Below are 227356 nucleotides of genomic sequence, written 5' to 3'. Positions count from 1 at the left end.
AGCGGGAGAATCGATGTTTCGGGCATGAGCCTTTCTTCAGGAATGATGTAACTGGGAGGAATTTGATCTGGGAGGGATAAAATGATTTAACCAGGATCTTCCGTTTCTGAAGAAGAGCCATATCAGATTCAGAACATTAACTGTGTTCATCTGTCCACAGATGCTTTCAGACATGTTGAATTTCTCCAATAGTCTCTATGATTGTTTCTCATCATTGTGTTATTATTTTTCTTGTGTATTTAATAACTAATAATCTTAAATCTTTTGTTAACTCAAGAAAGCCTGGTTAAAACAAGAATTCATTTGATCTGGGAGGAAGGCATCCACAAGGGAGAGGGGATAATTTTTAATCAACTTTGTTGCAACCAAAGCAGGGGCATGGTTGAACAAAGAGAGAGTCGGTTCATTCCCCCTCACCCAGGAACTTGATAGTTTGAGGTAGGCTGTCTGGAACCTTGGTAACATGGGGAATCCCATGCAGAGACTGGTTATAACATGGATTTATTAGAAGGTTAGTTCCTTTCCAATATTCATATTGTGGTAAAATGGCCCAAATATTGCCATCCCAGGGACCTTGATTCTCCATGGAGCTGCCTCCAGCTCCAAACATTGAGCGATTGCTCAGACTTTCGGTGGAGTGGCGAGGCAGGGCAAGATCTCAGGCAGATTGCCTCTCCGCCCCTCCCTTCTTTTTAATGAAAGAGGTTCCTTCAGCCAATTTATCATTCTGTCAGTTCTCTCACTGTACAAGAATTATTGCGGGGAGGCAAACCACATCCTGTGTCCACAGTAACCAGTTGCTGAATTCTGAAATTGAAAGATCTAGAATCACAGAATCTGACAACTGCTGTTGAATGGTAAGAACATAAAGTAAGTGAGATTAGGGTGTGGACGGATAGAATCATAGAATCTGTACTGTGCAGAAAGAAGCCACTTGGCCCATCAGGCACCAACGCTCCAAAGAGCATTCCCCGCCCCCCACAATCCCTGTAACCTTGCATTTCCCATGGCTAACCCACCTAACCTACACATCTCTGGATGCCTCAAAGCAATTTAGCACGGCTAATCTACTGGATTATGGGAGCAAACTGGAACATCTGGCAGAAAGTCTCACAGACACAGGAAGTATATGCAAACTCCACACAGCCACTCAAGGCTGGAATCAAACCTAGGACCCTGGCACTGTGAGGGCAACAGCATTAAGCACTGAGCCATTGTGCCACCCCAAGTGCCAGTGTGGTAAAAAGGATCAGGTGCTAGATAAGTAGGGTACTGGCTGGGTAGGCAGTAGTGTTAGATGACATGTCAGAAGAATGCCAAGTGGTAGCATGCCAAGTTGCTCAGGGACAGGGTGCCAGGATGAGTAGGTTACCAGGGTGCACGGCGGGAAGGGAGAAGTATAAGTGTTGCAATGTTTATTGTAGGTTGCAATGGGTGGGGGAAATTGGATTGGGCAGGTATCAGGAGTGGGTGAGCATTGGGTTAACGTTTTTGAGTAGAGAAAGAGGAATCAGATTGGAGGGGAGGACAAGTTAACAGCTGGACTGTGGGGCTAGAGCCTGGGGTGTGGTGAGGCAGATTGTGATCTAGAACAGGAGAAAGAGCAGTGTGAGGCAAGCAGTTCTCGACCAGGGAAGGGGGGGGGGAAGAGTTTGCTCCTGACAGGTAAAGGGGGAAATCAGCTCCAGAACTATGAAAGGGATTAGGCCTGGAGCAGTGATCAAATCTAGTGGTGGGTCAAGTAAGGAGGGGCCACAGGGATGGAGGTAGGTAGATTGTTGGAGATGGAATGGGGCAGAAGGAGGAGGCAGGAGTGGACCCAGAGTAGTGGTGGGGTGGGGGATTCAGGTCATAATCTCAGAGTAAAGGGATGTCAATTCAAGAATAAGATGAGGAAGAATTTCTTCTTTTGGAGGGATCCAAGTCTTTGGAATTCCTTACCACAGATAATTGCCAGGCTAAAGCCCTTGTGTATATTTAAGGCTGAGATGGATGGATTCTTGATCAGTAAGGGAATCCAGGGTTCCGGGGAAAGGACAGGGAAACGGACATGAGAAATGTCAGGCCAGCCATGATCCTGTTGCATAGTTGGGCAAGCTGGAGGGGCCAAACGGCCAACTCATGTTCCTATTTCTTAGAAGATGGTTGGAGTTCACAGCGGGGTAAGGAGTGGGTCTGGTTTGGAGCAGGGGGAAGAGAGGTTGTTCGGCCTTAGAGAGGAAGGGTTGTGTGTGTGTGGTCTGGGCGAGGTGTCGTTAGCGGTGAGAGAGGTCACTATGCGGTCTGTTCGATAGTTACTCGTGAGTGAGACGATGGATTTAGAAGCCCAACTTTTCCCCGAGTGACTGGTTTACTTAATCCGCCCCGAATTCTCGGAGTTAAAATGAGACTTCCAGCGGGTTCCAGTCGTGAGGGACCTAACTGCCCAGTGGTATCTTCAATTTCCCGGGAAATTCCTCGAGAGTTTGCAAGGCTGTTTCTGCTTCCCCTCCACACGCTGGAATAACGGCGGCCCGGTCAGCGGAAAATCCCGGAGTGGGCTTTCCGCCGGTGTGTCTGTGTGTGCGCTTCGAAAGTCGGGCGCAGGTGGAGTGGAGTGAAGAGAGTAAGCGGAGGAGGAGGAGGGTTTGTGAGAAGTTATTATCTTCTGTCACCACGTTTAAACTCTCTGGAAAGGTGTCTGTCTTTCAAAGTGACAAGTTAATTTTTTTTTTAAAAGTTGGCGTCTTCAAGTGAAAAGAAAATGGAAATTTGGCAGGAGCTGCCCACAGTAATAAGTCTTCGCACACTGATAATCAGCTGGAGGCGTATTGCCCAGAATCACAAGGTACGCACTGCGTGATTATTTCTCCCTCGTTGGCTGTGAGGAGGAAGCAGCGGCTGGGAATCCGAGAGTTCGAGTCTGCTCGGAGTAAACCCGGCTGCAGACACAGACCTAGAGCACCGTGAACTCTCAGCTCTTGGTTATCAGGAAAGCCATCCCCGATGGATACCGAGGCGGTAAGTTTTGAATGAAACCCCTGTTTTTTTTTCTCTCTCTCTCTCTCTCTCACCTTGCTGCTGGTTCAGGCTATGAGAGACTCCGCTTTTTCACGGTGACTTTTACCTGGAGCAGAAATGTTTTCTTCCCCGCACTGTGCACGCTGGAATTGCTATCTCAAACTACTAGACAGGGAGAAATGTGACTAGTTGCAACTGTCCAACGGTTAACTTTGTGGTCTATATATTTCTCACCTAGTTATAGGCTACTGTCTTTAAACTGCGGTTAAAGCAGATAAAGCTTGTTGCAATATATGGCCGCACAACAGCCTTATTCTTCATGTTTGTACTCTTAACTGATTGTGATTATAGTTACTGGTGAAGGAAGCTACATACCAGGATATTTGATTTATAATGAATTGTGAGCAAAGTACGACAAGTCAGAGATAAATACTGACAGCTTGAGCTTGCATATGTGCATTTCTTCCTCTCTCCCCAGTCATGTTTTGAGTGTGTTTGTGTGGCACCATATTGGTGGATGATTCAGTGTTGCCCTTTCCCACTTTGTCTGTCTAAGTATTTTGTTTTCATAGTTAGTTGAATGACATCAGTGTATGCATTTAAGATTAATCATAAACAACCCACTGTCTTATGCTCCATTGAGTGGTGATTGTTTTGATTTATGATTATATTACCCATTGGCAAATTCTGCTGCAAATACACGTACATAAAGTCAGCTTGTGTCTATAGAGCTAAACTAGCTGTAATAACGCATGACCCATTCACTGTTTTAATCTGTATAATTACAATGGAAATGTATTCAGCGCCTTATGCAAAATTTCTGAAAACATCCTGTCAGAATCTCACAAGTGTAAAACCTCTACTCCAGAAACAGTGTCTTCACTGAATGTTACCGTAATGCTCATTGCCTGAGCATCACTGATACAAGCTGTCTATTCTTGAACTGAAGGCACTGAGGCTTATATAAGACTTTGTCAGACAAATGTTACGAAAGTGGAGAAGGGAGTCAGTGAGGTGATGGGAGAGGAAGAGCAATGTATTCTTGATGTACATTTAAAAATTAAACTAATGTCTTTAGACGTTGCTAAGGAGCAGTGTGTAGATTTTTTTAAAAAGAGCATGTGGTAACAAGAATAGATGTTTGGGGACTGTGAAAGCAAGGTCAGGATACACTTATGGTAAGGATGGAATCCAGTTCTGCTTAACTTAACAATGAGAGAAAGGAATCCGAAGGAAAGTGTGGCCAATAATGTCAAAGGGTGCAAAGACGTTATTGGTAAATGAAGAGGAAAATGAATCATGGTCAGTCATGGAAGATGTCACTTGTTCTCAAAAGGATCCAAAATTAAATAAAGGAGTCATCAAAATGCATGTATGTTTATTTATAATCTGCAGGGGTAGTTTTAGAAGCTTTCTAAAATTTTAATTGATTTCACAAATTGAGAAATTTCAAATTCCAACATTAGGTTACTGCTAGTTTCCCACTATTTTATCTAATATCCCGCTAATAAAGTAAAGGACTGAGTAATTTGGTTCTGGTGTATACCAGAAACATTGTAGGCAAAGACATCTTGTGTTACCTTTCATAAATGTTATAAAAGTTCTTAAAATGCAATTCAATTAAACATAACCTTGTACAGCATACTGAAGGCAATAAAGTACTTTCAGCCAGTTATGCTGCAAGGTTTGGGAACCATGTTCCTACAGCATTTAAACCAATATTAGAACTGAATTTCTCTTTCTACTCTTCTCCCCCTGGTTTTTCTAATTCTTTCCTTATTTCTCAATAGTTTCATTCTTCATCTGTGTTCCACAGAATCGTTTTTACTCTGAATTCATGAACTCCCATTATGTCCCTGAAGTCTTTCCCTCATGGAAACTTTCCTACCTCACTCACAATGAACGTAATCTCCAATTACTTCCTTAACTCACCACTCTCAGTTCTTTATTCCCTTTCAACTGTTTTTCATTGTGTTTGTCTTTGGGGAAACTCTCTTCCCCTGCCCATGTCACCTATAACTCGAGCATAGCACAGTGGATATTGGAAAGCAGAAATTTAAAAGTTAGTACTCGTATATGGCAGAATATGTGCTGCTGACACCAGGTTTGCTGGATACTTATAGGATGTTAGGTTTTTATCTTTCATACAATTACATTTATGAAATTCCAGCTGGCTAACCTTTGGTCTTCTATTCACTTGTAGTAATTTTGCTTAATCAATTGTTTTCATTGCTGCTGAAATATACACTTTTGTATCTAAAGCACCTTGGCTCATTTTCCACTTTAAAGGCAATATTATAAATTCAATTTAGGCTGTGTCTTTTTCTTTCAACTGAAGCACAATGATAATAGGAGATTCTTAATTAAAATAAATCCAATTTATCCAGTTAGAAATGAAACTGAAACTGAAGGGCTTCTGCAATTTTATTATATATAACTTTCACACACATTTCCCTTTGCACTCCCAACTATACTTGTGACTCCACACCTGGAAAATACTTCCTACAGCTGCAGTTTCCAAATGCCAAGTGTCGAGCCTTTGACCCTGAGGTCACCATGACATTTCTGATACTGCTGATCTGCTTAATTGCATCCTTGCTCTCACTTTACCATAGGTCACTTTTCCCCTTAGGGACATACTTCTCTTTAACCCTGACTGTGTTCCTCTTGGAAGGTCCATCGTCTTCACTTCCTAAAATCCAATCCTTGAACAGGGATTGTGGACAAAACATTTAGCCATTCACCACCCATAAAGTATTATTGGCCAGCTAAAACTGTTCACTATTCCAAGCTCATCCAAAGATAAATGCCACCTTCCTGTTTGCACCCTAAGCCCTCTTACATTTCTCATTTATGTCTTCTCCATCTTCACCTTCAACAAGAATTCTGAGGTGCTCATGGACATGTTGGTTATTAACGTTTATACCATTAAAATAGGCAGTATCTGATACATTTCTTCCTTCCATTAACCCACAGGTCAACCTTACTCTTGTCCCAGCCCTAAACCCATGTTCTTTTTCTCCCTCAACTCTACTTGCCCTCTCTAAGATTATCCTATCAATTATAGCCACTTACTGCTCCCTGATCCTGTCCCCATTGAAGGGTTGACCGGTCAAAATTCCTTTCAGGAGTGAGGGGTGGAGATGTTAAAGGAATAAATTTGCGTCCATGCCTAAATGGTTGAAAGCACAGCTGTCAGTGTTGGGTTGAACCACATTGCAGATAAATGAGGCCAGGATCAATCTGAGAGGAAGTGTTAAGTTGGCTGTATATTCTATGCCAAGATTTTCAAAGCAAGCATTTTTAATACAGCTGCTTATAGAGGCTCTTGCTGCCAGTACATGCTCACTAGAGACTACATAGTTATGTGATTTAAGACAAACAATTCAGTGTTACTTTGCATGACTCTCCCAGATATGGCGTCACTAAATAAAAAGTCAAATTTTGAAGCTCGTTTTCTGATCTTTTGACAGTACATTTCTAAAAGCTATGCTGGATTCTCTTAGAAATGACTAGAGCAGATTTTCCACACTATATTTTTTTCCAGGGTAATGCACATTCTTTGCAAAGCTTGGGAAGATCAGCCACAGTTTTAATTTATATTACTGTCTTTGACATAGCGCAAATGTAAACTGATAAAAGTGATGAGTTGAATGAGGAAATATTAAAATAACTAACTATGAAGCTTTGTCGAAGATGCATGTTTTAAGGAACATCTTTAAAGAAAGCGACAAAGGTGCAAAGATTTCAGGACAGAAGATAAGAGCTGAAAACTGAGGGCAAAGTTACTAATGGTAAGGCAAAGAAAATAGGAGTGCAAAAGAAAGCTGAACTCTTAAGAGGATTATCGGCCTGCAAGAAATTGCTGAGATAGGGAGTGGCATGACCAAGGAGGAATTTGAATTGAAGGATATGGAGAGTGGGTGGCACAGTCCCTCAGCAGTTCACACTACTGCCTCAGCAGTTCACACTACTGCCTCAGCACCAGGGACCCAGGCTCGATTCCACCCTTCAGCGACTATATGTGCAAGAGTGAAAGGCTTAGATGGGACAGAATTCTTAAAATACATCCAGGAGATATTTTTAAGCTAGCACATAGAAAGTCCTGCAAGAGAGGGAGTGATGCTGGACTTAGTTTTAGAGAGCAACATGGGCAAGCAGTAGATGTGGTAGTGGGGGAAGCATTTTGATGATGGTGACCACAATTCAGTGTGATTTAAGGTAAGAAGGGACAAGGACAATGATGAACCTGAAATAAGGGTTCTGAATGGAGCCAGGCTGAATTTAGTAAGATTTAACAGGATCTGGACAAAGCGTACTCGGAGCAGCTACTCGCAAGCAAATCCACATTTAGAACAGTGGCAGACATTCAGAAGGGAAACACCAAAACTAAAGGACCAACATACGCCCATTATGTTTAACAATTTCTGATTGAACTTTTTCAGATGCTATGTACCTGGGTGTAGTGCAGCTGAAGTAATCTACATGAAGTTCAGTAGATTTTTTTTGGCAAGTCTTGCATGACAGACTTATCAAGAAGGTAAGACCCCGTGGGATCCAAGTCAATTTGGCAAATTGTATTGAAGATTGGCTTAGCAGTGAACATTGGAACCAACAAGTCCAGAGAACCCTGGATATCAAAGAATTTTTAGGATTGGATATGGTAAAAGGAAGGTTATGGGAGATACTGAAGGTGGACACCCTCAAGGAGTATGGGAAATTTCAAAGAGTTACTTAAAAAAATTAGGAGAGTAAAAGAGGGGATCTGGAAAAAAAACACAAGTGGGTAACATTAAGGAGAATCCAAAGATGTTTTAGAAGTATATTAGGGGCAACAGAATAACTGTGGAAAGTGGTTTCTAAAAGATTCAAAAGTGGCAATGTATGTTTGGAGCTGATATGACTTGAGGCTTTAAATGCATCTTATTGATTATGCAGAAGGACAAAATATGTACAGAAATTAGGAGGAGATTGAAAGAAGTTTGCTTTGAGAGAGGTGGTTGAGAGGAGATTTAGCAGGCTTGAAAGAGGATAAATCTTCTTTCAGAAACAAATTTGGCAGGAGATCTCAGTTATCTGTAAAATTATAGGGTGATGATTTGGAGGTGCGGGTGTTGGACTGGGGTGTACAAAGTTAAAAATCACAACACCAGGTTATAGTCCAACAGGTTTAATTGGAACTATTATGGTATTCTAACAGATGAAAGACTCAACAAACAATCAAGGTATTTTTCAATATATAATTTCAGTTACATCACACTTTTGCTATAAATTCTGTGTCTTATAGTTGTGTCCTCCACAACCGCCTGATGAAGGAGCGGCGCTCCGAAAGCTAGTGCTTCCAAATAAACCTATTGGACCATAACCTGGTGTTGTGTGATTTTAAAATAATAGTCATCGAGTCATAGAGATGTACAGCATGGAAACAGACCCTTCGGTCCAACCTGTCCATGCCAGCCAGTTATCCCAACCCAATCTAGTCCCACCTGCCAGCATCTAGCCCATATCCCTCCAAACCCTTCCTATTCATATTCCCATCCAAATGCCTCTTAAATGTTGCAATTGTACCAGCCTCCACCACTTCCTCTGGCAGCTCATTCCATACCTGTACCACCCTCTGTGTGAAAAAGTTCCCCCTTAGGTCTCTTTTATATCTTTCCTCTCTCACCCTAAACCTACACTCTCTAGTTCTGGACTCCCCGACCCCAGGGAAAAGACTTTGCCTATTTACCTTATCCATGCCCCTCACAAGTTTGTAAATTTCTGTAAGGTCACCCTCAGGCTCTGACACTCCAGAGAAAACAGCCCCAGCCTGTTCAGTCTCTCCCTATAGCTCAAACCTCCAACCCTGGCAACATCCTTGTAATCTTTTCTGAACCCTTTCAAGTTTCACCACATCTTTCCAATAGGAAGGAGACCAGAATTGCACGCAATATTTCAACAGTGGCCTAACCCATGTCCTGTACAGCTGCAACATGACTTCCCAACTCCTGTACTCAATACTCTGACCAATTAAGGAAAGCATACCAAACACCACCTTCACTATCCTATCTACCTGTGACTCCACTTTCAAGGAGCTATGAACCTGCACTCCAAGGTCTCTTTGTTCAGCAACACTCCTTAGGGCCTTACCATTAAGTGTATAAGTCCTGCTAAGTTTTGCTTTCCCAAAATGCAGCACATGGGATTTATCTGAATTAAACTCCATCTGCCACTTCTCAACCCATTGGCCCATCTGGTCAAGATCCTGTTGTAATCTTCGCTGTCCATTACACCTCCAATTTTGATGTCATCTGCAAACTTACTAACTGTATCTCTTATGCTTGCATCCAAATCATTTATCTAAATAACAAAAAGTAGAGGACCCAGCACTGATCCGGGGTGGTTATAGTAGGGGATTTTAACTTTCCAAACATAGACTAGGACTGCTGCAATGTTAAGGGTTTAGATGGAGAGGAATTTGTTAAGCATGTACAAGAAAAGTTTCTGATTCAGTATGTGGATGTACCTACCAGAGAAGGCACAAAACATGACCTTGTCTTGGGAAATAAGGCAGGGCAGGTAACTGAGGTGTCCGTGAGGGAGTACGTTGGGGCCAGTGACCATAATTCTATTAGTTTTAAAATAGTGATGGAAAATGATAGACCAGATCTAAAAGTTGAAGTTCTAAATTGGAGAAGGGCCAATTTTGATAGTATTAGGCAAGGACTTTGAAAAGCTGATTGGGTAAAGGGATGGCTGGAAAATGGGAAGCCTTTAGAAATGAGATAATGAGAATCCAGAGAAAGTATATTCCTGTTAGGGTGAAAGGAAAGGCTGGTAGGTATAGGGAATGTTGGATGACTAAAGAAATTGAGGGTTTGGTTAAGAAAAAGAAGAAAGCGTATGTCAGGTATATCTTAGCCTGCTTGGCACACTTTCCTCATTCCTGAAGAAGGGCTCATGCCCGAAACATCAATTCTCCTGCTCCTTGGATGCTGCCTGACCTGCTGCGCTTTTCCAACAACACATTTTCAGCTCTGATCTCCAGCATCCGCAGTCCTCACTTTCACCTAGAATATGTCAGGTATAGTCAGGATAGATTGAGTGAGTTCTTAGAGTATAAGGGCATAGGAGTATACCTAAGAGGGAAATCAGGAGGGCAAAAAGGGGACATGAGATAGCTTTGGCAAATAGAATTAAGGAGAATCCAAAGGGTTTTTACAAATACATTAAGGACAAAAGAGTAACTAGGGAGAGAATAAGGCCCCTCAAAGAACGGCAAGGTAGGCTTTGTATGGAGCCATAGAAAATGGGGGAGACACTAAATGAGTATTTTGCATCAGTATTTACTGTGGAAAAGGATATGGAAGATATAGACAGTAAGGAAATAGATGGTGATATCTTGAAAAAAGTCCATGTTACAGAGGAGGAAGTGCTGGATGTCTTGAAATGCATATAGGTGGATACATCCCCAGGACCTGATCAGGTGTATCCTGGAGCTCTGTGAGAAGCTAGGAAAGTGATTGCTGGGCCTCTTACTGAAATATTTATATCATCAAAAGTCACAGGTGAGGTGCCGGAAGACTGGTGGTTGGCAAACATGGTGCCACTGTTTAAGAAAGGTGATAAGGACAAGTCAGGGTACTATAGACTAGTGATCCTGACGTCAGTGGTGGGCAAGTTGTTGGAGGAAACCGAGGGGCAGGATGTACATGTATTTGGAAAGGCAAGGACTGATTAAGGATAGTCAGCATGGCTTTGTGCATGGGAAATCATGTCTCACAAACTTGAGTGTTTTTTTTGAGGAAGTACAAAGAGGATTGATGAGGGAAAACCATAGATGTGATCGATATGGACTTCAGTCAGGCGTTTGACAAGGTTACCCATGGGAGACTGGTTAGCAAGGTTGGATCTCATGGAATACAGGAAGAACTAGCCATTTGGATACAGAACTGGCTCAAAAGTAGAAGACAAGGCACTGGTGAAGGGTTGTTTTTCAGACTAGAGGCGTGTGACCAGTGGAGTGCCACAAGGATCGGTGCTGAGTCCACTTCTTTTCCTCATTTATATAAATGAATTTGGATCTGAGCCTAATAGGTATAGTTAGTAAGTTTGCAGATGACATCAAAATTGGAGATGTAGTGGACAGCGAAGAAAGTTACCTCAGATTACAACGGGATCTTGGGCCAATGGGCTGAGAAGTGGCAGGTGAAGTTTAATTCGGATAAATCCAAGGTGCTGCATTTTGGGAAAGCAAATCTGAGCAGAACTTATACACTTAATGGTAAGGTCCCAGGGAGTGTTGCTGAACAAAGAGACCTTGGAGTGCAGGTTCATAGCTCCTTGAAAGTGGAGTCGCAGGTAGATAGGATAGTGAAGAAGGCGTTTGGTATGCTTTCCTTTATTGGTCAGAGTATTGAGTACAGGAGTTGGAAGGTCATATTGTGGCTGTACAGGACATTGGTTAGGCCACTGTTGGAATATTGTATTCGAGATTGGCTTAGCAGCAGGAAGAAAAAGGAAATGGTCGAGTGTGTATGTCTATGTGTGTGTCTGTCTGCCTGCCTCCAAGTGGTATACTGTTGGGTTCAGTGCTTGGTCCCATGCTAATGGTACATTAATGATCTAGACATCAATGTAGTACTAACTTTGCCAATGATATAAAAATTGGTGGTGTAGTAAATGGTAAGGAGGCAAGTCATAGACTGTAGAAAGCTATGTGGGTTGGTCTGATGGACTGCACAGTAGCAAATGGAAATTTGTCTTAAAAGTGTGAGGACCAACAAAGCAAGGGAGCACACATTAAACGGTAGACTCTAGGATGTACGAGGATCAGAGTGCTTTTAGTATACATGTTCATAGATCCTTGATGCAGCAGGTAAAGGTTGATATGGTTGTTAAGACAGCATATGGAATACTTGCCTTTATAAGTCAGGCATTGAATACAAGGGCAAGGGTGGGGAGTACTCTCATCAAACAGTGGTAGTGTCTCAGATTAAAGACCCCCTAGCTCCAAAGGTGTCATGACATCTCCCAAAAAAGGTTAATTATAAAATATATCTATAAGTGCTGGAAAATTGTAGTAAAATTGATGGATGTTTGATGGCCTGTGCAGACACAATGGGTCAAAGACCTCTTTCCATGCTCTTTAAACTGTGCTCAGTCACAACCACCTGATGAAGGAACAGTGTCCGAAAGCTAGTCCTTCCAAATAAACCAGTTGGACTATAACCTGGCGTGATTGTGTGATTTTTTTTTTTTTTTTCTTTTTCTCTTTTAACCATGCATAAGGAGTTCATCTATAACTTTTGACATTGGGATTGTGACCATCCATTTAGCTGCCTATGCCATCTCCTACTGTCTCCTATCAAATCAAGGCAAACATTACATCCAAGGAGCACCGCAGCCCAAGCACAAAACTTGCATTTCATTTTGAGTTTCTCTTTCACTACCCATCAAAACCAATCTGTAAAACTTCTCTCTTCCTCTTTTTTTTTAATCATTTTCTCCCTAAACTCCTGACTATCCAACTTCCCTTCCTGAGCTTATTGATATTCTAATTGGTCCCACCCTTCAGCTATTTTCCCCATCCCACTTGCCTTCAAATCTGTCATTATTGATGAAAAAGCAAAAGCAAAATCAACACTTTGCTCCTCAGAGAAAAAAATACCCATGACAATCACTTCTTTGGAGATAGAGCGGTAGCTTGCAAACTCTTTCTGTTATTTCTTCTAAATCCATACCATTGCACTCTGAAACAGCTCTGAAGTGGCCATTTTTGAAATCTTCAAATGACATTCTATGGTTGCAATGACCATCGTAAACTAATTTTCATTTTCTTCAATTGTTTTTTTGGCATAGTTGATCAAAGCATCTTCTACCAACACATCTCCCTCACTGTCCAATTCAGTGGCAAGTTGTGTGTCTGGTTTCATTATCGATCCAGTTGTAGGCTGCTCCTGCAATGGTCTTGTTTTCTGCTCCATTCACCTTGAATAAATCCCCTTCCTATTTCTGAACTACATGCTGTCCTCTGGCAACACCTATAGGAGAATAGGTCACACTGTACAAATATGCCTTGCATACCAAGCTCCCCTTCCTCGTCTTTTCTCAACTCCTCCACTGTATGTAGATTTTAATTGAAGAATTGACAATGTTAGGAAGACAGAAACCACTGTCTTCAGCTGCTACAATAATCTTCAATCTTTGTCAATAATGGGGTGGCACGGTGGCTCAGTGGTTAGCACTGCTGCCCAACAGCACCAGGGACCCGGATTTGATTCCAGCCTCCAGCCCCATGTCTGCATGGGTTTCCTCCTGGTGCTCCGGTTTCCTCCCACAGTCCAAAGATATGCAGGTCAGGTGAAATGGTCATGCTAAATTGCTCATAGTGTTGAATGCATTAGTCAGAGGGAAATTGGTCTGGGTGAGTTACTCTTTGGAGGGTCGGTGTGGACTTGTTGGGCTGAAGGGCCAGTTTCCACACTGTAGGGAATCTAATCTAATCTAATCTCATTCCACCCCGATCTCAGGCCATTATCTAAAGCAGAGCCAGAACTTTTGAAACTTCAACCAATGTCACTGGACTGGACTTCCAACCCCATCCATCTCTATTATAAGAATTCTTGATTTCATCTCAGCAAGGTTGATCTTTTTCAACACCTCAGCTGCTAAAATGCGCGTCCATTCTTTAGTTGCCTTCAAGCTCAATTATTCCAATTCTGTTACTGCCAACCTTCCATTAGATGTGTACCTTGCCTTTAAGAGAGTCCATGTTTAAGGATTCCATGTACTGTGGATGTCCAGCATTGTGAATAGGATTCTTGTGGTGCTGTGCCGTTACCCAGCGTTCCCTCAGCCATGTGTGCAGCCAACGTTTTGTGCTTGTCAACCAGCATGCTGATGTGGATCAACCATCATGCTGATGAGCCACTGCCATGCTCAGACCTGACGTCTGCACAGTAGAAATAAAATTGAGGGGACAGTGGTAGTGTCCCCACATCTGAGCTGGAAGTCACAGACTTAAGTCCCATCTCTCTCTAAAGGTTTGCAAATCTTCTTAAATCATAGAATCCCTACAGTGTGGAAGCAGGTCATTCAACCCATTGAGTCCACACTAACCCTCTGAAGCGCATCCCATACAGATCCACCTCCCTATCCAATCCCTTTAATCCTGCATATCCCATGGTTAATCCACTGAGCTAGCACATCATTGGATTGTGGGAGGAAACTGGGGTACCCAGGGAAATCACTCACTAGGCCAGCATCCCAATTTCCATCCCTAATTGCTAAGGGGGAAGTTAAGAAGCAATCACATTGCTGTGCTCTGGAGTCATATGTAGGCCAAGTCAGGATTGCAGTTTCCTTCCTGAAAGGACATTAGTGAATATGATGGGTTTTTCTGTCAGTCGAACACATGGTCATCATTCAAGTTTCATTTCCAAATTTATTATTTTTTTAATTGTTGTGACAGGATTTGAATCCTGGTGCCCGGAACAATACATGACTCTCTGGATTAATAATCCAGTAATAATACCACTAGGCTGTCATCTCCCCAGTTTATTCATTTTAAGCCCCTCATTACAAAATATCATTACCCTTCTCCCTCGGTCCCCACAACACTAGCATATTTAGGCATTTGCTAAATCTCCCAGATGCCAACACCCCATTAACAGTCCCAAATTCTCTCATACAACTTCCAGGAACTTCTGTGCAAACATGACTATCCTTCTTTACCCCAAAGTATCAAACCACCCATCTCCATTTGAGCTTCAAGAGCATAGCACTGCACTCCAAGGTGTTCATACCTCTGCACTTATATTAATGTTTCAACACCTATGTCATACTCTTGCTGCAGCAGATGCTGTTATCTGTGTTCCTTCACTCTAATTTTACTTCATTGGATGGCTGGTTGTGATGCAGAGTGATATCAACAGCACAGGTTCAATTCCCACCCTGGCTGAGGTTATCATGAAAGACTCTTCTACTCAACCACTCTCCTCATCTAAGGCATTGTGACCCTCCAGTTAAACCACCACCAACCGTCTCTGTCTCTTGATAGAGTAACCCAATGGTCCTCTGGGACTATTAGAAACTTTACTTCATTGGCTGTAAAGCACTTTGAAATGTCCAGAGGTTCTGCAAAGCATTATATAAGTACAAGTCTTTCTGTTTAAAAAATATTTAATAATGCAACCAGAGTAAAAGCAATACATTGAGGTTCATTTCTCTGCCATTTAATTAGGATTAGATTTATTGTCTCATGCACAGAAGTACAATGAAAAATGTACAAAGTCACCATTCCTGGCACCACCTTAGATACAAAGGTACCTATGTACAAAATCTTTGGTACAAGGCTACGCTCTTCCTCAAGTTGAGCTGAGTCTGACCAACACCCAGGCTCAGCGACTGCCATTTTGTCTCCTCAGCCGCTCCTTCTGCCGGCCCCAACCACTGCTACACTCCAGATTTCAATGCTGTCACTGAAGCAACCTCCACGAATGAGTTCTCACTCATGTTCTATCTAGGAGTTGCCTTGAGATTATGAAACCTTGTTAAATCACACTTGCAGCTATATGCGCAATTCTTCAGGTCTCTATTATTAGAAAAATGGTACAGTGGTACTGGAGATGATGGTACAAAAACTATTTTCAACGTAGATAAGCATAGCTTCTTAATTCCACCTTCAGAAAATTAGGCCTCTTATTCCTAGAAGAGAGAATACTGAGGGGTGACCAAAACAAGGTAAAGATCATGCAACGATTTAATAGGTACGTATGGAGAAAATACTTGCATTTGTGGAGGAGCCCAGAGTGGGAGTTAATGAGATAAGACAATCACTAAGGCATCCAGTAGAGAATTCAAGACCGATGTCTTTTATCAAGCAAGTGATTAGTATACAGAGCACATATACTTGAGGAATAGCTCAGATGAGCAACATCAATGTATCTAAGTAGGAGCTAAATAAACTAAAGAGAGAAAGGAATGAAAAGTTATGGTGATGAGATTTGATGAAGAGTTGTTGAAGTTGACTCCTATCGAGCACAAACATTGGTGTAGTTCTGTTGGGATAAATGACCTCTTTCAGTTTTGTTTCTGTGAATTGCAATCACCTCGTCCCATTGTTTTCAGATTCTGGGACAAACCTTTTGACCGTATTCCTTTACCCCCATCTCTTGTTGATCCTGCATTTTGAAAACTATGTAGCTTTGAGAAAATAAATAAAATACTATATTAACAATCAAAATTGTGGTCATCGATGTTCTATAAAAAATGGATATATTTTAAACCATAGATGTCACTAACAAGCGCAAATACTGATGTAACAGAAAATATAATTTAACTTCTTCAGTTATGACCCTAATACTTTTCTCTGTGAAAGCTACAAGGTATTCATAAAATCCTTGTGCATCTTCAAAATTTAATAACATTTCATATACAAAAGATAGCAAATCTTAAATAGGCAAAAATCACAAGCTTTCAATAAAATACAGATCAAATTTATCACCATCAACAGAACCATAATCTCTTGGTATATGTCATTCCATCGGCTTTTTCCAGCAGTTCACCTTCTCCGGTGTCATTTTCAATCAGTTTTAACATTCGCAACAATAATGTTAAAAATAGTTGAAATATGATTTCATGTGTAACTTTTGATTTTGCTTCTGTCATGTGAACACCAAAATCATTACAGTTTCATCTGCATTAGCACAATAAGCATGTTCTCTTACTTTCTAATGTACTGCATAAAATCTTCAAAACATTAACATCTAATGCTTTATACTTCTCAGTTTTCAATCTTGTAATTTAATAATGTACAAAGCTGGTCCAGATAAATTCAATGCTACGGTAAAGGTTTCAGATGATATGGAAGGTGAGAGTAAAAAAAGTACTGAACTGGAAATATAAAGGAAATTTGCACAGAACCTTTAACTTAAAAAGTATCAGTGTTATGGATAATTGGCAGAACAGTCCATTTGAAGAAGATAGAAGTTTATTTCGTGTAATTGGTTGGATTGCTGAACAGAAAAGCAATTCAGGGCTAGGAAGGTCCAGATGACACACCAAAAAGAGTTGATTGGTCTATTGGAATGAAAGTTCTGGCATAACAATTACTTTCTATTGTCTACATAGAAGTGTATTGTTAGGCTAAAAGTGTCTTCCTTAAGGTCTGATCAAATGAATTCAAGAAGTCACATGTGCTTTAATTATAAAGCAAATTTATTAGCTTAATTTAATTTAGATATATGCAAACTTATGAATGAATCAATTAGCTTAAACTAATTCAGACATATACAACAAGTGAGTCTCACTGCTTTGTGCCCGTCAGAGACTCTAGTTGATGCTTGGAGCTCTATCTAAGTTTCCACAGCTCTGGACTCGTGAACCCCGTTTGATAGTGAAAGGTATCACAAATTTGAAAAGGTCCCTGATATTAATATTATTCTAGTGTTGTATCACCATGTCATAAGTACTTTAAGTATTTATCAAGACATTCCATTGTGCATAAAACAAGTTTAAAAATGTCTCCAGGTGGCTGTAGGTTAACTAGATAAAAGAATGCTTCTCAGCCACTACCAATCCCAGCCAGGAAAGCCCACTTCCAAAGAAAAAATTGTTTTACCAGAGAACATTATTTAAAGCCTTTCAGATGGAGACTGGTTGATGCACTTTTAAAATGTTCTGTTTTATTCATTCATTATTTAAAATTCTTCATGTTTGTAACTATTCTGTTATTTCCATTTGAGTTTTGAGATTGACTTGTTTGTTTTTAGTATTTTGTTGAGCATTATATAAACTCATATCAATAGATGCAATAAGTTTTTAATCTTGTTGGCATTCTGAAGATGAGACCATTTGTTTTAGATAAAGGTATTTTATTTATCTTTCTTTCCTGTCTCTTTTTTTAAGAAATGTTTTTATTTCCCTGCACTCTGCACTTTCCTTTATAATTTGCTATGTCATACTGGTGTCAGATTTCATCCAAGTTAAACATTCCTTTTTGGTCAATTCTTGTGGCCAATCTTAATTAAATTAACTTTGACAGTATCATAACAATATCTTTATTTGATTCCTGTTCGTGCATGATTGCTATTTTCACATAAATTATTAGATTTTAATGTAAATTTCATAGTTGACTTGTACCCACCCTGGCTAAGTTGGCTAACTCATTCGATACCAAGTGTAGAGAGAGAGGGAGAGAGAGAGACTAAAGATAAATCTCTGAGTCATCTTTCTTAAATGTTCTAGCTGCTGAATGGATCAGTACTTTAGAAGATTTGTTTTATGACTGTGTAATTTTAATTTTTTGACTCATGAGTTAGATTTTAATAGTACAAAATTGTGAATGTGTCATGTTTTGTGGAATTGTTATTAACTTTTTTTGGGCTCTGCTGTTTAGGAATGAAATAAACATTTACACAATTTTGTGACATAATAAAAACATTCAACAATATTTGCACATGTTTTTAATGAGGTATTGTTAAGCTGCATTTGCTTTTCTTTGACAGGAGGGAGATGCAGGAAAAGGAGTGTTTGCAGTTGGATTATGAATAAAGAAATCTGTAGTTGGACTGGAGACAAGATTGTTGGAAAGAAGGAGAGGCTAGGAGTAGAATATCAGAGGATGGGGAAATGGCATCATAGATACGAAACGGGGTGAGGAAGATTGCATTATAGGTAGTCTTACAGCTCACTACTAGCTTGTTGTCTATAAGTTTTTGCTGTACCATTTTGAACAATTAATCCACTTTTGTCCCCTTCATCATATTGCAGCATTCAGTGCTGGATATTGTACTTCCTAAATGAATAGGTTATCATTCAAACTTCCTGGGAAAACTCTGTAGATTATTCTCAATATGGAGCAACACTTTCACTGCAAGAGGCAGTTAGCAAGGTTTCAGTGCAGTCTATCAGCCTATAGAAATGGTCTTCTCTGGCAGTCCCTTGTGGTTGTAGGTGATCTGCTTCCTCTCTGATTGTGGTGAGGGTTGGGATTCTGAGATGGATGAATAATCTAATCCTGGAGTCTCAGCCTGCTGCAGGGCAGGGCCAGTGGTGTTTGTTGAGGCAGTGGGTGGGACCATGTGCTGCTTGCACTTGGCCTGTATATGCTGCACTCAGTGACACTTAGAAGTTGTTGACATATTCTCAGCTGCTTCTCCAGTTTGTAAGTTCGAGGGCAATTGATTCCAGGTTTAGAAAAGCTTTTAAGGTGTCTTTGAAGCATTTACTCTGCACTCCTGGGGATCACTTACCACTGTGGATCTCCGAGCAGAGTATCTGTTTAGTGAATCTTATGCTGGGGGCATTTGGGCAATATGGCTTACCCTTTGCAGGTGTTTGTGTGTGACCAGTGCAGGGATACTCGGGGTGGGGGCTGGGAGAAGGTGCTCATATTGGTATGCCAGTGGATTTGCAAGATTTCGCAAAGGCAGTGCTAGTGGTATCTCACCAGAGGTGTCTGCTGTACATGGTCCATATAGTTTGTAGTGCATATAGAGTTGGTATGGTCTTGTTTATACCTCATTTGCAAATTAGGATTGCTAAACAAAGCCTCCACCCACTTGAAGGTCTCACCCAGGCCAAACTGCTTTAAAGTATGAAAAGTATGTGGCCACTCCACCCTGCCAAATGCCTTTTCCGTATCTAAGGAGATCACCAATCCCTATACCGATCGCTGTTGACATACTTGAATCATGATAAGTAACCTGACATTATTTGTTGATCTGTGACCTTTTTATGAACTCCATCTAGTCCTCAGTGATGGAGGGCAGTACAGTTTCTAGCCTTAAGGCCAAGTCTTAGAATTTTGAAGTCGACATTCAGGAGTGAAATGGGTCAATTGGAAGCACAGTCCTCTGGGGCCTTCCCTTTTTTTTAAGGATGAGCGAGATGTTCACCTCTCTTAGAGATGGTGGGAGGAGGCCATGGCCATGTGAGTCATTAAACATACTAAGCATTGGCCCTGACAACATACTTATAAATTCCTTATAAAACTCACTGGGGACCCCATCAGGACCCGGCACCTTTCCATTCTGGAGTTGTCTCCCAGCCTCCTGCACCTCTTGCTGTGACAACGGCACGTTTAAGGAGAGACCTCTGTTCAGGGGTTACTCCTGGAGGGTCCAAATTCTTTTTTTTTAAAAAAGACTCCATCCTAACTTGCCCATTCTCACAGCTTTCAGATTGGTATAGTTCAGAGTAAAATTTCCGAAAGAATGCATTAATCCTTTTAGAATCATAGGTTAAATTTCCAGTGTCCTCCCTGATCGAGATAATGGCTTGGGGGGGTACTCTTATTCCTGGCAAGATATGTTAGGTGCTTGCCTGGCTTATCCCCATGCATAAACAGCCTTTGGTTTGCAAATGTAAGCTCCCTCTTGGCTGTCCATATGACCATAGAATTCGGTGTAGACCGAAGCACTGTGATCCTCTGCAGTTTAACCAGCGAGGGCTTTTTCAGTTTCTTTCAGACACGTTTCAAGCAAGCGTTGATGCTGTAGGCTTTAGCTGTTTCCCAAAGAATGGATGGGCTACTGCTGATCCTGAATTAATATCTTTAAAAAAGCCCTGAGCTCAGTAGGAAAGAATTTCATAAACTTGTTATCCTTGAGGATGAAGGGGTTCAGTCGCCAGTGGCTCGAACCTGCAACAGTATCCTTACTCTTAACCATTAAATACACGGGTATGATCAGAAATAGTGATATTACCAATTGTAAATGAAGCCACCGAGCCCAGATGTGCTGCAGGGATCAGAAAAAGATCATTCCTGGTATGGCATTTATGTGGGTTTGAAAAGAATGTGAAGTTCCAGCCAGTACAGTGAAGGTGCTCTAACATCTACCTTACCCAATTCAGCACACAAACCCCTTAATTGTTTAGATCGCAATGTGTCTACCGTAGGATCTATGAAACAATTGAAATCCCCTCCTATAATGATATGTTGAGGTGCAAATCTAGCAAGTGCGTCTGTCAAGAACTTAAAGGAGTGGGTTGGGGGACAGTAAACATTTTAAGATCCCATATTCTTCCCTATGTATCAAAGCTTTAAGGGTTACAAATTTCCCGTGTGTGTCTTTAATGCACTCTAACAACTTAAATGGGAGATTCGTTTTGTAAATAAAATAACCACCCCTCTACTCATATTGAAAGATGAAAAATAAACCCGGTCATACCTATTTTGTTGCAGCTTCAAATGCTCTATGTCATCCAAGTGTGTTTCTTACAATAAGGCGACATCCACCCTCTCCCTTTTAAGGCTGGAAAATACCGTTTTCCTCTTGACAGGTGAATGACTCCCCTTAATATTCCAGGTCCACCACTTAAACACATTCTTAGCCATAACCTTCTATAGCACCATTTGGACTCCAGAGAGGAAGAACCTGAACTACAGATCGCAAAAGAATCAACAAAACCCAAAACCTGAACAGACTAAAGTAACAGCCAACAAATCTACAAAACTTACAAAAACTATATATAGCCAAAACAGAAAAACAAAAAATCGCCAAGGGCATTGATTGGAGGAATTTACTTCCCATTCAAAGCAAGATACCTACACATCTTACTAACCATCCCAACTGCCCTCTGAACTCCTAACAGCTAGGGTTGCACCACATACACCGACCACCTGGTAGAGGGAAAAAAACCCACCAAGAGCAAGGTTATTACCCTAGACAAACAAACGAAAAATAATGTAACGTGCCTTAATGTAACTTAGATTAAACATAAATACTCTATACATTCTGGACATCATTTCACACAACTTATTACCAGAAAGGAGCCTGCACCAAGCCATTTTTAAAGAAGAATAAACCCAAACAGCTCAGCCCTTTTCACCTATTCAGCCATTTGACTTAAGTCAATGTGTCCACAAAGTTCTTTGCTTTCTCTGGTGAGTCAAACAAATGTATGGATCCACTATGATTGATCCGAAGCACCGCCTAATATGTTAGAGAATACTGGATCCCAAGCTCTCTCAATCTCCTCTTGACGCCGTCATAGGACTTTGCTTTCCAGACCACTGCTGCTGAGAAGTCTTGAAAAACACGACTTTGGAGCTGCCACATACCAACACCCTTGGGTCCTTCCCCTGGGCTCTAAAGGCTTCCATTATCCTTTGCTTGTCTTTATAATGTAACCTTACCAGGACAGGACGTGGGTGCTGATCTGCACCTGGCTTTCATGCCGTGATCAGTTGGGCTCTCAATTGTTATCCTTCCCTTCTCAACCTCCAAACCAAGGAATTCTGGGAATCACTTCTTGAAGAACTCCACCGGTCGCTCACCTTCTGTCCCCTCTAGTATGCCAACTACGCGCAGGTTCTTTCTTCTGCTGCTGTTTTCGGGATCATCTACCAGATCCAGTAGACCATGGAGCTGTGTTTCCAGGGCTTCAATCTGGCTTTTGGAGGAGTCAGTCTCTTCTTCTATGACTGCAGCCTGGTGTAAGAGTTCATTGGTCCTTTTTTCCCAGGTCTTGCAGCATAGCAGATACAGGAACCAGCTTCTCTTCATTTTTTCTTACCCTGGATCTGCCTCCCCAGCACCTCTGTGGGATCTGGCCAGCTCCTCAACCAGGGTATGGGGAGTAAGCAAGCCTGTTGCTTCAGAGGGCAGGGCCATGGCCCCGGCCCTGGGTGAGCTTCCTCCTCCTTTTTGTCCTTGCAGCTGGAGAATGCCAAAGGTAAGTCAATATTTTTCATGTTTCTAGCTCCTTTACTGTGTTTTTACCCACAGTAAAGTATCTGGGATGGATTCTAGCTCTGTTGTGTCCATGTTGTAGTGTGGAGCCCAACAAATGCGATCCTAACAGAACACCGTCATCATGGATTCCCCCTCTTACTGTTTTTAATCACATATATTTTACATCTACCACCTTCTGAAATGATTACTCTGATCCTACAGCAGAAGTGAAGTGGACAGCTATTACTGTTAAATGTGATTGAAGAATGTGGAAATTATTAGAACTCATTGGCTTAATTTTGTTGTAATTACGTCCATGGCATGATTCAACTCCGTGCCACGTTAAACATAAATTGTTTTGCTTTGAATCTTTGATTCTTGCTAAATTAGTTGATCTTGGCTGATATGATGTCAGTGAACTATACTTGATCTTTGGATGTTCAGGCTAGGACAGGGAAAATCCACTTCTGATCATTCTAGTCAGTCTTGTTCATGTGTGAAAAGCTGTCTGATTAAGACTGGAAGAATTTGCTTATCGTACACTGGTCAAATAGTTTGGAAGTCTTGGCTAACTTCATTAAAAAAAGAGGAGTTATGGCTGAAGACACCCAAAACAAGATCTTTTTCTTGACTTTATCTAGGTACATATGACAACAGTAGATCAAGTGGTGTTTTGCGTGCTCTACAAACAGATTGTACCAAACAAAGTCCATCAGGAAGCAGAACAGAGTGCAGAATATCATTTTACAGTTGTAGAGAAGATGGAGAGAGATCAGCATTAATAGTTGAGAGGTCTGTTTCAAAATCTGATACAGTGGAGAAGAAGCTGATCTTGAATCTGCATGTTTATTTAAACTTTTATATCTTGTTCCTGACTGCAGGGTGGAAGAGCGTATAATCAGTGGGGAGAAGTCTTTGATAGTGTTGGTTGCTTTCTTGAGGCATCAGGAAGTATAGGTGGAGTCAATGGTGGAAAGTTGATTTGTGTGATGTTGATTTGTCTGTAGTTTATTGCAGTGTTAGGAAGAGCAGTTGCCATACCATGCTGTGATGAATCCATATAGGATGCTTTCTATGGTGCATCAATAAAAATTGGTAAGAGTCCTTTTGGACATGCTGAATTTCCTTAACCTCCTGAGGAGGTAGAGGCATTGTTGTGCTTTCTTGAACATTAAATCAACATGGGTGGACCAGGAGAGATTGTTGGTGACCTTCACTCCCAGGGACTTGATGGTCTCAACCATCTTCACCTCAGCACCATTGATGCAGACCGGCGCGTACTCTCCACTCCACTTTCCAAAGTCAATGACCAGCTCCCTCATTTTGATGACATTGATGGAAAGATTATTGCCTTTACTGCAGGCCGCCAAGCACTCAATCTTTTTCCTGTAGTCTGTGTTGTATGGCAACTGTGAGCAAACTTATAAATGGAGTTGGGGTGGAATTTGGCCACAGTCGGAAGTGTCGAAGAGTGCGGTGCTGGAAAAACACAGCCAGTCAGGCAGCATCTGAGAAGCATAAGTTCTTCATCAGGAATGAGGGGGTGGAGAACTTCAAGGGTAGGCATCCTTGGAAAAGCTTCGCAGTAAGGTTATAATCAACTGGGAGAAAGTGAGGACTGCAGATGCCTACTTCAAAGAAATTCTCCACCCCTCATTCCTGAGGAAGAGCTGATGCTCGCAACGTCGTCTCTTCTCCTTGGATGCTGCCTGACTGGCTGTGCTTTTCTAGCATCACGCTCTTTGACTGTGATCTCCAGCTTCTTCAGTCCTCACTTACTCCACAGTCCTAAGTGTGTACTTTAGAAGGCTGAGTATGTAGTCTTCCAGGGCATCTGTATTGGGGAGGCGTTATAACCTATTTTTTCCGACTGCAGCCTATGGGTCAGGAAGTCAAGGATCCAGGTACAGACCAGGGAGCTGAGACCCAGCTGTGATACAATTTGACTGTTTCACAAATGGCAGAAATGAGGGAGTTTTACGTGATTTAACATTGAACTTTGGCATGGAAAGATAAATTTATTCCTTTGGGCACTGTGCCATAGCTTTTTTTTCCCCTTTTCCTTGAAGGCATTAACTTGTACTCTAGTATTGTTCCGTGCAGCAACATACCTTTTAGTATCCCAATATTTTTACATGCAAGTCGAGAAAGTGGTAGCAGATTACTGAACAATGTAAAACTGGTGGTTGGCTTTTCTGTGTAGCCTGGAATGGTGTAGTGCCTCAGGTGGCATTTTAATTGAAATTCCACAAAGTTTCACAAACTTGGTCTATAAAAACATAGTTGCTTTCAGACGTGAGGTTCTGTGGTGTTGATGTCTGACCTCATTGAAATATTTTTACTTTAACAAACAAGTGTCATTTAAAATTGGAAAGCTCAATTCCAGCTGCAATGGGTAACCATTATTCTGCTCTTTTTATTTTGCAGGAAGAAAACATTGATTTTAAAACACTTCGGGCAAAATTTCAAAAGTCTGACATAATAAGGATCAAGTCCAGTGGTAAACAACCTTTACAGACTTCTGAGGCACTTGGAGTGGCTTGTCCGAAAACAGCGCTGAATGTAACCAACATTAACATTTTTGAGACAGTTCCTGTTCACAATGCTGCTGTTCAACAAACTAGTGCACAATCTCCTCCTCCACCTGTTCCTCTTGTAAAACCGACAGTAGTTCCAAAGCCTGTACTTTTGAAATTGCCTGACTGGACAGACCCCAGTGATCCAGATAGAAGTGGAAGAAAACCAGACGATCTTACTAGCTGTAAAGGGGCATCATTGAGGATTAGTTCGAACAATCTTCAAAAATCTGAAAATCAAACCTCAGAATCCAGACTTTCAAAAGATAATGTAGTAAATGACCAACTGAATACAATCTCATTTAAAGAAAAATTAAACATTTGGGAGAATTCTTTACTTTGCAATAGTGCACCAATTGAAAAGATAAAATGTGATACACTTCCTCCTTCACTGTTAAATTCAGGAGCAATTTCTTATTTTTCTCCTAAGGCAATATGTCGTGCTGATCCACTTTCCAGGACCATTTCTGTTTCACAAAATAGAAAGGGAGATCGAAGTATGGATCCAGAGATACAGGTGTCTGGTGCAAGGAAAGACATGGCCCAGTCTATGCTCATCCAAAGTAATGACACTTCTCAATCAATTGATAACTGTAGAATTATTGTTCCAATTCTTCCACCAAAAATGTATCTTCCTTGCCCACAAGTTAATCAGAAAGGGTTGAAACTAGATGACAACACTGTAGAATCAGAGATGTCTTCAAGGCTCCCATTGGATTCAAATAACCATCGAGAACCAAAGCTGCCAATGGATCAGGGGGTAGGAAACGCTCATGAGAAAGATTACCAACAAACGTTCCTGCGACGTAGGGAGTTGCCATCTATTGAAGTATTGGGACCTCCTCCAGTGAAACCACCCAGACCGTTCAACGTATACTTTGGCGCATTACAGAAGATCAAAATGGCCAGTTGTAGTCCAACTAAATGTAAGACCTGTCTATCTCTGTAAAAATTTAGAATGTTAGATTTTCACAGAAACTAGGAAGTTTTAATTATATCAAGTTTCAATCCCTATCCATAACATTACATGTTGCTGAAAATATGTTATAAGAATCTACAGGTCATTTTGTTATAATGCGTGTTTTATCCACACAGATTTGCTGTAATGCAATTGACAAATTGGGCATGCTGTTTCTACAGTGCAAACTTTTAAAACATGTTGGCTGTAGTGCGATTACATTGCCATCACTTTAAACATTGTTTATAAAGTGTGAATTTTCTATAATGCGGGTTTGTACAACAGCGTGACTATCATGTTATTGAAGAATGATTTGGAGGTGCTGTTGTTGGTCTAGAGTGTATGAAGTTAAAAATCACGCAACACCAGGTTATAGTCCAACAGGTTTATTTGGAAGGCACTAGCTTTCAGAGCACTGATCCTTTATCAGATGGTTGTGGAGTTATAGAAGAACAGATCGTATTTACTAGACAGTATGCTATATTGGGAGAAAGTGAGGACTGCAGATGCTGGAAGTCAGAGCTGAAAAATGTGTTGCTGGAAAAGCGCAGCAGGTCAGGCAGCATCCAAGGAGCAGGAGAATCGATGTTTCGTGCATAAGCCCTTCTTCAGGAAGCTGCCTGACCTGCTGCACTTTTCCAGCAACACATTTTTCATTATTCTATATTGGCCTTTTCAGTGTTTAACGCACTGTCAGACACACAGTTGCTACATTATGCTGCCATACCATCAGGACACTGGGTTCCCACTGATCATTTTAACTTATTGAAAGTATTTTTCAGCTGTAATTTTTATTTAATTGAGTTTTCTGTTTTGTTGTAATAGGGTCACTTTTTTAAACTAACAAGCTACCATTCTGTGTTCGAAATGCTGCACAGTTAGTTGTCTTTGATGTCTTAAATACCTCCATGAATGATTTTACGTGTCAACTTCAGCTGCTCCCAGAATCCTGTGCTCAATCTTGACATTCTGCTGAACTGAGTTGATTTTGGATTGTACTGATTTAAGCATTTTGAGAAAGCAAATCTTAGCAGGACTTATACACTTAATGGTAAGGTCTGAGGGAGTGTTCCTGAATAAAGAGACCTTTTGATTGCAGGTTCATAGTTCCTTGAAAGTAGAATCTTAGGTAGATAGGATAATGAAGAAAGTGTTTTGGTATATTTTCCTTTATTGGTCAGAGTATTGAGTACAGGTGTTGGGAGGTCATATTCTGGCTGTACAGGACATTGATTAGGTCACTGTTAGAATTTTACATGCATTTCTGGCCTCCTTCCTATCAGAGGGATGTTGTGAAACTTGAAAGGGTTCAGAAAAGATTAACAAAGATGTTGCCAGGGTTGGAGGCTTTGAGCTATAGGGAGAGGTTGAATAGGCTGGTGCTATTTTCCCTGAAGCGTTGGAGGCTGAGGGGTGACCTGATAAAGGTTTATCAAATCATGAGTGGCATGGATAGCATAAATAGACAAAGTCTTTTCCCTGGGATGGGGAAGTCCAGAACCAGGAGGCATAGGTTTGGAGTGAGAGGGGAAAAGATATAAAAGAGACCAAAGGGGCAACTTTTTCATGCAGAGAGTGGTACGTGTATGGAATGAGCTGCCAGAGGAAGTGGTGGAGGCTAGTACAATTGCAACATTTTAAAGGGCATTTGGATGGGTATATAAATCGGAAGGGTTTGGAGGGATATGAGCCGGGTGCTGGCAGGTGGGACTAGATTGGGTTGGGATATCTGGTCGGCATGGACGAGTTGGACCGAAGGGTCTGTTTCTGTGCTGTACATCTGTGACTCTGAGTACAGGTGTTCAGTTGTACATTATTTAAACTTTCTGATGAATACATTTCTTCATTTTGTAATGTAGCAAAAATACTCAATGATTTTGGAATTAAAATGCATTCCTTTTATTCACAAAACTTGCTTGAGAGTTAGTGTCAAAAACTTTAACATAATATCTTTTTCTCTCTTCAAACTTTTTTTTTATTCGAAGAGAGCTCCAGTAAGAAGCCAAACAGTAATCCACTTGTAATTGTTTTTAATTATTTATGGTTGGTTTTAGATTATACTGGCAACACTTGATACAAGATGAAGGGAAGACTACCTATCTTTATTTGTTCTGGTTCATTTTGAAAATATGTTTGCTTTCAAAATACCATTCAATGTATTTTCTGCTCCCTTCTTACCCATATCTCTCAATAAGGAGTAGAAGGTTGGTTGAGGATGTCAGAGAATATTTGATTTAAACACTTATTTCAAAAGTGACAGGGTGAACTTGGAAGACAGTAGGGGAAGGCTATAAATAAAAACAGAATCTATGGGTGGTTTTGTCCAGTGAAATTCAGCACCCGGCCCTTTTCCCTCCATACATTGCAGTTAACATGAAGTACATGCACAGTGTTTGCCTTGTAAACTGTTGGCACATGTTGCAGGGGTGATGCTAACATAACGCGATTCTGTGATGTGTCCACCCCGTTGACTGTTCAGTGCTTCTAACCATTACAAGCTGCCTTACTCTTCTTTTGCTCTGAGAAAACAATGTGAGACGCCAGCTAGCAGCCTGGAACATTGCACTCAAATCCTTGACTCCTTGGATGCTGCCTGAACTGCTGTGCTCTTCCAGCACCACTAATCCAGAATCTTAAAAGCAATGCAAGCCACACAGAGGCTGGTAATCTGGAAGTCAGTAAGTGTAGGAACCAATGTGAAGTAGATAGAGGCTGACAGCCTCCCAACTAAGTGCAAAGTGAGTTGACACTCTGAAAGTAAGCTGGGAGCCGGAAGAGTCATCTTATGAAGATGCATGTATGTCCGTGTATATTCATGCAAAGCCGGCTGGCGGAAACATATATCCTATGTTTTCCTGAACTCAAGTGGTGAGGAACTAAAATGACATGTGAATTGGTTGAGTGACAGACGCACTGACATGGCGAAGCTACTGATTATCTAATGCTAACTTGGATGCTGCATTGAGTAGGATGGCGAAAATGGAATACACAGACACATTGTGCCAAAGTTTAATGGCCAGCTGCAGGTACTTGCTCTCACTTGCATGTCAGGAACTTGTACCGCCTAATTTCTCAGGGAAGGAGAAGAGAATTGGAAATGATGTGTAAATAAGCTGGGCAATTATGAGATGCAAATGTATGGAAGTAGTGAGATTCTGAAGTTGCTATTTAAAATTGCGAAACCCTTTCTCAACATCATGATTCTGATTATTTTCATTTTTCTCATATTTTCCCAACCTTCTGACCATTGCTTACAGTATATGAGGAAGTAGAAAAGTCCACTAGTTGGTTTTGTTTCCCCTTTTTTATTGCATTGTTAAACGTTGCTCATCAATAAGATCTTCTAGTCATAAGGAAGGGTGGAGTTGAAAATTATTGACTTCTGTTTCTGCCCACATGCAGCCTGACCTGCTGAGTCTTTCCATTTTTTAATTTCTCATTTTGCTTTGCATTTGTATTAATCCAGTTCACAATCCAGTCTTCGAAAATCTATTATGATCGATAACACCAAACTCTACTCCACCTTTCTGCTTGACCCCTCCATTGTTTCTCGGTTATCAAGCTGCTTTTCCAACATCCCATGCTGGATAAACAGAAATTTCCTCCTGTTGAACTTTGGGAGCCAAAGCAATTGTCTTTGGTCCCCACTGTTACATTCTTCTGCTCCATGTAAACAGGCCAATCACATGTAAGGATTGATTAATCAGTAATGTGGGTCCTTTTATTTGATAAATTTGTAAGAAGTTAGATTATTGAAAGTTAAATAGAGTACTTTTTTTTTGTCTATCAATGCTATTTCAGACTGCTCCCAAGTCATGGGACTAATGTATCATATCCTGTTGACGGAGATAACAATTGACAGCAGTTTAAGGCGTGTTTCCTTAAAGGTGCACACAAATGACCAGAAACTGAACTAGACTAACTACATAAAAATTGCACAACACCAGGTTATAGTCCAAAAGGTTTATTTGTAAATTCTCGTTAGTGGAGCAGACTCATAGGACACAGAATTTATAACAAAAGATATAAATTCTGTGTCCAATGATCCTGCTCCACTAGCTACCTAACGAAGGAGCAGCACTTTGAAAGCTTGTATTTACATATAAACCTGTTGGACTATAACCTGGTGTTGTGATTTTTTAACTTTGTCCACCCCAGTCCAACACCAGCATCTTCACATCTTGTATAAAAATTGTGGCTACAAGTGTAGATTAGAGGCAAAAACTTTTTTGCATTGCGTAATTCAGGCTCCCCAAAGTCTGACAAGACATAAGTGAGGAGAATGATGAAATAATCCCCACTTGCCTGGCTGTGTAGATCTCCAACGACATTTTGAGAAGTTTGATATTAATAGATTGTTTATGGATGTGGTCTCTTCATGACTGGCGCTTAATAGCAGCAGTGTGTACCAAATACAAGATACATTTGCAGAAATTCACCAAGGCTCCTTAGACAGCATCTTCCAAATCATGATGACTACCATTTGGAAGGACAAGGGCAGCAGCTATATGAGAACACCACTGCCTGTAAGTTTCTTCCAAACCACCACTGACTTAGAAATATATCACTGTTCCTTCAGTCTCACTTGGTGAAAATCCTGGAATTCCCTCCCTAACTGTATTGTGGGTCTACTTAAGGCAAGTGGACATCGGTGTTTCAAGAAGGTGGCTCACCACCATCTTCTGAAGGATAGCTAAGGATGGGGAATATATCCTGGCCCAGCCAGTGACACGTACATCTGAGTAATGACTAAAAAATATACCATCGCAGCACTTAACAAACTCCTTTCTCTAGGCACTGACTCCACAGTGCTGCCTGGCAACTGTCTGAGACTGAACCAGAAGGTTCTCAATCCTGATATCATATTTGACGATGAGACGAGCTTCCAATAGCATTTATAATGCATCATTATAACCTCCTGACTCCAACACTGGCTCAGCTCATTTGCTGTTGAAGTCCTTCTCCATGCCTTTATTACTTCCCAGTTGGCTAATGTAACAATTTCTGGACACTCTTCCACACTCCATAGATATGAAGTCACCCAGAACTGTGATCAATCTTGTATCCACAACCCCTGTCTTTTTCTGACCTACGTTGGTTCTTGGTTTAAGAAGGTCTTCTTTATTATAATTCTTATCCTTGTTCATAAACCCGTTCATGGCCTTGACACCACCTAATTTTTATAATCAGCTCCACTACTTTAATTCTGGCATCCTCAGTTTCAAGGGCTACATGATTTGCGGTCTTGTCTTCAGTTGCCAGGGTTCTAACCTTTTGTAACTCCTTCCCTCCTTTTTAGATCACTCTTTAAAGTACTGTGACCAAGTTTTTGGTCATTTGACCTAACCCTTCCTTTGTAGTTCAATATCAGTTTTCACATAATGACATTCCTACAACCGCCTTTATTTATATTAAAGGTAAGTTGTTCTTGTAAAATGGTGTTCTCAAATGTTTATTACACTTGACAAGACCCAGTAAAACTACATAGATATTAAACTGCCTGAAATGCAAGTTAGATACGAGATAAGTAATGTTTCCCTAGTTTTGCTATTTCTGATAGTATGTTTCAAAAAACTTGTTGATCAACATTCTTCTGTCATGTTTTGTTGTTGCTTTAAGGAAGCATGTTAACTAGCCAACGAGGAATCTCAACTTAGTATTCATATCACATTTCTTTTGACAGTATCTAAGAAGAATGGCATCTCTTCGTCATCGATATCATACACAGATGAATATAAAATTTTAAGCACTGTAAGGTAAAGTGGATAAAGAGTACAGTAATGATTATTCAAACTCCTTAAGCGTGGTGGATGCAGAAAGTAGGATAAATTGTCCAGTATGTTGAACAATTGATGCAAGACACCTTAGCCACCAAGACTTTAAGATTCTTTTCAAAATACAGACAGAAGTTAAAAGATATTTTGTTAAATTTGATTTCACCACACTGATTGAAAAGATATTCTTTTATTTTTGCTTTTACGTAGCCACACATACAGTGCAGTTGTACTACAACATTCCATTCTGTGTCATTTGTATAATTCAATTATGATCATCCCTGTCCTTCCTAGTGTTTGTCTTTCAATGTTTTTGCATTCAGAAACAGGTCATTAAGCCATGTAGATCAAAAAAGATTCTCGTCACAGTCTGTAGATGTTAACTAATCTGAACTAGAGGAATTATATTTGGTTGTAAGGACTGAAAAAAGAGGGGAAAAAAAAGTAGGATTCCTACTCTGATTATAGCCTAGAAATTTTGCTATAAATTATATAGAAGTAGTCAGCAGCTGAGGATTCAGATATGAAATCACTTCACCTGCACATCCACCAATGTCATTTATTGTATTTGTTGCTCCCGATGCAGTCTCCTCTACATTGAGGAGACTGGACGCCTCCTCGCAGAGCACTTCAGAGAACATCTCCGGGACACTCGCACCAATCAACCCCAATGCCCCATAGCCCAACATTTCAACTCCCCCCTCCCCCTCTGCCAAGGACATGCAGGTCCTGGATCTCCTCCACCGCCACTCCTTCACCACCCAACACCTGGAGGAAGAATGCCTCCTCTTCTGCCTCGGTACACTTCAACCCCAGGGCATCAATGTGAACTTCACCAGTTTCCTCATTTCCCCTCCCCCTACCTTACCTTCGTTCCAACCTTCCAGCTCAGCACTGTACTCATGACCTGACCTACCTGCCACTCTCCCTTCCCACCTATCTGCTCCACCCTCCCCTCTGATCTATCCCCTCCATCCCCACCCCCATTCACACATTGTACTCTATGCTACCTTCTCCCCAGCCCCCACACCCCCCGTTTATCTCTCCACCCTGGAGGCTTCCTGCCTCTATTTCTGATGAAGGGCTTTTGCCCGAAACATCGATTTTCCTGCTCCTCGGATGTTGCCTGAACTGTTGTGCTTTTCCAACACCACTCTGATCTAAACTGTGAAATCACTCTCATTGAGTTTAAGGTATCCTACCTTTTCTGTCTATGTACAAAAAATTCCAGTTTTTGAGAGAAGTAGGAACTGGTGAAAGAGAAAAGTTAAAATTGTATTCTATGAACAATTTAAATATTTCAGTTAAAGGAACAGTAATTTAGAGATCCAAAACCTTTAGAAAAAAATTAAGACTGATTCAATTCCATTAACGACTTAGATATAGGAATAGAAGGCTCTATAGCCAAATTTGTGGATGCCACAACTGCACGGGACGGTAAATTGCAATGAGAAAATAAGAATCTTCAAATGAATATGGATAGGCTAAGAGAGTGGCAGATGGAGTTTAATCTGGGTAAGTGTGAAGTCATGCATTTTAGTCAGAAAAATGGGAAGGCAACCTGTTATCAGAATGGGGAGAGACTTTGGGATGCTATGCTACATAGGGATCTGAGTGTCCAGAAAACTGGCATGCAGGTACAGCAGATAATAAAGAAAGGGAATGGAATGTTGGATTTTGTAGATAAAGGATTAGAATATAAAGGTAAGGAAGTATTGTTGCAACTATACAAGGCATTGGTGAGACCATATTGTGCACTGTTTTGGTCCCCTTATTTGAGGAAAGATATAGTGGCATTGGAGGCAGTTCAGAGGAGGTTTACTCGATTGATCCCAGAGATGAGGGGTTTGTCGTACAAAGAGCAATTGAACAGTTTACTCCTATACTCTCTGGAATTTAGAAGAATGAGGGGAGATCAAATTGAGGTATTCAAGATGATAAAAGGTATTGATAAAATAAACTTTGGAGTCTTGGGATAAGGGGTAGCAAATTTAAAACCGTTGAGGAGAAACTACTTCTCTCAAAGGGTTATGAATCTGTGGAATTCACAAAGTGTGATGGATACTGGACAGAGTAAATTTGAGGAGGAGCTAGACAAATTTTTAATTGGTAATGAGTTTAAAGAGCGAAGGCGAGAAAGTGGTGAGTAGCATATCAGCCATGATCGAATGGCATAGCAGACCCAATGGACAAATGGCCTAATTCTGCTCCTGTAACTTTTGAACATCTATGCTGACGTAGATCCAGTTGCTAGTGATGTTGTTGTTGATGTTAATTCTTGCTGATCGTTTCAACTTTTTCAACTCTAGTGCATGGTGAATATGGCAGCTGTTCCTTCTCTTTTGCTTACCAGTTTAGATCTCAATAATGTACAACTTTAGAATCTGGGATAACAACAACTTTTGCTGGGTCCCAGTTTTTCACAACTTGATCCTGTGCATATACAATTTGACCTTTCAGCAACATATCTTTCTATAAATCTTGAGTTCCTTTGGGTAATGTGTTGACGAACTGATGATGATGTTGAAAGCACACACTGTTCAGCAAATTTCTTAACGTTCTGGAGGTGAGTAGTGTCCCATTATTTCATGTTACTTTTTCAGGAATCCCTTGCTTGGTGAACAGAACTCATAGGTTTTTATTTACTTGTGGGAATGCCATTTATTGCTCATCTATAGTTATCCTTGAGAAGATGTTGGTGAGCTGTCTTCTTGAACCACTGCAATCCATGGGCTGCAAGTTGACCCATAATGCCATTAGGGAGGGAATTCCTGCACTTTGACCCAGTGACAATAAAGGAACAGTGACATATTTCCAAGTCAGGATGGTGAGTGGTGTCGAGGGAAACTTGTAGCAGGTGGTGTTTCCATGTGAGATCTCAGCTGAAGTAATCATGGAAGTTTTCAAACCCTTCACTGTTTGGATAACCTGAAACCTTATTAGTTGTAATCTGCAACTATGGTATGTCATACTTGACTGTGAATAAATCTGCTCCTATATTGTGCCAAAGTCTGAATGGTACAGGGTGACCTTCAGTTAAGGTCAGAGTTCCTTTCCTGGAAATCATGTATTTAAGAGAAAAGACTTTGTGAAGCATTCCTTCCAATAGGAATCAACATTAAAATTGGAATTAGTGTCAGTAGCACCTTCCTTAGCAAAAAGAAATTACACCTCTACCCTGTAAATTGAAATTTGGAACTTCTATGTGGAATTCCTACATTTGGAATAACCATTAAAACAAAAACCATTTCTAAAATATTTTTAGATTTAGTAAGATTCAACTGACAGCACTGACTGTAGAATGCAGCTAGGAGACTGCTGCCTGGGGTCTTTACAAGGGGGTCACATTTATTCACTGGGCTCTGGACCACCAATTGAGATTATTGCTTGTTCCAGGCTATGTCATGGCTGCCTGGTGCCATCTTTTCAGGGCTCTGTAGTATTCCCTTTATCTTCTACCTCCGTCTTCAGGGTTCACTCAGGCCATTGCTTAGAATCATAGAGTACAGCATGGAAACAAACCCTTTGGTCCAACTTGTCCATGCCGGCCAGATATCCGGAGTTAATCTAGTTTCCTGGCTGTCTGCTGGTCTTTGGCCTTCCTCCCTGTCCTACTGACTAGCAGTGTGTTAGTCATGGACATCTGCTGCCTCTCTTTAGGTGGAGCTGGCCAGTGCTGCAGATTTCCAGCATTGAATTGTGGCTCACAGCCAGTGGGGAGGCATGGAGAGCTGCAGGTTGTTGTCTGGGCTATGGCTTTGGCTTCTACGGTCCACATGGAGTTTGGCAGCTCTCCAGCATTGTTCCATTGGTTGTGGTCCATATTGTACCCCAAAGACTCATCCATTCTGACCACTACTTCAGTGAGGAGATATGAGAGCTGCTGAGCTTGTCTGTCTCCATTGTCTGGTCAGGTCATGTTGGTAGTAGTGCCCCGCGTGACTTCTCAGGGATTCTAGCAGGCAGCTCTGCTAAGTAGTCTGGGTCTGGTGAGTGGTAGGTGCCTTGGGCAGTGGACAAGGAGAGATCACAAATCAGAAAGTGGCAGTGGTCTCTAGTCAGAGAGGGAGAGATAATGCCACAATTGTGCTACTCTGGTCAGGTGAAGTACTAGAGGACTGTAAACAACAAAGAGCATTGTTCTCGAGAGTGTGTTGCTGGGAAAGCACAGCAGGTCAGGCAGCATTGGAGAAGCAGGAGAATCAATGTTTTGGGCAACAACATTGAGCATCACAGGATTAATGAGATTTCTGATCTTAATAACATAATGATATTAAAGCAAACAATGCTTTAAGGAGTAACCTTAAATACCTACTCCCTGTACTCTAGTAGCGGTCGTTTCTTCTTTCTGCTGTGTACTCTTGTACTTCTGGCACATATTATATGTAGGCACTATTTCTTCAGTGTCTACCCAACTATCCTGGCTTTGAGATTCCACTTCTCCATTCCTTCATGTATCTTTTGGAAAAGATTTCTGTGCATCTTTTTGGTCCAGTAATTCTACATCCAGTCAGAACACTGTCTTCTCATGAAACATCATTTCTGGTTGACTCTATTTCCTGTATCCTATCAGCCATCCTTGGATCATTTGCTGAGGCATCAACTGTTCATCTTTATTAATCTCCCCTCAAATTTGATTCTGTTTCAATGAATCTTTGCACATGATGTATTATCTCCCATTTTCTTCTTTTGGCAGCAACAGAGAGAGACCAGTACCTTTTCCCCTCCTGGCATGCATTTTGGAGTGAAACCATATGTCCGCCATCCTATTGGTACTCTACACCTAATTTGCTCTTGGACAGTGTTCACCTTGCATTAGTAACATTCTCCTATGAGAGATGTGTGTGGAATTTCACGCATCCATACACAACTAGCAAAATCTCTCATGCCAAATTGGCATATCTGTCTCATCTGATGTTAAAGTTTATGATGCAGATGCTATTGCTTTTTTTCTTCTCCTTGCTTTCTCTGTTATGGAAAAATCTACTTTTCTGATTTTGGTGAAAATCCTCTTGTGACTGTGACCACTGATATCCAACATCCATTTTTCATCAGCTCCTTTTCAGTTTGCTGTGTGTTCTGACGTGTGATGTCTAAAGGAACTTGAGCACAAAGCGAGCCAAGGAATGTCCTTTTTTAGTGTTTTCTTGACCATTTGTTAGATTGAGCCAGGCAGCAGGCTCTCCTGAATCTGGTAACATGCAATGAAACAGGAGCAATAAATGACCTCATGACAGAAGAGCTTTTTGGTGACAGTGATAACAACATATTAGAACTTTTAATATGAGTTTGAAAGGGAGAAGTGTGGGTGCGTGACATGTTACAATGAGGGAATGAAGGCAATGCTGGTTACAGTGAACTGGAAAGAAAGGTCAACAGAGTTGCAGGGGTTGCATTTTAAGGACACATTTAATAACACTCAGCAAAGATTTATCCCAGTGAGAAAGAAGCACCTTTTGAGAAGAATAAAATCCAAAAGAACTGTGAATACTGTAAATCAGAAATAAAAGCAGAAATTGCTGGAAAAGCTCAGCAGTTTAGCAGCATCTGTGGAGAGAAATCCGAGTTAATATTTTGGCCAAGGTGACCCTTTCTCAGGAGGGGTCTGAGGAAGGATCTCCGGATCCAAAACACACGCTGTAGGTGGAGAAAGTTTTGGATCCGGTGACCCTTCCTCAGACCCCTCCTGAGAAAGGGTCACCCTGGCCAAAATATTAACTCTGATTTCTCTCCACAGATGCTGCCAAACCTGCTGAGCTTTTCCAGCAATTTCTGTTTTGTGCCTTTTGAGAAGATATGCCATCTGTGGATAAATAAGGAAGCTAAGGATAGTATTAAACTTGAAAGAAATATTACATAAATCTCCAAAGATTAGTGATAGATGAGAGGATTGTGCAGACTTTGAAAACCAGCAAAGAGTTGATATAAAGACAGAAAGATTAGGAAGGCAAATGAAATGTTGCCAGTTATCACAAAGGGAATGGAAAATAAAACTAGAGAATCTTTAGTTGTACAGTGCCTTTTCTGGAGTACACATTTTTTGGTCTCCTGATTTAAAAATCTATAATTGCCTTCAACGTAGTTCAGAGAATTTTCACTTAACTCATTCTCTCCTATGAAGAAGAGTCAAATAATTGGAATTTAGAAGAATGAGATGTGATCTTATTGAAGCATAAAATTTTGAGCACCCTGAATAAGATGGATATCCAGATGTTGCTCCTTTCTGTGGAAGAGACAATTGTTAAGGCACTTTGTTGAAGAAGAGGTCTGCCTTTTAAAACAGATGAATAAAATTATTTTATAGAGTTGTTGTATGTGAAATTGTCTTCATCAGAAACTAGTGGAAGCTGTGTTCTTTATTCAAAACAGAGTTGAATATTTGAATAATTTTCACTGTTTCATTACCAGCTTTGACTGCCTGCATCCCACTGCTTTCACTCTCTCTTCTTGCGCACTAGGCTATCTGTGTGGTTTCGAGTTATCATAAGAAATCTGCAATCTAATAACTAATTGGCTTTTCTTTTGAATTTTCCTTTCTAAAGCCATCCCCATGACATCACTGATAACTTAGGCCTTGTAATCAGGCAGAAGTGCTAATTACCTATTCTGCCAAATCTGTCCCCAACTCTCTTCTTTCTTGGAATTTAAAAAAAAATTAAAGTATAACAATTTGTAAAACCCCAATCGGAACACCTCCCTATGAGACTCTGACTCTACTAATCTATCCGTAGTCATCACAGATGTTCTTATCGTTTTCTGCAGATGTGTCTATCTTACATCACCTTGCCAGTAAAACAACCTGGGCCATCCTTTAACAATCACCTATCCCAATAACGTTGTTGCACAGAATTCAAAACTGGCTATAAAGCACTCTCATTTCTCCATTTTACTCTAAATTATATTAAAGTCCCAAAACATAGGCATAGTCTAAACCTTGTGTTTGTAACATTAATGATCCCTGTTAATATATTTGTTTGGGCAGACACCCGTTTTAAACAACAGTGTTAGCATCTTTCTACTCTTTTATAATGTGTATTTGAAATAGACGTCAATGAAGAAAATTTAGTTTCAATTTAGCTTCTCTATCTTGAAATCTTTCTTGAAACCTCTTCCATTTAACTGCTAGGACAAAGAAAGGAAAACAACATAAGTTACTGGTCAAAATACTCATAGTCACAAATACTTCTCTCACCAAAGTAACCATTATTCATTTATATATTAGAAATTGTGTTGTCAGACTATTCTTGCCTAAGTCCCTTGTGTGCTTTACTGTTTAATGAGGTCACTGAATATCATTAAGACTTGACATTTTAGCCTTTGCTGGATATACATTTCATTCAGTATCATTTCTTGCCTGTTTGAGATCAGGCGAGTTGGCAGAGATCAAACGTCTTTGGATTGTGCATCATCTTATTACACAATCTAGTAATGTTAAGTCATGTTTAGATTTTTTAATATAAAGGTATGAACATGTAAGGCTTATTTCTTAAAGGAAGAATTCTGTCCTTTGATACAGCATTTGTATCTTCCTTCTCTTGTAGCAGTATACACGAAGAAACCAATAAGAAAAAGGAGCTGCAACACCAGGAAGTTGAGCAGAAAAATGTATTGCAAATCAGAAAAACGAAATGGAAACATCAGGACCAAGTTAAGGAATGTGAAACGAAAGAAATAAGAGAAAAAGAACTACAGAGGAAATTCAATGTATGTACAACATATTGTGAAGTTACAGCTAACTATTTTGTGCTTTGTATAGTCAAAAGCTTTTAAACTAATGAAAAGTCAGTTCAAAGTTGCAGCTTAGCTTCTTGTACACATTGTGCTGTATTGCAATAATCAATGTAATAAATTTATCCCAGATGGTTTCACAATCTTAGACACAATTGATTTTCACCATCATCCTTTCTCTTCTGCTGTGCCTATGTTATGAAAAGCTGTGGATTTTGTTCTCCTTGAAGTTTTTTCAGTCTTTTTTTGCTACCTTTGTTCAAAACTGATACTGAGCAAATATAAAGTGTAGAAGTAGAAATATTGGAAATACACAATAGCCAGGTTAGGGTGCATCTTTCAGAGTTGTTCAATCTTACTGTTTTTATTTCTTTTGAGTGAAACCTCAACAGCAAGACAAAGCATTACGTTAATAAAGGATCCTCTGAAACATGTTGGTTCTTTTGAGGGAAAATTGGATGTAAATTTGAAAGTCTGGAAGGACAAGATTTGGAGATTACAATTGAAATAATTCTATATTGTCCAGGAAAGAGCTATTGTAGATACAGCATAATGGAATCGATGACCTCAGTGCCCTAAACTTGCAAAATTGAAACTGTTTTGTTTTCATGTGCCATCTGACTAATTTTGCAATTCGAAGTATTTCTTTGTGATCATCACCACACTGGGTAACATCTTGAACCTTCAAGGTACACTCAATGTTACCTTGGCATTTTTCACTGGAATGTGTTCTGATTTTAGATTTCTAATTTTTAATGCAGCTAGCATTTCATTGGTTGGATGCATTGGTTATCCTGATTGCAATACTATCGATCACCTAGCAAGACACACTGCAAGAAACCACTTAGTTAGGGAATGCTATAAAGTTTTTAATTGCACCACACAAGACAGGTCTGAAATGACTCAAACTTTGAGAAATTCTGTTTCTCCTTTCATCATTATCATTAGTGACAATTTTTGTTTTACTTGTTTGTTTGTGTTTAGCTCACAGGCCTGGAGGTTCCTATATATAAAGTTCAAGTGCAGCAGCTTTTAAAGGGAGGAAAACTGGACCTCACTGTGAAACCGGGTGAAGTAGTGGAAATTATCCGTATGGTTGACTGTCCTACTGGAAAGTGGCTAGCCAGAACTCATGATGGGAATTGTATGTAAATAATTTGCTGCTCTTATATTTTAATTCTTTATCCCTATCTGTTTTAATTTCTGATTTGAAGGAACTGGTATTGGACTGGGGTGGACAAAGTTAAAAATCGCACAACACCAGGTTATGGTTTAACAGATTTATTTGGAAGCACTAGCTTTCGGGGTGCTGCTCTTTCATCTGTTACTTCCAGAAACTCTTGCATCCCAAAAATTTGTAATACTTAGATTTAAAATTCCTCAATCATGATGAAGCATAGGGTTACTGTCTCTTTTTTTTTCCAGTATATTTACTGTACAGTGAGCTTCAGTATCCTGGGTGCTTAACCCCAGGAAGTGCAATATTCAGGAGTGTTCAACCTGAATGAGTGTCAGTGCCTTCAAAATGAGAGAGAAAAATTGGGGGGGGAAGGCCAAATGGAACAAAAATGTCCTTGAGACAAAAGACAATTATGATTTAAGGTGAAGAAATTTCCCTTCAGTTCCAAGTATTTCTTATAAAGCAGCCAGTAATACTTGGAGATGAACATTATATTGAACTTCCATTTTGAAGTAAATAATACAAGTCAACAACATGTTTGTTTCACAAATTTTGCTGTTTCATTATAGTGTTCCTTACCGGTCTGACATGTGATTTTAAGCTGTCCACACGGATGAGGAAATGATTTGGATTCTTTAATCCTTTGTTACTTAGATCAACTCATTTACAAACGCCTACCCATCCAATGCAGAAAGATTTGTATTTACATAAGTACTTCTCACGCCCACTGAATTTCTCAATGCACTTTACAGCTGATGAAGTGCTTTTGAAGTCTAGTCACTGTTGTAATATAAATTAACACTGGGTGGAAGGCCACCATAGAGTTAGCATGTCAAGCCCTCTTTTTTAAAAAAAATAGATTTTTGTGCTCTCACAACATTTTATTTTACAGATCTGCTTTTAACTGGCTTCAAACTTAAAGTATTTCCCAGAAAAGTTGTGAAACAGCTGCTTTCACCCTTTGCTAATCTATTCAATCAGATGGGATGAAGACCTGTTGGGTAATGATGGGTAATGAAATATTTCATTGCTGCTTCTGAAAGGTCCATCAAGGAGTCTGACTTTTTATTATTACAGATGGTTACATCCAGATTGACGCTGTGAAAGTGGATAATGCCGAAATTAAGGAAATTAGTAAAAGAATTTTGAAACAACCAGAGACATTTGAGGAAATATATGATGACGTTGGTCTTCCTGAAATGTAGGTACAAATTTCTTTCAGTAAACAATTTACCTACTTTTGGTACAGCAAAATAAATATGTTGCTACTTGTTTTTTCTCTTCTGTATAGATTTTTTTTTATTTCTTCAAATTAAACAGATCCTTTTTGTTAATACACCTATCTTTTCTTTATATTCTGTTCCCTCTACCAATTGGCATTCACATGCAATGGAAAATTCCAAAAGATTAAATGTTACCACCAGAAGCAGGTAAGTTAGGGTCAGGTAGAGTATTAAAATATCTCAAACCAAACCTAAATTGGCCTTCAGTCAAAACATCTGCTGTATTTAAGAAACATGGAAGTAAGGGAGGACTGCCAATCCTGACCGGGAGGCGGGTTGGCTAGCTAAATATTTTAGAGGCTGACAGTCTCTTTTGACTTGCTTCGCACGTTGATTCATGGCTGATGTGTTTTTTGACTCTTGGAAAACCTGCAATTCAAAGGAGGCGAGAACACGTTTAATGACTAAGTCCTACTTGAAGGTGAAGCGAAACAAGAGCATTTTCCCCAAACATCATCTTTGCAAACTCCTACACAAGCACTGCCAGTCAGTCATAAGGTCATAGAAACATACAGTACAGAAGAGGCCTTTTGGTCCATCGAGTCTGTGCTGCAAAAATACACTGTGACCTACATTCATAACCACTTGGCCCATAGCTTTGAATGGAATGACACTTTAGAAAGTACTTGGATGAGCTTTTAAAGGTTGTGAGGTTTTGCATCTCAACTGTTCTCCCAGGCAGTGCATTCCAGAAGACCTCCACCTTCTGGGTGAAAATGTTTTTTCCTCCAATGCCTTATTAAATCTCCTGCCTTAGGTTTTAAAATTATGGCCCGATTGTCGTTGAACATAATCCACATTCTTGTTACATTTCCAAGAACTGGGATTATGGGGAGAATGAGGTTGAGAAGCTTATCTGCCATGATTGAATGGTGGAGCAGACTCGCTGAGCTGAATGGCCTAATTTCTGTCCCATGTCTTATGGTCATATGGGATTTGGACATCATCCCTAGGGATAACAACTGAGATCCTACGTTTCCACCCTCTTTCATCCACAGAATTATAGATCAGTCCTTTGCTCAGCTCCAGGAGCAACTGCAGGCTCTCAATCTTCTTCTGCAGCCTCCTTTTATACAATCATGCTGACTTCTGGTAGAGAACCTGTTGAGTGAAAGAATGGTCTGCTGTAAAACGAGGACTCCAAAGGCTGCAAGGAAACCTGCATATCGATACTTCACATCTAAAGCTTTGTGACAGAATCCCTCCAGTGTGAGAGCAGGCTATTCAATCTCTGGAGAGCTCCAACCCAGACTCCTACCCTGTCCCTGTAAGCCTGCATTTCCCATGGCTAATCCACCTAACCTGCACATCTTTGGATTGAGGGAGGAAACCAGAGCACCCAGCAGAGACCCACACATAACTGGGAGAATGGGCAAATTCTACAGAGGCAGTCACCTGAGTGGGGAAATGAACCTGGGTCCCTGGTGCTGTGAGGTAGCAGTGCTAACCACTGAGCCATTGTGCTGCCCTAAATGGGAAAGTAAGCAAAAGTAAATGACAAAAGGATGTTGATGCAAATCAACAAAGCAGAAGATGATAATACACCAGTAAAGAAATGAAAGATGGATCTAGATGAGGTGTAAGTAAAATAAAGTCGTCATAGTCTGTTCAGACCATAGGGCTGTTTTCCCATTAGAGAGAGATAACTGTTGGTGGTTTAACCTGAGAGTCACCATGCCTCAGATGAGAAAAAAGTTTGAGATGCAGAATCCTTCATTGTGTGGGAATTGAATATATGCTGATAGTAGCACTGTGTTACAAACAAGCTGTCCAGCCGAATGGGCTAGTATTATGATTGAAATCAGTGAGTCTAAAATCTACAAAATGCACTGTTAGCAATACTTAAGAATTTCTTGATTAAATCCCAACTTCTTATTTTAGTTTCTTCCTCTTTTTTTTTTCTTTTAGTTCTTCACTGGCTATTGTCACTATTTCATCAGCTTGTAAACTTGGTTTTGTGGAGTTTAGCAATATAGGCCAAATGCTTCAGTATAGATCAAACTTGATACCTTATGGTTCCTGCTGTTTACAGTCGTACCCAGTCATGAGATTGATATTTTCCAAGACTTCTGTGCTGAATTTAAGATTATTTTCCAGCTGACAACTTTCCTGACAAATAAATGTTGTGCCATATCTTAACTTGTTGAAATTATGAGTGCAGATAATCTGCTGTTGTAGAACAAAAGCTCATTTTATTCATTTGCATTAAACTGTATGGTGCAAGGTAGAGAAAATGGTGTGGAAGTTGCATGTTTCATTAATGGGGACAATTCTTCCACAGAACTCCTGAACTGTGTTCCACATCACTTCAAAATGTTGGTAAGTGTTTTATTAGAATTTTGTTCCATTCAGCTGATTACTTGATTATACAGGCTAGATGTTGCTGTACCTTTTTTTAACACATTGCCTATGATTGGTTCATGTGTTTCAACTTGTTAATTTACATAAAACTGTTATAAATATGTAATTTCATGATTTAATGTATTTTAGGAATACAAATTTTAGTTTCTGGTTTGAAAATTTAAAATGTAAGGTAAAGGAAAACTTGAGGTTTGAAAAGCTGGGATGTTTAGGAATTGGAGAAAATTAGTTTAACTCACTTTTTGGGACATCTTGCTTATGGCATGTTTGTTACATATTGGACCAGGTAGTCAATGATTCATGAGGAATTTTCAGAGTTTATTAATTTAGTCAAGGAACAATCGTTTAGGTATGGTACAGAGACCACCAAGTTGTTTTAATGGGTTGGAAGGAGTAGAAAGGTTTCCAATTGTCCAAGTGTTTGTTTGTAACATACTAGCTCTGTATCTCTAATGGTGAGCATTTATTTGCCTGGTTTCATTCTCCCCTTTGTCTCCCTGTGTTTTTATTTTTGATTTTTCATTTTTTTTCCTTGGATCAAGCTGTTGGATTTCTTCCTTTTATTTTCCCTGGTTCCACATTAAAACTATCCTTTATATCCTCTGTGGATTGTGGCTTGTCCTTGGCTGGTTATGGTACATACAATTACAGCAGTAGATTATACGTGCTCAAACAATTCTCCAGCTTGTCCTTCACCTGTACTGAATTTTTAGAATAAATTTATTGAGGATTTTTCCCCCTTTAGCAGTCAATTGTTCCAGCTTGACATTTCTTTTGCTTTAATTTTGCCTCCATCTCACCACCTTGATGTGAGTTTCTCATTGAATTATGTATCTATGTCTTGTTGCTTAAAAAATTGATTTCTGGCCACAGAAACCATTTTGTTAAGTAGTTGTAGATGTATGGCTCTGTGCTGCTTTCACCATTTTCACCATGCATTCCCTCATGTTTGTTACTTCAGACATAACAACAAGTCATTTCTGCATGCATAGACTAACATTCTAAGGTAATGTCACATGTTCTTGACTTTTGAAGTGATCTCATTGAAAGATCAAAAGTGGATGGGAAAAAGAGGGTATGTATATCGTCCCAAATTGGTCCCAGTATTTAGGGTGGTAGCTGAAGTACTGAACTGTCTTAAAATCTACATAGGCAATGATTCACATTTCCATGAGAGAGATGTCAACTTATTAATTTCATTTACACATTCCAAGGGCAGCACATTGACTCTGTGGTTAGCACTGCTGCCTCGCAGTGCCAGGACCCGGTTTCAGTTCCACCCTTGGGCAACTGTCTGTGTGGAGTTTTCACATTCTCTGTGTCTACGTGAGTTTCCTCCGGTGACTCTGGTTTCCTCCCACGGTCCAAAGATGTGCAGATTAAGTGAATTGGCCACACTAAATTGCTGATAGCCAGCACATCCCAGGACACTAGGTGGATTAGACAAGGGAAATGCAGGGATAGGGTAGGGGCATGGGTCTGCTTGGAATGCTCTTCAGAGAGTCAGTGTGGACTCGATGGGCTGAATAGCCTGCTGCTGAGTTTCTATGATTCCTTTCACTTTTAAATATTGCACTTAATTACTCTAAGATGAACTATTCCTATTTGATATTGTGCCATTTTTCTTCTCACTACCCATTATTCTAAACAGGACATTTCACTAATTATCATTCTATTTCATAAACTCTGGAGCATCCTTTAATGTCCAATAAAAGATGTTTTTAATACCTTTTAAAACAGAAATCAAACATTACCATGTGGTTCCAGGCATTATCACATTTTGCTCATTCGTTCTGTCTTTTTGAAATAAAACACATTTTCTAAAAAGCATCTTGCTAGGTTATGCTCAACTTTTCCTTTTTAAAATTACACCAAATTCAAATATGGGAACAACACTCCTGATGATTTTTTAAATGTACAGCCTGAGAGGTGGTGTTGGACTGACTGACAAGTTTTGTTCATGATCAGTTTATTTCTTTCCAAATGATCTTTGCCAAAGTTTTAAAACAAATTAAAACTACATCGGTTGTTTCCATTGAATTGTATTTTAATTTTAAGCTTGTTTGCCCCCTTAAAGTTCATGTAAATGTTCCTTTTGAGTACTTGAAATGCAGTTTGTATCAAGTTACTTTATCAATCCCAAGATCCGAAATGATTATACACAGACTTAATAGCTTTACATGGTATTCTTCTATCTGAGGCGCATGTGATTTACATTCAGTTTAAAGGTTACTTTCGCATCTTCCATTATCATCATATCTGTGAAGATAACACATGGCAAGTTCAAATTTCTCAAAGATGTAGTCCAAACATGTAGTTCAATTCTTGAATTTTCAGAACTCCTGTGTCCCTTGCTGTACTATCAATACTTAGATGACTGTCAAAACCTGTTATATACAGAAATAAAATCCACTGTGATACTAGCTCAATGGCTAAAATTGTCCAGTCATATCCATAAATGTAGAGTGCTAAAGTTTAGCAAGATTTAAAATTTACATTTTGCAATTATCGAGCTCATATGGTGAATTTTTCAAAGATCTGCAGTTACATAACAATGACTGCAGATGCTGGAAACCAGAGTCTAGATTAGAGTGCTGCTGGAAAAGCACAGCAATTCAAGCAGCATCCAAGGAGCAGTAAAATCGACATTTCAGGCAAAAGCCCTTCATCAGGAATACATAGAATCCCTATAGGGTGGAAACAGGCCATTTGGCCCAACGAGTCCACACCAACCCTCTAAAGAGGATCCCATCAGATTCAACACCCCACTCTATCCTTGTAATCCTGCAAATCTTAGGGCTAATGCACCCAATCTACACATCCTTAATCACAATGGGTAATTTAGCATGGCCAATCCACCTAACGTGCATACCTTTGGACTCAGGGAGGAAACCGGAGCATCCAGCAGAAACCCATGCTGACAGAGGGAGAATATACAAACTCCACACAGACAGTTGCCTGAGGGTGGAATTGAACCCAGATCCCTGGTACTGTGAACCAGCAGTGCTAACAACTGAGCCACCGTGCTTTTCCAAAGTGTGGTCAAATTCTTGAAGTGCCATAAATCTTGTTAAATTTGCAAATATCTACCACGTAAACAGAAGACCCAGAATTCTGCTCAAGGCAGAAAGGTTAGAATGCAGCATTAAATTTTGATCTCCTCAATTTCTCTTTGGTTTCTCCACAGGATGCCTTTTAGTTTCTTGAACTTTTTTACATTGTTTCAAAGTCAGATCTCTCTGCTCCTGGAGCCGCCAATGCTATGTACCCAGCTGTGACATCACATGCGTGTGCTGTTGGCCAACTACTCTAGATTTTCATTATCTCATGCCAATGTATTAATTTATGTACCTTTTTAAAAAGGAAGACCTTTTCCAAGGAGTCAGGAGCTGAACTTTATTTTAAACCTCAAGAAAAATATTATCTTTTCTTCCATTTTTCTCAAGTATTCCAAAGTTTTCAAAATGTTTGATGCTTTTGTAAGATGTTTCTCACTCAACTTGTCTTCTAAGACAGAAGAATTAAAGATGGACACTAGCCTACAAAAACAACTAAAATTAAAAAAACAGGGTAATTGTTTGAAGGGCTCATGTGGGATAGTGATAGTGTCCCATCCTCTAAGTCAGGAGGCCTGGTCTCAAGTTCTGCCTGCTTCAGAGATGTTTCCAAACAGATATGAGCTGGTTGATACAAAAAAAATCTACAACTGACTATAAGAAAGGAATGGAACCTTTTCCAAATCTCTTATTTTGTGTTTACTCCTTAAGTCAGTTTTCAAATTCTTAGTTTAAGCTAGGAGTTCTGCCAAATTTCAGTTTAGCTGCATGTTTTGGGAACAAATCACAGTGCTTCACAGCACAAAATCTTGTTTTAAACTTTTTTTTCAATTTAATGCTTTTTGAATCCATGGTGCTTTCTGATGATCCCTTTTAACGCTGACTGGACCTGTATGTATGGGTTCTTCTCATCTTGAAACCTACTACTTTTGGTGGTAATGATTTTGGATTGTGGCAGTGGAGAGGTCAAATTTCTGACCATTTCCATCATCATCATCCAGCTCGTTGTCCTCTTCTGCTTTAGCTTTACTAGAGAAAAGTGACTTCTGCAGGTTTGTGACTTCTGTTTGAATTTTGCTGAATGCTTCATTGCCTACCCTTTCTGCCCTTGTCTTTTCACTGTACCGGGTGTATTTGCCAGGCTGATTTGCCTCCCTACGCTAGACAGAGGTATGTATTTTCACCTAAGCTCCAGCATTAGTTGGAGCCACTGAAAGAACCTCTCTCCTAAACTCTCCCAGGAAAGTCCAAGGATACCTGACCTGATTTTCAAGGTGACCTGTGGTTCACAGCTTGGCACTAAAGTTTAGCAAAACATTAGAAGAGCTTGCTGCTTTGAATTCCCATTTACTTGATCATTGGAAAGAGCAGCCACATCTACCCATTGTCTGATTTTTTTTTTCTCTCTTCTCCCTGCCTTTTAGTTTCTTGAACTTTTTAAATTGTTTTAAAGTCAGATCTCTCTGCTCCTGGAGCTGCCAATGCTATGTACCCAGCTGTGACATCCACACACGTCTGCTGTAGGCCAACTACTCCAGAGATTTTCCAATGTTTTTCTTTTCAAGGTCTATCAAGAAGACCTCCACAATCTCTGTCAAACTCTTTTACAGTTCGTAGGGTATTTCACCCTAGGAGCAATGAATTTTTCACTGACTCCTTAACAGTCCCAAATATGCAAACACCTATTTGTTTGAGTCAATGACTCCGATCCTATCTACAGTTAGGGAAGGGGGCCCTGTATTTGTGTCCAAGCTGAATTGCTGAACACTGTCAGGATTTATGGTAAGCCTTTCATAATGTCTGAGCCGATGAAATTGAAGCAGGGCTGTTCGAGAAGTTAAGGTAACTGGGCAGAGTCACAATGGATTTGTGAAAGGGAACTTGCTTAAGCAATGTATTGGAGTTCTTTTTGAAATAGTAATGGCAGTGTTATGGATAATGGGGAACTGATGGATGTTCTGTACTTAGATTTCCAAAAAGCATTTGATAAGGCAGCATATCAACAATTATTGTAGACGGTAATAGCTCATCATGTAGGGAGTGAATGATTAGCTAGTTAGAAGGAAACTGAGTAGGCATAAATGGATTTCATTTGGCAAGATGAATGAGAGGTGTACCACAGGGGATCAGTGCTGGACTCTCAACTTATAATTTATAAAAATAACATAGATGGAGGGACACAAGATATGGTTGCTAAATTTGCTGATGATACAAAGATAAAGTAAGTTGTGAAAAGATTATTTGGAAGCCACAAAAGGATATTTGTTAAATGAATGGACACAGCATGGATTTGGAATATGAAGTATAATATGGGAAAATGTGAAATTGTCCATTATGACAAGAATGTAAAAATGCATACTGTCTATATAGGGAGAGGATGCAGAGGGCTATAGATGTCCTCGTGCACCAGTCACAAAAGGCTAGTGTACAGGTGGAGCATAATTAGGAAAGTTAATAAAATGTTCTTACTTCTTACGAAGGACGTTTGAGTACAACGGAGGGAGGTTATGCTTCATTTGTACAGGGCATTTGTGAGGGCACATTTATGGTACTGTGTACAGTATTTGATCCTAATTTAAGCTAGAATATACGTCCGTTGGAAACAGTTCAATAGTTACTAAATTGACTGGGTGTCTTACGAGCAATGGTTGTACAGGCTAGGATCAAATACTGTATGCAGTATCAAGACTCTAAGAATGTTTTGCCCAGTGAGAATTGACAACCATAGCTTTCAGGTGCATGTTTTTGCTATGAAATATGTTAAATTCTATCAGTTATTCAAAGTAAACAACATTGCATTTTAATGGGGATTCTGTGTTGTGAAAAGATTTCAATTTTAGTCAACAGATGTAAATACAAATATTACTTGTTTTGAATTGCATATACTTTTTTTTTGTTTCGTGAATAAAATAAGACTCTGGGCAATCCACTGAAGCAATGGATACCAAAAAGGAATCTGAGAAAAGAAACAGGTTGGTGATCAAGTTTTTAAATATCATATAATTTGAGCAAAATCTCTTGCAAGTTGTCATTAAATCTCCTGTATAAGTTGGTGAAAATTTCAAGAACCATGAATTTATCCAATATTTTATGATACAAGATTAGTTGAGCTTCGTTGCAGTGTCCTTTCTGTCCTGGCGCAATGATTGTTATTTGTTCCTCTCCTTTCAAGCTTTAGAGCAATAAAACTTGTCAGGTTGGTTAGCTTCGTTGGTTGGACAGCTGATTTGTGTTACAGGGTACTGCTAACCATGTGGGTTCACCCATTGGGGTCCTGTCTTCTCAACCTCACCCCTGATCTGGGTGTGATGGCAACTTTGTACATTTGTTACATATAAAGTGGTCTTAATATCTTTTTTTTTACCTATACATTTTACTATTTATTTTGATCAGAGAAATATTTTAATTCAAATGACCTAACTTAATGCTCTGGGAACATGGGTCAAAATTAAACCGCAGCTACTGGTGAAATTTAAATTTGATGAATAAAATCTGCAAATGGAATTTGATCTCTAATGGTGACTGTGAAACTATCATTAATTGTTGTGCAAATCTGTTTGGTTTGCTGATGTCCTTCACAGGACAAAATCTGCCATCTTTACCTGACACAGGTCTACATTTGACCCCAGACCTGCAGCCATGTGCTTGACTTCTAACTGCCCCCTGAAATGCTCTAGTTAGCTATTCCATTCAACGGCAATTAGGGATGAGCAACAATAAGTGGTTGTCAGTGATGCAATCCTATCAAAGAATTTTTTTAAAATGTGTAGTACACAATATTGAGAAAGTCTGGTCGTAGCAATCCACCCCAACCACCCAGAAGTGACCATCTTCAACAAAATAGAGTCTAACCACCACCAACAACTCCCTCCACCCCTTGACATTAAATGGCATAACATCACTACTATCAAAATCCTGGGGATTATCACTGACCATAAACTGAACTGGCCTAGCCATGTGAATAGTGTGGCTATAAGATCATAGCAGAAGCTGTGAATTATGCAGTAACTCTTCTCCTAACTCCAAAAGGCTATCCAACATCTACAGGGCACAAGTCAGGAGTGTGTTGGAATTCTCTCCACTTGCCTGGATGAACGCAACTCCAAAAACATTCTCTAAGCTTAACACCAACCAGGACTAAATAGCCTGTTTGATTAGCACACTATTCTCCACCATCAACATTTGCTCCCCTCACCACTGATGCCCAGTCCCAGTAACATGCACCATTCTCAAGATGTATTGCAGCAACGTATTATGATCTGATGTGGTATCTGGGTACTAACCACTACTGGCTTGTAGTTGAGGTGGATTGGTGCTGCCAATCCTGCTTCCCATGCTAGTCAGTGGGGCTGTCTAGTAGTCCGTGATGGAGGATGGATCATGAATATGTCCCTGTAGAAGAAGCATGGATAACAAGATGTAGTTTACTACACCTCCGTAGCACTATACAGAAGACTTGTTGAGCGCACAGTCTGGATTGTTCACATTTATGCTGGTAAGGACCTTGTCCAAGTCATGGAATCAGTCACGTGGAAAAATATGGACATTTTCAAATCAACCTGTTCGGGGATGTTATTACAAACCTCTGGAGCAGATGGGAATTGAATCCAGGTCTCCTGGCTCAGAGGTAGAGACACTACTATTGGACTACAAGGCCATCTTTTGAAAAATGGTTGAGAACCTGTGAACCAATCAGAGGCTAATTTCTCATACATTACATCTCCTACCCTTCTAAAGGGCTAACTAATGAACCTATCAGCAGCAAATGTGTGTGAGAATGAGTCTTTGAATATATAGTCTCTGGAAAGAATATATAGTTATAGAGTCATAAAGTTTGATGGCCCAAATTGATCCATGCTGACCAACATGTCCATCCACACTAACCCCATGTCCCTGCACTTGGCCCATATCCTTCTCAATGTTTCCTATCCTTGTATTTGTCCAAACACCTTTTAAATGTTGTTAATGCTCCCCCTCAACTACTTCTACTGGCAGTTTATTCCATGTATGTACCACCTTGTGTAAGAAAGTTGTCCCTCTGGTTCCCTTTGATTCTTTCCTCTCTACCCTTAAACTGATGTCCTCTAGTGCTCAATTCCCCAGCCTTGGGGGGAAAAAGACTGAGTGCATTCTCCCTATCCATGTCTCTCGTTATCTTATTCACCTCAATAACGTCCCCCTGAGGCTCCTAAGCTCTAAAGGAAAACAGTCCTAGCTTGTCCAACCTCTCTTTATAACTCAGACTGTTGAGTCCTGGCAACATCCTTGTAAATTTCTTCTGCACTCTTTCCAATTGCTAGGTTAAATTGAAACTTCAAATTCAACCCTCAACAAATATGACTGATCCTCATGTTCTCTATCACTACTAAATTATATCAAGTATTTTCTTAATGTCCATTAAACAAAACTTTGAGGGTAATAATTCAAATCTAAGTTACAGGGTCCTAAGCTGACAAACAAAAATCACAAACTTATTGGTAACAATTTAATATTTTCTGGTGTAGAAATTTCTATGACTTCAGTTATGTGAAAAAGCAAATGATTACTTTGACTGCTGCACTGTTTAGAATTGCCTCTGCACATAGGTTGTACTAGGTACAACCATTTTGAAATTTAGGAGTGCTGAAGATTCCAGTTGAAGGCAGAACCAGGGAGAGCAGTGGACACTCAACACCTGACAGACTGCTACAAAGGACAGGATGGTAGCTGGCAGACTGAGCGGGCTTGGGCTCCAGATGGCAAGCAGGGCCAGGCATCAAGTTGGCAGCAGGACATGAGAAAAGGAGACACTGTCACTAACAGGTGCCAATTTCTGTATGACTCCTGTATAAGTTGTGAAGCACACCTGTGTGTGCGCATGAGAGAGCGAGAAAGAGAAAGTGAAGGCATGTGTTTATGTGGGAAGAGGAAATCCAAACGCACACCAATCCACCCTTCCCTTGCTCCTTCTCACTAAAAAAAACTTATCTACCAAAGTAGGCTGGAAGAGGAAGAAGAGTCAAGTAGAAAGGCAGCTGGCATCTGAACCACACTTGCATATGAATTGCTTTAAAGACACCAAGTGTATACCATTAGAGGTGGAGTCAAACTCCGTGTTAGTGAAAGTCAGTTCCTTCATTCAGCTGTAGTGTCCAACCCGTTACCTGGTGATGAGGACTTGGGGATGAATCTGTCTCTTTCTAGCTTTGTTTCTTCACTGAGATGACAAAAAAGGATTCTACTGATTAGCTCTGCTGCTTGGCACTTCTTTTATTGGCTATTTCAAATCATTACTCGTTAGTTTATATGATGGATTTATTGCTTTGGCGTTTTAAAAATAAATTAATGTTTATTATTGTGCCAAATCTCCTCTTTCTGAACCGGTCCTCCTGAAATACGAGAGAAATTGAATTGAAACCACTGCTGTGGGGAATGTGGCAGCCAGTGTGTGTATAGTAAGTTTCCATAAACCATAGAAAAGTGATAATGTCCAGATAGTCTGTTTTTAGATGTTGTCAATAGAGCCACTGAATCTTTTATGTTCACGTCAGAGGTTCAAGAGAAGTGGCAAGGCAAGTCAAAGTGAAACAAATGATGGCATAAGAGTCATTGTAAATAGCATCAACAAAACTACTGGCAGCACCTGTTCACTTTTACTGAAAAATCAAATGAGTCTGCGCAGATAAGAAAATGTAATATAGTGTGCTACCCATTTAGATGCATATTTAAGTTTATGTGCTGAAAACTCGATTGTATGTCAAGCCTTTATAAAAATATATTCTTACATTTTATGTTGTATTAACAGTGGAAATAAGGTAAACCCCCTGACAAAAATCTTACAAAAAGGAAAAGAAAAGAAAAGAATGGGACATGAAAGGTAAAATTGACACCATTTATACAATAATTAAGTTCACTTAATTTCTTTTAAAAGACAAATAATTTTAAAACTTTCTTTTCAATTTCAAGAAAAGCTCCTTGCATTAATATTTTTTAATATTCTACTTCAGTTCCTCATATATCCTGCAACCTGAATTAGGTAAGAATTTTTTTTTTATATTTTTAATGCTAAAAATCACACTGATTTTTTTTTCTTTTCGAAGGATACTCTTAATTTAATTCTAATGAAAGATGAGATTGTTGAGATGATTGATGGGGGGTATCTGCTGAGAGAATTGAATGCAGATTATTCTGTTCTATTAACTGTTAAAGGTTGTCAACTGACCTCGAAGATCTGTTTTCTTCCATTGTTAAAATAGCTTTCACTAAAGTCAGCAGAATACTTATCGTAGATCAGTGGTTATATTAGTGAATTAGTAATCCAGAAGCCTGGATTAATGATCTGGACAGTGGCAAAAAAAAACTTTAATTAAATTTATGTAGCGTCTTGTGTGTCTTGGCCCAAAGCTCTGCAAAAGAGCACTGTAGAACAAATTATAGCAGGAGAAAGTGAGGACTGCAGATGCTGGAGATCAGAGCTGAAAATGAGTTGCTGGAAAAGCGCAGCAGGTCAGGCAGCATCTAAGGAGCAGGCGAATCGACGTTTCGGGCATTCCTGAAGAAGGGCTCATACCTAAAACGTCAATTCTCCTGCTCCTTGGAAGCTGCCTGACCTGCTGCGCTTTTCCAGCAACACGTTTTCAACAAATTATAGCATCAAAGCACATGTGATATTAGGCCATGTAATGAAAAGCATGGTGAAAGAATTACATTTTAAGGAATGTATAAACAGAGGAGAGTGAAATAGAGATGAAATTTAAGAGTCCATGGCTAAGGAAACTGAAGGAATGGTCACTATCGTAAACAAGAAGCCTGAAATAGAGCAGCACAGAATCCTTGAAGTTGTAGGGTTGAAGGAGATTACAATCTTTCCCTCCCTATCTACATCGAGTGATTTGAAATCAAGAAAATTTTCAATGTATCCGAACAAATGCCTTGTGATGGGGAAAAGGACTGAGTGTGTGTTAAAATGTGGACAGCTGAACTTTGGATGACTTCAAATTGATGGAAATTAAAAGGCAGAAGACCTGCTATTGGCGCATTGGAATTGCAAGTTTGGAGATGACAAAGCATGAATGAAGATGAATTGTAATGGAGGTGGAAATGAGCAGTCATATTGATGAGAAGAAAGTGAGGATATCCAAGTCAAACATTGTGGTGCTTAAAAAGCACAGCTGGTCAGGCAGCATCTGAGGAGCAGGAGAGTCAACGTTTCTAGCATAAGCTCTTCATTCCTGATGAAGAGCTTATGCTTGAAACATCAACCCCCCTGTTCCTCGGATGCTGCCTGACCGGCTGTGCTTTTCCAGTCATATTGATGACACCATTATCTGGTTCAGAAGTTCATCTCAGGATTGCATGTGATTCCAAGGTTGCAAGTGGACTGGGTCCATCCTAGGTTGTTGCCAGGGAGAAGGATTGAGTTGGTCATCAAAGAATAGAGTTTGAGTTAAGAACTGCCAAGAAAAGGTTTCAGCCATTGAATTGGAGAAAATGTCTACCAATCCAGTGTTTGATGTCAAATAATAATTCAGTAACAGTCAGTGGTATAATATGAAACCTAATGGTGTGTTTTCAATGATGTAATCGAGAACATGTAGATAAGAAGTAGGACAAGGTGAAGGACAGATCTTTGAGAAACCATTTCAAGAGATTCCCTGGCTATGACTAGACTGATAAAAATGTAACCATAAGGGAGCAGTTCTGTCTAGTTGGATGGCAGTGCAGAGATACTGGAGTAGAATGGTTTGTGGTGTAGATATTTTGAGAGGGGCAAGGAGGGAAAGTTTACTTTTATCTGTCATATGAGATGTCATTTGTGACTTTGAGAGTAGTTTCAGTAAATAGAAACCCGATTTGGAAGGATAGAAATGTGAAATTCCAGGCAACATAGTGTTACAATTATGATGGGAGGAGTCATAGAGATGTACAGCATGGAAACAGACCCTTCAGTCCAACTCGTCCATGCCGACCAGATATCCCAACCCAATCTAGTACCACCTGCCAGCACCCAGCCCATATCCCTCCAAACCCTTCCTATTCATATACCCATCCAAATGCCTCTTAAATGGTGCAATTGTACCAGCCTCCACCACATCCTCTGGCAGCTCATTCCATAAATTTACCACCCTCTGCGTGAAAAAGTTGCCTTTTAGGTCTCTTTTGTATCTTTCCCCTCTCACCCTAAACCTATGCCCTCTAGTTCTGGACTCCCCGACCCCAGGGAAAAGACTTTGCCTATTTATCCTATCCATGCCCCTCATAATTTTGTAAACCTCTATAAGGTCACCCCTCAGCCTCTGACGCTCCAGGGAAAACAGCTCCAGCCTGTTCAGCCTCTCCCTATAGCTCAGATCCTCCAACCCTGGCAACATCCTTGTAAATCCTTTCTGAACCCTTTCAAGCTTCACAACATCTTTGTGATAGGAAGGGGCCCAGAATTGCACGCAGTATTCCAACAGTGGCCTAACCGATGTCCTGTACAGCTGTAACATGACCTCCCAACTCCTGTACTCAATACTCTGACCAATAAAGGAAAGCATACCAAACGCCGCCTTCACTATCCTATCTACCTGCGACTTCACTTTCAAGGAGCTATGAACCTGCACTCCAAGGTCTCTTTGTTCAGCAACACTCCCTAGGACCTTACCATTAAGTGTATAACTCCTGCTAAGATTTGCCCTCTAATTAAGATCCACTACTTCACCAGTCACATCATTAGTACAAATTTGTTGATCCAGTTACCAAAATAGCCAATTGCTTCTCTTTGGGTACTGAAATCCAAAAGAAAATTAAATGTTTATCTGGGATACTTTTAACTCGACGTTATTAGGAACTCAAAATGATTTGGAATAAAGCTTGTTTTTATGCAAGTAGCAAACACCTAAGCAATGATCTGGAATTCTAACTCTATCCCAGTGATCCCACACGCATACAATCCAAAAACATCATTGCAGAGGTGATGGTCTTTTTTAAACAAAAGGCAAAAGGGGAACCACCACCCCACCCCTCTTCCCAAACCCTGTGGGCCAAGGGCCTAGAAACAAATTATAGAATGCAATGAATTCTCACCTCCACTGGATGTCCTGTTGACAAAGCCAAATTGCTGAAACTTGCTGATTGATGGTAGATGTCCAGGTAGTAAAATTACAAGCAGCAATAAGCATCAAGCAATAGGATTGAAATACGAGTGCAGTTTTATAGCAGTCAACTTCAAATTTAAATCCAGTTGTTTAGGTGCAGTGAGCATCTTGTTCCTGTCATAGATTAGATTACTTAGTGTGGAAACAGGCCCTTCGGCCCAACAAGTCCACACCGACGCCCTGAAGAGCAACCCACCCAGACCCATTTCCCTACATATAGCCCTTCACCTAACACTACGGGCAGTTTAGCATGGCCAGTTGACCTAACCTGCACATCTTTAGACTGAGAGGAAACTGGAGCACCCGGAGGAAACCCACACAGACACAGGGAGAATGTGCAAATTCCACACAGGCAGTTGCCCGAGGCGGGAATTGAACCCAGGTCTGTGGCGCTGTGAGGCAGCAGTGCTAACCACTGTGCACTGTGCCACCTGATGTTGATGTTGAAAAGTTAATTTCTCCTTTTAGTATCTTTTTTGCAGATTTGTAATAAGAGATTTAAATGCAAACCCCAAAATAAAGATAATATCTGTTAATTGTACTTCCACATTTTGCTTTGACTGTACATCTTTGTTTGTCTTTCTTAAAAGGACCTGTATCCCATGCTTATGACAACTCAAGCAATTCGTCAGGAAGTCAAAAATTGAGGTACATAAATAGATATTGTTCTCCTATCAAAAATGACTGGATTGACAACTGAAACTCTTAATTGATACACAAAATTATGTTTCAAAACTATTAATGGGCAAATACATATTGACAGTTTCCTGCAAAATTTATAGTAACTATAGAATCTGTTATATGTGTAAAAGATGAAAAGTAATTATATTTAGAGCACAGCACTGTTGTTGATGGGATTACTGACTAAAGGCAGAATTATGATGTTGGCAAGATTGGCATTTATATAATACCTCAGCTTGTCTCAGAAATATCTGGAAGAATTTTACGTAATGGAATAAGTTACTTTTGGCAGTGCAGTTATTGTTGATAAGTGGGCAGATGTATAATCCATCCATGCATGCACGGCCTGATCCTACAAACAACAATAAGATAAATGAATGATTAAATTGTGATTGACAAATTATAGCATGTCAACCCGAAGTGGCTTACATAAGAACGTAAGAAGTAGGAGCAGGATTAAGCCATCTGGCCCTCTGAGCCTGCTCTGCCATTCAATACAATTATGGTTGATCTTTTCATGGCATCAGCTCCACTTACCCACACTCTCACCCAGTCCCTTAAATTTTTCATTGTTGGAAAAAAAATCTATCCTAGCTTTAAAAATGTTTACTGAAGTAGCGTTGACTACTTCATTGGACAAGGAATTCCATAGATTTACAACCCTCTGGGTGGAGAAGTTCCTTCTCAATTCAGTCCTCAATCTGCTCTCTCTGATCTTGAGGCTATGCCCTCTTGTCCTAGTTTCACCTGACAGTGGAAACATCCTCACTACTTCTACCGTATCTATTCCCTTCATAATTTTATATGTTTCTATAAGATCACCCCTTCATTCTTCTGAATTCCAATGAATATAATCCCAGACTACTCGGTCTCTCCTCAAAAGCCAACCCCTTCAACTCCGGAATCAACCTAGTGAACCCCCTCCAGTGTCAGTACATCTTTCTCAAGTAAGGAGACCAAAACTGCACACAGTACTCCAAGTGTGGCCTCATCAAGATGGAATAGTATTCCATCTGTCAGGCTTTTTTGCCCACTTGCTCAATGTATCTATGTTCCTTTGCTTAGTTTCACAGTCCTCTGCACATATTGCTCTGCCACTCCTCTTAGTGTCATCTGCAAATTTTGACATACTGCATGTGATCCCCAAATCCAAATCATTTATTTAAATTGTGATTAATTGCAGTCCCAACACCGATCCCTGAGGCACACCACTAGTGACTGATTGCCAACCAGATTAGCACTCATTTCTCTCCATTGTTTGCTTCCTATTAGTGAATCAATTCACTATCCATGCTAATACTTTAACGGTAACGCCATTCATCTTTTTGCTGTATCGATGCTAAAGCTAGTACTGGTGGGGCAATATAAATAGTAGTTGCCAACAATACAAGCTTGCCAGATTTCCTAGACACAGGTAGGCTGTTTTCAATGATACTACTTTTAAATGGTAGTCATTGGGAATATTCCCCAGATGTCAAACAATGACCATAGCCAGATTATTAAGTTTGCAGTTGTGAACTTAAACAACTGCACGTATACATATCTGTAGTTGCATTGTCATCAATGTTTTAAAATTCAACTCCCAAAATAAATGGATATGATTCCAAGATACTGGATGCTGAATCTAACATTAATGACATACATTATTTTATTCATAATGCAAGTGGTAATTCTTATTAGAAGCAATGTAAAGTGAACTTTTTGAATGCAATCCTTAAAACAAAGTTTTTCTTAAGATATTGAGGAAGTAACACAGAGTAGTCAAATGAGTATAATTAGTGTAATTGAGGTTACTATTCAGGCATAAAATTATAAGTTAACAACAGCCAGAGACTAATTATGTTAATAATATTTGAAAGGACACGGTCTTCAATCGAAAGTACTTGTAAGAAAAGAACTGCTAAAAAGGAGAATTGATGAGAAATTAAGGGGATTTGAGGTGGGGGGGGCGAGGGAGAGGGGTATGGGGTAAGTTCATTTGTGATGCATGCAGTTCCCCTTCAAACACCATAATGTTTTGCTTGAGAAAATTGTAGTTCTGGAACTTGGACTTCTAAACTATTAAGAATAACTTGAACATTATCAATTGACAGAATATTTAAATATATACTCTTGCAAAATATACAACTATCCAGATTTTAAATATGAAGAAGTCATTATCACAGAAGATAAAACCCAGGGCAGAACCATGCGGATTTTCATAACCTGCAAACTCTGATTTGGCTTTACTCAAATTGCTATTCATGTATGACATTTTATTAATTGTTAAGATGCTTTTTGTTAAAGGAAATATATACAAGAACCACAAAAAGTACTTTGTTTTTAACTTCTCTGTTTTTATTCTTCTTATGGCTGGCGTTATCAAAACTTTCAGCAGTTCACAGAACTATTTTGTGGATGAAGGTAAGTGCAAAATCCACTGTTCAATGACACATCTGTAAGCCTTTAGTCATGCCTTAGCTGTAGCGCCATTTAAATGGAAAACTGCTCAGGAAGGTGTTGCCAGTCACAGTTCCTTACTTTCACTAATTGAGCAATCCTGGACAAGAGAACACCTAAAATGGCTGTTGTCAGAAGCAGTGATGTCAAAAGCATGATCTAAAGATTTCATGACAGCAACTTGTATTCTTGTAACTCACTCTCAATGTAGAGAACTACCCAAAATACTTCACAGGGATATAATAAAAGAAATTGGAAACTAACCAAAGAGATATGCAGGAAGGGAACCAAAACTTAGTCCAAGATGTGGGTGTTGAGGAAGGTGTTCGTGAGGGAGAAAGGAATGGAAATAGGCAGGGTTTTGGGAAGGCATTCCAAGATAATGCTCACAAAGATGCTGAGGCCTCAGCTATTTCATGGTTGGGTAAAGGTTGGGGAAATAGACAAAAGACTTGAGTAAAGAATGAGAATTTCAGGAGTGGATGCGAGTCTGGAGAATTATATTTTGTATCAAAAAATACAAAGGAATGTTAGCCAGAAATATAAAATGAGATGAGTTACTATTACTATTTAAATAAGAATAAAAGTGAGTGTTGGTCCTTTTAGGAAGTGAGACTGGACAATTGATGGAATATAAGGAAATAACAGATGAATTCAATAGATATTTTATATCAGTCTTCATTATTGAGGATGTAAGTAATGTTCCCAAAGCAGCAATAAATTGGAAAATGGGAGGGAAGGAGAAACTGAGGAAAAACACAATCACTATTGAAGTAGTACTGAAAACATTATTGGGGTTGTGGACTGATACGTTCCTGGGTCCTGATGGATTTCATTCTAGGATCTTAAAAGAAGTGGTAAGTGAGATAGTTGTTTCAATTTTCCAAACTCCCTAGATTCAGGGATACGTTCCATTAGATTTGAAGAATACAAATGTAAATCCTTTGTTCTAAACATGAAAGAGACTGAAAGCAGGAAACTATGGGCCAATTAGCTTAATATTTACTATGGGGTAAACATTCACTGTTATTGTTAAAGTAGTTATACCAATCTATTGCAGTTCTTTGAAAAGGTAGCATGTGTTGCAGGTAAAAGGGAACCGGTGCTGTGATGTACTATACTTCAATTTTCCACAACTGCCACATCAAAGGTTATTGTGGAGAATGAAAGCTCGTGGTTTGGAGGGTAACGTGTGGGCATGTTTAGAAGGTGGGTTTTTTGTTAGCCAGCTGAAGAATTGGCATAAATGGGTCTTTTTCAGGCTGGCAAGATGTAATGAGTGGTGTACCACAGGGTTTGGTGCTCGGGCCTCAGCCGTTTAGAATTTACGTAAATGATTTTGGATAAAAGAAACAGAAAGGTAGGTAGAAAAGGAAGTAGTGAAGAGGAGACAACGAAGCTACCAACGAATGTGGATAGGTTAAGTGGGTGAGCAAAGATCTGGCAAATGGTGTAATGTGAGAAAATGTGAAATCATCCCATTTCATAGGGGAAATAAAAAAATCTAAATGGAGAGAGATTGAAAAACTCTGAGATGCAGAGAAATCTGGGTATACTAGTGCATGTATCAAAAGAAAAGCTAGTAAGCATATATAGTAAGTAATTCATAAATTAAGTCATATGTTATAATTTGTTATCAAGAGAATTTGAATCCAAAGTAGGGAAGTTGTACTTCATATATACTGCACAAAGGAGAGACGTTGCTGATATATTGTGTATACTATTGGTCACCTTATTTAAGGAATGATAGAACTGTACAGCACAAGAACAGCCCCTTGGACCCAAGATGTTGTGCCAAACATGAAGGTAAATTAAACTATCCTTCTGCCTTCCTTTGGACCATATTCCTCCATTCCTTGCATATTCCTTTACTTCTCTAGAAGTCCTTTAAACACCCCTATTGTACCTGCCTTCACCACCATCCTGACAGCATGTTCCAGACTCCTAAAGCACTCTGTCCAAAAAACGTGCCCCTCACATCTCCTTTGAACTTTCCCCCTGTCACCTTAAATGCATACTCCCTTTTATTAGACATTTCAACTCTTGGAAAAAAGATTCTGACTGTCAACCCTATCACTGCATCTCATAATTTTATAGACTTCTATCAAATCTCCCCTCAGCCTCTGCTACTCCAGAGAAAGCGACCCACGTTTTTTCTATCCTCTCCTTATAGTTCATCCTTTCTAGCACCCTCGTAAACAGCTTCTGCATCTTCTCCAAAGCTTCTATATCCTTCTCATAATGTGGCAACCAGAATTGAACGTAATACTCCAAGTGTGGCCTACACAAAATCTTGTAAAGTGCAACAAGACATCCTGGCTCTTGTACTCTGTTCCCCTACCAACAAAGGCAAGTATGCCATAGGTCTCCTTTACTACTCTGAAAGTGGCCACACAACTAGATAGAGAACAATGAACTTGAACTCCAAGATCCATTTCTACATCAGTGCTGTTCAGGGTTCCTGCCGTTAACTGTCTACTTTTCCTTAATATTTGGTCTCCTAAAGTGCAGCACCCCTCACTTATCCAGATTAAACTCCATCTGCAATTTCTCCTTGCATATTTGCAATTGATTTATATCCCACTGTATCCTTTGACACAACTTCACCCATCTTTGTATCAACTGTGAACTTGCTAACTCACCAATCTGCATTTTCATTCAAGTCATTTATATATGTCACAAACAGCAGAGGTTCCAATATGGATCCCTGTGGAACACCACTAGTCATAGACTTCCAGCCAGAAAAATACCACTACTGCCCGGTGCCTGATGTGGGCAAGCCAATTCTGTAGCCAGGTCACCGTGGATCCCATGCATCTTAATCTTCTGGATGAGCCTACAATGAGGGACCTTGTCAAAAGCCTTACTAAAATCTTGTAGACAAGATCCACTGATCTACCCTCATCAATTACCTTTGTCACCTCCTCAAAAAATTCAATCAAGTTCATAAGACATGACCTTCCCTTTACAAGGATGTTGCCAGGGTTGGAGGATTTGAGCCATAGGGAGAGGCTAAACAGGCTGAGGCTGTTTTTCCTGGAGCATCGGGGGCTAAGCGTGACCTTATAGAGATTTACAAAATTATGAGGGGCATGGATAGGATACATAGACAAATTCTTTTCCCGGGGTGGGGGGGTGGTGGGGTGGAGAAGGAGGAGGAAGAGTCCAGAACTAGAGGGCATAGGTTTAGGGTGAGAGGGGAAAGATATAAAAGAGGCCTAAGGGGCAACCTTTTCATGCAGAGGATGGTGCATGTATGGAATGAGCTGCCAGAGGAAGTGGTGGAGGCTAGTACAGTTGCATTAGGAATGGTTTGGAGGGATATGGGCTGGGTGCTGGCAGGTGGGACTAGATTGGGTTGGGATATCTGGTTGGCATGGACGGGTTGGACCAAAGGGTCTGTTACCGCTGTACATGTCTATGACTGTGAGTGATTTTTGAGGTCATGAGTCATTAGAACTCTTTTTTTTCAGAAAAGGCATTGGAAGTAGAATCTTTGAATATTTAAGGCAGAGATGGATAGATCCTTGGTAAGCAAGGGGTTAAGCAGGAATATAGATTTGAGATTCCAATCTAATCAGTCATGACCTTGTTAACAGCAGACCAAGCTTGAGGGGTCTTTTGGCCATTCCAGTTCTTTTGTTTGTTTGGGGGCCTCGCCAGTGAAGGAGTGGAAGCTAATTATGTTGAACTGGAGGAGAGCAGATAATTTGAAAAGTTGTCAGCTAATGCAGGCCAGCAAGCACAGTGATGATGGGTGAATGAAACCGGGTCTGAATTAGAACATTGGCAACAAGAGTGTTGGGTGACCTCCATTTTATGAAGCATGCAAAAAGTCAGCCAATGGTGTGTTAGACTAGTTAAATCAGGAATTTAAAAAGGGGTAGATGAGGGTTTTCAGCAGCAGATGAATTGAGGCATGAGCAGAGTTGGGCAATTTTATGGAGGTGAAATTATGTAGCCTGAGTGGTATAATATGTGCTTGAAAGCTCATCTCTGCAACAAATATGACAACAAGGTTTTGACCTGTAAGGTTTCAAACAGTCTAGTTCAAGCTCAGACTGTTGCCATGAAGTGGGTTAGAGTTGATAACTAGAGTGCAGAGTTTGTGGCACATCAATGGTTTCGGTTTTCCCAATATTTTGTAAAATCAGAGGACTGCTAATCCTCTTATTCAGATTAGTTATGATCTTACAGAATGGTAGGGTAGGATTGAAGGGCTGAATAGCCCACTCCTCATGTTTGTTTTTATGTTCTATCCAATACAAGTAGTCTTGACAATTCAGAGACCGTGGAGGAGTCAAGATGTGATAGTGAGGTAGCAATTCTTGTCACGATCATACATGTAAAATTAATGCTGCATTTTCAGATGATATGATGTGGGTGTAAATGTCTGAAATGTAATGTCAGTTTTCATGCTAATTTTGAGTAAATTAATACTTTTAGTTGATTTTCTTCCCACTGGCCCACAGTTAGTTGAACTGTCTTTACTCACCCCTACATTTTGCAGAAATCAATTTATTGTTTGTGATTGCTCAGAATCTGTTTTTCAATCCCTTTTCCTGTAAGGCTTACTGGTTATATCATCTTTGTTTCAGAGCCATTAGATGAACAAGTGTATGACGATGCAGAATCCTGTAACTCAGAGTAAGCATTTTATATTTACTTAATTTCTGTTGATTTGAACAGCAGGCATATTCATTATATCTGCATGCTACCACTGAAGATGTTCTCATTGTTGAAAATCTCTTGGCTTTATGAAGGAAAGCTGTTTTAATGGAATATAATCTTCAGCCTTACTTTATCTGGGAAGAACTGTCAAAGAATTGAATAAATGTTGTGTATTTGTAATGCTCTCTCCTAACAATTTTATCATGGTATGAGCTATATATGGCAATCAAGGAAGAGAATCCTAACTAGTTTGTTTTTATCTTTATGATGGGACACTGTTGAATATTTCAACTAATTGAACATCTTCACAGAATTCACTTAGTTTTTCATACCTCTGTGTATAAAATGAGTATCATAACTCAGTGAGGAGGGAGCTATATATTGTGTGGACTTCTGTGTTTGCTGCTTTGTTTGAATATTTCCTCATTTGTTAAGGAATGGAAAAGAGCAAAGCAAGGCAGTTGACATCCCATGTCTTATGGGACTTGACCTCTACAAATACTTGTAAGATCAATTATAACATCAATCTTTCAAGGATCAAATATAAGACTTTGTCTGATCTGTAAAACTGACACATGAAATTATATTGCACAAATATTTCTGCATTTTTATATATTTTAAACCATTCTCAATTTCATTTCAGACTAACAATATTTGTGTTGTTTCCTTCCTCACTGAACTCAGTAACTCCCCCTTCCTGCCACCAGTTGACCGATTTTCATGATGTAGATTTGCACAGTGAATGTTCCTGATCTAGCTGTGCTATTAGAGGCTGGGATAATGTTAACAAGCCTGAGCTCCACTTTATTTGTACTGCATCCACTTTGTTTCCATCAAGGGTCAATTGATCGTCATATTGACTGAGTGTTTGTTTCTCCACCCGAGCCTAGGATACTGTGTGAACGGTTGCATAACCACATTATCACTCAGATCAGTTAGCCTGACACATAATAAAAATTGGCCCTAAGGCACATTACTCTAAGAAATGAAGTTCCCCTGTCCTTTCTTCCATCCTTCAGTGTAGTGAATTAGCTTCTCTTGATGAGGAAACAATTGTTATGTGCTATCACAGCTCCACAGACAAAGAGAATAAACATCAGTCACTTCTTTGCTTGGGACTGATATTCAATGACCTGGGTAGAAGGATAAAATTGGAGCAACAGCTAAAGTATAAACTTTCTCCAAATATTACTTATTCATGTACATAACAAAAAGATAAGACCCATTTATACGCTCAGGAAACTGTTAACTTTCTTCATGCCAATCTAGGTCTCTTAAAAAAGACCGAATGAAGGAATTGGGAAAACTGTTCAAGAAGGAGATTGGTGATGGAGAAAGGGAGAAGAAGGTAAAAATGAGAAAAGATAAAGAACAAGATCATCTCAGGTATTTGTCATAAGAATTCTTACAAGCTGTCTCGTTTTCTCGTTTTCTTTGTCACCCAGCTTGTTTGTTTAAATTTTCTCATTTTCATTTTGCACGGTTGCTTTAGTTTTCTTTTAACCTCACTTTTATGATATGAACTTACATTCCTAGTTTCTGTTTAAAAGGTGGAAGAGAGTTGTCCTGTTGAATGCCTGTGAAAGTACCTCACAGTGTTGTTAGGAAGGGATTTCCAAGAATTTGACATAGCAGTAATGAAGAAATGATACATGTTGATGACAGGATGATGTCTGACTTTGGAAGAATGGTTGCATAAAACTGTAAGACAAAGGAGCAGAAATTAAGCCATTTGGCTCATCGGGTCTGCTCTGCCATTCATAGCCAGCAGGTTTCTTAATCCAATTCTCCTGCCTTTTCCCGATAACCTTTGTAATCTACCCTAGAGGTTGTGATGGTTGTGTTTCCATGCATTGTCTGCCCTTATCCTTCTAGGTCATGGAGGTGCAGATTTGGATGATGCGTACAAGTCCAGCAAGATTCTGTAGTGCATCTTGTAGAATAAAATGTGCCCACTGCCTCCACTGTGTGCTGGTGGTGGGGGAGTGAGACTGGAGTGGTCAACTGTTTTCTGTCTCTGTGTTACTGTCAAACTGTACAAAAGAGCAACAAGCCAATTTACTGCAGCACCTTCCTCTTGCAATACAATTTCCCAGTTGTCGTTTTCAATAATGTCTTCTACATCTGACAGATCTAATATTTGTCTGACACTTGACTGCATACATTCTGCATCAGCCATTGAACATGCCTCAATATTTTTTCCCAGCATTATTCACCATCTCTAGTTACTGAATAATTGAAATGTAATTTAAATAATTGTGAAATTTCACACAACTCTTAAAATTACTCCCAGGGTAGATGAGCAGAGACTATTCTTAATGCTTTTCATATATTTCACGATATAGAAAGATGCCTAGAGGATACAAGCATTATTAGCCATAATTTAAAGCTAAAACTTAGGTAGGATAAATTTGAAGAGAATATTTAGGTTTTGTTAATTTTTTTAATGGTTTGAATGGTTCTGTATCATGATGAATATTTCTTTTACACATCCTGGATTTGGTTTTGAGATTGGCTCAATTGTGTAACATGGAAGGGTCCTGTCAGTGTTGGTTGCAACAGATCTACAGAAGTTTGTTTAACCTCTCTTTCAGTGGATATGGTCACAGTGTAAAACGCCCTATAACATATTATATTTGTTTCTAGAAAAGGAAGCAGGTAAAGCAGCATCCAAGGAGCAGGAGAATCGACATTACGGGCATGAGCCCTTCTTCAGGAATGAGGAAAGTGTGCCAAGCAGGCTAAGATAAAAGGTAGGGAGGAGGGACTTGGGTGAGGAGCGTTGGAAATGTGATAGGTGGAAGAAGGTTAAGGTGAGGGTGATAGGCCAGAGTGGGGGTGGGGGCGGAGAGGTCAGGAAGAAGATTGCAGGTTAGGAAGGTGGTGCTGAGTTTGAGGGTCAGGACTGAGACAAGGTGGGGGGGAGGAGAAATGAGGAAACTGGAGAAATCTGAGTTCATCCCTTGTGGTTGGAGGGTTCCTAGGCGGAAGATGAGGCGCGCTTCCTCCAGCCGTCATGTTGCTATGGTCTGGCGATGGAGGAGTCCAAGGACCTGCATGTCCTTGGGGGAGTTGAAGTGTTGAGCCACAGGATGGTTGAGTTGGTTGGTCCGGGTGTCCTAGAGGTGTTCTCTGAAATGTTACGCAAGTAGGCGGCCTGTCTCCCCAATATAGAGGAGGCCACATCGGGTGCAGCGGATGCAGTAAATTGTGTGTGGAGGTGCAGGTGAATTTGTGGCGGATATGGAAGGGTCCCTTGGGGTCTTGGGGGGAGGTGTGGGCACACGTTTTGCATTTCTTGCGGTTGCAGGGGAAGGTGCCGGGAGTAGAGGTTGGATTGGAGGGGGGTGTGGACCTGACAAGGGAGTCACGGAGGGAGTGGTCTTTTTGGAACGTTGATAGGGGAGGGGAGGGAAATATATCCCTGGTGGTGGTGTCCGTTTGCAGGTGGCGGAAATGACAACGGATGATATGATGTATATGGAGGTTGGTGGGGTGGTAGGTGAGGACCAGTGGGGGTTCTGTCCTGGTGGCGATTAGAGGGGTGGGGCTCAAGGGTGGAGGAGCGGGAAGTGGAGGAGATGCGGTGGAGAGCAACGTCAACCACGTCTGAGGGGCAATTGCGGTCTTTGAAGAAGGAGGCCATCTGGGTTGTTCGGTATTGGAACTGGTCCTCCTGGGAGCAGATGCCGTGGAGACGAAGGAATTGGGAATATGGGATGGTGTTTTTACAGGGGGCAGGGTGGGAGGAGGTGTAGTCTAGGTGGCTGTGGGAGTCAGTCGGTTTATAGTAAATGTCCGTGTTGATTCGGTCGCCCGAGATAGAAATGGAGAGGTTTAGGAAGGGGAGGGAGGAGTTTGAGACGGTCCAGGTAAATTTGAGGTCAGTGTGGAAGGTGTTAGTAAAGTGGATGAACTGTTCAACCTCCTCGTGGGAGCACGAGGCAGTGCCGATACAGTCATCGATGTAGCGGAGAAAAAGGTGGGTGGTGGTGACAGTGTAGCTGTGGAAGATGGACTGTTCCACATATCCTATGAAGAGGCAGGCATAGCTGGCGCCCTTGCGGGTGCCCATGGACTCCCACAGCTACCTCGACTACACCTCCTCCCACCCTGCCACAAAGGAGTAGCCATGGGCACTTGCATGGGCCCCAGCTATCCCTGCCTCTTCGTAGGATATGTGGAACAGTCCATCTTCCACAGCTATACTGCCACCACCACCCACCTTTTCCTCCGCTACATCGATGACTGTATCGGCACTGCCTCGTGCTCCCACGAGGAGGTTGAACAGTTCATCCACTTTACTAACACCTTCCACACTGACCTCAAATTTACCTGGACCGTCTCAAACTCCTCCCTCCCCTTCCTAGACCTCTCCATTTCTATCTCGGGCGACCGAATCAACACGGACATTTACTATAAACCGACTGACTCCCACAGCCACCTAGACTACACCTCCTCCCACCCTGCCCCCTGTAAAAACACCATCCCATATTCCCAATTCCTTCGTCTCCACGGCATCTGCTCCCAGGAGGACCAGTTCCAATACCGAACAACCCAGATGGCCTCCTTCTTCAAAGACCGCAATTGCCCCTCAGACGTGGTTGACGTTGCTCTCCACCGCATCTCCTCCACTTCCCGCTCCTCCACCCTTGAGCCCCACCCCTCTAATCGCCACCAGGACAGAACCCCCACTGGTCCTCACCTACCACCCCACCAACCTCCATATACATCATATCATCCGTTGTCATTTCCGCCACCTGCAAACGGACACCACCACCAGGGATATATTTCCCTCCCCTCCCCTATCAACGTTCCAAAAAGACCACTCCCTCCGTGACTCCCTTGTCAGGTCCACACCCCCCACCAACCCAACCTCCACTCCTTACTTCTCCCCAAGGCCCCAAGGGATCCTTCCATATCCGCCACAAATTCACCTGCACCTGCACCTCCACACACATCATTTACTGCATCCGCTGCACCCAATGTGGCCCCCTCTATACTGGGGAGACAGGCCACCTACTTGCGGAACGTTTCAGAGAACACGTCTGGGACACCTGGACCAACCAGCTCAACACTTCAACTCCCCCTCCCACTCCACCAAGGACATGCAGGTCCTTGGACTCCTCCATCGCCAGACCATAGCAACACCTAGGCCGGAGGAAGAGCGCCTCATCTTCCGCCTAGGAACCCTCCAACCAGAAGGGATGAACTCAGATTTCTCCAGTTTCCTCATTTCCCCTCCCCCCACCTTGTCTCAAGTCCCAACCCTCGAACTCAGCACCACCTTCCTAACCTGCAATCTTCTTCCTGACCTCTCCACCCCCACCCCCACTCTGGCCTATCACCCTTACCTTAACCTCCTTCCACCTATCGCATTCCCAGTGCCCCTCCCCCAAGTCCCTCCTCCCTACCTTTTATCTTAGCCTGCTTGGCACACTTTCCTCATTCCTGAAGAAGGGCTTATGCCTGAAACGTCGATTCTCCTGCTCCTTGGATGCTGCCTGACCTGCTGCACTTTTCCAGCAACACATTTTCAGCTCTGATCTCCAGCATCTGCAGTCCTCGCTTTCTCCTATATTTGTTTCTATCCAGTGAAGTGAAGTAGCAGAGTTTACTCTGATAAGAAAAGGAATACTGCACATGTGACTCATTTTTAATATTGTTGAGACAATGTAGGAGAAACTGAGACTTGTATTTAAATCATTGTACACTAGAACTTAGCAATTCTTGGTGCCAAAACAAAATGATCGAGGAAAAAGGGTATTTTGTGATGCTCACACATTTCTCCTTCATAAAGATATTGTGGTGGTGTAATGTAAAAGATAATCAAAGATCAAGCACTGATTTTTTTTTTTTTGCTTGGAGTACATTTAAAAACTTAGATATCTTTGCACTGATATCAATATAATTTCCCAAACAAATGTTTCTGCCAATTTGTGCACAGTAAGATCCCACTAATAGCAAATAACATGAACAATGGATTAATCTGTTTTCGTGTTGCTTAAGAGTTGCATGTTTTCTGGGTCATTGGATGAATTCTCTGCTGCTGTTCATTTACTGTTATGTATTTCTTTATATCTGTTTGAATGTGCAAACAAATCTTCAGTTTAACATCTCATTGGTAAGACAAACAACATCTCTTATTCTCAGTACTGCAATAAAATGTCAGTCTAGATTATGTGCTTAATTCCTGAAATGGGATCCGAACCCAAAATCCTCTACTCTGGTGAGGCTGTTGTTAAGTGTTTAGTTTAAAATTAGATGTTATTTCTCATTTATCCATTTTATATTTCCACAGTGCAAATTCAAGATCACAATCTACTTTATGTAAGTAGTATATTACTGAGATGGTTTAAAATTTGTTTCAAATATTATTGGATTTATTTGAAGTACAGTGGTCATCAAGACTATGAAGTAATTAAAAAAGTTCCTTATCTTAATTAACCCAAAGATGTGACTGATCATTTACTTTTATGCAATGTTACTGATGTGCAATAAATAGGTGTAGCTCAAAAACATTCAAAGTTACTTGAGCATGCAGTTCCTTAGGGAGGTGAAACTAGTTTGTGTATTGTTTTTACATCAGCATTAAATAGAAACTTGCTCCCAATTTTACCACAGCAACTCTTAAGTGACTGTATGGTCCCAGTAATGTAGGTTTCACCAATAGTTATGGAGCTTTGCTGGTGGCAGGTAAAATCTAGAACCTTGAATCCTGAACGCTCATCTAATTCTGATATTTGAAAGAAATAAGTGCGCACTATCGACATGTCAGATCCATACTGTCATGATCTCCACAAAGACTAATATCATTTAAAATGGATTCCAGTTATTAGTTAAAGAATGGGATAGATTTAATGTTTTTAACACATTTTACTGTTTCATATTATGTAAAGCACATTTTATTTTTTATTTATTTTGTTGTGGGTGTCACTGGCTGGCCAGCCTGTTGCTAGTTGCCCTTCGTGCTAAGCTGCCTTCTGAGCCGCATCCTTGATGTCAAGGGCTGTCACTCTGACCTCCCATCCAGAATTCTGCACTTTGTCCATCTTTGAACTAAGGCTGTAATGAGGACAGGAGCTTAGTGGCCCTGGCAAAATCTAAATCTGGTGTCATTGAGCACATGCTAGCAACACCTCCTATCAGTTTACTAATGACTCCTCTTCCGACTTGGGACCCTCCAAACACACGGCATCAACTTTGATTTCACCAGTTTCCTTATCTCTCCTCCCCTATACCTCACTCCACATCCAACCCTCCAACTCGGCACCATCCTTTTGAACTATCCAACCTGTCCATCTTGCTTCCCACCTATCACCATCACCTCCACCGGCATTTACCTTTCGCCTTCCCACCTTCCTATTTACCCGTCAGCCCCCTTCCCCCACCTACATTCCTGATGAAGGTCCTATGCTTGAAACCTTGATTCTGCTGCTCCTTGGATGCTGCCTGACCTGTGCTTTTCCAGTGCCACACTTTTTGACTGTAAAACACTGGGGACCACTGGAGTAGGCTGAGATGGATCATCCACTCAGCACTTCTGGCTGAAGATTTTTGTGAATGCTTCTGTCTTATCTTTTGCACTGATGTGCTTAGCTCTTCAGTCATTGAGGATAGGGATATTTGAGGAGCTGCCCTCTCTTCCTGTGTGTTGTTTAATTTTCCTCCTCCATTCACGACTGGATGTGGCAGAACTGCAGAGCTTAGGTCTGATCCATTGGTTTCACTTAGTTCCATCTATCGTTGCTGCTTATGCTGTTTGGCATGCAAGTAATCCTGTTTGGTATCTTTGCCAGGTTGGCACCTTATTTTTAGCCTGGTGCTGCTGCTTGCATGCCCTTCTGTACTCTGCATTGAGCCAGCGCTGATCCCCTGACTCGATGGTAATGGTACAGTGTGACATATACCAGATCATGAGATTGCAGATTGTATTGGAGTTCAATTCTGCTGCTGCTTATGGTTCACAGTGTCTCGTGGATGCCCAGATTTGAGTTGCTAGATCTGTTCACCATTTAACACAGTATTGGTGTGACACAACGCAAAGGAGGATATTCTCAATGTGATAGTGGGACTTTGTCTCCACAAGGACCTTTTTAGTAATCAATCTTACAAATACTGGCATGATCAGATGTATCTGCAGCCAGTGGATTGGTGAGGAAGAAGTCAACTATGCTTTTTCCACTTGGTTCCCTCCCCATTTGCTGCAGATCCAGTCTAGCAGCTTACATCCTTTAGGACCTGACCAGCTCTATCTGTCATGCTGCTGCCATTGAAATCCCCCACCCTGTGCATGTTTTGTACCCTTTTGTACTTCCTCAGGAAGTGCTTATGCCCAAAACGTCGATTCTCCTGCTCCTCAGATGCTGCCTGGCCTGCTGTGTTTTTCCAGCACCACATTTTCCAACTCTGGTCTCTAGCATCTGCAGTCCTCACTTTCTCCTAGTTTGTGAAACACACTCCTACATTTGATGTGAGCCCTCAGATGCTGGTAAGTAGGACTTTTCAGGGTCAACAGGGCTACTTTTGTAACTTCTCCAGTGCCTGGGTCAATTCAGGTAGTCCATCGAGTTTCATTTCTTTGTTGAGAATTTGTAGTGATTGATAGGACTGAATGGCTTTCTAGGCCTTTTCTGAGTCATTTGCATTACTGTGGGTTTAGAATCATATGTAGGCCAGAACAGGTGAGGATGGCAGATTTTCCTGCAGGACATTACTGAACCAGGTAGGTTTCCCTGACAAATCTCAATGATTTCAAGATCATCAGAAGATCCTAAATTCAGATGTTTTTCTGGATTCAAATTCCACCATCAATTTGCTAAACACTTTAAGTTTTGTGTGTAATTTGTGTTTCAAGTTCCAAGAGAAACATTGCCCTTTTATCATTACATCCACTGAATGATCACCCTTCTAACAATCAGTCCACATTTGCTTCTAGCTTCCAGTGGGTTCCTATGACCCCTTTTCACTGATTATTAACTTCCAGTGATCATCTCTAGACACGTTCCATCATTTTCAGACTGATTTTTTTTTGAAAAAGCAGCCACTATCAGCAAGTAAAGCTGTTTCTGATGATTACTACCTTTTTGGGCATGTTTCCTCACTTTCCTGCTTTTAAGACATTCCTGAAAACCAACCTGTTTGACCAAACACTTAGTCACTTTGGATAGCTCAAGGCTATAATTTGTTTCATAAGATCCCTGTGAAATATCATTAACATAATGAAATGTTCAAAGTTGCTATAGAAATAAAAGGTAGTGGCATATAGCTTCAGACACTTAATTCTTCCACACACTGCAAATCATGCAAAAGCTTTGATTGTTCAAACTCACCACCGCTCAGTCCTTTCCAGTTCTCACTAAATGTTACAGGTGTTCTGGAAAAGTCATTGGAGAAAGCTCAGAAGTTGAACCCATAGTGCAATACTAACTTTTCTTCTCACTCTCACCAAATGACAACTACAATGTCAATATTTCTCAGATTTTCTGTTGTTCATATAGAGACCTAGAAAATAGGAGCAGTTGGCCATTTAGCCCTTAAAACCTGCTGTGGCATTCAATTTGATCATGGCTGATCGTCCACCTCATTAGCCTGTTCCCATTTTCTTTCCAAATCCTTTGATCCTGTTTGAATATTTTCAAAAAGGAATTAGATATAATTATATGTTTAGACTTCAACCACTTTCTGGGGCAGACAGTTCCACAGGTTCACTGGGTGAAGAAGTTTCTCCTCATCTCAGTCCTAAATAGCCTACCCCATATACTTCCACTAACACCCTGGTTCTGGACTCCCCTGCTCTGACTGTGATAATTATCTCAACTTGGATCATTTACTCGATGGATAAGCTTACGTAATTGTAAGATTGCAGCTTATTTTAACATTGTCTTGTCAGGTACTCATTACTGGACTTGTACATCATACAAATGTCTTGTATAAAATCGTATTAAAATTCTGCTCCAGAGCATTCCATAGACAACAACAGGTTGTTTTTAAATAGTAAGCAAAAGTGAGGACTGCAGATGCTGGAAACCAGAGTTTAGATCAGAGTGGTGCTGGAAAAGCACTTCAGGTCAGGCAGCATCCGAGGAGCAGCAAAATCGACGTTTCGGGCAAAAGCCCTTCATCAGGAATGGAGGCAGGCACACCCCCCATTTATCTCTCCACCCTGGAGGCTGCCCACCTCCATACCTGATGAAGGGCTTTTGCCTGAAACATCTATTTTCCTGCTTCTCGGATGCTGCCTGACCTGCTGTGCTTTTCCAGCACCACTCTGATCTAAACTCTATTTTAAATAGTGCTTTTAATGTACAGAATTGACCAAAATGTTTAATAAAAAATGACAAGCTGGAGTAACTTTTCAGGCCATTGAGGACAGATGACTGAAATATAGCCAGAGAGGTTAAAGAAGGAGGGGGGAGCACCCTGTTGTGGCACAGTGAGTCCCCGTCACCATTATTCCAGAGGTGGGTAACAACATCTCTGAACAGGTTGGTTATAATAATAGGTTAAATTTTAAAAAAAATCAAAGGAAAAGGGGGTGGCTTTCGAAAGACTGTCATGACCGGAATTGAGAGTTCAGAGAAAAAGGCTATTATCGTGTTAAAGTAGACTAAAGATTGGAGAGTTGAGATCGTGGAGAGATGTAAACATGAGGATAATTTTAGGATGCTGAGGATCAGGAGCCATTTCAACTCTGAGGACCGAGATCTTGGGTATGGGCAATTTGGTGGAGCATTTAAAATATGGCAGTAGAGTGTTGGGAAACTGAAGTTTGTGGAGAATGAGCAACCAGTCAAAATGCTAATGGTCAGACCCTGGGGTGAAAGTGGTTAGAAGTACATGAGTTCAGCTGTAGAATGGCTGAATAAGCAGGAAAGCATGTGCTACTACGGAGGTGGAATCAGGTAGTCTTTATAGAGCAACGATATGAATGCAAATGGTTGGTGCAGCATTGAAAAGAACACCAACATTATTCGTCTTTCTAAGGTTCAATGTGTTTTAACATTTGTCTTTTCTTAAGTTCTTTTGACTTGTTTCTAATCAACTTTTATATTCCTTAGCTATAACTAATTCAGAAAGCAGTGCAAGCGGTGTGTATGAAGATCTTAACAGTGTGAAGGAATATGGTGATTTTGAGTAAGTGATTAAATTGCCAGTGTCACTTGTCATGTAAGGACTATGAACATTGGAGCAGGAGTAGATCATTCAGTTCACGAGTTTGCTGTATCATTTGAGAGCATGACTGATCATTAACATCAATGCGGTTTTCCCATGCTATTCCCTTATCCCTTGATATCATCAGTATCAAGAAATATATTGATCTCTGCCTTGAATTTATTCTGTGGCTGAGCTTCCATTGCGCTCTGGGTAGAGAATTCCAAAGATTCACTACCCACCGAGTGAAGAAATGCCTCTTCATTTCAGTCTGGAATAGCTTGTCCCTAATAAAATAAAACCAAGAACCGCACATGCTGGAGATCCGAAACAAAGTTTGTCCTTAATACTGACACTGTGTCCCTTGATTCTAGATCCCCAAGCCAGAAGAAACCTCCCTTCTGTATCTACCCTGTCATTGTCCTAAATCTCTCCATGTAGGACAATTGTCTTGGAAATAATTTGTTGAACCTACAAGAAAAAGCATCCAAATTGGCCAGAAGATTCAACAGCCCTGAGGACTGTGGGCAGTTTAGATCTCAGCAGACATGTACAAAGGGATTTATTTAAGAAAGAGAAAATAAAGATGAGTGTCGAGCAGGGAACATAAAACGGACAGGAAAACTTTCTAGAGGCACGTAAAGAGAAAAAGATTGGTGAAGACAAATACCTTCTGATCAGTAACAAGGGAATTTATAATGGAGAACAAAGAAGTGGCTGACAAACTACATACAGGTGGTTCTGATATAACGCACATTTCTTCAATGCAATGCAAATTGGCTATAACACGATTGAAGAATTTAGACCATGATTTGTAAAACGTGAACGTTGTTTACCTGTACTGGCTATAAAGCAATTCTGGTCCCATTAGTTTACATGGCGCTGCTATTATACAAATTTCTTATAACTCTGACCTGTCCATGTCATCTTCAAACCTCTTTGCATTCTCCTCTCCACACATATTCACACCTAGTTTTGTCATCTGTGAAATTGTATATATTAATTTTGGTTCCACATCCAATTCATCAATATTGATTGTGTATAGTTGGCCCAACCACTGATCTTTGCAGTACCACACTGGTCATTGCCAATCAACCTAAGAATGATGCATTTATTCATACTCTGTATTCTTTCCATTAGCCAATTCTTGATCCACACTCATCCTCTGGGCTCTGATTGTATGTGCTAAATTCCTGTGTGGGACCTTATTGAAAGCCTTCTAAAAATCAAAATATTTCATACCCACCTGTTCTTGTAACATCCTCCAAAGGACCTAATAATTTTGGCAAACTTGATTTCCCTTTTTTTAATCCAAATTTACTCTTCCCAATCAGATCATCATTTTCTTAATGTCTAGTTGTTGTATCCTTTATAATATATTTTATAATTTTTTTGCTCCTACAATTTAACAAGCCAGTAGTTTACTATTTTCACTTTCCCTCTTATCTCAAATTGGAAAGTTGCAAGTGTAACTGTACAATCTGCAGGAACTGTCTAGATGGAGTAGAGATTTGAAAGAAGACCACTAAGGCATCAATTACCTTAGTTGCTACCTCTTCCATTATCCTAGAATGTCGATCTTCCAGTCCTACAATTTATTAACTTGTGTTCCCTTAATTTCTGTATCTTTTTGTTACTAAAACTATATATTTTTTCAGTTTATTATTCCAATTAGTCCCTTTGCTGTCTGTGATTTCTGGGAAATGGCTTGTATGTATGTCCTTTCTTCATTGTCATGGTTCATTATTATGGTATGATTCTAGACCGATTCTCTGTGGCCATTTTTGTTGCCCACTCGATGAGTATCAGCAGGTTGCAAGCAGTAGTGGGAAATTTTAATGTTTTCTTGAACTCCATGTTTACCAGGATGATAATATTGTACGTGTTGTATGTCAATGGTATTTTAAACATCCAGAAGTTTCATGTATCTTTCCTAGGGAGATTAGAGGAAACTACTAAATTAGTTTATTTTCCCCCGGCATTTTACTATGTCCTTTTATAGAGACAGAACTTCAAAATCCGATCCAAATAAAAACGGTTGGGCAAATATCTTCAGGAAACGTGAAGAAAATGTAAAGAAGACCGAAGAAATTAACACAAAGGTACAAGAAGCTGAAAGGTATTGTGAATTGTGTCTCTACTTTTGACACCTAGAGAAAATGGCATGTTTATAGATTACTGTTGTAGTTATCAATTTCCAATAATAGTAGTTGTAGAGTTTGAACTTGCTGAATTTTAATTCCGATTGCACAAATTTCATAGAGATGTACAGCATAGAAATATACCCTTCGGTCCAACGCGTCTATGCCGACCATATATCCTAAATAAATCTAGTCCTATTTGCCAGCACTTGGCCTATTTCTCTCTCAACCCTTCCTTCCGATTCATATATCCATCCAAATGCCTCTTAAATGTTGTAATTGTATCAGCCTCCACCACTTCGCCTGGCAGCTCATTCCATACGTGTACCACCCTCTTAGGTGTGGAAAACGTTGCCCCTTAGGTCCTTTTTAAATCTTTCCCCCCTCACCTTAAACTTATGCTCTCTAGATCTGGACTTTTCCACCCCAGGGAAAAGACCTTGTCTATTTAACCTATCCATGCCCCTCATGATTTTATAAACCTCTACAAGGTCACCCCTTAGCCTCTGACACTCAAGGAAAACAGCCTATACAGCACCTCCCCAATCCTGGCAAGATCCTTGTAGATCTTTTCTGAACCCTTCCTTTAGGGTTTTTCCCACTAACTTCTGCTTAATGTAGCACGTGGTCCTGCGATTTAGAACCTCTTGATAGATTTTTGAGTGTGGACAGTATTTTGGTCAAGAATGAATATAATTGCATTAGTACTTATTACCCAGTTGGTATGTTCACTCTTGTTGTATCTTAACTTAATAAACTGTTTAAGAAAGCAAATTCCAGCAAAGCAAATCTTTTGCAGTGGTGGAAAATTTTAGTAAGATTTTCTAACATATGCATACCAGGAGAACTGGAGTAGTTTACCATGCTTAATAAAATGTTAATCTAGTTCAGCGGAGTGCATTGTTCAAAGGCTTTGGTCCAACTCATCAGCATATTCTGAGCATTATTGGTGGGATCATCCTCTTGCATTTCTCTTCTCGCGCTGCCAGCAACATGCTGCAGAGCTGACCACTCTTTTAAAAACCTCACTGCAGCGTATCACCTCATTCTCGCCATCTGCAAATTGTGTCATACTGATTGCTCAAGATAAAAATAATGCTGATTTCAGAATGCAAATTCCCTTTCCAAGGTGTACATAACATTTCAATATTTTTCCCTGGAGATCAGTTATAAATTGGGCTGAGAAGTTGGACAGGCATCCAGCTGCTGATGTATTTGTTGGATGGTCCTTTTGAAAGTGAGGCTGAGCAGGAAGATTTCATCAGGCTTTGCAGTGATGTCTTCAGTTGCATGATGTAAATCAGCTTTTTTATTCTGTGATTCCAGTTCTCTTAAGATCATATTGCTTCAAAATCACATGGTTTTGCACTAAACAGCATTCCCATGGTAGCTATTTAATACTAGTAAAAACTGCTTTCATGATTGCTTATTAAAAGATGTTAGATTTGTGGATATTAATTGTTTTTTTTACTTTGTCTCCCATTTAAGAGTGGATGGCAATAATGAGGGTAAGTTGTTTTTCTTGATCTTTCCTGAATTAAATATAGATATACTGTTCAAAGGATAATTTCTGTAAACTGTTCTGCTTTATTTCACAGATGGCCCCGTTTCAGATTTTAAGGCAACCAGGTAAAATTATGCTTTTACAAACTAAACCAATATGCAGAAATAAAATAATAGAAAGTATTAGAGTGCAAAAAGTTGGTCAAAATTTCAATTCTACCTCAACTGCATATAAAAGCAAAATACTGCAGTCGCTGGAAAGCTAAACTAAAACCAGAAAGTGTTGAAGACACTTGGAAAGGAAATACTGGAGAAGGAAAGAGAGTTGATATTACTGTTGGTTTAACGAATTTCCACTGAGAATGCTGATCAGTTATCATCAACCTAAAATGTTCCCTCCGAACAGTGTAGTCAGGCTGGAGAAGCATTGCACTTTAAATATTCATTACTCTTTTTTGCATTGCTAATTCCTTCTTGTGTCTTTCAAAGGTTTCTTTATCTTGTTAGTTAATGTAAATATTGCAAATGCATGAAATATGTGAAATGTTGTTTATTATGTATATTCATTATAGAAGAAGCTCTTCATCGTTAGATGGAGCTGTTTGGTACATTACTTGTTCTTTATCCTTCTATATTCCTTATCTTCAAGTGCTTATTCAATATTATTTATAAAGTATATTATAATTTCTGACCAAAAACTAATATAATTAACTTACAGCAGAGATTATAATATTCTTTGATGCTTGAGATTAGACATCCTTGATTTAATGTATGTAGGTGTATGCATGCAGTTGCAAAACAAACTACAACACAGAATTAAAGTTAAAATGCTGAGGTTAAGGCATTAAATAAGGCACTGAAATGAAACTAGTGAATATTGAAACATTATGGGCTTGGCAAGCTCTTGTTTTGCAGTAGTCACAGTTCTGCTAAGAATGGTCTAATAAAGTTGGTTTTACGTCTTCCCCAACATAAAAACACACCCTGCTTCTGAGCTATTACTGCTCTCCACAAGGAATCTAGAGCATTGAAAAGAAGACAAATTGAGTCCCATGCTCAGGCCCACCTCAGAATCATACAGCATGGAAACAGACTCTTTGGTCCAACTTGTCCATGCTGACGAGGTATCCCAAACTAAACTAGCCCCATTTGGCTCATCTTTCTCTCTGAACAGGTACTTGGATAGGAAAGACAAAGGTCTTTTAAATGTTATCATTTTAAACACACACACACACCTTTTCCTCTGGCAGTTCATTCCACACCTGCACCAACCTCTGTGAAAATGTTGCCCCCTCAGATCCCTTTTAAATCTCTCTATTCTCACCTTTAAACTATGCCCTCTAATTTTGGATTCCCCTACCCTCTGGAAAAGATTTTGGCTATTACCTTATCTATGCCCCTCATGATTTTATAAACCTCTAAGGTCACCCCTCAACTTCTGACACTCCAAGGAAAACGTCCCAGCCTATCCAGCCCTACCTTATAACTTAAACCCTCCAGTCCCAATAACATTCTTGTAAATCTTTTTTGCACCCTTTCTAGTTTAATAACATCCATCCCATTGCAGGGTGACTAAAACCGTACGTTGTACTCAAAGTGGCCTCACCAAATCCTGCACGGCCATAACATGACGTTTCAACAACTAGCCTCAAAGCTCTGACCAATGAAGGGGATTGTGCCAAATGCTGCCTTCACCACCCTGTCTACCTGCGATGTCACTCCAAGGAATCTATGTACCTAAACCCCTAGGATTATTTGGTAATACTCCCTAGGACCCATTCATTAACTCTTAAGTCCTGCCCTGGTTTTTCTTATCAAAATGTACATTTATCTAAATTAAACTCCATCTTCCAATCTTTAGCCCACTGGCCCAGATGATCAAGATTCCGTGGTACTTTGAGCTACTTCTTCACTGTCCAATCTACCACCAATTTTGGTGTCATCCACAAACTTACTAACCATGCCTCTTATATTCTCATCGAAACAACTTATATAAATGACAAATAACATTGGATCCAGCACCGATCCTTGTGGCACACTATTGGTCACAGGCCTCCAGCCTGAAAAGCAACCCTCACTACTGCTTTGGTTCCTACCATCAAGCCAATTTTTTTTTTATCCAATTATCTAGTTCTCCCTGGATCACATGTGATCTAACCTTACTAAACAGTCTACCATGTGGAATTGAAGGCTGTGCTAAAGGCCATGTAGACAGTGTTTACCATTCTGCCCTCATCTATCCTCTTGGCCACATGCTTAAAAACTCAAAGCAAGTTTGTGAGATATGATTTCCCATGCACAAAGCCATGCTGACTATCCTTAATCCGTCCTTGTTTCTCAATTCATGTAAATCCTGTCTCTCAGTATCCCCTCCAACAACTTACCCACCATTGAAATCAGGCTACCAGTTTATAGTTCCCTGGCTTTTCCTTACCAGCTTTCTCAAATAATGGCACCATGTTAACCAGCCTCCTGGCTTCTGGCACCTCAGCTGTGGTTGCAGTTGATACAAATATTTCTGTTGGGGACCCTGCAATTTCTTCCTTAGCTTCCCACAATGTCCTGGGATACATTTGGATCAGGTCCTGGGGATTTACCTACTTTTATGCATTTTAAGACCTCTAGCACCTCTTCTGTAATATGGCCTCTTTTCAAAATATCACCCTTTACCCAAATTCTCTAGTTTCCATGTCTTTTTCCATAGTAAATACTGACATGAAATATTTGTTTAGTATTTCACCCATCTCCTGTGGATCCACACATAGACCAGACTAGTTGATCATTTTCTCACTTGTTACTATTTTGCCTTTAATGTACTTCTAGAATCTCTTTGTATTCTCATTAACCTTATCTACCGCAGGTATCTTAGATTCCCTTTTTGCCCTCCTGACTTCACTCTTAAGTATACCTCTACTCCTCCTATATTCCTCAAGGGATTGCCTTGATCCCAGCCGTCCAGACCTGACATATGCCCCTTTTTCAGTCCAGAGCCTCAATCCCTCTATTTATCTAGTGTTCCCTAGTCCTACCAGCCATTCCCTTCACTCTCACAATAACATTGTCTCTGAACCCTTGTAATCTTTCAAAGGTGTACCACTTAGCAGTCATCCCTTTACTTGTGAAGAGCCTACCCTACACTGAGGAGGAATCAGGAGACAGTGAAAAAGATAAATTGAGGCTTTGGGACCCTGCAAGAAGACACTCAGCAGCTGAAATGGGGATTGGGCGGCAAGCCAGCATGTGAAAGATGTGGGGGGAGGGGGGGAAAAAGAATAAAACAATAACATCATAGGAAAACTGTAGATTGATTAATATTGCTGACCTGTTTTCCCCCCCTCCAAGTTGAGGGACTGGTTGAAAAATCATAAGTTAATTTTAAGTGAGGCATTTGGTTAGATTTCCTTTTTTAAAATTTGTGATTTTGACACCAAGCAAGTGAGTGGCTGGTGAGACTTTTCCCTTTTATTTTCCTCAGTAATACTACTAATCCTTACTACTAATATTAAGGAAGTTTATTATCTAATAGAGAAAGGTAGGGTTGCTCTGAACAGTGGAGAATACATGCTATGCTATTTGGGAACTCCAGGTGCTTCCCTTACGGTTATCCAGGATATGTGCAGGAAGTGTTGTTGAGTGCATCAGTGGATACTGAATCTGGAATTCCGATTGCTGTAGAGGAGGAGGAGTTAAGTAAATGTAAGGCTGAGATGGACTTTCTTAATTAGTAAGGGAGTAGAGGATTATGGGGAATAGACAGGAAAGTGGAGTTCAGGATAATCGTCACCCATGATCTTGTTGAATGGCAGTGCAGAATCAATTGGCTGAATAACCTATTTCTCTTTATCTTATGGTCTTATGCCTTGAAATAAAACATCCCTTGATCATTCCTAATAACAGCCCTTTATGTCTAAATTGTTTGCTTGACAACAGTTCATTTGAGATTCTGTGATGTGAAAACAAATTATGGTGCAATGTAGAAAAATTATAGTGAGATCTAATTGTGACTTACATTTGACGTGTTAAGAACAGTCTACATCAAATTAGTAAATTTTAAATATATTGCTCATTCTTCAAACTTAAATTCTGATTTCCAGCGTGTGCATTTTGTTAGAGCTCTCCCCTTGCTTATTGATTTGAATAAACATTCCATCAAAAACAATACTAAATACTGCAGATCAGATATGCTGATCTTCAATTGGGTTGCAGAAGAATCTCATAATTGATGTTGGTGCTTCTAGGTTACATTGGTGTGGTGACTGAATAATATCAGGCAGAAATAATATCAGATTGTGATACCACACTGCTGCTAAATTTAGAAAGTTTATATAAGAGATAGAGGTGTCCAAGAACAAGATTGGGCATGTATCTGATGCTTGCTAAAGTCAAATTGCATATTAAGGCAGTAGATTCTCAACTGAAAGAGTGCACTGTGGATTCAGCACCAGTGGAAATGTGTCTGAATAAAGGTAATTTTGGGAAGAAAGAAATTAGAACATGAGAAAACTTACTTATTTTATTGCAGTATTAATGTTCTTTTCAAAACATTCAGTAACTAGAAACTTGCAGTTGATCTGTTTTTGTTAGAAAAGTAAAGAACATGAGTTACTTGAACAAAATACCAAAATATTAGCACCCCTAACAAGCCATAGAACATATGGTACAGAAAATGGCCATTTGTTCCATCGCATCTATGCCTCTTCAATTGAAGCTTATCTAATCAAAGTTCTAATTTATAAAACAAAATGGCTGAAAGAGCTGAAAAATGTGTTGCTGAAAAAGCGCAGCAGGTCAGGAGGCATCCAAGGAGCAGGAGAATCGACATTTCGGGCATAAGCCCTTCTTCAGGAATCCCTGAAGAGGGGCTTATGCCCGAAACGTCGATTCTCCTGCTCCTTGGATGCTGCCTGACCTGCTGCACTTTTCAAGCAACACATTTTTCAGCTCTGATCTCCAGCATCTGCAGTCCTCACTTTCTCCTGGTGGCTGAAAAGAGCCATTTTAGAACAAATACACCTAATATTTATCACTTAGGAAAAAAACCCCTTAAGGTCTAATTTTTAGGTTGTCCAAAAGCACTATACAGGCAACATTGTATTTAATGTTAGATATTTAATTTGGTTACAAAGCAGGAAAAATTTCCTTTTTTAAAAAACTGCAAATGCTGTTTTTGTTAATAAACCTTTAGAACTAATGCATATCTGGGAAATTTGTTTCACTTTATAGAGAGAAGGTGAAAGGAATATTTAAAGGGAAGAGAAAAGATCCAAATGAAGAAAAAGAGACAAAAGTGAATAAAAAGAAAATGCTAAAAGAGCAAGAATTTAGAGAAAAGTTTAACGTGAGTTTACTTTCCCAATTAAATTATGCACTTCAGCAAAACATCACAACGTGTTTGTTACTGAAAATACATCATGGTAAGCTATGATCAGCAGCAAGAGCCCTGCTTTAGTTTTGTTGACTTAAGACACTACATAATCATGCAACTATGCACAACTAATTTCATCTGGGATGAGTAGGATGTATGCAACCCTCCCTTACATGTAACTTTAACGCTATTTCTTGGAAGTGTTCTCCTGCCTTTTCCATACCCCTCCCTTCCTTGTGATCGACACCATACAGCACCAAAACAGACTCTTCGATGCAACCAGTCCATCCTGACCATAATCTCAAATAGTCTCACCTTCCTGTGCTTGGATCATATCCCTTGAAATATTTCTTATTCATGTACTTACTCAAATATATTTTAATGTAACTCTACCCCACATCCACCATGTCCTCTGGAAGTCCATTCCATATAGGAACCACTCTTAATTTGCCAGCGGTGTGTCATTCAACAGATTTTCAGGCCAATATACATAAGTAATAGCTTTATAATAAAGCTGCCTGAATTGCAGAATGTTGTGACTAAAAATAACATGGCAAGAATGTTAGAATTTGGCTGATCCTCAACATCCCTGCAAGTTGCAATTGTTGCCATAATTTTTTGTTTAAAAGTGCAGATTGTCTTGTATCAAGGGCACAATAAGCAATGTTCAGTCAGCAATTATGTCAAAGATTAGAATGAAGAAATAGTTGAAGAATTTTGCAGCTTTTGAAGTAGATGAGCGGTCAAATGGATTTAAAGAATGCGACAATGAAATCTGCGGCGAGCAGTGGATAATGATAGGCTCTAATTTCTTTCCAACATGTGGCCCACCAGGAATCCTAATGGCATTGTAGTCTATTTGGCATGATACATCTACAATGATTCAAGAAAGCAGCTCACCACCACCATCTTCTCAAAGGAAACAAGGAATGGGCAGTAAATGTTGACCCAGCCAGCAACATGCTCATGCCATGAGTAAATTTTTAAAAGAAATTTCTTCCTCTCATACCATTGGAGATTGGTGTATATTGATAGTATTTATGAGTTCGTGTTTGACTGTGTTATGAATTCACTTCCCATAGCCATCAAGTCCTAGACTTGAAGCCACAGCCCCCAACTCAGAGGTAGGGACGCAATCCTCCTGCACCACAAGATCATACATGAGAACAAGTATTTTTAAACATTTGAGGGTTGTAATATGATTTAAGAAGTGGAGTTTTGGAAAAGCTAAAATTTATAAAGCCTGATATTTAAAGATTCCAGTAGAATAACTGAGGCAAGAGATGCCAAAGGTGTGGATAAAGGTTCCATTGGTAATTAAGAGTTGAAATGTTGACAAAGGAGTAAATGATGCAAGTTAGAAAATGATCCTGATGTTGACGAGGATGTAGAATTTGAACCTTGAAGCTTTCATACAAGATGCTGAAGTAACCTTTTCTTTTGACTACTAATTGTATGTGTTAGCAGGAATATTTTTAGAATCATAGCCTAGTGCTCAGAGTCCAAGGATAGGAACTTAATGGTGTCTATTGAGCTGAAGAAAGTTCATTCTCATCATGATGATCAATTATTAGTAATTATTATGGAGTCAAGTATAATGGGCATGACTAAGGAGCATACATCTAAAATGATAGAGGTTGACAACTGAGTATTTACAAAGAATGTATGATGTGGAACTGATATCCAGAACATATAATAGATAAGCGAAAGGTTATTTAAGAAACATCTGTATGGTATTATAGGGACGTTATAAGCTCGCTGTTCCTTAATAGCGGAGATTTCTCATTTGTATCAATGCAATTAACATCTCTATTTCAACCTTTTATGGATATTTTCTAGTATACTAAGGAGATAGTTGTGGAAAACATTGCAGTTGTGGAGCAGAATGCTGTACAGGAGAAGAAAGGATCCCTATACTTACCCATTAAAGCTGGAGAGAAGCTGGAAGTAATCGATATTGGAGAAGGAAACCAAATTATCTGTCGAAACTCAGAAGGCAAATGTAAGTAACTATTGTTACTTCACACATTGGATTCTAATTGCATAAAAATATTACTCATTTCCTCACTACAGATTGTATTAAATTTTTGGGGTGAAAATTAATTTCAAGTCTATACTCTGTTAATGTATGATTTGAAGATGCCAGTGTTGGACTAGGATGGACCAAGTTAAAAATCATATAACACCAGGTTATAGTCCAACAGGTTTATTTGGAAGCACTAACTTTTGAGGTGCTACCTCTTCATCAGGTGGTTTCAAGGTTTGCATTGGGCTATGCTGCACAGATTATTATAGTCCCAGCTATGATTTTTGGTTAATGATGAGTTTCACTAATGAGTTTGAGTGGTAGTAAGATCAGTGCATATGATATTAGTAACTTTTGTTAGCAGTTTCAGTTCCCAGTTACTGGACCACCTTGTGCTTTTGGAGAGTGTGCAGATGAGAGAAACTTAGGTGCGGCTTGATTTTAGTCTTTACACATCTCTGCATGTCGTATATTTGTCCAGGAATAGTGACTACTTTTTCCTACATGTGATGAATAACTGATTGGGTAGTGTCCCAGCAAGAGCCTTTTTTATTTCTGAAAGATAGGAATTTCTTGTCAATATCATAGTCGTCTTCTATTAGTCACTCATTTTGTATTGGTTCATGCAGTGTTGGCTGAAATTATTTTATTGCCATCATTGTTATTTAACTGTTCTCTTCCTGATATTTTCTATTCTAATTATAATTACACTGCTTAATTTTCATTTCTAAAGTAAATGATTATCAAACAACAGCACTGTGAATGTTTAACAAAGATTTGCTCCAGCTTTGTGAAATTCCTTTATCAGGAGTTAATGTTTATAAGTAGTTGATTCAATAGTTAGGTTCCTTAATAATTCATGCAACCGATACTAGGCTTATGTTTAAAATAATTATATAAATAGGTTTGCCATTTCTCAGTGACCGATAGGACAAGTACCAAGGAACACTTTTTTTTTAGTTTGTAATCCACATCAGGTGGAACTCTGAACAGCTGTTTACCACTTTTAGGTTTTAGATAGTTTGAGATAGAGTCAGAGTTATACAGCATGGAAGCAGACGCTTTGGTTCAACTCATCCATGCCAACCATATAACCTATATAAATCTAGTTCCATTTGTCAATACTTGGCCCATATCCCTCTAAACCCTTCCTATTCATATACCCATCAAATAAAATTCCAACATTTTAAAAAGGTATCAGCCTCCACCACTTTCTCTGGCAGTTCATTCCATACATGCTCCATATTTAGGTCCCTTTAAATCTTTCTCCTCTCACCTTATGCCCTCTAGTTTTGCACTCCCCACAACCCAGGGAAAAGACTATCTATTCACCCTATCAATGCCCCTCATGCTTTAATAAACCTCCATAAGGTCACCCCTTAGACTCCTGATGTTCAAGAGAAAATAGCCCCAGCCTACTTAGCCTCTCCTTTCAGCTCAAACCCTCCAACCCAGAAGCATCCCAGGAAAGCTTTTCTGAACCATTTCAAGTTTCACAACACCCTTCATATAGCAGGGAGACCAAAATTACACACTGTATTTCAAAAATGGCCTAATCAATGTCTGTACAGCCACAACATGACCTCCCAACTCCTATACTCAAAGTACTGAGCAATAAATGCAAGCAAACTAAGTGCCGCCTTCACTATCCTATCTACCTGTGACTCCACTTTCACAGAACTATGAACCTGCACGCCAAGGTCTCTTTGTTCAGCAACACTCCCCAGGACCTTAACATGAAAGTGGACAAGTCCTGCCCTAATGTGCCTTTCCAAAATGCAGCATCTCTCATTTATTTAAATTAAACTCCATCTGCCATTCCTCAGTCCATTGACCCAATTGATCAAGGTCCCATTGTACTCTGAGGTAACTTTTGCTTTGCTGTCCACTACATCTCCAATTTTGGTATCTTCTGAAAACTTACTAACCATACCTTCTTTGTTCACATCCAAATCATCTATATAAATGATAAGATAATTTGTTACATAAAATTGGTGGAAATAAAAATGCTCTCATTGTTTTTTTCCCCAAAACAGACTGCTTAACAAATTGAAACACTTCTACAAAAATATCTGATTGTGTTTTGTTTGTTTCTTTTAGATGGTTATGTTCATGTACGGCATTTAATATTTGGGTAAGGACCATTTTTGCTTAAAATAATAAAAATTCATTTAAGTTCAAACAATGACAGCTCTTTTTGTTTACAGAAACCAGAATTAACAGGAATGCTACGGAAGGAAATGAACAGAAGTTATTTTGAAAATTGATTCATGGAAGAATTTCTGTATATACTATATTTATAGCTATTACTTTAATCCACAGTCATTTCAACAGCACATCAAAATGCCTGTCTATTGCAATGTAAGATATTGAAAGAACAAACACAATATGAATTCCAGAAGGATTATTTTTAAAAACGCTGGCAGGATATGGCAGATAGTGTCATCAGATTGATAACTATCTGAGCCAGAGGCACATTAATGGGTATTTGAATCCAAAATAAAACACATTTGACTGAGTAAAATGAATAAAATATAAAACAAAGTGCGCTGATAACTTTGGGTGACAGGTTTGTGTTGCAATTTAAAATGACTGGGCTACTTGAGACTTTTACTAGCCCAACAAGAAAATAACCATTACAGGTTTTCTTCTTGCTGTTGAATTTTACCTGTCCACATTATGGTGGGAAACTACTTTTTTTTAAGATGTGCTGCTATTTACATAATGAAATTCACAAAGTACGAAGGTGAATTGCAATGACACAAGTGTCCTGTGAATTGAAACCCATCTAAGGGGGTATGACATTCTGAATTTAACCTTACACACTATTTAAATCACTCCAAAAATGATTTTTACTGATCAGTTTCCAAAGGACAAAAGGTAACTTGATCTTTGGGAATCTTGACCTTTTTCACTAGCATTTGTGGTCTTTTGTTAATTGGCAGAACACTTGCCACTCTGAAGAACACTTGCAGTTACTGTAGACTTATATTAATTATTCACGTTTCATCTGTTTCTGGGTGCAAGTAACTTTCAAAATCAAGATCTTATTAATAGCATGAAGTCTTTTCTAAAATTGTATACTTAAACTCCATCATCGTTGAGCATTAATATGGTCTATTAAACTAATTAAGAGAATATAGTTGTCCTGTGACTATTTTGTAAATGGAACTTCAATTCCATTTGTTGTTTTTTAATTCTACCCCAGAACAGTTGTTATTCCTTCTAGCATCTGTGAAAAAGATTCATGCCAGTAACATTCAGTTCCAAGTACACCTGGAAAAGGGTCAATCAAGCTGGATTGTGTCTTTAGTAGAATATATATATATATTATATATATATATATATATATATATATATTTTCCAGTGTGAAACATAGGATTTCTGGATCAATGATATTGGAGATGGTGCACCTATTTTGTAGACTGAACACTTAAGGATCTAAATTTTCTAGTCAGAACGCAAAGCACTAACACAGGTTTGTTTTTTAAGCTGTGACACCCGATTCCCAGCAGAATCATCCCCAGCGCAGGTTGTCAGATGGAAGGGAGGACACCAACCCCTTTTTAAACAGGAGCAATTGTATTCACTTGCTAAAAGTCCAAGTGAGTTAGCAAATGAGTGATCGTAGAAGGATGGCAAGAGGAGTGAGGTGCATAAGTTTTGCAGATCACTGTGTTAGAATTATTTTAGGGTAACTTTACAGGAAAATTTGGTCAAAGTCTACAAATTTGCAGAGGGCTCAGGTCAATGAAAATCACACCCATAAAGTTTGTATGGGAAACTTAATGTGTGTGAGTATACACCAGACTTCCACAGGATCCTGACACACATTTCTAAACATATGTCTTATTTCTGAAGATTCAGGTCTAGATCTTGCTGGAGGAACAGCTGGACTTGTATCAAACTGAAACTGATAATTTTGATGACTTTTGAAAGCTCACTGGAAATTGAGATAGTGGATTGCTTTTTTTAAAATTAACAATTAGTGCTGACAACAACAGCATTCCTTGTGGTAGTGGATTAGTAACTAAGTAGAAATGCTACAGTAGTGTTCAGATAATTATCCAGGGTATTGTGCAGGAGCTCAAGATTAGATAAATACTTTAAAAAAAAAGTGAGGGTATGGAGATGCACTGTCAATGGCTATTAACAACTTTGGCATTACTAGTTCATCATAAAGGCTGTTGTGGAGCCTGATCAAATAGGGCACACAGAAATCAAGATTCAATGGAAAAGCTGGCTAGTTAAATGCACACAGATAGAAAGGAACACAAAGTTTCATTTACCCTCAAAGTACTTATAGGTAAAAGGAATTTTAACATCCATTGTACCTGTTTCATTGACTGCTTCCATGACTCCTTTTCTTACAATTATTGCTGCATACCCACAGCAACAATGTCTAATCAGTCTACTTGCTGGTCTGAGAATTAAGATCAACAGTTAATTGTTCTAACCAGTTGGGCTATCATTTGCTGAAAGGGTGCTGATTGAACTTTCATGCCATGTTTAAGCCCTGTCATTAGTTCAAAGTGGTGGGTCTTATCCATTAGGGGTAGTGAACTCAACAAAACAGATTCATCCTCTGATTGCACAGATGAAAAGCAATGATAGATAATTAACAATATCTTTTATTAAAGTGCAATTAGAAACCATGATAATACCTATATCATGCAATAAATTACATTTCAGAAGCAATAAGTTGCATGTGTCATTATGGTCAACATTTTCTTATCGTCACAAGCGTACAAAACTCATGAACTGCTGTCAAATTCAGTGCTTTCTGGGAAAGAGTAGTGGTGAAACTAATTTAAAGTATAAATTGGTACACAAGTATTTAATTGATAATGAGTGCTTTAATGCTAGAATACACAGTTCCTAAATCATAAGAACTGACAAGGTGTGTAGTTATAGGTATGTAGTTATAGGTATGACAGATCTTTTGATATCAAAAGGACATTTCAAATAACAATCATTCTTTGAACTTTACAGTTCTCACCCTAGTTCAAATGTGCAAGCACCACGCCCCTTAGAAACTGGAATGGGATCTTCACAGCAACCAGAAGAGAGAAACCTTTTATTGAACTCTGGCCTTAATAAAAATGCATTTTATAATGTTTTCAAAATACATAATAGCCATGTCCATAACAGAAAATAAGATATTTGTTAAATGAATACCAACAAAATAGACATGTTTAAAAAATTCTCAGTTCAAGCACTGAATGTACATTAGCCTTGCTGCTATTATCCAAGCTGAAAAACTGACACACTCAAATTTGAATGTTGGCTTTAATACTATGAAAATTCATTAGTAAGCCCAATAAGCAATAATGCAGAGGCATAAGAAATATAGGTAGAATAACACAATTTAAATACTGAGTTACAGCTTGAGGCAGTTTATTACCGTGCACCACTTGATGTGAGTGCAGATTGGAAAACTTCCACTTCACTTATTAATAACTTAATAAAATCATGTTTTGAACAAGCCCTTCCAGTTTAAGGTCTGCATTCTTGAAAGTAGCTTCAAGCCAAACAACCTGTTCTGTTCCCTCTTTCACATGACCTTAAGTGAGAAATTTCATTTGCAAAATTTTTCACAAACTAAATTATGACAAATTAATTTGGCCCATCTTAGTTCATCCAGCCAGAATGAAATTATTCCCATTACAGCATCCAAATTATTATTACAGGGACTTTTGCCTTCATATTCTAGCCAGGAGTCTATGTACTAGTCGCACAGTGATAATAAAAACAGTGACATCAATTCTAAATTGTTGTTTACAGGTTTGAATCTTTGGCAATGTCAATTTAATGAGAAATAGTTTTCCAGATTTAGCTCTTCTATCAGACAATTTTGAAAAATTCCTATGATTGAAACTAGAATAATCAGAGCACTTTGCTCATTTAATACCATTTTGTCTACTAGGGTAGTTGTTTAATTAATTATTTGGATTCAAGTGGAAAGACTCCACAGCCCAAAGTTAGCATTAATGACAAGATAAAAACCGAAAGAACTGCGGATGCTGTAAATCAGAAACAAAAAAGAGAAGTTGCTGTTAAAGCTCAGCAGATCTGGCAGCATCTGTGAAGGGAAATCAGAGTTAGCATTTTGGGTCCAGTGACCCTTTCTCAGAACTGTTGAGTTCTGAGGAAGGGTCACCAGATCTGAGCTTTAACAGCAACTTTTGTTTATTAATGACAAGATTTGGCTGAGACTTTGGGTCATCCAGTTTGGCACAATTCCCCACAGATTCTGACTGACTTTACTCTTTCCAATATTTACAGCTTTAAAAAAAAATCCAATTTCCTCTTGGTGTTAGCTCTCAAATCTTTGTGATTCTTCATTAGTACATATTAGATTTTTGAAATTCAGTAAAACTATGGCAGTTAAAACAGCATTTTTAATAACTATCCAAAACTAGGCATTGAGATTAACATTAGTTTCTCCTCTTTGCACATCAAAAACATGAAGTAAAATGTTCCACAATTTGTAATTGAAGAAAATACAAACTGTAGGATAGAATGTTGAAATATCATGCTTTTTACTTCTGCACGAAAACATTAAAACTTTTCAGTTACTTCATTTCTGCAAATAGGAAAGAAAGTACATTCTTTGTATAAATACATAACAGCAAGACATAATGAATAAAGCTATCATAATGATCTAATGTTCAAATCTTAAGGCAACCATAGTGCACAGCAACAAGGACTAAAGTCAGTCCAATTTTATTATGTGCAACAGCTCCAAACTGCCAGTGTGTCAACATGCAGCACTCAATTTCACAGCTCATGGCAAATCAGGGTACACTTAATTTACCTTGTACAGTCCTTATGTGATTTACAACCTTTCATAGCAACCCTTTTAGCAAAATCTGAATACATACAATTTGCATTCTCATTGACAAATACAATATTGTTTGACTCCACAAAAATAAAACATCAGTTCCAAAGCAATATCTGCCAGCACCTTAGGTCATTCCTTAACAAGACAATTCAATTAGTTCACAAAGCAGTGAAGCATGCAAGTCTTCAGTCTAGAAAAAGTCTAATTACGAACTAACAATCAGGGAAGTGTGTTTACTATTTTGTCCAGTAACGCCGAGCTAAAAATTCTGTTCCTGCGTGGTATCAAGAATCTACTACCTCCCTGTTTCTATTTGCATCATAATTGTCAGATCACTGGAAGAAACTGTACACAAAATGTCTGCTCCCAGACAGACATTAAACAAAAGGCAACTGAAACACCATGGGAATTAAGTTGAACTGAATGCATTCTAAATCCTTGCAGAAATTTAAGTTGTTAGTATTGTTGAGTTTGTAGTGTAGATCTTTTTTGCTTAATAATTCAGTAGTATATCCCATCACAGTGGAATATGCTTAATCTAATTCCATTTCAACTACTCTTAGTGAAATTGTAATTTGAATTGTCAATTTTAACTGGAACTGAAACAAAAAAAGCAACAAAGTGAAAAACTAAAATACCTGATCAAACAAATTACATTTCAAGTATTAACTCCAATACAATTAAAATGCGATTGGGGACTTAAGAGAAAAAAACAATTATCACATAAATCACACCTTCAAATATGGTTATTTGATGGATCTGTAAAATATAAGCAGCTAAAATCTAAATAGGTCATGAAGTGACATCTGAAATCACATCAATCTAAAATTCAGAAAAATTCACTCAGTTACCAAGTTTCAATCCTCAAACTTCAAAATGAAACGGATACTCTTAGTGTCCTTTGCCGTAAGCTTCATTTGCTGCAGAAACATGCAAAGAAATGTATATACTCAAAGCTACCTTTTCAACTGAAATGTACATGCTTACGAAGTTGCTTTCCATGCAACTGATAATCTTTTGTACTATACTTTGTTTTCTAATGTACCATAAAGTTGCTATATATTTATAAGACAGGAACTTACTTGTCTAGTCCATCCAGTACAGCCTATTGCTACAAGGAGTGGAACATACTGAAAAGATCTACTGATATGAATGACATTTAAAATACACAGTGTGCATGCTAACGCATGTGTTATTTCTTCATTTCAAGAATGAATTACTTTAAAATACTAAATAATAATGAGTCAGTTCTTTATACTTTTGGTGACCCTTGATCACACAATGCCATTCATAGAAGTTAAAAGGGATGAATCATGTGATTCTGCTGTTTCACATAAGAAATTCACCAGTTCAGAACCATCATTATTTCTTAACACATGGTAAATGCATATTTTAGAAAATGAGGTGGGGAGGAGAATTAAAGGAATAAAAAAGAACTAGTATATATATTGTGTAACTCAACATTTTGGGACATTTCAATTACTCTTACATAGATTATAACAACAACTTTTATTTACATAGTACTATAGATGTAGTAAAACTCCACAAGGTGCTTCACAGGAGCACTATCAAACAAAATTTGACAAAACCAAAGTTTACTAGGGCTGATGACCAAAAACTTGGTCAAAAGAGGTAGGTTTAAGGAGAATCTTAGAAAGAGAGGTAGAGGATTTTAGAGGGAATTCAGAACCTCAGGACTTTGGCAAATGACATCACTGTCACCAAACGGAGTGATTAAGATTGGAATATGCTTCAACAGGCCAAACTGGCTAAATGCAGCCATCTTGAATAATGTATGCCAAATCAGATTACAGGAGATAGGGTTCGAGAAGAGGGAGGTCATAGAAGCATTAGAGCACAAGGATTCCAATTTTAAAAATTAATGTGCCACCACAGAAATAGCCAATCTAGTTCAGCAAGCATGGGGGTGAATTGAAGTTGGTGTGGATTCGGACATAGGTAATTAAATTTTAGATACGACCAGAGAACAATAGGCCACTTTGCCCTCTGAGCTTGCCCTGTTATTCAATAAGATCACAGCTAACATGATTTTAACCTCAATTCTAGATTCTTGCATATTACCAATAATTTTTCATCACCCTGGTAATCAAGGAACCACCGACCCTAGTCTTAAAAAAAAATTAAATAATTTGCATCCACTGCTTTTCAAGGAAGGGAATTGCAAAGACACTCAACCCTTAGAGAAAAGAATTCATCTGTTTTAAATGCACAACCACGTCTTTTTAAACCATGACCCCATCGTTCTGGACTCCCCCAAAAGGGTTAATATCCTTCCAACATCCATTCAGTCAAGTCCCCTCAGGATCTTACTTTTCAATTAGTCACCTTTGATTCTTCTAAATTCCAAAGGATGCAGGCTTAGGCTGTCTAGCCTTTCCTCAGAAAGCAATCATTTGTTCCAGGCATTAGTTCAGAAAACCTCTGAACTCTTTCCAAAACATTAACATCCTTAAGTACTGTAATGAGTACTATACACTTCTCTAGATGCAGTCTCACCAATGCACTGTATAAGTGAATCATAACCTCTTTACTCTTCTATTCAATTCCCTTCACAATAAAACACAACATTCTCTTACCTTTCTTGATTATGTGTAGTACCCTAGATTTACAGTGGGTTAGGATTGAAGGCTAACTAGGTATGCACAGGGATAGTAAAGTCTAGACATTCAAGGGTTTCAGCAGCAGATGAACTGAGGGAGGAATAGAATCCCTTTCACAACTGTTTCCTATACATCAATGTTTCAAGAATATATTTAAATTCTCCTTAAAGCCAGTGGTCGGCAAGGTTAATAAAATTAAAACAAAAGGCACAACTTTAAAATAATACCTGGGTCTAGGCTACAAAATCAATTGTAACAGTGGAGTAATAATCAGCATCAAGGTACTACAATTGAAAAAGTGGAAATTTTAAAAAACTGTATGGATCAACCTCTTGATTGGTATTTATTGAACCCTGTTGAAGATGCATGGGATAATGCTGTCCTAAAATGGGAAGAAACTTTGATATTGGTAAACCTTCTGAAGAAAACAACTAAGGACAGGTAAATTTGAGGATGAGGAAATAATACTTCGATTGCCAAGACTCCATATGTGTAGCATATGGTTACCTTCCATTCATTAGTCTATCCCCTCTGCTCAGGCATGATTAAACTATTTGCATGCAGACACCTGACAGTTTCTGAAACGACTTTATAGTAAGCGTTTCTGAATTAGTGTGGATAATGAACTTTGTTTTCGATGTAAAGTGTGATTCATTCACAGTTTTGTGTGTGACCCAAATGACTATTTAGAACTGGGGAAGAGAAACAATCTATAAAAGAACGCATAATACAAGTTACAAAACCTTAGGGGAAAAAAATGCAAATATTTAGACTTCAACTTGAGTATAGATGCATAATTTTGGCTCAGGTCTGCAGGTCATTATGATGGTTCATTTAAGTTTCATTAAATTTTTTTAAAATTGCAGAAAATTATGCGTATACTTTTTTTTTGCTCTAAAGCATACTTTGAGACTGTTTGGGCTTATTTTCTTACAAGTCATTATGTTCTACAAGTTACCAGGAAGGGGTCGAACATGGACTCTGGATGCTGATAGGTCTTCTGTCCCTCAACTGGTAAAAGCTGGGTTGATGACATGAAAACCTCTTGCTCAGAAGCTCATTTGAATGGCTATGCTACCTAACATGGGAAGTCATGACTGAGATTCCAAATGACCATTTCCCCTGCCACCAACTCCAGCAACATAAACCCAAAATAAAAAAGAATAATAGAGCTAGTGATATGGCACATCTGGAGACCTGGCCTAAGTACCAACTTAGAGGGAGTACGTTAGAAGTCTGTAGATTTTCACATTTAGATTCATTGTAAATTCTCTTAAAAGCATACAATATCTTATCATACTCGAAAGATTAAACTCATTGCTGGAACTACTTCCAAAAATCAAAAAGCTGCAGGGGATTATAATCAATATCCTTTCCTTTTCAGTTAATTAAAACCATGAGCATTGATAACTACCAATTAGGTGGTACTATTAAGCCTGAAATACAACTATATGGTCGAAAGATCGCAATGGTCAGGAATATAACAAAATGGTGAATTTTGGGAGGTTGCAATTAAAATTGAAAATACAATATATTAGCCAACCAAAAGAAATTCCATGGGAAGCAAGGAAAGTTAGGTGAAGTATTAACTCCAAGTGCTTCCCCATTTTGCAAAAAAAATTATAATCTAACCTTAGATTTACTTGATTTATTGTCAAATAGGCAAATCTTATAAAGCAGAAAACCTAACAGTAATTTACTGGTCAATAATGTGTTAGGACAAAATGGATAGTATTATTAATCATCAATATAATCAAAGGACCTCAATTTGGGATCTTTATTAAATGTTATAAACGTCAACTATTTATATGACAGTACTTGTCATCCCAAATTGTACTCTAAAGATATAGTACGTATATTTAATTAAAGTTCATCATTCAAGCCACGTTTCACCAAATTGAGCTGACTATACTGTCAACTTTAATAAATCAAGTGAAAGATACACTGTGCAGGAGTATTCATGTGAGCTGGAAAATATTTATAAAGGAGTGTTTCAAAGAATCCAAGCTAATTTTGTTTGTGCAGAGAACCCTTCTGGTTATACTTAAAAATTCGACAAGTAAATGTAATTCCGCCATCAATAAAACAGCAGTAGAATAATCCTTAACAGCTGTATATAATGTAACTTGAGGATTTCAATTGAGCCATTTCAATTTTAATTTTAACTTAATTTACCTCAATTATTTATAAAATTAGAGTTTTAATGTTATAGCTTTCTAGCCACAACTAACCTGAAGAGAAATAAGCATTTCCATCCACACTCAGCCTCAGCAAAGAATGAACTGCCACAGTCATCCACTTATCTAAAACATCGTATGATCATATGCCAAGTATTTAAAACATGCTTTATCCGTTCTTTAACATTTTTCGTAATTTATAATTTTGTAACGCATTACTATGTTAAAACGAATGTTGTTGCTTTTCAACACCTTTCCAGATGTGTTTGTAAACCCGTATAATATCATGAATTTGGCTTGCAAAACAGGTGCAATAATAAAGCTCCACAATATTACTGCAGTGTTTCTAAATGGTAATGCACAAACGTTACCTTCCGCCGCCACAATACCAAAGAAACAAAAGCACCAACTGCAAACTGGCATGATCTATAACCAGTGCCAAAGTACAAGACACACACACAAAGTGGAAGGGTTGTTTTCTTACAATTTTTTTCTAGGTTAAAGAGCTTATGCTCTTATAAATTATCAGGAAGTTGATTTTATTTTGTCAACGAGCCAGTGTAGTAATAAGGCTAGCACACATCTCAAAGAAATCCATTGTATGACTTCCATTTCGGGGACTTATTGAACTCAAACATCCGGTCAGAGAAGTGGGCAGTGATCCAACGGGAGTCAGTGGCTGACCATCAGTAGCTGCTGCATCAGAACTCAGTCTTGGCCTGTGCAGCAAAGCTGCGGATCCTGAACGTTTGGGAGTGGAAGAGCCCGACTTTTGTTCCATAATATCGTCTAATCATTAGGAGCAAAAACACAAAGAAATAAACACAAGAATTTAGAAATAGAAACAAAATGCACAGGTATACTGATAATGCAAACATAACAAACCTAACCACGTGTTCAGAGGAAACTTTCCGCTGAAACATTTATCATCCAGATGTGATGAACTACCATTTATTTTCAACATTTCAGCTTTTATATCAAATGAAAGAGAAATAGTCTGAATGTTACAGCAACCCAAAGCGTAAAGAGAAGCCTGGAACTTTCTTAAAACTTGCACTTGAACAGCAGCATAACTATGACTTCATGTCATAAACTTATATTCAAATGATTTACTGCAGAACTTCCACTAAAATTCTTTGCCACTCAGTAACATAGCTCTGCCTTCACCCAAAAGAATAGCTCACACAAATATCTCAAATTTGTATCACGTCAGAATGGATTAAATTTACACATTAAATTTATAATCCAAGTTAAACATTTTTAAGATTATTACAATTTGCATTAAAAGTCAATGACTTCCACAAATTGCACTTATTTAAATTTTTGCAAGATTTGTGAAGGTTTGTAGCTCAGGTTGAGGTTTAGGGTGTAGGTTTGCTCACTGAGCTGTAGGTTGATATCCAGACATTTCATTAGCGGGCTAGGTAACATTATCAGTGGCGACCTCCAAGTGAAGTGAAGCTGTTGTCTCCTGCTTTCTATTTATATGTTTGTCCTGGATGGGGTTCCTGGAATTTGTGGCGATGTCATTTCCTGGTCATTTTCTGAGGGGCTGATAGATGGTATCTAGATCTGTGTGTTTGTTTATGCGTTGTGGTTGGAGTGCCAGGCCTAGAGGAATTCTCTGGCATGTCTTTGCTTAGCCTGTCCCAGGATAGATGTGTTGTCCCAGTCGAAATGGTGGGTTTTTTTTCATCCGCGTGTAGGGCTACGAGGGAGAGAGGGTCGTGTCTTTTTGTGTCTAGCTGGTGTTCATGTATCCTGGTGACTAACTTTCTTCCGGTTTGTCCTACGTAGTGTCTGTGACAGTCCTTGCATGGAATTTTGTAGATGACGTTGGTTTTGTCCATGGGTTGTACTGGGTCTTTTCAGTTTGTTAGTTTTTGTTTGAGAGTGTTGGTGGGTATGTGCGCGACTAGGATTCCCAGGGATCTTAGTAGTCTAGCTGTCATTTCTGAAACTTCTTTGATGTATGGTAAGGTGGTTAGGGTTTCTGTGTGTTTGGTCTGCTTGTCGTGGTTTGTTCTTGAGGAATCTGCGGACTGTATTTTTATGGGTATCCGTTCTTCTTGAATACGTTGTACAGGTGGTTCTTCTGTTTTCTGAAGTTAGTCTGTGCTGCAGTGTGTGGTGGCTCATTGAATAGTGTTCTGATACAGTTTCGTTTGTGCGTGTTGGGATGGTTGCTGGTGTAGTTAAGTATTTGGTCAGTGTTTGTCGGTTTTCTGTACACGCAGGTTTGTAGTTCTCCGTTGTCCTTTCTTTCGACTGTGATGTTCAGGAATGAGAGTTTGTTGTCGGTTTCTTCCTCCTTGGTGAACCTTATGCCTGTGAGGGTGTTGTTGATGATGTTAAATGTCTCTTCTTTCTTGTTTCGTTTTGTGATGACAAAGGTGTCAGCTACATAGCGGATCCAGATTTTTGGTTTGATGGTTGGTAGGGCTGTTTGTTCTAGTCTTTGCATTACCGCTTCTGCTATGAATCCTGATAGCGGAGATCCCACGGGTCTGCCGTTGGTTTGTTTCTAGATTATGTTTTTGAAGGTGAAGTGGGTGGTGAGGCACAAGTCCACTAGCTTCATGATGTCTTCATTGGTAATGTGATTGATGGTGGCTGGGGTGTGTGTGATGGTCTCTTCTAAAAGTGTGGTAAGTGTTTCCTTTGCCAGGTAGATGTTGATGGAGGTGAACAGTGCTGTTATGTCGAATGAGATCATCAACAACACCCTCACAGGCATAAAGTTCACCAAGGAGGAAGAAACCGACAACAAAAACTCTCATTCCTGGACGTCACAGTCGAAAGAAAGGACAACGGAGAACTACAAACCTGCGTATACAGAAAACTGACAAACACTGACCAAATACTTAACTACACCAGCAACCATCCCAACATACACAAACGAAGCTGTATCAGAACACTATTCAATGAGCCACCACACACTGCAGCACAGACTAACTTCGGAAAACAGAGAAGAACCACCTATACAACGTATTCAAGAAGAACGGATACCCATAAAAATACAGTCCGCAGATTCCTCAAGAACAAACCACGACAAGCAGACCAAACACAGCCAGAAACCCTAACCATCTTACCATACATCAAAGAAGTTTCAGAAATGACAGCTAGACTACTAAGACCCCTAGGAATCCTAGTAGTGCACAAACCCACCAACACTCTCAAACAAAAACTAACAAACTGAAAAGACCCAGTACAACCCATGGACAAAACCAACGTCATCTACAAAATTCCATGCAAGGACTGCCACAAACACTATGTAGGACAAGCAGGAAGAAAGTTAGCCACCAGGATACACGAACACCAGCTAGCCACAAAAAAACACAACCCTCTCTCCCTCGTAGCCCTACACACGGATGAAAAAAAAACCACCATTTCGACTGGGACAACACATCTATTCTGGGACAGGCTAAGCAAAGACGTGCCAGAGAATTCCTTGAGGCCTGGCACTCCAACCACAACGCCAAAAACAAACACACAGATCTAGATACCATCTATCAACCCCTCAGAAAACGAACAGGAAATGACATCACCACAAACCCCAGGAACCCCATCCAGGACAAACATATAAATAGAAAGCAGGAGACAACAGCTTCACTTCACTTGGAGGTCGCCCCTAGCCAGCTAATGAAATGTCTGGATATCAAACCTACAGCTCAGCGAGCAAACCTACACCCTAAACGTACTTAAATGTGCACCTACACAATGGTTAGCTATACTAAACTTTAATCTTCAGAAATAAAGACTTAACAATTAGAATACGATTGAAGACCAGATTGATTTCCACCTTTTTTTATGATCTGCGACATGCTAATGAAATTTTTCAGACAGAACAGGAAATCTGGCTTAAATGGCAATGTAACATGCCAGTTATGCCATTTAAATAAATTTTAGGCCCTCAGTTCTGACTTGTCAAAGGTGTACTGTAGTTTTAAACATCATAGAAGTGACACCAACATATACTTTCAGCAGTTTTGCTTTCCAATTTGCTGCATTTCAGCAGCAATTTACTTTTCGGTTTATTCAACATTTTCACGCATATCTGAAATGCCAATGCTTACTTAGCATTTTATCTAACTGCATTATCATTGCCTCCCGTAGATTATCAATCTAGTCCTCACTGCTAGCCTTTTAAAAATATCTACGCAAATGCAATTTTCTGATAAGATAATGCATAGGTTGACTGCAATGAAGTGAGGAATATTTTTCATCCTTAAATTTTACTTGTTCAATTGAATCTGTTTCTTTCTCTGTTTTTCTACTGAAAGCTCAGCTCTTTCCAGTTTCCTGCTCTAAGAACCAGATTTACGTCCAAAGATTAACTCATCATGACTTCTCTTAAATACTGGTTGGCGTGTATGCATTTCTGGCACTTTCCATAAACGCACAGTTTGAAGCGTTAATTTCCTAGACAGTTAAGAGTGACTTTACACAAAACAATGATAACAAAATAATTTTTCACCAGGCAAGTCTTATGGAATTACTGACATGAAAAATATAAAATGCTGGCTACTGAACAACAGTATAATACTCACCACATTTTAGTTTAGTTGCAGATAATACAGAAGAACACAAAATAAAGCAAATGCCTTCCTTACCATCAATGCTCATGAAATCTAGCAGGTAGCTGCGATTGTCAACTTGATACAGCTGTAAACTCATTTTCACGTTGTTCCCTGTCACTGGATTCTTTCTACGCACACGCAGATGGTAGGGATTCACCACCTTGGAAAAAGTAATTTATTATAGAAACATGACATAGCAGAGTCCAAGGCACCAATTCTGATCAAGATTAATGCTCCAAACCATTCTGGGACATACAGTTAGAGAGGATGAGAGGAACTTATTCTTATAAGCAAAACATCACCCACAAGGGCGACCGGAGGTGAAAGTAATTTACTGCTCAGAATCTGAATGCAAACCACTGTGTCATTAAAAACGATACTTAACAGGATTTGGAAAAAAAGATTAAAAAGAAATAGTTGAAGAAATCCAGTTCAAGCCTTAATGCTGAGCTTCACCACATTTGGAAACCTAAAGCAGAAGCATTACATCTGAAGGAAGAACAGAATTCTGCAGATTTTGGAAATCTAAAATAAAGAGAGAAAATGCTCAGGCACCATCTGTGAAGAGATAGAATTAATCTTTCACTAGAACTGTAAAAAGTTAGAGATGCAATAAATTTGAGCAACTGGTATGTGGAACAAATACAAAACACAGGTTTATGAAATGGAGGAAGGCAGAGAGATTAAATGATAGAAAAGTTAGTTTTACAAGCCAAAGGGAATGGTGTTGGGACAAGATAAGAAACAAAATAATTGGCCTAGAGCAAGTATGCTGCTGATTCAAAGTGAAAAGAAGAAAAAATAGGAAAGAAACAAAATGTGAGGCCAGAGTATATGGTCTTGAGTTTTGAAAACCGTAAAGCATCCAATCAAAAGACAAGGTGGCACAGTGGTTAGCACTGCTGCCTCACAGCGCCAGAGACCCGGGTTCAATTCCCGACTCAGGCGACTGACTGTGTGGAGTTTGCACATTCTCCCCGTGTCTGCGTGGGTTTCCTCCAGGTGCTCCGGTTTCTTCCCACAGTCCAAAGATGTGCAGGTCAGGTGAATTGGCCATGCTAAATTGCCCGTAGTGTTAGGTAAAGGGGTAAATGTAGGGGAATGGGTGGGTTGCGCTTCGGCGGGTCAGTGTGGACTTGTTGGGCCGAAGGGCCTGTTTCCACACTGTAAGTAATCTAACCTAAGTAATCTAATCTAATCTAAGGTGCTGTCACTCAGCTTACATTGTGCTTTACTGCAACAGAGTATCAATCCAGAAACAGAGAGGTCATTTTGAGAGCAAGGTGAAAAATTAAATAAAAGTTCTTTAAAGCTGGGGATCATACCTGTGGAATGAATAGAGGTGTTCTGTAATGCGCTCACCCAATTTGCAATGGCTCTCTGCACTTTAGAGGAGGCCACAATGTGAGCAAATCAATTGATTTCCTGATTTTCTTCCAGTTTTAATGAAAAGTTATTAGCCCGAACATTAACCATTTCTCTTTCAATATGCTGCCTGACTGCTGTGTATTTTCTGCATTTTTTGTTCATATTTCTGACCTAATGCAACTTTGCCAGTAGGTAATTTTTTTTCCCCAAAATCTTAGCAATCTGAGAAATGTTTCACCATTAAACTGAAGCTGAAAAATGTAAACATATCAATCTATAATGCTGAAGACATTTGCAGTCAAAACCATTTTCACCTGTGCCATTTGATGTGCTGTTGACACAATGTGATTAACAAGACTTCCATTTTAAGCTTCTACGTTCAATAACAAAAATTTCTCACTCTGATTGAGAAAATATAATCCGGTCAGTAAATTCCTGTATTTTATTCTTCTTCCTAACACTTTTCACTTTCCTCCTACTTAAGTTTCTAATGTCTGATTACAAATTTTGCAATATCTACTGTCTCCCATGTTAACATTTACTAATAAAGATTTTATATCTATAAACTACGAGCTAAAGTACATGTATTTTAGAACGTAAATAAAAATTCAAATTGTACCATTCATTTTTCTAAAAAAATGCAAACTTTCTGGACCTTTGACTGACATTGACCCAAGTGGTATTGTTTCAACATGTTCTGTGCAGTTAGTAAATATATGACCTAATAAAACTATTTCAAATGTGTATACTTGAGATGAAGGAATAGTTTAACACACTGAAAGGCATGTCAGACAGTGCAGCTGACGATTTCCTCAGAATTGTTCTGAATCCGCTGCTGTAGCTTCAATGGAAATACTATTTATAAATGGAATTTTTACTGCACTTCCAACAAAGATACAGTAGGAGCAGTTCCAAGGTAAATCCTGGCCTGTACAAGTGAAAATAATTTTCATGGATTAATTTAATTCTTAATGTTGAGTTTATTTCATTTACCCAATTTGGATATAAAACTATCTTATACTTAGTTCATTTTTAAACTCATGGTACTTTTCCACTTAATGAAGTTAGAAAAGTATTTAGCATAATTAAGTAAACAATAGCCATTACCAAAAGGCCTTACAGTTAAATTATGTCTAACTTGGATACTTGTTATGGGCTCAACAAATAATTCAAAGAGTTTAAATCATATTATGGAAATTTGAAGACTGAAATCAACATAAAAAATACAGAAATTAAAAAAGTTGCAATCATTAAATGTGATCACAAAGCTGTCTTATGACTGGAAAACTTCAAATTCCTTCAGGAAAAGACACTGGCTTTCCTTACCACTTCAAAATAGCTTAGAAACCACAAACTAATCTGGTTCCCGCTTAATTAACTTGGAGAAAAAGATCTACAAAGCCATTCTTTTGATCAATTGTTTAAAAAGGTCAAACAACACCTTTCTGTGGCAGCTTTGGACTGGCAAATAAATGCCAACCTTGACTGTAATGCCCTCATCCTATGAATGAACTTTTAAGTATATTATGAAATGTCTCAAAGTAAGTGTGTATGCAAAAGAGTTTTGTAACATTGTGAAACTTTTTAAACAAAACCTAGTCAAAGTGTGGTGAAAATTCAGACCACAAATAGTTTTACCATACTCCTACAAAGTTACAGCAGTGAAACAGGAAGAACTCCAAATACTAAACTATTCGTCATATCTTTCACCATATTAAAAATAAGTTTCGAGAAGGTACAAAATGCAAGAGTCACGTTTACGTATTCTAATATTTATACATGTCAAGTCTGAGTCATGTTCTTCATCTTATTTCTTTATTAAAAAGTACAAGTGGAAATGAGATGAATCAAAACATCATAATGCAGCCCAAATCATTAGAAGAGGAGTGAAGTGTATCTCATTAGATTAGTTTACTTACAGTGTGGAAACAGGCCCTTCGGCCCAACAAGTGCACACCGACCCGCCAAAGCGCCTACCACCCAGACCCATTCCCCTACATTTATCCCTTCACCTAACACTACGGGCAATTTAGCATAGCCAATTCACCTAACCTGCACATGTTTGGACTGTGGGAGGAAACCGGAGCATCCGGAGGAAACCCACGCAGACACGGGGAGAATGTGCAAACTCCACACAGGCAGTTGCCTGAGGCGGGAAATGAACCCGGGTCTCTGTGGCGTTGTGAGGCAGCATTGCTAACCACTGTGCAACCGTGCTGCCCACTTCAAGTCACGACTACACAAGCTCTCAATTCCAATCATTCCATTATTAGAAGTACTGCACAGATCTTTTTTACAATGAGGAACAGGGAAAAGGAGAATTAAAAATGTGAACGATAATTTATCCTATTCCAGTGACACATTTTCAGACAATTGATATCAGTGGTGTTGGCTGAGGCTTAGAAACAGAAGAAAAGGTATAGAGAGACATGGGGAACATGACAAAATACCTTAAAAATAATGAGTTGTGCTTTTAAAATCTGTTATTTCTAACCTTCCATTCATAATCCAACTGTCGCATGGCTCTGTAGACTTCTGCCATTATATCATATGGTTTACTCTGACTGCGAATTCCAAGGTGCCATTTTGCTTTCTTCAATGCCATTGGTTTGGGTTTAGTGGTATTAAGTGCATCAAGTGGACAGCGTGCCTTTGGGCTGTCTGCCATCAGAGGGGGCATGCGCTCAGGATGGGCTTTGACTCCAGGTGGGATATGTAACCCATTATCATCCATAAACGAACCTGTCGGGGGGCTTGATGCCAGGTAAAACTCACTAGCTTGATTCATAATTCTCCGATTGTCAATAATAAGATGGTAAGCAACAGCCAGCTGGTCTTGTGGGTCACCACTATATAAACTGTTCATAACTTCAGACTCGGTAGATTCAAACTTTTCACAAACTTCCTTCACTGCATCTTCATCTATGACATTGGAATCGTACGCAGGGTCCTCTGGAAACAGGTAAGTTGGCAAATCTTGTTTAAACCATTCGTGCTCCCTGTTGGTGAAATGATAATGGAATTTTAGTTTTCACTGTGCTACATTAAGATAACAACGCAAAACAATACTAATCCTTTCAGACTTTCTGTCTCACATCAGATTATAGTTTGGGTTGGTGTTTTTAACTTCAGATCAGTCATGTTGGATTGCAACTGTTTGAACTGAATACAAATAGTCTTGTATGCAGTGTTTTCTGTATCCAGATTCCCCTCCTTTTGTTTCTCTACTTATTGCATTTTGCCTCTCCATTTCCATTCCCTCTCCTCTTCATTTGTATTTTCTTTCCTCTTTCATTCAGTCAAGTTCCACTTCCCCTGTCCTTTTCAACGCATTCCACGGTCACATTCCAGATCTCAATGTCCTCTTGCCAAATCCCCAACTCACTCCTATCGTCTGGGGACATTCACAGAAATAGCAGTGCTCACTCTCATTCCCATCTTAAAAAGTGGAAATATATTTACCCAGATTAATTCCCAATGAATAGTTGATGCTAAAAATGCAATTCATTTATTTATCTAAAGAGCACCCACAGTGTGTCACCTCCTTTAAGTGGCCCTGGGATAATAAAACAGTGAATGAACCCTTATGACATGGTTATATTGAGACAAAGTTATTTTATATTATAATGATAGCCCATCAGTTCCTTAGAGGTGAAAGTATCATAAGGTACCCATATTGCTCAGCCAAAGGCATGAGAACAGATTATACCTATTTTGCCTTTCAAATTGCAGACACTGAGATATCTGGCAAAACAAAAGATTCATAACCCCTTAAAAAGGAGTGAAAGACTGAGAAGACATAGTGTGGGCAAATATTGTATATAAGTGTTACAAATCATACCTAATGTCCTTAATGGTTGCCCTTTTCAGCGGGTCAACCTGTAGCATATGCATGAGAAGATTAGCAACTGAGCGGTTCAGATACTCAGGAATATAAAATACACCACCACGGATCTTTTTGAACAGTGTTGGCACATGCTCATCATCAAAAGGCAATGTCCCACACAATAAGGCGTAAAGAATCACACCGCAACTCCAAAAATCCACCTCTGGGCCTGCATACAACCTAATAAATGAAGAAAATATTACTATGACATGATCTATTATGTTTTTGCGTTCAACAACTTAGCCCGTACACTGAATATAAAATAAGTGGTGGAACAAAAACTACTTTATTTGCAATGATGTAGTTTTATATTTTTCTATACAATTTGATCAGCTTAGACTTCTTAGAGAACAAAATAATGAAGAAAACAACAAAATAATAGAAAGAGAGTACAATAACCAGTTCACTCCAGTTGAAGTGCTTACAGTATTGCATTAGCCAGACTCTGGAAGATGCTGAAAATGAGATGTCAAGCATTTAACAGATTAGCATTTACAAAAAGTGAAAATGGAAGGCATGAACTGCACAACTATATAAATTAATGAAAATTACCTTTATTTTTATACGTAACACAAGAAGATTCCCTAGAAATGAATGGGAGAAAATGTTGGCTGTCAAAACAAACTATTATTAAAACAAATCTATGTTCCAAGGTGTTGACAATAACAGTAAAACTAGTCTCCTTTTCCTTCAGTTACAGGTGCAATATTAGATTATCATCCTAAACTCTGATAATCAAGACAAAGATTGGTTGAGTCTAATGCTCAGTAGGGTCAGTTACATTCCTACATTTAAGTATAGACTGGGAAGTCCCAATTTAGAACATATAAACCCTGCTACAATTACTGAAGTGACTGAAGTCACTTAAAATCTGATTTGCAAGTTTTACAGAATACTATTCCAACTTTGCCTTGCCTTTTTTTAAGACCTGTGGGGAAAATCTATTTCCTTGCACATTTCCTCAAAGAAATTCATCATGTAGCTCACTCACGTAAGGTGCACACAAGTGAAGCAAAATATTTCTCTAAGCAAGTCTGATATCTGCCCAGGAGTTTTGCAATTCTGAATCACTTAAACGAAAAATAGGGACATGGTAATGTAATGATTAAACTTCTGAATTTGTAATCCAGAAACCTGGATTAATAATCCACTGAAAGCAAGGTCATATACCACCACTTAAGGGAATGTTTGGCCCTGAAGTTGTCAGATAATTTAAAAACCAAACTAGTTCTCTCATGTCTTTTTAAGGAAGGAAACCTGTCACCCTCACTTGGTCTTGCCATACATATATTAAAAATGTGGCATTAAAAAGGGGTAACATTGAAGAGGAGAAAGGAAAGAATGAGATATTTTCAATTCAAAATATCCTAAACCCCAAATAACTAGACTCTTGGGTTCTTCTAATGTGCAAGATAAAATTCAAAGTATTTGACATCAACATAGTGCTTTACACTTTCCATGTCATAGAAAGGCTGTTCACCAACATTTGTGAAGTCTCATGAGTGAGCAGAATTTTGATTACTAGAAACCATTTTGAAATTGCAATATTGTTAAGTTATTATCAGCCAATGTTTAAGGGTGGGTTTGTGTATCAGGAACAGCCTAATATAAACTGAGGATGTAATGAGATATATTCACATGAATTCATCTTAGGTCACTAATGCTTTAACAATTGTAATGACATTCATTATTCCATTTATTCCCAAAACCTAGCCCAAAAGCATTACACCAAAAGGTTTTACTTTATATTCTATTTCTAAAAAGAAGCGCTGCCTCGTGACTAAAAGTGAATTAAGCGCAGATCCACAATAATGTTACCAACTGAATTGTCAGAAATTTTCCTTCCTAATCCATTTTGCACATACAAAATATGTTATATTCAACAGTAGTTATAATCACCACAAAGTTTTATGTACTGAAATTGCTACATTATTCCATAATCCATAAATTTTATAATATGGAGTGACAAATGGAGTCACAAGAATTATATTCATTATGATTTTTGCTATGTAGTCTACATATTTGCTCCTCTTCCAAGATTTAATCTAAGTCTGTTTGTTTTAATTGGAATACCAAGTGATAGCAAATTAAAAATCCAACTTTGGGGACCGAGTGCTGGATTGCTAGCACTCAAATATTGTTCAATATGGTTCTCATACCATTCTGCAGATTTCGTGCTTGTATTTTGGTCCTGTTCATTAATTTGCCATAGATCAGGAATTATGAATAAATAGAACAAATTGTTCACATAGCAATTACACAATCTTAAAACTTTCAACATTGACAACTCCCTTAAAACAATATTTCAGCCAGGTAGAGCAACAAGAGTTGGCAGCTAAGTAAAACACAACACAAGACACTCTTACACAAGTTCAGAGTAAAGAATACAGACAGAATAGAGTGAAAAAATGAATCAATATCATACTTTATTAGGACTGCAACCATTATAGTTCATGACCTGCAAATTAAATCACATGTTCTGTAAAGATGTGATCCTCTTTTCTTCTATTCTGTTCCACCTTGCACAACATTGCATTTCTACCTCCCACTTCATTCATCTAGGGTGTTGGTCTATACTTAAATGGCACCTTACGTGCATGACACAGTAAGTAAATTCTAACTAAAACGAAAGTGAGCCAATCATAAAATAATCTAAATATTACTAAAATAATCTGTATCACATCAAATAAATTTCCATGCATTTAGATACTGTAGAGGATATTCATTTAAGTAATTTAAACAGGCAGGGTTTGGGACAAATTTTCATTTTCTTTTTGAAAAGTTTGAATGAGTATAATGCATGAAAATGGCCAGAAACTAATAGTAATAAAATACCTGTATTGTTGGAAGTAATAGTACTGGCTTTGAAAATCTTATATGAATTGAGTGGGTAGATAATAACACTAAGTTTATTCTGAATCTATTTATCCACCAAAAAGAAATGAGGAATCTTGCAGTAAAGCCAATTAGAACATTTCGTGCAGACAATGGAAATATTGCCCACCATTTTTCAGTCTGCAAATTGTCAGAGACAAGATGTAGAACGGATGGTATGCGTCAGGACCTTGCGGACGTCACAATGTGGGATCGATGTGCAATTGCTTGGTGAGTTTAAATTTCCAATGGACAATTTTCCTGACACAAAGGAGCTGCTCTGTGAGCTTGAAATGGAAACCTGGGATTTATAAAAAGGCACATACCTGGGTAGTTACCCAGGAAACCTTACAGTCTAAAACCCAGTCTAGAAGCTGGGTAACTCCACAACCAACCATAAGTCATCCCATCAACCCTTGACTACACCCTTACATCCTTCACAACCAGACTGTCCACCCATCAACCGACTTAAGTAAAGTTCCATTCACACTATTACTTAGCCACCCAAATATCTTCCCACCCAACCAGGCTCAACACTTCCAGCTCACCACTCACATGCTCTAAATCTGACCAGACCTGACAAGACCCCCAAAACCTAACCATACCTGACTAGCCTCCCACTAACCAACCAGATCGGATTAGCCATACCACAACCAGACTTAATCCAACTAATACCCCTCTCCTAAACCACCTGACCACATACTTGGCTATACCTACCCATTGCAAAACCAGTCGCTCACTCATCCATTCACTAACCCACAGTCAAAGACTAGACTTTTAAACTCATTTGAATGTAGCAGCTAGTGTGTAAAAAGGCATGAGCTCTCTTTCCCCAACTCTACTTCATTTTGTTGGAGTTCTCTGGGAGATTATGCACTACATATTTCTGACAGTCAGGGTTAGAAGAAATATACAATATGGCTGGATGGGAAAATAAGCAATGGTATGTAGCAGCATTGCTACTGATTGAAAGGTTCAAGACATTATAATGCTTTTCTATGATTGATGGTTCTTGGACTAGAGCTGGTAGAGGTTTGCTTTATATTCAGATATACCACATCTAAATCTAGGAATGGAAAATCCCAATATGTTGAATTTTGCAGTATTCTTTCTATCCCAAAATATATATTCATTCAGAAAGTTAGAAGGCAAGGACATAAAACACCCTAACAAAAGTAATGCAGGAGTCTATGCTACAGAGCTAAAAATACACAGGAAGATCATAGCAAAACACTGGGAATTGTTTATTAACAAAAAGTAAACTAAATCTCATTTAACTACTGAACTCGAAGGAAATGCTTAGATCAAACACAGGTATACAAACCTGCCTGAGATAACCTCTGGAGCAGCATAATTTGGTGAGCCACAACTAGTGCGTAAAAATTCCCCATCAGCCATCATGTTAGATAGTCCTACAATGAAAAGAAATGACATTAGTGACTGTTATGCTCAGGCATCAGGTCATTTTATGTTATCAAAGACGCATAGATAATGTCAGCTAGCAAGGCAATGAAAATTTTAGAAACGTTTGGCTAACAAATCCATACTTCATCCACAACCTGAGCTGCAAATCTTCTCAAGAACTCTAATTTACTTTTAATATTTCATTAAAATTTGTGTGATTACCATAGGGTCATAGAACTGTTTGAAAAGTCAGAGTTATACAGTAGAGACCCTTCTGTCCAACTTGTCTGTGCCAACCAGATATCCCAATCTAACCTTGATTAGCAACTGAAAATACAAATAGTGCTTTAGCTATTTTTACACCTAAGTAATATCACTTTTGAATTTCTTCTTTTACTGTTCCTAAAACATCTCAAATATAAAACCTGCCAGTAACAAAAACTTAGTTAAATGTCCATAAATCATCGTCTTTCTCCTTTAGTTGCACTCTAAAGTAGTTTTATGCAATGAACAGAATTATTATTTACAATCAAAGCAGATACATTTTCACCATTCTTAGGTGCCTAAACTCAATCACAGATCCTCTCTCATTTAGGATACTACCAACTGTAAAATTATTGTTCAATGAAATTAACATCTATCCTTCTATTTAAAATGGATTTAACTGCGGTGCTAGTGCATCAGATTATTGTATGTCATGAATATACAAAGGATTGAGTATAGGAGCAAGAAAGCCTTGCTGTAGCTGTACAGGGATTCAGTAAGTCCACACCTGGAATAGTATGTGCAGTTTTGGTCTCCTTATCTAAGGAAAGATGTAACTATTGTTGAGGGAGTGCAGGAAAGGTTCACCAGACTGACTGCAGCTTTGTCATATGGAGAGAGACTGGGCCTATATTCACTGAAGTTTTTAAAAGAATGAGATAGCGTCTCTTTGAAAGATATAAAATGATGATGATTTGGAGATGTCGGTGTTGGACTGGATGTATAAAGTTAAAAATCACACAATACCAAGTTACAGTCCAACAGGTTTAATTGGAAGCACAATAGCTTTTGGAGCGTTGCTCCTTCATCAGGTGGTAGCGACGCTCCGAAAGCTAGTGTGCTTCCAATTAAACCTGTTGATCTATAACCTGGTGTTGTGTGACTTTTAAATGATGATGTTTCCCCTGCGCTGAGAACAAGTGGTCTGAAGCATACAGGCTGGCCATTTAGGATTGAGATGAGAAGAAATTTCTTTACTAAGTACTGAACTGGAGCAATTGTCTAGCACAGAAGACTGTGGAGGCCAAGCCATTAAACATCTTGGATTTGGAGAATCAATCATGATCATTTTGAATGACACGGCAGGCTTAATGGGCCAAAGTATCTACTTTTGCTCCTATTTTCTACATTTCTAATGTTCAATTAAACAAATAAACCAAAGAGACCAGCGTTTATTACCCATCTCTAATTGCCCTAGAGATCATTTGCTCAAGGCATACACCAAACTGTATCCAGGACTACTCTAAAAAGCAAACCACAATTACTCAAGGTCAATTTCAATTCTGCTGAACTCTAGATAGGGAACAATAAAGAAATAAAGGCAAACAACTTGCTAATCTTCATAGCTTATAAAAAGTTTCACTCCTGGAGATCTCCACCCATTCTTTATCAGAACAAAACCTCTTACTGTTACACAGCAGTTTCAACTATCCTAACTCACTGACCTTCTATTCATAAGCCACACTTCTCAAATCAAAATGCTTCATGTACTACTTGACAGGATTTTGCTGTGGTTACTACAATTTAGGCTATTACAAGTGTTTCTTCTGAAGAATATGAAGAGTATAAGAGCAATACTGCAGTGGTAATTTTTAAACTATCTAAAATAACCCATTCTGTCTGAGCACATTCTACAGAACACTAGCTTTGGAATACATTTTACAAATATGCAATTGACTGATCTTTGTTTATTCTATTTTATAGAAACTAAATTATTCTTCCCAGATGATCTCAATTCCTGTGTGAAAGAAAATAAAATTCTGTATTGTATTTCTGACAGACTAATATCTCTGCAACTCTGCAATACTTAGCTACAGCCTGACACATTCCTCACATACACGATGGGTCACATACCAAAGTCAGCTATCTTGGCATTCATTTGTGCATCAAGGAGAACATTCTCTGGCTTCAAATCACGATGAACCACCATGTGTCTATGACAATAATCAACAGCTGAAATAATCTGCTGAAAGAGACGACAAGCTTCTGCTTCCTCCACCTACAGCAAAAATAGGAAACAGGACATGTCACAATGTTTCTGCAGAAGGCCTTAAATCTGTTACAGAAATAAACAATCACAATACAGGAAAATCCCAATGGGGTGTGTAATATGGTGCTTAAGCTATTAGACTAGTAAACCATTGGCCTGGACTCATCATCCAGTGAATTAATTCAAATCCCACTATGGCAGCCAACAAGTTCAAATTCACTTAATTATATGAACTTAGAACAAAAACAAGTATTAGAAGAAGTAGCTATGAAAAACACAAGATTTTTATTCAATAATGTTCCTTTCTTCCCTTTCTTTCCTTCAGGTAAGGAAATTTGTTCTCCTTACCCAGGCTGTCTTATGAGATACCCAAACTACACTATATGTGTAACTTCCATCTGAGACGGCCAGCAAGCCATTCAGTTGTATGAAACCTGCCACAACAAAGTATAATGACTGCAGCAGTTCAAGAAGTATCAGCAACAAGCTTGTATAAATATGAAAATTATGGGTGTAATGCTGAATTAAAATTTATCATTTCTTAAGTGTTCAAAATAATAACAAAAAGATAAAAATGTTTTCCTCCACTTTAAATGCATGGCTCTTACCCTTCCATGTTTACAGATGTAGTCAAAAAGTTCACCACCTGGCACATATTCCATCACCATAAAGAAGTCAGTTGGAGTGCTGATTACCTGGTACCTGGTAAAGCATAAAGGTTATTCGCTTCAGCACAGAAAGTTGAGTGAAAATTTAATTAGCTATCAAAATTACAAGGAATTTTGAAAGTATGAATATGGCAAAACTATCCAGTATCAGGCAAACCTATAACAAGAAAGCAGATTTAATATAACTAGATAAAAACTATGAATAGGGTTAGAAGGAGATTTTGTTCTTACATAAGAAAATGCTATGATCTGGCCCACTATCCAAAAGGATAGCATTGAAGATTAAACAGTAACTTACTCAGCAAAGTTAAATCGTGATTATCAAATGTAGTCATTAGCAAAAATGTGATATATTGAGAAGCGAAGAAAAAGAAATAGAGGGATATGTCAAAAGGTTATGATGAGATTCGTGTAAAACATAAACCTGTTAGGCCAAATGGCCTATTCCTGTTATAAATAGTCAGTAATACTGCATGTAGGTTTGCTTGCTGAGCTGTAAGGTTCATTTCCAGACATTTTGTCACCCTACTAGGTAACATCTTCATTGGGCCTCTGGGCAAAGTACGGTTGATAATTCCTGCTTTCTATTTATATGTTATGACATCACCAACCCAAAGAAACCCAAACATATAAATAGAAAACAGGAATTATCAACAGTGCTTTGTCTGGAGGCCCAGTGAAGATATTACCTAGTAGGGTGACGAAACGTCTAGAAATGAACCTTCCAGCTCAGCGAGCAAACCTACATGCAGAACCTCAACCTGAACTACAAATCTTCTCAAACACGCTAAGTAATACTATATATTTGTAAATGAAACTTTTGGAGGGTTATCAGACAAGAACGGGTGAAATGGAAGTAATTGAATATTCCCTCAAGAGATGGCACAAGCCTCATTGGTCAAATGGCCTCTTTATATACTAGAGGATTCTAAGAATTACTACTGATTTAACTCTTCTATGAATTTACTACGATACTTGGAAATGAAATGCCATATAACTATGAACAGTGTTACACTTTGTGGACAGAACCTTCAACACGTCTTTTTAAAGTTAAAACAAGTCAAGCTGATAAAATGCAACTATTTTCACAGCATGATGCAGCTTTACAAATTTCCTTCTCAAGTAAGTTAGATTTAGAAAGAATAAATTAGAAAGCAAACCAGGATAAAAACAGGGCAGAAAAAGGATCCACATTTTCCCACTTTATCCATTAGGATAAGTGCCACAAAACATAATTACTAGAAAATAGGTTATTTGCAAAATTACACTTTGCAGAGACTAAAGCATCGTAACAAGATTTATTTCCAGTTAATATATTATAATTTATTACACATTTCGTACAATGTTTGATTATACTTTTTGCATTGAGTTCAAAATAAATCAAAATTGTAGTGCCGATTATTTTTCCTCTAAATGTCAACATGCTTAGGTGAAAAGTGTGTGATTTATGTTCAAACAGGTCCTCTTTCTAATACTTGAGATCAAACAAAACATTTGTACTGCGAACCTGTCACCAAAGGACCAAAGAATTCTGCACGAAAGCTCATTAGATATCACCAAGATGTTGCAACTATGATCACACATATTTGTCCAATCTGGACGGAAACACTTTCTTTTACATCTAGCCTGCTAATTCCATGCTATTTTTGCCTACAAATTGGGATGCTCTGTGACTCTGTAGAATAAACATTAAGTATATCCAGTCTTGAAGAAAGATCAACCTGTTTCTATACAGATGCTATCTGACCTTTTTTCTGATATTTTCTGGTTTTTATTTCAAATCTCAAGTTTAGAAATGATTTTAAAGTAGTCTTGATAAACAGCTTTTCATGTTGAATTTATAAATGTTGCTATTTGAACAATTGCGTAGACAACTTACAGTAGTTGCAAAGTTGTTTGAAGCAGTTTAACAGAATCCATTAATTTAATAATGTTGGTCACAAAGCATGCAAAGCAAAGGTAGAATAGGAACCGCAACTCAGGTGGGCAGACTACAGCTTAGCCAGGCCTCAATCATGCTGTAAAGTTTCTCTCAAAAATTTGGATGTTCACTTCAACATATTTAAATTAATTTTTGAAATAATGTGAATGTCACTTTATCAAGCTAATCATGCATTAACCACACCCAGAAAACAAATTATGTGCATCCCCATTGATCTAATCTTAAGTACATTATTACATTTCTCCAAGGCAAGGATTTTATTCCATTACTCAGGAGTTCAAGAACGGAAGATTTATTTAATACATGGTAATACATCAGAGCTGGTGCCTGAGTGTAATACAAGGTTTGATCAGCCAATATAGTATTCAGTCTCAAATAAATTAGCAGGCAACATATATACTTCATATATCATCTTATATTTGTATTGTTGTACAGGGAATTATGTGGGTCACACTGAAAAATTAATATGTAGCAGCATCTATATAGAACAAAAGATCCACATTCAGCATATTAAGCAATCTACTATTTTGTTAATAGTGAAGGACCTGACTTTCTCTCCAGCATTTTTAAAATGTTTGTTCTTGTTAGCCTTGGGACGTTTTTGGGAAAATGTGGTTCAGCTTCTTCCAACAGAATGCATTGCGTGAGCACTTCAAGAAATTTACTATGATTGTTGGGTGTATCCAAATCACACAGCCAGAAGATCTCAGATCAATGCCATTAATAGATAGATATATACATTCAGGTAATTCATGTTATGAAAAACACAAAGCAAATTGATTAAATTCCCATTTGCAAAATGCTGCTTGTTGAATCAAAACTACCAATTTTGGAGCCATATATATATTAAGGGAACAAATAAAGCTGCAACAGAGAGAAAAACATTATCTACAACGCTACTGAGCAACAGTATGTATGGATTGGAGTGTCAGTAAGATACCAGGTAGATAAGCTGTATGTTCCAGCAATTGACTCGTAGAATCAAGCAGCATGTTGTTGCATTTGTTCATAAAAGGTAGAAAACAAATCATACTCAACCATCCCAGTCTTGCAAAATCTACAAAACTGTCTTTAGTTAGATGGGATACTGTGATTGGGCAGAATTTGCGGACCAATCCTGACTGCATTAACACTTATATATAATTTAAGATAGGTAAAAACAATGACTGCAGATGCTGGAAACCAGATTCTGGATTAGTGGTGCTGGAAGAGCACAGCAGTTCAGGCAGCATCCGATGAGCAGTAAAGTCGATGTTTTGAGCAAAAGCCCTTCATCAGGAATACAGGCAGAGAGCCTGAAGGGTGGAGAGTTAAGTGAGAGGAGGGTGGGGGTGGGGAGAAAGTAGCATAGAGTACAATAGGTGAGTGCGGGAGGGGATGAAGGCGATAGGTCGGGGTAAGGGGGGTGGGGGGGGGGGGAAGAGAAGGGTGGAGTGGATAGGTGGAAAAGAAGATAGGCGGAAAAGAAGATAGGCAGGTAGGACAAGTCATGGGGACAGTGCTGAGCTGGAAGTTTGGAACTGAGGTGAGGTGAGGTGAGGTGAGGTGGGGGAAGGGGAAATGAGGAAACTGTTGAAGTCCACATTGATACCCTGGGGTTGAAGTGTTCCGAGGCGGAAGATGAGGCGTTCTTCCTCCAGGCGTCTGATGGTGAGGGAGCGGCGGCGGCGGCGGAGGCCCATGACCTCCATGTCCTCGGCAGAGTGGGAGGGGGAGTTGAAATGTTGGGCCACAGGACAGTGTGGTCGATTGGTGCAGGCGTACCGGGGATGTTCCCTAAAGCACTCTACATTGGGGAGACTGGATGCCTCCTAGCAGAGGAGACCGCATCAGGAGCAACGGATACAATAAATGATATTGGTGGGTGTGCAGGTAAAACTTTGATAGATGCAGAAGGCTCCTTTAGGGCCTTGGACGGAGGTGAGGGAGGAGGAGTGGATGCAGGTTTTACAATTCCCGCAGTGGCAGGGGAAGGTGCCAGGATGGGAGGGTGGGTTGTTGGGGGGCGTGGACCTGACCAGGTAGTCACGGAGGGAATGGTCTTTGTGGAAGGCAGAAAGGGGTGGGGAGGGAAATATATCCCTGGTGGTGGGGTCTGTTTGGAAGTGGCGGAAATGTCGGCAGATGATTTGGTTTCTGCAACCCAACTCAAAGCAGTCCGCTCGATCAGTCCCCAGTCAACCACCTTAAACATTCACTATCTCCACTACAGACACAAAGAGGCAGCAATGTATACCATTGACTGCAACACCTCTGATAGGACCTTCAAAATCTCTACCATCTTGAAAGACATGGGTCGCAGATGCATGGGAACACTACAACCTGCAAGATCCCCCAAACCACATACCATCCTGACTTGCAATTATATTTCTATTCTTTTGCTATCAAACTACTGGAATGCAGTTTCGACATGCACTGTTTAGGTGAACTTATATAATGGTCATTAAGTTATCAAAAATATCCAGAGTTGGTACAGACTGTTGCTGTTTCAGATAATCATCTGATCTTTGGTAGATACATTTGTTTACTGACTGTACGTCTACATTTTCTGTACATTTTAGACAGGTGGAGTGCAAAGTACTCTAATCAGTGTTCTAAAGATCAGCCTGCAGTGATTTTATCTGATTACACTCACGTCATGAACTTTCCTTTTTACAACCATGGTGATGGTAATTAAGCTTGCAATTTGTCCATTTCTCATTTTCTATAAAAATCCCATAATAAGAGCAGCTGCAGTGGTTCAGGTGGTTAGCTCACACCTTTCTAAAGACAACAAATGCTGGCTTAACCAGAAATGACAATATGCAATTAAAGAATATAAAACAAAAACACTGAAAACATTTTTTAAAAATTGTTTATGATATGCAGATATCCTAATTGTCTGGGGCAGTTAAGAATCAACCCCATTTCTGTTGTTTGGAGTCACATGGAAGCCAGACCAGGTAAGGATGACCAATTTCCTACCCTAAAGATCATTAGTGAACCAGATCAGTTTTTACATAAATCGGCAATGTTCACATGGTTGCTAGGAGGCTTTTTGAAAAGTTCCAGATTTTTACTGAATTTAAACTTCACCATCTGCTCTGATGGGTTCAAACCCATATCTTGGAAACATCTGCGTGGAGTTCTGGATTAGTCCAGTGACATTATCATTATATCGTCACCTTCCTTTGGTATCCCTGTGCTTTCCTGCTCTTTCCTTTTTAACTATTGCAGCTAACAGGCTATTGTCTTACCTTCCCAATGGCCTTCACTCTTGGTTTACATTAACTTAATATCAGCTCAGCATTCCATAGAATAGACTAAAGACTGTTCTTAAACATATAAAACACAAAATATATATTTTGGAAGATCAAATCTACACATTGCTATCTAAAGCGGAAGTCATTATCAGCTTTGGATATTTTGAGCAACTTGCCAACATCCTAGCATCCTGTTCCTACATCTTCCAAATTTTTTTTAAACAAAATAGACATTTGCATGGAAAATGGAATCCGAATTCTAAAATATTTGATGGAAAGAGAGCATTGAGAGTAATTAGGGCCATATAAAGCAAAATATGATCACTTATGCAAGAACAAAGAAACAGACTTATTGCTTGGGAGCCTCCTGTGAAGCGCTTCTGTGATCTTTCCTCCGGCATTTGTAGTGGTTCGAATCTGACGCTTCCGGTTGTCAGTTCCAGCTGTCCGTTGCAGTGGCCGATATATTGGGTCCAGATCGATGTGCTTATTGATTGAATCTGTGGATGAGTGCCATGTTTCTAGGAATTCCCTGGCTGTTCTCTGTTTGGCTTGTCCTATAACAGTAGTGTTGTCCCAGTCGAATTCATGTTGCTTGTCATCTGCGTGGGGGGCTACTATGGATAGCTGGTCGTGTCGTTTCGTGGCTATCCTTAGTTGCCACACACGCAGATGACAAGCAACATGAATTCAACTGGGACAACACTACTATTACAGGACAAGCCAAACAGAGAACTGCCAGAGAATTCCTAGAGGCATGGCACTCATCCACAGATTCAATCAATAAGCACATCGACCTGGACCCAATATACCGGCCACTGCAACGGACAGCTGGAACTGACAACCGGAGGCGGCAGAGACAAATCACTATAAATGCCGGAGGAAACATCACAGAAGCGCTTCACAGGAGGCTCCCAATCACTGAGGATGTCACCTAGACATTCCCAGCTCAGCGAACAGAACCACAACAACGAGCACCCGAGCTACAAATCTTCTTACAAACTTTGAACAAAGAAACAAAAATGGTAGAAATAGATAGAAGAATAGTGGATTTTTAGAAGCTATTTCATGTAGCTGCATCAGATTCCTTTCTAAACTTGAGAATGTTATTGGGCACTGAATCGTGCCATGTGCAGGCAAATGAGAGGCAGGAAGGAAAGCTGGGATAAAAATAACATTTTTGGATAGATTTTTGTTTAATTTTTCCTTCCTCTTAGTTAAAATTGGGCATAGGGAGCATATCTAACTTTACAGATTACATTACAGTATGAAATAGACTAAAATGCAAAAAGCAGTAACATTACAAAAAACACAGATAAACCAAACATTTAACAGAACAAATGCAGCACATTTTGGACTTCTGAATGGCAGAAAAAAATTTAATCTAAATGAGCAAGTCCCAGGAAACATCACACAATTCAAATTTTAAACTGATCTCCCACCAAAGAAAATTTTAAATACCTCAAGGTGCATCATACTATAATTTTCAAATACCTTTAAATATGCACCAAATTTACATAACCTGGATTCATAATTTAGCATTTTGAACCCTGGTCAATTTTCACAATACTAACCACATCCCCAAGAATATGTTGCTACTAAAGTATGGTACCCAGAAGTGGACAACATTCCAGATGGTATTTGATCTAATTAATTAGCAGCACATAACACAATTAATATAACTCACAGTTTGATAATGTGGGGATGACGGAAGAGTTTCAAGTTTTGAATTTCCCGTTTGATTTTTCCAACCACATCTAAATTACGAATCTTCTGTCTGTTCAGGATTTTAACTGCAACCTTATGTCCAGTTAGCTGATGTTCTCCCACTGAAGAAGAAAAAAAAAATCAGTATTTAACTTCTGAATCACTCATTCTGAGGAAAGATAACTGACATAATAAATGAACAGAGCTGAAAATGTGTTGCTGGAAAAGCGCAGCAGGTCAGGCAGCATCCAAGGAGCAGGAGAACCTCATGCCCGAAACGTCGATTCTCCTGCTCCTTGGATGCTGCCTGACCTGCTGCGCTTTTCCAGCAACACATTTTCAGCCCTGATCTCCAGCATCTGCAGTCCGCACTTTCTCCTCGATAATAAATGAACAGTAAAGTTACACTTATCAAATTGAAGCAAAGAAACAAAGTTAAGAGAGCTTTGAAAAAGGGTTGGCTCTCCTACAATAGCTGAAAAATGTGTTACTGGAAAAGCACAACAGGTCAGGCAGCATCCAAGGCGCAGGGGAATTGACGTTTTGGACATAAGCCCTTCTTCAGGAATGAGACGGGGGGGGGGGAGGAGTTAGGAGATGGGTGTGTGTGTGTTAGGAGGCAGGGTGGTGTTAGGAGACTGGGGGATGGTGTTAGGAATCGGGGGGGGGGGTTATTAGGAGACAGGTGGGAGTAAGAAGAGGGGGGTTATGAGGGGGCAGGGTTAGGAGACGGGGGGGTGTTAGGAGATGGGTGGGAGTAAGAAAAGTGGGGTTATGAGACTAGGGGGCAAGGTTAGGAGACGGGGGAGGGGGGATAGGAGACGCGAGGAGAGGGTGGGGGTTAGGAGACGGAGGGGGGGGTTAGGAGACGGGGGGGTTTGTTATTTGACGGGGATGTGTGTTAGGAAACGGGGGGGGGGGGGTGTTAGGGTGTTAGGTAACGGGGGGTGCAGACAGTGACAGTGGGGTGGGATGGAGACAGTGACGGTGGGGTGGGATGGAGACAGTGACAGTGGGGGGGGGATGAAGACAGTGACGGTGGGGGCCGGGGAGATGGAACCAGCGATAGTGGGGGCTGGGGGGGATGGATACAGTGACGGTCGGGGGGGGATGGAAACAGAGACGGTGGGGGGGGATGGAGACAGTGATGGTGGGGAGAGGTGGAGACAGTGACGGTGGGGAGAGGTGGAGACAGTGACGGTGGGGGGGGGGGGAGAGATGGAGACAGTGACGGTGGGGTGGGGGTGGGGGGGATGGAGACAGTGACGGATGGGGGGGTGGGGACAGTGACGGTGGGGGGGGGGCGAATGGAGACGGTGACGGTGGGGGTGGGGGATGGAGACGGTGGGGGTGGGGGTGGGGGATGGAGACAGTGACGGTGGGGGTGGGGGGGATGGAGACAGTGACGGTGGGGGTGGGGGATGGAGACGGTGACGGTGGGGGTGGGGGGGGATGGAGACAGTGACGGTGGGGGTGGGGGATGGAGACAGTGACGGTGGGGGTGGGGGATGGAGACGGTGACGGTGGGGGTGGGGGATGGAGACAGTGACGGTGGGGGTGGGGGGGATGGAGACAGTGACGGTGGGGGTGGGGGTGGGGGATGGAGACAGTGACGGTGGGGGTGGGGGATGGAGACGGTGACGGTGGGGGTGGGGGGGATGGAGACGGTGACGGTGGGGGTGGGGGGGATGGAGACAGTGACGGTGGGGGTGGGGGGATGGAGACGGTGACGGTGGGGGTGGGGGGGATGGAGACGGTGACGGTGGGGGTGGGGGATGGAGACGGTGACGGTGGGGGTGGGGGATGGAGACGGTGACGGTGGGGGTGGGGGATGGAGACGGTGACGGTGGGGGTGGGGGGGGATGGAGACAGTGACGGTGGGGGTTGGGGGATGGAGACAGTGACGGTGGGGGTGGGGGATGGAGACGATGACGGTGGGGGTGAGGGATGGAGACAGTGACGGTGGGGGTGGGGGGGATGGAGACAGTGACGGTGGGGGTGGGGGTGGGGGATGGAGACAGTGACGGTGGGGGTGGGGGATGGAGACGGTGACGGTGGGGGTGGGGGGGATGGAGACAGTGACGGTGGGGGTGGGGGATGGAGACAGTGACGGTGGGGGTGGGGGATGGAGACGGTGACGGTGGGGGTGGGGGGGATGGAGACGGTGACGGTGGGGGTGGGGGATGGAGACAGTGACGGTGGGGGTGGGGGATGGAGACAGTGACGGTGGGGGTGGGGGGATGGAGACAGTGACGGTGGGGGTGGGGGATGGAGACAGTGACGGTGGGGATGGGGGGGATGGAGACAGTGACGGTGGGGGTGGGGGGATGGAGACAGTGACGGTGGGGGTGGGGGGGTGGAGACGGTGACGGTGGGGGTGGGGGGGGTGGAGACGGTGACGGTGGGGGGGGTGGAGACGGTGACGGTGGGGGTGGGGGGGTGGAGACGGTGACGGTGGGGGTGGGGGATGGAGACGATGACGGTGGGGGTGGGGGATGGAGACGATGACGGTGGGGGTGGGGGGGATGGAGACAGTGACGGTGGGGGTGGGGGGGATGGAGACGGTGACGGTGGGGGTGGGGGGGGATGGAGACAGTGACGGTGGGGGTGGGGGATGGAGACGGTGACGGTGGGGGTGGGGGATGGAGACGGTGACGGTGGGGGTGAGGGATGGAGACAGTGACGGTGGGGGTGGGGGGGTGGAGACGGTGACGGTGGGGGTGGGGGGGATGGAGACAGTGACGGTGGGGGTGGGGGATGGAGACGGTGACGGTGGGGGTGGGGGATGGAGACAGTGACGGTGGGGGTGGGGGGGATGGAGACGGTGACGGTGGGGGTGGGGGGGTGGAGACGGTGACGGTGGGGGTGGGGGGGTGGAGACGGTGACGGTGGGGGTGGGGGGGATGGAGACGGTGACGGTGGGGGTGGGGGATGGAGACGGTGACGGTGGGGGTGGGGGGGGTGGAGACGGTGACGGTGGGGGGGGGTGGAGACGGTGACGGTGGGGGTGGGGGGGTGGAGACTGTGTACAGGCCGTCACTTAAATTTATTTATCAATAATAGATTATCGGAAAGCGGGACGCATCTTAAACCGGAAGTGTTTTAGATCTATTATGAAACACTTAACTCTTCACTTTGCCGAAAGTGCCAACCCCCAGAGTGTCGCCCAGGATATAATGACCGATTTTGACCCGACCATCGTGTTTCTGCTTCTCCGCCATTGCTGTTAGATTCCCTCTACCCAACATACCTCACGATCCACGCGCATGCTAACTAGCGACTGTGACTATTTGGCGGTGAAGGAGCGGCTGGCATCGCCATCTTTGAGACAGTCAATGTCACTACGTTGGAGGTGGCTGCAATAAGCTTGTGTTTTACAGTTTTTCGACCCTTTCCGACACATTTCCAGCACTTCTGCCCTCACCTCATTTCTTCTCTCCTACAACTCTGTTCCTTATTCTCTACCCACCAGTATCCGTGCAGAAAGCACGATAAGCCTCCATTTCCATCACCTCCAGTGGGATGCCACCAACAAGACACATATTCACCTCCTTTTCTCTATCAGCATTTTAAGGAACTGTGCCTTCCAGGACACCTTGGTCCACTCCTAACACCCACCCCACATCCCCACTGCACTTTCCATGCAGTTATTACTATCTCAGGCCTGCTGTAATGCTCCAGAAAAGCTCAGCTCAAGCTGGAAATACAGCACCTCATTTTTTGCTTGGGAACCCTGCAACCATCAGGACTCAATGTCAAGTTCAATCATTTTTGGACCTGAACACCATTTTCCACATCTTTTACCCATCCCACACAACAGGCCGTGTCACCACGTGGACTGCTTTAAGCACAGAAACCCATTTTCACCTATATAGCCCCACTATCAGGTATTCACCCCCCCCCCCCCCCCCCCCCCCCCCCCCCCCCCCCCCCCCCCCCCCCCCCCCCCCCACCCACTCTGGCATACTAAGATCTATCTGTTTGTGTACCACTATTCTACTTTCACCTAGGTAGCATTACAGTCGTATTTTTTAATATTTAAAGTGGCATGGATCGGAATCATACCTACAGCTGTGCTTGTATCACTGGAGGGTATTTCATTAACACCAGTCCACCTACCCCGAATGTTCAGACAGACTTTAAACTTGGCTCTGAGCAGACTTCCAGTCTTCATGACCCACTCAAGTCATTTTACTTATAACTGGAGTTTAACTCTACCGAGAATTTATGTTTTAAGCTATCTTTCTATTAATAATACGTAATTATTTCTAGAATATGCACCTATGCTTCAACATCAACTTCGGCCAGCTCCCAGTGATGACTTCACCTTTCTATTAGTCATATCTGCACCCACTCCCACTCATAACAGTACTTTTGCACTAGACAGCCTTCCACAATACGTTTTTGCCAGAATGTTCCTCTGATTAGGTAGCCCTTTCAAAATTCACATCTCCAAAGTTTACCCTGCCCCACAGCACCAACAAAAATAACTTGAATTTGAGGAACTACATTAATATTTTAACAAGTCCCAATATGCTTTGCAGGAGGAATGAGCTATATAAAGAAATATTAGGACTGCTGACCAAAAACATTAGTCAATAGGTCGCAGTATTGTAATGAATGAGGAAAGGTGGACATATTTGCAGAGAAACTTCAAGGGTTCAGATCCTGTCACCTGATGCCAAAGCTTGAATCAAACAAAAATAAAAGATGCTTAAGGGGCCAGAATTGTAAAACTGGCAAACGAACATCAACATCTTGAGGATTACCATTGACAAGAAACTGATCAAAACTGTGACTACAAGAGAAGGTCAGAAGCTGGGAATTCAGAGACTCTCTGAAGCCCACTCACAAACGACAAGGCATTAATCAGGTGTGTGATGGAATATTCGCCACTCACATAGATGAGTGTAATTCTAACATCATCAAAAGATTAATACCACAAGCAATTCATTTGACTGGCACCCTGTTGACAATTTTAAACATTCACTTCCCCCACCACATGGCCATAGTAGCAGCAGTGTGTACCATCTACAAGATGCTCTGCACAATGTCCCAAAACTCTGACCACTACTGCATAGAAGGAGAAGGGCAACAGATGTAATTGGAGTACCATCATTTGCAACATTCTCTCTGTACCACATACCATCATAACTTAGAACTATATTGCCATTCCTTCACTATAGCTTGGTCAAATATTAGAATTGCCTTGCCAAAATATGGTGTATGAGCTGAAAATGTTGTTGCTGGAAAAGCGCAGCAGGTCAGGCAGCATCCAAGGAACAGGAGAATCGACGTTTCAGGCATAAGCCCTTTCCTGAAGAAGGGCTTATGCCTGAAACGTCAATTCTCCTGTTCCTTGGATGTTGCCTGACCTGCTGCGCTTTTCCAGCAACACATTTTCAGCTCTGATCTCCAGCATCTGCAGTCCTCACTTTCTCCTCAAAATATTATGTCTACCTAAATGCTATTGATTGTTCAAATGTATTATTAAATAAATACTTTGTTTTGTAAAAGAGAAGTTGTTAAGTGTGAAGTTGAGCTTGGCCAAGTGGAGGAGGATGGTGGTGGGGGGGACGGTTCAGGCCTTTGTTTCAGGAAGAAGCGGAGAGGCCTGAGACCATCCTGGTGGGGGCCGGGCGTGTAACGGGATTGCACGGCCATGTTAAAGAAGAGGTGGCTGGAGAATGCAAACTGGAAATTCCGAATCTAGCATAAAGTCTTGGATGAATTGTGGATATAAGTAGGCAGGGACTGGACCGGGGAGAAAGGAGTGTGTCAAGGTAGGAAAAGGTGAGTTCTGTGGGGCAGGGGCAACCAGAAACAAAGGGTCTGTTTGTGGATTTTGAGAAGAGGGTAGAAGTGAGCTATACAGGGCAGGAGGGACTATCAGCTTGGAGACAGTCGAGGCAGGGTCACCAGATGAAATGCAGTCAATGACTGTAGTAGAGAAAAAGGCTTGATGTGCTTTGATGGGGTCATAGTTCAGGAGGAGATAGGAGGAAGAATCTGCAAACTGGCACTTAGCCTCTGCAATGTAAAGGTCAGAACACCAGACTACAATGGCACTACCTTTATTGACAGGCTTAATAACAAAATCAGGGTTGGATCAAAGTATACAGAGTGTAGTCAGGTTGGAGAGAAACAGGTTGGAATGAGTGGGGGGTGCAGAGAAATTCAGGTGACCAATATTGTGCTCAAAATTCAGTAAGGTGGGGATACAAAGAGATAAAACAGAGACCTTTGCTAAGTACAGAAGGTTCAGTATCGGAGAGTGGAAGTTTAGGATGGACTGTGATTACCTGACAGGAAGAGGTGGGGGTTGGGAGAGGGGATGGAGTCAGATGGAAGGGGAGGGGGAGGAAGGTTCCAAAGGGCCATGGATGTTTCTGAGTTGTTGCATCTTGCGTGCCTTGATGTCTGAAAGGAAAAGAAAAAGATTCTCATTAGCACGGTAAATGATCCAGAGGATGAAGTGGAACTGTGCAACCCTGTGCCAGTGTGATGCAATGTTGATGGAGACAGCTGTTGAGAGGGTTTATGTGATGCTGCATGGCACTGAGTGTGGATCTCAGGGGTGCAGCAAGAGCAGCTGTCTGTGGAATGTAGAACGTGACAAAGATTCCTGTGATCCTGGGTTGATTAAAAGCACAAGGGAGGAAACATGAATTGGAATATACATGGTGTGAGTCTGAGCTGGAGGCAGTCACTGAGGAATATGATGTGGCTGTGGAAATAAGTTTTAGCAAATATCTGGTCAAACACCAGGAGTGACAGTGAGTTTAATGTCAGTGGACAAGAAAAAGATTGGAATGAAAATCCCTTTGGAGGAAGGAGCAGAATTTCTTCAGGTTGGCCATGCCAAGAAGAGATCTGGCAGTAAGATAAATACAAAATAAAAGTTGAAAGGACTGCAGACCCTGTAAATCAGAAACAAAATCAGAGTTTGCTGGAAAAACTCAGCAAATCTGACAGCATCTATGAAGAGAAATTAACGTTTAGGTTTGGTGACCTTCCCTTGGAACAACACCCACCATTCTTTCAGGTTTTTATTTACTATTTTTATTTAATTTTCTCTTAGTACACCAGAAACACACTCAACAGAGATAATTTACAGGGACCTTTAGGCAGGCCTTCAATTCTCTGGGAGCCAGTCCGAAGTTCTCACAAACTTATTTTCTGTTCCTTTCCTTTCTCAACCTGCGAACTTTTAAACTCAGAACTGTCTTTCTTAGTGAGGTATTTTCCTGAGAGATTGTTCCTCTAGCACAAATTAGATAAATCTTCCAACCTGATATTTTACTCTTTATGAATGCAGTGTTTTCAATCAAAGTTTGAGTTCTACCCCATTCCTGCATGACTGAACAAGGCATCTTGCTAATCATTGCTGACCTTCCTCTTTTGAATCCTAACAAACTAACCATACCTGTGAGTTTTCAGAAAGACCCTTCCTTTCCCATCTATATCTGATGGCAAGGTGAATTGCATATATCATGTATCCAGGTAAAAAATAGCTCTCCTTAAAAGCCCACTTTTCTACCTTGGAAATAAATGGACAATTTAAAGTACAACTGTTTGGAATATCATTAACAATTATCCTGAGTTTGATGACTCACATTCTATCCACTGTTAGCACACCTAGGCTACTGTTATTTTCCCCAAGTGTAAAAATCCTTCTTCCCAAGAAAAACAATCTGGAATTCCTTTGATCTCTAATGATCAAATCATTCAAGCTTTCTGTCAGGTAGACATCAGAACAGGGCAAATGACCCCTCTATTTTGCTTTAAATTAAATATATCATCCAAACACAACAATCTTATAAACCTCATATTATAACACGATAAAGCTTCATAATTAAATATGAAAATATTTAATCATACATGAAAATATAAATCTATACATTTATAAATGCTAAAACAAACAGACACACAGTAGCAATACTAGTAGTGTTTGTCACTAACAGGATGCTGCCTTAAAGCCAAAAATAGGTTCTGCTTATTACACAAATGAAGAATGTGGCATTTAAAATTCAATGCCAGTGTGATACCAAGTATAGCCCAAAGACTGGTAGGTCATATCAAACTGGTAGGTCATATCAAACAATAAATCCCTTTGCCTTTTACAACAAACAATATAATGGGCATACCCAATCAGCCAATGCTTGCAAACGTCAAAACATAGTGTCCTACATTAGATTCTACAGTTGGACAACATTTTGCTAAATAATTCCGAGTGAGCTGAGAATTATGCTGACAACCAATTTAAGATTATCATCTGGGCTCACAGTATGGCACATTTGTGAACTATATAGTAGTTCATATACTTTGTTATGACACAATTAATATGCAGGATACTGTTCTTTGCACATGGAAAGAAGACATACACAAAGTGTACATATTTCAACTCAGCAAGACAGATGACATCCATTCTCTGGTTTATATCTCAGGGGAATGCGTTGACCAGAGTCAACTGTCTGACTTAAAATTTAAACAAAGCTTAGCAGTTAATTGTCACCTGACTGGTGCATTCTCAATGGCAAAACCTTTACAAATCAGAGTCCATTTGCTAGCCAACCAGTACTCTCTTCTTATTCAGTACAAAAAGGTTGTTTTGTTTTATTTTGATATTTCTTGCAAATTGCAAGTTCATAAAATTATGAGGGGCATGGATAGGGTGAGTAGTCAAGGTCTTTTTCCCCAGGATAGGGGAGCCCAAGACTAGAGGGCCTAGGTTTAGGTAAGAGAGGAATGATTTAAATGGGACCTAAGGGACAACTTTTTCATGCAGAGGGTGGTGTGTTTATGGAATATGCTGCCAGAGACAGTGGTAGAGGCTGGTACAATTACAACATTTGAAAGGAATCTGGATGTGTGTATGAAAATGAAGGTTTTAGAGGGATATGGGCCAAATACTGGCAATTGGGTCTAGATTAATTTAAAATATGTCGTCAGCATAGTCAAGTTGGACTGAAGGATCTGGTTCCATGCTGTACATCTCTGTAACTATGACTCTTTGTTTTGATGAGTACAGAACAAAAAGCTTCGACAAAATGTGTATTTCTTCTGCACACCACAAGTTTTGTCCTGCCAAACCACTATCTTGTATTGTATTAAATGTTAATGACCTAAGATGCTCTAAGTGAGAAAATATTGAAATTTAGTTTTATCTCCTGCTGGATATTGTTGATACTGTCAAAAATTGTCAGTTTTATTGCTACTCATTCAGCAGTTCCTTATGCACTCTTATTACACACTGATTTTCAATCCACCTCTCCAAAACATGATGACTCATGCTGGAGTGTGATTCTATTGACAGTGTCAATGTAAATAAAAATCACAAAGGACCTCATAAAGAAACCGAAGAAAAAGTATCCAAAAGAAGGTATTAGGAGAGATGATTGAAGGTTAGCCGAAAGTGGTGGGTTTTGAGTAGGTTCTAGAAGGTAAGGCACAGGTTTAGGGTCCAAAACATAAAGTGGAACAGCTGCAGGCTTTTTCCAACAAAGATTTTCCAAAGGACGAAGAATGCACAGTACTATGAATTCACCAAATCGGAGTAGGTTCTAGAAGGTATAGAAGAGATCCAGAGTTGAAAGAGGTTATACAAGTAGTGATACCATGATTAATAAGTATGCCAAAATAAATACATCCTTAGGAGGTACGAGTTCAGTATGGGTAAAAAAGGTGGGAATGATGACCAAACAGGATATAGTTTGTTTTTAATCAGTTTTATGGCATGGGAAAAGGGCCCTTAAGCCCATCAGGTCCATTCTCATCATCAACTACTATCTACTCTAGCCCCATTTTCCAACATTTGTCTCATAGACTTATTGGTGACAGGGAACCGAGAATTTTGAAGTATAGAATATATACAGCAGAGTTTTAGATGACATTCAGTGCGTGAAATAGGCTGCCAGAAAATGTGGTAGAGACTGGTACAATTACAACATTTGAAAGAAATTTGGATGTGTGTGTGAGCAAAAAGATCATTAAAATAGTTGAGTCCTGTCTTAATTAGAGTCATCGAGTCATAGAGATATACATCACGGAAACAGACCCTTCGATCCAACTCATCCATCCGACCAGATATCCTCAACTAATCTATTCACATTTGCCAGCACTTTGCCGATATCCCTCCAAACCCTTCCTATTCATATAACAATCCAATTGCCTTTTAAATATTGTAATTGTACCAGTCTCCACCACTTCCTCCGACAGCTCATTCCATACACTGTCTATTTATTCTATGATTTTATCATGACTTTGCAAACCTCTGTAACATCACCCCTCAGCCTTCAGCACTCCAGGGAAAACAGCCTAGCCTATTTAGCTTCTCCCTATATCTCAAACCCTCCAACCCTGGCAGCATCCTTGTAAATCTTTTCTGAACCGTTTCAAATTTCACAACATCCTTCGATAGGAGGGAGACCAGAATTGAACACAATATTCCAAAAGTGGCCTAACCAATGTCCTATACAGCTGCAACATGACCTTCCAACTGCTATACTCAATGCTCTGACCAATAAAGGAAAGCATACCAAATACCTTCTTCACTATCTTATCTATGTGCAACTTCACTTTCAAGGAACTATGAACCTGCACTCCAAGGTCTCTTTGTTCAGCCACAATCCCCAGGACTTTACCATTAAGTGTATAAGTCCTGTTTTGATTTGCCTTTCCAAAATACAGCACCTCACATTTATCTAAATTAAACTACATCGGCCACTCCTCAGCCCATTGGCCTATCTGATCAAGACCCCGTTGTACTCTGAGGTAACCTTCTCCGTTGTCCACTACACCTCCAATTTTGGTGTCATCTGCAAACTTACGAACAATACCTCCAATGTTCATATCCAAATCATTTGCTCCTCCCCGATGCGAATTTTGCACCAGGGACAGGGCAGGAATAATCACCTCCACTATCTTCTCTGCTCCATCCTGAGCAGGAATTCAGGGAAAGATCATTACCGATGTCCCCCAGTAGATGGCAGACAAATAAAGCAGAAGCGTATTCCAACGTATTTTTTGAAAAATAATAAATTTTGTAGAAATGTGTCTTATTTACCTCCTTCGTAATCAAACTAAACTAAAAAAACGTAACGTTCATCTAATGCTGTAATCACTAACTAGGCAACTAAAATCCATTCAGTCAGCTTTTTATCCAGTTCAAGCAGTCAACATGCAGAGGATCGAGCACCAGGATTACAGCTGCACACCCGAAATTTAAAATGGGACAGATTTTACTTTAAAAAAACGGAGACAATGACAGGGAAGCAACCACTGGTGAAGTATGCGTTGAGAGAGGTGCATGAGACTGGCATGTTTCCAGATGGTGGTTTGGTGTATGTACAGCTTTAAAGAGCAGTGGTTTCTGACAGTGAGCATTGTTCCGGCTGAAGGTCTGCCTCTGAGAATCATGGCAAACTCCAAGAACAGGGTGTTTGTGGTGGGAGTGGGAATGACTAAGGTATCTATTCATCTCTCTATCTATGGGGTACATTCGCTCCATTTATAGCCACAGCGAAGTTAGTTTTGTGTCCGGGTGAGGGTTGATCTTGCTGTTGCAGGGAAGTGACTGACATCAGTGGCTTACTCTCCTGTAACAGACAGGGGCCTTTTGCAGCTCTTTAAATGTATCCAGAATGGTTACTGTGTTACACAAGCACCTTGGGCTTGCAGCTCCCTTGGTCAGTGATTAAATCACCGCCACACACATACTGTAAGTTGCACATTGGATCCCATGTCAGGGTCTGTCAAAACAAATGTCATTTAGTATTATACAACTTGTATTATGGCAGCCCTGCTGCCCACATAAATCAAGGGGCAAACTATTGATATCATATTTGTTGTATGAAAAGTTGTTTTTCTAAAAAAAAGCTCAACAGATTGACGTTTTGTGTACGACCATATATTTGCTTTTATTTGGTTTCTAGTAGGCCAGAACTCTTTGCGAAAACCCTTTTGGGAACAAATCTACGTGATGCATCTGTTTAAATTTGACTTTTATCATGAATAAACAGTAAGAGAAACAATAAAAAATGAAATTTAGCAAATCAGATTAGTTCTGGTGAGAGGCCACAGACTGGAAATGTTTTCTGTTCCTACATAAATGCTGAGGTTTCTTTTGTTTCCAGCATTTTCTGTTTATTTCAAATTAAATTGTCATTCTAGAGGTTGGTGAAACACTGCAGTCCCTCTGGTCTCCATTGTTTGTGAAGGCCTCAAGTATACTGGTAAACACTGTGCTCCATCTTTTAGGATTCCTGGACACAGAGTTAACTATAGTCTGCTTCTACCCAGGGTTAGTGTTACAAAAAGGATGTCTGTTTTACTGGCATCATGTGGCCAAAGAGTATGAGGTGCATCCCCTTCTTTTAGGGAAATGGGCTACAACCTCTCACACCACATAAATAATGAAACACTTCCAGGCAGCAGAAGGTGGCTTGGGACTTCTCAGTGATTGACTGATGGTGCTCTGTGAACTTAGCCCTATCTAGTTGCTGTTGGGAAGGTTTTTAGTTTGTAACAAGTTAGTCCATTTATTCTTGTTATATGTACAGCAGCTAAAACTCTGTTTTGTTTCCCTGCATTAGAAAGAAACGGCTCAAACCCAGCCTGATCATAAGGGAGAATTAAAAGTGAAACAGTAAATTTCCAAGTAGCCAACTTTGTGTTCCATTTAGTTATGATTAGCACTTGCTCCCAACTTAGTTTTCTTAGTCCAGGTTAGAAATTGGATATTTAGAGTCTTAGAGATGTATAGCATGGATGCAGACCCCTCAGTCCAACTCATCCATGCTGACCAACTATCCTAAATAAATCTAGTCCCATTTGCCAGCATTTGGCCCATATCCCTCTAAACTTATTCATATACTCATCCAGATGCCTTTTAAACAATGTAATTGTATCAGTCTCCACCACTTCCTCTGGCAGTTCATTCTACATGATACAAGTTCCGACAAGAATATTCTTTTGCAGTGCTTGATTTGGGAAACATTAGCTTCATCAATTTTGTGAAATATGTATGAATAAACATGCATAATAGGTGCAGTATTATGCCATTTGATCCTTCAAGCCTACACTGCAATTCAATAAGATCACGACTGATCAGTTTGCAATCTGAATTCCACTTTTCAATCTATCCTGATAGTCTTTGATTTCTTTGCCTAACAAGAATCTGTGGGGAAGTAGTATTGTCATGGTAATTTATTGGACTAGTAATCCACAATCCTAGGTTACTTTTCTAGGGCATGTGTTCGAATCCCAAAACGGCAGATGGTGAAATTTGAATTTTAATGAAAATCTGGAATATTAAAGTTAGATTTTGAGCAATCATCAAGCCATCACTATTTGTAATAAAAACATTTCTGTTTTGAAGGTTGCAGGGTTCCCAAGGAGAAAATGAGATGCTGTTCTTCCAGCTTGTGCTGCATTTTGCTGGAGCACTGCTGCAAGCCTGAGACAGCAATTTATAATTGCATCCTTTATGTTCAATTCCTCTCTTAATAATGGACAGAATTTCATTAATCACTGCATACTAACATTTTGTGATTCATTTATCAGAACACCCAAATTCCTGTTCTCAGAGGAACTTTGTAGTTGTTGTCCAAATAAATAATATTCTGTTTTTTTTTACTCTTTTTGCCAAAAGTGTACAACTTCACATTTTCTAATATTATACTGAATCTGCTAGATATTTGTCCACTCACCTAACCTATTTATATTGTTTTTGTGTTCTTATATTATCTTCAGAACATACTTTCCACTTATCATTGTGTCAACTGCAAATTTAGCCATCATGCCTTCGATTGCCTCAGTTAAAGAAATAATCTAAATTGTAAAAATGTTGAGGGCCCAACATATGCTTCTGCAGGACTACTCATTATATCTTGCCAATCCCAAAAAAATCCATGTATGCATACTTTCTGTTTCTTTCCCACCCACCAATTTTTATCAATGTCTGTATGTTACTCCCTAAGCTATGATTTCATACTTCGTGCAATAATCTTGTCAAATGCCTTCTCAAAATCCAACTTCAGTTCATCAACATGCTTCCCTTTTTTTCACAATATGATTATTCTTTCAAAGAAAATAAATAAATTTCCCTTTCACTAAATCATGCTGATTCTGCCCAATTAACTACTTAGTGGCCAGTTATAACCTCCTTAATGCTTGACTCTAACACTTTCCTCACAATAGATGTGTGGCACAGTGACTCCCTGGTTAGCACTGCTGCCTCACAGTGCCAGAGACCTGGGTTTGAATCCAGCCTCATATGACTGTCCGTGTGGGATTCCTTTGGGTGCTTTGGTTTCCTCACTCTGTCCAAAGATGTGCAGATTAGGTGGATTAGCCATACTGAATTGTCCATAGTGTCCCGGGATGTGCAGGCTAGTCGGTTAGCCATGGGAGATATCGTGTTATAGGGTAGGGGGGGTGGGTCTGGCTGGGATGCTCTTCAGAGGTTCAGGATGAGCTGAATGGCCTACTTCCACACTGTAGAGATTCAATTAAAAAATAATGCAAAGCTTACTAGCCTATAGTTTCCTGCCCCTCTCCCTTCTTGAATAAAAGGCTTATATGTGTCACTTTTCAGTCTTAAGGGACAGTTCCAAAATGAAATGCCTTTTGTAAAATTAAATCCTGATCATCTAATCCTGATTAGCCACATCTTTTATGATTTTAGGATCTCACAGGCCCACAGATTTATCAAACTGCAACTCCATTAGCTGGTACAATGCCACTTTCTAAGTGTTTATAATTTCAACTTCCTGGTTTACAGTTATTACTGGGACATTATGTTTGTATCCTGTATACTAAAGACAGATGCAAAATATTTATTCATTGCATCTGCAATTTCTTTATTGTCTATTATTGACTCCCCCATCCTCATCCTCCCGAGGATAAACACTTACTTTACTTCTTCCTTTTTAGATGTTTAGAAAAACTCTTGCTGTCTGATTTTACATTTCTAGCTTGCTTCCTCTCGTGCTGTAATTTATTTGGTCTGATTAACCTTTTAGCCATTCTCAATCATTTTTGTACTCTGACTACTCATTATTTTTGTGGCATTATTTGCTTATCCCTTATAAGGTGATGCTTTTCCCTAAAGAATTTGGTAGTGGGTCCTCTCCTTGGAAATATTATTTATCAGGGAAAGTACTAATTCTGAATAAAGATCCCTTAAAATGTCTACCTCTCTTTTTCAATGTTCTACCTCCTAGCCTAATATCCTAGTTCATATTAGTTAGCTCAGCTGTCATATCCACACAGTTAGCCTTATTTAAATGCAAAGTATCAGTCTTAGCACCACTCTTCTCCCTTTCAAGCTTGATGCGTTAATGTGCATATGCAGTTGTTAATCTGTATTCTGCAAAGAAATACTTGGCCAAGAACCTTGACAAAAAATTACTTCAGCTGTAACTTATTCGTTGAGTTCGCTGATGTAATCTAAGGAAGTCTCTTATTGACTGTTCCGCTTTCTAGGCAAGTCTGCAGTCTGCATGTTTAAATGCACCTAAGTACCATGCAGATGTCTGCAGAGCAAACAGGAAAATGTGTATCCACCTGAAAGCTTCTTGTTTACTCTGTAGAAATTGGTCCTGTGTGAATTGTATCTGCATCTGATTACAAATTGGCACCACTTAGTGTGATGTTCTTTATCTGACATGTCTTGTGAAGCTACCTATGCAGTAAAGAAAATCCTGAGATTTGGGAGTCCTATTGTGAGACCATGTGTATGGCATGATATTACTTAGCAATTAATCGTGTGTGATGGACTTAGCGATTAACTGCTGAGTTTTGGCACAGTTGAAATTGCTTGTTAGCCCCTTTCCTCTCAATGTTGCTGCTTGTTTATAGAATTGATCCAGTTACTGCACCCTGTAGGTGGGAATTATTCTGAGAAGTTCCAAAATTGCGTATTGCTTGGCTTGGAGGATGCTTTCCTTGCTTGCCATGCCTTTTTTTTTTAAATCTTCAGGGGAAGGCAAAAAAGTGTTTTTGGCAATAGTCCTTGTGTTCTTGCAGGGCAACCTGTAGATTGCACATATTGTAGCCTCTGTGTAATGTAAGTAAGGGTCTGGTCATCAGACTATAGGTAGTAGCACCAATCAAGTGAACAAGTCAGACCAGGATGATGACAAATTTCTTGACTCTTGCAGGTGCATACATCCTGAGGATTAATAACTCTGAATTGTACTTGTGGATTGTGGAAAGGCTTTGAGGGTTCCGGACATGAACCATTTGTCACAACATACCCAGCTTCTGTATTGTTTTTATGACAAGATTCTATTATAGCTTGGTATGAGCTGGTTCGTTATCCCAAATCATATCAATGGAATCAAATACTAGAATTACAAATGAACAATTCCACTCCTGACTTTATGCCAGGGAGTTCTGTTCAAGACAAATCTGAAGATGTCTGCACTGAAGACATTTTCTAGAACTGTAATGAAGTCCCTTGACAATCATGATCAAATTCCGATGTGTTGAGCATGATTCCAGTCATTGGGAGTGTTTGCCTACTGACCTCACTATTTCTAATGTTTCTTAGCGAAACACAGTGGAATACTACAACCAGATGCTTTGACTTCTTGTCTATGAGTGTAAAAATAGCTTGTCCACTGTTGGTTTATAAGAGAGGACTTCGTCATTCCCCATCCCTCCTTTGACTGGTGCCATCAATTTCTTCTAGACTAGGATAATACTACAACTAAAATATTGCTCTTGAACCCATGTAAGAATTCTCTGCAGCTGACTTTGTAACATTGGAGTGGAACTTAAAAGTGGTGTCAGGCCTTTTAATAACTTGAATAATAGTGACTAAGTCTAAAGATGATAAAAATCATATTGCCAAGAAAACTTATACAGTTCATAGTAGGGCCCTGTGCAATGTTGTCAAATGGAGAGACCAAGGGGTTCAGGTACATAGTTCTTTGAAAGTTGCCTCAGAGGTAGACAGGGTGGTTAAGAAGGTATTTAACATGCTTGCCTTCATTTTCTTAGATCATTGTGTAGAGGAGTTGGGACGTCATGTTGAGATTGTAGTGGATGTTGGTGAAGTCACTTTTGGAGTACTGTGTACAGTTCTGGCCACCTTGCTATAGGAAGGATGTAAATTGGAGAGGGTTCTGAAAACATCAACGAAGATGTTGCAGGGACTGGAGTGTTGAGTTATATAGATAAAATCATAGAATTCCTACAGTATGGAACAAGGCCCTTTGGCCCAACAAGTCCATACCCACCCTCCAAAGAGTAACCCACCCAGACCCATTCCTCTATCCTATATTTACCCCTAACCTATACATCCCTGAACACCATGAGCAATTTAATATGGCCAATTCTCCTGCACATCTTTGGATTGTGGGTGGAAACTGGAGCACTCTGAGGAAACCCATGCATATACAGGGAGAATGTGCAAACTCCACATAGACAGTCACCTGGGGCTGGAATCGAACCATGGTCCCTGGCGCTGTGAGACAGCAGCGCTAACTATTGAGCCACCGAGCCGCCAACACGGGTAGGCTGGGACTTTTTGCACTGGATCGTAGGAGGTTGAGAGGTGCACTTGTAGAGGTTTATAAAATCATGAAGGGTATACCTAAGGTAGCTAGCAAAGATCTTTTCCCTTGGCTGGGGGAAATCAAAACTAGGGGTCATAATTTTAAGCTGGAAGAAAGATTTAAAATGGACCCAAGGGACAACTTTTTTACAGAGAGTGGTTTAAATGTGGAATGAACTGCCAGAGGAAATATTAGGTGCAGGTTTTATAGTAGTTACAACATTTAAAAGGCACTTGGATAGGTGCATGAATACGAAAGGTTTAGAGAGATATGGGCCAAATGCAGGCGAGTGTGACGAGTTTAGTTTAGGAAGCTTGGTTGGCATGGATGAGTTGGACATTTAAGCGACTGCTGGACATGCAGGTGGATAGCAGTGAGTTGAGGTGTGCATAGGTTAAGTTATTATATGTTACATTAGGATTAAGCCTCGGCACAGCATCATGGGCCAAAGGGCCTGTTCTGTGCTCTACCTTTCTATGTTCTATGTAAAGGGTCTGTTTCTGTGATGTATCACTCTATGACCCAACAAGATCTGTTGTACTTGTGCCACTCACGTAACACTTTAAAAGGATGTGGCACCTATTTCCCTCCATTTATTGTCCAGCTGCAGAGCACACAAATGCAATAAAGAAGCAATGGTAATTTTAATACACTTAAACCAATCGAATGGCTATATTAGGACCTTAAGTAAGATCCAATTCAAGTTTAGTAAGAATGTAATTTGTTATTTCTTTTCCACCAGTTTGAAAAGCCTGGGGCTCTGAAAGATGTTGACTATCCTGACATGGCCAAAGAAGCAGGTATCATCATAATTTTAGTTTGTTATTTGAACAACTGGTATGATTTTGCTCACTTTGGAACCAGCAAACTCATACATTTATAATTTTTTTAAAAAAATTCACTCATGGAGTGTGGGCATCGCTGGGCCAGCATTTATTGCCTGTCCCTAGTTGTCCTTGAGAAGTTGGTGGTGATCTCCCTTCTTAAACCACTGCAGTTCATATGCTTTTAAAGGGGGTAAATCCAAAATTTTGACCCACTGAGACAAAAGGATCGGCAATATATCTCCCAATCAGGATGGTGAGTGACTCAGAGGAGAGTGATAGTAGTTGTGTGACCATTTATTTTCTGCCCTTGTTCTTCCAGCTGGCTATGGTCATGGGTTTGGAAGGTGCTGTCTAAGGATGCTGGGTGAATTTCTGCAGTGCATCTTGTAGTTGGTAAACACTGCTATAACTGAGTGTCAGTGTGGATGGGAGTGGCTGCTTGTGGATGTAGTGCCAATCAGGTGGGCAAGCAATTGTAATAATCCAGGAGTTTTAAAGCAAGGGAAATTCCCAAGTTTACATGTTAAAACTGAAGTTTGAACATTTTTGAAATGAGAAATGAACATCAAGTTTATTTGTTTGAAATTGGTCCCACAGACAAGATCAGTAACTTGAATTTCGTGGCTTTCTGTGTTATGTGGTTCTGAGATTTGCCTGGGTATTTGTAGCATGTAACGTTGATCAATCAGAAAATCATACAGAACTTCAGACTGGTCCTTCAGAGAGACACAAAACCATCATCTACTGAATGTATAATGGAATTCATTGCATTTAAAATAATATGATCTTGGGCTTCATAATATATCCTCCAAAAACATTACATGGGAGGTGTGGGGAACAGGCATCATATTTCTGGACATTCTTTTTATTCGTGAAACAGAATGCTCAAACTGAGTAGCATGTGCTAGTTATGCTGTTGTATCTGTGCAACTAGTAGCAACAGGCAAGTACATTTAAGAGTTTGGGATCTGTGTCTACAGTGGAACTAGTTTTGCCTCCCTAATAGGACAGTGCCACTATTGTCATAAAGTGCAACAGTAGGTTCTTGTATGCAAATGCTCATACAAGTAAAATGAACAAGAGAGCACACATTTAAAGTAATGTGTAAATGAAGCAAGGGTGATGTGAGAAAAAGACTTTTTGACACAGTGAGTTGTAAGTGCTTGGAATGAAGTGCCAGAAGTGTGGAGGTGGGAGGTTCAATTGTGGCATTCAAGTGGGTGTTAAATTATGATTTAGATAAAAGTAGTATACAGGGATATGGGGGAAAGACAGGCGAATGGCATGATGTGCCATGATAAATTCAGTGATTCTATAACAGCTTGCCATTGCTATTTACTGTGAACCTCAGTCCATCTGTTTCTAAACGTACAAACTTTTCTTGATAAATAGATCAGCAGTACTGATGTGTTTAAATCTGTGAAGCAAATTTTAAAGAGCAGAAAATTAATTGTTTTCTTTCCATTATAGCTCAGAAGGCATTGGCTGATGCTGGCATTGCGTACTCTGCTGTGGAACAAGCTTGTGTGGGTTATGTGTATGGTGAGCACATAGCATTACTCTATTTAATTATTTGTAGCTAATCAATGTTTGGGAAGAGATGCCAGAGAAAACCAGCTTGTAAATCAGATGTCTTGTGATTTATTTAATCGCATAGTTGTGGATTTTCTTGAAACATCTCCCACATTGCTTCCTTTACTTTGCTAGAAGTAATTTACACCTATCAGTGGGCCTCAATATTTTTACATTGCAAAATGACTATACTTCAAAAATAATTTATGATACATGGGACGTTCTGGGATTGTGAAAAGTGTGATATAAGTGTAAATCCACATGTGCAAAATATTTCTTTATTTATCTACAGAATGCGGGCGTCATTGGCACAGCCAATATTTCTTGCCCACCTCCACTTGAGAAAATGGTAATGAATCACTTTCTTGAATACAACTGAGTGACTTGCTCAAACTAAATAAAGAACTGCTTGTGCTGAAAAGTTTGAGTGGCGTGCTTGGCCATGTTAGCGGGCAATTAAGAATCAACTACTTTGTGTGGGTTCCGTGGGGGTTACGTTCCAGGACCTACTGTGGAAGCCTGAAACCACAGATAGGAGTAAACCCATTCATTTAAATGGGAAACATAGCTTTCCGGCAGCCTCCTGGTGCTGGAACATTCCCTATAATATGCTCAGGCCGTGGTAAAGAGCGGGTAACTGAAACCGCAGAAAATGATTCCGTGGATATGGGGTCGCCCTGTAAACCAGTTGGACTATAATCTGTGTTGTGAGATTTTGAACTAACATCGTATAATAAGACAGAAAGGTAAAGGCAGCAGAATGTGGTCTGTAAAAGACATTAGTGAAAAGATAGTTCTTTGCAACATTATTGTATTTTAAACACCCGCTTTCTGTTTGAAACTTGTTGCTCCAGCTGCTCTTTTATCCAACAGACTACTAAAATTTTGTTTTATTTTCTATATCAAGATAATGTATTTTGCATTAAATGAATGTTCAATGAATTAGCTATGTGCAAATCAGTGAATATTGTATCAAAAACGAACGCTTATTAGAAACTTGAAATGAACATTTAGATTAGTTGTTATGCTCTGTATGGGGATTTGTAATCAAAAAATTGCCAAATATACCAAACAAACATGAAGGGATAATTGAAAAATATTTCATTTTAGGAGCATCACTTTAACAGGAATCAGAATCATGGCTGATTAATCCTGAATTAGGAGGCAAATTATAAATTATGTCTGAATTATAAATTAAGTTGGGATGAATTATAAATTATGCATGCAATAGCAAATGCAACAAAGACTGTTTCACAGAGGTACTAGACACTTCAGTCTGCCTGCATGATTCCAGTTTCAGCCACCAAGCTCTTCCACACAGAATTCTAGTTCCTTCCTTTTTAAGATTTGGATGAACCCCTGTGTAAAAGGGCTTCTATCCATGCAGTCTTCCACACAGTGGGGCACATTCTTCTTGAACTGACCCAATTGTCAGTTCCTTTTTTCTTTTAGTCTCTTTGTTTTCTGCATTATCGCGCAAATTCAGAATTTTAACTTCCTTCCCCATTGATATTACTTTCAGGTCATGGGGCTAAAAGGTCACAAGGACCAGTATTTCTTAAGATCCAAAATTATAAAGCCCTAGTTAACATTTAAAGAAAACACTACAGACACCTGATATATTTGAAATCATTACAAACTTTCCTTATTGTTATTGCTTTAGGGTTAAAGGCTATCACTTAACTAAATTAACTTAGACTTTTGTATAGGAAAGAAGTTGATTTTACCTCTACCTGGAACAACTGTTTTGCACACAGTAAATTTCTTTAAAGCCCTGTAATTCTGCGATGATTAAAATTGATTTGGAGATGCCGGGTTAAAATTATGTGGTTGTTGGCTAAGGGCCTGCGGCATCATGGGAGCTCCATTTTCCTGCACATAGTGGCATGAAGTCACCTGCAAGATTCATCCAATTAATCTTTGGATTAACATCCCATGTTAAACAAAATACTTCTGGAATGCACCTCTCCCTCTGTGCTGTAGTGAAGTATCAGCCCAGATTTTTCATTAATTTGCTGTTTGAAACTACAGAGTGTAGAAATACTCTTATTATTTAATAAGATTTGAAGGAATGGATTAAGGGAACAGATCATGGATATATTAGCTAAGGGTTACTTGGTTGTATAGATATTGGGAGTTGGGTGCAGGTGCTTTTATGGTTTGTAGTAACTGAAGTAAGCTCTCACAAAGTATGGATTTGAACTCCATTTAAGCGTACTTAAGCACAAATTATTTGCGCATAACAGTGCAATGTATTTCAGACATAGTTACAGTGAGTTATCAAAAATTTGCATATTCTCTTCATGTTACTTATATATTGATAGAGTCAAAAATCCTTGGTTAGAATATCAGTTTGGGAGAAAGCAGTGAGTCAAGAAAAGTGTCTAGTTAAAAGTTGTTTTGGAAATTTTTTTTTACAAAGTTAAAAGGGGAAGTTGTTTGAGAAAAGAAGACACTAGGGATGATGATTAATTACCATGCTTAATAGGTGTAATGCTTTTTTAATTTTAAATTTAGCTTTTGATTGGTGTGATCAATTCCAATGAATTTCTGGCATTCTCTTTATAAAGGTGATTCAACTTGTGGCCAACGTGCAATCTATCACAGTTTGGGGACAACTGGAATACCCATTATTAATGTGAATAACAACTGCTCCACTGGTTCAACAGCCTTATTTGTGGCCAGGCAGCTGATACAAGGAGGTAAGCCAATACAATGTACGTGTAAGAACCATGAGACACTAAATGAAATATGATTGTGATGAGGTGCTAAACTGCACCTAAATTAAAATGAAGCTTCTGAACTTCTGATTCGCATTATCTTGAAGTTGTTTCTTCGTGGCTGTTATTGCCATATTTTATACTTGCTACCTTGTCTTGTAATGAAAATTACAGAGAAGAGTCAAAACAATTTCTAGTAGGAGCAGAAGACTGGGCATCTCCCTGTAGAGAGAGAAAATTGGACAGGATAGTCAAATTGATTGCTTCCATCTACCGGGACTCAAGGTTGGGTTGACAAGGTACAAGTTAGGACTTGGGGTCGATCCACCTCCGCTATCTCCAGACCTCCAGCCACATAGGTATGATTCCATTGTAATGGAAGAATATTGATACCTCTCTTTGGAAAAATTCAAAATAGGTTTATTAATTTAGTTTTTAACATCATAGAATTTATTTTTCTATAATTGCTGTAATTTACTTAAGCATTTTATGTTGCCCAAGTATTTATATTCTTTGTAGACATTTTTAAAAATCTGCCTAACAGATAAATACCTAAGCATGAACCTAAGTGTCAGAGAACTGTCATTTTCTTGCAAACTTCTGGTGGAATTTTCTGCTTTCTTGAGGAGCATGCGTAATGGCGAGAAATGTAGAAAAATGAAAAAAAAGTCAGAATTTCGATATCAAGGAAATAATTTGATTTCTCCACTTAAAGTTTAAACAGCGAATTCAAAATCTTGCTAACAAGCAGTGATCACCTTATTTCTGTGCATTTACCAAATTTGAAGGCTTCAATGCAGCTTCTAATTTCTCTTCTTCTCTGAGATACTAGACAGAGCCATTGGACACTGTTCCCATGCATCCATGCAAGTCAGCAATGCAAGCCTAGGTGCACCACGTTAGGCTTGATCTCAGACCAACAGACATACCCTTTCAACACTTCAGACGTTACTTTGGAGCTTGGGGACTCTATGACCCACATGCTTCTATCAGGTTGCTTTTTGCAGGGACAAATGCTCTCCATAGAATGCATCATTTGTTCAGCCTTATAACTTCAGCTTCACTTTTTTTTAATGTACTGTTGTTCATTACATTTCACCAAGGATCCTGCACCTGATCAATCACTATCTCCCTCCTTTATGGTGGCCTCCTTTTCACCACCCTATTCACCAGCACCTCCACATCTCTGTCAGTGAACCAAGGTGCTAACTTGCATGAATTGGTCATTTCCTTCAGGAGAATGGTGCAGGAGCACAGCATGAAAGGCTATTCCTGTCTTGGAGTGTCTGTAGTGATGCACAACTGGAATTTAAATATTGCACAAACTCCATGAACTTTGCAAAGTGCTGGCAGTGTTGAGCGTTTCCACTTCCTGCCACATGAAACTGTCTCCAAGGAAGCCAGTTGCATAATTAATGAAATGAAGATTGCGTGAATAAAGTTTTAATGACAGACCAGATGCCATGAATGTCATTTTAAAAAAAGAACACTTCCCAAATTTGGGAAAATTGAACCTAAGGAGTTTCAATATTATGTTGTGCACAGATGCCCTCATCCTTTTCATTCTCAGGACAGATTTAAAGGAACATCACCCCTATAAGAGATGCTACTCCTCGAATTCTAGTCAACAGCCCTTCTGATCCATGCATATCATGTATTGAGAGTGCAATATCAATGTTTCTTAAAGCACAAAGTGGTCTAATTTTAATGCTGAGGTAGTCACAAAGCTGTTATGTATACGCTGCATTATCAGCCCTTATGTCAGAAGCAGTTTCATAAACTCCCTCTATATTTAATAGTCCTCATCCTCCAGTAACTTCATGAAAGGTGTTTTTCATTTTTTAATATGTTGTTGTAAATAGTCATTCATTTTTGTTTTGCAGTATATGAATATACGCAAATATAAAAATGAAAGTTTAAAATAATGCACTGAAAACGTTTGGATAACGTATTAATATTTGACTTTCAACAAATACAAAGTGCTAGGCGGGCAAGTTTTAAATGACTGAATTAATTATGATTCTTATTTTCATTGGTCTGAAAATATATTTGCAATATTCTTTTCATGTTTTTCAAGGACTGGCTGATTGCACTCTAGCTTTGGGATTTGAGAAAATGGAAAGAGGATCACTTTCTTCAAAGGTAGTTGGAATGTTTTATTAATTTGATGTGGGATTTAATTTCTGCATCTACTTTGTGTAAGCACCACTGACAAACAACTGTTTCTGCTAGCTCTTTTTTATTATGAATGTAGTCAACAACATGATAATGAAAGGATGATTTGTTTTTGTGCTGTGGATTGAGAGATGGATATTGACTGGGATACCAGGGATAACTCCCCTGATGTTCTTCAAAATATTGATTAGGGATCTTTTCCATCCATTGAGCAAGCAGATTGGACTGGATGTAGGTTTGCTCGCTGAGCTAGAAGGTTTGTTTTCAGACGTTTCTTCACCATACTAGGTAACATCATCAGTGAGCCTCCAGATGAAGCACTGGTGGAATGGTCCGCTTTCTATTTATGGGTTTAGGTTTCCTTAGGTTGGTGATGTCATTTCCTGTTCTTTTTCTCAGGGGGTAGTAAATGGGATCCAAGTCAATGTGTTTGTTGATAGAGTTCTGGTTGGAATGCCATGCTTCTAGGAATTCTCATGTGTGTCTTTGTCTGGCTTGTCCTCGGGTGGATATGTTGTCCCAGTTGAAGTGGTGTCCTTCCTCATCTGTATGTAAGGATACTAGTGAGAGTGGGTCATGTCTCTCACTAGTATCCTTACATACAGATGAGGAAGGACACCACTTCGACTGTGACAACACATTCACCCTAGGACAAGCCAAACAGAGACATGCACGAGAATTCCTAGAAGCATGGCATTCCAACCAGAACTCTATCAACAAACACATTGACTTGGATCCCATTTACTACCCCCTGAGAAAAAGAACAGGAAATGACATCACCAACCTAAGGAAACCTAAACCCATAAATAGAAAGCGGACCATTCCACCAGTGCTTCATCCGGAAGATCACTAATGATGTTACCTAGTATGGTGACAAAAAGTCTGAAAGTGAATCTTCCAGCTCAGCGAGCAAACCTACATCCACAACCTCAACCTGAGCTACAAATCTTCTCAAACCTCATTAGGCAGATGAGATTTTGGCTTAGCGTTTCATCTAAATGATGACATCTCTGCCAGTACTGCACTTGAATATTAACCAATGCCTTTATGCACTCAAGACCTGGAATGGGGCTTGAAGGGGAGAGTGCTCCAAAATTAGCAAATGATCACCTTCTGAAAAACCAGTTTCACTGCGGACTAAACTGTTACTCTTGTTTCTATGTTTCTTTTTATGCAGATGTGGAGGTCTAATTTTTAACACAGTTTATTCCTGTTTGGAAAATGTTTTATCTATACCGTGTCCTATTATTTTTAAATACATCCCACTGCTGGTGCAGTATTTCATCTACCTATTTTTTTACCTCATTTAACTGAGTAAGAACAGTTTCCAACTTTCAAAGCTATACTATGTATCTTTACAGAATATGACTGTTTACTATTTCTGTTTTCAGTACACTGATCGGACCAACCCTATGGACAAACACTGTGAAGTGCTGCTTAATAAGTACGGGATTTCTGCAGTCCCAATCGCACCACAATTATTTGGAAGTGCTGGTAAAGAGCACATGGAGAAATATGGTAACTATGAATAACACACCTGTGTATAAATCTTACAAATTTAATGTAACGTCATTTTCCACTCTGAAGAAAATTGACTTGTGATTGAAAAAAAAACAGATGGAGTAAAGGTATTGGCCACAAAATGGGGCTCCATGATATCTCAATTGGAAGTGTTACAGAAAGAAAATTACTGATTGGATGGTGGGGGGAAGGGGGCCACTCCTTGACTACTTCAGCTTGGAACACACTGGCCACTGTGTTGTGCAGGGCAATGAAGTGGATGTCAATACAAGTATTAAAAATGGAGAGTAGCTACATTTTGAAATCAGTCATTATATAACCAATTTTATAAGACGTCTTGTGGCACAGCGGTAGTGTTCCCTACCTCAGGGTCTGGGTTCAAGTTCTATGCTAGGTACTTTTATTATAATAAATTTGAAATACAACAAATTTAATAGATGTTGTCTCAGGTTCATCTTGCATACAAACCTTATTGCTAACAGAGAGTAAATTTCCATTGCACTGATCTTTGTTGCATTTAATCCAACTCAGTTTATCCAGTACAATTTGTCTTTTTGTTTTTAATATAGGTACTAAACCAGAGCACTTTGCCAAGATAGCTTGGAAGAATCACAAGCATTCAACAAATAACCCGTGAGTCCTTTGGCTTGCTCTTTGGTTAATGATTAATAATGATATTTGTGTTAAGTTTTGAGCAATCAAGGTGAAGGCTCAAAGCTCATAGTCCATCAGGGATTTTAAAAAAGCAGGAAAAAGAGAGTTGTGCTAAGAATTGTTGGTTATGCAAGTTTTAAAATGTGTAGAATTGTGTGAAAGAATTAGAGTTTCAGAACCTTAGATTCTGGGAAAGAATGGGCTAAAGTAGGAAACTGTATGAATAATATTAGAAATTTTAAACTTTAGCATTTAAGGGGATGCAGAAAGAAGAAACACACATTATTTTAGTTTTACCCCCAATGTGTGGATTGATGGCATTATCCCAGCCAATTCTTTCTTTTAACAGCAAAAGAGACAGAATAGTAACTGTCCTGCTTGGGTAGAAAACATATCACCAAATCATTTGTAATCTTTCATCTATTTTTCTCTGAATTTGTTACTTTGCTAGATTACAGTTTTATACGTTTTATATAAATACTTTCTCTGCAAGGTTCAATAGTTGAAGGATTAAGCAAAGTGCCTTATCCAAACCATTTTATCTTTTTGGCTTTGCTGTGTACTTTTGTGACCTCAGAACATTAAAATTTATTGATGTTCTGTGTGTACAAATGTAGATTGATAGATTGTTGGCTACTAAGGGTATTGAGGGACAGCAGGATAATGTTGAAAGTTGATGTTGAGGCACAAGGTCAGCTGTGACTTTGTTGAGTGGTTGAATGGTAATAACAGCAGGCACAAAAGGGCCAAATGGCCTACCTCCATTCCTATTCCCCTACCTCCATTCCTATTCCCCTACCTCCATTCCTATTCCCCTACCTCCATTCCTATTTCCTATGTACTTCTGTTCATATAAAATACAATAGAATTAAATGTGTAAATATTTTAAAATGCATAATGGAACGTATCTCTGCCAGCACACAGTCATATCACAGGATGATTTTTTTCAGTATGGATAAAATTCTGAGCAAGAAATTAGCATTGATTTAGTAGATTACCTAAGCAAAGACTGCCTCACCTGTCTCAGGTCAACATAAGACACCCTCCCATTTAGTCATGGTGAACAGTCAAAAAGGTATACTAACAAGTTTTTTGATGGGTATTTTCACTGTGTTGCTAATTGCAACTTAATTAGGACAAACCTGAAACACTTTCTGATGCAGAGAAGACGCTCTAACCCTCAGTTCAAGTCTGGGATTTAATAACATAACGAGGAATTGACATGAAATTAGTTCACCTCCTAGTTTTAGCTTTAATAGAAGAGCTTATATGAAAGCAATATATAAAAAGGACCATTTGCTTATCAGGTTTATCATTCAAATAGCATACTTAAGTCACCCTGACTTGGACCAATTTCATGTATTATTGTGCTGGGAAGCAAGTTCTGCTTGAAAGACTTGGTCGTACCAAAATTGTGAAGTACCTTTCCCCTTTACAATCTCAATAATTCAACTCCAGTCACTCGGTCTCCACCGAAAATAAAGGCCAGATTTTCACTGCTGACGCAGCAAGATTGAGTTGGTACAATCCTTGTTTAAAGGGCCATGTCTGGATCATTTTATCTCTGAGAAAGGGGTGAAATAGAGTCAGGCATCTCAACCCCAGAATCAAAGTAAGTTGAGGCTGTATAGAACGCGCACCTTGATTATCTGGACTTTTCCCTAGTTGATTTAGAAATTGTTAAGCCCTCAAATGTCATCCTGTACTTACCACCCATTCCCATTACTTCTCCAAGCCAATTCATATTCTTAGCCACTTCATAACCACTCATCCAGTATTCCCACTATGGGTGGAACTCAGGAACCATGTGAAGGTGAAAAATAAGGTAGACTTCAACAAACTGTTATAACTCTTCTTTGCACACATTGGTACAGAAAATAGCTTCTATTCGTGAAACCTCTTCAAAGATTAATTTCCCATAAATTGTTCAATTTGTTCTTACAATGAAGTAATATTCTGTAAACCAGATGAGAGACAGCGAATTCTTTAACACGATCTTAATATTGTCGATCAAAATGTGAATTCAGCAAATTCAACCCCCCAACCACCCCATCAAAATAACTTGTAATATTGTAAGTTATGAAATTTAATCAAGTAGTCAGCCAGACCTTAGTTGTGATAATAGCTGTTAAGAAATGTCAACTAAAAGCTATGGAATCTACAGGAACAGATGATTTTTTTTTTTCTCTCTCTCTCAGTTACATCAGATGGTCTGTGAGAAAGCAGATCAATAATGTTATGTTTCAAAACTCTGACAGCTTCAATCTTTATGTTTAACAGGCTGAGGATTTACAAGTCTTCAGGTCATGATATTTAATTGACCTCCCTTGCCTTTGAAAAATGTTTACGTACACTTTAAATTTGTAATTCCTATGTCATTTCTCAAGGTCCTTGGAACAGTAACAATTCACTCAGCACCAATTTCAAGTGCTAACTTTGGGACTTTTGGCAGAGATTCACAATCCACTGTTTTCCCCTCTCAGACAATTGGCACCTGTCAGAAATGGATGTGTAACGTCCATAGCCAGGTCCTCCTAGAAAATTCAAAAGTCTCTGGAGTTGGCCCAACTCTAAAAATCTGGTCCCAAATTCCTTTTGCTGTTCATCTTTGCTTCCCTCTTGCTGGGGAGTCGTTGTTTTTCTTTGCCTGAGCCCTTCAGTGTTCATGAACTCCATGATAGATGGAACAAAAGTAAGCTGGAACAAATAGCAATAAGATAAAGCACATGTACATCAGATTTTTGAAAATATGTTTTACAATTCACCAATCAGACTTTCCTGCACCTCTCTATAGCTGAAAATTTAAACTTTTAAATCATTATAATTCAAAACAAAATTCTACCCTGTATATGAGATCATCATGAACTTGGTGTAATGTATAAAAGTGGTATCATCGCGATTTCTTCATTCATCTAAATAATTGTAATTCATCTATTTAGATATTCTCAGTTCCAAGATGAGTTCAGTCTTGACCAGGTGATGAAGTCTCGTCCGATTTTTGAATTTCTGACTCTCCTGCAGTGCTGGTGAGAATGGGATACTTTTTCATTTACTGGCTGCACACATTTAAAAAAAATACTCAAATGTAATTTACCAAGGTGACTTGAGCCATTTGTCTCCTCACTTCTGCTTCATCGGCAGACTGCTGCGTGTGTCTCTGGGTCTTTATTCACAGCCTTCCTTGCTTTAGAATATTGAGTAGGCCAGGATTCAAAACTGTTCCTTGTCCTAGTTCTCTACAAGGGAAGACAAAGCAGGAGGGCACTGCTTGATTTAATTGTACAGGTTGTTCTGCTATAACGTGTGTTTCGTTAATACGAATTTGTTGTAGTGCAATTGACGAATAGGGGACACTGTTTCTAAAGCGCGAACTTTTAAAACACGTTGGCTGTAATGCAGTTATGTCGCCAACACTTTAAGCCCTGTTTCTAAAGCATGATTTTTCTAAAACATGGGGTTGCACAAGAACGCAACCATCACATTATAGAAGAACTACCTGTATAGCAGCATCAAAAGTGGAATTGATGGAAAGAGTTGGCAGATTCCCTTTGCTAAAGGGTATTAGTGAACCAGATAGATTAAGACAACAGTCAATTATAGTTTTATGGTGAACATTATTGATATTAGTTTTCAATTTCAGATTTCATTCATTGAATCTTCTTCGATATGAGTTAAAGATGTTTGAATGTGAAAATAAGCAAGCTACTGATCATTCGTTAATGCTGGAAGTGTTATTTGGGAGCATATGAAAATGCCATAGAGTTTTCAAAGAACCAGTGGCTAAAGCACAAAATTTATAAGGTGCATAAAACACTCCAACTTTGATGCAATGATTATGCTATGTTAGCTGATCTCAGCTAAACAATGTCATGTAGTTAGGAGAAAGTGAGGACTGCAGATGCTGGAGATCAGAGTCAAAAACTTTGGTGCTGGAAAAGAGCATCAAGTCAGGCAGCATCCGAGACGCAGAAGAATTGACATTTTGGGCATAAGTCCTTCATCAGGAATGTCAGTGTAGTTAGCTCTAGTGACAAGTCCTTGTGATGTTAGAAATGGGAAGTGAAATCAAATACCATGCTTTTCTTCCCTAGCAACCACTGCACTGTACACCAGTGTGTGACATTAATCAGTGCTGTTCTTAAGGCTTTGATACTGTTACCCACAGAATGAACACTTAGATAAGACACTGGTTTGATTCACTACAGGGTTGGGAGAAAATTAAAGTGGAACAAAGCTTTTTTTTATTGTTTGCTAATATTGTAATCTTCAAATTAGAATGAGATGGAGCTTTTGCTCTTTTTGTCTTAGATTAGATTAGATTCCCTGCAGTGTGGAAACAGGCCCTTCGGCCCAACAAGTCCACACCGACCCTCCGAAGAGCAACCCACCCAGACCAATTCCCCTACACTTTATAACACTTTATAAAATCTTACTTTATAACACTTTACTTTAAAATAGTCCAACATCCGATGGAGCAGGAGCGGCCGTTCTGGCAAGTGAGAAGTTTGTACGGAGACATGGCTTGGAGTCCAAAGCTGTTGAAATTCTTGCCCAGGAAATGCTAACTGATTTACCGAGCAGCTTTCAAGAAAATAGCTGCATAAAGGCGGTAAGATTTTTAGTTAGGTTCTATATTAATTATATATGGAAATGTGTCACAGTGTTGTCACCTCATGTGGTTGACTAGGATGGCATACAAGTTTTAAAATAAGCACCCAGGATGGTGATATAAGTTTTGGTTTTACAAATAGGAGGATACATTTTTATGGACCCTAATTTTGGGCAGCCTGGTATCTGCTTGCTAGAATTAGTGAGACCTAAACTATTTTCTCAGCTGGGTGACATTTGAATAACATCAGCAAGCTACCAACCTGCAGCAGGAAATTGGTCAGTCCTCTTGGAGCCAGAATTGGTGTTCTTGAAGGCACTGGGTGTAAGAGGATTAAGGATCGTCAGTGGACAATAGGGGGCTGAAATCATTGGTAATGGGAGGGGAACTGGCAGTGGAGGATAAGGCAGTGAAGTGTTAGGACCAAGTTACAGTATTGCACTGAAGGACTGGCAATTGGTATTAATCGTATATGAATTGTGTTTAGTTGTATTTAGGTGGTCAGCATTAACTACAAGTTCACTTCTCTTTCCATAAATGGGGACATTTTGAAAACTGTGGTTGTTGAGTTAACATCTCTAAATTAACAAAGTGTGTAGCGATTGTTTATGATCTGTCCTTTAACATCTGTATTGTAGCTGAGCTTATGGATAAGAGTATGCCATAAAGACATATTAGAATGGGAAAAGATGAAAATTAGTTAACAATAACCACTAAATTGCCATGAATTAAATTCCTGCCTAGATCACATTTCAGTCAGTAAATACAAGTAACAAATAAGTTTTTAGAGGGGAATCTTTAATTAGGATACTACCCACATCACTCATCTATTATGCTGATTACTACATTTGCTGAAATTTGCTCTAATTCATTTTTAAATGTCTCATTCACAAGCTATTATTATTCAAAATGTGGCAGCATAAGAAATAGACTCGGTCTGTTTGAGATTATTATTTGTTTTTGGGCGGAATAGCGTGCCTCAAATAAAAACATGATTAGCAATATCTTATATGCTGATGAAGTAATTTTATTTTTGAGAAACATTAGTGAAGGAGTCATCATTAATGCAGAGCATCATAACATTCATAAGGAGTGGCAGGTAAGAAAATTAGCCAAGTGAAGAAGTTGACTGTAACTTATGAGGCAATTGAGGTAGAATAGAAGATAGAATATCAAACTTTGATTTTCAGTGGAGAATACAGGAAAGTAAAGAATCCATAGATTAAAGTCGCAATAATCATCCTGTGAGATTAGGTTCAGTTCCTATGCAGGCCATTAGGTGGGGATGGCTTATCATGAAAAAAAAATTAACAATGCTGTATACTACACAGCTGCATAGAAAAGAGCAACTGAACCATTACTGCCAAATTTGTCATGTAGTTAAAAGTCCAATGATGTCCATTTAGGAAGTAACAGGATCATCTTGTGCAAAGGATAGTTTGACCTGCACTTGACTTTCACAGTGCTGTTAATTTCAACTGCATGATAACAATACATTAAGATATGCATTTTAAAAGAAGAAACATTACTTACCGTTTATCTCATGGTAGTGGTTCAGCCAGAGATCAGGAAGCATAGTCTTCTGAAGTAAAGGACAAGTTTAGGACAAACTGTCAGGGCAATGATTTACCAGGTTTTGAATAAATAAAATATGTATTTTATTGTAGTATTTTAGAAGTTTTCGTATTTTTGGGCTAAGTTTAGGTGCATACAATTTTGTCCAACTTTTAAAATGCTGAGATGATTATGTTTTTGTAACTATAAAATATATTCTATTTTTAAAGTCATTTTTGAAGATTCAAGAAGGAGAAAAAAATTCTCTAGGTTATAGTATTGGTGATTTTGCTGGGCTCTGTGAACACTTGCAGGAAGAATGGAAATGTAAACAATAAGATTTTGTAACAGAAATCTGAAAGTGATGGTAAGAGTATGAGGTGCAGGAATTATGGAGCTAGCGATAGGGACAGCCTTAGAGAATGAGTGAACAATGGCAGGCAAAGTCAACAAATTGAAGTTTCTGAGAGCAAGTTCCCAGTAGTTGCAAAAAAGGGAATTATGGATCTTCCAAGACTTGCCTTGAAGCTCCTTTCTTTAATTTAAGCTTCTGGTTGCCTCTCATTCTATGTCCTTTTTTGACTAGTCATTTTTTTTTGTAAATTATATATTTTGGTACACTTTCCCACATTTATGAGTGTTAAATAAACTCAAGTTCCTATGATTAAAAGTGCCCACTAGATATGAAATCTAATATTAACTTCTGAGATGACTTCATCCTCACCAATCTGACATTATCAGTAGGAGTGACCACTGCACAGTTCTTGTGGAAAGAAAGCCATCTTCACGTTGAGAATACCCTCGTGTTGTGTGTTACTACCATGGTGCTAAATGGGACAGACTGAATAGATCTAGCAACTCGAGACTGGGCATCCATGAAGCTGTGTAGGCTATCAACAGCATCAGAATTATACTCCAACACAACCTCAAGCCCAGCATTTCCCCCACTCTACCTTTACCATCAAATCAGGGCATCAAACTTGGTTCAATGGAAAGTGCAGGAAGGCATGCTAGGAACAGTACCAGACCTACCTAAAAATGAGGTGTCAACCTGGTTAAACTACTAAACAGGCCAAGCAGCATGTGATAGAGTTAAGCGATCTCAAAACTAAGCGATCTCAAAACTAACTAACTAAGCAGTGCAGTCCTGCCACATCCAGTAGTGAATGGTGGTGGACAATTAAACAACTCACTGGAGGAGGAGGTGACTCCACAAACATCCCCATCCACAATGATGGATGGAAGAGCCCAACACATCAGTGTAAAAGATAAGGCTGAAGTATTCGCAGCAATAAATCTCAATCTCCTCCAATGGTCCTCAGCACCACAGATGCCAGTCTTTAGTCAATTGGATTCACTCTGTGATATCAAGAAACAGTTGGAGGCACTGGATACTGCAAAGACTATGGGCCCTGAAAACAGTTTGGCAATAGTACTGAAAACTTGTGCTTCAAAACTTGCCACTCTCCTAGCCATGCTGTTCAAGTACAATTACAATGCTGGCATCTACCCAACTATGTGAAAAAGTTGCCCAGGTATATCCTGTACATACAAAGCAGGCCAAATCTAACCCACCCAGTTACCACCCTATCAGTCTACTCTCTATTAGTAAAATGATGGAAGGTATCACCAACAGTGCTATCAAGCAGCTCCTGCTCAGTTTAGGTTCCGCCAGGGCCACTTAGCTTCTGGCCTCATTACCACCTTGGTTCAAAGATGGACTAAACAGATGAATTGCAGAGATGAGGAGAGAGTGACAGCCTTTGATATTCAGTCAAGTGTGGCCTGGATGTCAAGGAGCCTTAGCAATATTGGAATTAATGGGTATCAGATGGCAAACTCACGACTGGTTAGAACCATAATGGGCACATAGGAAGACAGTTGTGATTTTTGGAGACCACTTGTCTCACCTCTGCAAGAGTTTCCCCAGGGTAGTGTCCCAGTCCAGCCATCTTCAGCTGCTTCATCAATACCTTCTTTCCATTATAATGTCACCAATGATTGTACGATGTTAAGCACCATTCACAACTTGTCAGATACTGAAAGTCCATGTTCAGGTGCAACTAGATCTGGACAATATTCAGGCTTGGGCTGATAAATGGCAAGTAACATTGCCTGGCATTTGTATGCTGTAAATGTAACTGCAGCCCCTTGATATTCAATGGTGTTACCATCACTGAATTCCCCCCATCAACATAATTGACCAGAACCTCAACTGGACTGAGTACGTAAATAGAGTGGCTACAAAAGCAAATCAGAGGCTATGAATACTGTGGTGAATAACTGCTTCATGCTTCCCAAATGCCTGCCCACAATTGACAAGGCACAAGTCAAGAGTGTGATGGAATATGCCTCACTTGGCTGGATGAGTACAGCTCTGACAACACTCAAGAAGATTGAAAGCAGCCAGGACAAAGCAGTCTGCTTGATTGGAACCACATCCACAAGCATCGACTTTCTTCACACTGATGCTCAGTAGCAGCAGTGTGTATTATCTACAAGATGCACAGCTTCTTCCAAACCCACGACCACTTCCACCTAGAAGGACAAGGACAGCAGATATATGGGAACATCATCTCCTCTAAGCATCTCACTATCCTGACTTGGAAATACATTGCCGTTCCATTGTTGTCACTAGATCAAAATCCTGGAATTTTCTCTTTAAGGGCACTATGGGCCAACCTACAGCACAAAGGCTGTAGCAGTTCAAGAAGGCAGCTCATCACCACCTTCTCAAGAGCAACTAGGGACAAGCAATAAGTGCTGGCCCCGTATGTAATGCCCATGTCCCACGAGTGAGTTTAAAAAAGCTGTCATTAGTGTGTTATTTGCTCTTGGGATGACAGCATTGTTATCAAGGCAAGCATTTATTGCCACCTCTAATTACCCTTCAGGAGGTGTGTTATTCTTAATCGCTTAAAGTTTGTAAAGTCTTTATTTTGAGTTTGCTTGTAAGGACAATTGTACAGTGGCCCAGAGAAGAAGGGCCCTCAAAGAAACAAACGACAGGATGGGTAGTAAGAAAAGTAATAGTCAGAGAACTAGAGGACAAGAATCAAAAAGAGCATATTGCAAAATAATGTGAACAGGACTAAGAGTGTTTTTAAAAAAAACCAAGCCTGAAGGCCTTGTGTCTTAGCGTATGGTGCATTGTCAGTAAACTGAATTAGTCACGTAGATAGATATAAAAGAGTATGATGTACTTGGGATTATGGAGACACACATGCAGGATTCCCAGGGATGGAAACTGAAGATCCAGTAGTATTCAGTACTTCTTTTGGAAGGACATTATTTTTAAAAAACACAGAAAGTAGAGTAACATTGATGATTAAAGACAAAATTCATGCAATATTGAGAAAGGATATTATTGCCAATCAAGTCGAATCTGTACCGGTAGATCTTAGAAACACCAAGGGGCAGAAAATATAGGGGGGTTTGGATATAGATCTTCAAACTGTAACTGTAATATTATTGGATTAGCTGCATACTGGTCCACAGGATGATCAAAATGGGAACATTTTGTATTCAAGCAAGATTCGTATAAATGTTGAAGAGATTGGAACATTATTGCCTTTATCCATAAATTTGTGTTTGAATGGAAGTAGTTGGTGTAATGAGGCATTAGTGAAATTAATGCATTTCACAGATACAGAGCCAAGTAAAGCTTCTTGAGATTATAGAAGGATGGCACCAGACTCCAGAATATACAAACAGCTGCTGCACGTAATCTTTTAGGCCTAATGACAAAAGGAAGATTATTATTGAGAGCATATTCATTATATTAATGGTAGGCTTTACCCCTTTTTTACAGAAACTTGGTACAGATTATTTCTTGTTGGTTCACTGTATTTTTGGTCGCAAATGTGGAGTTATCTGTAAATGCCTAAAACAATATTATTTTGATCAGTTATTATGTATGAATGTACTAATTGCTGAAACACATGGTTAAATAATGTAATATCAGACAATTAACAAAGTCACTAATTCGGATTCTGGACGTTACTAATTCTGTCAGCCCACATTGTTAAGCCAATGACTTCTGCACTGACTTCACCACAATCAATCAATGGATATCATAGGTGAAACCAAGTCCTTTTGTAGGTGACTTGGCCACTGGGACATGATCTCCTGGGCATCCAAATCCACACTATAAGGATATGTGTAAGCTGGATAGGAAGATGCTGAACATTAAAACTGACAAATGGGATACAGTTGATGGCAGCTGTGACTTCTGGTGACTGGTTTTTTTGAAGGGTTTTGGAAGATGAGCAGAAATGAAAAACCAATCTAGCAGGGAAGAGAACTCTGAGAAAACTGAGCAAAATATGCACCTTCTCAGCTCGTAGCTTCTGTGACAGAAAATGACAACCATGTCAGAGCAGGAGTCCAAAGACAACACCAGGTGATACTTAACACGGAATTAATTACTGTGATGCCAACCATTGTCTAGACAGTGCATGAGACAAGTGAGGTGAGCAGTTGAGCTTTACAATGAAGAGAGAAATGTCATTTTATATTTCTTTATCCACTCTGCACACTGAACTGTTCAGATGCTTGGGTCTCAGGGTGGTGTCAGGGCTATGGTGTTCAGGTTAGCATCCATGGATTAAAGAGGAGAAATTATTAGGTGATAGAATTGGCCAAACTGTTAAGTAGTCTGTTTTACATTCCTTGCCTTAGATTACATTGCAGAAATTTCTGATGGAGCAAAGTAACAGTACTAATCACTGCCTCAGCACGGGGCAATAGATTAGAGAGGAAGAGAGAGAATTAAAGAGACCTAAACTTATTTTCATTTTGCAGGTTGGATTCGACATGACCAAAGAAGCAGCAAGGAAATGTTTTCAGGAAGCTGGTCTCGGGCCTAACGATGTAGATGTCATTGAGCTTCATGACTGCTTCTCAGCTAATGAGCTCATTACTTATGAAGCTCTTGGACTTTGTCCTGAAGGTAATTGTTGCGTTCAATTAATTATGAAGCATTTTACCCAAAACGTCAGACTTCTCCATCTCCTGATGCTGCCTGGCTTGCTGTACTCTTCCAGCTTCCTGCTTATCTACTTTGGATTCCAGCATCTGCAGTTTTTTTTTGTCTGTTCAGTTAGTTATTTCCTTGCATTGTAAATTAACTTGAAATGGTTCCATTACTGATTTATTCCTCCCACAAACCGTTGTGTTCTAAAGAAAAGGAATTGTTCACTAAATAAATGGTGATTGGAGGTTTATTAAATAATATAATGTCTGTTTACAGGAATATTATAACATCTGCTTGTGCGTAACAGATATTAATGTTATTTGAACAGTTTTTTTTCTTTTCTTGCATATTTTCTTGATGTATCTTAAGTGGTTACAAGGTTACATCAATCTTGTTATACCAGAAGGGTATTTTACTTAGAACCGGTGAAATCAGAGTTTGGATTCAAACATTTATATAATGAAGAAGTCAGTCTACCAATAGCAATACTGAGTGGGATCGGTATTATCATCTAGGCAACCATTAAAAAGGTAAACAGTTTGTTACTTGAAAGGGAAAAATATTCCAGGTTGTATGGAGGAGACAAAAGAATGGCACAAAATGAAAGGCTGATTTGGAGAGCCAGCAGTTATTCCTTAAAATCGAGCCTTCCCTTTGCATGTGGTGTGAAGAACCTGCCACTTTATTGATTTTACAGATTCTAAAATCTCTTCATGAAGTATCTTTAAATTTTACCCCAACCCCCCCAAGATTATTGACTTAAATAAAAATAGAAGTTGCTGGAAAAGCTAAGCAGGTCTGGCAGCATCTGTGAAGAGAAATCAGAATTAACATTTCTGAGGAAGAGTCATAGAGATGTACAGCATGGAAACAGACCCTTCGGTCCAACCTGTCCATGCCGACCAGATATCCCAAACCAATCTAGTCCCGGACCCAAAACATTAACTCTGATTTCTCTTCACAGATGCTGCCAGAGCTGCTGAACTTTTCCAGCAACTTCTGTTTGGTTTCTGATTTACAGAATCTGCAGCTTTCAGGTTTTATTATTGATTCAAAATGAACAAGCTCATGATTCACTTTTCGCCATACTTTGACAACAGTGTTCCTGGGAGACAGTTGACAGCTTTACATTAGCCTGGCATTTCTTATAGCTAAAATCTGGTTCTATTTGCCTTTTTTAAAACTAATATTTCCTGATATTATGTTAATATGTACCCATTTACAGAGTGTTTGAAACTGTCTTAAAGGAATTTTAGACATCCCGTGAAGACCTTCAAGTATAATTGCCATTCAACCCATTAATCTAAGTTGGTTCAAATCCTGTTTTATCTGTGCACCAACCAGTTTTGCCATTCATCCTTCTGTTGAAAATCAGTAAATACTCTTCATTTATATAATTTTCCATTTGTAGTTTCTCTGACTCCTGACTGGATAATTTACACCACATTATATCAAATTGAACCACACAGAGTAGAAGTATCCTGGTTTGATTCTGTGTTAGGAGAAAGTGAGGACTGCAGATGCTGGAGATCAGAGCTGAAAATGTGTTGATGCTGCCTGACCTGCTGCGCTTTTCCAGCAACACGTTTTCAGCCTTGATTCGGTGTTAGCCAATCTCATTATGGTGAAGCTGTAATAATTTGCTATTGTCTCCTCGGCCAAAGAGGTAGAAGGCCAACCTGAGTTTGTATTCCTGATTGTTGATGTACAACTTGAATTAGGAGAAGGCATATTTGAAGATATAGAGAGCTGAATTCCTCTTGGCTAAGAAGGCAACTGCCTTAAAATTATGTGATAGCATTCAACTTGTGAGAAAGTCCTTTAAATTTAGTATCAGAGTGCCAATAACATCAGGTAAAAACAAGGACTGCAGATGCTGGAAACTAGAGTCTAGATTAGAGTGGAGCTGGAAAAGCACAGCAGGTCAGGCAGCATCCGAGGAGCAGGAAAATCAACGTTTCGGGCAAAAGCCCTTCATCAGGAATAGAGGCGGGGTACCTGCAGAGTGGAGAGAGGCTCTGCAGGCATCCTGCCTCTATTCCTGATGAAGGGCTTTTGCCCGAAACGTCGATTTTCCTGCTCCACGGATGCTGCCTGATCTGTGCTTTTCCAGCACCACTCTAATTTAAACACTGATACATCAGTCAAAAGTGAATTACTATCTGTAGGAGACAAGAATAAGGGAAGAAATTTTAAATGGCTATTCAAAACTTTTTTCAGATTTTACTAAAATTGAATCTGTAAAAAGTTTGGTCGAGTCACTGAAATGTAAAAACAGAATATCTGAATTTTACATAATTATTCAACTGGTTTCTTTGACTCTGAAAATGTTTCCCACGTTATAAATTAACATATCAATGCCTTTTGCTGATTGATGTTTGTTCTCCTAGGTAAAGCTGCAGAGTTGATTGACAAAGGAGATAATACATATGGTGGAAAATGGGTCATAAATCCAAGTGGTGGACTGATATCAAAAGGACATCCACTAGGTGCTACAGGTATTCCTATGTTTATATTACACACAATTTTACTGCTGATTAAGAGTGACTAACCTGAACAATATGGAAGAAAGCAAGGACTGCAGATGCTGGAGATCAGAGTTGAGAGTGTGGTGCTGGAAAAGCACAGCAGGTCAAGCAGCATCCAAGGAGCAGGAGAATCAACATTTCAAGCATAAGCCCTTCATCAGGAATGAGGCTTGTGAGCCGGGGGGCACTGAGAGATAAATAGGAGGGGGTTGGGGTTGGGGGGAAGGTAGCTGAAAATGCAATAGGTAGATGAAGGTGATAGGTTGGAGAAGGGGGTGGAGCGGATAGATGGGAAAGGTGGTGGACAGTTCAGGAGGGCATTGTCGAGTTGGAGGCTTGGGACTGGGGTAATGTGGGGGTGGGGGGGTGGTGGGTAGCAAATGAGGAAACTGGTGAAGTATACATTAATCCTATCTGGTTGCAGGGTCCCAAGGCAAATTATGAGGCGTTCTTCCTCCAGACATCAGGTGGTAATGGTTTGCCAGTGGTGGAGGCTCAGGAATATATGTCCTTGATAGAGTGAGAGGGGTTTTTGAAGTATTCAGCCATGGGCAGTGGGGTTGGTTGGTGCAGGTGTCCTAGAGATGTTTTTTTGAAATGATCTGCAAGTAGGCGTCCTGTCTCCCTGGTATAGAGGAGACCACATCGGATGCAATGGATATAATAGATGACATTGGGAGAAGTACAGGTAAATTTCTGTTGAATGAGGAAGGATGCTTTGGGGCTTTGGACAGAGGTGAGGTGAGTGATGTGGGCGCAGGTTTTACACTGCAGTGGCAGGGGAAGGCGCTAGGAGTGGAGTGTGGGCTGGTGGGGGGGCATGGACCTGATGAGGGAGTCGCAGAGAGAATGGTCTCTCTGGAACGCTGAAAGGGGTGGGGAGGGAAATATATCTCTGGTGGTGGGGTCCATTTGTAAGTGGCAGAAGTGGAGGAGGATGACGCGATGTATGCAGAGTTTGGTGGGGTGCAAGGTGAAGACCGAGGCGGGGTTCTGTCCTTGTTGCGTTGGGAGGGGTGGGGTCCAAGGGCAGTGATGTGGGAAATGGAGATGTGCTGGAGGGCATCACCGACCACTTGGGAAGGGAAATTGTGTACTTGGAAAAAGGAGGCCTTCTGGGACTTTCTAAGGTGGAATTAGTCATCCTGGGAACACATGCAGTGGAGGCAGAAGAATTGGGAATAAGGGATAACGTTTTTACAGGAGGCAGGGTGGGAGGAGGTGTAGTCTAGGTAGCTGTGAGAATTGGTGGGCTTATAGTAGATGTCTGTGGTTAGTCGGTCGCCAGAGATGGAGAGGTCCAGGAAGGTGAGGGAGGTGTCTGAGATAGTCCAGGTGAATTTGAGGTCGGGGTGGAAGGTGATGCTAAAGTTGATGAACTGTACAACCTCCTCGTGGGAGCATGAGATCGCACCGATGCAGTCATCAGTATAGCTAAGGAACGATGTGACTGCGGAAGATGGATTGTTCCACATACCCGCCAAAGAGACAGGCATAGCTAGGTCCCATGCAGGTGCCCATGGCAACCCATTTGGTTTGGAGGATAGAAAGAAGTTGTTGAGGGTGAGGACAGTTCAGCAGGCAGATGAGGGTGTTGGTGGAAGGATACTGGTTGGGACGGCATGAGAGGAAGAAGTGGAGGACTTGGAGGCCTTCATCGTTGCAGATCGATGTGTTCAGGGATGTCCATGGTGAAGCTGAGACGTTGGGGGCCGGGGAAATGAAAATCTTGGAGGAGGAGAAAGGTGTGGATGATGTTCCAAACGTAGTTGGGGAGTTGCTGGACTAAGTGGGATAGGATGGTGTCAAGGTAGGCAGGGATGAGTTCAGTGGGACAGGCACAGGCTGAGGCAATGGGTCGACTGGGAACCTTCCACATCCAACATAAATTTACTTGTATCTCTACCAATGTCATCTACTGTATTCGTTTTGCACCCGACGTTGTCTCCTCAACATTGAGGAGACAGGACGCCTTCTTGCGGATCATTTCAGAGAACATTTCTGGGACACCAGCACCCACCAAACCCACTGGCCCATGGCTGAACACTTCAACTCCCCCTCCCACTCCACGAAGGACGTGCAGGTCCTGGGCCTCCTCCACCACCAAACCGTTACCACCTGATGCCTGGAGAAAGAACACTTTTTATATTCTGCCTACAACCTCACAGGGTAAATGTGGGTTTCAACAGTTTCCTCATTTCTCCCCCCCCCACATTATCCCAATCCCAAGCCTCCAACTCGACACCGCCCTCCTGACCTGTCCATCTCCTTTCCCATCTATTCACTCCACCCCTCTCTGACCTATCACCTTTTCCCTCACCTTCATCTAACGATCGCTTTCTCAGCTACCTTCCTCCTAATCCCACCCCCCTCCCATTTATCTCTCAGCCCCCCGGCCCATAATCTTTATTCCTGATGAAGAGTTAATGCCAGAAACGTCAATTCTCCTGCTCCTCGGATGCTGCCTGACCTGCTGTGCTTTTCCAGCACCACACTCTTGACAATATGCAAGAAAGACAGGAAATAGGACACACCAGTTGTATCCTTCCAGCCATTCTAATGTGAAGTGTAGAACGGAATATGTAGGAGCTTGGAAGCAGATCACGGCAGAGTAAATAAATTCCACACCCCGAATTGTTGTTTCAGCATACTACAGCCTAATAATACAATTCAGCAAGAAAATATTGCACACAAGTTACACTAATTAGTTCTCTCTTTATTGTGCAGAATCATTTAATTCATAAAAGGACTACAATGTGCTAAGCTCCTTGCTACTATGAAGTGTTTTCTATGTTTGCATGAATAATTCTTTAGTATTGATAACTGCAACTGAGCAACTAAGTATGCAAGTAATGTAAAAAATCATAGCTGTGACTTTAATTGACTCTGTAAACTTGTTCTGAAGATTATATAGCCTCATAAAGCAGAAGCAATAGGTTAAATGTGGAAATCCAGACTTTGCTGCCAGTGATTCTGCATTCTCCACAGGGTAGACTCTAATGAAGCTTTCCCAGGCTAAAATCAGATTGAAATCTCTGAATTAATAAACTCTTGCACTACTAATCTCACTGATGTGGAGGTGTTGGTGTTGTACTGGGGTGAACAAAGTCAGAAGTCATATGACACCAGGTTACAGTCCAACAAGTTTATTTGAAATCACAAGCTTTCGGAGCACTGCTCCTTTGCCAGGTGAAATGGAGGGAAGCACATAGGAACAGAATTTATATGCAGAGAGACAATGGCAAGATAGTTCCAGGTAATTATGTGTCAAAAGAAATGAATGTCGATACTCCCTAAGCATGTTAAAGAAACCATTTCCTACAGACAAGCCCTGTGTACACACAGGATCTGCTCAGATGAGAAGGAACACAACGGACACCTACAGATGCTGAAAGATGCCCTCATAAGAACGAGATACGATGCTCAACTCATGAATTGCCAGTACCGATGTGTCACAGTAAAAAGCCACAATGACCTCCTCAGAAAACAGACACAGACACGACCAAAGGAATACTGTTTGTCGTCCAGTACTTCCCCGGAACAGAGAAGCTGTCATGTTGAAGGCTGTGGACAACATGTCATTGATGATGACGAGCATCTCACCAAGGCTATCCCTATGCCTCCACTTCTTGCCTTCAAACAGCAGCCTGACCTCTAACAGACCATCATTCCCAGCAAGCTACCAGCCTTCAGGAGAACATTGACCACAATGCTGCACAACCCTGCCATAGCAGCCTCTGCAAAACCTATCGCATCAGAGACATAGATACTACTACCAAATATGGGATCACCATCCACCACTACATGGTACGTACTCATGTGACTCTGCCAACATTGTCTACCTCATACACTGCAGGAAAGGATGCCCCAAGGCATGGTATATTGGTGAAACCACGCAGAAATATGACAACGGATGAATCTGCACTGCGCAACAATTGTTGGCAGGAGTGTTCCCTCCCAGTCGGGGAACACTTCAGCAGTCAAGGACATTCAGCCTCCAGTCTTCGGGTAAGCATCCCACAAGGTGGCCTTTGAAACACACAACAATGCTACAGAATTGCTGAGTAGAAACTGATAGCCAAGGTTGGTACCTGTGAGGATGGCCTCAACCGTGGTCTTGGGTTCATGTCACGCTACATGTAACCCCACCATATTGATCTGTGTAAAATCTTCCTTACTGTTCTGTTTTGATACCATCATTTTGATAACTTGTTATGATCACTCTAACTTAATTGGTTAGTACAGATTTTGATTACTTGTTACTTTTGTTAGACCCTCATCATGTGATTCTTATACCTATCATGTTATTCCAGACATTTGGTTTGTCTCTAGCACCATTTTATTTTTTATTTTTTATTTTTTTTAAATTATCTTTCTGTCTTAATTAATCGGACTATAGATCATCCCTTCACTTGCTATTCAGCTGCTGACCCTTTACTCACACCATTTGACACTTTTGATCACCTGCAAAGACTTGTTGTTCAGCCTGTCGGCATCCCACTCACACCTATTTGTACTTAACTTTTGACACTCTTAATTACCTGGAACTATTTTGCCATTATCTCTCTGCATTTAAGTTCCATACCTGTGTGCTTCTCTCCTGACAAAAGAGCATTGCTCAGAAAGCTTGTGATTTCAAATAAACCTTTTGGACTATAACCTGGTGTCATATGATTTCTAACTTTGTTTCTTAAACAGTGAGAATAGCAATCTTCAAAAATTGTGCCATATTGAATAATGTTTAACTGGGCTTTTCATCCACTAATTTATAATTACTGCTCAGAAGTTTCATTGCCCCAGGAAATTAATTCTACATTTGTGGAATGTCGAATTTCTCTATTATTGTGATTAAGCATTTTAATTTTTATGATTTTAGAGATACTGATATTGGAATGGGGCGTTTACAAAGTTAAGAATCATACAACACCAGGTTATAGTCCACAACCACCTGATGAAGGAGCGGCGCTCCGAAAGCTAGTGCTTCCAAATAAACCTATTGGACTATAACCTGGTGTTGTGTGATTTTAACTTAACTTTTATATTTCATGCTATGTTATTATGATATTTTATCCTTAACCTTCTTTGCACAGTCCAGCACGAGGGCAGCACAGTAGCTCAGTTGTTAGCACTGCTGCACTGGGGTCCCAGGTTCGATTCCAACCTTGGGCAACTGTCTGTGTGGAGTTTGCACATTCTCCCTGAGTCTGCGTGGGTTTCCTCCAGGTGCTCTGGTTTCCTCCCATAGTCCAAAGATGTGCAGGTCAGGTGAATTGGCCATGCTAAATTGCCCATAGTGTTAGGTCCATAAGTTAGAGGGAAGTGGGACTGAGTGGGTTACTCTTCGGAGGGTCGGTGTGGACTTGTTGGGCCGAAGGGCCTTCTTCCACACTGTAGGAAATCTAAAAAAAAAAGTCCAGTCAGTTATTTCATTTTCCATAAATGAAACTGAAGTGAAGGATATTATTCTACATCCTATTTGCTGTTGGTAAGAATTCTTCAATGTGATTCACTGCTTACCCAGTTTGAGAACAACATTGCCACTGCCAGATGACTGGTAATCCTATTGACTTGACAGCAGTTTCAAACCAGCATCAGTAAAGGGAAAAGGTCACTAGAACTTTGTGTGTAACTTACTTCGAGACTTTGCCAGTGACGGCAATATCTGAATCATTATCCATGTGTGTTCTGCACACTATATTTTTACAATAAGTTGATTGTAATCTACCATGAATGTTACTGACTACTGCATGTCATTGGCTGATGGCATGCAATGTGGCAACTGGTTGTGCACAGAAACATTGGAATTTCCATCACCACCAAGTTGCTCACCATCCTGGCTTGGATGTGTATCGGCTTGGATGTGTATCGGCATTCCTTCATTTTCATTGACTTCATATTCTGGAATTGGCTATTCAACACCATTGTAGATGCATTGTTAACACAAAGATAACAGTGAACTATGGAGAAGAGCCACCATTAATATCTCAGGGCAGCTAGAATGAGGAAAAATATGCACCTCTAACTGTCTCGTAGTGAAATAGTAAGTGCCTGTTGAGTTATTTTTCTCTAAAAAAAATTGTTTTTGAGCCTTTTTCAAATTACTAAATTTTGCCACCAATTGACCATGCGCCATGATTGGTTGCACCTGTGACTTCGTTCATACAGCAACTGCTGACATGTGTACTGTTTCTTTCGCCACTGATGTCACTGGTATGCACCAGTTGGTTAATGCCAGTCCTGGTTTGTGCCACTTGATCACCCACTTTCATTGCATGTCATGTCTGCTGCTGGGCTGCACCTTCACCATGCAGTGTTCCCATATCTAGCTATCATCGGTTGCAATCTTTTCTAGTCTCTGGTCAGCTGAGCAAGCTTTTTGTAGAAGACAGGAGAGTTCAGTTTTAGATTGTAGTTATTGTTAAATTGTTTTTCACACATGTGCACAAACTTGTCTCTTTCCCAGTAAATACTGTTCAGAAATGTTTGTCCTGTTCAGGAATTGATTGAGTAAGTGATCATGAAGCTGATGCACCATGTTGTATATTGATAGAAATATGCACACCTTTCCTCATAACATTGCTTCTTTTTGTAAGCTGATAAACGGGTCGGTCAGTATTTATTTGTGTGTGTGGATGGAATTTAATTCCCCTTACCTCCTGTTGAGGTCTTGTTGCCTTCATGACTTCCTTTTGCTTAAGTCAAGTGTAGTGAAAGTCATGGTTGACATTCCCAATCCTATCCTTTTGAGGCACTTGTGGCCAATTAAGGATTCTTCCAGCAGCAGACAAGCAATGTCCATGCTACATGGCAAGGTTGCCTGGTGCAGCCTGGTTGCTTCCTGCGGCGTTGGTGTTGGGAGACCGTCCTGATGTCGTAGCTTGTACCTTACACAGAGCCCCACCAGCAAAAAAGCCTGTCCTGCTTTAGGGCTCACAGCAGTCCTTACAATGACCATCACTCTCTGACACTGCTGTGACTGAAGACCTTACAGTCCTCTGGATTTTAGCTTTTCACTTTAATGATCTACAAATCATGGAGATAGGTATTATAGGATTTAGCTCAGGGAGTCCCTCTCCCACTGCAACTCCCAGGTCATTTCCTCTGCTCTGAAGCTCTTCAACATGTCGTGAAACAAACTCACTACCACAGCCACATTTGCTTCCTCAGTGTATGCCTTCGTAACCAACTCATCCCACACGGACTCCGGACCACCTTTAAACCAGCAGAGTTCGGACCCGAACAGGACAAACAGTACAGACTACAGATTCAAAAACACCAGCAACAGTTCTCCTTCAAGATCCTCCACTCCACACTTGCAGCAATGCACCGGCACCTAACCTCTCTCCAGTCAGCCCTGCCTCAGCTGAGGGCCACACTCTCTCAGAATTGCAAAGGACCACTCTGTACTACATCCTCAGGAGAATTCATACTCTCAACAAACAGTATTTCAATTCCATCTCAAACATCAAAAACTGTAAGTACAACAAACTTTTATCCACCCACCTCCATAACCAGCGCTCCTCAAACATTCCAGAAGACTCCCCTGGCCTCGGAAACACCATTAGCCATGCGGCTGACGCAGCTACCACCCCCACGCTGAGTGATGATGTCACTTCCGCCCCCATCATGGCCACCCCACAGCCACTTCCGGCCCTCACATCATCGCTGATGCCACACGCTCAGTGACTTCCGCCACCCATACTGCCATGATCACTACCACTTCCGCCCCCACCAGCGCCACTCACCTGCATTCTGCTGACACGCCCGCCCACAGACCCCACTGTCACTATCCCCACCCCCCAGACCCCAAGGGGAACATTACCCCTGCTCATGCCTCCACCCCCATTCCCCCCACCATCACACCCACTCCAGGTACTGGCTCCGACCCCACTCCCAGCTCCACACCCACACCAGATCCCAGCTCCCGGCCCTGCCGAGTTTTCACCATCCCCCCCCAGACCTCCCCCTCACTGAGGACGAACGATCAGTCCTCAGCAAAGGATTCACCTTCATCCCCCTCCGTCCAACGCATCAGTGAATTTAATATATGCCATGACATCGAACACTTCTTCCGTCGCCTCCGCCTCCGAGCATACTTTCACAATCAGGACTCCCGCCCACCTTCCAAGGACCCCTTCGCCCACCTCCAACACACTGCATCCACCTGGACACCTCGCGCTGGCCTATTACCTGCCCTCTTCTGGATTAGTGGTGCTGGAAGAGCACAACAGTTCAGGCAGCAACCAAGTAGCTTCGAAATCGACGTTTCGGGCAAAAGCCCTTCATCTGATGAAGGGCTTTTGCCCGAAACGTCGATTTCGAAGCTACTTGGTTGCTGCCTGAACTGTTGTGCTCCTCCAGCACCACTAATCGAGAATCTGGTTTCCAGCATCTGCAGTCATTGTTTTTACCTTATTACCTGTCCTCGACCTCTTCATTTCCAACTGCCACCGGGACATTAACCACCTCAACCTGTCGACCCCCACTCCAACCTCTCACCCTCACAACGTGCAGCCCTCCAATCCCTCTGGTCTAATCCCAACCTCACCATTAAGCCAGCAGATAAAGTGGTAGTCTGGCGCACTGACCTCTACACCGCTGAAGCCAAACGTCAACTCGAGGACACCTCTTCCTACTGCCCCCTCGACCATGACCCCACCCCCCCATCACCAAACCATCATCTCCCAGACCATACAGAACCTCATCACCTCAGGAGATCTCCCACCCACAGCTTCCAACCTCATAGTCCGGGAACCCCGCACTGCCCGGTTCTACCTCCTTCCCAAGATCCACAAGCCTGACCACCCTGGCCAACCCATTGTCTCAGCATGCTCCTGCCCCACTGAACTCTTCTCTACCTACCTCAACACTGTCCTATTCCCCGTAGTCCAGAAATTCCCCACATACTTTCGAGACACCACCCACGCCCTCCACCTCCTCCAAGACTTCCGTTTCCCCGGCCCCCAACGCCTCATCTTCACCATGGATATCCAATCCCTCTACACCTCCTAAGTGGGCGGCACGGTGGCACAGTGGTTAGCACTGCTGCCTCACAGCGCCAGAGACCCGGTTCAGTTCCCGCCTCAGGCGACTGACTGTGTGGAGTTTGCACGTTCTCCCCGTGTCTGCGTGGGATTCCTCCGGGTGCCCCGGTTTCCTCCCACAGTCCAAAGATGTGCAGGTCAGGTGAATTGGCCATGCTAAATTGCCCATTGTGTTAGGTAAGGGGTAAATGTAAGGGTATGGGTGGGTTGCGCTTCGGCGGGTCGGTGTGGACTTGTTGGGCCGAAGGGTCTGCTTCCACACTGTAAGTAATCTAAGTAATCTAATCTAATCTAACCTCCATCCGCCATGACCAGGGCCTCCAAGCCCTCCGTTTTTTCCTCTCCAGACGTCCCCAACAGTACCCTTCCACTGACACTCTCATTCGTTTGGCCGAACTGGTCCTCACCCTTAACAATTTCTCCTTTGAATCCTCCCACTTCCTCCAGACCAAAGGCGTAGCCATGGGCACACGTATGGGCCCCAGCTATGCCTGTCTCTTTATTGGCTATGTAGAACAGTTGATCTTCCGTAATTACACCAGCACCACTCCCCACCTCTTCCTCCGCTACATTGATGACTGCATTGGCGCCACCTCGTGCTCCCACGAGGAGGTTGAGCAATTCATCAACTTCACCAACACATTCCACCCTGACCTTAAATTTACCTGGACTATCTCTGACACCTCGCTCCCCTTCCTGGACCTCTCCATCTCCATTAGTGACGACCAACTTGACACTGACATTTTTTACAAACCCACCGACTCCCACAGCTACCTGGATTACACCTCTTCCCACTCCAACTCTTGCAAAAATGCCATCCCGTATTCCCAATTTCTCCGCCTCCGCCGTATCTGCTCCCAGGAGGACCAGTTCCACCATAGAACACACCAGATGGCCTCCTTCTTTAGAGACCACAATTTCCCTTCCCACGTGGTTAAAGATGCCCTCCAACGCATCTCGTCTACAGCCCGCACCTCCGCCCTCAGACCCCACCCCTCCAACCGTAATAAGGACAGAACGCCCCTGGTGTTCACCTTCCACCCTACCAACCTTCGCATAAACCAAATCATCCACCGACATTTCCACCACCTCCAAAAAGACCCCACAACCAGGGATATATTTCCCTCCCCACCCCTTTCCGCTTTCCACAAAGACCGTTCCCTCCGTGACTACCTGGTCAGGTCCACACCCCCCTACGACCCACCCTCCCATCCTGGCACTTTCCCCTGCCACCGCAGGAACTGTAAAACCTGTGCCCACACCTCCTCCCTCAACTCTATCCAAGGCCCTAAAGGAGCCTTCCACATCCATCAAAGTTTCACCTGCACATCCACCAATATCATTTATTGTATCCGTTGCTCCCGATGTGGTCTCCTCTACATTGGGGAGACTGGGCGCCTCCTAGCAGAGCACTTTAGGGAACATCTCCAAGACACCTGCACCAATCAACCAAACCGCCCCGTGGCCCAACATTTCAACTCCCCCCTCCCACTCTGCTGAGGACATGGAGGTCCTGGGCCTCCTTCACCACCGCTCCCTCACCACCAGACGCCTGGAGGAAGAACGCCTCATCTTCCGCCTCGGAACACTTCAACCCCAGGGCATCAATGTGGACTTCAACAGCTTCCTCATTTCCCCTTCCCCCACCTCATCCTAGTTTCAAACTTCCAGCTCAGCTCTGTCTCCTTGACTTGTCCGGACTTGTCCGACCTGCCTAGCTCCTTTTCCACCTATCCACTCCACCCTCTCCTCCTGGACCTATCACCTTCATCCCCTCCCCCACTCACCCATTGTACTCTATGCTATTCTCTCCCCACCCCCACCCTCTCTAGCTTATCTCTCCATGCTTCAGGCTCACTGCGTTTATTCCTGATGAAGGGCTTTTGCCCGAAACGTCAATTTCGCTGCTCGTTGGATGCTGCCTGAACTGCTGTGCTCTTCCAGCACCACTAATCCAGTATTATAGGATTTAGTCCTGCTGTGGCCCCCAGAAATGGTAGTTGTGATGTTGCTTCAAGCCAATGGATGGAGCCACTGCTGCAACCATTAAATTCAGCCTTTTCTTTGCTTAGAGTAAGTGCATCCTGATCCGGATAACTCCTTGTTTGAAACACTGATTGTGAATTGGTCTCTTGATGACACCAAGCCTTATATCAGTTCTTCCATCAAACAAAACTTCAGGTTGAGAGTTCAATAACACTCAAAATACCCCAATATTATTATAATACAATAATTGTAAAAGAAGATTTAGTATCAAATATTATAGGGGTCAATTAAAAATATTGTCTGTTCCAATCCATCTTCTATGGCATTAAGTTTGAGATAAATCAAAAAATAACATGTGAGTTTCTTTCTATTTTCTCTCCTTTCTCCCATCTTTTCCCTCATTAATTTTCTTTTTTTTGTTTTTTAAATTTCTTTTACTTATTTGTAACTTTTTTGTTGTGACTCCCCACTCCCTGCCTTTTCATTCTCCTTTGTGTGCATAATTCCACATGTTCTCTCAGTGGCCTTTTGAGTTTGGAGTTTTACCTCCAATTCTGCTTGAAGTTACTCCATTTATGAAACTTTATGATGAAAGTAACAATGGCCCTTTATCATGTGGTGTTTCATGTCAGGTTTTGTGAATATTTGCACCGTAAATTGTCAGTTGCAAACTCAGTATTAGTTTTTAATGTTCTCATGTTACTTTTTTCACTAAATCATAAGAATAATGCACAAAACAAAAATAAAATGAGCTAAAAACAAAAGCTGTGTTGGAAACACTCAGCAGGTTAGGCAATGTCTGTACAGAGAAGAGTTAAAGTTCCATGTTAAGGTAACTTTTTATTTTGTTTCAATTGCAAACCTCATCCTATCCCCTTCCCCGTATTTTGGTTTTGAAAAAGCATGAAATAGTTGACAAACTATAACTCTTATTTTGTAGTATCATGGCTGATATAACTGTCTGTAGTTAATCTCCAAATGTACTCGATTTTTTTGTTATATTCAGTCGAGTTATTTTTCCCTATTTTTATGAAGTTTACAGAGCAAGATACTGCAGTCCTCCACAAGAATCAACTGCAATCTTTTTATCCTCTGGCCCAGTTGTAAATTGTTGATGTATTCTGTGCTGTATGTTTTGTATCCAGTGGGAATTACGTTGGAACCTGCTAAACTCTTCTCATTCAACTCTTTTTTTTCTGGTTTAAAATCTTTCCAAGGGAAAATCTTTCGTCCCATCTGTTTGGGTTTCACTCAAAATCCAATTACACAAAGGCAAGAACTGCTACAAAGTTATCTACCTTTGCTTCCAATTGGTAGTCCTATTGATAGAAACAGCATTGTGAATCCTCACGAATAATCTATTGATTATGTAACCCCCTATTCCACACTTCGTTCAAATCAACTGTGTAAGGCCTGATAGCAGTATGGGTAGTGATACTAGTTACAGATCAAACAGTGCAGTTTAGTTGAGTCTCTTCTTTATGAATAAGATTACTATATCTATTTCCCTGTAAATATTTCCAATCTTGTGCATGAGTTGCCTGTACTGAAATTGTGAAGAGCCCTTTCGAGCAATCTAATAGAGAAGCCTAAGCTCAACCTTGCCCTTTGGCCAATGCCCCACTCAGATCGTTCTGGTTTTATTTCCATTGGAGTTTGCTGAATGATTCATACGGTCATGTTAGGATACAAAGTTAGGGAAAAGTAGGTCTTTCTCAGATCACTGCTGCGTTGGTAAGGCCTAGCCTGTAGATATGGGCCATTACAGTGGGCTTTAGTTACTGTGACGTGTGAGGGGATAAAAGCTGAGACTGGGTCCCTAGCCCTGATTATTCAGTAGTATCTGCTAGAAAGTGAATTTGTGTCAAATGAGGACAGCATCAGCTTCTGATATTATTGAAGAGATTGTTGGCATGTACTGAGAAACTGAATGGCTGTCAGTGTCTGAAATATTCAAAGATTTGTCAGCATCTTTCGGACGTGAATGAAAAAGTTGGGAGAGAGTTTTTGCCCTATTCTTGAACTTCCTTGATCTTTTGTGGTGATTCCATAAAGCTTCTGGAGAAATCTTCTCCTCTTGTTAACAGACTTCACAATACAAAAGTGTATCTCAGGCCATTTTAATTGAATTTATTTAAATGTTGATAAGACTATATGTTACGTCTAAAATTTCAGATGTAGATTCAAAGTCATATTTTAGGAACATTTTTGACATCCATAAAGTTGTATCTTTTATGGAATCAGAATATTTTGCTTTCAAAATTGAATATTTTCATGATCTAATTTTTTTTTAAATTCTGTGTATTATGTGCATAAATGGTGGTCTGAGGCTTCAATCTTCATTTTTTAAATGCAAAGAGAAGCATGAAGAAGTAGGGAGTTCCTGTAGTTTTACACAATTTTTATATTCCCTCACAAGACAGTGTGATTTTCAGGTCAGAATCTTAGCAATGAGGTCTAAGGTGAGATGTGTGGAAGAACAGGACAAGAAATCTGATGAGCAACGCATTGCATCTTCTATCCATCTGCCTGTTAATGTGGCAACCTGTTGCTAGATGGTGCTGAGCTGCTGATTAATTGTGATTATAGCTTCTTAACCATCTTATTAATGGCTCAATTTAACTCCTCAAAGAGGTGAACATGTGGCTCAAAGATTGGTGTGGGTTTGAATTCATGTGTTATTGGTGCTTATACAGGGGAAGGATGGAGCTGTTCTGATTGGATGAGCTCCACCTGAATCATGCTGTGACTAGATACGTAGTGAATGTCATAACTGGGGCTGTAAATACGGCTTTAAGCTAAATAGTGGGGGATGGGGGTTCAGTTGCATGGAAAATTATGGAAAAAGCTCAAGGGTGGAGAAAGTCTCAGTAGCAGTTATTAAAGTTTCTAGATCAAGTAATTGGCAAGTGTGGAAAAGTTTGGGATTCTAACTTCAGGGATAGCAGATAGGATGATTATGAAGGCGGGGGGGGCAGTCAACACAGGACTCAGAGAGATGTACTTAAAAGCACGGAGTACATGAAACAAGATAGATGAGCTTGTAGCACAAATTTAAATTGGCAAGTACAATGTTGTGGCTATTCCTGAGACGTGGCTGCAATGGAATCAGGACAGAGAACAACATATCCAAGGATATACATTCTGTTGAAATGACATGAGGGTGCACACAGGGGTCGAGGTTGCCTTGTTAAGAAGAAATGAAATTAAGTCAATTGCAAGAGGCAATATAGAATCGAAAGTTGTTGAATAGAGTAGAGGATCCACAAAGGGAAATAAACCCTGATGGGAGCTATGTACAGGCCTGCTAGCACAAGTAAGGATATAGGGAAGAAAATAAATTGGGAGAGAGAGAAAAGGCATGTTAGAAAGGCACTATTAAAACAATCATGGGCAATTTCAATATGCAGATAGACTGGGAAAATCCGGTTGGAGGCAGATCTCAAGAAAAGGAATGTATGTACTGTCTGTGACAAGGTTGTTTTTTTGGAGCAGCTTACGGAGAGGGCTGACTAAGGAACAGGAAGTTCTGAATTTGGTGATGTGGAATGAGGCAGACTTGATTAAAGAGCTTAAGATGAAGGAACCCCCAAAGGGACAATGATCATAATATGACAGATTTCACACTGCAATTTGAGAGGGAGAAACTGGAATCAGAAGTTACAGTGTTACAATTGAGTAAAGGTAACTACACACAGATGAGGGAGGGACTGACCAGAGTTGATCGGAAGGAGGGCTCAGTAGGAAAGATGGAAGAGCAGAAATGGCAGGAACTTTGGGGTAGTTCAGGCGGCACAGCAGAAATCCATCCCGAAGAAAAAAAAAACACACTAAGGGGATGTTGAGCCAAACATGATTAATGAGCAAAGTCAGGGATAGCATAAAAGTGAAAAAAAAAATACAATGTGGTCAAGGTTAGTGGGAAGCCAAAGGATTTGGAAACCTTTAAACACAAGCAAAGGATAACATTTTTTAAAAAAAAGAAGCAATCGAGGAGAGATTATCAAATATGAGTGTGTTTTTTAAATATATAAAAGGTAAGACTGAAGAGGTACTAATGGGGATCAAAGAAGTGGCAGAGGATCTGAATAGGTAGTTACCATCAAGTTTTAACAGTGGAAGCCACCAGTCTCATACTGTAACCTAAAGAGAGTCAGGGAGCAGAAGTGAGTGCAGTAGTCATCACTAAGGTGAATGTAATGGGAAAGCTGTAAGGTTTGAGAGTGGGTAAATAACCTGGACCAGCTGTACAACAAACTAGAGTTCTGATGGAGATAGCTGAGGAAAGTGGTGATCTATCAGGGAGAGTCCAAGTGGACTAGAAGATGGCTAATGTAACATCCCTATTTAAGAAGGGAGGGAAGCAGAAGACAGAAACCTGTAGGCCTGTTAGCCTGACCTTGGTCATTGGTAAGAGTTGAGAGTCCATTTATTAAGGATGATATTGCAGAATACTTGGAAGTGCATGGTGAAATAGGGTTAAGTCAGCGTGCCTTTGTGAACAAATCTGTTCAAATGTTTTGAGGAGGTAATGAGCAAGTTAGACAAAGGAGAGTCAGTGGACATGATTTATTTAAATTACCAGAAGGCCTTCAACAAAGTTCCTCACACGAGGTTGCTAAATACAATAGCCCATGGTGTAAGGACCAAGGTATTGCATGGATAGAGGATTGGCTGACTGGCAGAGAGTGAGGATAAGGGGGTGTTTTTCAGGATGACTAGTGAAGTTTCATAGAGACCAGTATTGGGACCACATTCGTGTTATACATTACTAATCTGGACAAAGGAACTGAGGTCATTGTTGCTAAGTTTGCAAATGGTACAAATATAGGTGAAGGGACAGGCAATGCTGAGGAAGTGGGGAGGCTGTAGAAGGTCTTGGACAGACTGGGAGAGTTGGCAAAAAAGTGGCAGATGGAATACACTGTGGGAAAGTGAGGTTATACACTTTGGTCAGAAGAATACAGGGGTAGACTATTTTCTGAACAGAGTGAGGCTTTGGAAATCTTTCACTTTCACATCTTTTCAGGAAGTTTCAGGCCTATATCCTTTTTTAATAGTTTTCTTTCGCTCCCTAAATTACAAAGGGTTGCAACTGAATCTGTTTGTAGAATTCTTTTAAAAATTGGCAGATGGAGTAAAACTATTGATTTTATGTCATTTTGCAGCTTTCGTTTCACACTTGCTTTTGCATTTTTAAAATTTATGTGACCAGTGAAAATCTACATTAGATGATAAATAATGTACATGTATGAAAAACACCTTCAATTTTCGCACTGGCTGCAAATGATAATGCTCAATAGCAGTGCCACTTTCAGAAGGAGGACTGGAAGGCGAGTATAATGCTAATAGTTGATGAGTTATTTTATATGTGCCATAAGCATTCATTTTAGATGTGTGAAACTTCGTTTAATATTCTAAATAACATTCAATATCTTGTTTTTAGACTCAAAACTAATTTGTGAAGCTTTTGCAAGGAATGAAGTTTCTTCAGAGCTGGACTTGATTCATGAGTGTAATCTACTAGACAAAATGTTTTTCTTTAACCTCTGGTTTTACATCTTGATTTTATATACCTTTAGAAATCCTCCTGCTGCTTCTGATTAATTCACTTTTCACGTGTTACCAGCTTATGTTTTCTGCTAACATTTTAGATCAAACTCCATCTGGAAAGCATATTCTTTGACTTCATAACAGGAAATTATTTTTTTAAAAAACAGCCCATATGTTCACCATATTAGCAGTGACCAATAATTTTACTATTGAGAATTTAATGTTTGGAAGATTTCAGCAGAGAATTTAAAAACTGCCAGTCTAATCTTTATTTTTAAACAGTTGTAAGAGTGTAAGATAAGGCTACAGCACCTTGAGATATATGAAATGTCTTTTTACTTTGACCCTAGTTTGAATTTTCCTATGCACTGCAAATACAAATATATTCAGAAAGGAATTGTTGGACCATTTTACAGATGAATCATTACAGGGAATGTGTGTCATAAGATCATATTTTAAGCTGCAGAGGAAATAGCAGCTTTCTTTCTATTTGTTCCTTTTTCTTTCCTTGGCCAGAAGTTGCCATATTCATATTAGGACAGTAACAGATGTTTTCCAATCTAATGGTGGTCTTCAAATATTCTCCGGTCAACGGGTAAGACACTAGAAAATTCCTGGCATCACTGGAAATTATATTATACTAAGTTCGGGTTTTTCACAGTGGGGTGGAAAATAGGGCATAGAATAAGATCAAGTGTTTTCCCAATGGTGCAGTGGATTCAGTAGTTACATCACAGGAGGAAAGACAAATTTTCCTTTCCCACCTTAGCGGCACTAAACTTACTCAGGTGCCCAATGTGAGTTTTGATGTTGTGATTCGAGGATCGTTTCAATCATTAGGGGGAAATGAAACATTTGAACTTGGACTTATGTACATTTAAATGTTCACTTCCAGTAGAAATCACTAGATGACAATCAAGAGTAGAAACCCAGAATGATTTCCACTCTGCAAATCCCTGTCGGCCCTGTCAGCCGACTCAATGTAGGGATTGACCCGTAATATTCCTGGGTGGCCCAGCTTTGAAAATTCTTATTTATTCCTAGTAAATCAGTTGTACTGATGTTGGACTGAACCCTCCTCTTCTTAAAAAGCAGCATGTTCTCTGACTTATTGAAGACAACATTATCATCATTGTCACTTGTTGCTCCAAAACCATCGTCCGAATATAGCATTGGAAATCATCTCGAGCTGAATAGTTCTTTGGGAATATAGGATATTGACAGGTGGTATTGCATCAGACAATTTTCACATGTCTGCCATGTGCAGGACCATTTCATAACTTGCATTTGTTCATATTGTCATCAGTTCTCATTTAATTAACATCAGTGCCTGAAATAAGTTTCAGTTGGAACCAGGTTCAGAGACGAGGAGAAATTAATCTTATTTACTTTTCTAAATGGAAATCAAAGACTAATTTTCAGAAGTGGATTTTTATTTTAACTTAACTGATAAACACACAAGGCAGAAAGAAATGTGGATAAGATGCAATGAAATAAGATGGGAGGAAGCTCGTTTGGAGCATAAACTCATGAAGGCAGGCTGGTTTCTGTGTTGTAAAATCCCACATAATTTCTTAAAATGAAAATATCTTTGCTTTTTCTGATCTTTTATTTGTGGTAGAACTAAGCGAGATGGTAAATATTATGAACACTATGTTCCCAGTAGATATTGTGAATACACACACACTATATATAAAAATATATTTGGCAGGTGTAAGAGAGTATCCATCAATAAATGGAGAATGGAATATCATCTGAATTCTGTGACTGAAAAACATTTACTTTATCAGCATCCTTCTGTCCCATTTGTTATATATCATTTAAAAATATGGTTTGCACTTCCAGCGAAAACAAAATTGCTAAAATAATTTGCCAAAATTAGGATTATTTTCATTGTCTATATAAGTAATTATAGTAAAGAAATCTTTTATGTGCTGTTTTACAAAAGTAAATATAATTTTCATCTTGGGGCCTCAAAGATTTTTACTTGCAAGGAAATATGGAATTGGGAGCATGGCCAATATTAGGAGCAGCTGTCAGACTTGGTAATGCTCCTACTGCTCTTCAGACCCTGCTTCCTGTGTTTAGTTGTTTCTCAGGTGATAGAAATTCATTATTCCTTCACAACCACTGTTTCAAAAAGCCCTCATTGCTAATCTTCTTAGATTGAGGAAATTTGCTTTGTTGGCTCATTTCCTGCAGGACTCACGAGTTCATCAATATCCTCCAATCTTCTTCCAAAATAATAGCTTGTACATATCATTAACTAGAGTTTGAGGTGATATCTAATCACGGTTGTGAGTTTCTGCTGGAGGTCTTTATGGATAGACAGGCTGATTTTCAACCTTCAGATCTTTGGGAACATATAGGTAGGTTCCACAAAAACTTGCAGTGCAGGATTTTCTTCTCTACCATCAGTCTGCCACATCACTAAGATGCTAAAGTTTAAAGCTTGTTGCAGCTTGATGGACACGTTGTTGCAATTCTTTCTGATTGGCTGTGTCTATTGTCAAACATAGGGTGCCAAAGTTTGCAGAGTGCTGAATAGACCCTTATCCAATATTGGATCTCGTTGTCAATGGTACCATTTGAGAGAGGTGCCTCCATAGTATGAGAAGTGATCAACATATTCCAGAGTCTCAACATGTATGAGAAGTAGAATATTTGACTGACCAAGTGAGAGTTGATACGAGTTCTGTTTTGGCAACATTTGAATATGTGTTGGGTTTCATTTGTGCAGAATTGAAGACATTGTGTTTGGGATCCTCAGCCACAAAAAATAGGTGATTCAGTTGAATGTGTAGCAGGGTTTACCCTACTATGAAATAGAGAGAATTAACTTCAATTTCCACTGCAGTTTTATTTCCCTTTCTGAACATAGTTACATTTATCACGTTTATGTAATGTCCTTAAATATGGTAAAATGTGCCTAAGTGATCCACCAGCACATTATCAAAGACACCAATTCTGATAAGGAAGTATTAAATCAGATGACTTCCTCAAGATAGGTTTTGAGGAGATTGTAGAAAAGGAAAATAAGTTGGAGAGGCAAAATGTTTTATGAAGAGAATTCCAAAGTGTAAGGCTAAAAGAAAGGATAGCCACCACTAGTGGAGAGATTAACATCAGAGATGGTCAAGAATCCCAACAGTGTAGAAACAGGCCATTTGGCCCAACATGTCCACACCAACCCTCTGAAGAGTAACCCACCTAGTCCCATTCCCTACACTTCACCTGGTTAATGCACCCAACCTACACATCCATGAATACTCTGGACAATTTAGCACAGAAAATTCACCTAACTTGCACATCTTTGGATTGTGGGAGGAAACCAGAGCATCAGGAGGAAACCCATGCAGAGACGGGGAGAATGTGCAAACTCCATACAGTCACCTGAGGCTGGAATCGAGCCCAGGTGCCTGACGCTGTGAGGCAGCAGTACTAACCACTGAGCCATCGTGTCACCCTAATTAGGCCAGAATTAGAAGAGCATTGATGTCTGAAAAGAGTTTGAAATTACAAAGATAGGGAAGAGGTAGGGCACCAAAGGATTTGATAACCGGGAGCTAAAGTAGCATATTGGGGAGAGGGATAAATGGGTCTCGGTGCACATAAAACTTAGAGCAGCAGAGTTTTGAATAATTTCACATTAGAGGGCAGAATGTGAGAGACCTGCATGAAGATACTTCAGGGTCAGTGTCACCCGCATGCTGGGGGAAACTTTAAAAAGTTAGTTTGAAAGCATATTAACGGAAGTGTGAAGGAAACTTGTCGTTCTACAGATTTGAAGCTTTTGATTATAAATGAGGTAGGAGATCACTCAAAAAAAAAAGTCCTCACCTTATAGCAGTAAAGATGTATGAGATGAGAGTTTTTGAGCCAAGTGAAACAAGTGAGAATATTTCAAAGTAGCTACAGCCATTGTAAATTCAATGAAATAAAGAAAGAATTGCCTCAGCTCCTCTGTTGTTAAATCTCTCAAAAGTGCTTCTGGTGCCTCTAGATTTGCCTATTCCAGTGACTGCTTTCCTAGAGTATCTGATTTGTATATGGAATTGAGCCTCTAAATTGATTGATAAATATTCAATTAAGTAAAGTAGGTATATATGCAAATGAGTGTTCCCACCATCTTATTGATCTTGTGTACCTTCTCATTAGGTAGGGGATTGCAGGGCTTGAAGGTGAAGATAAAGTAAGTTTGGTGAGTTGTGGCGTGTGCATCCTTTTGGATAGTATTGTTCCTGTTTCTGGCCTTGCAGTCAATAGAGAAACTCTGAGTGGTGAGGTATTGCATTTTTAGATTCCGAGCATCAAGGCTTTACCTGAACCTCTGAAACAATTTTTGGTGATCAGGATATTGGTCCAGTTAAACTTCTGGTCCGTTAAGACCCCCAGAATATTGTTACTAAGGGGCTTTCAAAGTAGTGGATGGCTTCAAATAGAGGCTTGAATGACATGGGCTATGATGAAAAATCTGGATGAGGTCAAGTGAGGAATGTAAAACTGCAACATGATTGACATTCACGAAGGGAAAGAAACAAAAACACAGGTAATTATAGGCCAAGCACTTAACAACCTATTTAACTAACTCAGGTAACTACACTGAGGTAGTCAGGTGACTTTCTTAAATGATATGTTCTGGCATTGGTTTAAATAAACCGACCAAGTACGTGATTCAATATAATAATGGATTAAAGTTCAAGATTAGCTGTGAGTAAATCTGCAGAGTACTTTGTTATTTAAATAGGTTTGCAATCTACGTATTACTATTGTTAGTCAATTATCACTCAATCTTTCTCCATGTTGACTATTCTGATTTGAAACACTCAGGCTGATGTGGAAAAGCATCTGAAAGGAACCCAAGAGGAATGATTGTTAAGGCAGGCATCGATCTGGTATTGGACTAGAGTATTTTAAATAGAAAACACAGCAAATTAGTCAACTGCTTTAAACAGGAGCACCAAAAAAATCTTTTACACATGTAGCCTTTTGTCAGGACTTTTAAGTGAACTGCCTGGAAATATTAAAACAGACATATTCGCAAAGGCACAGCTCCACTGATTTGCCCTTGGCCTGATCAGATTCAAGTCTGTTTTAGGACAACAAAAGCTTGTGAATTTGAATTAGACTGAGTTTGCCTAATTTTGGATGTAATTTCTTCCAAAAAACACAATTTCTAAGGGATGGAAATGCAAACAATGTCGCAATTATATTTGTACAACACACGCTATAGTTATTTATATATATTCTTTTAAATATTACTTCTGTATTATGAATAAGTTGAGTACAACACCCACCCTTTTAAATATTTGAAGTGTTATCTGTTAGTGTGTTTGTATGTGATGGCTTTAAAAATCGATTCTATCTGTGTTTGATTGTCAGGCCTGGCCCAATGTGCTGAACTGTGCTGGCAACTGAGAGGCGAAGCCAGGAAGAGGCAAGTTCTTGGGGCAAAGGTCGCTCTGCAGCATAACATCGGGCTTGGTGGTGCTGTGGTAGTAACAATATACAGGATGGGGTTCCCACAGGCTGCAAGGTGAGTTAATATTTCCTTGTGTCAAAGCTGAGTCCTGCCACATTAAAGTGCAGTACAATGCAGAGCCTGTTGGTAGAATATCTGCCAGGCCCAGATCCCATATTAATACTGGAACTTGTGTGTTTAGAAATCGCCTTTACTGCAAATCAATCCATTAATAATCTGAGGAGAAATTGAAACAATGTGGTTCCTATACAGCCAGGCATTTCAAGAACTTGAACCAGCCAAAGCTGCTCTGCCTTTCCCTAGTGACTAGTGAGATTAATATTTATTGTCAGCTGGCTTACATACTGGAGCTGTCTCTCCAGTTACCTATTACTGTGGCTGGCCTTGTACAAATGCATTGAGCCTCTAAATTTAAAAAAAATGTTCAGTTTGGAATTGTCTTAAATTGCAGAGAGCAGTTGTATACATGTGTTGATCTGCAGCTGTGTTTTTTTTAAGTGGGGAAAAAAGCTAGTATTTTTGTTAAGCTTGCTCATGTACATCTGCTGCTGTATAGCATCTGGACATATGACTCTTTAAGTGGAAAGCTTTAGCATTTTTGTGCTCCTACCTGTGCAACAATTTGAACATTTTGACCAATAGCCATCTGTGATTGGAACAAAATTGAATAATATTTCTGTCCTTGGAATATTGTGCTTTAACACTTAAGTATTTTAGATGTAATAAGCATTAGAGGCCATTTGGAAAAATGAGTAACCACTGTATGTTAGTTTTTGCCACTGTAAAATTTGAATGAAGTGGTGGAGTATGCATTAAGCATAATATTACATCCACTTTTTTAAAAAAAATAGCTTTGACTGTTGAATTGAATTTCTTTGAACAGAGAACGGAAAAATGCTTTATACCATAAATACAATCCCAAATTCTCCACAATGTTTGTTTCCTGCAAGCCATTTCAATAACATCATGAAGTTGGCAAAGCCATTTGTTTGTTTAATAAAGGAAACAACAATGTTCTGCCTCAGGACCATCCATCGCATGGTGTTAATAATGAATTTTCAGCAAAAAGGATCACTACTTGCATTGGGTTTGAGAATGTGTAGTGGTGTTCATGTGATGAATAGTAACTTGCAGCCCATCCTACTATCAGTTTGGCAGGTTTGCTGCTTTTATGTGCCTCTCGACCTCCATTCACAGTCTGTGCATCTTTGAAATATAAACTGCAATTCAGCAAAGTTTTTTTTATTCTTTTACTCTATTTTCCCTTTGTTCTTCCTGGAATAAGATTTGCTGACCACTCACAGAGTCCTATTAAAATGAGATCTATTCATGTTGGCTTTAGATTTGCAAAGGACCAGTGCAATGAGTTGGAACATTCCTAAGAATGTCCCACAGGCAAAACAATGTTTTGAATTGTGGCCCTCCGTAAAATGTCTCAACAGGTTGTTGGCCGGGTCCACATTTTGGGATGACTTTAACTTAATATCACAAGTTTCTGTCCTCGATCCTCATGTTGCTGAGCAGGCTAGTTGTCAACATAAACTTTTGGGCAAGTTATTTGGATTCTGAATGCAGGATTTTGTTTTATATTAGATTAGATCAGATCCCCTACAGTGTTGAAACAGGCCCTTCAGCCCAACAAGTCCACACCGACCCTCCGAAGAGTAACCCACCCAGGCCCTTTTTTTTTCATTCTGTCTCTGCCTTATCATTAAGACATGACTCAAACCATGTTGCAATAATTTGCTCTTAGAACTCTAGGAGTTATTCAAAAGAGTTCTATTTGAAACTGGGAATGAGGCAAATTGCTGGGATGGAAAGCAATTCCATCTAACTTGATACTTTACATCTAACAATGCCACCAACCTAGAGAGAGATGTTTAAATTCATTTGTGTTGTGACTGTCACTGGCAAGGCCAGTATTTGTCACTCCTCCTTAATAGCCCTTGAGAATGTGGTGATGAGCTATCTTCTTGAACTGCTGAAGTCCATGTGGTGCAGGTTCACCCGGAGTGTAATTTAGGGAATTTCTCGTGAAGGAACAATTGTATATTTCCAGTTCTAAGTGGGTAATGTACTGGATTTGGAATGTACTCTAGAAAGACACTTGGCAAGTTGTTTTAGTTTCTCTTGTGAGTGGTTCACCCTGTTGACGCTGTGTGTTGGTGATGGAGGAAGTGACTTTTAAGGTGGATGGTGTGCTGACCAAGGTCTCTCGTCTTTGGTATGAGCGAGACACTTACACATTGATGTTTATATTGTCTCACTATTACTTGGGTAACACTTGAGAACTCAATTACTAAATCATACTTCGTGGTGCTAACATTTCAGTCATACTAATGACGAGTCAGTGCAAGTGAGGCCAACCTGACCTCTTCCTGAAGTGCCATTCTAATGAATGAAAGGAATCATTTATTCTCAGTTGTGGAACAACTCACCAACAATGATAGCGGGTGAAGCAGTGCCTGGGGAAAGTGAGGTCTGCAGATGCGGACCCCTTGGTAAATTTGCAGACGATACGAAGATTGGTGGAGTTGTGGATAGTGAGGAGGGCTGTTGTCGGCTGCAAAGGGACTTGGATATGATGCAGAGCTGGGCTGAGGAGTGGCAGATGGAGTTTAACCCTGTCAAGTGTGAGGTTGTCCATTTTGGAAGAACAAATAAGAATGCGGAATACAGGGTTAACGGTAGGGTTCTTAGTAAGGTGGAGGAGCAGAGGGATCTTGGGGTCTATGTTCATAACTCTTTGAAAGTTGCCACTCAGGTGGATAGAGCTTGTAAGAAGGCCTATGGTGTATTAGCGTTCATTAGCAGAGGGATTGAATTCAAGAGTCGTGAAGTGATGTTGCAGCTGTACAGGACCTTGGTAAGGCCACATTTGGAGTACTGTGTGTAGTTCTGGTCGCCTCACTTTAGGAAAGATGTGGAAGCTTTGGAGAGGGTGCAGAGAAGATTTACCAGGATGTTGCCTGGAATGGAGAATAGGGCGTACGAGGATAGGTTGAAGGTGCTAGGCTTTTTCTCATTGGAACGGCGAAGGATGAGGGGTGACTTGATAAAGGTTTATAAGATGATCAGGGGAATAGATAGAGTAGACAGTCAGAGACTTTTTCCCCGGGTACAACAGAGTGTTACAAGGGGAGATAAATTTAAGGTGAAGGGTGGAAGGTATGGGGGGATGTCAGGGGTAGGTTCTTTACCCAGAGAGTGGTGGGGGCATGGAATGCACTGCCTGTGGAAGTGGCAGAGCCAGAATCATTGGTGACCTTTAAGCGGCCATTGGATAGGTACATGGATAGGTGCTTAAGCTAGGGCAAATGTTCGGCACAACATCGTGGGCCGAAGGGCCTGTTCTGTGCTATACTGTTCTATGTTCTATGCTGGCAATCAGAGTCCGGTTCCTAATAAAGGGCTCCAGCCCGAAACGTCGATTCTCCTGCTCCTCGGGTGCTGCCTGATCTGCTGTGCTTTTCCAACAACACACTCTCAAAGCAGTGGCCAAGGCATGCCATTGGGTGTGAATATGTGGCATTGTGTCAGCCCAATTCCATGAGCAATGGTGTGACTCTTTTTTTGTAAGCATTGTGGTGTAATTGCTGCATGGGGAAATGCACCACAATATCAGTCTTTACACTGTGGTGTTTTGTTTTTAATTTGTTTAGCCTTTGGAAGTAGCAAGTCTGTACTGGAATTTCCAGTTTGAATAGGTATTATTCACTCTCTGTGTAGCAAATATGTGAACAAGAAGCAGTTCAGTATTTAAAGATGAAATCATCAATTTTGCACAAGGTCAGGAAAATGCAGCAAGCTTCATTTGATGTACTTATGTTAAAGTTGCTCTTCTGAATTGAACATTAATATGCACAGGAATGTTGTAGAAGGGCCATTATTCTTCAGCTGGATTACGCAATAAATTTGTTCTTGATAATGGCATATCTAGTATTTCCTGTCCTTGTGGCTCTATCTGCATTAAAGATGCAGTTATGGATCTTGTGAAACTTGAAAGGGTTCAGAAAAACATTTGCAAGGATGTTGCCAGGGTTGGAGGATTTGACTTATTAGGGAGAGGCTGAATAGCCTGGGGCTATTTCCCTGGAGCATCGAAGGCTGGGGGGTGGGGGTGTGATGACCTCATAGAGGTTTATAAAATCATGAGGGGCATTGATAGGATAAATAGACAAAGTCTTTTCTCTGTGGAGGGGGAGTCCAGAACAGGGGCATAGGTTTAGGGTGAGAGGGGAAAGATATAAAAGAGACCTAAGGGGCAACTTTTTCACGCAGAGGATGGTGTGTGTATGGAATGAGCTGCCAGAGGAAGTGGTGGAGGCTAGTACAGTTGCAGCATTTAAAAGGCATCTGGATGGGTATATGAATAGGAAGGGTTTAATGCTGGCAAATGGGACTAGATTAGGTTGGAATATCTGGTCAGCATGGATGAGTTGGACTGAAGGATATATCTCCATGCTGTATATCTCTATGATTCTAACTCGTGGTATCTTTGATGTGGAGGTGCCGGTGTTGGACTGGGATGGACAATGTTTAAAAAAATATCACACAGCAACAGCTTGTAGTCCAATAAGTTTATTTGTAAGTACAAGTTTTTGGAGCGCTGCACATTCATCAGGTAATGAGTGGGGCAGGATCGTAGGATGCAGAATTTATCGTAAAAGATCAAAGTGTTATACAACTGATGCAATGTATTGAACAAACTGAGATAGCTGTTAAGTCTTTAATCACTTAGAATGGGGATGCAGGTTTCAACTCATTAATATATAAATCCCGGAACATCTTTCAAGTCATAGTCCGAGGACAACTGGGATTTGTGACTTGAAAGATGTTCCGGAATTTAAATATTAATGAATCGAAACCTGCAATTCATTCTAAGTGATTAAAGACTTAATAGCAATCTCGGTTATGTCAATACATTGCATCAGTTGTATGACACTTTGATCTTTTACTATAAATTCTGTGTCCTGTGATATTGCCCCACTAGTTACCTGACGAATGAGCAGCATTCCAAAAGCATGTACTTTCAAATAAACCTATTGGACTTTAACCTGGTGTTGAGATTTTTAACATGGTATCTTTGACTAAGAGTTGGATGTAAAACACGTAAGACAAAGTGAAAATATTAGCAGTTTGAACATGTAAGTCATTCAGTGTTAACTTTACTTGGAAGTAGAAATCTTTCATGAATAACACTGAAAATGGTTCAGTCATTGTTAGAGAACCTAATTTCATTTTACATTTTTAAATTGCTAAATTTGCAACATAGAATATGTGTATCTACCCCCCCCCCCCCCCCACCCCCCATCATGCCAAAGCAAGTCTACCCCATGAACGATCCAGACTTGCAGGGGTTTATTGGATACCTTCCATAAAGTGTGCTACAGGCCAATGATTTTGACCAACAAGTTTTGCTGTCTCCATCATGGTTATGTGAAGGCTCATTTGTCATCCCCTCAGCAAGATCTGAGGCTTCCTTTCTCTCTCGCATTTTTTTTAAATCAATCTGTTCTGGAATTTTCTTAAGTAACTCTGGCCCAGGTGGTACTTGAACCCAGGCCTCTTGGCTCAGAAGTAGGAACATTACCACTGTGACACTAGAATCCTTTCCACTCTTGCTTTCTTTAATTTAACCTATTTTTTCCTAATCCACCTGTTCAGAAATGTTGTTATTTCACACCTCTAGAGTAGGTGGGACTTAAACCTGTACCTCCCAGTCCAGGAGTAAGGACATTACCACTGGAACACAAGAGGGTCCCCTTCCTCTTTTGCTAGCCTACATATAAACATTCCAAACACCTGGATTAGTCAACCATAAGATGGTCGCAATTTTAGCTTTGGACTAATTGACCTGTTTATTGGCAAATTAAATTATTTGTACACAGGAAATTTAGTATTCGTGGAAACCAGCAGAATTATGAAATCCCTTTTGATAGAATTTAAACATATGCAGCGAAATTGCATCGCCCATCTACAGCACCACAAGATGTTTGCACCTCTCTCAACTCAGCTTTGTAAAGGTTTCATTTTTGTTGTAGGATAATAAAGAAGGCAGAAGGCCCATCTGCCAAGCACTGCCAGTCAATCAGAGCCCAGTCGCCAGCTGTCTTGGGCAAGCAGAGAGTGCTGGAAGTGATGAACCTTCTTAAAAGTATTGTCAGCAGATCTGGGCACCACAATTTCGGAAGGATATATTGGCCATGGAGGCAGTGCAATGCAGGTTCACAAAGCTGATACAAGGACGTCTGGTGTTACGAGGAGAGGTTATACAAATGAACCATGTTTCCTCTAGAATTTAGAAAGGTGAAGGGTGATCTGATCAACATCTTCAAGATATTAACATGAGAAGACAGGATAGATAAAAATAAACTATTTCCACTGGTTGGGGATTCTAGAACTAGGGAGGCACAGTCTGAAAATTAGGGCTAGACCATTCAGGAGAGCTGAGAGGAAGCACTTCTACACACAGAATGGTAGATGTTTGGAGCTCTCTTTCACAAACAGCAATGGATGCTAGATCAGTTTTTCCTTTTGGATCTGAAGAAGATAAGCTTTTGTTAAGCAAAACATTCAGAGATATGGCCAAAGGTATATGAAATTAAGTCACAGTTCAACCATGATCTCACTGAATGGTGGAGCAGGCTGGAGGGGCTGAATGGCTTACTCCCGTTCCTATGTTCCTTTGGAAGATACCATAGGGAAATCCATCTGGGATTCCAACTGCAATACCATGCAGCCTTTATTTAATCTCTGAGCCTAAACTAAATTGCAGGTGGACTTGAGGGCAAAGGTGAGAGAAAGTGAGGACTGTAAATGCTGGAGAGTGAGAGTCAAAAAGTGTGGCGCTGGAAAAGCACAGCAGATCAGGCAGCAAGGAGCAGGAGAGTCGACATTTCAGGCATAAGTCCTCCCACAACGTCGACTCTCCTGCTCCTCAGATGCTGCCTGACCTGCTGTGCTTTTCTACACGACACTTGAGGACATAGGTGTGAACTGGCTTATGAATCAAGCTAATTGAAACCCTAGGGATGGTAGGTGCAATCTTCTGTGAGCACCTTACTTCCTCCGATTTAACTGATGTGGGGTCTTTCTAACATTTAAGTGCCATGGTTTCTACCACGTGAAGCTCCGTTAAATCCAGCCCTGTCTGTCGGCCAGTAAGCTAGAAGTAGGGCTGGACTGAACAAGAGTCTTTCTACACATCAAATAGAATTTATAACCTAAAATACAGCAGAGGCTCCTGATTAAAAGTTTGAATATTGTGAGTATCTCTCCCACAAAGTGTAGTGAGTGAGTGGAGAAAATAGTAAGAAGAGGTAAGTTCTTTACGCAGAGAGTTGTGAATGCATGGAATGTGTTGCCAGCTGTGATGGTGGAAGCAGAGTTCTTGGGGACATTTAAGCGACTGGTGGACATGCACATGGATAGCAGTGAGTTGAGGGGTGCGTAGATTAAGTTATTATATTTTACATTAGGATTAAATCTCAGCACAACATCATGGGCCAAAGGCCCTGTTCTGTGCTGTACTTTTCTATGTTCTAGGTACTGTAAATTAATCCAGTCAGTTACAGAAATGTAGTCTTCAGCCTTTGTTGATGGGGGATATTATCCTATTGTTCTTTGCGTGGCTGAGATTTGTGTCATCACTGTATAGGAACTCATAACTGTCATCAGATGTCTGAATTAATGCATTGAGAATTAACTCAGTTCAGTCAGATGTAGAAAGTAAAACTCTCAGTGCTTACATGTGAGGCAAGTTTCATGCTGGGAAATTCTACAAACTGCATACTGTTGGAATGCACTGATGCAATTGAAAATTCTCTCTTATTGAATTAAAAGCAATGTAGTGTAACCTATACTTTTTAGATGAGCTGAGACTTTGAAGTAAGTTCTTTAGTGAAGGGAATACGAACCATAGAATATAATTCATTAGGCAAATCCAATCATTTTAAGATATTAATTTTTAAACTTTATTTCAAACCTCTCTTGAAATTGCTAATTGCAATTACTGTGGAAAAACAAACTTTATTTTCCAAAATTCTTTTGAATGCTTGTAGGGGAATGGTAACAGTGTTTCCTGTTGTGACAGTTTGTACAATTGAGAAAGATGTAGGACTTAACTAACCTTTTTCAATGCAAGATTTTCAAAATTAACTGTTCATTTGTACATTGCTGCTAATGGAAATGTTTGCTTTGCAGGAATAAAATCCCTCCATTTGTGCTGTACCCACCATGGGAGTTTTGCATTTTCTATACATTTGCATTTCTATTTCTTATTAAAGTTCTAATTTTCCTATACCAGAAATAAAGTTTTCAATGAAATGCATGACATAAGATGTGCTATTCAGACAATGTTCTTTAATGTTTTTGGCTTTAAACTATTGTGTTCTCATTTTCAGAAGACAAAATGTCCAAGCAGTTCTGACCAATGCTGTGGCCAATGTCAATGGATTCAAAGCCCAAACTGTGTTTAGAGAAATTGAGAAAAAACTTCAGGAGGTGAGGCCAATTTTTGACTCCTAACATCTGTTGAAGTTTTAAAAAGATAAATGATTGTGAATTTAGTGAATAAGCTATGTGTTCTCTTACCCCGATTGAGGCTAAGCTCCTTCTATTTGCCATTAGCTGTAATACTGAAATGCTTTTGTTAAGCAGTTTGAACCCTATTCACTACTGCTATGAAACAACACTGTAAAGCTGACTGGCATGAAAGAAGAAATAGTGTGCGCTTCTACAGTACAGAGTACTTCGATGTGACTAGGGTTGAGACCTATGTTTACGCTAATTAGACAATTTGCCTCCTATTCACTTTCTTCCTACCTGCAAAAGCACGTTGAAATTAGAAACGTAGGCAGAATATTGAGGGCACTTCAGTTAATTTTAATATATGGGAGAGCTACTAGATTTTATGGCCATAAGGAGACCATTCAGTCCTTTGTTCCCGTGCCAGTCCTTTGATAGAGCTATCCACTTGGGCAATTCCCTGCTCGTCCTCCATTGCATAGCAATTTAGTTTTCTTTTTTAATATCATATTGCCACTTCTTATTCTTCAGTCTGCTTACGATATCTATTCAATTAGTGCCTTATTTGTATTTTTTTTTCCCCTCATGTCTGCCTGGTTCTTTTAATAATTATTTAAAATAAGTTTCAATTCTCCTTTCCCAGTTGAAGTAGTTTCTCACTCTACCATACCCATCCTTCCATAATTTTGAACAATTCTATCTTAACATTATGAAGTCTCCCTGCTCTTCCAATGCATCCATGCATTCCAATACTGTGCCATTTTCAGAATTTTCCAACACGATTCCTCGTGTAATCGTTGAGGGTTTTACTTTATTCTGCTGAGTTTTTCTAGCAATTTCTGTTTTTAGGTTATGATTTCCAGCAGCTGCAGTTATTTTGTTTTTATCTGTTCCCAAACTAAGCTAGTCCCATTTGCCTGGGTTTGGCCCATGACTCCAAGCTTTTCCTATTCATGTATCTGCAGTTGTAACTGTACCCACTTCCACTGCTTCTTTTGGCAGTTCATTCTACACACAAAACATTCTCTGCATAAAAAAGAAAAAAGTTACCCCCATATCCTCTTTAAACTTTTCTCCTCTCTCCTTATAAAATGCCCCCTAGTTTTGAACTCCCCCATACTAAGGAAAAGACCTATGCTATTCACCTTATCTATGCCCCTCATGATTTTATAAACCTCTACAAGGTCACCCCTCAACCTCTTGTGCTCCTGTGAAAAAAGTCCCAGCCTATTTTTATAATTCAATCCCTCCATTCCCAGTAACGTCCTGGTAAATCTTTTCTAAACCCTAATAATATCCTACCTATAGCAGGTGACCAAAACTGTACACAGTACTCCAGAAGAAGCCTTCACCAGTATCCAGTAACAACTTCAACATGACGTCTCAACTCCTAGACTCCAACATTTGAGCAATGAAGGCAAGTGTGATAAATGCCTTCTTAATCACCCTGTCTACCATGATGCAAATTTCAAAGAATGATGTTCTTGGACCCCTAGGTGTCTCTGTACTAAAACACTATCTGGGGCCCTACTGTTAATTTGTATAAACCCTGCCCTTGTTTGTTTTACCAAAATGCAATATGTCACATCTGTCCAAATTAAACTCCATCTGCCAGTCCTGACCCCATTGATGAAGATGATCAAGATCTCTTTGTTATCTTAGATAGCCTTCATCACTGTCCAATATACCAGCAACTCTGATGTCATCTGCCTCCCAAACTCTTATCCAAATTGTTTTACATAAATGACAAACAGAAGTGGACCCAGTACTGATCCCTGTGGAACACTGCTGGACACAGGCCTCCAGTCCAAAAAACAACCCTACACCACCAACACCCTCTGTCTCCTATCATCAAGCCAATTTTGTGTCCGATTAGCAATTTCACCTTGAATCCCGTGCGATAAAACTTTACTAATTAGTCTGCCATGCAGAACCTTGTCAAAGGCTTTAGTAGAGTCCACAGTATGCTGATTATCCCTAATTAGTCCTTCCCTCTCCAAATACATGTAAATCCTCTCTTTCAGGTTAGCCTCCAACAACTTACCCACCACCAATGTCAGGCTCACAGGTTGAAAGTTCACAGGCTTCTCTGTATAGGCTTTCCTAAACAATGGCACGACATTAGCCATTCTCCAGTCCTCCAGGACCTCACCCGTGCTTCTCAACAATACAAATAATTCTGCTAGGGACCCGCAATTTCTTCCCTAAATTTTCAATATCCTAGGATACACTTGATCAGGAACCAACGATTTATCCAACTTTGTTTTCTAAGACCTCCAGCACTTCCTTTTCTATCATGTTACCTGCTTTCAAAGCATCAGTGTTTATTTGCCCAAGTTCTCTAGCCTCTCTTTGTTTCTCCACAGTAAAAAATGATGCAAAATATTCACTTAGTATCTCTCCCATCTCCTGAGGTTCAACACATAGACATCCTCGTTGATCTTTAATAATGCTGACCTCTGAGACACACTACTCTCTACAGTCTGTTAAAGTGGTAGTTCTGTTCCCGTGTGATCTCACATTCTATGAAAATCACGTAATAGTAGCACCATTTAAACCATTGGGACCAGAATCACAATTATAACCAATACAGGTAAATAAAGTTCATGACCTACATATAATGGATTAAAGTCTTTAATCACATTGTAGTCCATTCGCATTGAAGAAACACAATTTATAGCAGAACCGACTGTACCTCTGTGGGTTCTGATAAACAACTGTTCATCACTTTCTTTTAAAGCAAAGTTGAATCCGTGATGTCATTGCTCCTTTAATTCCGTGGACCTCATTTTTTCCAACATCTGTTATGTGACACTTCAGTGAACCTTTCACAAGTAGTGGCAAATCGCCACTGTCTTCGCAATCCTCGTCAATATTTAATTCTTTAAGTTAATCATGATTGCCAGACAGTTGTCACTCTGAATCTTTGCAGTTTATTATGTGATATTGCATTTCTATGCAATTTATAAATAATGTTGGTATTGATGTCTGTAATGGAGTTTATACAGCTACAAGCAGTAAACTGTGATGCAGGTTGTTGTAGTTTCTTATATCCGTTTTATAGACTTTCTCACAAAACAACAGCTTGTTCCTTCCCTACTATTATGATGCTTGGCACTGAATATCTCTCTGTGTATCACAAGAGTTAATCTTATTTATGCAAGCAACATATTTTGCAGCTCACATACTATCAAAAAAAAAGACAAGAATCAGTGGCAACATGGTAAAAATGTAAAACTTGTTCACAGCATAATAAACAAAGAACACAATGATAGGGACAGAATAAAGGCCTTTGGTGTTGATGTGAAATCTAAAGCAGATGTGTGTTAATGTGAAATGCATTGGCTTGACAGGCCTTTAGCTGGTGTTGTACAGTTGGCTCAAACCTGGATGTTTTCTCTGGCTCCTGTCTACACTTCTCTAAGAAGGTTTTGTCTGCTTTGGATTCAGTTTAAAGCATTTAGTAAATTGATATGAAACAGCTTACTTGAGTGTGTGTGTGTGTATTATTGACATCAGTTGACCTTGTGTGCATGTTTCTACGATGTGTCTTACAGAATGAGATCCAGAGATTTTTAGTCGCAGTGATGGTCAGTGTTTAATTTTCAAGCTTTCTTGTTGGTCTACTTTGAAAAAAAATGGGGACTGTTAATGATAAAAGAAATGCAGTTTGCTTTGATCTGTTGTTGTTAACCTGTGCAAAATTTGTATGACGCTTTACTGATCAAAGTCTGGGAATCATGATAACAATATTCAGCAAAAACATCTACAACTGAAAATCACTCTGCAGGTGCTTCATAGGAAATTATTAAACAAAATCCTGGCATAAGTATTCCCTCGAGTCTGAGTATTGTTCTGCAACCTGGGCAATGTTCACTTTGAGGTTGTTATATGGCAGCAAACATGTTTCATATCTGTTCTACTCAAGATGAGTTTGATCTACACATTACGCTACTTCCTTATTATCTATTCAAGCAAGATGTTACATGGGTTACGCCAATAGATGTGAGATGCCCAAGTTGAGATTCTCATTACTGGTGGGACGTTTCCTATCAAAGGTCCTGTTGCTGTATTTAATGATCAGCTTGATACCATTTCAGGCACTATAACCAAGGAACAATCCTTCAGCCTGGGCTGGTCATATCAACTGAAGACCTGGCTCCTAACAAACTGATATTAGCTCCAGTGTCCTCCAGGTGCTGCTAGTCAGCATCACTGAGAGATGTGCAGTCCTCTTCCTGACTGATGAGAAGAAGGCCATCTCATTAACCCAGATCCATCCAGCCTGGGCACAGAACACCGCATGAATCAGTGCTGTGGCTTCACAGAAGAGGCATGGCCAACAGTATCACAAGAATGTCAATGATCTCCTGCACCCTGCAAGAGTAAGTGGTGTCGTCATCTCTTTCTTCCACACTCACTGAAACTTTTGCACTGCACGACTATCTGTTCGAGGGTGATGGTTTGCTATCTTTAGCACCCCATGCAAGATATCCACTGAAAGGCTAACTCCCATTTCACTGTCTCAAACTACTGATGACTCCTGTCCATTGTGCTTCCAAGGCCAGCACTGACCCCAGGACCGTTCTTGTGATGATGTGGAGATGCCAATGAAGCACTAGCTCAGTGAGTAATGTGTTCTGCTTTTGTCAGCTGAGCACAACACCAGCACGTGAATCTGCATTAGCTTTTTCCCTTTTCAGTGGAACTAGCAGCACCCAGGAAGAGGCCACAACTTGCATCATTACTTGTCAGCACCACCATGGAGGAGGGAATGTAAACCCTCAGAGGCTGCACCAGCACAGAGATAATCCATTCATTAGGTACTCCAGATGAGATTAAGGGGACATATCACTGATGTGTGTCTGCAGGCAATCAAAGAAGGAATGCTTCAGAACTCTGACATACAAAGAACTGCTGGAGATTGGGCACCTGCTCAGCCCCATCAGATGCCATGCCTTTATATTGGCTGTAAGTCCCATGGTCAATCTGCAGAGAGAGGCATAGGAACATTGGACAGGTTTGTCATATGCTGGAGAAAGGATGGTGGAGTCATCCCAGATTCTCATTATATTGTGAATCCAGCATGGAAGCAATTATTGTCACCGTGGGAAAGGTGGCAGCCACTTCTAGCAGAATGCTCAGCTGATGCTGGATGTGCACTCCAGACCTGCACTCTATTGCTCTTGCCATGATGCCTAACTTCAAAGGCAAGGCATGAAGGAGACCAGGAATCTTTATCTTGCTCTGCACGCTCTTTTCTCTCAAGAAAGCACAGTAGTTTCAGCAAGCACACAGGGCAAAGGAATGGTACAGACACTGGAAGTTTTTTCCCAGACCAATCCAGACTTGCCAAGGCCCTCCATTGCCTCCCTGTTTGTGATCACAAAGCTTGCAGCAATTCAAGCCAAGGAGGGTTAAGAAACTCTTGGCTTGAAACTCCTGATCAGGCTAGGCCCCTTGCCATCAGGGGATCTTTGGAATTTATAAGAATGAGGACCTACCTTACTGAACTATACAAGATTTTTAGTGGAGCTGACAGGGAAGATTCTGTGACATTGTTGCACCTTGTGGAAGTCTTTAGGACCATACATCATCATCTCAGAATAAGGAGTCACACATTTAAAGCAGAGATTACAGGAATCTTTTGCGCCTTTTTATTGCAGCAAACTGCCAAGGCTGGACCACAAAAGTATACTCAAGGCTGAGATAGAAGATTTTTTAGTCAGTAAGTAATCAAGGCTAACAGAGAAAAGGCAGTAAAGTAAAGCTTCAGGATTATCAGATCAACCACAATCTCATTGACCGAGAAGACTCAATGGGATCTCAGGATCCTCAAGCTCACCTTCCTGAAAGCATTCCTTTCACTGCTACATATCCTCCTATAGCACATCCCTCCACCTTTGCCAGTTCACATTCTGTGGAGTACAGTACACCATTCTGAAGCATAACACCCTGTCTAGGCTGCACTGCATGGCATCACTTGACCGGTCTAGGCATCAGAACCTCCTCTTCGTGAGATCTACAGTCTGTACCACAATGGTCCTGGTTGAAGTGTAAACAGTGCTGTATCTCTCCTCAGCTGCAGTCTAAGGATTTCTTTGAGGTGAGCCATAACTGGAGAGGGGTAACAGTTATTATCCTAAAACCACCCTTGTTTGGGCTAAGCTTAATCCTAACACACACATTCATTCCTTGATAGACAAGACACCACTCAGCAGAGGTACAATACGCGGGAAGGAAAGCAATCTCTTTTTTTTTTCTTTAAATACCTTTTGTGTTGTCATCTTTTCCGGTAAAAACAGCCGATAACCCACAGTTCTTCTTAACTCCCGACTTTTTCCAAGCAATCACATGATGAATGTCCGGTAATGTCCAAGCTGCATTCTATTCAATTGCTGAGTAAATGGTCACAATTGCAGATATCAAGGTAGGACTTGACGCGATATCTGAGGGAACAGCTTGGTCTCAAAGGGGAAGTTAAATCAAGTCATGGTAACTTTCTTGTTCTGCCTTATGTGCCATGCCACAAACCACTTTACCCCCATGCTCATTTCTTCACAATCTTCCTGTGGTGTGTGAGGGTATGGCAGATATATTGCATTCATTTTGCAACTAAAAGAAACATTTATGTCTCCCAATTTGGATTGCAGCCTTTATGAACAGTTGTTTATCTTATCAATATGCTGAAGTTCCAATCTTGTGTTTGAAGAGTGACTTGCAGGTTTCGCTTATGACCCATGATTTAGCTGCAATTCTTCATGTCCCCTTATTGTGATCCATGTGGTTCTTATGACCATTCACTAGCCCCCTTCATCGGTACCACTTCAGATCATCATTAATCTACCTACTTTACCCCTGGAATGCAGAATTCTCATGATGTCTATGCCCTGGCTAGCCCTGCACCTGCTCCATATCGAGGCAAGCGTAATCATGACTAGTTTAACTTTTGAGACTAAGCTGTCCTCTCAGATTTACTACCAGGTCCTACCTTACTGTCTGACTGCTTACTACTTGGACTCCTGAGTTAGGAATGGCGAAAATATAACCAGCCTCTGCTTCAATGCTTATGGCTCCAACTGATCAATGCAGATGACAGAATTGTGCCGGTATGTTCACATAACAGAGACGGCAAGTATACTCGGAGTCTATATAATGTAATTTGAGTGATGCGCCCTCCATGAGGGATAAAATAAAACAGTGCTATGATACTGATGCATATTTATATTTTTGTAAAATGTTCTCTTGCAAGTAAAAAGTTAAATGTATTAAACCATTGTACTTTAAAGGCTACACATGAGATAGATTAGAATGGTTACATGAGCAGTATTCCAGGGATGATTTTGGGATTTGCTTTCAGTTTAATTTCTGAATGGACCCTTTTTCCTTTTATTTTTCTTTTCATACCCAGTGCTTTCACGCACAACTGTACTTTTGTTTTCTCATCACCAAATAATGTTGCTTTTCCTATTTATCCACCACCACTCAATTACCTGTATTTCCAATTAATTACCAATTTACATGCAAATGCTGTCAGGGCAGTGCAGTGACACCAAAGATGAGGGAAAGGGGGGAGGAATTAAATCAAAATAGAACTGAAGAGAGAAAATTGACTCTTTGTACCCAAGGAAATGTACTGTGAAACAGATGTGCCTTTCTACTCAAACAGCCTAAGCTGCATTAAGCGGCTAACATAAACTGATCTATAGGGAAGTGGCATTTGCTTATTATAGTATATTTTAAATTTGAGTAAGATCTTGCGTGACAGATTGTTTGGCCTTGTCTAAATTCTGAAATAACACAGAGATTATCTGTGAAAGTAGAGATTTTATGCAGGCTTTTACATTATTCAAGAAGTTTACATTTCAGAAACAAGAGTTAGCATAAAACTGTTTATTTTACATTATAAAAGTGCTTATTTTAGTTATTGATTAGTCAAAAACAGTTAAATTGACCTTCCAGTGCGATGCTGTCTTGAACGTTTGGAATAGCTTCAAATCCCAGCTTGTGCAAAGTCAACCAATGTTGCAGAATGTCATGCAGATGTTTAAACTGGTCTTAATGCCATCGGTATAGAAAATAAAAGGCTTCATTCGGAGTTAGAGCATGCCATGCCAATGGATAATCAGCACTTGTACAAGATGCTGGATTAGTGGTGCTGGAAGAGCACAGCAGTTCAGGTGGCATCCAAGGAGCTTCGAAATCGATGTTTCAGGCAGAAGTACTTCATACTTCCAGCACCACTAATCCAGAATCTGGTTTCCAGCATCTGCAGTCATTGTTTTTACCTACTTGTACAAGATGATCAGCTATAGAATGGATTAATGACATTTCCTGTTTATTCCATGAACATCAGTAAGGACGAGGTTATTAATGTAATAATGTTTGTGCTAGTAGCTTTAGCTTGTCAGTGCAACCTGATTTAATGTTTTCTTCTGTTGAGATATTAAATATCGCAACCATGCTAATCCGAATTTTCTGATATTTTGACCAGTTGAGTGTTTTTAAAACTGACAAGTGATTATTTTGGAAAACATAGTTTTAGTTGACACCAATTGAAGTAATTTTCAACTTGTTTCAAAGTCATCTGGTATTATAGTTGGATATTTCCGTGATGCAGCCAACTTGTCAATTTATTGAAAAGCGCAGAAATGTGGACCTTGCTATGACCTGCAATGCAAGTCCTTAAATTATTACATTGTCTGTTGAGTATCATCTTCTTTCATGGGTTTATCTTTAATTGCTGATGTTCTTAAAGTTGTATCTCTGTTTCATTTTGCAATTGGAATTCTGACCCACGCTGTGAGTATTTAAATTTGAACCCAGACTTATTGGTACACTATTTATGTTAGATAACCATGTATTAAATGACTCCTGACTGTGACTATAAATTCACATTTATTGCCCATTTAAGTTGAATGTTAAATTACTGTTGGCAGTTGAGGTCCTTAAAATCTTTGGAGTGAGCAGCCTAATATCTGAAAGGTGCTTGGTGTGGACCAGTGTAAATGGAGCAATCAAGCACCTCACAAAGGAAATCTGTGTAGTTAAGTAGTTAAATATTGTTTTGATTTTTGGCATTTGCCACAATTAACAATTCCTTATGTGAACTCCAATGCGTTAAACATTTGTCACAATTTGTCATTTGAATATCCCTATCTCATTACATTTTTCCACGACATAGCAGGTCTACGAAAAATCCTTTGCAGATGGTACAGTTTAGGAATTTCATGCCTGCTTGAAAAGTTGTTGACAATCTTGATACTGTGCTGTTACTATTGTGTAGTTCTTCATTAATGCCATTTGGAGTGTCATTTTGTTGTCGGTTCACCCCTAGTTAATTGCTTCCTCCCTGATAAAAATAAAGGATGGAGGCTAAAGCTGAAGGAAGGAACAGCCATTCAATAATGAGCTTTTATCTTTAATCCTGTGCAGGAGTGCAAAGTAAAGCCATGGTAATTATGTGTATTCTACTTGAGGTTTAGACTGACTTGATATATTGCCGCTCAGAACTATTTGACTAAGATTAATCTTACTGAAGTCAAAAAGAGTATTAATTTCCTATCCCCGTGTTTTTTTTTCCTAGGAAGGAGAACGTTTTGTGAAGAAGATTGGGGGCGTGTTTGCATTTAAAGTCAAGGATGGCCCTGGTGGAAAAGAAGGATTATGGGTAGTAGATGTTAAGAATGGGAAAGGATCTGTGGATTTCAATTCTGGTAAGATGAATTTTCTACTATAACAAATAAAAGGATTTTTTTTTTGCCCTTTCATCATTAATGATATAAAGGAAGCACCTGCATACTGGTGTCTAGTAGCGACCATTATTTTTATAATTTATGACTTGCTGCTGGTTGTTTTGGAGGCTTGGGAGCATTTGTGTGTAGCACTCCCATATGTTAAAACATTCCATGAATGCTGAACACTGTCCATGCCATAATGTTCACATTAAATTCCGCTTCAGTTATATTAATGAGTTTTCCTCAAATTATTTGTTCTTAAATTCCTCTGCCTAGCAACATTCAGCAATTTTGGGTTTCTAAGGGGGAGAAAAAAGCCTACAAGAAAAACATACAGGATGATTGGTCATTAGAAGGCCAATTTTAGTGAAGTTTCCAATGTTCTTACTAGCTGCTTGCATACAGTGACTCCTGTGTTCTACGTGTGGCTATTGGCACGCTAATCGCAGCATTAACTTTTAGTTCTGCATGTTGCTGCCATGCATAGCCTTAGAGGCTGGCACAGCTGGTAAGAAAATTCTAATAGAATTAGTGGGAACACTGATAATGACCCAAAATTTTCTGGAACTGGTTAATGAATGATGCCTACTATTAGTTAAATTTCTCTTGTCCAATTAATTTGCTTGATATTTGGTACGGCAAGCAATTGAAAGTATGAAAGAGGAGCAGTGTAGCACACAGTATGCGGCAACTGGGCCTGAATGAACAGAGAAGGTATCTTTGGAGTTCTTTGATCAATTAGATTAAAGCATCATCAATGCGCAACTCAAGCTCTGTACAAGGAAGTGAAGGTTAGAATAATCAGGTGCAGGAAGAAAGAGGGAGAACAGGGTTGGATTAAGAGCAATAGGATTTTCTCGCACATATCCAACCAAAATTAAAACCTGGAATAATGAGATTTCACATTTTGTTGTTAATTCTCAGTACCAGAGAGGCTGACTGGCAGGCACAAACGTGTCACATCGTTTGAAGCATTGATTGAATTTCAATTATCCCGCTCAGCTTTCTGGATTGAATTTAATTCACATTTTACAGAGCAAGTACTGACAGTATATGTGTCTCAATGCATTTAAATGGGATCTAGACTGATGTTTTTGAGAAACAAGTAGCATTTCCAATAGTAACTGTTCATTTTCTGCATTTAATCAAGCAACTGCATGATTTTTATGTAGTATCTGCACATAAATAACAGACTATTAGCCTTTGTTATTTTGACAGTGATTTTGGGGCTAATACTCAAGATCATAGAGCAGGTCAGAAGAAGGTATTCTTAACATCAAGCCAATCTTTGTTTTCTTTCATTTAAAAAAAATCTGATTAAAACGTGGGAGAGTTTGAATCAGGCACTTAAAGTGTTTTTAATTTTCTTTCCCCTTTTTGAATATGTATCTTTCTCTCTAGACCACAAAGTTTCATAGTTATTTAATCAGAATGTATGTTTTGCAATTGATGCAAGTTGAAGTTAATCTTGCATCGAGCTGAAGTCTCCTAATGCAGCAAGCTAATGGAACTTGTATCGTATGTTGTCACTTCTCTTCAATTAAGACTAATATTTCACATTGAAATTCAATAACAGGCTATGTAGAATGGCATCTAACGAAAGTTAGGAAGGAAAAGCGGCATGTGGAAGTGAATATGCTGAAATAGCATGTTTTAAAACTAGTCCTTTTCATTGTCTTTTTAAAAGCTAATGATCTGAGGTTCTTCTTTAAAGTATAACATCTTGACAATTGCATCTGATAACAGTAGATCACTTAAAATCACAGAGGTGTTATAACATGGGAGGAGGCTGGTTGATACTTTGTGTCTGTTCCATCTTTCTGCAAGAGCAATTCACTGTGTACCACTCTCCTGCCTTCTCTGAGTAACCCTGAAAGGTTTTCCTCTTCTGATAATTCCAGCATTCTCACACAAGTAGATCAAGCAATGAGGGTTGAAATAAAGAAATAAAGCATAACATTCAAGTTGCTAACGGAATCAAGGAATCACAGGATTGTGCTAACCATTCATAATTGTATTGAACAGCAGAATAGATTCACAGGGCCATATTGGCTACTTCTGATCCTATTCTTTATGTATATTTGGTAAGGTTTAGTTTGTTCACCCTGCGTCAACATGATGGTTGCAACAACTGAGACATTTGGAGATGGTCAATGTTGCCCTTGACGATCCTGAACGATGGAATAGCCATTGTCTCACCTCCGAAGCAAGCAGACACATAGTGAAATATATTATAGAACTGTTTTTAAAAAAAAATTATAGCAATTTTGTTGAACGTTAAAGGAAGCTAGGAGTGATGAGTGTACTAGTGTATTTGATGAGCCACTTTTGTTAAAATTACCACTTCCAGCAAAACGTATGGTCTGTCTCCTGTTCCAGTAAATGTGACTGGTGTGAGTTAACTTTCTCATCAATAGTGCTCACCAAAATGTTGACTGACAGCAGTAATACCGTTAAGCTAGGCTGCCTCGTTGAAGCTTGTCACTGATGCCACACAAGTGGTCGTTTATAACAGGCAATGATACCTGTTATAAATTAGCCCAAATGTGAGCACAACTTGTTGCATGTGGACATGGACTGCATCATTCTGTGTGGATATGAGAATAGAACTTAATGTTTCAATCTTTCAATGAAGGGAAGGTTATTAATAAAGCAGCTGTAGAAGGTTGGACCTAAAACACTGTTCTGAAGATTATATCAATATTTAGGGGTTGAGGAGAAAAAGCCTACAACAACAAGGACAACAGTCATTGCTTATGCCATTTGTGATTCCTGCCACTATTGATATATCTTTTATTTCAGTTTTCCCAAGTGCTGCTTGGTACCATTCCTCATTTAATGCAGATTCCTGAAGAAAGGCTTATGCCCGAAATGTCGATTCCCCTGCTCCTTTGATGCTGCCTGACCTGCTGCGCTTTTCCAGCAACACACTTTTCAGCTCATTTAATGCTGCCTTGATGTCAAAGGCTGTCACTCACTACTTCTGGAATTCTGTATTTGTTTTTGCTCCATATTGGACCAGCGCTATAATGTGGCTATGGTATAGCCCAACATAATAGTGAGGTGATAAAGTAAACCATGGCTCATATTTTGATGGTCCAATTTCTCAACAAAAGCAGTGATGATTTGAGTCTGGCTCAAGAAGTTAGGCACAGGCCATTGAAAGTGAACCCCCTCAGCAATACCTCCCCGCCTGGAACCCTCGAAAATGTCCATAAATATAGAAGACTTCAGATGCTTCTGATTAAATTAACTAATGTAGTTACTCAGGAAAATTTAGACTACATTATTTAATAGTCCAAGTGCTGAGTAAGTATTAAAGTGAACCCATGATAACCTCACACACTCCAACTGTGCCTCCCCCAGACTGTGATCTGAGCCTCCTCTTCATCTGCAAAGTCCCAACCACAGTTCCTAATACATTCAGACTGAACTGGACTAATTTCCCCACTCTTACCCGATTTTCTTTTTCTTGAACCCACCCAACCAACCCTTCATACTTGTCTACCCATCTTGCACTCTATCCCCATCTACGCTAGCATCCTACACCTTACCCATCTGGCATCTTACCACCTGGCACTGTACCCCCTCCCCAACTGCCAAAGTATATGTCAGGACCTTTAAATTTCAGAATATGGCAGCTGACTGGTATGAAAATGGGCTGTGATTTACCATCCTCTAACCATTCTGCGCTATGAAAGAATTGTCAGAATGCAGGTACGACTCCGCATTTCTGGAGTCCTGCACAGAATCTTCTCTCAAAAACACCGAGCTCCCTTCATTTGTGAAAAAAGAAGGGCTGCTACTCTCTGGAAAATTTGGCCTATGATCTTCCGATGGCACATGTAACACTCCAGAGTTACAGTATTATTTGAATAAAGATTGAGCATTGCTATCACCTACAGGAACATCGGGGATGCGGAATCAACTTTGCTTATTGAACCCAAGAAGCTTTCTTAAGGCAGATCCAAGTTTGAATTGCAACTCTAACTACAGTTATTTTCAAAGAGGAGATTGCAAAATAAAAGTGTGCCTTTCATACTTACAAAAAAAAAGAGAACCACAAGTTTCAGGGTATCATGGATAAACAAAAGAGGTCACAAAAAATTAAACTGGAAAGTTTTTGTTTATAGGTGCTAATTCTGGAAAAAGATTCAATCTGCCAGCAGTGGTTTGGAACATGACACTGAAACCTTGCACCTTTAATACCAAATGACTTTAAACTCTAATTTTTGCTTTGGATTGAAAAATGGATGACAATTCTTATGAAGTGTAAGATATGTTCACTTATTTATCTCTTCCAGATCCTGCCCAAAATGTAATGAATTTCTATCATGCAAACATTCTGTGGGAACTGAATCTGCAGGAAACTTGTGCTTTGTGCATGCTGTGCTTTTTATTGAAGGATAAGGAGTGAGAGAATTACACAAGGCTATTTACTGGCAACTGTAACATACATTCTGCTGGAACAAGGCCACATATCATTTTTTTTAAAACCTGAGGTTACAATGCTGAATCTCCGTTAAATCGTTTTGAATTTTTTTGTTGTTGTTGGAGAAGCTGTGGGTTTTCTTTTAATAAAGGGCTATGCATATCAATCCTTTAATTTTATTAAATCATACATTTTCAAAATGTTTAATGGGATATTGATATCTCATTCGAGTTTTAAGATGCATATCCACTTTAAGACATGTGTTCTTCCAAAGCAAAATTGTTATTTGATGGTTTGCTGCATTTGTTTTTTTAATATTTTCCATGGAGGCAGCTGTTTTTATGAGATGATAAATTATAAGAAGCGAAAATGTTTGCATCATAGAAATTCATTATATGCCGGGCAGGATCTGGAATATATAAATAAGTGAACATATCAACCTGTTGCACTTCATTAGAGTTGTCATCCATTTTTTTCAATCCAAAGCAAAAATTACACTTTAAATGGAGGATGAGACATTAAAGAAACCGCTCGTGTGAAATGGATCTCATAAATTTGTTTCAAGGAATAGATAGACTGCAAATAACCAATATAGAGAGAGCAGGGCAGTAGAGTTTAATATCCTATTAGCAGATGTTAAAAAGCTGTAAAGATGTCACATTTCAACAGTTCAATATAATTGGGTATCCCCCTCTCAGGTGCTGAGTCTGTTGCCAAGAGCCTAAAAATCTGCTGTTATAAGTCTGATAAGCTAAAGAGAACAAGAGAAAAAGACAGAACTGAGCAGAAGACAAGATGGTAGAACGAATTTTACTAAATCAAAAATTATTCAATCAAAACTTGCAATGCTGTGGAAATGTTGTTGACAGCAAATCTTTTTTATGTGTATGATTTACTTCACCAAAGTTAAAGACGCTGACTTGCATTTATTGTCATCTCCTGCTGAAAGAATTCCAACTACCAGTTTAGAAATATACAGGAAGTGATGAGTTAGTGAGTAGGTTAGACGATTGCCTGTCAATGTTTATATTAGTATTCATGGGATGTGGACGTAACTACCTCGGCCAGCATTTGTTGCCCATTCCGAATTGGTTAAGAATCAACCACGTTGCTATAGGAATCAAGCCACCTGTAGGCCAAACCATTTAAGGATAGCAGAATTATTTCCTTAAATGATATTGGTGAACTAGATGAGTTTTTAATGACCATTGACTGTAGTTATATGATCACTATGAGACTAATTTGTTGTTTCAGATATTCCAGTTTTAGGGCCAATGTTTAAATCTTAGCTAGACTGATATGAGAAAAATCCCGACCGGCTCCAATTGTCACTCCAGTCAACTGGATTTCAGTTGTCAGAATTTGGTCACTCCTGTTCACACTGTAGAAATACCTACATCTAACAGTAATTGGCAGTTTCACTCTGTGTAGGATTTACAAAAAACTGGTACGCTCTTTTAGTGTTTAGGTTTGCTCCTTTATGTTAAAATGTTGGAATATAGTAGAAGAAATTTTACTATAGTTCTGCAGATACAAGGTGCTGATGTATAGCTTTTCCCATCATTGGTTATGACAACTTAAGAAAGGCAATTTATAGTGAGTGAGCTCAACCATGCTTTGTTTTGATTAAGGCTGTAAATGGATTTCCTTTCAAGAAAACTTAACTTTTGTTTTCTGTGTCTGAATTCAGAGAAGAAAGCAGACTGCACCATAACTATGTCTGATGATGATTTGTTAGCTTTGATGACTGGCAAGATGAACCCCCAGACTGTAAGTAGTTTCCATATAAAATGTTAAATAGAAGGCAGGATTTATTAAATCAATTGCTTACTTTTCAAATTGAAGAGTATTTGGCTAAATGCCTTTTTTCTGCATTCCAGAATATTGCTTTTAACACCTGATGTAGCAAAATGAATAATGGAAACAAAATTCAGACATGGCATCAAGCTCCCCAAACATACACGATGATACATTTTGCTGGAAAATTGCATTCCGTTAAATTTACTTTTTATTGCTATGGCCCACTTGCAAACTCACAAGGTTCACGTGAAAAGTCTGGAAACACACAGAATATTGATTAAATCTTGGAGGAGAGCCCCCATGTCTGTCAAAAATGAAGGAATTGCCACCCCCAACCTAAAAGCGTCTTGTGTTGCCCAAACTGCATTGAAATGTAGCACCAATCAGATCCCTGCCAAAAATTGACTCGGCTCAGACATTGCAGCATACTTAGACTTCTTTGATGTATTTATCCGCATGAACTAAAATGTATCATGGATTAAGAGAAATGTAACACATTTAATAGGAGAAATTTTGGATTTTTGGTAATATAGTGTGTACATGTATGGACTATATTTATCACTTTTTTTTTCTTCTTTTCATTGAACAGACATGACTTTTTATGGCTTGCACTTATTGCTCTGTCCTGAGAGCAGTAAGAATCAACCATGTAGTAGACTTTCTATGTGTCTTTGTCCTGCCAGCCAAATTGTCCAGTTTAAAGTTGAGCTTCACAACTTGTCATGGCAGGTTTTGAATTCATGACCTCCAGTCACCTCGTGTTACAACTATTTGGCTACCAAGCCTATGGTAACTCTTATGCCAATGTTGAGTACCCATCAGGTCAGGTACAGCTACTCTGATCAATGTGCCACTTTGCAATTAGCAATACAAAAAGTAAAATTAAGAATTTAAACTCTGCATATTTATGGAGAATATAAGAGACCACTTGGAACCAAAAAATATTGAAAATAAACCAAGGCACAGAGGAACTAGAAGTAGAACTCTTGCCTCTTGAGTCAAATGATTGTGGGTTCAAGTTGTCGAATTTGAGATGTTCTGCAGAATTATCCTGTTACTGAGATGGTAAGTATGACGCCATAATTGCATGAGAGTTTTAAAAAATCAGATTCGCTCCAAGAAAAGATTTCTCAATTAATTCTTCATGCCTTAGACAGCGAGATTTTGATCATTGAATGTTGAGAGGCAATTTGCATGTATTTCCATATCATTAATTGCAAAACTAATAGTCATAACGTCATGCTTCCAATCTGAAAATCAACTGCACAATCCAAACTGGTAAGTGCAAGTAATTTTATTTTCCTCTAGGGATAGAGTTTGTGACATTTTTGAGCTATTGCTTTAGTCATGCCACCAATGGATTAAGCCATTAAATCCTGCTACTTTAAATTTTAATTTCATCTAGACATCAGTACTGGTCATAGAATCTACAAAATGTATGCCCTGAAGCAACCATGAATAGTCCATTGTGACTATGGGTACCACTTTGTAGTCAAGAAGCCTTAATGTCATAAGGAAATTAAAAAGCAGAAACTGATATTCCCAATTGGGCAGGCAAGTACTGGATGAATGTATGGTAGCAGTTGCCATATGCTCTCTCCGGACTGTAAGTCTTCAAGGACACTGGCTATGATGTGGAAAGTGACTGTGGGGATCATGCTTCATGGGAAGCTGCGAGCCAAAGCTGTCCTTCAGTGGAGCATGGGCACTTTGTCTACAGTGCACTTGATAAGGTCGCATATCGTCTCTTTTATTGAGGTAAAAACAATGACTGCAAATGTTGGAAACCAGATTCTGGATTAGTGGTGCTGGAAGAGCACAGCAGTTCAGGCAGTAAATACTGCTCCTCGGATGCTGCCTGAACTGCTGTGCTCTTCCAGCACCACTAATCCAGAGTCTCTTTTATTGAGACTGACTATTAGCTCCGAGGGCAATACCTGTGCAACCCTGTTTGCATTATATTCATCTTAATTGTTAAAGATGTAAGGGCTCAGGGGTTCCTTCAAAAACAGTCATCTCTGACTTTCCCCACAGATTCTCTTTTAAGTTGATATAGATGGCAGATGTCAAGCTAGTCTGCCTTGTGACATTGTTCTGCTGAGAAAGCATAAGAGAAGGAGACAAGAGTTTCAGCAAGCCCAGCAGCAATAACAGCCTGCAGTGTCAGCTGTACTGTTTGTAAAGGAGAAGACACTGGATGCTATCCCCTTCAAAGGCACAGAGGAACAATGAGACACTGTCTTCATAATGTTCGCTGCTGTTATCTCCAAATGACGGAACGGTAATGACAGAGACTCTGTGCAGACTCAATGGGCTGAAGGTCTGTTCTGTACTATCTGACTCTATGACCAAGAATCATCTTAACCATTATTTCAAAGGATGAGGACTGCAATTAACAATGCTTGGGTGGCAATCCTATCCCAATGCCTATCTAGGTCACACTAGTCTTAATTTCTTTGCTAGTATATTGTTTTGTGAAGCAACTGGGGTCCTCTGTCATCTGTCAATATCTCACTCAGGCGTGTGTCTGGGATTTTGCTGATGCCAGTTTCAGTAGAGACCACCTTTTCGCCATTGAGAGTCAAACAGCTAAGGCATAAGAATTCTCAGACATTACTGGCTCCTCCTGAAGCCAGGACACTATCTGTTGTATCCATGTTGCTTTGAGAGCACCCACATCAGTATCACTTGTGACCATGAAAGGGCTGTATTTCCTTAATTTTAATACATTTGTGACCAATGAGGCCACATTTATAGGTCTGTGCTAGATATCCTGGAAGTGTCACTCTTCTATGTACCATGCAGTAGGAAGTACCAGACTCTCTTTAAGATCCTCAACTGATACAGGGAGACCAGAAGGACCCCATCCAAAACTTGCTCATGAGAGCCATAAGAAATCCACAGACTGACACAGACCCAAGGCCCAGTGCTGCCCATGTTTCCACCAGGGCTGTGCTGAGCAGTTCTTCAGAGAACTGCTCAGACAGGACTATGCGAATAACCCAGACATCGTTATACTGCATTCTTATTAATTCAAGGGACAAGGGTGTTGCTGGCTCGGCCTTAGTTAGCCTGGTTCTAGAGTCACATGAAGACCAGATCAGGATGGCAGTTTCTCTCCCTAAAGGGCATTAGTGAACCAGATGGGTTTTTCTGATAAGTTTCATTGTCATCATTAACTCTTAATACCAGATTTTTGATTAATTCAAATTCCAACTGCAGTGGCATGATTCATCCTCCGATTTCCAGAACATTACTAGAATTTCTGGATTAAGATTAATAGTCCAGTGATAATACCACTAAAGCCATTGCCTCCCCTTGTGCTGCATCTCTCGCAATTTGAGCCAACAAAGAAGATTCTTGGCTGCAAAGGAAATGGGGAGTGAAGGTGAGAATAAACAGAACGTCTAGAAGATCAGTCCATATGAGGAATGCGCACAGTTTCACAGAGCCCAAGAAGCTGGCGATGCCAATTGTCAGCTATTATACAATGATGTGGCTGGAATGAAACTTTGTTTTTAAATTGCTCATATGGCGTGCCAGACCCTGCATCATGTAAATTCAAGATATAACTTGTTTGGTTGCTGTTCTACATTTTTTCTATTGCTGAATAAATGTTGCTTTATCCTTTTTTAATATCCAAATTAAGTCTTCAGTCAAACTTACATTAAATTAGCTACACATATTCTGCTTTGTATATCAGTTGAGAAAAAGCAGCAGTGAGACATGGTACTAAAATTACATAGCTCTGAAATTATCTGAGAGGGTATGAGATACAAGACATCTACAATCTATTCTCATGAGAGCTTTAAGGTTGAGAAGAATTCTGATAAAGTTCTTTCTGACTCTTTTCATTTGATTCTCTTCAATGCTGCACAGTGCACCAAAACTATAACATTACTTAGATATGCGTAACCATGCTCTATGACATTTAACATGCAGGGCAATATTTTTTGCAGCTCTGCCTTCTCACCCAGTAGGGTAAAAACAAGGGCTGCAGATGCTGGAAACCAGAGTCTAGATTAGAGTGATGCTGGAAAAGCACAGCAGGTCCGGCAGCAACCAAGGAGCAGGAAAATCGACGTTTCTGGCAAAAGCCCTTCAGTAGCTGAGTGAAAGTTTTGTTTATTCACTTGTGGGACATGGGCATCATTGTCTGGCTAACACTTATTGTCCATCCCTAGTTTCCCCTGAGAATGTGGTGGTGAGCTGCCTTCTTCAACTGCTGCAGTAAATGTGTTGTAGGCTGACCTACAACACTCTCTTAGAGAGCGAAAAGTGTTGAAAGATGTGTGCAAGATAGGCGCAGGAACTTCCCTTTTATATCACCTTTAGTCTGGAGAAAGTGAAAGGGCTGAGCAGTTCTGGGGTGCCTTTTTAATGAGCTTTGGGGTTCCTTTACCCTGTTTCCCTGATGGAGAGAGATCAAGGTTCCTCCTCCTCTTCCTCTTACCTTGCCATAGTTGATGAGCATCTAGGGTACAGTGAAGAAGTGCGGGTCTGAGTGCATATCCATTATATTTTATATTCTCCTTAATATATTCACCTCATTTAACTGTGCATTTTGTGCTGCTCCTGTTCAGAACTAACTTTAGGCAGACACTACATTTGCAGTCAGAAATTATCATTGTGTCACCCGTACTCTGTTTTTGTTAGAATTTTAAATGACTGCATTCTTAACAAAAGAATGCATGACAATTATATAGTTTTAAAGATTTCAAAGGCTACATTCTTTAAGTCAGAATTTGAAAGGAATTCAGAACAAAAGCAGTCATTCCGTAAATCCAAAAGGATGCTTTGGGTGAGAAACGGAAATAACACTTGAAGCAAAAAGATATTAAGGCAATTATTGAGCTTTACTTTATACCACATTTCTCCCTAAATCGAGAGTCAATTGATTAGATGCATTGTGTCTAAATAAAAAAGTGAAAATTGGTTTCATGATTATCACTTATCTTGTGTGAAACATTCTTCTTTAAATTATTTTTTATTAAAAATTATTTTTCTCTCTCTAGGCCTTCTTTCAGGGAAAGCTGAAAATTGCAGGTAATATGGGCCTGGCCATGAAACTTCAGACTCTACAACTTCAGCCTGGCAAAGCCAAACTGTGAAAATTCATCCCAAGGGATTTTTGCAGCTATCCAGACAAGAGCACCAGCCTCTGATCTCATGATCTGAGAGTGGCAGGTTACCAGGGAAGAGTTTAGGAGCCACTATCTTCATGTTTGAAACAATCTGGAATAATTTCCGATACTTTCTAATTACACTTGAAGTTTGTAATACTGGTATCTTGCTGAGCAGATTTGGGAAAATGCAATTAGTTATATTCTAACTGATTCAGTTGATTTCTGAAAATGATGTAAATGTAACTTTAAATATATTTTGTAAAGTGCTTTATTACTAGCCATATCTCTACATTGAACAAGAATAGCTATCAAACTTTAGGTTCTTAATGGATTCTGCTGTCTCAATTTAAATGATTCACTTTTTAAATTTACCTTTCCTAGCAGGTTCATTGAATTATCACCTTTGCAATTCCTTAATCAACAAATATGCGAGATATTGTAACATCCCTACTAATAAAATAAAATAGCGCCTGCGTTATGTCTTTGTGAATGACTGACTTATTTCTGGATTAACTTTCTGACACTATCTGTGGTAATGGAAAATGCTGTCAAGTGTATAAACTATATTACGATGTTTTTGTAGCTCATGGTAATTTTTTAGAAATCTAAATAATTATAATTATGTCAGTTGCAGAAACAGCATCCAAGTACATGGGTGGGTGGCTTTGTTTAAAGTAAAACATCTTTTTAAATATCTTGTTTATATATTTTAGAAATTTCTGGGCAATGTACTGAATGAGGTAAAAACAATGACTGCAGATACTGGAAACCAGATTCTGGATTAGTGGTGCTGGAAGAGCACAGCAGTTCAGGCAGCATCCAAGGAGCTTCAAAGCTCCTGTGTTCTTCTGCTGTGCTCTTCCAGCACCACTAATCCAGAATGTACTGAATAAATTGTCAGACCAAAAAAACAAAAGCAACTAACAGGAGCTGTTTAATATTTTTACCAAAATGTGTATTCCAACTATTTTTATGTTGGTTGGGATCTGCTTGATTGTGGAAGCCAGCTTTTTTTTAAATTTCTGCAGCAGTTTTGTTTCTTCCCTTTCTTGTCACTCCGGTGTTGGAGATCATATTAAATTTTTAATTTGCATTTAAAGCATGTGGGGATTGAGATTGATACTGTGCAATGCAAGTATTATGACAGTACTTCTGTTAACCAGCATATAAAATGAAGCAGGTTGACTGTCGATGTCAGCAGCAGCTACTCAAAGTCCATTCTGACACACGAGAACATTGAGACCATCTGAACACATCAGTTTAAGCGGAACTGCTAGCATTCGCCAGATTGGACCTCTGCTGACTAGAAATAGATCCTTATGAGCATGTTTTCTGATGAGTATTTCAAGATTATTCTTTATTGACAAGTCAGTATACTAGAATTTTTTTCCTTCCTTTGTTTTCTATGAATGACAAGATTTATAGGTACTAGCACTCTGATTTCCTCATATGCAATGGCTGTGTGAGACCCTACCAACAATGCAGGGCCTTGCAGACTGCCGTTTTTATATAGAGAGGAAATCTGATTTTAAAAGTCCCAAATTTGTTTTGTGATTTTTGGTCCTGCGTTCGCCATAGTTTCCTCTTGGTGTCTAGGCTTATCTTGATTGCCTTATTTATTGATGAAGGGGTTATGCCCGAAACGTCGATTTTCCTGCTCCGCGGATGCTGCCTGACCTGCTGTGCTTTTCCAGCACCACACTCTCGACTATCTCATTTCCTGTTGTAATCACCTCTGTGTTATCTCCTAAAAGCTTCTACTGCTGAAATTATTGTTTGAAATTTATTGAAACAGGAGCAGGAGTAGACCATCTGTCCCTTTTGACCCTGCTCTCCATTCAATATTATGGCTAATCATCCAGCTCAGCCTCTGGTTCCTCTTTCTCCCTATAGGCTTTGATGCCTTTAGCCCAAAAAACCATATCTAACTCATTGAAAACTTTCAATATTCTGGACTCTACTGCTTGCTGGAGCAGAGAAATTCTCTGCCTGACCTTGTCACTATCTTCCAAGTAATCTGCTATTACATCTTTTATAATGGACGTGAGCATTTTTCAAACTACAGATGTAAAGCTAACTAGTCTATATTTTGCTCTTTTCTCTCTGCCTCCCTTCTTAAATAGTGGGATTATATTGGCCACCCCCCAGTTCATAGGAGATGCTCCAGAGTGTATGGAATTTTAGAAAATGACCACCAGCACATATGCTGTTTGTAGGGCCACTTGCTTAAGTACTCTGGGTTGAAGCTCACCATGTCCTGGCTATTGATCTGCCTTTAATCCCATTAATTACCCTAACGCCATATCTTGACTCACATTAACTTCCAATTCCTCCTTCGCATTAGGCCCTCCATATTTTTGGGTAATCTTTGTGCCTTCCTTTGTAATGACACTACATTTTAAAGTATGCATTTGCTCTGTTCCCCATTTATAAAATTCATGGTTTCTGAATATAGTGGACTTATTATGATAATTGGAACGAGGTCAGCCAGGTTGACCTCCTTAGAGCTGTTAATTTGGTCCAAACAGGGAGCCCTAGCTGACAGGTATAAACAGGGTTCTGCTCACTCTCTGAGCCAGCTGTATGGTAGCTGGGTCAGTGTCATGTACAATGCAAGTGTAAATAAAGGGTGACTTTCTGATGGGGGTTCCTGCCTTTGTAAAGTTACTTCAGTGACAATGTGACAAAAATATGCCCCTGAGGAGATTCACTTGCAACAGTCGTCTTTGAATTGGGATAAGCATTTCAGGCATCGTGCCACTATTTAGGAAGCTTGACTTGTGTGAAGACTGGGCATAGTATGTGGAAAGAATGTCTTATTTTTTTCCAGGCAAATGATATTGGGCAGAGCTGGGCTGAGGAGTGGCAGATGGAGTTCAACCCTGCCAAGTGTGAGGTTGTCCATTTTGGAAGAACAAATAAGAATGCGGAATACAGGGTTAATGGTAGGGTTCTTAGTCAGGTGGAGGAACAGAGGGATCTTGGGGTCTATGTACATAGATCTTTGAAGGTTGCCACTCAGGTGGATAGAGTTTGTAAGAAGGCCTATGGAGTATTATCGTTCATTAGCAGAGGGATTGAATTCAAGAGTCGTGAAGTGATGTTGCTGCTGTACAGGACTTTGGTTAGGCCACATTTGGAGTACTGTGTGCAGTTCTGGTCGCCTCACTTTAGGAAAGATGTGGAAGCTTTGGAGAGGGTGCAGAGAAGATTTACCAGGATGTTGCCTGGAATGGAGAGTAGGTCGTACGAGGATAGGTTGAGAGTTCTCGGCCTTTTCTCGTTGGAACGGCGAAGGATGAGGGGTGACTTGATAGAGGTTTATAAGATGATCAGAGGAATAGATAGAGTAGACAGTCAGAAACTTTTTCCCCGGGTACAACAGAGTGTTACAAGGGGACATAAATTTAAGGTGAAGGGTGGAAGGTATAGGGGAGATGTCAGGGGTGGGTTCTTTGCCCAGAGTGGTCGGGGCATGGAATGCGCTGCCCGTGGGAGTGGTAGAGTCAGAATCATTGGCGACCTTTAAGCGGCATTTGGATAGGTACATGGATGGGTGCTTAATCTAGGATAGAAGTTCGGCACAACATCGTGGGCCGAAGGGCCTGTTCTGTGCTGTATTGTTCTATGTTCTATGTTCTAGATGAAAAGCAAGCAATTCTCCTCACTTTCCCAAAGGCAGCACATACTAAAACATTCCAGGAGTGAATGGATTTAATGAAAGGGTGTTATGACCCAAGCCTCCTTTAATTCTGAGATGCTACCAGTTTTACTCATTAGTTTGCAAACCAGGGGAATCCCATCAGGATTTTTGACCAGGTTAGGGCGACTGGTAGAGGTGTGTAATTTTGGTGCAACCTGAGGTGAGATGCTGAAAAACCGTCGGGTATGTGGGATTAATGATGTAACTAACAAAAGCTTCTACTAGCTGAAGCCCAACTGGAGTTCAAACAGGCACTACAACTGACCTAGTCATTAGGAAATTCAGCAAGTAAAGCTTATGAGTTGTAGGGCATTCTGGCAGAAGTAAACAGCCTTCCCAGGCCAACTAAACTTGGGGAACACCACTTGAGGGAAGGTAATTGTCAGCCATCTCATGAACAGAGGGACTCTGGCAAATGGGACTAGATTTATTTAGGACATTTGATTGGCATGGACGAGTTGGACCGAAGGGTTGGCCCACAGCAAAACCGCAAAACAAAGCCAAGAGATTAACATCTTCTTCATGATCCAGGCTTGATCCTGATCCTGGAAAATCCACACACATCTGGCTTGGAACAGTTAAATTGCTTGGCAACATCCAAATCAGAATCCGTCAAAATAATCATCCCATTAAATGGTCACCTGGTTCTAATGGAGGTCGATACTAGCGCAGCTATATCAGTGATTGCAGAATCACTCTTTAACAAAGTTTGCTCTGGACTCCGACCCTTAAGTTTGCATAAGGCCTCAGCCAGGCTGAGAACCTATACTGGGGAACCTTTACACGTTAAAGGTACAACTTTGGTTCCGGTCTTGTATGAGAAGCAGCTGGTTCAGTTACCACTGATTGTAGAAAAAGGTTTAGGCCCAAGCTTGATGGGGTGAAATTGATTGAGAAAGATTCACTTAGATTGACTCAATTACGATTAAGTGAGGATTCCTAGAAATATGCTATGATTACTCCCCATTAGGGTTTGTACTAATATACCAGACTGCCATTTGGAGTATCATCAGCCTGTGGCATTTTGCAGTAGATGGAGAACACTTTACAAGGCATATCCCTGGTCATCCTTTATCTGGATGATGTGTTAACAACTGGGAAGCCCAATAAAGAGCATTTAGAGACCTTGGACATAGTGCTTAAATGCTTCTCCAAGGTGGGTTTACACCTTAGGAGGGAAAAATGGGTGTTCCAAGTACCCCAAGTGACCTACGTGGGCTACAGAGTCAACAAGACAGGGTTACATCTGTTGGAAGATAAAGTGAGGATAATCAAAAGTGCCACAGCTCCCACATCTAAACCAGAGTTTAGGTCTTTCGATAGGTTGGTGAATTGTTACAGAAAATTCATATGTAATCTGATGTCCATCCTGGCACTCTTACATCTGCTACTGAAAAAGGATCAGCCTTGGAAATAGTCTGGTAGCCAAGGTATAGCCTTGAGGGAATTGAAGAAGTAGCTATCGAAGGGTTGGGGGGGGGGGGGGGGGGGGGACAGTGATGCTTAAGAGACCAGAGTCAGAGGAACTGGACCTGGTACAAAAACAGCCCAGGGAAGGTATAGGAAAAAGAACGAGCCTATGTCCCAGGACTTCAAGGGGGAGGATGTAGTGATTGGAATGATGTCACCCCAGTGGAGCTCCTAGAATATGAGTTCCCTGATTGAGGATGTTAACTGGTCCATTTAAGGGTTCCTGGCTCTCAGATATAAACAGGAATGTCAGGGGTTCTGCTCAGTCTAGGAGCTGGCTATATGCTAGCTGTGTCAGCATCATGTACTGTGCACATGTAAATAAAGGGTGACTTGGTGACGGGATACCAGTCTTCATGGAGTTATTTCACCTATATTGATCAAGTTCCCTTATCTTCTGAAATCTTGAGGGTTCCTTTCATTTTTCCTTTGGACCAACCAAAGGATATGCTACAGTCATAGAGATATACAGCACAGAAACAGACCCTTTCAATCTTCAATACCCGACCAGATGTCCGAACTAAATCTAGTCCCATTTGCCAGCATTTAGCCCACATCTCTCCAAACCCTTCCTATTCATATACCCATCCAGATGCCTTTAAATGTTGTAATTGTACCAACTTCCACCACTTCCTCTGACAGCTCATTCCATACGCGCACCACCCTCTGCATGAAAATGTTGCCGCTAAGGTCCCTTTTAAATCTTTCCCCTCTCACCCTGAACCTATGCCTTCTAGTTATGGACTCCCCCACCCCAGGGAAAAGACCTTGTCTATTTACCCTATCCATACCCCTCATGATTTTATAAATGTCCATAAGAGTGCTTCATTAGCTAAGCAGCAAGATTCATTCTACAGATGTGTGATGTTAACTCGATAACCTGCTTTTCATGGTTTTCATTGCCAGGTAAACTCCTCTGCAGTTCTTCAAAATAACTGTATGGCAATTTTTTTATCCACAAGACAGTGCAGAGAAGTTTTATAGCTTTCATCATAAAGACCAAATGTCAAACAGTGCAGTAATCTCTAGATACTACTGTGGAGTGCTAGTCTGGATCCTTGTTGCTCAAATCACAGTCTTAGAATGGAACCCCCTACTTTGCCTTAGATGAGAGAGCACCAAATCGAATACAACCAATCAGTGCCTTCTAATCAGGCAAGTGATGGAAGAATTGAACAGAGGTAGTGTCAAGTGACACCTGTTTACTGACACTGAGTTCAGGTTTCCCCAGAACAGGTTTACCTGTTCATAGAGTCATAGAAGTTGATAGCATGCACAAAAAGGTGTATCAGCACTTTGAATCTAAACCGGTCAAAAACAAGCACCTAATTATTCTATTGTCATTTTCCAGCACTTGACCCATGGCCTTGCACATGACAACACAAGTGCACATTTAAATACATCCTAAATGTTATGAGGGATTTTCCTCTCACCCCCTTTCAGGCACTGAGTTCCAATTTCCTACCACCCTCTGGGTGAAAAGGGTTTTCCTCACATCCCTTTAAAGCTTCTTGCCCCTTACCTTCAACCTCTGCTCCCCTCGTCATTTAACCAAAGGAAAAAAAAGTCTCTTCCTATCTAGCCTGTCTGTGATCCTCATGTTCTTACGCATCTCAATCACATTCCCCCTCAGTCTCACTCTGCCTCGAGGAAAGAAATCCTATCTATCCAATCTTTCTTCATAACTGAAATGCTCCAGCTCAGGCATCATCCTGGTAAATCCCCTCTACACCCTGTCCAGTGCAATCACATCCCTCCTGTGTGGATTCCAAAACCGCACACAGTACTCTAGCTGTGACCCAACCAATGTTTTATACAGTTCCAGCATAACCTCCCTGCTTTTAGATTCTATGCTTATAAAGGCAAGTATCGCTTATATTATGACATGGGGTAAACCCCTCTGCTAATTTAAACCAGACACGTAGAAAAGCTCACCTCGTGCCGTAATCTGTGAAATTTTGAGTGACAAAAAATTATCCCAAATTTTACTAGTTAAAGAAAAAAATTAACAGTTTTATTCTCTAGGTCCAAAAGAGAACATTAGACAACAACTATTTACAACTCCTTTCTCTTAATTCTATCTTTTACCTCTCACTCTACAATGCTGCTCTGATAAAAACCCTGATTGAGATTTACAAAAGAAAATTCCGTTTCAAAACCAGCCAGCTGGGTCAGTTCTCCTCTGTGGATTTTCCTCTGTAGATTTTCCTGGCTCATCATTTCTTCAGTCTTCTGCTGCACAAATTTCTTATGGACAAGTACCTTTCAGAGAGCTATTCTGCTAGCACTCAGTTGGTGCTTGACTGCTCTTTGCTGTTCTCCCCAACTGTTTAAAATACCTGATTTTATATACCCCAAAACATCGGACTGTCTCTTTGGTTTGATGTCATCAAAACATTTCAATTCAAATTCACTTGGATTTTTGTATCTACACGTAACAATAAATTCAATTCAAATTCAAATTAGTTTAAACTGATTGGCCAAATTTGAATAAATTGTATACCATGGCAACATAGTTCCAGCTATTTGTTTCACAACCAAATGTTATATTTTTTAAATTGTTCAGCATACTCTGTGCTTTCAGTCAGTCCTTGCCAGCTTTCACTCTCTCTTAAAGGTACAATACACACCAACACCTTCATAACACTTATACATTTTTAATTGTTTTATCTATCAGTCTCACTATCTTATAGGATTGGTGGGCATGCACACAACAGTGCCTCTGACCTTTGGTGCTTCCCAAGGTCCTACTGTATATCATGTATTCCCTTGCCTTTTTCGTTTTTTCCAAGTGCATCAGTTCATGCTTATCTGGGATTGAATTCCATCTGCCACTGATCAATCTATCTGACCAGCCCATCTACATGTACCTGCAATATCTGATGTTCATATCATTTGTGAATTAACTGATCAACACTCTTACATTTAAAGCTAAATCAGTTATATATGTACCACAAACAGCAAGGACTCCAACACTGATCCCAGTGGGTATCCACTGGACACAGGCTTCCAGTCATAAAAACACCCTTCTTCTTCCTGCACCTGACCTTATCAGTGTCTTAACACAAGATCTGATTGCTGTGGGAGGTGTGATAGCTGTTCTTGACAGTAAGGCAACATTCAACCAGATATTGCACAAGGGAGACCAGCAAAGCTAAAGTCATTGAGAATGATTCATGCCTGATGTATCTAAAGAGGCTTGTGGCTGTTTGAAGCCAATTATCAGACTTCCACGACATTCCACGGAGATTCTCAGGGTAATGTCCTTAGACTGATGATCTTTAGCTGTTTCATCAATGAGGTCTTGGATGGGGCTGTTCATTGATGATTCTGCAGTGCTCATCTACACAACTTATTTAAGGCTTGGACTAAGTAATGGTACAAAATGTTTAAACCGGTTAATTGGGAAGCGGCAACCATCTCCAACCATCTACTCTTGACCTTTTTGCAGCGTCATCAATACCCAGACTTCAATCAATATAAATTCAGAAGGGAGCGAAGGACTGGGGGAATGGGGTCGGGTCGATCAACAGCCAGACAGAGCTGGGCACTCCACAAGAATTGCCTTAGCTTATGAGCCTTCAATGTTTTTGCAGCTTAAGAAGGCTGAAATCAGGAATGTAATGGAATGTCCACTATTTGGAGGTTGCAACTGCTTCTATGCTGACCAGGACTTGGCCACACACTTGAATGAGTCCCTTGACAGTGATTTAATAGTAGTCACTCCACCATTGATGCACTGTGACGGCAGTCAGGACTATTTAAAGATGAACAGCACCAACGTATCAAACACCTTCTACCCTGTGATCATTATCACCAAGAAGGACAGGAGCACCATCACTTCCGATCTGCCTTTCAATTCTGAGACCACCAAGACTTAGAAATGTATTACCATTCCTTTATTGGCACTGGGTCAAAATTCTGGCATTTCTAATAGAACACCATAAGATTATAAGGTATAGGAGCAGAATTTAAGTTTTAATTTGATTAATTGTAGTCACGTGTACCTAAGTACAGTTAAAAGCATTGCCTTTCGAACAGTACAGGCAGATCATAGCATACAAGGACATAAAGATCATATAGTGCTTAGGGCAAGCCCACAGGTTACATCACACAGGAGGTGCGCAAAACACAAACAAATTAACAAGATCAACATTATTTGAAGTTAGAGAGTTCATTCATCAATCTAATAGTGGCAGAGAAGAAGCCTGTGTCCAAGTGTGTATTTATCTTCTGTATCTTCTGCCTGATGGAATTAGACCATTCAGCCATCTTCTCCACCATTCTGGTATGTTTCTCAACCCCATTCCCATGCCTTCTTCCCATAACAATTGATCCCCTTAGGAACCAAGAACATGCATTCTTACATGCATTCAATGATTTGGCCTCCAGCCTTCTGTGGCAATTATTCCACAGAATAACTCTGGCTGAAGAAATTCCGCCTTATCTCAGTTCTAAATGGTCTTTGCTCTGAGGCTGTGCCTTCAGAAACATCTTCAAGTCCACTCTATTCAGGCTTCTCGGTGTTGTGTTAGTTTCAATGAGAACTCTTGTCCTTCTAAACTTCATTGAGTACAGACTGAGGGTCCTAAATCACTCCTAGTATGACAAGCCCTTCATCCCTGGAATCATTCTTGTAAGCCTCCTTTGAACTCCCTCCAACACCAGTGCATCTTCCTTAGATAGGGACCCAAAACTGCTCACAATGTTCCAAATGTATTCTGACCAGAGCCTTATACAGCCTCCGCAGTGCATCTCTGCTCTTGTATTCTAGCCCTTGAGATGAATGCTAAAATTGCATTTGCCTTCCTAACAGCCAACTGAACCTGCATGTTAACCTTAAGAAATTCCTGAACTAGGACTCTCTAGTCTGTTTGTACTTTAGATTTCCAAAGCCTTCTCCCATTTATAAGATCATCTATGCCTCTATTCTTCCAACCTTACACTTTCCAAAATTATATTCCATGTGCTATGGCTTTACCCACTCTCCTAGCCTGTCCAAGTCCTTCTGCAGTTTCTCTGCATCCTCAGCGCTACCTGCTCCTCCTCCTCCTATCTTTGTGTCATCTGCAAACGTAGCAATAATGCTCTCAGTTCCTTCATCCTTATCAATAATGTATAATGTGAATAGTTATGGTCTCAACACTGACCCCCGTTAGAATTCCACTAGTCACTGGCTACCATCATGAAAAAGATCCCTTTATCGCCACTGTCTACTTTCTGCTAGTCAGCCAGTCCTCTATCCATGCCTGTACCTTGCCCCTAATACACTGGGTTCTTATTTAGCAGCCTCCTCTGTGGCATCGTGTCAAAGTTCTTCTGGAAATATAAATAGATCACGTTCACTGATTCGCCTTTGTCTAACTTGATTGTTATGTCCATAAAGAATTCTTACAGATTTGTTAGGCATGATCATCCTTTGGCAAAGCCATGCTGACTCAGCCCTATTTTACCATGCATTTCCATGTACTCTGCAATCTCATCCTTACTGGTGGACTTTAAAATCAGGCTAATTAGTCTATATTTTCCTGTCTTCTGCCTCCATCCCTTCTTAAACAGGTGTTTTACATAAGCCATTTTCCATCCTCAAGGAGATTTCCTGACTCCAATGATTCCTGAAAGATCATTACCAATGCCTCCACAATCTCCCACAAAATTCTATGGTGTAGTTCATCTTGTCTGGGTGATTTATTCACCTTTGAACCTTTTAGTTTCCCAAGCACCTTCTCCTTAGTGATAACCACTACACTCACCTCTGTCCCTGACTCTCTAGAAGTTCTGCAACTGGTATCTTCTACTGTGAAGACTGATGCAAAGTACCTATTCCTTTCCACCACTATTTCTTTGTTCCTCTTTACTACTTCTCAAGCCTCATTTTCCAGAAGTCGAATGTCTACTCTTGCCTCTCTCTTCCTTTTTCTATGTCTGAATGAATGCTTGCAATTTTGTTTTATATTACTAGCTAACTTACCCTCCCAAATTACCCCCAGAAACTCCTGCCATTGCTGCTCCACCCTCATTCCTGCTAGGCACCCTTCCAATCAACTCTCGCCAGCTCTCCTCGTGTCTTTGTGGTTACCTTTACTCAAATGTAATATAGTTACATCTGATTCCAGCTTTCCCCTCTTAACCTGCAGGATGAGTTTTATCATATTATGGTCACTGACCCCAGAGATTACTTTACCTTAATTTCTCTAATTAAGTCTGCCACATTGCACATCACTGAATCCAAAATTGCCTGTTCCTAAGTGATCTCTATCACAAGCTGCTCCAAAAAAACATCTTGTAGACATCCCATGAATTCCTTTTGTGGAATCCACTACCAACTTGACTTTCCCAGTCCTCCTGCATATTGAAGCTTCTTGATTATGATTATTGTAATAGTGTCTTTCTTACATACCTTTTCTAGCTGCTGGTTTACTCTCTTCCACATAATCGAACTGCTTTTAGTGACAAATACAGTACCATCACCAGGACTGCAGCAATTCAAGAAGTAGGGCTACCACCATCTTCTGACGGAAATAATACTTCCATCTCCGGATTAAGTATG

The 227356-nt window shown here is 40.0% G+C and overlaps 3 protein-coding genes across 10 annotated transcripts; 2 read left to right on the top strand and 1 right to left on the bottom strand.

Moving 5' to 3' along the window:
* Positions 1 to 2359: 2359 nt before the first annotated feature.
* On the top strand, positions 2360 to 90906 carry LOC140479869 (uncharacterized). Of its 3 annotated transcripts, none has more exons than XM_072574197.1 (23): positions 2360 to 3000; positions 25092 to 26166; positions 31882 to 31954; positions 39514 to 39676; positions 40685 to 40844; positions 41958 to 42081; positions 44445 to 44482; positions 50495 to 50552; positions 54365 to 54436; positions 54567 to 54595; positions 58289 to 58346; positions 60757 to 60782; positions 65417 to 65465; positions 66759 to 66875; positions 71791 to 71819; positions 76550 to 76625; positions 78646 to 78762; positions 80273 to 80292; positions 80383 to 80413; positions 85511 to 85625; positions 87492 to 87654; positions 89779 to 89812; positions 89886 to 90905. In XM_072574197.1, the coding sequence occupies exons 1-23, from the start codon at positions 2986 to 2988 to the stop codon at positions 89896 to 89898; spliced, it is 2655 nt and encodes an 884-aa protein (XP_072430298.1). In that variant the 5' UTR covers positions 2360 to 2985; the 3' UTR covers positions 89899 to 90905. The 3 variants fall into 3 exon arrangements, with proteins under 3 accessions (XP_072430298.1, XP_072430297.1, XP_072430299.1); XM_072574196.1 differs by having other exon boundaries at positions 60754 to 60782; XM_072574198.1 differs by lacking the exon at positions 89779 to 89812 and having other exon boundaries at positions 60754 to 60782; positions 89886 to 90906.
* A 1406-nt stretch (positions 90907 to 92312) lies between these two features.
* prkaa2 (protein kinase, AMP-activated, alpha 2 catalytic subunit) lies at positions 92313 to 126476 on the bottom strand. 2 transcript variants are annotated; one of them, XM_072574194.1, is made up of 9 exons: positions 126373 to 126476; positions 123226 to 123367; positions 116295 to 116388; positions 115551 to 115695; positions 113353 to 113440; positions 109110 to 109334; positions 107763 to 108267; positions 103934 to 104060; positions 92313 to 100109 (listed from the first exon to the last, which is right to left on the bottom strand). In XM_072574194.1, exons 1-9 carry the CDS (start codon positions 126464 to 126466, stop codon positions 99868 to 99870), a joined length of 1662 nt encoding a protein of 553 aa, XP_072430295.1. In that variant the 5' UTR covers positions 126467 to 126476; the 3' UTR covers positions 92313 to 99867. The 2 variants fall into 2 exon arrangements, with proteins under 2 accessions (XP_072430295.1, XP_072430296.1); XM_072574195.1 differs by lacking the exons at positions 92313 to 100109; positions 103934 to 104060; positions 107763 to 108267 and adding an exon at positions 109707 to 109738 and having other exon boundaries at positions 109142 to 109334.
* Positions 126477 to 134491: 8015 nt separating this feature from the next.
* On the top strand, positions 134492 to 216111 carry scp2a (sterol carrier protein 2a). 5 transcript variants are annotated; one of them, XM_072574189.1, is made up of 16 exons: positions 134492 to 134549; positions 141552 to 141609; positions 143107 to 143178; positions 145779 to 145910; positions 148006 to 148070; positions 149495 to 149621; positions 150194 to 150257; positions 153218 to 153304; positions 154737 to 154887; positions 161245 to 161392; positions 163807 to 163914; positions 185910 to 186063; positions 194415 to 194514; positions 204125 to 204254; positions 210398 to 210477; positions 215523 to 216111. In XM_072574189.1, the coding sequence occupies exons 1-16, from the start codon at positions 134508 to 134510 to the stop codon at positions 215616 to 215618; spliced, it is 1614 nt and encodes a 537-aa protein (XP_072430290.1). In that variant the 5' UTR covers positions 134492 to 134507; the 3' UTR covers positions 215619 to 216111. The 5 variants fall into 5 exon arrangements, with proteins under 5 accessions (XP_072430290.1, XP_072430293.1, XP_072430291.1 ...); XM_072574188.1 differs by lacking the exon at positions 134492 to 134549 and adding an exon at positions 134565 to 134712; XM_072574190.1 differs by lacking the exons at positions 134492 to 134549; positions 210398 to 210477 and adding an exon at positions 134564 to 134712.
* The last annotated feature ends 11245 nt before the right edge of the window (positions 216112 to 227356 follow it).

The sequence above is a fragment of the Chiloscyllium punctatum genome, chromosome 7, assembly GCF_047496795.1.
Source record: "Chiloscyllium punctatum isolate Juve2018m chromosome 7, sChiPun1.3, whole genome shotgun sequence".
Taxonomy (NCBI): domain Eukaryota; kingdom Metazoa; phylum Chordata; class Chondrichthyes; order Orectolobiformes; family Hemiscylliidae; genus Chiloscyllium; species Chiloscyllium punctatum.
This window is presented reverse-complemented; position numbering and strand designations above follow the sequence as displayed.

Bases quoted from the DNA above. Each gene is read 5' to 3' on its own strand.
- prkaa2 (XM_072574194.1), bottom strand. From the start codon at position 126,466: ATGGCGGAGAAGCAGAAACACGATGGTCGGGTCAAAATCGGTCATTAT. The intron at 116,389-123,225 runs GTGAGTTATATT...ATGCTTTACCAG, and splicing joins CATCCCCACATTATCAAACT to GTACCAGGTAATCAGCACTC. The intron at 115,696-116,294 runs GTAAGAGCCATG...TTTTTGCTGTAG, and splicing joins ACATCTGTAAACATGGAAGG to GTGGAGGAAGCAGAAGCTTG.
- scp2a (XM_072574188.1), top strand. From the start codon at position 134,575: ATGGTGGTTTGGTGTATGTACAGCTTTAAAGAGCAGTGGTTTCTGACA. The intron at 134,713-141,551 runs GTATCTATTCAT...CTTTTCCACCAG, and splicing joins TGGGAGTGGGAATGACTAAG to TTTGAAAAGCCTGGGGCTCT. The intron at 186,064-194,414 runs GTGAGTTAATAT...TCTCATTTTCAG, and splicing joins GGGTTCCCACAGGCTGCAAG to AAGACAAAATGTCCAAGCAG.
- LOC140479869 (XM_072574196.1), top strand. The intron at 50,553-54,364 runs GTTGGTGATCAA...TTGTATTAACAG, and splicing joins GAATCTGAGAAAAGAAACAG to TGGAAATAAGGTAAACCCCC. The intron at 58,347-60,753 runs GTACATAAATAG...CAAAACTTTCAG, and splicing joins TCAGGAAGTCAAAAATTGAG to CAGTTCACAGAACTATTTTG.